This window comes from Loxodonta africana, chromosome 19, assembly GCF_030014295.1.
Source record: "Loxodonta africana isolate mLoxAfr1 chromosome 19, mLoxAfr1.hap2, whole genome shotgun sequence".
Lineage (NCBI taxonomy): Eukaryota > Metazoa > Chordata > Mammalia > Proboscidea > Elephantidae > Loxodonta > Loxodonta africana.
The window spans coordinates 14,489,732-14,762,132 of NC_087360.1; the positions used below are offsets into that span (position 1 = coordinate 14,489,732).

The 272,401-nt window shown below is 44.9% G+C and overlaps 2 protein-coding genes across 2 annotated transcripts; one reads left to right on the plus strand and one right to left on the minus strand.

Annotated features, from left to right (window-relative positions):
• Positions 1-21,201: 21,201 nt before the first annotated feature.
• On the plus strand, positions 21,202-160,539 carry FBXW8 (F-box and WD repeat domain containing 8). The gene is made up of 11 exons (XM_064272262.1): positions 21,202-21,584; positions 39,044-39,148; positions 59,389-59,553; positions 66,540-66,628; positions 82,902-83,059; positions 112,151-112,347; positions 116,072-116,278; positions 139,163-139,290; positions 153,938-154,111; positions 156,794-156,904; positions 157,487-160,539. The coding sequence occupies exons 1-11, from the start codon at positions 21,267-21,269 to the stop codon at positions 157,635-157,637; spliced, it is 1,803 nt and encodes a 600-aa protein (XP_064128332.1). The 5' UTR covers positions 21,202-21,266; the 3' UTR covers positions 157,638-160,539.
• Positions 160,540-165,672: 5,133 nt separating this feature from the next.
• TESC (tescalcin) lies at positions 165,673-228,860 on the minus strand. The gene is given in 10 exon segments (XM_023559463.2): positions 165,673-168,434; positions 170,828-170,875; positions 176,173-176,280; positions 176,384-176,445; positions 178,223-178,362; positions 187,314-187,394; positions 204,230-204,299; positions 228,648-228,724; positions 228,726-228,806; positions 228,808-228,860. Coding segments are annotated over 10 exon segments (798 nt in total). The 3' UTR covers positions 165,673-168,356.
• Positions 228,861-272,401: the final 43,541 nt, after the last annotated feature.

Genomic DNA, 272,401 nt, shown 5'->3' on the forward strand with positions numbered 1-272,401 from the left:
ATTTTTTGAGTTCTTGAGAAGTGGTGAGATCTAGTACTATTGAACTGTCCCCCTTCTTCCTCTTAAGTGTCTTACTAGAGACCTTTAAGGGAGTAAGTTTTTGGGGGGATTATTTTGAAAACAGGGTTATATCATTTTACCGTACGTATTCCATCTGTATGCTGAGCAAATAATCAGACATGCTGGACTAAATGAGGAAGAGTGTGGCATCAAGATTTGAAGGAAGACTCATTAACAACCTGCAATATGCAGATGACACAACTTTGCTTGCTGAAAACGAAGAGAACTCACATCACTTTCTGAGGAAGATCAAAGACGACAGCCTTGGGCGTGGATTACACTTCAACATAAAGAAGATGAAAATCCTCACAACAGTATCAATAAGCAACATCACGATAAATGGAAAAAATACTGAAGCTGTCAAGGATTTCATTTTACTTAGATCAACAGTCAACACTTATGGAAGCAGCAGTCAAGAAATCAAATGACAGAGTGCATTGAGCGAATCTGGTGCAAAAGACCTCTTTAAAGTATTAAAAAGCAAAGATGTAACTTTGAAGATTAAGCTGTGCCTGACCCAAGCCGTGGTGTTTTTGATAACCTCGAATGCATGCGAAGGCTGGACAATGAATAAAGAAGACCGAAGAAGAATTGATGCCTTTGAATTATGGTGTTGGCAAAGAATATTGAACATACCATGGACTGCCAGAAGAATGAACAGATCTGTTTTAGAGGAGGTACAACCAGAAGGCTCCTTAGAAGACAGAAGGCGAGACTTAGCTCACGTACTTTGGACATGTTACTAGGAAGGATCAGTTCCTGGAGAAGGACATCATGTTTAGTAAAGTAGAATGTCAGTAAAAAGAGGAAGGCCCTCAACGAGATGGACTGACACAGTGGCTATAACAGTGGATTCAAACATAGCAGTGATTGCGAGGATGGCAGTGTATTGCTCTGTTGTGCATAGGGTCACTATGAGTCGGATTCGACTGGACAGCACCTAACAACAGTGACATTCTGGAAAACAGTTCCTGGAAATCCAGTTGATACCTTCATGTGGAGAAAACTTTTCCTACCGGTTGCAAAGATGTACAACCTCACTCACATAGACTGAAGAAATGAGGCATGCATTCTGGTATTTGTTGAAAGAAAAAAATGAGTGAATGACTCATAGGACAACTCAGTCAATGGAATAATATAGTTCATCAAGTTCATGTTCTGCATCGTAGTGAGGTGAGTAATGTCTGGGGTCTTAAAAGCTTGCAGGCAGCCTTCTGAGATACAATTATTGGTCTCTACTCATCAGGAGCAAAAGAGAAAGAAAGAAACCAAAGTCTCAGAGAAGAAACTAGTCTACAGGTCTAATAACCTACACAAGCCATGGCCTCATCTACCCTGAAATGAGCAGAAGTAGATGGTGCCAAGCTACCACTACGGACCGTTCTGATCAGGGCCACAATAGAATCCTGATAGAATGGGGGAAAAATGCAGAACAGGATTCAAATTCTTAAAAAGTCCAGACTTAATAGACCAGTTGAGACTAGAGGACTCCCTGAGACTACCACCCTGAAATAATCCTTGAACCTTGAACCGAAACTATCCACTAAGGTCACCTTTTAGCAAAATAATAAATTGGCACACAAAATAAAGGATGTTACCTGTGACTACAGCACTCCTTTTAAAAACCATCTGTATGAGACCAAAGGTAAACAATTACCATAAAGCAAAGATAAGAAGATAAGGCGGCAGGGAAACTAGAGCACTAGAGACAGAACAACCCGAAACGCAATTAAAGAGGATGTTGACACATCACGGAAAACATAACTAATGTCACAGAACAATTTGTACAGAAACTGTCAACTTGGAAATCTGATTTGCTGGGTAAACTTTCACCAAAAACACAATAAAATATTATTAAAAAAAAAATGAATGAACATATGGTAAGCATCCCTATTTATCTGCCTCTCTTTCTTATACACACTGATGTATGTGGAATTGTTATAATCAATAACGTAAGAAATATTTCTTGCCCTGAATCATTCTGTTACCTCCTGCAGAAATCAATACTAAAGTGTCTTGCGTAGAAAATGAGGGGGTATTTCTTTTCTCTAATTAAAACAATAATTACCTATGCTAGCAGTCAAGACCGAGTGAGCCTTACCTTATGGTGTTTCAATTCGTGTGGCTTGGTGGAGTGGTAAATGAATGAACAGCTATTACCTCCTCCAGATACCTGTGTTTCCTGAAGCCACATATTAGTGCCAGGGCCAGATTTGGTGCCAGGAGTCTGTGTGATGAACGACAGAGTTCTTAAACTGAAGTCAGAGTAATAGTAGAGTGGATTGACTCTAAGGAGCCATGGTGGTGCAGTGGTTAAGCGACTGGCTGCTAACCAGAAGGTTGGCGGTTCAAACCCACCAGCTGCTCTGCAGTGGGGAAAGATGGGGCAGTCTGCTTTTGTGAAGATTGCAGCCTTGAAAACCCTATGGGACAGTTCTACCCTGCCCTTTAGGGTAGCTATGAGTTGCAATAGGCTCTACAGCGATAGGTTTGGTTTGGTTTGGTTTTTGGTGGTTTGACACTCCAAGCCAGAGAGACCTGGATCTGAACCTTAGCCCTACCATGTAACAGCTGGGTACCTGAGGCATATTTTTCACCTCTTTGAGCCTCCATTTTCCCATCTGTAAAATGGGAATAATAATAACAGGACCTACCTCATTGGGTTGTTGTGAGGATTAAAGGAGATAATGTATGCCAAGTGTTTAGCAAAGTGGTTGGCACACAATAAATGTTATTGTCCTTGTCAATATCTCAAGGTTAGTAAGCACCCACTTAAGAAACAGAACAGAGACTCAGACCTAAACCCACTGGGAAGAGGACTCAGATTTCAGTGAGTCTGATATTCAATTACATGACACTTACTCCCAGGAAGCTTCACTCCATTCGATAACCCTGGATATCATCTCTCATATTTCTCCTATTTAACTCTTGGATACCTGAAAAGATGGGGTAACCCCTTCTCCAGGGACTTCGTAATTATTCATTTGATACCTTTCCCTCAAGGATCTTTTTCTTGTGAGTAAAGAGAGAACAGCAGACAAATGTCCACAGAGGGGAGAAACATTAACCAGCCCATATTTATTGTCTCATCAATACATTAAGTGTGAAGAGTATAGTTCACTTAAATAAAGCCTAATGGTTTTATTAGCAGAGCCACAAGAGAGAGGGCTAATTAAACGTCCACCCCTACTGTGCAAATTCAGACATGTTGTCCTTTACTCAGGCAATAATCACTTTACTGAAGGTGGCTGAGCTTCGTTTAAACAAGCAAATCACCAGACTTGAAATTATACTGATGGGAGTGTAAATAAGGACCAATGTTGGAGGAGAGTTTGGGGGATCTGCAAACACTTGAAAGTGCACGCCCTATGACCTGGTGATTCCATTTCTAGCTATTTACCCTACATCAGTGGTTCTCAATTGGGGGCAATTTTGCACCCCAGGAGACAAAAATGTCTGGAGATGTTTTTGATTATCAAAAATTATGAAGAAATCCATATTTGTGCCCATTCCAAAGAAAGACGATCCAACAGGATACAGAAATTATCAAACAATATCATTAATACTACATTGAAGAAAAATTATGCTGAAGATCATTCAAAAATGGCGGCAGCAGTACATCAGCAGAAACTGCCTGAAATTCAAGCCAGATTCAGAAGAGGACGCGGAACGAGGGATAACATTGCTGATGTCAGATGGATCCTGGCTGAAAGCAAAGAATACGAGAAAGATGTTTACCTGTGTTTTATTGACTATGCAAAGGCATTCAGCTGCATAGATCATAACAAATTATGGATAACATTGGGAAGAATGGAAATTCCAGAACACTTAATCGTACTCACGTGGAACCTGTACATAGACCAAGAGGCAGTTGTTGGAACAGATTTTAAAACATACTGCATGTTTTAAAATCAGCAACGGTGTGCACCAGGGTTGTATCTTTTTACCATACTTACTCAATCTGTATGCTGAGCAAATAATCTGAGAAGCCAGACTATGTGAAGAAGAACGGGGCATCAGAATTGGAGGAAGACTCATTAACAACCTTCGTTATGCATATGACCCAACCTTGCTTGGTGAAAGTGAAGAGGACTTGAAACACTTACTGATAAAGATCAAAGACTACAGCCTGCAGAATGGATTACACCTCAACATAAAGAAAACAAAAAACCTCACATCATGATAAGCGGAGAAAATATTGAAGTTGATAAAGGTTTCATTTTACTTGGATCCACAATCAACACTCTTGGGAGTAGCAGTCAAGAAATCAAACAAAGTATTGCATTGGGCAAATCTGTTGTAAAAGACCACTTTAAAGCATTAAAAAGTAAAGATGTCATCTTGAGGACTAAGGTGTGCCTGACGCAGGCCGTGGTATTTTCAATCACCTCATATGCATGTGAAAGCTGGACAGTGAATAAGGAAGACTGAAGAATTGATTCATTTGAATTATGGTGTTGGTGAAGAATATTGAATATACCATGGACTGCCAGAAGAATGAACAAATCTGTCTTGGAAATAGTACAGCCAGAATGCTTCTTAGAAGCAGGAATGACAAGACTTCATCTCACTTTGGTCATGTTATCAGAAGGGACCAGTCCCTGGAGAAGGTCATCATGCTTGGTAGAGGGTCAGCATAAAAGAGGAAGACCCTCAACAAGATGGATTAACGCAGTGGCTGCAACAACGGGCTTAAACATAGCAATGATCGTGAAGATGGTGCAGGACCAGGGAGTGTTTTGTTCTGTTGTACATAGCATTGCTATGCATCGGAACTGACTCAGCGACACGTAACAACAACACTGGCATCTAGTGGATAGAAGCCAGGGATGCTGCTTAACGTCTTACAATGCACAGACAAGAATTATCTGGCCTAAAATGTAAGCAGTGCTAAGTTTGAGAAAACCTGCCTTAGATATAGCATTTAGTATGTGTTTAGTGCAAATAACAGAAGATTCAACTGGTAGAGTCTTAACTCATGAGGAATTTTATTGCTTACATGATAACAAGTCCAGAGCAAGGGTTGGCACACTAAGGCCCCTTGGTCAATTTGGTCTGCTGCCTGTTTTTGTAATATTTTATAGGAACAGAGTAACGCTCATCATTTACGTGTTATCTGTGGCTGCTTTTGTGCAACGACAGCAGAGCTGAACGGTTTATCTCAATAATAATTTTTGCAACAGAAACTGTGTGGCTCACAAAGCCTAAAGTTTTTACTTTCTGGCCATACAGAAAAAGCATGCCTACTCCTGGTCCAGAAGCAGGCTCAGGATTGGGTTTGTGGTACGAATATTTAATTAAGGATAAGACTTCACCCTCGTATCTTCTTCACCGCTATTAGCATGTTGTTTTTAGAACTCACGTGTATTGCCTCATGGCAGCAAAATGGCTGCTGCAGCTCCAGTTATCACATCCTTAGTAACAGCAGCCAAAGTAGAAAGAAAGGGAAACAGTGAAAAGATCCTGTTTGGGTGGCAGGAAGGCGGTGGGGGGGGGGGGAGGCAAATCTTTCTTAAAAGCCTCCTTGTAGATTTCCTTTTTCTCATTGTCCAGAAATGGGTCACGTGGTCACCTCTACACCAATGGCTGACCAAGGCAAATATGATTGCCCTGTATATCAATTAGAGTTAGGTTAGGCTATGAATAACCAAAAACACTCAAAATAACAGTGGCTGCATCCACAGACATCAGGGTCATAGACTCCCTCAATCTTGCTCTGCCACTAATCTTATCATGTTGCCTCATGACCCAAGATGGCTGCTTGAATACCCAGACACTTCCACTTTCCCAGAATTACCATTTAACACTTTCACTTACATTTCATTGGTTCGAACTTAGATGGCGACACCTAGCTACATGGGATACTGGGAAATGTAGTCTTTTAGCTAGGCAGCGCTATGAGAACTCGACAGCAACTGGTCTGGTTTGGTTTTGATGACTAAAAGGGAATGGAAGAATAAATGTTAGCAGTTAACCAAAGGTCTCTGCCTCTCAGTGGTTGCCTTAGGCCAGAGGTTGGCAAATATGCCCTGCAGACCAAATTTGGCCTTCTACCTGCTTTGCTTTTTCTTTAATTAAACTTTTTATTGAGATAATTGTACATTTACATGCTATGAAGTAGTAATATAGAGAGATCCCTTCTACATCTTGCCCATTTTACTATGTTACCATTGGGAATTTTGCTAGTACGATATCATAACCAGGATATTGATATAATCTACTGAATTAATTGGATTTCTGATTTTTACCTGTGTGTGTGTGTGTGTTAAGTTCTATATAATTTTATCATCTGTTTAGGTTCTCGTACCCATCACAGTTCTGACAATACAAGGACCCCTCTTGTGGCCCTTTTATAAACACACCCACCTCCTTTCCACCAACCCCTGACCCCAAGCCCTGGCAACCACCAACTGTCCTCCATTTCTAAAATTTTGTCATTTTAAAAATGTTGCATAAATGGAATCATACAATGTGCAACCTTTTGGGATTTTTCTTTTCTTTTTTTTTTTGGTGCAGCATACTCTTCTGGAGATTCATCCAAGTTGTTGTGTATGTCAATAATTCATTCCTTTTTATTGCTGAGTAGTATTCCATGGTATAAATGTACCATACTGTGTTTCCAAGCTTTGGTTATTACAAATAAAGCTACTATGAAAATTTGCATACAGGTTTTTGTGTGAACGTAAGCTTTCATTTCTTTAGGATAGATGCCCAGGAGTGTAATTATTGGGTCATATGGCAGTTACATATTTAGTATTTTAAGAAACTGCCATAATATTTTCCAGAGTGGCTGTAGTGTTTTACACTCCCACCAGCAATGCATGAGTGATCTAGTTTCTAAACATTCCTCCAACTCTGGATTGCCCAAATCCCCAATTCACGGCACCTTTGCTCCTCTCAGAGCCCTGGGGACAAGTGGTTAAGAGCTTGGCTGCTAAACAAAAGGTTGGTAGTTCAAATTCACCAGGCACACCTTGGAAACCCTATGGGGCAGCTCTTCTCTGTCCTATAGGGTCGCTATGAGTCAGAATTGACTGGACAGCAATGGTTTCGTTTTTTGGTTTTCACTCTTCTCATTCAAAGCTTTCCATTTCTCTTGCTACATTGTACTGTTACTTTTATTCTGATACATTTGATCTGCCTTTCCAGAGAGACTGGAAATTCCTTAAGGAAGGTACAAAGTATCTTTGTATTCACCCAGAGCCTTGTGTGAGGTAGATCCCCAGTTAATGTATGCTGAAAATAATAGTATTGATAATAGGAATTGGCAGGGGAAAAATGAAATTGAAGGAGAGTGGCATAGACTGTGGGGTCCACATTATTACTTAGCATTGATTATCATTTATCCATTCCATAGACATTTACTTAGCACTTAATGTATACTAAGTGCTAGATGCTGGGGCCCAGCCATTTTCCTCCTTTTTTTCTAGAGAACTGACCTGTTCTTATTCCATGTAGTTCTGATGGTGCTAGCAATGTGTACACAGGGCATATCACAGTAACACAGTGCCTTAGATTGGCCAATTCCAGTGTCACACCTCCTGAATCAGACTCTGGCCATGTGACCCAAACTGAACCAATCAGTGTCCTCCCCTGGGATATTTATATATGGATGCTAGGAATGAGAAGTGTCTTTTCTCTGACATTGCTGAATTGGGATAACATAAGCTTGGAGCTGCCTATAACAATGCATTTTCCCCAATTGCAATAGAAGGAAGTGAGGCCAACAGAGAGGGAGTGAGTGAGACAGAAAGAGAGAACGAAAGAAAGAATCAGAAAGAGACTTGAATCCATTGTTTGAAAACCCAAGTTACTTCCACCCTTGGACTTTCCAGAGCAAATAAATTTCCTTTGTAGCTAACATTATTTTGAGTTAGGTTTCTGATACCTTCAACCTAAGAATCTTCAGTAATGCAGAACACACTCCAGTCTAGCAAACGAGGAAGGCAGGGAAGGCTTCTTGGAGGAGGTGAACTCCAAAATGAAACCTGGTAGAAGTTAGGCAGGTGCAAGTGAGAGGGGATAAGCATTCCAGGCAAGAGAGAACATGGTGGGTGGAAAGTTTAAGGGCTTTAGATGATTAAAACTTGGAGACCAAGGAGGGAAAGTGTTGAGAGATTAGGCTGTAGAGGTGCCTAAAGCCAAATCTCAGAAGGCCTTAGATGGCCTTCGCTTTGGAGACATCTTGTGAAAATGGACATTAAGATTCACAATACCGACACGTCTTCAGAGAGCTCAGGCGTGCTGCAAACATCCCTGACTTCTTCTTCATGATGGCCCCTGTGAAGTCCATCTGCAAAGTGCTTTGAGGAAATTCTGAGTGGCTTCGGGCACTTACTGCTATCAAATGTGCATATAAATCCCAACTTATTGGCTCAGATGTTTGATTTCCTATTTGTCTTTCCATTTGTGTGTCACCTGTAATTAGAATTCCAAAGTGCACAGAATGATTTTTCTGCTAAAACAGAGAGAAGAGTCCTTGCTCATTGGCAGATTACAAAGAACAGGCTGAGCAGCTGTTTCTACCTCTTGAGTGGGCATTTGCATTCAGATTTATGAGATTTATAATGGCACTCCCTACTTTTTTCTTCGAGAAGTGAATTCATCTTTCTTCTGCTGTGCGTGTGTGTGTAATTGTGTATACCTCTATTAATTGCAGCCTCATCAGCAACACAAACATTTATTGAGCACCTAAACTATGTATATGGGGTATCCCTGGGTGGTGTGAACAGTTAACGTGCTCAGGTGCTAATGGAAAGGTTGGTGGTTTGAATGTACCCAGAGGCACCTCGGAAGAAAGGCCTGGCAATCTACTTCTAAAAAATCAGTCACTGAAAACCGTGGAGCACATTTCTATCCTGACACACATGTGTCTCCCTGAGTCATAGTCGACTTGATGGCAAAGGGTTTGCCTTTGATTTACTATGTGTCAATACAAACTTCAGAAATACTTTCATCCCTTTCTGAGCTCCATCATTCAGTAAATCATTTGTTTATTCATTCACTCATTCAACCAACCAACCAACATTTACTGAGCCCATTCTGGGAGCTAGGTTCTATGTTAGGGGCTGACGCTATAGGGATGAATAAGATAGACAAGGTCCCTACGCTTAAGGAGCCTATATTCTAGTGGGAGAGGCACACAAAATAAATAATAAATAAAACAATTTACCCACGGGGGAAGGGTCAGTGTTCGGTGATGGAGAAAATTGTGTGTGGGTAGAGGGCGTCGTCAGATGGGGTGGTCCGGGAAGGCTTCTCGGAGGAGGTTACATTTGCGCTGAGAGCTGAAGGGTGGAAGGGGCAGCTGCACTGAGGAGTGTATGGGAAGGGTGTGAGGTGGAAAAGGGCTTGGCTTCTACAGACTACAGGTTGTTTGTGCAGGGAGGTGGCCGGAAAAGAGGCTGAAAAGTTAGTGAAGAGGTAGAAGCTGCAGGACCTCGTGGCCACATTATAGAGTTTGTTCACTTCTTCAGATGGTTAAACATAGAGTTACTATGTTGTTGTGTTACCGTGGAGTTGATTTCCAACTCATAGCCACCCTAGGTGACAGAATAGAAGTGCCCCATAGTGTATTGTGGGCTGTAATATTTATGGGGGAGTAGACCTCCAGATCTGTTCTCCCATGGAGTGTCTGGTGCGTTTGAGCCACCGACCTTTTGGTTAGCAGGCAAGCACTTAACCATTGCATCACCAGGGCTCCTTAGTGTTACTATACCAAAAAAAAACCCGTTGCCATTGAGTTGATTCCTACTCACAGCGACCCTATAGAATAGCGTAGAACTGCCCCCTGGGGTTTCCAAGGAGTGGCTGGTAGATTTCAACAGCCAGCCTTTTGGTTAACAGCCAAGCTCTTAACCACTGTGCCACCGGGGCTCCTTACAGTTATGATATTGTCCAGCAGTTCCACTCCTAGGGATAGTCTCAAGAGAAATGAAAACACATATCCATACTGAAACCTGTACATGAATAAATGTTCATAGCAGCATTATTCATAAGAGCCAAAAAATGAAGCAATCCAAATATCCATCGAGTTATGAATAATAAACAAAATGTAGATATTTATACAATGGAATATTTTTCGGCAATAAAATGGAACAAAATACTGATACATGCTACAACGTGGATGAACCTCAAACACATGATGCTAAGTGAAAGAAGCCAGACACGAAAGACCACAGGTTTATGAAATATCTAGAATAGGTGAATTTATAAAGACTGGAAGTAGAATAGTGATTGCTTATCGCTGGGGGAAGGAGCCCTGGTGGCACTGGGCAGCTAACTGCAAGGTTGGCCATTGGAAGCCACCTAGCAGCTCTGTGGGAGAAAAGACCTAGTAATATGCTCCCATAAAGGTTGTAGCCTAGAAAACCCTGTGGGGCAGTTCTGCTCTGTCACGTGGGGTCTCTCTGAGTTGAAATCGACTCAACAGCACCTAACAGAACTGGTGGCGGGGAGGTTGGAGGTATTGGGGATGAAGGCTAAAGGAAGGAGGTTTCTTTTTGGGGCGATGAAAATCTTCTCAAATTAACTGTGGTGATGTACGATTCTGTGAATATACTAAGAGCCATTGAATTGTACACTTTAAATGGGCGGATCATATGGATACATGGATTGTATCTCAGTAATCTCAATAAAGCTGTTAAAAAAACCTGTATGTCAAGAATAGTGGGGCACCTTGAGTATTAAACCGAGGAGTACCCTGACCTGATTCACAGTTTCAAAAGATCCCTCCAGCTGTTGCGTGATTAATTGCCAGTAGTAAGAGTAAAGGCAGGGAGAACGGTGAGGAGGTTACTGCAGTGGTCCAGGCATGATGCTAATGGTGCCTCACGCTGAGCTTTGCCAGATTTAGCCAATAAAAATACAGGATGCCCAGTTAAATTTGAATTTCAGACAAGCAGAGAATAATTTGTTTTTAGTGTATCTCAACTGCTGCATGTTGTGGTGAGTTGCTGTTCAGTTGGCACTGACTCATGGTGGCCTATATATAACGGAATGAAACGTTGTCCAGTCCTGTGCCATCTTCACAATTGTTGGTACGTTTGAGTCCATTTTTGCAACCACTGTGTGTTTTGAGTGCCTTTCAACCTATGGGACTCATCTTCCAGCACTATATGGAACAATATTCTGTTGTAATCATAGGGTTTTCATTGGCCAGTTTTTGGAAATAGATCTCCAGGCCTTTCCTCCTAGCCTGTCTTAGTCTGGAAGCTCCACTGAAACCTGTCCACCCCCGGTGAAATACCAGTGGCATAGCTGACTGAAGCGTCAGTAATGATGTCATTTGCTGAGATAGAAAAATTTGGTTGAGGGGGTAGTGTAAATAAACAGGTTGGGAGTATTTTGAATTAAAAAAAAAAAATCTAAATGTATACGAGATTAAACGGGCATTCCAGCCCAGGGGCAAGGATGAGAAGGTGGGAGGGGACAGGAAAGATGGACAAATGGAAATGGGGAACCCAAAGTTGAGAAGGGGAGAGTGTTGACACATACCAGGGTTGGCAACCAATGCCACAAAATAATATGTATGTTAATTGTTTAGTGAGAAACTAATTTGCTCTGTAAGCCTTCATCTAAAGCACAATAAAAGTAAAATGCTGAGTAAAATGACAAATGCCATTGTACCTACCACGCAACCTAATAAAAACATTAAAATTAAAAAAAATAATAAATCTAATCAGAGCAGCTCCTTAGCACAAGTATTCTTGTTTCATAGGGATCAAGGCCAAAGTCATGCTAACAACAAGAATCTCTCTTCCCCAGACTGGAATGGCTCCTTGTCTTGGTAAGATGTGTTGCAAGCCATCTTCTGTGCCTTCAGGAAAGTACATTGATGGGGACAACCTTGAACCTGCCCTCATTTATTAAAAACCCACTGCCATCCAGTCAACTACAACTCATGGTGACCCCACGTGTGTCGGAGTGGAACTGTGATCCCTAGAGTTTCCAGTGGCTGATTTTTTGGAAGTAGATTGCCAGGCCTTTCTTCTGAAGCATCTCTGGGTGGACTCGAACCTCCAAATTTTGGTTAGCAGCCGAGCACATTAACCATGGCACCACCCAGGGGACTCATCTTGGAAATCCAGCACATTATAATTCCAGCCTCCATCACAGGCTTGAGAATGTGACTCAAACTGGGCCATTCAGATGATTCTCTGGGAAGTGATTTTCAAACTGGAGTGCTAATCAGAACTACCTGGAGGGATTGCTAAAACACAGATAGACGCGTCACATCCCAGAGTTTCTGATTTAGTTGTCTGGGCTGAGAATTTGCAATCCTAACAAGTTGCCAGGTGATGCTCGTTCAGTGACCACCCTCTTAGTACCTCTGCTCTGGGAATTTAAATCCCAGAAGATGGAATACAGGTGGTGAATTCACCCAAAAGAGGTGGTTTATCGATTTCAGCAATGAAGTTCTTGGATCTGATCTGGCTCCGGGCTTTCCGAAGGTCTGGTTATTCTTCTTTACCTTCGACTCTGTGAGCCATCCTCCCTGTTCAATTTCATTTTGCTTAAGGTAGCCAGACTTGGCGTCTGTTGCTTGCAACCAAAGAACTTTAATGGATTGAGCTTGCAAGGAACACTTCGGTATGGGAAAAAGTGGGGCTGTGGAACACCAGATTTAGAGAGCATTGGTTAGAAATAATCCTTATCTGCTGAGATAATATGGATTATAACCAAAAATAACATGGGTAATCATATGAATAACATGGATCGTAACCAAAAACCAAACCAGTTGCCATTGGGTTGATACCGACTCATGGCAACTCTGTGTGTGTCATAGCAGACCTGGTCTCCCTAGGGTTTTCAGTGGCTGATCATTCAGAAGTAGATTGCCAGACCTTTATTCCGAGGTGCCTCTGGGTGGACTGGAACAAGGAGCCTTTTGGTTAGCAGTGAACAAACACACTGTTCGCACCACCCAGGGACTCCTAATATAAATCATAGCTCTCATTTATTGAATTCCTACTATGTGCCTTATGGGTGCTAGGAGTTTTACAGGCACTTTATCAGCCTCACAGTCACCCCGAAGGGAAAATATTTTATCTTTAATTTTCACTTGAGGAAATGGAGACCCAAGAACTTACTGTTGGGAAGATACAAAATCAACGTAAACATCATCAGAGTGAGTAGTGGGCAATATTGAGAAAAGGACTGTATTTTCCTACCTTTTAGCATGTTTCTCTCTCTTTCACTTTCTCTGGGTGACTAATGGCTCCATTAGCCTGCCTATGCTGCTCCTGTAAAAATTCTTTTAAAGGGGCAAGACGAAGCATTGACCTTGACTAGCGTAATTAGGTGTTTTAAAATTTCCAATTTGCTTTAAATATGAAAGGTTATATAAATTCGAGGGATATCAAAAGAGCCATATTTGACTTTTGACCCACACGTAGAGATAGTCAAAGCAAGTTTGACTGACCCTTGGAAATCCGTATGGAAGGCATCTCAGATGAAGTGGGATGGTAACAATGTTTGGGGAAAAGAGTGCCTTGTTTTTGTCATTATTACAAAAAGAATATGCATTTGGAGCAGATGCCTGTTTGACCACCTCACATCCTCCTGAACTACTTTTTACTTTATCATTGCTGTAGCAACTGGCTTTGGGCAGGAGGCAACCTGACAGTCCCTTTTTTTTAGCTGCACAGAGTATCTCTTGCTTTCTGTCCCAGGGCATCTCCACTGACTTGGTGTAGGACACCCATGGGAAACCCACTTACTTTAATACATCCTGGAAGTAGAGGTTGTTAAATTCCCTGGGTTTTAATGGAAGGAACTCTTCTTTAACAGAGGATGAGAGTCACAAAATAAATGGTCCCCTTTCCTGACTCTAATTGCTTGGGAGAACAATTTTGAGGTGTGTTCTTCAAGGCTTTTCTGAAGGTCTCAGTCGAGTGGAGCCTATGTTGCTTACAGCAGTATCAACTCAAGGATTCACATTTCCTTCCTTCCCTGTTTCACTCTTGTCGGTACTCTGCTCCTCCTACCTGGAATCACTTCTCCAGATAAACTACCTGCTCAAAAGCCCAGGTGTCAGGCTGTGCATTCTGAGGCAGCCCAGGCTAAGACAGCACTCACTGTAGAAAATTAGAATATGCAGATAAAGAGAACGAAAAACACCAAAATCACACCTAATCTCGCCCTCTCTACAGCTCTTTTCTGTTAATATGTGGATGTGTAGCTTTCTTTTTAAATATATACAAACTAAAGGAAACACACATACAACTAGGGTCACACTGGTTTACAGTTTTGTATCCTGACTTTTTTCACTTGTTATATTGTGATGTCTTTTCATGCGATTAAATTTTCTTCTCCAAGGTAATATTTAATAGCTCCACAGCATCTTGTTTATTTGTTCATTATTTATTGAGAAACTACTATGCTCTTTTCTTGGTGCTGGGTTCAACAGTGACCCCCTAAAATTGATGTCCACCCAGAACCTCAGACTATTACCTTATCTGGGAATGGAGTCTTTGCAGATGTAATTAGTTAAAATGAGGTCATACTGGCTTAAGGTAGGCCCTAAATCCATTATGTCTGGTGTCCTTATGAAAAGAAGAGAAGACACACAGACACAGAGAGGCACACAGAGAGTATGCCATGTGATGATGGAGGCAGAGATTGGAGTAGTGCATCAACAAGCCATGGTACGCCAAGGATCGCTGGCAACCACCAGAAATTAAGAAGAAGAATGTTCTCTTTTGGGGCCTCCAGAAGGAACCAGCCCTGCTGACACCTTGATTTCAGACTTCTAGCCTCCAGAACTGTGAGAGAATAAATTTCTGTTGTTTTTAAGCCACCTAGGTTATGATGATTGCTTGTAGCAGTCATAGAAAACTAGTATATACCGCAATGAACCAAACAGACAAAGCCTCTGATCTTACGTTGCTGATGTTCTAGCTAGGATCTTACTTAGATTCTAACAGGACATAATTTATTTAACCAGTGCTCCTTTGTCAACAATTTAGATGCTTCTGATTTTTCAGTACCACAAACTATGCTTTAGTGAACATCCCTGTAATTATTCTTTGAGATCATCCACAATTTTCCCCCCTTAGGATTAATTCTTGGAGGTGGAATTGCTGGAAGATAGGAGACGTGAGGAAATGACAGTGCTGGAATTCCAACTTAGATCTGTCTGTCTGACTCTGGAGGGAGCCCAGGACAAATTTCTTAAGATTTTATGCCTCAGTTTTCTCAACTGTAAAGTGGCGATACTTCTCATCTTAAAGCGTTGTTATTCATTCAGTAAACATTTAATGAGTATCTACTGTGCATCAGCCTCTGAGCTAAGTGTTGACAGTCTAGTTGGGGAGCAAAGTTGTTGTGAAGTCTAGTGTGAGAGTAGAACTGTGCTCCGTAGGGTTTTCAGAAGTAGATTGCCAAGCCTTTCTGCCGAGGTCCCTCTGGGTGGACTGGAACCATCAACCTTTCTGTCAGCAGCTGAGTGCCTTAACTGTTAATACCACTAACAGAATCCAAGGAAGGTATTAATAAATAATTACACAAATGGAAAATTATAAATTGTGTTATGTGCTATCTGTGGAAGTACAGAGTGCTGTGAGAAAATTATAGGGAGACCTGATTTTGGGAATGGGGACAGGGAGATTAAGTGAGGTGTGAGGTGAAATAAGAAAGATATGGAGGAGTTGATCAGGTCAGGTGGAGAGAAAAATATCCTGCCATGAAACAAGGGGTACAAAGCAGCTTGAAGATGGAACGCGATTGTATGCCACTCTATTTCCCACCTCACAACTCTTGCCCTTGAAATTTCTTCTGGAAATCTCTCTTCTGACATCTGATATTCCCAGAACTGGTTTCTCTCCTCATTTAGCTCAAGTGTCATCTCCTGAGAGGGGTCTTCCATGACCACCTTTTCTCAAGTTAATTAACCCCCGCTGTGCCCATCACTTTATAAAATTACTGTCAAGGTTTGAATTGTGTCCCCCAAAAATATGTGTATCAATTTGGCTAGGCCGTGATCCTAGTGTTGTGTGATTGTCCACCATTTTGTCATTTGATGTGATTTTTCTGTGCATTGCAAATCCTATCTCTATGATGTTAATGAGATGGGATTAGTGTCAGTTGTGTTGATGAGGCAGGACTCAAACTATAGGATTATATTGTGTCTTAAGCCAATCTCTTTTGAGATATTAAAAAAAGAAGTTAGCAGAGAGACATGGGCAACCTCATACCACCAAGAAAGAAGCACCAGGGGCATACTGCGTCCTTTGGACCCGGGGACCCTGTGCTAAGCAGCTCCTTGACCAGGAGAAGATTTATGACAAGGACTTTGCCCCAGAGACAACAGAGAGAGAAAGCCTTCTTGTGGAGTTGGCACCCTGATTTCGGACTTCTAACCACCTAAACTGTGAGAAAATGAATTTCTCTTTGCAAAAGCCATCCACTTGTGGTACTTTCGTTATAGAAGCACTAGATAACTAAGTCAGAATTTGGTACCGAGAGAGTGGGGTGCTACTCTAACAGATACCTAAAATTTGGAAGCGGTTGTGAAACTGTGAATGGACAGAGGACTCAGATGGAAATGAGGAGAGCTGTTACACTGGAGATACTGCACGTGGCGAGAGAGAAGTGGCAGCAGCGGAGAATCCGCAGCATTAGAACCAGGAGACCAGAGTCAGAGAGCAACAGAGCCCACCCACGGTGTGAGACAGCTGAGTGCCTTTGGCAGGAGGCCTCCTGGTAAAGTGGGGTGGCTCCAAGCTTTGGAACATAGCTTTGGAACGACATTGCTACATAGCTTTGGAACACTTGCCCCTGCAGGGCAGATGCGGGCGGCGAGGCTCGAGGGCCAAGAGGCCAAGGAACTAAGAATCAGAAGCTGAAGAGACAAGGCACGCAGAAAGCTAAGTTGCTTCAGTCTCAAAGGGTATGGCCTCGACCCCTGGGGCCTCAAAGGGTGGAGCCATGGCCTCTGGAGTTTCTAAGGATGAAGTCTTCACTCAGATGGGCTAGGAGAATGATGTGCTTAAAGCCGAGGGAACAGAGTTGCCATTCCAGTGGGTCTGAAAGTGGGAGCTAAAGCCCAGGGCCCAGGGGCCTCCACCCAGAATTTGGAGAACGTGGCCAACACCCAGAGTCTGGAAGGCATGGCCATTGTGTAAATGGTCTCAAAGAATAGAGGATTATTTTCAAGCCTGGAGGGCTAATACAATGTGTTCTGCTGACTTGCTTGGTGCCTGTTATGCCTTCTTTCCCTCCAATTTCTCCCATTTGTAATGGAAATGTCTAACTTGTGCCTAGTGTGCCATTGTGCTTTGGAAGCAGATAACTTGTATTCTAGATTTCACAGATGAAGAGGAATTTTTGAACGTTGGACTTGGAGTTGATTTAAGACTTGCTACAGGCTGAATGTGTTTTATATGTGGCAAAGACATGAATTTTTGAGGGCCAAAGGGTGGAATGGCATGGATTGAATTGTGTCCCCCAAAAATACGTGTATCAGTTTGGCTAGGCCATGATTCTCAGTCTTGTCTGATTGTCATCATTTTGTCATCTGTTGCGATTTTCCTGTGCTGTAAATCCTATCTCTATGATGTTAATGAGATGGGATTAGTGGCAGTTGTGTTGATGAGGCAGGACTCAATCTACAGGATAAGATTGTGTCTTAAGCCAATATCTTTTGAGATATAAAAGAGAGAAGTGAGCAGAGAGACATGGGGGACCTCATACCACCAAGAAAGAAGCACTGGGAGCATAGTGCATCTTTTGGACCTGGGGTTCCTGTGCTGAGCAGCTCCTTGACCAGGAGAAGATTTATGACAAGGGCCTTGCCCCAGAGCCAACGGAGAAAGAAAGCCTTCCCCTGGAGCTGGCACCCTGATTTCGGACTTTTAACCTCCTAAACTGTGAGAGAATAAATTTCTCTTTGGTAAAGCCTTCCACTTGTGGTATTTTTGTTATAGAAGCGCTAGATAACTAAGACAATTGTCTTGCTTCTGCACTAGTTTTTAAAAATTTTATTGGGCTTTAGGTGAAAATTTACAGTGCAAATTAGTTTCTCATTCAGAAACTTATACACAAATTGTTTTGTGACATCAGTTGCGATCCCTGCAATGTGTCAGCACTCTCCCCCTTTTCCTTTACACACCAGGGTCTCCATGTCCATTCGTCCAGGTTTCCTGCCCCTTCCTGCCTTCTCGCCTTTGCTTTTGGGCAGGTGTTGCCCGTTTGATCTCGTATACTTGATTGAACCAAGAAGCACATTCCTCATGGGTATTACTGTTTGTTTTATAGGCCTGTCTTATCCTTGGCTGAAAGTAGACTTCAGGAGGGGCTTCAGTTCTGAGTTAGCAGGGTATATGGTGGCCAGAGTCTCAGGGGTTCCTCCAGTCTCTGTCAGACCAGTAAGTCTGGTCTTTTTTTTTTTTTTTTCCTGTGAATTTGAATTTTGTTCTACACTTTTCTCCTTCTTTGTCCAGGACTCTCTATTGTGATCACTGTCAGAGCAGTGGGTGGTGGTAGACAGCACCATCTAGTTCTTGTGGGCTCAGGCTGGTGGAGGCTATGGCCCATGTGGTCCGTGAGTCCTTTGGACTAATATTTTCCTCCTGTCTTTGCTTTTCTTCATTCTCCTTTGCTCTGGACAGGATGGGACCTATAGTTGTATCTTAAAAGGCCGCTGGCAAGCTTTTAAGACACCAGATGCTACCCTCCAAAATAGGATGTAGAGCATTTTCCTTATGAACTATATTATGCCAATTGACCTAAATGTCCCCCAGGATCATAGTCCCCAGCCCTCAGCAACTCAGTCCCTCAAGGTGTTTGGATGTATCTAGAAGCTTTTATGGCTTTGCCTTGTTCGAGTTGTGCTGACTTCCCCTATATTGTGTGTTGTCTTTCGCTTCACCAAAATTAACACTTGTTTACTACCTAGTTAGTGATTTCCCCTCTCCACTTACTCCCTCCCTTATAACCATCAAAGTGTTTTTTGGTCAATTGTCCACTTTATGGCCACTTGCAAACTTTTAAGACCCCAGGCACTATGCAATGAACTAGGAGATAGAACAGAAACACTAAATGTGTTATTAGACCGGTTAACTGGGATGCCCCGTGAAGCTATAACCCTAAACCTCCACACCAAGGAACCAAATCCCATGAGGTGTTGGGTTGTACATATGCAGGTCAGCAGCTACTCTTCACAATAGCCAAAAGGTGGAAACAACCTAAATGCCCATTAACAGATGAATGAATAAACAAAATATGGTATATGTATATGATTGAGTGGTACTCAGCCAGTAGGAGAAATAAAGTCTTAATACACGCTACAGAACGGATGGAACTTGAAGACATTATGCTGAGTAAAATAAACCAGTCACAAAAGGAAAATATTGTATGACCTCACTTATATATAAGGACAAGAAAATGTAAAATGTATAGAGACCCCCCCCCAAAAAGGTCGTTTTTTATCTGTGTATAAACCTTTTCTTGAGTTTTTATAATAGTGGTCTCATACAATATTTGTCCTTTTGTGATTGACTCAGCATAATGCCTTCTAGATTCATCACGTTATGTTTTGAGGATTCATCATTGTTCTTTATTGTTGGGTACTGTTCCATTGTGTGTAGGTACCATCATTTGTTTATCCATTCATCTATTGATGGGCACTTAGGTTGTTTCCAACTTTTTGCTATTGTGAATAATACTACAATGAACATGGGTATGCATATGTGTATTTGTGTGATGGCTCTTATTTCTCTAGGATATATTCCTAGGAGTGGGATTGCTGGATCATATGGTATTTCTATTTATAGCTTTTTAAGGAGGCATCATATTGGTTTCCATAGTGGTTATAACATTTTATATTCCCACCAGCAATGCATAAGAGTTCTAATCTCCTTGCAACCTCTCCAACATTTTTTATATTTTGTTTTTTTAATTAGTATCAGTAATGTCAGGGTGAGATGGTATCTCACTGTAAATTTGATTTGTATTTCTTTGATGGCTAGTGATCTTGAGCATTTCCTGAAGTGTTGTGTTAGCCCCTGAATGTTTTCCTTGGTGAAGTGTCCACATCCTTCACCCATTTTTTAACTGGATTGTCTTTTTGTTGCAGTGTTGAAATATTTTATAGATGTTAGAGATTAGACCCTTGTCAGATTTGTGGCCAAAAATTTTTCCCAGTCCATAGGTTCTAGTTTTATTTATTTTGTTGTTGAAAAATATACATAGCAAAACATACACCAAATTCAAGTTTCTACATGTACTATTTAGTGACATTGGTTACATTTTTCAAGTTGTGCAGCTATTCTTACACTTCTTTTCTGAGTTGTTCCTCCTCCTTTAACATAAACTTACGGCACCCTTAGCAAGGGCAGATTATCCAATTTTTTTTTAAGGTAAGCATGGTGCTTACCAGATCATCTGTAGTGAACAATTTCGCATGGGTTTTACCATATTGTGCTTACTTGTCTACTGGATAATACGCCCCTCCCCCTTAGGTTCCTATCTAATCCTTAGAGTTGCAGTTATCAGTTTGATCCCTTAACAGAGAATAATGCTCAAGGCAGACATTCTTTACTAATTTAGCTAAAATATTGTTTGGTTTTAATACTTCAGGGGCTATTTTTGATTTAAAGTTTAAAGATTATCTCAGGGCTATAGTTTCAGGGGTTCATCCAGCCTCCGTGGATCCAGAAAGTCTGGAGTCCATGAGAACTTAAAATTCTTTTCTGTATACATGACCCTGTTTTATTTTCTTCATAATAGCTACGACTGATTCAAACGTTCATATTCATTTGTTTAGTTGTTTAATGCCTCCCCATACTTGAATGCAAACACCTAGAGAAGAATATTTTTCAGAATTAATTGCTAAATCCCCAGTGCCTGGCATATAGTAGTTGCTCAATACATGTTTGTTGAATGAAGAAGGAGGGCTTGGTGTAAAGCCAACCTTTGGCAAATGCCCCTTTCACAGACTGGAAAACAGAAGAACTGGGAGGCCGGTCGCTGGGGCTCCAGCCCAGCTAAGTCTTGGGCGCTGCTAGCCCTGCGGTCACGTGGGCCAGGGCCCTGCAAGAGGGGCTCTGGGTGGGGAGGGGCACGGAGGGGGCGGGGCCGCCCACCCGGAACTGGAGAGTCGCAGGGGCGGTGGTTTCCGGCCGCAGCGGACACTTCCGGAGGAGGCACTGTGCCGTGGCACCTGGCTGTGCGGAGGAAGACGCGGAGAAGCGCGAGCGCCCGCGATGGATAATCACGGACTGGAGGAGTTCCGCCGGCGCTGGCAGGAGGAGCTGGCGCAGGCCCAGGCGCTGAAGAAGCGGCGGCGGCCCGAGACTGCCGAGCGGCGGCCACGGCGGCCCGAGTTAGTTCCCGGGCGCGGCGAGCAGGCCTCGGGGTACCTGGCACTGGCCCAGGGCCTCCTGGAGGGCGCGGGGCGACCCCCGGCAGCGCGGGCCACCCAGGCTGAGAGGCAGGACGCGGCGAGTCGTTCTCGCTCCCCTCAGGGCCGCGAGGACACCGAGGGAGGGGACCAGCTGTTGGACCAGCTCATTCGCGACCTGGTGAGTGACCGTCGCCTCCTGCCGAGTCCTGGGCTGGTCCCGTCCCTGGGACAAATCCCGCAATGGGTTGGAAAGTAACTCTGTGTGTGTCATCAATTATAGGACAAAATGAGGAGGAGTACACAGACGTTTGTGCTTTTATAAAGTATACTGGAAACAGTGGTTCTCTACTGGGGGCTGTTTTGTTCAGCAGATTTGGCAGTGTCTGGACTTCGGGTAGCGCAGTGGTTAAGAGCTCGGCTGTTAACCGAAAGGTTCGCAGTTCGAATCCACCAGCCGCTTCATGGGAACCCTATGGGGCGGTTTTACTCTGTCTTATAGGGTCACAGTGAGTCGGAATCGACTGCAGTGGGTTTTTGGTTTGGTTTGGAGACATTTGTGGTGGTTACAACTGTTTGGCGGGGAGCAGGGGAGGAGATGGTGCTAAATATCCTACAATGCACAGGACAGCTCCCCAGGACAAAACATGATTAGGCCCAAAATGCAGTAGGTCTGAGGTTGAGAAACTGTGCTGAAGAATACCCAAACTATTAACAACTGTTGCCATTGGGAAGGAGACCAAGACAAGGATGGGAAGGAATGTTAACTTTTCTGGGTATACTGTTTGTGCTGTAGGGTCACTGTGAGTTGGAATTGACTTGAGGGCAACGGGTTTGGTTTATGGTTTTATATACATTAAAAAAAATTAAAGTGAAAAAAAATAAGAATCCCATGGACGCTATCATTAGGATGAGGGTTCTTACGTTTTAGAAGGACATGGATCCCTTGGAAAATCTGGAGGAAGCTAGAGACCCTTCTCCATGAAAAAAACCATATGCACAGGTTGGGAGGATCAAGATCAGGTGAAACACATGCATGGAATTCAGGTTAGGAGTCAGGACAAGACAGCAAGTTTTAGTAGGTTAACTTAAACCAGGCTTAAAGGAGGACTCGATGGCAAAGGGAAAGGGCATAGCTTCCCCAGCAAGCTAAACCCGCTGCTGTTGAGTTGATTCTGATTCGTAGTGATCCTATAGGACAGAGTAGAGCTGCCCCATTGGTTTTCCAACGCTGTAAATCTTCACCGAGGCAGACTGCTACATATTTCTTCTCCAGAGTGGCTGGTGGGTTCGAACTGGTGACCTTTCAATTAGCAGCTGAGTGCTTTTAACCATGGCGCCACCAGGGTGCCTCCTTATAAAGCAGTAATAATTTTTTTTTAATTTTGGTGAAAATATACACACCAAAACATTCGTCAATATGACAAGTAATAACACTGAATTTACAATTCAGTGACATTGATTGCATTTTTCATGTTGTGCCACCATTTTCGCTATCTTTTTCCAAATATTTCATCACCGTTAACATAAACCCAGTTCTCCCCACAAAAAAACTCCGTCTTTTCCCCTGCCTCTCATCCCTGTACCCATTAATAATCTTTGGTGTCTATATGTTTGCTTGTTTTACATAAGTGAGACTATATGATATTTGTCTTTTTGTGGCTGACTTATTTCACTCAGCATCACGTTTTCAAGGTTCATCCATGCTGTGGCATGATCAGGCATTTATTTCTCTTTTTGGCTGTGTAATATTCCATTATATATATCTGTAGATGCCACATTTTGTTTTTCCATTTATGTCCATGATGTTGGACATTTTGGTTGTTTCACAATTTGCTTATTGTGAAAAATGCTGCAGAGAATGTTGGTGTACAGGTTCCTGTTTGTGTTCCAGCCTTCATGTCTTCTGGGTATGTCTTAAGACTGAAATTGCTGGGTCATATGATAGTTCTTTTTTTTTTTTTTTTTGAACATTTTATTGTGATTTGGTTGAAGGTTTACACAGCAGATTAGTTTCCCATTCAACAATTTACACACATTTTGTTTCATGACATTAGTTGCAATCGCGTCAACGTGACAGCACTCTACTCCCTTCCTCCCTGAGTTCTACGCTTCCATTTGCCCATCTTTCCTGCCCCTTTCTGTCTTCTGAACTTTGGTTTTGGGCAAATGCTGCCCTTTGATCTCGTATAGTTGATTGTTCTGAGGAGCACATTCCTCGTGGGTGTTATTGTTTACTTTATAGGCCTATTGTTTGGCTGAAAGACTATCTCTGGGAGTTTGTTCTGTTCCAGGTTTGAAGGGTGTCTAAGAGCCATAGTCTTGGGGGTTACACCAGTCTCTAGCAGAGCAGTAAGTCTGGTCTTTTTTATGAATTTGAATTTTTCTCCCACTCTGTCCAGGACCTTCTATTATGAGCCTGCTCAGAGCAGTTGATAGGGGTAGCCAGGCACCATCTACTTCTGATCTCAGGCTAGTGGAGGCTGTGGTTCAAGTGGTCTGTTAGTCCTTTGGACTAATTGTTGCCTTCACTCTTTGATTTTCTTCACTTTTCTTTGCTCCAGACAGGAAGAGACCAATAGCTGTATCTTAGATGGCCATTTGCAAGCTTTTAAGACCCCAGACATTATTTACTAAAGTAGGATGTGGAACATCTTCTTTATGGATTAGATTATGCCGGTTGAGCTAGATCTCCCCCGAGTCAATGGTCTCAGCCCTCAAGCCCAGTGATGCAGTACCTCAAGGTGTTTAGTTATGGCTAAGAAGATTTCCTCCCAAGCATCTGTCAGTTTGTCATATCTTGGGGGCTTGCGTGTCGATGTGATGCTGGAAGCTATGCCACCGATATTCAAATACCAGCAAGGCCACCCATGGTGGACAGGTTTCAGTGGAGCTTCCAGACTAAGACAGACTAGGAAGAATGACCTTCTGCTTCTAAAAAAAATTAGCCAGCGAAAACCTTACGAATAGCAGTGGAACACTGTCTGATATAGCGCCAGAAGATGAGCCCCTCAGGTTGGAAGGCACTCAGAATATGTCTAGAGAAGGGCTGCCTCCTCAAATGACCTTAATGACGTGGATGGAGTCAACCTTTCCAGACTTTGACTTGCTGATGTGGTACGACTCAAACTGAGAAGAAATGGTGGGAAACATCCATTAATAATTGGAACGTGGAATTATGAAGTATGAATCTAGGAAAATTGGAAATTGTCCCAAATGAAATGGAACACATAAACATTGATATCCTAGGCTTTAGCGAGCTGAAATGGACTGGTAGGGCCGTTTGGAGTCAGACAATCACATGGTCTGCTCCGCCAGGGATGACAATTTGAAGAGGAATGGTGTTGCATTCATCGTCAAAAAGAACAAGATCTATCTAGAAGTACAGTGCTGTCAGTGATGGAGTAATACCCATACACCTACGAGGAAGACCAGTTAATATGACTGCTATTCGCATTTACATACCAAGCACTAAGGCCAAAGATGAAGAAATTGAAGATTTTTACCAACTCCTGCAGTCTGAAATTGATCGAACCTGCAGTCAGGGTGCATTGATAGTTACTGGTGATTGGAATGCGAAAGTTGGAAACAAAGAAGGGTCGGTATTTGAAAAATATGGCCTTGGTGACAAAAACAATGCCAGAGATTGCATGATAGAATTTTGCAAGACCGCCGATTTCTTCATTGCAAATACCTTTTTTCAACAACATATCAGAGATTATACACGGAACTCACTGGGTGGAATACACAGGAATCAAGTCAACTGTATCTGTGGAAAGAGATGATGAAAAAACTCAAGATCATCAGTCAGAACGAGACCAGGGGCTGCGAATGGAACAGACTATCCATCAGTTGCTCATATGCAAGTTCAAGTTGAAGGTGGAGAGAATTAGAACAAGCCCAGCTGAGCCAAAGTATGACCTTGAGCATGTCCCACCTCAATTTACAGACTATTTCCAGGATAGATTCGATGCACTGAACAGTAATGACTGAAGACCAGACGAGTTGTAGAATGATGTCGAAGACATCATACAAGGAGAAGGCAAGAGGCCATGGAAAAAAAAGACAGGAAAGATATCCAAAGTGGATATCAGAAGAAACTCTGAAACTTGCCCTTTAACGTCGAGTAGCTAGAGCAAAAGGAAGAAATGATTGAGTGAAAGCTGAACAGAAGATTTCAAAGGGCAGCTCAAGAAGACAAAGTATAGTAGTATAATGACGTGCAAAGACCTGGAGTTAGAAAGCCAAAAGAGAAGACACTTAACATTTCTCAAGCTAAAAAAAAACTGAAGAAAAAATTCAAGCCTCAAGTTGCAATATCGAAGGATTCTACCAGGAAAATCCTAAATGACCCCAGAAGCATCAAAAGAAGATGGAGGTAATATACAGAGGCACTGTACCATAAACAGTTGGTTGACGGTTAGCCATTTCAGGCGGCAGCATGTGATCAAGAACTGATGGTACTGAAGGAAGAGGTCCGTGCTGCTGTGAAGGCACTGGTGAAAAACAAGGCTCCAGGAGTTGATGGAATACCAACTGAGATGTGTAAACAAACGGATGCGATGCTGGAGGTGCTCATTCATCTATACCAAGAAATTTGGAAGACAGCTACCTGGCCAGCTGCCTGGGAGAGATCTGTATTTATGCCCATTCCAAAGAAAGGTGATCCAACCAAATACAGAAATTATCAAACAATATCTTTGATATCACATGCAAGCAGAGTTTCTCTGAAGGTCATTCAGAAGCAGTTGCAGCAGTACTTTGACAGGGAACTGCCAGAAATTCAAGCTGGATTCAGAAGAGGACATGCATGGAAGGAGGGATATCATTGCTCATGTCAGATGGATCCTGGCTAAAAGCAAAGAATACCGGAGAGATGTTTGCCTGTGTTTATTGCGGAGTCTGTTGACTGTGTGACTCCTAACAGATTATGGTTAACATTGCGAAGAATGGAAATTCCAGAACACTTAATTGTGCTCATGAAGAGCCTGTACATAGATCAAGAGGCAGTTTTTGGAACAGTACAAGGGGGTACCGGTTGGTTTAAAGTCAGGAAAGATGTACATCAGGGTTGTATCCTTTCACCGTATTTATTCAATCTGTATGCTGAGCAAATGATCCGAGTAGCTGGTCTATATGAAGAATAACAGGGGCCATGAGGATTGGAGGAAGACTCATTAACAACATGTGCTATGCAGATGACACAGCCTTGCTCAATGAAAGTGAAGAGGACTTACTGATGAAGATCAAAGACTGTAACCTTCAGTATGGATTACACCCCAGTATAAAGAAAACAAAAATCCTTACAACTGGACCAATAAGCAACATCATGATAAAGAGAGAAAAGATTGAAGTTGTCAAGGAATTCATTTTTCTTGGATCCATAATCAACGCCTATGGAAGCAGCAGGCAAGGAATCAGATGACACTGCATTGGGCAAATCTATTGCAAAAGACCTGTTTAAAGTGTTAAAAAGCAAAGATACCACTTTGAAGACCACTTTGCACCTGACACAAGTCATGGTTTTTTCACTTGCCTCATATGCATGCAAAAGCTTGACAATGAATAAAGAGACCAAAGAATTGACGCCTTTGAATTATGGTGTTGGCAGAGAATATTGATTATGCCATGGACTGCCAGAAGAGTGAACAAATCTGTCTTGGAAAAAGTACAGCCAGAATGCTCCTTAGAAGCCAGGATGATGAGACTTCGTCTCACGTACTTTGGACTTGTTATCAGGAGGAATTGGTCCTTAGAGAAGGATATCAAGCTTGGTAAAGTGAAAAGAACATCACTGAAAAAGAGGAAGACCACAAACGAGGGATGGGCACAGTGACTGTAACAATGGACTCAAACATAACAATGATTATGAGATTGGTGCAGGAATGGGTAGTGTTTTGTTCTCTTGTACGTAGAATCAGTATGGGTCGGAACTGACTTGATGGCACCTGACAACAAGAAGTTTTCATAACTGTAAACATGAGTATATTTGCAGCACATACCAGTGATGTACATAGAAATATCCTCTGCTAAATCTACATATGCTTGTAGGTATACTCTCATATGCCATCCCACACCTCTGCAGCTTACATATCTAGCTTTGTAACCACATGTGAATTATTGTTTGCTATTATTATTAAGGGTTTATGAATGTAATATTATTTACTGTTTTCGTTTTACTCTTGCATTCCTCCCACTGTCTTCCTTTGCCTTGGTCATATTGTGCTGACACCTCTCTTACTGTGTGTTGCCTTTCCCTTCACACAAGTTAATACAAGTCTATCTAATTAGTGGTCCCCCTCTCCCCTTCTGTCCCTGGTAAGCACCAAAGAATATTTCTGTGTGTAAACTTTTTCTTAACTTTTTATGATAGTGGTCTCTTAAAATATTTGTCATTTTGTGAATGACTCGTTATTATTCTTTAATGTTGGGTAGTATTCCATTATGTGTATGTACCATAGTTTGCTTATCCATTCATCCGTTGATGGGCACTTAGGTTGTTTTCTTCTTTTTGCTATTGTGAATAATGCTGCAATGAACATGGAAGTGCATATGTCTATTCGTGTCACAGCTCTTATTTCTCTAGGATATATACCTAGTAGTGGGATTGCAGGATCGTAAGTTGTCTCTTTCTACCTTTTTAAGGAAGTGCCATACGGTTTCCCACAGTGGTGATATCATTTTACAGTCCCACCAGCAGTGTATGAGAGTGCTCATCTCCCCACACCCTCACCAGCATTTATCATTTTCTGTTTTTTGATCACTGCCATTTTACCAGGGGTGAGATGATATCTCATTGTTGTTTTGATTTGCATTTCTCTAATGGCTAATGAAGGAACTCTGGTGGTGCAGTGGTTAAAGCATTCAGCTGCTAACCAAAAGATCAGTGGTTCAAACCTACCAGCTGCTCTACGGGAGAAAGATATGGAAGCCGACTGCAGACTTGGAAGCCCTATGGGGAAGTTCTGCTCTGTCCTGTAGCGTCGTCATGAGTCAGAATTGACTCCATGGCAGTGAGTTTTAGTGAGTTATGATTGTGAGCATCTCTTCATGTATTTGTTGGCTGCTTGAATGTCGTCTTTGGTGAAGTGCCTGTTCATGTCCTTTGCTCACTTTTTAATTGGATTGATTGTTTTTTTTCTTACTGAGGTGTTGAAGGTTTCTATAAATTTTAGAGATTTAGTCCCTTGTCAGATACGTTGTTGTCAAAATTTTTTCCCCAGTCTGTGGGTTCTCTTTTTACCCTTATGGAGAAGCTTTTTGATGTGCATATGTATTTAATTTTTAGGAGGTCCCAGTCATCTAGTTTATTTTCTGCTATTTGTGCATTGTTTGTTATGTTTGATAGTCTGTTCATGAAATAAATTAGGGCCCTTATATCTGCCCTTATTTTTTCTTCCATGATCTTTATAATTTTAGATTTTACATTTAGGTCTTTGTGTTAAGTTTTTGTTACATTTAGGTCCTTCTTGTGTTAGTTTTTATATATGGTGTGAAGTATGGATCCTGTTTCATTTTTCTGCAAATGGATATCCAGTTGTGCCAGCACCATTTGTTGAAAAGAGTATCTCTTCCCCATTTAATGGATTTTGGCCCTTTGTCAAAAATCATCTGTCTGTAGGTGGATGGATTTACTTCTGGGTTCTCAATTCTGTTCCATTGGTCTCTGTGCCTGTTGTTGTACTGGTACTGGGCTGTTTTGACTACCATGGCAGTTCAGTAGGTTCTGAGACTGAGAAGTGTTGAGACCTCCTACTTTGTTTGTCAATAGTATTTTGCTCATCTGGGGTCTCTTTCCCTTCCATATAAAGGTGGTGATTATTTTTTTCCATCTCTTTAGAGAATGTTGATAGAATCTGGATTGGAATTGCATTATATCTATAGAACACTTTGGTTTGTATTGACATTTTCACAATGCTAAGACCTCCTATCCATGAGCATAGTGTGTTCTTCTATTTACATAGGTCTCTTTTGGTTTCTTACAGTAGTGTTTTGTAGTTCTTTTTTGAATAAGTCTTTTACATCCCTGTTGAGGTGTATTCCTCAGTATTTTTTGTGGGGGGGGGGCTGTTGTGAATGGTATTGTTTTTCTGATTGCCTTTTTGGAACTCTCTTTGTTAGTGTAGAGGAATCTGACTGATCTTGTACTCTGCTGCTTCTATTAGTTCCAGTAGCTTTCCTCTAGAATCTCTGGGATTTTCTGTGTATAGGATCATATCTTCTGCAAATAAGGGATAGTTTTACTTCTTCCTTACCAATTTGGATGCTTTTTATTTCCCTTTCTTGCCTTATTTCTCTGGCTAGGACTTCCAGTACAATAATGAGTAAGTAGTGATAAAGGGCATCCTTGTATGGTTCATGTGGTAGTTGTATGTTCAGCTTTTTGAGGAACTGCCAAACTGTTTTTCGCATTTTACATTGCCACCAGCAATAGATGAGGGTTTTAATTTTTCTACAACCTTGTCAACACCTATTGTTGTCTGTTTTTTTGATCATTGCTGTTCTAATGGGTGAGGTAATATCTCATTGTGGTTTTGATTTGCATCTCCCTAATGTTGAAAAATCTACCACATAAGCTTTTCCAATTTTTAATTGTTGGTAATAATTAAAAACATTAGGTGCTAACACTGTGCAGGTTAAACAAAATCTACCTATAGACTGGATTTGGCTTGGGTCACCAGTTTGTGATCTTTGCCTTTGGCCTTCCCAAGACTGCCTGTTTGAACCACAGGTGACTCCTGAAAAGGAAGGTTTATTCCCATTTGAGACTCCTCAGAAACTCTAACAGAGGCATATTCAGGTGACTTGAACGGGAAATAAAAGTCACATACCACTTCCCAGCACCTTGTTTTCTTCACCGTATTAGTGTACTCTGTTAGGGCATCCTGGTGTATTTTTGGTTCAGTCTCTTCAGTATCGTCACTGGAGTGAGAACAGCTAAGTTAGTAGTTAAGAGCTAATTTGCCTCTTGATGAGCATGTGGACAACGCTGCTTTGATGGACCTTTGGTGGACAAGCACAGTTAAAATGAAAACTTGGAAATGTCACCTTGTGAGCTCCATCTTCTCTTTTGAAACTTAAATAGTTGCACTTAGAAACCATCTCTTTTTAGGTGGTGAGTTGAGAATTTCTAAATTGGAATGTACTTGATAGTCTTCTTGATATATATTTAAGCTAGTGGAAGAAATTACATAACCCGGGATAATCTCAGAGGCAATAGGCATTTTCTCTGGGTCCAACATTTTGATTTTTGGGACTGGTAAGAGCTTTAATACTTGCTAGCCAGTATTTATCACTTACTGATACCAATATTTAATCTGTCAGAGCCTGCTTCTGTGATGCCAACAAGAAGATCATTTTAATGGCTTCACTTTCTTCGTTTTTAAGTTAGAAACAAATAAGAAAACTCTTTAACATGAACACCCCTGGTCTGGTTAATATGAAATGAGAAGGCGAACTGATTCAAATGAGAACTCATGAGTTGACTCCCGTGGAATGACTTCCCTTCTTCTTTGCTTGTCCTTTGCCTTCTTTCAAGTCTCAGCTTGAATTCCACCTCCTATGTTAACTGTGCCCTGACCCTTCCAGCCCACAGTTTTCTTCCTTCTCTCTTTCCCCCAGCTGAAAAGTTCTTATTGTCAGTGCCATTTGTTGATTCATGGTATTCATGAATTAGCAGGTCTCTAGTTACATTTTGAAGTGGCATCTTTGTATGCTAGAACACCTTTGTAGCTTAGGTCATTTTTTCACTGGGGAGTACTGCTTGCTGCTTGAATCAGCTTGGGGTTCATTCATTCCTTACAGAAATAGTCATTAAATGGCTTCTAAGTATCGGACGTTCTTCTAGGCACTGAGGATACCACAGAAAACAACAACAACAAAAAGATGCCCTTACATTCTGGGGAATAGGGAGCATTAGACAATGAATAAATAAATAGACAATAAATACTCTGAAGCAAAATAAAGCAAGTAGAGAGGACAGCGTATGTCTGTGTTAGGGGAGGGGCTACAGTTTTTATCTGAGGAGAAGGCCTTCCTGCGAAGGTCCCATTTCCTGGAAGGCCTGAAGAAGGCGAGGGGGCAAGGACACAGATCTCTGGGGAAGGCATCCTAGACAGAGAACAGCAAGTGCGAAGGCTCGAAGCGTCCCATGCTTGGTTTAATGCTTTGCTGTTGCTGTCTCGAAATTCTTAATTTTGAACAGTAGATCCTGCAAATTATGTAGCTGGTCCTGATGGTGGCCATGTGCTTGGGAGTGTTTGGGGCCCTTGACATGAAACTCTTTATTTCCCCTTTCCACAAACAAATCCATATCCACTTGTAACTCTTTTGGACCTGCATTTTCTTGAAGGGGAGCTCCCTGCTTATCTTTTCTCCCATTTTTGACTCAAAAGGCCCGTCCTGTTGTGACTTCCTTCATCCTCCTCCAGCACTCAATCCCCTAATTCTTTAGATTGGTCTTTTGTCTTCATCCCTTGCTAAAGCCCGCAGGGGACCAGTAGGTGGTGAATGAGAGTGTCTCCAAGTTGGATAGCCCATTCCAGTAAAACAGTGATAAATCAGACCCCTGCACACATTTACAGTGGATCTATGTTTGCAGGGCACTGTGCTGGTTAGATTCTGTAGCATTATAGTTCAGTTATATCATCCCTGCATGCCATTAACAAATATTTATTGAACACCTTTTGTTCTTTTTCATAACGAGGCATGAGGATTGGGTTAAATGTTACGGGACAAATTGGCTTTTTGTGGATTGCTTGGGAGCTTAACCACTCTTTCTAGCATTGTTTCCTTGGAGAAATGATTTCCAAGTTCTAAATAGCTGACTTACTAATGAACTTTTGGCATACCTTAGGGAACTATCTTTGTGGCCTGTTGTCTTCTGTATGTATTTTAAGTGAGAATGACTTAGCTCTAGAGAAAATTTTACGTTCTTTGAGCATAGAAATAATCGCGAACAGCACCCTTCTCCTTACCCCCAGCACATGGCGCGGCCCTGAATTCAGATAGTATTATGAACACAAAACACCTTATTTAAAAAAAGTATTGATTTTCTGTGCCCATGAAAATATTGCACGCTGTCTGTAAAAATATTTATGAAATGCAGATGAGTACAAAGGAGAAAACAAAAATCTCTTGCAATCTCATTGCTCTGAGACTATCACTGATAACGTTCTGGGGGACTTCTGTCCATTCTTTTTTTCTAATTGTGTATGTAAGTAGGAAGAAGTCTCCGTGGTGCAATGGTTAAGCACTTGGCTGCTTAGCCAGACGTCAATGGTTCAAACTCATCAGCCACTTTGAGGGAGAAGGATGTAGCAGTCTGGTTTCGTAAAGATCACCCATGGCTGTTAAGTCGATTCCAACTCATAGCAACCCTATAGGACAGGGTAGAACTGCCCCGCAGGGTTTCCAAGGAGCGGCTGGTGGATTTGACCTTTCGGTTAGCAGCCGAATGCTTAACCACCACTGGGCATTATAAACGGGTATCTGTTTATTTTGAAGTGTTCCAAACTCCCCCGCATCAACAAATTTTTTTTTTTTTTTTTGGTCGTCTCAAAGAAGAAACAGGTGAAACTGGAACATATCCATTCCTTCTGATGGAGATTGTGTGGCTCTGCGTGGCGTTCACAGTATGTGGAGAGCTGAGATAAATCCCTTTAAGAAAGTAGTCTCTTCTTTCAGTCACAGACTTAGCAGAAATGTTGTTACAAACCTACTATTTGAACCTGAGGTGCTTTTCTCAGTTTCTTAAACCACCACCAAGAGAGACCTTTCCTGTGTTCTGCTTGCTCTGGAGGTGTACTTTGGGAACAAACCTTTAGTTGGTTTCCTCACTTCTTACTGATTTGGCTCTTAGTAATTATCCCTTCTTCTATTAAACAAGAGAAGACAGATTAAATTTCCAGCAGTAAGGCACAAAACCAATCCATTTACAGAATTAGTCTTACATTAGCACATAGGAGTACAAATCAGCCTCCCTGGGGATGGATCTGTTTGCAATTTCTCTCAGCATTTTTGGACTAAGTCCAGTGGACTTTGGGAAAATCTAGTATTCACTGACTTTGAATTAACAAAGTAACATGACCCCTTTGTGTGTGTGTGTGTGTGTGTGTGTGTGTGTGTTTTGCTTGATTGGCGAAGAGGGTATGGGTTATTTTTTTAATGTCTGTCTAGGATTTAGGATTGTGGTTCTCAACTGTGGTGTTTCTCAGGACGCCTGATGAAGAAATGCATGGGCCTCACCCCTGGAGATTCCTGGGCAGCAGGTCTGGGTGGGGCTCTGGATGTTTGTTGTTTAAAAAGCTCCACAGGCGATTTCGATGGGTAATAAAGAATGAGAGTCATTGAGTGTGGTAGAGAATCAATATCTGATCCACTGTAAAGAACGAAAAGTCAGGTTGTATTTTTTTTAAATAATATTTTATTGTGTTTTCAGTGAAGGTTTACACAGCAGTTTAGGTTCCCATTTGACAATTTCTACACAGATTGTTCGGTGACATTGGTTACATTCTTCACAATTTATGAACATTCTCAGTATTTCTGTTCTGGTTGTTCTGTTTCCATCAGTCTAGTTTCCCTGCCCGCATACATTCTACTCTTTGTTTTAAAGTAATTGTTGACTGTTTGGCCAGGTTGTATGTTACCGAAAAGATATTTTTCTTTACATTTGAAGGAATGCTAATACTTTGAATTTTATGGTCTTCTGTGGCATAATTTGGCCGTTCTCACATTGCTTGGGGCAATTAAATTAATGTGAGATTACTCTCTTTAAACATTATGGTCACTCTGATATTTTGATAGTGTGATCAAGTGTCCCTTCTTAGTGTGTCCGGTGTCTTTAATCTCTTCCCTTCCTTCTTGGAATATCTTTGTTTCTGAAATGTCAGCTTGTCCATTGTCTTTTAGTTATGTAGTACTGCAATAACAGAAATACCGCAAGTAGATAGCTTTAACAAACAAATTTATTTTTTCACAGTTCAGGAGGTTAGAATTCTGATTTCAGGGCACTGTCTTTAGGGGAGGCTATAGGGTCGCTATGGGTGGGCATCAGTTCAGTGGCAACGGGTTTGGTTTTTGGTTTTTTCCCTGTCTGTTGGCCCTTGGGAAACCCTGGTGGCGTAGTGGTTAAGTGCTACGGCTGCTGACCGAAACGTTGGCGGTTCAGGTCTGCCAGGCGCTCCTTGGAAACTCTATGGGGCAGTTCTACCCTATCCTGTAGGGTCGCTATGAGTCAGCATCGACTCGACAGCAGTGGGTTGGATTGGGTTGGGTTGGCCCTTGAGGAAGATCTTTGACTCAGCAGTCTTTATGTGGCTTGGCATCTGTCTTCCCCCATCTCTGCTTGCTTGCATCAAGGATTGCTCAATCAGCTGTTTTTATATCTCAAAAGAGATTGATTCAAGGGACACCTTACACTAATACTGGTACATTAACACAACAAAGAAAACCCATTTCCGAATGGGCTTATAACCATAGGACAGGGATTAGGATTCACAGTACCTGTTTCTGGGGGACACAGTGCAATCCTCATGGCTTTGAGTGAGTGGGTACGGAGTCGTACTAATGTGGCCCGTAGCGTTTTAGATGACTGTGTGCTTAGAGATAAGTATAGGTGAAAGCCTGATAGCAGCCTTTGGATAGCGAGATAGGTTTTCTCTGCACACTAGCAGTAAAGTGACTTGTATTTATTAACTGTGGGAAGTAACAAATGAGAGTGCTAAAGACAGTGTGTTGCTGTTGCTGTTAGGATTTCCATGGTTACCGGGCTAGAGCCCGTGTCCAGGTTGTGGCTTATCTTTGTCGAATTATGCATACCTCTCAAAGACTTGTGTTTTCAACTACAGGGTCGAACGTACTCATAACTCTAAATCTTTTGTAAGCGTTTCCCAAGTGATATGCTTCTAATAATAATAGACTGAAGTTCATGGATGATTTACTTCACTTTGAATCTACTCTCATGTTTTCAATTTTTGTTTTTTTTCTATAATAACGTCACTTTCACTTCCTTACATCCCAGTATGTCTCCTGGAGTAGAGGAACCTGAAATAGTTACCAAATAAATGTCTCCGGAGTAGTGCCTAAGAACCCTTGAGAATGTGTTGAACGTGGGACTATAATGTGTTATATCTGTTGTTTTGGAGAAAAGATCGGATTCCTCATGAAACAGAACCTGAGATGGAGATTTGCACGCAGGTGCTTTAGTGGGAGTGGCCTTTCTGAGAGGTCTGGAATTGAGGCAAGTGGGCCAGGCCTTTGTACCCACACACTGATAGTCATTGGATGCAACCTTGGGTGAGGCAGCTCTTGGCCAAGGACAGTGCCTACGAACGGACTCATCTGTGCCCATTTGCAGGCAGCACTCTGGGCTTCTGGGTAGGAGTGTCTAGAACTGAAGTGGGGATCTGAGTGACCCACCACAGCATCCACTATAAGAACCATTAATGGAATATCTTGTATTCCAACTTATGGCATGAAACTTCAGTATTTGGTCTCCTGCCCTTGTGGGGCTCCATGTTTCTTAAAATGTGTAACTTCCTTTAAAGTATTGGATTCTTTTTTCCTGCTATTCCCCAACCAGGGGTAGCTACAGGGAAGGGATTTGATGTATTTTGGGCTGATGATCATTTTGGATTTTAGATGTCATAATTATAAAAGAGCACAGTATTAAAAAAAAAAAAAGAAGTTCGGCTGCGTAATGCTGGTGTTAATGTAATTATAATTCATTGCTTTGAAGTAATTGTTCTGCAGAACTTATGAACAGTCAAGAACCGTCACAACTTGGGCATCACCAGTAAGACCAGTGTGGCATCTCTGTTATCGTCTGCTGGTGTGGGTGGCCAGGACACCACTGTATAGTCGTATGCACCCTGATGGGTCTCTTCTTTTCCCCCCACTGTGAACCTGAGCAAATCCTTCTTTAGTTATTTCTGTAGTATAACCTTTGAAAATGGATTATTTTTTTTGAAGTCCTCTTGGAAACACCTCCTGCTAATGGATACTTCCAGTGTCCTGAACTCCTGAATAACTTACCTTCTGCTGTCCCATCCCATTTCCACTGTCATCAAACTGTCATCTGCTTGTAGTACAAGGGGAGACAGCTTTTTCCTCGGTGTAAACAACAAGCTGGTTTAGGAGTGATGTGGAATGTGGGTCAAATGGATAAATACTTGCTGAAGGCAGGGAGTTGGAGTGCCACTTTATAGTGACAATACAAAAAAAACCAAGCCAAACCCAGTTCCGTCGAGTCGATTCTGACTCATAGCGACCCTATAGGACAGAGTAGAACTGCCCCATAGAGCTTCCAAGGAGCGCCAGGTAGATTCGAATGGCCAGCCTTTTGGTTAGCAGCCGTAGCGCTTAACTACTATGCCACCAGGGCTTCCATAGTGACAATAGCAATCATTTATGGCACGCTTAGCCCTGGTACTTGTGCCAAGCCTTGCCATGTATTCATTTTATTCTCACAGCTGGCCGAGGAAATAGGTACGTTACTATCACTGTTTTACCAACGAGGAAGCTGAAGCCCAGGTGCACATAGCATGGCTCTCACGGCAGGTGGGGTGGCCGAACTGGGATTGTCACAGTGAATCTGTGCGTTAAACCTCCATGCTCTGCCTCATCCCGGGGATCGTGGTGGTTGGCATCCAGGAGGACGGGGGCAGGGTTGGGGTGTGCTCAGGTAGCGAGCTGCGCTGTCTTCCAGGATGAGGATGGAGAATGGGCAAATGAATAGGCGAAGGAGGGCAGACTCCTGCTACCAGGAGAGGGAGTTTCTGCACTAGAAAAACCAAAAAACAAAGATGATTTCTCGTGCCTTAGTGTCAAGCACAGACACCAGTTCCTAGTGAATCCTGAGTGGAACCGATTCCAGAAAGCAATGCCTGGCAAGTCCCTAACAGTGAAACACAAAATACGACTTCAGTTTGAATGGGTGCGGGCTTTTCTGAGCCTTTGTCCCGGTTCATTTCTTTCTCTCTCCCTCTTTTTTTTTTTTTTTTACCAATACTTGTCAGTAGACGTCTCCACTTCACCATAGTCAAAATAATCCAAAAGAGAAAGCAGAAGGAAGTCCAGGGTTCCAAGTGTTGTGTGTGTGTGTTGGGGGGCGGGATTCCCAGTTGCCTCTGGGCCTGGGCAGAGGGTGATGTCTCTTGCTCTTGAGCAGTGAAGCTGATTAGTTGTGGGAGGGGACCTAGCCTGACATCAGGCCAATGACTTCCTATTTTTTGGGGGGCAGGGACCCCTTTGCCGCCCGATTACACTTGCAGATATTTTCCTGTTTTTTTCTGTCTGGCCAACATTTCTCTCCTGATTTAACATTCTGTCCTTTGTTGCCCACAGAGAACTGTCAACACGTACTCCTTTTTCCTCTAGAGACCCTTTTTGGCCTGATACTTAGCCTTGCACTGTTTTTGCAGCCAAATGCCACATTTCCTTCTTATGCATGGGGTTACCTTTTAGCCCCGAGACTCCTATATGAACAGAAATGTGAATCCAGAAAGATCTCCACTCTGGTTTTTGGTAGGTATTAGTCAGTCCTCACACTCTTAAAAACGCTGAGACTCTTTTCTGTTTTGAGAACGTAGCTTTGTAGTACACAAGACGGTTGTAGTTAAGAGGGGAATTAACAATTTGCTTGCTACCAGTAAGTCACGGATGTCAGCCAAAGCTAATTAAAAATGAATTTTATTAAATAAACAAGTTCTATTGGGACAAAGAGCACAGCTTTCCTGAGCTCTGCAGAAGCACACTCCAAAGTGAGCTTTGGCAGGTGGGTTTGGGACCAGGCAGAGGGGCACGCAGGCACACTTGGCTTTTTTCTGTTTCACACTCGTATTTCTTTGTGCTCCCAGGATCGTCATGACAGCCTTATCTCTCAAATAAAGCCTGTTACCTCATCTCTAATTGCTTATCCAAAGGCAGGCGAGCTCTAATTTCTCCGCATTAATAAATGACACCGAAGAAGAAGAGCTTTGTTTGCACTGGCTCGCTCAGGTTAACCAGCGTAACCCCCTGAGTGCATTAGGAAGCCTTGCGCTTCTCCAGCGGCCAAGGAGAGATGGTGTCCCCCTCAATCACAAGCAGCCTTTCGTTTATTTACTTTTTACTCATGTTCACGGCCCTATTCGCCTTTTCCTAATGAAAATACGTCGGTGACCTGGGTCACTGTTCTTCTCTCTGTGAGTACCTCCAAGTTGGGGGTAGCAACAGTTGCCTGGGAGGAGGGGTGGCCTCTGTGATTTCAAGGCTCACTCTCTTGGCCACCTGCTGCTCATCTTTCCTTCCAAGCCAAGAAGCTCTCCATGAACCTGGGCACTGATTCCTGTGGTGTACCCAGATTGTAATATGGCACCCGCTTTTCCTTTTTGAAGCCTTATGGGACATGGGCTTATGAATTTCAGAGGTGAATGTGAGGAGGGCAGGTTTGTGAGGGTCAGAGAATTGAAAGTGGCTGTTAGGCTCTGAATCAGTTCTGTGACTGTGCTACGTGGAATAGTGAGGATGCTTTGCTTCTCCCGGGACAGTGTGATCGCTCTTGTCACCTAGGAGTTCCTCTGATGATTTTAAGGTCCTCTAAATATGAGATATTTTCATACATCAGACGTGTAAGCTTATTTCCTTTCTTTTTCTCCTCAGAATGAAATGGATGATGTGCCCTTCTTTGATGTCCAACTGCCTTACGAATTGGCAATTAATATATTTCAGTACCTGAACAGGAAGGATCTTGGAAGGTGTGCGCAGGTAAGCTGTCATTAACCAGTGTTCCAGGTTTGCCGAAGTAGAATTACAGGCTCTAAAGCATTAATGAATTGGATAAGAATTGTACTTGAAGGAACGCAACCCTGAACTTAAAGGATCATTTCCCACGTCACCACTTGGTGTTCATCTCTTTATTGACCGACCCTGCAGTCTCAGTTCCGGCTGACCTCTTGCCGTGTGCCCAAGTCTGACAACTGTGCTCAGCCCTTATGGAGCTAGCCTGTGGTGCTCCTGTGGAGATGTGAGCCACTGGTTCAGACGAGGCTGTCATTAGGTTGGTAGCTGAGGGGTCAGCACAGGGCCAGAACAGTGAAGCCATGTTTTAGGCAGATAGTCCACATTTCCCTGTAACCACCAGAATCTCATTCAGTAAGGTGCAAGGCATGTGAGAACTTAGAGCCCATTGAGGAAACCGCAGATTAGCGTCACCCCCCTCATGCCTGCTGGGGGCCATGTGCCCATGGATTGGTCTGCTGGGAGGTTTCATCTAGGCCAGACTCTGTTGTGCACATGAATCACAGTAGAGCTTAATAAAAGGCAAATTTGGATCCAGAGGGTCTAGGGTAAGGTCAAGGAGCCCTGGTGACACAGTGGTTAAAGCACTCAGCTGCTAACCGCAAGGCCAGCTGTTCAAACCCACCAGCTGCTCTGGGGGAGAAAGGCGTGACAGTCTGCATCCATAAAGATTACAGCCTTGTAAACCTTAATGGGCAGTTCTCCTCTATCCTGTAGGGTCGCTATGAGTTGGAATTGACTCGATGGCAGTGGGTTTGGCTTTTTGGTTTGGAATACCAAACCCGTTTCTGTAGGGTTGATTCCAACTCTTAGCAACCTTATAGGACAGAGTATAACTGCCCCATAGAGTTTCCAAGTAGCAATTGGTATATTCGAACTGCCAACTTTTTTTTGGTTAGCAGCCGAGCTCTTAACACTGTGCCACCAGGGCCCCTTGGTTTGGGATAAAAAAACCAAAAACCAAACCCATTGCCATCAAGTTGATTCTGACTCATAGCAACCCTATAGGACAGAGTAGAACTGCCTCATAGAGTTTCCAAGGAGCACCTGGTGGATTTAAACTGCCAGCCTTTTGGTTAGCAGCCGTAGCACTTAACCACTACTCCGCCAGGCTTTCCTGGTTTGGGATGGGTTCTGATAATTCTGCATTTCTATCCAGTTCCAGGTGATGCTGATGTGGCCACACTTTGAGAGGCAAGAGTTTATGCCGTCAAGATTGTTATCTTTGTGTTTGGCCACAAGTTTATAATTGACTTCTCGTAAGTGTTATTGATTTGCTTAACATTTGGCTTTTAATGAACAACTGTGTTCCCCAGAAGACACTGAAGTGTCCGTTTTCCACACCTGCTAAAGAATTAGATTGTCTAGTGGTTACCATTTCCCATCCTGGATTCTATAATGATTTTATATACCTTCAAGAGAAAGGGATGAGTAAAACTGAGTGGTAGGAGAGCCATACACCAAGGTTCAAAGCACCACCAAGAATGCAAAGTTAAAAATACTAAGGTACTTTGAAGGTGGTGAAAACTGTAGCCAAATTTAGAATTTAGAGCTTGCCTGCTGCTTTGGCAGTTCAGTGAAGTAACAAATGATGCAGGGCAATTGAGAGAGTTTCAGGTGGTGTACTATTTCCTGATGAAGCATTTGCTTAATCAGTTATTTTTCTACTTAAATAGAAATTTGAAAAGGTTTTCGATGTTCTTGGTCGCCATAATATTACTTAAGCGGGGGTGTTGGCCAATATTTTTCTAGCAGAGTGGGTCTTTAGGAAATGATGGAAATTATTTAAATGCTGAAAGTCACTAAATGAAAATTTACTTAAGTGTATGTAAATCTTACAGCCTGCCGATTGCATCAAGTCAGAGTACCTGGATTGTCTTTTTCTTTTCCCTTGGAAATTTGATTTGTTATATTCTAACTTTACAGATTGGCTCTGCTCCCAAGAGTTGAAAACAAGGGTGTAGCTAAATGAGTCCAACTCCTGGATTTCAGCCTGATGCTGTTAGCCAAAGCCTTGGAACAGAGTCTGATAGCCAGCTGCTTTACACAAAGTCAGCATTAGATGATAAAATCTTCATTCTTGCTAGGGAGCTGCTGTTGAAGGAATCATTTCTTTTAACATTGCTTTTTGCTCTCTTGCTGTGTTAGAGGGCCATGCGGCTTTCACGTCTGCTGCTGGATTTCTCATCCAAAGAGCTAATCAGCTGAAGATAGGATCTAGTGGGAGAAGAGATCCTGCTTTTGGTGCAGTGGGGCTGCATTTCAGGGTAGATGGGTCATGCTGCTGAGATTATTCTGGACGTGTGAGCAGTTTAATTTGCAACACGGTAGTCCAGTTGTCCACCAGAATTCTGCCTCTTCGGCTGCTTGGATTTTTTGTTGTTATTGTTCAACCTAGTTTTTAGAACATATGGAGAAGAATTGAAAAATTCTTAAATAGAACCTCTTTAGTAGTGCGCAGTGGCCAGGGTGGCTCTGATCTATGAGGCCAGGCATTTTATAGAGCTTTCCCACTAATGACAGTGGATGGCCAGTAGTGTGCAGAATTGGCTTTGCTTTTTCAAACATTAAAGCAAAAACTAACAAGTAATAAAAATAAGTAGCATTTTTATTTGTTTCTTGTGGTGTTTTTATTTTTGAAAGCGGGAAAATGTCCTCCTATTGAATGGCATGTCCTGCTGCTTTATTATTTTATTTTAGAGGTGCTCTCCCCTTCCCCCGCCAGCCACCCCTCTCTTCTCTCTCTCATCTCTCTGTCTCTTTCTTTTTAATCTAGGTGCTTTGGGATTTTAGCAAAATTGGGCCAGTTATGTGAAATTGGCACCACGAGCTGTTATGTGTGCCCTTGGAGAAAACCTGTTTGCTTAGATCCTTATGCCAAATTGGTAACTGACAAAATAGTGAGGAACCCTGATTGAGGAGGACTTTTGAGATTTAATTATGCCACAAACTATGTTGGAGAACTGATTCTGGTTTGATTTTGCCTCCTTTCTGCATTTCCTCCCCTTCTCCTGCTTTATAATAAGGCTTTATGTGTTCAAAGTTGACGTCCTACTACGTTAGTTTGCAATCCTTGTGTACTTTTGATGCTCACCTCTCCACCTCCTTGTTATCAGTTGTACCTCGAGGGATTTAGTATGTCTGTGGGACGGTTTCATGCTGCGGTGTCTCTAAAACAGTGGTGTTTAATAAGCAAAGTTACGAGTTAGACAATTCATTGAACGTCTTCATTATTTTGCTACTTATAATTTTATATTTATCTTTTTTTGTGCCCACAGGATTCCTGGCACTTTACTCGATAATATTTTTAAATGGATAACAATTAAAAAATTACAAGTGGTTTGTTTTTATGAGAAAAATAAGCCTGCTGTTAGATGACAACATGAATAATTCTGAGGAATGATGAGTTTTAGGTATTATCATCATTTGTTTTTTTCAAACTTTTTATTTTGAAATAACTATAAATTCACAGGAAGTTGTAAAAACAGACCAAAAAAAAAGTACAGAGAAGTCTGGTGTGTCCTTCGCTTAGATTCCTCCAGTGGTAGCGTCTTACATAACTTCAGTGCAGTGTCACACCAGGAAATTGACAGTGGTACAGTCCATAGAGTTTATTTAGATTCCTCCGGTTCACATGCACTTATTTGTGTGTGTGCATTTAATTCTATGCAGTTTTATCAGACGTGTGGGTTCGTGTCACCACTGCCACAGTCAAGATACAGAACATTCCGTCATAAGGAACTCTATAGCCAGAGCCAGTTCTCCCCTATCTGTAACCCCAACCCCTGGCAACTGTGAAGCTGTTCTCCATCTCTACGACTTTGTCTCTTTTTGTTGTTCTCATGTTTTTAATATTTTAGTTACGTGTATTGCCTAATATGTAATTCTCTGTTGTACATAAGGTCATTGTATGAGTCGGAACCGACTCAACAGCACTTAACAGCAGTTTTAGAAACTTAGCTGCGTAGGCAACAGTGTCATGCAATTCAGATAAAAGGCAGAAAAGTATGCATAAAGAAAGCAATAAGGAAAAAAAGGAGGGTAAAGACTTTATGATAAAATTGGCAAGCAAGAAGTAGATGCTACCAAAATATAGAGGTAATTCTGGAACTAAAGTCCAGTACGTTAGATTTTGATATTTTCAAGTGTGAGGGAAAATGGGATCTTATATTCTTCCCAGGTGTCCAAATAGGGTAAACTAAAATTTCAGTGCTTATAAGCACAAGATCTTTTTTTTAAAATTTTGCTTTAGGCGAAAGTTTACAGCTCAAGTTAATTTCTCATACAAAAATTTATACACACGTTGTTTTGTGATACTGTTTACAGTCCCCACAATGTGTCAGCACACTCCCGCTTTCTACCCCGTGTTCCCTGTGTGCCTTCCTGCCTTCTCATCATGCCTTCGGACAGGAGCCGCCCATTTGGTCTCATGTATCTGATTGAACTAAGAAGTACATTCCTTGTGTGTATTATTTTTTGTTTTACGGTCCTGTCTGATCTTTGTCTGAAGAGTGGGCTTTGGGAATGGTTTCTGTTCTGGGTTAACAGAGAATCCGGGGGCCACCAGTTTTAGGGGTTCCTCTAGTCTGTGTCAGAAAATTAAGTCCGGTCTTTTTACTTAAGCATAAGATCTTAATGAAAGTCGAGAATTCATAGCCAAGTAAGGCTGAATTGATTTTCATGGCAGAAATGATTCTGAAGGCCTGCGGTTGCTGGCAGGGTTCCTTTAGTGCTTAACTCCCATGTTTGCCACTGGACGTTTCTCTCAAGAAGATACCTGGAAGGTTCCTTGCATGCCTGAGACCCAGGCACCTTTAGGAGTTCCCTCTTAATTTACCTGGCTGCAGCAGCTGCCTCTTAAGGAGTTTAGGGAAAAGCAGAGCAACTCCAGAAAAGAAAAAAGATTGAGAGCTAGATGAAATAAGAATGGCAAAATATTGTAGTCATTGAACTGAGTGATGTGTACTTGGGAGTTCTTTATATACTCTACTTTTGTGTGCTAGACATTTTCCACAGTTAGAAAGTTCATAAAGAGAAAAAGAGGAAAGCAAGAAAAAGATTGCGTTTGAATAAGAAAGTCAGACCTGCTGAGGACAGTACCTGTCAGGAGCTGAGCTATTTGTATGACCTTTGAAAATCAAAGCAATCCAGTTTTTTTCAAAGTTAAATTTAAAAATTGGACTTACCTATATGGGTTCAAATGGACAATAGTAACTCAAAATATTAGATAGGAACCTTAGAGGGCAGTGAGTTAATGGGGAGGAAAAACTCAGAGGAGGAGGATGAGAATGGTTGCAGAACTCGAAGAATGTAATCACTGTCACTGAATTGTACGTGTAGAAACAGTGGAGTTGGTGTGTGTTTTGCTGTGTGTATTCTCAACAATAAAATTTTTAAAAAGTTGGACTTATTCTTTCATCTCTGTAATTATTTACGCTATGTACCATGTACCATTCTAGACAATGAGTTACAGCAGTGAACAAAACAGATTAAGAAACCCTGCCATCAGAGGGCTTACGTTACGTGCAGTAAACACGTAATTAAGTATAGAAGATAACAGATGGTGGTGATGCTGGAGATAGGATACAATTTTAAATGGCCAGGGGTGACTTCACAGAGAAGGTGACCTTTGAGCAAGACCTAAAGGAGGGATAATGTAAGCTGTGCAGGTGTCTTGCAAAGGGGAATAGCAGCGCAAAGGCCCGGAGGCAGAGCATGCCTGTTGAGCTTGAGAAATAGCCAAAAGGTCAGAGTGGCCGGGGTACAGTGAAGGGGATATGAGCAGGAGATAAAGTATAAGAGATAAGGAAAGAATGTCAAAATGAGGCATTGTTTTAAAAAAATGTGCTTTAAGTGACGTTTACAAATCAAGTCAATCTCTCATACAAAAACTTATACACGTTTTGCTGTGTACTCCTGGCTGCTCTCCCCCTAATGAGACAACACACTCCTTTCCACCCTTTATTCCCCTGGACCATTCAACCAGCTCCTGTCCCCCTCTGTCTTCTTGTCTCACCTCTGGACAGGAGCTGCCCACATAGTCTCATGTGTCTGCTTGAGCCAAGAAGCTTACTCCTTACCAGTATCATTTCCTGGCTTATAGTCTAGCCTAATCCCTGACTGAGAGTTGGCTTCAGGGATGGTTCCAGTCTTGGGCTAACAGAGGATCCCTCTAGTTTCAGTCAGACCATTAAATCTGGTCTTTTTATGAGAATTTGAGGTCCGCATCCCACTATTCTTCTGCTCCATCAGGGATTCTCTGTTGTGTTCCCTGTCAGGGTGGTCATCAGTTGTAGCCGGGCACCATCTGATTCTTCTGATCTCAGGCTGATGTAGTCTCTGGTTTATGTGGTCCTTTCTGTCTCTTGGGTTCATATTTACGTTGTGTCTCTGGTGTTCTTCATTCTCCTTTGCTCCAGATGGGTTGAGATCAATTGATATATCTTAGATGGCCACTTGCTAGTGTTTAAGACCCCAGACGCCACTCACCAAAATGAGATGCAGAACTTTTTCTTAATACATTTTGTTACCCCAGTTGACCTAGATGTCTTCTGAAACCATGATCCCCAGGCCCCCATTCCTGCTACTCTGGCCTTTGAAGCCTTTGGTTGTATTCAGGAAACTTCTTAGCTTTTGGTTTAGTACAGTTGTGCTGACCTCCCGTGTGTTGTGTTGTCTTCACTTAAAATAGTTCTTGTCTATTATCTAATCAGTGAATACTCCTCTCCCTCCCTCCCTACCGTCATAACTATTAACGAACGTTTCTTGTGTGTTTAAACTTTTTTTGAGTCCTTACAATAGTATCATATGATACTTGTCCTTTTGTAACTAATTTCACCCAGCATAATGCCTTCCAGATTCCTCCATGTTATGAGATGCTTCATGAATTCATCATTGTTCTTAATTGTTGTGTAGTATTTCATTGTGTGAATATACCATAATTTTTAATGCATTTATCCGTTGATGGGCATCTAGATTGCTTCCATTTTTTTGCTGTTGTAAACAGTGCTGCATTGAACATGGTTGTACATACATCTGTTTGTGTAAGGACCCTTATTTCTCTAGGATATATTCCAGAAATGGTGTTGCTGGATGGTATGGTAGTTCTATTTCTAGCTTTTTAAGGAAGCGCCAAATCGATTTCCAAAGTGGTTGTACCGTTTTACCTTCCCACCAGCTGTGTTTAAGTGTTCCAGTCTCTCCACAACCTCTCCAGATTAATGCCAGCCTTGTTGGGGTGAGATGGTATCTCATTGTGGTTTTGATTTGCGTTTCTCTAATGGCTAATGCTCGTGAGCATTTCTTCATGTATCCGTTAGAATGTCTTCTTTGGTGAGGTGCCTGTTCATATCCTTTGCCCATTTTTTAATTGGGTTATTTGTCTTTTTGTTGAGTTTTTGCAGTGTCATATAGATTTTAAAGATCAGATGCCGGTAAGATTTGTCATAGCCAAAAACTTTTTCCCAGCCTGTAGGTAATCTTTTTACTTTCTTGGTGAGGTCTTTGGATGAGCATGAGTGTTTGATCTTTAGGTGCTCCCAGTTATCTAGTTTCTCTTCTGGTATTTGTGCATCATTGGTTATGTTTTGTATTCTGTTTATACCATGTATTAGGGCTCCTAGCATTGTCCCTATTTTTTTCTTCCTTGATCTTTATTGTTTTAGATTTTATATTTAGGTCTTTAATCCATTTTGAGTTAGTTTTTGTGCATGGAGTGAGGTACGGGTCTAGTTTCATTTTTTTTTTTTTTCTTGCCGATGGCTATCCACTTACGCCAGCACCATTTGTTAAGAGAAAGGCATTTAGTTCATTTAAAGGATTTGGACTTTTATTCTGAATGAGATGGGAAGCCATTGGAGTGTTCCAAGCAGGGGAATGACAAGATCTGACTTAAAACATTTTGCAAAAGATCATTTCGGCAAATGTGTGGAGAATAGGCTGGAGAATAGGACAGCAGCAGGGAGACCAGTTAAGAGGCTACTGAAATAATTTAAGCAAGAGAATATATTGGTTTGGACCAGGTTTGCCCTAGTAGAAGTATGCAGGGTCAAGAATGCTGATGGGTTGGATGTGGGGAGAGAAAGTCAACAAGGCTTCTAGGTGTTTGGCCTCAGCAACTGGAAGCATGAGGTTACCATTTACTGATGTGGGGGAGGCTGTGAGGTGAGCAAGTTTGGAGGGAAGATCAGACTCCTGCTTGAGATGCATGCTTACTAGAAATCCAAGTGGCAGTAATGTCAAGTAGACAGTTGACTCTGAGACTGGTGATGAGGAATGAGCTCTGGACTGAAGATAGAAATTTGGGAACTGTCAGCACACTGGTGGTATTTAAAGCCAGGAAACTGGATGAGATCATGAAGGAAGTGAGTGTAGACAGAGAAGGTGTTCAGAGTTGAGCCCTGGCACGCTACAGTGACTGGAGGCCAGGAGAGGAGGAGGAGCCAGCAAAGGAGACTGAGGAGGAGATACCTCTGAGGTAGGAAGAAAACCCAGAGTGTATGTATAGTCCCTGGGACCAAGGGATCAAAGTTTTCAAGGAGGAAAAGTGGTCAAAGGCGTTGCTGTTAGTCAGTGAGATGAGAACTGAGAAATGGCCATTGAATTTAACAACTTGAAAATCACTGATGACCTTGACCAGAATCAGTGGCATGGCGGGGGCAATAGCCTGATTGGAATGGGTTCATGAGCGAGTCGGAGGAGAGAGAATTGAGATGTCCACAAAGACAGCTCTTTTGAGGAGTTTTGCTGTAAAAGGTTGAATGGCATGTCCTTCCCAAGTAGACTTGGTATGTGAACATGTGACTAGAACAATGGCATTTTCCCCCTCTTTCTGGGCCTCACTCGTAACTCTATTCCAGGCAGAGTTAATAAAGCTAATTTTTGAGCCAAGGGCTTTTTTTCCCCCTTTTCTTTTTTTTCTTTTAATGCAGCAACTCACAGTGGTGCTATAAAGCAAAATGCTGGAGACACTTTTATTAGCAAATTCTTGCAGCTGAGGCTCACTCAGTTGGGCTTTTACTGGGCAGGGCCATTCCAATTCTGGTGTATTAAAGAAAGACCGTAAGGCCCTTTGGAAAATTCAGGCTTGTAAACTTGCTAGATTTAATACACTGTAAGAAACCCAAACGTTACCAAGATTTCCTTTTGGTGAGACCCTTTAAAATGGGCTTGTAAAATTTTAACTAGGTGTTTTTCTTGTTCATTTTTCCTTTAGAATTAAAAGACATTCCTAAAGCCTGTCATTTTTGTTCTCCTTTAAAAGAACAGAAAAAAAAAAAAAAAACCCACACCCTGCCCTTATAGTTTGCTAAAGAAGTTGTTGGTGCCATTTTTATCTTTAATACCTAATTGTGAGTGCAACCCTGATCCCTTTTTGGAAATAATTCTCACCTCTAGCACTTATAAATCCCTGAAAGAGATTTTTTGTTTGTAATCCAGGATTCGAACTTTATCCTGAATATTATTTTCTACAGATAAAGCACTTGCGATCCAGGGGTTGGGGTGAGGACAATGCACCAAAACATCAATTTTCTGTCCTTAGTTTTTCACCCCAGAAATCCTGTTGTACCAATTTCAGGTTGTGTTATTTAAAACTACTTGGCATTTTCCTTGAAACCGATGTGAAAATATGCTTTCAGCTTCCAAAGTTTTTAAGATCTGACGTATTTAAGACTTCCTGAAGGTCCCACTGAAAAGTTACCTCATTTGAAAGTGGCTGAAATTTGTACAGATTAGCTCACATGGAAACTCATCCAGAATGTTGAATTGAATTGGGGTCGTCTCGTTTGTAATCACTGGATTTGGATTCTGCTAAAATGCTGGCAATTCAAGGTCTTCATCTGACATAAAGCAGCCATGTAGCTAATTTTTAGACTACAAGATTACAAAGATTGTCCCGTTACGGGCCAGACTTGTGCTCCAACGTAACTGTAAGGACAGGGACCAAAACTTTCCCTTTTAAGTTCCCTGTAGCTCTCCCAACTCTGAGGAAGCAGCCCCCAGTTGGGCACATCCATGAGATGGCTTTCAGATGTGAAAGTCATCAGTTTGGCAGGCTGAGGTGGAACTTAGTGTCCAACACATACCTTAGTTGATTGACGATGAACCCATGTTAGTGTTCTCTAAAGCATCTTCTGCAGAGCACTAATCTTTGAGGTACTCTTCGCAAGAAGAGTTTAGGAACCAAATAAGTTTGGGGAATGCAGCTTCATACAGCTCCTTCTTTGAGAGTTTCAGCACATTGCAGTCTGTTGGAAGCTCTGAGAAGTCCTGCAGTGAAAAATTTTGCTTAGGTTTGTTTAAAGTTATCTGACAGTGGAATCCTTTTTGAGTTATTTATTAACCTCTTGAGAAGCTGTTGTACTGAACATGCTTTGGGAACTCTGTGTAATGAAATCCTGATTACATTTATATGCTCTTTCCTACTCTTAACTCCATTGTCCAGTAGAGTTATGTTTCATAATTTATATTTCATTGACTCCTGAAAAGAATTAGCCAGTGAAAACCTTATGAATAGCAGTGGAACACTGTCTGATATAGTGCCAGAAGATGAGCCCCTCAGGTTGGAAGGCATTGAAAATACAACTGGGGAAGAGCTGCCACCTCAAAGTAGAGTCAACCTTAATGATGTGGATGGGGTCAACCTTTTGGAACCTTCATTTGCTGATGTGGCATGACTCAAAATGAGAAGAAACAGCTGCAAACATCCATTAATAATCAGAACATGGAATTATGAAATATGAATCCAGGAAAATTGGGAACTGTCAAAAATGAACTAGAACACATAAACGTTGATATCCTAGGCATCAGTGAGCTGAAATGGACTGAATCGAACAATCGTATGGTCTATGTCAGGAATGACAGCTTGAAGAGGAGTGGCATTGTGTTCATTGTCAGAACATTTTAAGATCTACCCTGAAGTACAATGCTGTCAGTGATAAGAAAATACCCATATACCTAGAAGGAACACCAGTTAATATGACTATTATTCACATTTACACACCAACTACTGAGGCTAAAGATAAAGAAATGGAAGATTTTTACCAACTTTTGCAGCCTGAAATTGATTGAACTTACAGTCAGGGTGCATTGATAATGACTGATGATTGGAATATGAAAGTTGGAAACAAAGAAGGATCGGTAGTGGGGAAATATGGCCTTGATGATAGAAATGATCCTAGAGATCACATGATAAAATTTTGTTTAAGACCAATGACTTCTTCATTGCAAATACCATTTTTCACCAACATAAACAGTGACTATACATGTGGACCTCGCCAGATGGAATACACAGGAATCAGGACAACTACATCTGTGAAAGGACAAGATGGAAAAGGTCAATATCAGTCAGAACAAGGCCAGGGATTGACTGTGGAACAGACCATCAATTGCTCATGTGCAAGTTCGGGTTGAAACTGAAGAAAATTAGAACAAGTCCAGGAGATCAAAGTACGACCTTGAGTATATCCCACCTGAATTTAGAGACCGTCTTAAGAGTAGATTTGACGTGTTGAACGCTAATGACTGAAGACCAGATAAGTTGTGGAATGACAGAAGGACATCATACTTAAAGCAAAAGACTAGAAGGAAGGAAGACCGAAATGGAGGTCAGGAGAGACTTTGAAACTTACTCTTGAACATTAAGTAGCTAAAGCAAAAGGAAGAAATGATAAAGTAAAAGCTGAACAGAAGATTTCAAAGGATGGCTCAAGAAGACAAAGTTAGGTATTATAATGACATATGCAAAGGCCTGGAGATAGAAAGCCAGAAGGGAAGAATATGCTCAGCATTTCTCAAGCTGGAAGAACTGAAGAAAAATTCCAACCTTGAATTGCAATAGTGAAGGATTCTATGGGGAAGATACTAAACAATGCAGGAAGCATCAAAAGAGGAGAGAAGGGACTACACAGAGTCACTTTACCAAAAAGAATTGGCCGACATTCAGCCATTTCAGAGGTAGCATATGCGCAGGAACCAGTGGTACTGAAGGAAGAGGTCCAAGCTGCACTGAAGGCATTGGTGAAAAACAGCTCCAGGAATTGATGGAATACCAGTTGAAATGTATGAACAAACAGATGCAGTGCTGGAAGTGCTCGCTCATCTATGCTAAGAAATTTGGAAGTCAGCTACCTGGCCCACCAACTGGAGGAGATCCATATTTATGCTCGTTCCAAAGAAAAGTCATCCAACCGTATGTGGAAATTATCGGACAATATTGTTAATATCACACACAAGTAAAATTTTGCTGAAGATCATTTAAAAGCTGCTGTAGCAGTATATTGACAGGGAACTGCCAGAAACTCAAACTGGGTTCAGAAGAGGATGTGGAAGGAGGGCTATCCCTGCTGATGTCAGGTGGATCCTGGATGAAAGCAGACAATACCAGAAAGATGTTTACTTGTGCTTTATTGACTATGCAAAGGCCTCTGACTATGTGGATCATAACAAATTATGGATAACGTTATGAAGAATGGGAATTCCAGACAACACTTAATTGCGCTCACGAGGAACCTGTACATGGATCAAGAGGCAGTTGTTTAAACAGAACAAGGGAGTACTGCGTGGTTTAAATCAGGAAAGGTGTGCGTCAGAGTTGTATCCTTTCACCATGCTTATTCAATCTGTATGCTGAGCAAATAATCGGAGAAGCTGGACTGTATAAAGAAGAACGAGGCATCAGGATTGGAGGAAGACTTATTAATAACCTGCATTATGCAGATGACATGACCTTGCTTGCTGAAAGTGAAGAGGATTTGAAGCACTTACTGACAAAGATGAAAGACTATATAGCCTTCAGTTATGGATTACACCTCCATATAAAGAAAACAAAAATCTCACAACTGGACCAATAAACACCATGATAAATGGAGAAAATATTGAAGTTGTCAAGGATTTCATTTTACTTGGTTGCACAGTCTATGCCCATGGAAGCAGAAGTCAAGAAATCAGAAGAGGCATTGCATTGGGGAGATCTGCTGCAAAAGAGCTCTTTAAAGCATTGAAAAGCAAAGATATTACCTTGAAGACTAAGGTGTGCCTGACCCAAGCCATGGTGTTTTCAATCACCTCCTGTGTGTGCAGAAGCTGAAGGATGAATAAAGAGGACTGAAGAAGAATTGATGCCTTTGAATTATGGTGTTGGTGAAGAAGAGTGAATATGCTACCATGGACTGCCAGAAGAATGAACAAATCTGTCTTGGAAGAAGTACAGCCAGAATGTTCCTTACAAGCAAAGATGGTGAGACTATGTCTCACATACTTTTGACATGTTATCAGGAGGAATCCGTCCCTGGAGAAGGACATCATACTTGATAAAGTGCAGGGTCAGCAAGAAAGAGGGAGACCCTCAACGAGGTGGATTTTCACAGTGGCTGCAAGAATGGACTCAAGCATAACAATGATTGTGAGGATGGTGCAGGACCGGGCACTGTTTCATCCTGTTGTAATAGGGGTCTCTCTGAGTTGAAACCGACTACACAGCACCTAACAACAACGATAACAGCATTCACAGAAAAGGCTGGTGTACCCCAAAAATCAGAGAAAGTGGCCTTGTGTTCAGTAGTGGCCCTGTGTTTAGTTAGCACTCTCTGCTTTAGGGACCTCATGAGGGTCTCTGTATGTTACCCCTTATACCGTACTTAACCCCTTTTCCGGGGTTCTGTTAGGGGGAGTAGAATGTTCTGCTCTGTAATTATTTAAATTATGGTCTGCCCCATCACAGCCTATGTTGGTCTGTCCCTGTCTTGCTTCATGATTGTCCAGTCCCCAGACTCACTCTAGCACAGGCAGATGGACGGAGACCACCTGGGTAGTGCCATGGGTAGGCTCAGCTGTGGACCAAACATGCCAAAAATAAACCACGGACAAATGTGTTCTGTCTTCCCAAAGCTGGAGCTCTGGTGTTGTTGAGTCATTATCCCATTCTTTACTGCCTGACCACTTGTGATCAGTTGAGGGCTTGTTTCCCGACAGCCTATGGCTAAGGTGGAGAACGCTGCTGGATGACAGTGTGGTTAAGTGGGTTTGTAACTGATGCTGTGGCCATGCCCAGTGTGGCTTGCTTAATGGACCTGTGTCAGCCTGTGGAGAGGGTTCCAGTGTTTGCCACAGGACTTAGTCCTCAGCCCCATCTTGCTTAACTTTTTTTTAATAATTAAGATATGAGTGCCCACAGACCGTATTTTTGTAAGATTTGCAGATGACTTACGGATGGCAGAAGTAGCTAATGCAATGGATGGCAGAATTGGGATTCACAGATGATCTGAGGAGGCTAAAATGCTGGGTGAGGGGACCAGTGAGATGGGATTTAAAAAGGATACCAAAAACCAAACCCGTTGCTGTCAAGTAGATTCTGGGTCATGGTGACCCTGTAGGACAGAGCAGAACTGCCCCATAGGGTTTCTAAGGCTGTAGTCTTTGCAGAAGCAGACCGCCACATCTTTCTCCCTTGGAATGGCTGGTGGGTTTGAACTGCCAACCATTGGGTTAGCAGCAGAGTGCTTTAGCCACTGTGCTACCAGGGCTCCCTATGAGCCGCCTTGAGTTGGAATTGAGTCAACGGCAACAGATTTTTAAAAAGGATAGACAAAGTTAAGCACTTAGATTAAAAACGTAATACTGTTGATGTAAGAAGTAGACTTTTTTATTTGTTTAACTGCAGTTTGTGTTGAAAAGTCCCCTGAAGAATGATGAACATCAAATCCAGGTTACTGTTGGGGGGAAGATGTGATCACTGAGAGCTACACGGGAGTTTTATGCTTATTAGTAATATTTTATTTCTTAAGCAGAGTGGTGAGTCCATATAATATTCTTTATAGCCTTTTATTTGCTTTAAATATTTAATAAATTAAACAGACTCCAGAAGCTTTAGTGGACCATTAGTTCAGTAGACTTGATGAAGTGTCTACAACAAGTGAAGCAGTAAATTAGTGTCTGAGAAAAATCTGTTCATGGCACTTCACAGCCCATATTTCGGGTACTGTTCCGTCCTGATTACCACATATGAAGAGGGACATTGTGGATGCATAAGTATTAGGGTGCATGTGGAGAGGTGATGACTATGGAAACTAGCGTGAAAACAGTTAAGGGAAACAGGTAAGATCTTACCAACGAAGAATGACCAAGAGGAAATGTGATGACAGCCATTTGAAGGGATGTCATGTAGAGGAAGGAAGAGATTTTTTCTTCAAAAGGACAAAATTAGGGCCGTGGGTAGAATCAGTTTTGTACACAGCGGAAGGAAGCACTTTCTAATAGGCTTCTTTCAGGGGATCAGACTGACTTGGGAGTTCAGTTCTCTACTAGAAGCATTCAGAGAGAGGCTGGACTTCTACCTGCACGGATGCTGTGAGGAGCCTTCCTGCAATGAGGAGGCGATGCACCTAGGTGATCTCCAACCAAATCGGTCTGACTTGTGGTGACCACATGTGTGTCAGAGTAGAACTGTGCTCCGTAGAGGTTTCAGTGGCTGATTTTTTAGAAGTAGATTCTCAGGCCTTTCTTCTGAGACGTTTCTCAAATCTCCAGCCTTTGGTTAGCAGCTGAGCGCATTTCCTGTTTGCCCTACTTGGGGACTCCAGTTTATCTCCAAACCCTTCTTAATCCTTCAGTTTCTAAAACACTGAAGACTTGAGTGAATGTGACACCTTCAGCATTTCAGTGTGATACTTTGTTTCAGAAAAGTAACAGAAGTCCTTGTCACCTGTATTTCTGCTGCTGGGTCTAACTTCTGATCTGTATTCCACACAAAGTGTCTGTGTCTGCAGAGAAGATGACATAGGTGATATGACTGTTTGTCACACATAGGGCTTGCATGTACACATACACAGCAGAAGTGTAATTAAAGCAGCCAGAACTTCAAGGTGCCATCAGAGTACTCCCTTCATCAGTGTTATTTTGGCATACTTTTGATTGAATAAGGTAGTGTAGTAATGATTATTTTTTAGTATAGATTGCTTGAGTTGGAAAGTCAGAAATTTTGAGACTGAGACAAGCTGAGCTCTTAGATCCTGACTATTTTTTACTTTGAAAGATTTGAGCCTCTTTCTGCTGCCATGGGGTAGATAGAAACCCTTTTTAGATTTAATAAAAGTTCCTTATAAGAAAGTATGTTGTGGTTGTTGCTAGGTGCTGTTGAATCGGTTCCTACTCACAGCAACCCTGTGTACAACAGAAAGAAACACTGCCTGGTCCTGCGCCATCCTCACGGTTGTTGCCATGCTTGAGCCCATTGTTGGAGCCACCGTGCCCATCTCATTGAAGGGGCTTCCTCTGTTTCACTGACACTCTTCTTTGAGGCAGCTCTTCCCCAGTCGTATTTTGAGTGCCTTCCAATCTGAGGGACTCATCTTCTGGCACTGTATCAGACATTGTTCTGCTGCTATCCATAAGATTTTCATTGGCCAGTTTTCTCGGGAGTAGACTGCCAGGTCCTACTTCCTAGTTTGTCTTAGTCTGGAAGCTTCGCTGAAACCTGTCCACCGTGGGTGACCCTGTTGGTATTTGAAATACCGGCAGCATAGCTTCTAGCATTGCACTAGCATGCAAGCCACCACAGTATGACAAACTGACAGACGAGCGGTGGATAAGGAAGTATAAGGAAGCTAATGGCTGGCTTATTTAAGGTGATATTTAGAACAGCAAAATTTCTTAATTATGTCTTTGTGGGTCCTATATACCATGAGTCAGAGTGGACTTCATGGCGGCGAGTCTGCTTGGTTCTGTTTTATAGTGCTGTTAGCAGTGGTCTGTAGTAGTATCCACATACTCAAAAGTAATTGCATTTGTGGGGTACTTTTCTGTGAGCTCTTTGTAAGACACAACTGTCCTGTCGATGGGGTATGATTATTTACATTTCAAAGACAAGGAAACCGAGGCCATAACGTCATAAAATCTAGTGTTGTAAGGGACATTTTAGGGTCTGGCTCCTCCCTCCTGCCATCTCACAGAGGAGGAAAGGGGTGCACAGCTTAGTGACTTTGTCATAGTAGCACAGGTAGTTAGTGAAAAGCCTCTTAGTGGGAAAGAGTGTTGGTTTCTGTCCGTGAGTGTAACCAGATTTCTGTTACACCTTCCTGCTTCTTGATAATGCAGCTGATCATGCAGATATGGCCCTGAAAGTGTCACCAAATGGATATATGTTCCATCACTTTAGGTCTCCTTGGGAAAACCAGTGCGTAAAGGAACTCTGCCATGAGTTCTTTAGTAAAATGTAGGTGTTCTGAATATAAAGAACTCCCTTCCTAATTTTTAAATTTATAAGTTATAACTTTTATATATGAGAACTTCATGTGATTTTTGTCCTTTATTAATATGGTGTATTGTATTCATTGATTTTTTTATGATTAACCTACGTTGCCTTCCTGGGCTAAATCCTACTTGGTCATGGTGTGTAATACTTTTTTATGTTACTGGCTTTGTTTACTAGTATTTGCTGAAGATTTTTATGTGTGTATTCCCAGGAAATATTGATCTGTGTTTTTCTTTTCTTGTGATGTCTTTGTCTGTTTTAGAGATCAGGGTGATACTAGCCTCATAGAATGAGTTGGAAAGTGTTCTCTTCCATTTTTGGGAAGAGTTTCTAAGGATTGGTGTTAATTCTTCTTTAAACATTTGGTAAAATTTGCCAGTGAAGCCATCTGGGCCTGGACTTTGCTTTGTGGGAAGTTTTTTGATTACTAATTCAATTTATTTACTTCTTATAGGGCTATTCAGATTTTCTGTTTTTTCTTGAGGCAGTTTTGGTAGTTCGTGTCTTTTTAGGAATTTGTTCTTTTCATCTAGATTCTCTAATTTGTTTACATACAATAGTTTCTAATATAATGTGGTAACTCAGAAAATCAGATTGTCCCCCTTCCCCAGGGACTGTTGTTGTTGCTGTTCATCTTTTCTGTGCTCTTCTGTAAAGTTTGTATTTTTTGCCATCTTACGTCACGCCACTGAAGTCTGCTCACTTAACTTAGTCATCAGCTAATGATTGAACACAGATTTCCTTAGATGCCTTGAACAATAACTTGCCCAGCCTTTGCTGAGGGGCTTTCTATGTGTGTTGGGCCATGACTCCAGTGACCCAGTGGTTTACAACTCTGCCCTAGCCTTTACTTCCTGCTCACGCAGAGTCTCAAGGTCAGCAAGAGTTGACAAATTAGGGCCTTCTCAGGTTTTTTGTGGGCATACACACAGTCCTGTTAATGCACACGACATGCTTCATTCCCAGGAATATGTGAGAGATTTTCAAAGCCCCCTATGGACATCTCATTTCCCAGTTTTTCCTCTTAAGTTTTTTGGTCAGCCTCTTCTTACCCCCAACTGATAATGTCACTTCGGACCACTGCAGTGTTCAGCAGTTGCCCTGACTGTTCTTGACAAATACCTTGGGATAGGATTGAGTGAGCTCTGATTCAGGTCAAATGAAGACAAACCCTGAGAACGGAGCTTTTCACTGAGCTACCAGACAGGTCAAATAGTGACAGTTCTCTGGGGATGGAACTTTTGGGGAGCTCCAAACTTGTTCTGCCCCCTCCAGTGGCTGCTAGGCAGCTGGTTTTCACAGCTACCATAGTTATGAGGCCGTTGGTTTTCAAGGTTACTCTGGAGCTAGGGAGCAGCCCTGGTGGTGCAGTGGTTAAAGCGATCAACTGCTAACCGATCAGTAGTTCGAAACCACCAGTGGCTCCACTGGAGAAAGATGTGGCAGTCTGTTTCCTTTGAGATTTACAGCCTTGGAAACCCTGCGGGGTTGCTCTGAGTCAGAATCAACTCAACGGCAGTGAGTTTGGTTTTGGGTTTTTTGTGGAGCTGGGGAGAGGAGGTATGGGATCAGAGAAAGTTAAAATGCCAGTAAAGTTACTGTTCTTACCAAGATTCTGCTAGTTTTTCTTGAATAAATACTCGTTGGAATGTTGCAGGCCTTTAGTTAATTGTGAGAGTTAAAAAACGTTGATTTTGATCATTTTTGCCAGTATTCTCACTGATTTAATGGAAGAGGAGATATCTGGAGGTCTTCCCTCTGCCACCTTGAATGTGAACGCCCTATCGGTACTTCAGAAAACGAGGCACACTAGTGCAGCGAGAGCCTGTCCTGCACATGCATGTGTGCACGGTCTCACTTTGTTGCATGTTCTCTCTTGTCTGTGTATTTGATGTCTTGAAGTGGCCCTAAGGGAGTGTTTCAGAGCACAAGTTACTGTAAACTACTGGTCACTGCTCTCATTTTATTTGAAGTAAGTTGCAACCCTAGAATGGGGAGCAAACCTTGTGCACTTGATCCCTCATTACTAGACTGTGCTGCAGACCCCGTGTCATGTTGACCTGGTTATCCTGCCAGCACAGTCCATCTTTTGCAGTTCAGCCAACTTTGTACATTATACTGTGATGAAATCCGTCACTCCCCTAAGTTAGGGTTGGAAAAAACAATTAATAACCTAAAATGGCCCATTTCCTCTGGATACCGTTGGGATTTGAAATTCAGTCCAGACATAAGATTAATTTCTGTATGTCAGATCTTACAGGCCTAGTTAACAGCTTAAATTTTCTGGTAAAAAAATTTTTTTAATAAATCTGTACATTTAAAATCTAAATTCCCACATCTAATAAGAATTTGAGTTTTTTACATGACCAGAGGAGCCCTAGTGGTACAGTGGTTAAAGCACTTGACTGCTAACGGAAACATGGGCAGCCGCTCCTTGGAAACTGTTTGGGGCAGCTCTGCCCTGTCTTATAGGGTTGATATGAATTGGAATCGACTCAATGGCAGTGGGTTTGGTTGTTTTGCTCTTTGAGACATAACCAGAAGTCTCGAGTTATAGACAATTATTTGGTTACATCCTTTAATTCCAGAGGCCGTCAGTCTCTAGTTCTGTAAGATGAAATTACAAGTGCCTATTGGTAAAAAGTAATTTTGTTGTAAAAATCTGTATGATTGTGTAGCTGTTAACATGGTAAAGTGTGTACTTTTTGTCTCTCATGTTAATCATTTAATCGAGTAGTCTAAAATGCGATATTAGATGGTAGTACAACAGTTTTGAAATCTTGAAAGATAAAACTGGAAACATTTGCTTGTATTTTTTTTCACCTCGAAGTGTTTTGTTAATGAGCCACTTTATACTGCCATAAACCCAGGGCATTAATAAAGGCGTTGATTGATTTTTGGATGATAGGGGCTTCTCTAATTGCAGAGTTTGACATTTGTGTCACTTCTGCTGTTTTAGGTGAGCAAGACGTGGAAGGTGATTGCAGAAGATGAAGTGCTCTGGTACAGACTGTGCCAGCAGGAAGGGCACCTTCCCGAGAGCAGCATCTCTGATTATTCTTGCTGGAAGCTCATCTTCCAAGAGTGCCGAGCCAAGGAACACATGTTAAGGACCAACTGGAAGGTAGGCAGTGGCCAATATCGTTACCTGTAGAAGAATAGCCGGCCAAGGGTATGGGAGCCCAAGCTGGGGATTAAACTCAGTCCCTTGAATTATAGCCGGAGGTTCATTGCCAAAAGTGATGGTAAAGGAGTGTGCACATCCCCCTCAGCTGTTGGTGACTTCTTGCCCATTTTGTTCTCCTTTAGAATATCTGCCCCATTGTCAACCACACGATTTAGGAGCACCCTCTTGGTCTCGGGGAGAGGAAGGAGGAGATTGGGTGGCCAACCAGTTGCCCGCTGATGGTTTGGCTCTTTGGGGCCCCCTTTTGCTAATGTAGCCCCCTTTCTTTCACTTTTACCAACTCTCTGAATGGACAAAAAAAGCAAAAAGTACCACCTGAATACAAAAGAAGAACTGGAAAATGTTGATTCCAGTAAATGTCAGAGACAGATTATTAAATGTCTCTAAGTACTGTATTTGTTTCCCTCACATAACCTATTGGCTTGCTTCCATAACATTTATCACTTCAAAATCTCTGCAGAAATATTAGATCACAGCTCAGAATCTGCACAGTGAAGTGTTTCTGTAGGAAATAACTGTCAAGAACAGTGTTACCTAAAGCTGTCTGAAGCTTGACAAGACGCCATTGTGCTGATGGTGTTTCTTTTCCAGCTGGATATTTCCAGCTGGATATTCACTTGTCTGGAAAGGGCAGAATGATACTTTGTTTCCTGTCCTGTAAAGGTCAATCCTAATAGACTTTGAGGTTAACAAGCTCTTGCTCTTTACTGATGGTGACATATTGCCTGTGTGTATGCCTGAACCCAGTCACCTCATAACCTAATTAGTGATAGATACTCTTTTTTTTTTTTTAATTTTGATTGTGCTTTAAGTGAAAGTTTACACATCAAGTCAGCCTCCCATTCAAAACCTTATATATACCTTGCTATATATTTTTTTTTATATACTGCTTGTTGCTCTCCCCCTAATGAGACAGCACACTCCTTCTCCCCACCCTGTGTTTCCCTGTCCGTTCAGCCAGTTTCCGTCCCCCTCAGCCTTCACATCTCCCCTCCAGGCAGGAGCTGCCCAGATGTGACAGATATTCTTGACCTAGGCAACCTCACTAGTTTCTAGTGAAGTAAGAACGGTATTTCTCTAATTCGTGGTTTCATGACCGCAATACTGTAGACATTTTGGACCAGGTAATTCTTTGTTGGGGAGGGGGCTGCCCTGTGCATTGTAGGAGGTTGAGTAGCATCCCTGGCCTCTACCCATCAGATGCCGATAGCATTCTCCCACTCCCTTCAGTTGTAATAACCAAAAATGTCTCCACACATTGCCAAATGTCTCCCAGGGGGCAAAATTGCCCCTTGTGAGAACCACTGTTCTAGGGACAACTAGTCTAGCTACCCTTTCTTAGACCACTAAGACACCACCACTACATACAATCATGCTGGCCCCACAGGGTCAGTTTGCATCCATGCAAGGTAATAAACTCATCTCTTGGGGACCCACTCAGCCTCCTGTCTGCAGGCCTGATTAGGCTGGTGTGATGGGCACAAGTGAAAGGAAGGGATGAAAACCTGAAAAAGGAAGCAGTTTAGACAAACTGGGACCAGAAAGCAGAGGATCTAACCCTGGGCTGAGGGGTATGGTGGGGGGATTTAAAGAAGGCCGGAGAGTTGGGCATTAACTGGGGCCTTCCAGCCCAGAAAGATGTGATAGTTTAAGGGGGATTTGTGAGTGAGGCTGTCAGAGATAGTCATTGTCCCTGGCTCAAATTCAGAGGTGTCAGATCTGGAGGGAGAAAGTAGCAGGTAAATTTTTTGCTTCCTCTTTGGTATTAGAGAAAGCGAGGGAGGAAGGCAGGTACAGCCTCATCAGCTGGGCTGGAGGCGGCAGAAGTGAAGGTGTTTAAAGATCCACCTTAGAGCATTTGGCACTTCACAAAAAAAAAAAAAAAAAAAACACAACAGTTATGTACAATTTAATTGAACGTCTATTTTTGTTTTTCCCTAACAAGCACGAAGCCATATGTTTGGTAGGTGCTCAGTACAAGGTTGTTGATTGAGTGAACCGGAGTCAAACTGCAGGCAGAATATAAGGGAGCTAAAAAAAAAAAAAAAAAAATTTTTTTTTTTTTCCTCTTTGGAGTGTCTTAGGCCAGGTTCCTGACACTGGTAACAGTGAGAAGTACATAAATGAGATTTTAGATGATGAATCGTTCCTTAAATGTAACAGTGGGATTTTTTTTTTTTGTTTGTTGTGCTTTAAGTGAAAGTTTACAATTCAAGTCAGTTTCTCATACAAAAACTTATACACACATCTTTATGTGACCCTAGTTGTTCTCCCTATAGTGTGACGGTACACTCCTCTCCACCCTGTATTTCCCGTGGCCATTCAGCCAGCAACAGTGGGATTCTTTTTTTTTTTAAAAACCATGAATCTTTTTTTTTTTTTTTTAAGGGGGACGGTCGGGTTGACCAGGGCTGACCTTTTTTTTTTTTTTTTAATAATTTTTATTGAGCTTTAAGCGAACGTTTACGAATCAAGTCAGTCTGTCACATATAAGGTTATATACACCTTACTCCATACTCCCACTTACTCTCCCCCTAATGAGTCAGCCCTTCCGGTCTCTCCTTCCGTGACAATTTTGCCAGCTTCCAACCCTCTCTACCCTCCTATCTCCCCTCCAGACAGGAGATGCCAACACAGTCTCAAGTGTCCACCTGATACAATTCGCTCGCTCTTCATTAGCATCTCTCTCCAATCCATTGTCCAGTCCCTTCCATGTCTGATGAGTTGTCTTCGGAAGTGGTTCCTGTCCTGTGCCAACAGAAGTTTTGGGGACCATGACCGCCGGGATGCCTCTAGTCTCAGTCAGACCATTAAGTCTGGTCTTTTTATGAGATTTTTATGAGATCCCACTGATCTCCTGCTCCCTCAGGGGTTCTCTGTTGTGCTCCCTGTCAGGGCAGTCATCGATTGTGGCTGGGCACCATCTAGTTCTTCTGGTCTCAGGATGATGTAAGTCTCTGGTTCGTGTGGCCCTTTCTGTCTCTTGGGCTCATAGTTATCATGTGACCTTGGTGTTCTTCATTCTCCTTTGTTCCAGGTGGGTTGAGACCAATTGATGCATGTTAGATGGCCGCTTGTTAGCATTTAAGACCCCAGACGCCACATTTCAAAGTGGGATGCAGAATGTTTTCATAATAGAATTATTTTGCCAATTGACTTAGAAGTCCCTTAAGCCATAGTCCCCAAACCCCGGCCCTTGCTCCGCTGACCTTTGAAGCATTCATTTTATCCCGGAAACTTCTTTGCTTTTGGTCCAGTCCAATTGAGCTGACCTTCCGTGTATTGAGTATTGTCCTTCCCTTCACCTAAAGTAGTTCTTATCTACTAACTAATCAGTAAATAACTCTCTCCCACCCTCCCTCCCTCCCCTCCTCGTAACCACAAAAGTATGTATTCTTCTCAGTTTATACTATTTCTCAAGATCTTATAATAGTGGTCTTATACAATATTTGACCTTTTGCCTCTGACTAATTTCACTCAGCATGATGCCTTCTAGGTTCCTCCATGTTATGAAATGTTTCACAGATCCGTCACTGTTCTTCATCGATGAGTAGTATTCCATTGTATGAATATACCACAATTTCTTTAACCATTCATCCGTTGATGGACACCTTGGTTGCTTCCAGCTTTTTGCTGTTGTAACCAGAGCTGCAGTAAACATGGGTGTGCATATATCTGTTCGTGTGAAGGCTCTTATTTTTCTAGGGTATATTCCGAGGAGTGGGATTTCTGGGTTGTATGGTAGTTCTATTTCTAACTTTTTAAGAAAACGCCAGATAGATTTCCAAAGTGGTTGTACCATTTTATATTCCCACCAGCAGTGTATAAGAGTTCCAATCTCTCCGCAGCCTGTCCAACATTTATTATTTTGTGTTTTTTGAATTAATGCCAGCCTTGTTGGAGTGAGATGGAATCTGATCGTAGTTTTAATTTGCATTTCTCTAATGGCTAATGATCGAGAGCATTTTCTCATGTATCTGTTAGCTGCCTGAATATCTTCTTTAGTGAAGTGCGTGTTCATATCCTTTGCCCACTTCTTGATTGGATTGTTTGTCTTTTTGTGGTTGAGTTTTGACAGAATCATATAGATTTTAGAGATCAGGCGCTGGTCGGAGATGTCATAGCTGAAAATTCTTTCCCAGTCTGTAGGTGGTCTTTTTACTCTTTTGGTGAAGTCTTTAGATGAGCATAGGTGTTTGATTTTTAGGAGCTCCCAGTTATCTGGTTTCTCTTTGTCATTTTTGGTAATGTTTTGTATTCTGTTTATGCCTTGTATTAGGGCTCCTAATGTTGTCCCTATTTTTTCTTCCATGATCTTTATCTTTTTAGTCTTTATGTTTAGGTCTTCGATCCACTTGGAGTTAGTTTTTGTGCATGGTGTGAGGTTCATTTGTTTTTTAAATACACAGATAACACATGGTCATTTTAGAAAAACAAGAAAATACAGATAGGGAGAAAATACTAAACTCATCCCATATCCAACTATGCAAAGTTAACCATTGCTAACATATTGAGATAAATCTTTCTAGAAATACGTCTGTGCAAGACAGAGAGAGAGATTCAACACTGGGATTCTTAACGTAATTTTAGAATGAAAGCCCTATATGGACATAAATGGTCATGTTAGAGCGAGCTCCTTCAGGTCTGCATGTCCCTGTATTTGCAACGGCAGAGCAGGGCTAAGAGCAGCACCGCTGATGGGCTTGTGGCGAGATGACTGCAGTGGTACTTCTTACCCACCTCCCACAGAGCTTGCTCAAGTTCAAAGCTAAATCAGTATTGGCTGTAGATGCTTCTAGGGCTTTGCACACAGAAACAGTGATGCAGTGCTCCTCGTGGTCAACTTCAGGATGGGGTGGACAGGTGATTTGGTGTGATATCTGTCAGGTCAGTGTCTGGGGAAACCCTAGAAGGGATCCCAGAATTCTCAGGAACCTCCACATAGGAGATGAACCTGCAAATGCCGAACTTACCTGATCCTGCAGTTGAGATCCAGCCTGGACACAGTTTGCATACTCTTTTCCCCTCTGGTATTCTAGAATCTCTCCAGGACTAGAATGCCAGCATGGCTGTGAAGCCCATGAGGGGCAGGGAAGCCACATGACAGAAATTAGTGAATGCCATAAGCACACAGGCTTTCTTCTCAGGCACTCGTTTTTCCTCCAGTGCCTCAAAAGAGCTTTTCTACTCTGGTCAGTTTGGCTGTGACCCTCACATAGATGCCTCCCAAATCCTGACCTCTCCTCCCCATATCACTAGCAGGAAAGGCCCAACTGGATATGCTTCGTTTTATCTGTCAGTCTTAGACTTGGCCCTGAGGTTAAGTAAGCTCGTTAAGCAGATAATGAGATCATATTGCACAATGCCTGGGACACAGCTGCTTAGTAAATGTTGATTTTAAATGGAATGATGTCATCATCCTTCTAATAATATAAATAATGTAATAATAATAGCCACTGCCATTTATTGAACACTTACTATATGCTCAGAATTGTGCTTGGCACCCACATACGCTGTTTCTAATCCTTGTTCCAGTGCTGCAGAGTTGAAATTATGGGTTACTTGGTGGTGTTGAATACCTTTATTCATGCTTGCTTTTTGGCTTGAACTGTCTTCCTTTTTTTTACCTTCCTCATTTTTTTTCATATAAAAGCTTAATATTTGTCAAGGTTCCCTTTATTTTTATCTTAAATACAATTTTATAAACCCATTGCTGTTGAGTTGATTCTGACTCATAGTTCCCTACAGGACAGACTAGAACTGCCCCACAGATTTCCAATCTTTATAGAAGCAGACTGCCATGTCTTTCTCTTGGAAAGTGGCTGGTGGGTTTGAACCGCTGACCTTTTCTGTTAGCAGCCCAATGCTTAACCACTGTGCCACCAAGGTGCCTAAAAAATTAATTTTTATATATGTATATGTATAAAATCAATGAAAAATGATCCTAGTACAGTAATTCAAGATTCATAAAAGGGTATATAGTGAAAAATACATATCCTCAGCTCTCTCCACCTACCACCCAGTGTCCTACCTCAGGAGGTACCTGTTACGGGTTTTTAGGGTTTCCTTTAATTACAATTTTCATGAAACTTCTAATCTGTCAGTCAAAAATAATTTCTTCTCTTCTTCCTGTTCCCCCATCCTGATTTTTATCTATTTGTGTGTATGTGTGTGCACACGCGCTTGCGCGCACGTGTGTGTGTGTGTATTTTATTCTCAGGGTTCTTGTAAGGGTTGTTAACAGGTAATATACCACTCAGTACTTTCTCTTCTCTGAACTGTACTTTTCCTACACTTTATATACAGGTAGTCCCCAACTTAAGATGGGGTTCCATTCTGACAACTCTTTCATAAGTGAGTTCTGACATAAGTTGAATACCTCTTTTTTTTTTTTTTTTAGTTTTCATTATCTTTTTATATCAGTGTCTATAAATCCAATCTTTGTGTTTGGGGGTTGGAAACATTATACATAAACATCTGTGAATGAACATCTAAGAATAATAACATCACCAAATTACATGTTGCAAAATTGTATGTAATAAAAATGAAACGAAAATAGGCGTAAGTGGGGTTCATTGTAACTCTAGTATGTCGTAAGTTGGGGGCTACCTGTACTTGCTCTCCCAGCAGATACTTACCAATATATAGTGTGTTGTGCACATATTTCCTGTAATTTCCTTTAGGACAGGGCAGTATCTCACTCATCCCCCTCTGGAGGTCAGTGCCTTCATGGGTATGGCAACTTGAAAATGCTCAGTCGCTCAACATACTAGTTGTTGTCGTCTTCCTTTTAATAACCAAGATGATCTTGAATCCAGTACATGCTGTTGAAAATCGCTGTGGACTGTAGATGAAAGCTAAATGCTCTGTCTTTGGCTATCCCAAGAATAGTATAAACTGCACCTCCCTTTGTCCCTCTGCAGAATCGAAAAGGTGCTGTGAGTGAGCTGGAACACATTCCCGACGCAGTTTTATGTGATGTACATTCCCATAATGGAGTCGTCATTGCTGGGTAAGCAAAAAGTATTTTTTAACTTAAGGCTCTTCATCTTAGAGTCTTTCATTTTTCATGTGCCACCGTCTAAGTATTGGTGACCTTGTTGTCCCTTGAGAGTTTATACCTTTCTCTTTCCTAGCTTTTAAATCACTCTCGTGGCACGTAATGTTAGATTTTCATTAAGGTAAACAGTTTGCATTTTACGAAGACATAAAAAAGTCAAGCAAGGATAATACGCGTTGGCACAGAGTGGGTCTGTTCTTGTTTTCTTTTTCTGAAGCCTTTATTATGAGGAAGGGCTGTGGCCACACATAAGCTTTAAGCTTCCTTTCCCACCACATAGTATGTATTTGGTGTGTCAGTTATCCTGAAATAGGCTTTTTATGTGTCTCCATGGTCAAGAAATTTAATTTTAGCCCCTGTAAATCCCTTTGGCTTCTGTTCCAAAAACCACTTTCATGAATTCTTCATATTTTGCTACAGAGATGTGTTTATGTCTTTCTTTAATGTGCAATGAGAAGATCAATTTTCTTTTTGGATTAGGAAGGCTGTCTTAAACCACAGTGTCAATGTATATCCTTAAATTGCCACCAAGTAGAGACCAGAACATTTAAACTTCCGAGTCTGGATTGTTTTTGGAGGGAGCCACCTAAGAGAGGTTTCTACCTATAGGAAACAAACCCTAGACTTCCAAACCTAGTAGTTTAGACAAAAACCTTTCCTTAGGAAACATTCATTAAAGAGCAGCCTTTGAAGTGAGATTCCAAGCAGTCAGATTATTGTAATATTTTGTAGTATGCAGTGCCTATGAAAAAGTATTCTTACTTTAAACAAGTTACATCCAGGAGAAGCACATTTCTCTAGCTTCTGTTTACTGGCCGCAGTTTAGAGGCTAATGCCCTTCTTGGGGGTGTTTCTGTTATATTTAGAAAGATTAATGGACCAGAAATCTAGCTTTCCGTCCCTCTAGTTATCAGCGAAGGAACCCTGGTGGTGCAGTGGTTAAGTGCTCGGCTGCCTAATGGAAGGTTTGGTGGTTTAAACCCACCCAGCGGCTCTGTGGGAGAAAGGCCTGGCCATCTGCTTGCATAAAGGTTACAGCTGGAAAACTCTGTGGAGCAGTTCTACTCTGTCACATGGGGTCGTTACGAGTTGGAATCAGCTCAGTGGCACCCAGCAACAACAGTTATCAGTGTCATGTTGGGCTTCTGTACCTCTTTGAATGTGGGCCTAAGAGTGCATGATTTGTAAGGCTTTTTCTGGCCCACTAATCCTGAGATTCGGTGATAACTTCAAAAGGTACTTATATTATTCTAATTTCAAGGGGTCTCTATCTAGTGTGTCAAAAGGCACTTGAGGACGGAAGGTTGAGATTGGACTAAAAGAGCAATAAAAGAAATTAGAAATAAAGGAGAGACTTTCACCTCAAAAGCCAGTTATGAATTTCTTGTCTGGATGTAGACCTCACGAAAGGAAGGCCACAAGCCCTGATGCCAGGCCCTCTTTCCCTGCCTCTCTGTTCCCTTGAGGTCTGTTCAGCATTACTGATTATGCCAGCACAAAGCAAAGCGATGGCAGGGTTTTGTGGATCGATAAGATGAAACTTGATCTGTGGGTCAGAGAGGCTCCTCACGTCTCCTCTTTCTAAGAGAACCTTACGTTTGTGGCCTAGCATCAGCTACTTCAGTCTTGACTGTATGTGGAGCATCTTGTGTTTATCATTAAATTTTTATCTGGTGGTTACGATGCTTGTTTTCTGGGTCAGATCTTGAATCCCTTTTCATTTGAGAAAGCGGTGTTTGTGGTTACCTCATTCCCAATCAATGTTGTATTCACCAGGCTTTCTACCGTTATGTATCTCCAAGGAGTTTCTTAAAGAGACCTCTTCACCATTTCGTTCTGTTGTGGTTATCTTCTGTTTCTCTTATTTTTCCTTTTCCTTCCCTTTTTTCTTTCTTTTACGTAAATGGAACCTGTTCAGGGACTTCATTTTATGTGTCTAGAGCTAAAGTGTATAACATTTGTGCATTTAAACCTATTAAATGTATTTCTTGTAATTGAGGGAGAGCAGAGACTGTTCAGAAATCTCTTGCTGTGTGTCATCTTTCCAGTTCTCCATGTAAAGGTTCCTGGTTTGGGGTTGTGTTCCCTAGGCTTAGACTCCTTTTTTGTGGTAAAGTACATGTAACATCAGTCTGACCGTTTTAACCATTTTACAGTGTAAATCAGTGGCATTTAGTATATTCACCATGTTGTGCAACTATGACCGTCATCTAGTTCCAGAACATTTTCATCATCCCAAAGGAAGCCACATTCCCAATAACAATCACTTGCCATTCTCCATTCCTCACAGCCCCCTGGCAACCTCTAATCAGTTTCCTGTTTCCATGAATCTGCCTCCTAGACTAATTTTTATTACAGTGAGCCTCACAATTGACCCAATCTTGGTTCTTCCCTACTCTTGTTTCTGCACAAACCAGAGTAACTTTAAATACCCTTGCACTGTTAAAATCGCTTGACAGATACTCAGATACCAATCATGTGAACAGGACCTGGCCCCTGTGTACATGATGTTTGCTTTCTCAGTATTGCAAGCAGATTTTTCACTCTTTTGTTCATAAGTCTTTATTTTCTTACTATCTCTCTTAGTTATCTAGTGCTGCTGTAACAGAAATACCACAAGTGGGTGGCTTTAACAAACAGAAATTTATTCTCTCACACAGTTTTTAGGAGTCTAGAAATCCAAATTCAGGGCACCAGCTCCAGGGGAATGCGTTCTCTCTCTCGGCTCTAGGGAAAGGTCCTTACCATTAATCCTCCCCTGGTCAGGGAGCTTCTCAGTGTAGGGGCCCAGGGCCCAAAGAACGTACACTCCTGGAGCTTCTTGTTTGGTGGTAGTGAGGCCCCCCTGTCTCTGCTTGCTTCTCTCTTTTATATCTCAAAAGAGGTTGATTTAAGACGCAACCTAATCTTGTAGATTGAGTCCTGCCTCATCAACACAACTGCTGCCAGTCTCACCTTATTAACATCATAGAGGTAGGATTTACAACACGCAGGAAAATCACATCAGATTATAAAATGGTGGACAGTCACACAATACTGGGAATCATGGTCTAGCCAAATTGACACATATCTTTGGGGGAGACAATTCAATCTGTAACACTATCTCATGGACAATTTCCAGTAAACAGTTCCTGACATTCAGAGCCCTTAAATTTATTTCCAGTCTTCCTTTGACTTCGTGACTCTCCTCAGTGGACCTTTGGTTTTTTCCACACTGGTCTCCTTAGTCACTTGTGACCACATCTTTTTTTAAAAATTGAGATATGATTCATATATCATAAAATGCATCCTTTTAAAGTATACAGTTCGGTGGTTTTTTAAAGGTATTTACAAGGTTGTGCAGCTATCACCACTACATAATTGTAGAACATTTGTGTTACCCCAAAAAGAAACCTGTACCTTTTAGCTATCATCCCTTAACCACCCCACCACCCCCACACCCTACTTCTCCCAGCCCTAAGGAGCCACTAATCTACTTTCTGTCTCTATGGATATGACCATTCTGGACATTTCACATAAATGGATGATACAATATGTGGTCTTTTGTAACAGGCTTCTTTCATTTAGCGTAATGTTTTTGAGGTTCGTCCATGTTGTATCATGTCTCATTACTTTTTATGGCTGAGCAATATTCCATTGTATGTTGTTGTTGTTGTTAGGTGCCATCGAGTTGGTTCTGACTCATAGTGACCCTGTGTGTAACAGAACAAAAGACTGCCCAGTTCTGCTCCATCCTCGCAATCATTGCTATTCCTTGTATGGATGGAGCATATGGTTCCTCCACTCATCAGTTGATGGCCATTTGGGTTGGTTGTCTCAGACCACATCTTATGTGATGTTTCCTCCTCTTTGCTCCTGTTTACATAATTCCCTCTGTTGTATTCCTGTTCTTCCCCTCACAGCTTTGCTCATCCTTTAAGGCTCAACTCAAGTCATATCTCCTCCCTGAAACCTTCCTAGAGCACTTCAAATCTACCCTTCTCAGAACTTCTGGAGAGGCGATTATCTGCAGCTTATAAAGGAGCTAACCGTGTGGCCTTGTGGGTTTGCCTAAACATTTTTGTTTTATATTGTTATTTTACCTTGAAATAGTTCTTAACCTTAAAGCCACGTGTTTTCTTTCTGGTTAAATTGTGAGCATCTTTTAAAAAATGGGTTGTATGCAGTAGTCTCAGTAAATGCCCTATTGTGCTTGTACACTGTTGTGTATAGAGGAAGGTTTCAAATTTAACATACTCCGCCTGCCCTTGCCACCTGTGTACTATGTGTTATATAGGAAACTGGAGAAATCTCTAATTTCTCTTGACTGTCCCCTAATTTCTTAGTTTTTCAACTTAGAATCATACACTTTAAGCCTAGAAAGAACTTTAGAGATTGTCTTTTCCTACGTACTCATTTCGTAAATGAAAAAACTGAAGTTGAGAGACACTTACCGAAATCATTCTTTTTAGGGACAGAGATGCAGACTCCTTAGGCTCAGCACTCTTTCCACTGCATACCCTGCACCTTCCTCTCTAACCTGTGAAGCTTCCCGAAGCCTAGAGAAAAAAGGAGGCGCTTAAACCTAAGGGTTAAAAGGCCATTGTGCCTGTGGCTGGCTCACCTCCATTGAGTTGAGACCGGCTTCTATAGGATTCCTAACGTCTCTTATCTGTCTCTTGAGAGTTGTTCTTTCCACATATGGTTAAAATCTCCTTCAAATCTACTCAGAATTGTGCTCTTTTCCTTATTGATGAGAAAACATTAGTCAGTTTTAAACCACAATGTATTTTAAGCTGCAAATGCATAAATAGTGTTTCTTGTACATTGCTTTTTGTTGTTATCTCTGTCCTTGAAATAGATTATTTCTCAAGGGACATTGCTTTTTTTGTTAATAACAGGAAGTACGTAGACCACTGGGCATGGTGAATTGTTAATCTGTATAAACAACATGGAATTGTAGCATAGTCCCTTTTCTGTCTAACACACACACACTTTTTTCAGAAGTAATACTAGCCGCCCCTTACTACTGAGCCTTCACTAAGTGGCTCACACAGTGTAACATACTTACATAACCTCCCCACAGTCCGGCGAGATGGGGCTGTTGACGTCCCTGCTTTACACGTGAAGGACCTGAGGCTCGGAGAGTCTAGGCAGCCAGGATTTGCGCTGGTGATGGGTGGCTCCAGTGCATGTGCGCTGCCACACTCTGCTCTGCTTCTAGAACGTCCGTCTGGGGAGCTGTGACAGAGCTGCTTCCGCTCCCTCATTTGCTACTCTGAGGGCGTGGCTATTGTAAGGCCATTTTGGTTTTCCTCCTGTGGCATGAATATTTTCTTTTAAAAATAAAAGCCGTAATAGGACCATGTTGTTTTTGCAACATTTTAGAAAAGAGAAAACCACCCATATCACAGCAGGCTAACACAGCCCCTGTTACAGTTTTTGGTGTATATGGCTTGTTTTTTCTCTGCATTTTTTTTCGTTTTAGTTTTTATTGTGCTTTAACTGAAAGTTTATAAATCAAGTCAGTCTCTCATACAAAAATTTATATACACCTTGCTATATACTCCTAATTGGTCCCCCCATAATGAGACAGCATGCTCCGTCCCCCAGCTCTCTCTTTTTGTGTCCTTCTGGCCAGCTTCTGACCCCCTCTGCCTTCTCATCTCCCCTCCAGGCAGGAGATGCCAACATAGTCTCATGTGTCTACTTGATCCAAGAAGTTCGTTCTTCACCAGTATCATTTTCTATCCATTGTCCAATCCAATCCCTGCCTCAAGAGTTGGCTTTGGGAATGGTTCCTGTCTTGGGCTAACAGAAGGCCTGGGGACCGTGACCACTGGGGTCCTTCTAGTCCCAGTCAGACCATTAAGTCTAGTCTTTTTATGAGAATTTGGGGTCTGCATCCCACTGCTCTCCTGCTTCCTAAGGGGTTCTCTGTTGTGTTCACTGTCAGGGCAGTCATTGGTTGTAGCCGGGCATCATCTAGTTCTTTTGGTCTCCGGCTGATGTAGTCTCTGGTTTATGTGGCCCTTTCTGTCCCTTGGGCTCATAATTACCTTGTGTCTTTGGTGTTCCTCATTCTTTGCTCCAGGTGGGCTGAGACCAATTGATGCATCTTACATGGCTGATTGCTAGCATTTAAGACCCAAGACGCCACTCTCCAAAGTGGGATGCAGAATGTTTTCTTAATAGATTTTATTATGCCAGCTGACTTGATGTCCCCTGAAGCCATCTGCATGTTTTTATATGATGCAGTTGCAGCCTAGAGAGCATTTTGTGGTTTTTTTTCCCTCAACTGGTGAGATCTTTTTTTCATGTTATTACATACTTTTTGTTACTGTCTTTGGTTGACTGTAAAATAAAATAAAAACTCCTTGAATAATTATATCCTGATTTTCTTATTCAGCCTTCTAGTATTGGATATTACAATTATTTCCTGTGTTGCGTTATTATGGTATGGATATTTTTTGCAAAGAAGTTTGTAGATTTTTCCCCTTTTTAGTATTAGTTTTTTTTTTTAACAATTATAAAATTATAAGGCTTGTTGTATAGAAGCATGTAGAATAAAGAGTTAAAGTTACCCCATTATCTTCCCCTAGTCTCACATTCCTAATTATTTTCTTGGGCTGGAGTCCCATAAATGGAATTACTGAATTTTGGGGAATGAATTTTTGTGTTTTCCAGTTTAAAAATTATTTCAAAATGTTTGTATAACCCTCAACTTTCCAATTTAACTTTTTGGTTTGGAGTCTCCACATTCTACTAAAATTATCCTTCAAGTCCTGAATACATCTTTCTTTTTCCTACTGGTGCCATACATGATGAGGGAGGAGGCCTCCCTTCTTACTCTCTACATCTCAGCCCCCTAAAATCTGGCTTCCCTCCCCGCCCTTCCACTGAACTACACTCTTCAGGGTCACTGGTGAGTGACTGTTTCATCAACAAATCAACAGGCCTTTTCTTGGTACCTGCTCTTGGCAGCATTTGTCCTGTTGACTGCACCCCTCTTGACATGCCCAGGACCTTGTGTTAAGGGTCTTTACAGCCTCAGAGCCTAACACCAGCCCCAGCATCCAGAAAGCTTTGCGGAAAGTTGTATGGAATGAAACTTATCTCACTCTGTGACCCCGCGCATACTTGGAGCTGCTGGGGGGCATTGATGACCTACCCAAGCACCTTCTTGGGCTCTTCTTGCCCGTCTGTGGTCTCATTTGGTCACTTAGCAGTATCAGTCGTTTTCTTTGCTGGTTAAATAAACGGAAGTTCCGTCAATGATGACTAAACAACTTCTACTTTGACCTTCCAGCTAAATTATCCCATTTCTTTAACTTGAGGAAAACCTGGGCCATGCATGAGTCACCAGTCTCTTCAGAATAAGCCTGCTGTCTCTCTCTCTCACAGTCGGCCTCTGTCCGTGTTCTCTGCAACGGTAGTGGGGTTTAGTATGTGACTTCCTTTTATTTTAGAAGAAGAGATATTTTCAAGAAAGTTTGTTGGTAATAAATGGATAGGAAAGGTGTTTTTTTGTTTGTTTGTTGCTAGTGACAGCTCCTAGAATTGTTTTTAAAATTACATATTTAAAAAGAATAGAAGAGCTGGGGATAAGGAAGCGTCCCCTTCTGTTCTGTGACTTTCAGACTGTCCCCTTTCTCCCCTGCTGTGCTCTGGAAGTTAAGAGTGTTGGAAACAGATGACATCATGAGTTCAGGACGGTCACGTTATAAAACCTGAGACCTAAGCCTAAGTATCATCCACCTAGCGAAGGAGAGCACCTCAGGTAAAACCTGTGCGAGAAAGTCCAGCCTGGGGCTCCTCGGAGGCCCTTGTGCCAGCTCGGCTAACCATTAAGCTATTAGCTTACCAGAAGCTTTTATCAGATGCCCAGGAGTATGGTGGTGTTTTGCAATGAACTCCCTCCTCACTGTTACTTAAGAGTCATAAGTCTGAAGCATTCCAGTTTGCGTAAGAAAGCACAATTTTCTGTTCATATTCGAGGGCCATTTTACCACCTTTTGGTTAAAAACAGTATTAAGCAACAAAAAAAAAAAAAAAATTTTTTTTTTTTTGTGTTGAGGTTTTTTTCCCCCGTACTCCTTAATGTTTTTCTCCCATTCGCCGCCAAAGTGATCTGACTTTTTAGTGTACAGTTTGTTGCCTTTACAGGAAGGAGCAGTGACTGGATCCATGTATCTCCTCTGCCAAAATGTAGTTGGAGGGAAAACTGTATCATTTTATTTTGTGAAATATTAGCTGTCTTCTCCTCCTAAAAATTACTCTGTTGTCCCTTTGTGTCTCACACATTTTCATCCATCTGCATTCCCTTCGAGGCAAGCGAGCCCAAGCACGTACATAACAAAACTGCTTGCATCTCTTTTAGCATCCATGTGAGCTCCAGCTGTGTGTCCTGATTCAGATTTGCCTTTTCATCTTTTATTAGTTTTGCCCACCCGTACAACCTGTACTTCAGAGTTGAGAGGGGTTCCAGCCTTCTGTGCACATGAAGCAAAAATTTGAGGTCCTGGTTATTATATTTAAAATTTGATGTGTGAATCTGTGGTTGGTTCAAGTTTGTGGTTGGTACTGTTGGAAAATATCAGTTCAAACATTGTCGTGCATCTCTGATAACTTCTTGAAATACCTTACCTTTGGCCAGTTTTAATCCACTTTTCCAAGTAATTTAAAATGTACTTTGTACTGACCATATACTGTGCCAAAATATTAATAGTTGTTTCAGTCCGAAATAGTATATTGTTATGGATTGAATTGTGTCCCCCCAAAATACGTGTTGTAGGTCCTAATCTCTATGCCTGTAGTTATAATCCGCTTTGGGAATGGGTCGTCTTTGTTGTATTCATGTGGCAGGATTAGTGTAGAGTGTAGCGTTGAGTCACTCTTTTGAGATATAAAAGAGATTAAACAAGCTAGGAAGCAGAGATGAGGGAAGAGAGATGCCAAGCCACATGGAGATCTCCAAGGAACCCAGAAACAGAAGCTCAGAAGAGACAAGGACCTTCCTCTGGGGCTGACACAGAGAGAAAGCCTTCCACTAGAGCCCGCACCCTGAATTTGGATTTCTAGCCTTCTAGAAAGGTTTCTGAGAGGAAACCCTGGTGGTGTAGTGGTTAAGAGCTATCGCTGCGTAGTTTAAATCTACCAGGCACTCCTTGGAAACCCTATGGGGCATCCATTCTACCGTGTCCTTTAGGGTCGCTATGAGTTGGAATAGACTCAATGGCGACTTTTTTTTTAGCCTTGAGAAAATAAATTTCTGCTTGTTAAAGCCACCCATTTGTGGTATTTCTGTTACAGCAGCACTAGTAACTAAGACATATGTATTTGCTCTGAATTTTAAAATGTTTTCTATTCAAGCACCTATATCTTCATGGGTGGTGTTTCTAATACTCTACTAGTTTTATGTACTTGTATAAAACAATTGGATAATACCTATGGATTACTTTGAGGCTCTTGAGATAATAGATGCTTTGTAAATACAGATTGGTGATAAAGTTGTGTTAGAGAAATATCACCCATATTTATACTTACTAAGGACATGCTTTTTTTCTCCTTTAAAAAAAGAAGGAAAAAAGCTTTCTCTTGACAGTTTTCCTTTCAGCCTTGTTTTGTATAGATTTTGTGCTGCTGCTCATTATCACATTGGACTGGTTCCCATAAGGAATTCGATCATTACCCGTTAGGGACCTCTTTTTAAAAATACTTTAAAATTTATTTATCTTTTTCTGCTGTGAGGTATACACGCTCTTCTGGTAAATAAGTCTGAGGTAAGCTATTGATAAGGGGAGAGAAGAGAGCATTACATTTATTATACCCTTAATGAAGGAGCTCCAGAATGCCCTTAATAAATACTGGTGAACTCATGGCTGCATTTATCCATCTCCAGTTCTCCAAGGAATAATGGGAAGGGCCACAGCTACAATAACTCTGCATAATCATCATTGACTCTGGCGCTATTGATTGTGATTAACCAAGATGTATGGAAAACAGTTTTAAGTGTTCAGTGCATGTGTCTTGTAAGGTCCATTAAGATGTTCATTATTTTTCAATTGATGTGTCTTAAGCTCCCCTTGATGTTTGCAGTCGCGCAGTCCCACAGAAAGACTCTGCACTGTGGGATTGAGTTCATTTTGTTAATTGTATAATACAACATAGCCACGTTTCATAAAAACACAGTAAATACTCTTGCTTTTATTGATTGGTAACCTTTGGTATCACTAAACAAGGCCTGGAGCAAGTGAATAGTTCTTAAAACCTCTACACATAAAGGGTGTAAATGTTTCTTGAAATGGGGGCCTGCACTTTTAGGGGCCTCAGCCTGATCGCTTAGTAGCCTTTAGACCACTTCCGTCTTCCGGTGTAAGTCGGTAGACTCATTCATTCAGTCAGTCAGCATGTACTAAGTAAGCACCGATGAATACAACAGACATATCCCTTGATCTCAGGGTGCTTTCAGACTGACAGGAGATAGTTACATGTGGTTACAGTTCAGGGTGGAGGAGGTGTTAGGATAGGGGAGGAGCTGGGTGCCACAGCACACCAGGACAGGCTCAGAGTCAGGCCAGCTCAGCCTTGAAGGATGACTAGGAGTTAGCCAGGTAGAGCTTTGCGTGGGGCAGAGATGCCATAACTTAGCACATATGCTGCCACTTCCTGCGCGCAACCCCTTGGTGGACATTGAGAATCCATTGTAGCATTTATTTTTCTTGTGAGATGGGTGGTACTCAGCCACCGTATTCTTCTCAATACAGTGTTCTAGGCAGCCACTACCAATTTATTGGATTTGAATTAGAAATGAAACCATTATTTCCTAGCATGAGGCCTCATAACAAGGCCCCTCTTGACTGCTCGGGGTACCTGATCAAAATAAAATTGCTGTGTGAGTTCGTTTGGGAGTGGCTGGAGTCTGACTCTGTAGAGGGTGAAGTTTTACCAACCACTCTACATATCCCCCCACATTACCTGTGAAGCAGGTTTGGGAGGCACGGATTGTGTCTGCCCAACTCACACCGCCAACATATTGAGCTTTTTTGTTGGCCTCTTGCCACCCAGTTGGATATAGTGGTGAATTCGATGGGCTAGGGTTAGGGGCTGTGTCCTGCAAGGCTGAGTCAGAAAATTGAAAACAATAAATTCCTTATATTGCGCTTAAATGGAGATGGTTCTTAAAAGCAGCATTTGTTTAAAGACACTGTCATCTGAGGAGGCAAAGTGGCTTGCTGGCTAAGCGGCAGATTGAGAAAAACCTAGGGACCAGTTTTGATCCCAGCTGTGCCACTAAAATATTTCTTGTGACCCTGAGTAATTCACTTAACCTTACTTCTCAGCATTCTTAAATCAAGATGCTGCTGCTTGCCCCCCCCCCCCGCCACTGTTAAGAAGAGCCTTGAAAAAAAATAATTTTTAGCAAATTAAGTTCTGGCACCTGGAAACAGAATGGGTGTCTTGGTGGGTATTTATACAAGAAGGAAGGTTTAAAGTTTTTTAAGCTGCACAGCATTTTTTCCTCTTATTTCTTCTAGTCTCCCCAGTCTCTTAGTCCAAATGAGTAGGCTGCTTATTGGAAACTTGCTCGTTAATAAAAGCTCCTTGGTGGTAAATCATTTTAAATTGGTGATTGCTTTGGGGTGCTGTGCTTGAGAGAGGCTCCATTCCCATTCTTAAAAAAAAAAATCAGCTGTGGTCTCTGACCTATTTATTTAGAGGTAAACTCAGCCTGATCAAGCGTAAAAAACATTGAGAAAAGAATACGTCTCGTTGGTCCATGCCATGGGCTGGGGTACATCTTGACTAGTTTGGAGAAGACTTCTTTCTCCTTCAGTTTTTCTTTAGTGTTCTTACATGAGCTAGTATATTAGTTGCAGTTGTACTTTGCACAGACAGTAATTAGAGAGCCATCAGCATTGGGGTCCAGAGGTTTACTGACAATGCAACTGTCATAGTGGCATCTTAATTGGTTGAGTGTAATTGTCATTAAAAAAAATGGTAAAGACATCTGGAGCTCTGGAGAAAAAGCCTCCTTTTTTCCTACCTCCCTTCAATATTTGTTCTTGCTTCTTCTGGCCGATGTTGTTAAGCGTTTTTAGATCCCATTTAGGGCTTGGTCCGGGTTCCTCTGCCGCAACGAATATTTCACCCTCGTGAAAGTGCCTGTTCCGTTAGCATGAGTTGGTCAGCCCTCAGCCTGACTCCCGTTGCCACGCCTGCTTCCGCTTCTGTTAGACGGCAGAGCTCGCTGCTGAGTCATCACACGGTACCTGCTGCTGAAATAGGACTACTTATTCCCTGTTCCGAGCAATAAAGGAGACATAGAGTCGCTTATATTTTACCTCCCAAGTTATTTTGCAGGAAAACATTTGTGTTATTATTATCCTTTTTGGCTATGGAGAATGGCGTAATTTAAGTTGACATCTGTGGAAAAACTCATGTTTACTGAAATAATTTAGCTTATCTCCTGTTTTTAAGAGGTATACTTTAAACAGATTAGAAATAAATGCACCAAGTCTAATGCATATTGTTGCATTGCCTTCTGGATGTTACACGGATCATTTCTGATTATTAGCACTAGAAGGTAGTTGGTGGAAATAAAGGAGGTGCCACTCCAACCAGTCATTACCTGTAGACACTTCCTTTCAGTCACCATTCCTTTACTGAGTATATTGGCTGCGTGAGCCCTCTGGTGGAGGCTACTGCATTGAGCTACAGCTCTTCTCAAGGACTTTATATTCCAGTTGAGGAGATAAGACCTGTACATATGACATGTAGCAATAAATGCTATTTCTTCAGGTGAAGGGCAGATGGTTGAGTCAGAGAAGGCTTCATGGAAGAGGCAGGGCCTGTTGTAGACTTGCAGAGTGGGCAGGATTGGGCTACCTTGATGGTTCTCAATCTTGCCTGTATGTTGAAAGCACTGATGCCTGGTCCCATCTCTTGAGAGTCAGATTTAATTGGTCTGTGGTTGTTGGGGCATCAGGATGTTTAACAGCTTCCTGGGTGATTCTAACATTCATCCACGGTTGATCCCTACTGGGCCTGGTCTCGAGGAGAGAAGGCACTTCAGAAAGGTGGATAATGTGAGCAAGAGTATTTGAAGCCAGGGAAGGGCAGGCTTGTCTGGAGGCAGACGCATGCTAAAGAAGGGTAGAAAATGAGTTTGTGGAAGGTTTCCAGTGTTAAAAAAAAAAAAAACTTTTTTTTTTTTTTTTTTGACCCCAGTAATTAAACCTTCCTTCAGTAAGGTGTTAAGGGGTAAAAATTTATAGACAGCTTCCTAGCTGTTAGGCACTGTTTTGTCATTGAATGCACAGCTTCGAACAAGACCCAGACTCTGACCTCAGAAGCGTATAGCTTAGTAAGGGAGACAAAAAGAAAACCACATACACATAATTGACACGAAGGAGAGGTTTAGGCTGCCGGCAAGGGAGATCATAAGGCGACATGGCCTCATTTGGAGAGTAAGGGAGAAACGGAGTGTTTCCAGAAGCACGATTCACACAGGCAGGTATTGTTGAGGTCTTGGCTTGCACAGGGCCGATTGAAGGTGGCTGAGGCTCACGAGTGGGGAGGCTAATGCTCCAAGTGTGAGGTGCTGGGGTCTTCAGACCAGGGTGGTATTCCTGGGAAAGAGAACATAAAGGGCTTAGTGACCTGAATATGTATGTCTGTGTGGGTGGGGGCAAAGGGGAGCTTGAAGGGACCCCTCCATTTCTACACCAGTGACCTGAGACTGAAGCTCCTATCGACAAAAATAAGGAATTCAGAAACAGGCTAGCTTTTCGAGGAGAGCATGTGTTTAATCTCAGATGTGTGGAGTTGGAGTGTAAATGAGACACCTTCTTTTATGGAAGAAAAGGCTCGTCAGGAACCTTTTAGATAACGACAGAGTGCCATTACCCGTGGGATCCCTGCCCTCTCTCCTCCCCCACTAATAAGAAATATCAAAAATTTGTGTTTTATGGTGGAATTTTGCATGGTTCGGCAATTGAAGCACCTTTCCCAAGTTTTGTTGTTGCTGCTTAGCCTCAGAACTCTTTGTTTAAAGGAGTCCTGGGGCCTGGAGCACAGTCCACTTACATTCTCTCCTCCACGCTCCCCACTCCCTACCGGAGGCCCTAAGGGATGCCACAAAGAACACCGGGGAGACTACTGGTGTGGTCCAGTGTACTTGTTGCCATCGAGTCGATTCCAACTCATTGTGACCCTATAGGAAAGAGTAGAACTGCCTCGTAGGGTTTCCAAGGCTGTAACCTTTACAGAAGCAGACTGCCACATCTTGTAGCTAGTGGGTGTGAACCTCCAAGCACTTAATCACTGTGCCACCAAGGCTCTTTCTGGCTCAATATATATTAGTAAAGAATAGAATGACCAAGACTGACAGAAAATAAATACGCTTTCCTGGTTTGCGCACTTTCTTATTCTCAGCATTCCTTCATTCTCTGATGTCTTAAACTCCTCTTTTTTCTTTCTTTTACTTACCTTCTCTCTGTTTCTGAAAGACATTGCCACCCTCATCTTTATTTTCTGAACTGGCTGTTTCCTTTCCCATAGAATTTAACCCAAAAGATTAAATCATGGACAGTTCAGAAATTCAAATGTGTTATCTCTCCTCATGTCCCTGGAGCTAAGCAAGTAGCCTTCCTCTGGGGACTGGCCTGGAGTCGTTTTCGGCAGTTCATGTTGACTCTGGTAATTGTGGGACAGTGTTGTCTGTGCTTTGCGCAGGGTTCCCAGTAAAGAAGGGGGATTTGGATTGTTGCCTGGAGAGCCTGGAGCCAGTGCCTGCCTTGGCTGTGATGATACCAATATCTGCCCTTGCTTGGGTATCACTCCCAGTCTTTATGATACTCTTGTGGTGAGTATTTTTATGTACCACAGGATCAGTGGTCAAACAGAGGTACGTCAGCCCAGTGTCGCAAAGAACATCTCTCCTGTTTGGCTCTTTACACCACATATACCCTCCCTGGCTCCGTCCTGCAGGCAGAGCACTGAATTCTCCGACCAGGGAATTTGTGTGACAGAATGACCTTTGAATGATGTCACGTACCTGTATTTAACGCAGATGAACAACTTGAGGTAACTACTCCTACGTTTCGTAAATGAAGCCCTCCTGAATCAGAGTGTTCGTAGTTTCTTAAGACACATTGCATAAGAAATTGACCTTCTGTAGCCATTTCATAAATGCATTGTGTCCTAGATTTCAGTGATGAAATCGATCTCGGAGGTTATCTTGTTTGACTGCATACTTTTAACATGGGATCAAAGGAATGCTGAGGGCTGTATGGCTAGGGCCTCAGGACGACTGTGAATCCCCTTGAAATTGTCTGCCCGTCGTCGTGTGGGCACATCATGAGGTCGCTCTTGCAGGCATCTCTAGTATTCCTCTCCAAAGTTGCTACCGTGTTGAATAGAACCCCCTGCAGCAGTCAGGGACCTTAGCTTGAATAGCTCAGCGGCAGGCAGTGTACCACCTCATCATCTGTCCGTTCCATTATCCCAGAGGCCTCGTGACTGAGCGGGCCTGGCCCTGCCTGGGCTTTGATGGAGAGAGTCATTTGTCGGAGTGGCAGTAGTAATAGGAGAGAGTGAGTGCTCCTATTTTCTAAGTGGGCAAAACCAGGGCGCGTCATGCATTTCGGCAAGAGCTTTTCATGAGAAGGCAGCATTGTCTGGCTGCTAAAGGCAAGATTTAATTGTTTCAGCAAATCAATTAGTCTTTAGGGACTTTAATCAGTCAAATCTGATGCATGGATGAGGTATGAGAAAGCTTATGCCTGTAAGGCCATTAGTCCTTAGTATCTCTGCAGCCTTTCTCTCCCTCTCTCTCTAGTGCTGTGCCTGTGTGTCTCTGTGTGGTTCTCTCTGTGTGTCACTACTGCTGCTTATACGCATTTCTGTTAGTGATACTTTTAGGGTGAGAACTTAAGGTAACAAATTGGTTGTAATCGTGTAAAAGGAAAGAAACAAGGCGATCTTGATACCCAATTTATTATTATAGCTTTCTCATTTCACATTGCTGCCATCGTGCTATGAGAACGTGAGCCACGTTCACACCCTGCCGTTACCTAGTTGACCTTGTCTCCTGTTGCAGTTCCTCACCTAAATCGTGTTGTAGGGGTGACTTCTCACTGACCACATCATACACGTCTGCCGTTTCAAGGCTCTCGCCATTTTCTCCACCATGGCCCTGCTTTTTAAAGCCCCTTTTGGAACCAAGTGTGTCCTTCTTTTCCAGATATACATCAGGGGACGTGAGGGTGTGGGACACCCGCACCTGGGACTACATAGCCCCCTTCCTGGAATCAGAGTATGAGGAGGACGAGCCTGGAATGCAGCCATATGTCTCCTTTGTGAAGATAAACAGCTCGCTGGCGGTAGCAGCTTATGAGGATGGTAAGTAACCGCAACCCTCCTCCCTATTAAGGAAAAAAAAAAGCTTTACAAAAATTAAGCAGCTGTGCCCGGCCCTCCCCCCATAATCCCTACATATATACGCGTGGGCACACACACATGTTCTCTCCCTCTCTCTCACACACACGCACACACACACTCTCTCTCTCACACTCCTGCCTTTATGTGAAGAAGTTGGCCAATAACCCTCAGTGCATTAGTAGGCATTGGAACACAGCACCCATTAAAAAAAACTGGTGTTTAATTCCTACTGGAACCGTCAGGCTGGGTTTTAGTGCCAGACACGAGGCTGGCCAAGCCATCTTAAGCAAATAACTTGTTTGGTGTAAAATATTAAATATACTTGGCTTACTTTTCCTTTAGTCTCTACCTAGTCCAAAGGGAATAATGAAAAGGGGATAGACACAGATAAATCTATTAACAAATACGGAAATAGAAAAATAAAAGTCAGTGCCTACCTTTCCCTGGCACTTATAACCCAGCGAGGTAATTTATGGTAATACGGTACTATGTTGTCTCTCAGGGACTGAGAGAGTTCTTTCTGTGTGTGAGCAACTGTGGATTTATAGCACTAAGGTAAGGATAATTTAGAATTAGTTTTACCTGAATAATGAAATCTCAGAAGTTTATAGCTAATAGACATAATAATTTCAAGGGCCATGATATCCTATACTCATACCTCATACGCCCCTGACCTCCATTATATTGTAAGTTTGAATCTCCAAAAGCTTGGTTTCCCCACTGGCCTGAAAATTGGACCACAGAGTGTTTTCAAATGTTCGTGTTGATGTCATGGCACCATTATAAATCTTCAGAGGTAGTGTAACAGTATTGGTTGGCTCAGAGGGACAGAATTAAAATAGCAAACGGGGAAATTTTATATCCATATATAATTTAAAAATAAAAATTAGGGCTGAAATCTTACCTATTTTCATTTTATTACTTTAATTACATGAACTCTATTATTTTGGTTTGATATTAGTAGGTACCACTGATGGATTATTTCCTTTCAGCCTATAGAAATTCAGCTAAGATATCTCTTGTATACCAACTAATTATTTTACATGTGTTCATTGAGATCCTGGGTAGATAACATAAGAGCAGCTTGAGCATGTTTGCTGCTTTCGAGATCATCAGTGAGTTCTCTTTTTTAAAACAGTCATGCTAAAGGTTGCAGTGCTTTTAAGTTTAGAATCATACAGCTTTAGAATCACCTAGTAGCCACGCTTTGCCATATACACGCGTTCTCCTACAAGACGGGAATCTGAGGTCCAGAGAGGCCTGCCAAAGGATTTGCCTGAGGTCACGTCACTAATCTGCGTGAATCCAGAACTGTGGCTGTGGTCTCTCAGGCCGGGCAGTGGTATAATGCTGCTGTTTATGTCTTGCTACAGACAGAGACTCTTGTAGAATGGGTACCTGATTGATTCGCATCATGTCTTGTATCTTGTGAGCTTGGAGATAAATCTTGAGGTGATGTGCAAGCGTGCCGCTGGTTTTATATTGTTAATGAGAATTGGCCCTGTCGCCCTCATCCCTGTTGTTGGATGGACATATTGGGAGACTATTTTTTATGTAGATGTGACAAAGAAGATACTTTCTTTGGTGAATATTGGCAAATAATTGTCAAAATATATTTTAAACACTTAATTAAAAAAAAATTCATGATCAAAATTCAAACAACAAATATGTATAAAACAAAAAGCTAAATGTTCCTTCCTGTTCCCCAACCATTAATCACTCTCACAGGGGTCCTGTTCTGTATACTTTTCTATACCTTGCTTTTTTCACCTAATGATATATCTTGGCAATCTTACAGGTAAGCCTTCTTTTTTTAATGGCTGTATATTATTGCATTATGTGACTCTACTATAATTTATTTATTAGGCTCTTACTGATACACATTTGGGTTGTTAACTTTTCGTTTTTAAGAAGAGTGCCACAATATCCTCAAACAAATATCCTGATGGACTTGTACAGTTTATCCATAGAGTAACTTACTGGGTCTAAGGCTACGTACGGATGCGTTAAGTTTTGACAGCTGTTGCCAAATTGCCCTCCAAAGAGGTTTCACCGGTTTGTATTCTTTTCTAAAGTGTATAAGAGGAGACTCTTTGCTCATACGTGTCTGATCGGTAAAAATGGTATTTTGATGTTGTTTTTATTTGCTTTTCTTTAATTTTCAGTATTGTGAACATCAGTCACTTCACTGAGTTATTAGTTGTTTGCATTTCTTTCTCTATAAATTGCTTGTTTCTGTTTTGTCCCTTTTTTTTTTTCTTCATTATTAATCTTTTCTGGTTGATGAGAAAGGGCTAAGGAAATAACCCTTGTCATAGTATTTAGAATAATTTTTCAGATTTGTCATTTATTCTTCAGTAGACTTTGTTTATGGTTTATTTTTTAGATAGTAGTTGTGTATATGTGTGTATATATGCAAAGGCATGTGACTCTCTGAATCATAACAAATTATGGGTAACATTGTGAAGAATGGAAATTGCAGAAGACTTAATTGTGCTTACATGGAACCTGTACATAGACTGAGGCAGTCGTCTGAACAGAACAAGGGGATACTGTGTGGTTTAAAATCAGGAAAGGTGTGCATCAGGGTTGTATCCTTTCACCGTTTTTATTCAGTCTGTATGCTGAGCAGATGATCTGAGAAGCTGGGCTGTATGAAGAAGAATGGGGTATCAAGATTGGAGGAAGCCTTATTAGTGACCTGTGATATGCTGATGACACAGCCCTGCTTGCTGAAAGTGAAGAGGACTTGAAGCACTTACTGAGGAAGATCAAAGACCAAGCCTTCTGTGTGGATTACACCTCAACATAAACAAAATAAAAATCCTCACAACTGGACCAGTAAGCAACATCATGATTGTGATGTGATGAATTACGTAGTTTATGGCCTTTCTCAGCAAGGTCTTGTAACTCCCATTCAGGTGATTGGGCAGGGCTGTGCAAATAAGATAATTGCCGCCCACCAAGAGGATTGGTCAGTTTTGTCTTAAAAGAGAGCCAACTCCAGAGCAGAAAGAAGCGTCCGCCACCACCAAGGCAGGAGAGATCGATAGGAGACCTTGCAGAAGGAGGTGGCGTGGTGGGCGTCCCAGCCCAGGGAGAGAGAAAGCTGAGTGCCTTTGGGCGGAGGCTGAGGGCCAGGGAGAGGCGTGCCTGCCAGCACAGCTGGAGGAGGCTGTCCTGATGGGAGACCTGCATCCTGAGTGTTCTTGAGCCTGAATTGTAACTGTCCCTTCCCTAATAAACCCCGTGATTATGGGTGTGGTCTGTGAGCTCTGTGTGGCCATTGCAGTGAATTACTGAACCCAGCAGAGAAGTAGAGAGTGCTGTGGGAGGGACGGTTAGTATCAGGATTAGTAAGGATGGCAGAAATAGGATGCGTGTCTGACCTCCACTTCATAGGGATCAGCCTTGGGGTGTTGATATTGGTTCTCCTTCACCCTTGTGAAGTTAGAGGAGATCAGACACTGCTCACATGTCATTTTTACAATGCTAAAGGGAGAAAAGATTGAAGTTGTCAAGGATTTCATGTTACTTGGATCCACAATCAATACCCACGGAAGCAGCAGTTAAGAAATTAAATGACATACTGCATTGGGCAAATCTGCAAAAGACCTCTCTAAAGTGCTGAAAAGCAAAAATGTCACATTGAGGACTAAGGTATGCCTGACCGAAGCCATGATGTTTTCTATTGCCTCATATGCATGCGAAAGCTTCACAATGAATAAAGAAGAAAACCAAAACTAAACCAAACCCAGTGCCGTCGAGTCAATTCCGACTCATAGTGACCCTATAGGACAGAGGAGAACTGCCCCGTAGAGTTTCCAAGGAGCGCCTGGCGGCCTCGAACTGCTGACCCTTTGGTGGGCAGCCATAGCACTTAACCACCATGCCACCAGGGTTTCTGAATAAGGAAGATGGAGGAAGAATTGATGCATTTGAATTTTGGTGTTGGGGCAGGCTATTGACTATACCGTGGACTACCAGAAGAATGAACAAATTTGTCTTGGAAGAAATACAGCTAGAATGCTCCTTGGAAACAAAGACTTTGTCTCACATACTTTGGACAAGTTATCAGGAGAGACCAGTCCCTTAAGAAGGACATCATTCTTGGTAAGGTAGAGTGAAAAAGAGGAAGACCCTCAATGAGGTAGACTGACACATTGGCTGCAACAGTGGGCTCAAACAGTAATGATTACGAGGCTGGCGCAGAACCAGGCAGTATTTTGTTCTGTTGTATTTAGGATCACTATGAGTTGGGACCAGCTCAATGGCACCTGATGATGACAGCGTATATGTATGTGTGATTTTACTTTTTAATCCATAAGTGAGTGGGTTTTATTTTTAATTTAAGATGTTTGACTAGGTAACATATTTTAGGGTCAAAGATCAAAACAATATAAACAGTGTACATTGAGAAGTCTTGCTTTCACCATTTTGTCTGCTCCATTTCCAGCCTCCATTAAAAAAAAACAAAAAACCATTGCCGCTGAGTCGATTCTGACTCATAGGAACCCTTTAAGACAGAGTAGAACTGCCGCATAGGGTTTCCGAGGCTGGTGGATTTGAACTGCTGACGTTTTCGTTAACAGCTGCTAGCTTCTTGTGTATCCTCTCAGTATTTCTCTAATGCAAAAAAAAAAAAAAAATGAGTATTCTTATTCTTTCCTCCTTTTTTCCACAAAAAATAGCATACTATTTTACATTATTCCACACTTAGCCTTTTTTCACTTAATAACATATCAAAGCCTGCCCACAGGGGAAAGGGGGCACCCGCCTTTTTCACACCTGCAGAATAAGTATTACATTGAACGTAAATACTGTCATGTGTTTACACAGTCCCGTACTGAAGGACAGTTGGGTTGCTTCCGATCTGTTGCTTATTACAGTGTTGTAATGAAAAACTTTGTACATATGACATTTGATGTGTTCAAAAAGGATATTTTTCTATTAAAGGGATTTTGGGGTCAAAGAGTACATAGAAATGAGATGATCCTGTTTTATACTCTCACCCAGCATGCATCCATTCTCTTACAGTCGTATCAATAAAACAAGTTTCAGATGTTCTGATCTCTCAATTTGATGAAGTGCTATCTGAATGCTATTAAATTTACGTTTCTTAGTATGAAAGAGATTGATTTTTTTACTCAGCATACCTGCTACTTGTTAAGGAGCCCTAGTGGTGCAATGGTTAAGCACTCGGCGGCTAACTGGAAGGTCAGCAGTTTGAACCCACCGGTGACTCAGCAGGAGAAAGGACATGGCGATCTTCTCCCGGGAAGGTTATAGCCTAGAAACGACCAGAATGGAAATACGGAGAGTGTTTATGCATTGTGAAGAATGTAACCGTTGTCACCGAACAGTTTGTGTAGAAGTTGTTCAGTGGGAACCGAAACCGTTAATGAAGACCTTTACCGAAAACACAAAAAAATGTTTTTTTCTAAAAAAAGATGACAGCCAGGGAAACCCCATAGGGCACTTTGGCTCCGTCATATAGGGCTGCTATAGTTGGAATCAACTCAACGGCACACAACAGCCACCTGCTACTTGTAGTTCTTTCTTTTTGTTCTGTTGCTGTTGTAACTTTATTTTTTTAAACTTAAATCTTGATTGTCCTGGAGAGTTTATCCTACGATAGGATAAAGAATGGATCTGAGTCTATGTTTTTTCCAGCACCTCTTATTAGGAAGACCCCACTGGTTTGAGGTGCTGCCTTTACAAGCTTTTAGATATGAAATGCTTTTTGTACTTAGATCTGTTTCTGGAATTTATGTTCCGTTCCAATTAGTCTGTTTTATAGTTTAAATTTATGTCATCACATTTGTCAGTTTTGTCCTTTTGGGTTTCACGTCACGCTCAGGAGGACTTTCCTTAGTATAGTATAGTCTGTGTAGTACTTCCATGTTTACATTACATTCTATACTATACTGTACAGTCTACTGTACTTCCATGTTTACATTACCTTGTATGCTATACAATACAACCTATATTGTACAGTCTATAGTACTTCCATGTTTACATTCCATTCCATATACCGTATTCCAAGGACCATGTTTATAGCACTTCCATGTTTATGTTACATCCCATTGTTTACATTTTTTTATTTCTCAAGTTCATTTTGGCCTTAAGGATTATTTCTTCTCTAAGAGTTCTGTGTTTTCTGGCTCTTCTGTCACACTAAACTTGTTTTACCAGTCTTATCAGGACTGTTAAACTATTTCTGTGATAAATAACAACTTCTCATTCTTTCGACAGACCTCAGGTGGCATTGTCTTTGGTCTCACTTCAGTTTAACAGATTGACACTGTGATATTTATATCAGCATATTCATGAATAGCTACTCGGGGCAAAGCCAGACTGAAACTGTGTTTCAAGCAATCAAAGGCACATTTTTACATTGCTCCTTTCCAGGAGCTAACAGACACTTCTTAGGTATAACTTGGCAAAAAGGAAATTTACCTTGTGGGGTGTAGATGTTGTCATTGTGCTCCACAGATAGAAGAGTAAGATAATAAAATGAGTTAATGAACTTGAGTTCTCTGATTATGCCAAAGGGGAGCTCTGCAGGCACTGAGACCCTCTTGATGATCTGGTCTGCACACATAGTATGACTCAGACTCAGAGGAGAGATGGAAACTGCTCTGGGGGAAAGTAAGCCATCCGGACCACCTTTTTAGCCTCCTTGCCGTGTGGGGACACTGTACATGCACCTGGGGTGTTGATATTTGGCAAGGTGTGCCACAGTTGTGATTTTTTGAATTCCAACCCACCGGCCTCATATTTCTTCTGCCTTGTTTCCGATTGTCAGCACTGGCCGTCCTCCAGTTTGATTTTACCACTAATTGTATTGCACGTTACCATACTGAAATGAATCAAATCAAAATGCTTTTCCTGGAGCATTAGATAAAGCAGGCGAAGATTCTGAGTAATGAGCAGATGCTGCCAATGCAGGGACAGTGGAGACCTCGCCAGGACTCCATCTGCTCCATGGTTGCCTGCCTTTGGCCTCGAGCCATGGCATTGGGAATGGCAGCGTATGTGAAACCTGTGCCCTGGCCATGGAGTTTGTCTTGAAAAACTCACTCTTTAGTGAAAAGTGAGATTACACACTTCTTAGGTGAAAAGAAGTTCTTTTTTGTCCCCCTAAGTGGAGAAAAGTGATACAAGACCCAGTTTATGTCAGCATGTGGAAACCTGGATGGTGCCATCAAGCAAGGCCAAGTGGCTTATCCACTTTGCAGCACTCCCAGTGCAATTGTCTGAGCACACACAGGCTCCATTGTCAGGGACCGTGCCTGCCCAGGGCCAAAGTGACTATGATTTCTTATTTCCTGATGTATTAACAATGAATGGGAGTGAGTCTCTCCAAGCTTCATTTTAACACTGAACAGTGGGGCCATGTTTTAGTTAGACGGCTGTGGAGACTAGGTGCTTCTAAAGCATCCTTTATCATTTTATGTTTAATAAACAATCAGTCCTTCGATAGTTTTGCTTCTGTCTCTTGTTTGTTGATGACATGTAACATTTAAATGCAATATACATACAACCCCCTTCTTTTGATCAACATTGAAGTTTTAGAAGCAGATTATTAACATGCTAAAGTCCTTGGAAACTCTATGGGGCAGTTCTACTCTGTCCTGTAGGGTCGCTATGAGTCGGAAATGACTCCACGGCACTGGGTTGGTTTTTTTGTTTAAAGCATTGCTTGGGAGATGGCTAAGACAATTGGATATGTCTTGTGGAGACTTGGGCATTTCTTTTCTGGTCATTTTTCTCTTCAAAGTTTCAGCTACCAGTTCCTGCCTGATACCTTTGCGTCCCCTTTCTTAGAGCGAGTAGCCTTCTTATTCAGATACTTGGCCACAAAACAACTTTCTGACCCAAAAAACCCAACTCCCCACCAATAAAATACCAGGTATAGTTTTTTTCTTTTCATAGTCTCTTTAAAAGATAGGGTACATTTATAAATTGAAACAGTTTTCTTAGCAGTGGGAATGTTTACATTTTAAAGATACTCAGGAATTTAGAAATTTAAATATGGAAGTTCTGAATGGAGGCGGTTCTTTGATTTTTAGGAAGTATTTCTCAGGGTGTTGAACTTTAAAATCGGTGGCCACTTGGCGTGGTCTTGGGTGTTAGATTTTGTCTCATGGACAAGTCGTGGAGACACTATGGGATGGAGGAAGTTGCTGAATAAAAAATCCTCTTTTAAAGATTTTTCTACTCATCAGTGAAAGTTTGACATTATAGTTTTATTTGCTTATATATACTTTGGGCTGACTATGATTATAACTGAGTAATAAGGCAGTGTTTTTAAGTGGGAGTCCGCAGATAAAATCTTGAGTGAGAGTTGTGAGATCACTAGGAAATCTGTGCATTTATTTTATTTATTTATTTTTAGGGTTTCTTGGCTGTAATCTTTTTTTTTTTTTAATTAACTTTTATTGAGCTTCAAGTGAACGTTTACAAATCAAGTCAGTCTGTCACATATAAGTTTATATACATCTTATTCCGTACTCCCACTTGCTCTCCCCCTAATGAGTCAGCCCTTCTAGTCTCTCCTTTCGTGACAATTTTGCCAGCTTCCAACTCTCTCTATCCTCCCATCCCCCCTCCAGACAGGAGATGCCAACACAGTCTCAAGTGTCCACCTGATATAATTAGCTCACTCTTCATCAGCATCTCTCTCCCACCCACTGTCCAGTCCCTTTCATGTCTGATGAGTTGTCTTCGGGGATGGTTCCTGTCCTGGGCCAACAGAAGGTTTGGGGACCATGACCGCCGGGATTCCTCTAGTCTCAGTCAGACCATTAAGTCTGGTCTTTTTATGAGAATTTGGGGTCTGCATCCCACTGCTCTCCTGCTCCCTCAGGGCTTCTCTGTTGTGCTCCCTGTCAGGGCAGTCATCGATTGTGGCCTGGCACCAACTAGTTCTTCTGGTCTCAGGATGATGTAGGTCTCTGGTTCATGTGGCCCTTTCTGTCTCTTGGGCTCTTAGTTGTCGTGTGACCTTGGTGTTCTTCATTCTCCTTTGCTCCAGGTGGGTTGAGACCAATTGATGCATGTTAGATGGCCGCTTGCTAGCATTTAAGACCCCAGACGCCACATTTCAAAGTGGGATGCAGAATGTTTTCATAATAGAATTATTTTGCCAATTGACTTAGAAGTCCCCTTAAACCATGGTCCCCCAACCCCCGCCCTTGCGCCGCTGACCTTTGAAGCATTCATTTTATCCCGGAAACTTCTTTGCTTTTGGTCCAGTCCAATTGAGCTGACCTTCCATGTATTGAGTGTTGTCCTTCCCTTCACCTAAAGCAGTTCTTATCTACTAATTAATCAGTAAAACAACCCTCTCCCTCCCCGCCTCGTAACCACAAAAGTATGTGTTCTTCTCAGTTTATACTATTTCTCAAGATCTTATAATAGTGGTCTTATACAATATTTGTCCTTTTGCCTCTGACTAATTTCACTCAGCATAAAATCTGTGCATTTATTTTGATGGTAATCGTAAAAAAAAAAAAAAAAAGAAGTAGAATCCAGGCCTTTTGACCTTATTACTGAACCAGGCTGCAGGATTTCAGTATCTGAATTTTCATTTTGTGTTCACAGGCTCTTGGCACAGAGTGATCACCTACGTGTCTGTGCTTAACTTTTAATGCATTGTTTTCCATGCAGAGGGGTGCACAGATGAATTGGTAAGGGTCTGCAAGTTCTCAAATTTAAGAAACACCAGAAAGGGAAGTTCTCATGCTATTAGGCACAGACTAGCAGATGATCAATTTCTGGTATAAGCAGGAATTTTGGAACTTACTAGTGAAAATAATTAGACACAATTTTTCTCACACAGAAAAAATTGGTGTATAGAAATTATGATAGAAGATTTGGTGTTAATACTTTGGTTTGCTGGAGTGGTTTTATTGAGAAGTGATTTTTAATAATGCACAGTATCATGCACGGATTCAAAGTAGCTCCCCTGTCTCGTTACAGTTGTGGTTAAAAACTCCAAGAAGTGATAAATAACACACAGTAGCTTTTGGGAGATAGTTTAGACTAGAGAAATGACTTGTCTGAAGTTCTGAAATGTACCTAATGAAACCACACATGAATTTGTTCTTTGGGGGGAAGATAATTTGAATTTTAAGTGTTTAAATATTTAAATTATTTCAGTATATGCCTACCCAAAAAACAAACAAACCAACCCATAGCCATCGATTCTAACTCATAGCAAACCCTGTAGAACTGCCCCATAGGGTTTCCAAGACTGTAATCTTTACAGCAGCAGACTGCCACGTCTTTTCCCAGCAGAGTGCTTGGTGGGTTTGACCTGCTGACCTTTTGGTTAGCAGCTGAGCACTTTAACCACTGTGCCACCAGGGTTCCTGTATATGCCTACTAATGTAAGATTGGATAGGGAAAGAACAAAATAAGACTGGGACATCTTATTGTGCTGGAAAATAAGGAAGTGTTTGAGGAATGATGGTGACATGTCAAAAAACAAGGAAGCTAGCTAGAATGTGTTCCCGATGACCAAATCTGGGACAGTTTGACTATCAAAATAAATAGCGATAGTAACAGATTACAACCCACTGAGTAAAATAAGAATCCACGCGTATACACTCATAACAAAAAAATAGATGAATTATAAAAAGGGAGAAGAGAAAAAAAGTCCTTACAGTAGAGTGTCAACTACAGTCAAAATGATGAGAGCTGGAACTCAAGAGGACTGCCTGGTTTTTCTGCATCTTGAAAGTTTTCTGACTTTGATGGGATGCAGTCTTACCACTTTTCTGTCGCTCTCTATTAGTGGAAAATATATGAGTTTTCCTTCTCTGACAGGTTTCCGCCTTATAGAGGTTTCTGCTTTTGCAGGTTTTACTATAGTAAATCTAGAAGGAACAATGGCTTTAGAAAATCACTATTAGGCATCATGGTGTAATAATTGATTCAGACAAAAAAATTCATGGTAAAAATTAGTGGGTGAGAGTGAATGAGGGCCGGCATTTTACAGTCTCAAAGAATCTCCCCGCAAAGAGAAACAAACAAAACACTTGTTATTTACAAAGGGAGAAAGAAGTAATTTTACAGTTGAGAAACTTGGCAGATACTGTGTTAATAAGGTAATTAAAACTAAAACCATCAGTAACGGGGCAAATTGACATTCTTTGCGACACGGTAGAATTCAGTGAGAAGAACACAGGATCACTTCTGTGATCCTCTGGCCGGCAATTCACAGCCTGGCCTAATCATGAGGAAATAGTGGGCAAACCCAAATGGAAGGACAATCCACGTAATGACTGGTGTGTCTTCTTTAAAGCTGTCAAGGTTCTGAAAGTCGAAGTTCCAGGGCGAAGAAGACGAGAGACACTGAGTGCAGTGTGTCACCCTGGATCGAATCCTTTTGTTTGGAAGGACATTGCTGAGACAATTGGCCGTGGAGTCTGAGCAATGGGCACACAGGAGTTCTTGCACTTTTTTGTAATCTTGAAATTGTTTCAAATAAAAAGTTCAGAAAAAAAAAGCTTTTGGTTTTGGTCATGAAGAAGTAACAGGAGCTGGATTTATCTTTCTGCCTCAAAAAACTGGAAAATCAGACAAAATACATTAAGCAGTAGTTTCCAGATTCTGGAAACAGGTAGCCCAGGGCTGTGATTCCTTAGAAAATGAGAACAAACAAGATGAGCTACACCAGTTTGCCCACCGAGACAGCTCAGCACAGGAAGGGGAACCTAAGCAGAGTCTGGTGGCCATGCTGAGTTGAGGAGACACTGATTGGAGTTCACGGAAGCCAAGGTGCATAGAACTTGTGGCAAGAGTACCAGAAAGGTGGGAGCCGCACAGACAGAGTCTGGAGAGCTGACCCATCTGCAGAGGGAGCCCTTGGAATCTTCGGCTGAGTTCTAACCTATGCATGTATGAGAGGAAATACCTGAGCCCAGGAAAAAAACTACTTGAAAGGTGTAGGCAGAACAGATCTTGGAGCTCACACAGGGCTAGGAATAGTTTGTGTTCTCACCAGCCAGAACAGAAAGACTTTGTAATACATGGCTGGTTAGGTAGAATCTGCAGAAGGGTATTTATCACTTTTTAGTAAAGGTGATAAATTAACCCTAGACTAAAAGGTGTTCTGGACTTGTTCTAACAAAATTTAAAAGCAGGACTCAAAAGGATATAGTCGATTCTAAGTAACTTAATTTTGCATCAGAACAAAAAATCTTTTAGCAAACTAATCATAGAAGGGAACTTTCTCCACCTGCTTAAGTTCCTCTTTGAAAATCTTACACTAGCATCCCACTTCATGGCAAAAGACAATGCTTTCTCCTTAAAATCAGAAACAAGGCAGGGATGTCCACTTTCACTGCTTTTATTTGGCATGGTACTGGAGGACCTAGTTAGTGCAGTTAGGCAAGAAAAAGGAATAAATTGCATACAAACAGGAAAGGAAGAAGTAAAACTGCCTTTATGTAAAAGCAACATGATCATTTATGTATAAAATGCTAAGCAACCTGCAAAAACATTACTAGACCTAATAAAATACATTTACAGTGCCATTGGATACTAAGGTTCAGTATACAGAAATCAGTTGTATTTCTGTACATTGGCCACAAACAATTGGATATTGAAATTGCATCAGAAATATAAAATAATTGGTGATAAATTCAGCGAAAATATTTTGAAGACCTGTATGCTTAGAACTACAAAATATTGCTGAGAAAAATTAAGGGAGGCCCAAATAAATAGGGAGAGTTGCTGTGTTCATGGATTGGAAGATGGAATGTTATTAAGATGTCAGTTCTCCCCAAATTGAGCTAACGTTTCAATCCAATCCCAATCAAAATCCCCGCAGACTTTTTTTAAAATAGAAATTGGTAAGCTGAGTCTAAAATTCATAAGAAAATGTAAAGGACCTAGAGTAGCTGACATGACTTTGACAAAGAAGAACAGAGTTGGAAGATTAACCTACCTGATTTCAATACTAAAACTACAGCAATCAAGACAGTGTGAGACTGGCGTAAGGACACACCTATAGATCCATGGAACAGAATGAAGTCCAGAACAAAAATCCACACAACTGACTTTTGACAAAGGTGCCAGTGAATTCAATAGGGGGAAATGATAGTCTTTTCAACAAATGGTGCTAGAACCAGAATCTGTTGTCCTCCTTCCCTCCACAAAATTCACCCTACTGTTCATGCCATACATACATTAACTTAAAGTGAATTATAGACTTAACTGTAAAACTTCTAGGCAAAAACAACAGAATATCTTTGTGACCTTGGGTTGGTCAAAAATTTCTTAGATACGACACAAAAAAGGACAAATTAGAAAAAATCGGTAAGTTGGATTTCATCCACATTAAAAAGTTTTGTTCATCAAAAGACACTGTGAAGAAAATGAAAAGGCATACTGTAGGTGGGGGAAAATGTCTGCAAAACACACGTGATATAAGGTGTGTATCCAAAAGAAAGAATTTTTATAACTCAAACGTAAGATGACGCAAATGACAGAAGACTTGAATAGACACTTTGCCACAATTACACGAGTGACCAGCAAGCACATGAAAATGATGGAAAGCAGGCTGGGACAGGGAGAAGGGGGCTGACTCCAAAGGGGCACCAGGGCACTGTGGGTGTTGGAGAGATTCTGGATCGTGCATGGTAGTGGTTACAGGACTCTACTTGTCCAGTCTTGTCAAATTTTATACTTTAAACTGGTGAATTTTATTGCACGTAGGTTAAACCTCAATATAGCTGATTTTTTAAAAAAAGGGCTTTAAAAAAAAGTGCCATTTTAAGACTTGTTGCAGTGTAATTGTTGCTGCTGTTGCAGAGCTCATAATTGTGCTCAGCAGAACAGGGCAGTGTTGCTGAGGCTTTAGATGAAAAGGACATGAATGCCTTTCTGCTCAGTTCTATATCTGGATGGATGACCAGGAGAAGAGAATTCCTTCGGTGGATTTCATGGTCCCTGAAACACATTTACTGACTTTTTTTTTTTTTTTTTTCTGAATTTTTACTGTAGTAATTCTTCAGGGGGAAAAAAAAAAAAAACCTGTACATATTCCAAAGGGATCCAAGGAAGTAGATTTTACGTTTATGGACTCATGGTGCTGGCAGGCCTGGGTAGAAATAGTGGCCACATATATGTACCCTGACTTGTTCTCCTTTCCCTACTTCCGGCTGTTTCCCAAACAGGATTTAAAAACCAGAATTGTATAATATTGCAAAAAGGAGTTCCTGGATAAGCGCTTTCCCCAGATCTCTAGTCCATGGCCGTAGAATACTTTTCTGCATAAGCTTGATTTTTGACCTTTGAGGTGAAGACTTGGACTTGCTCATTTTAATACCTCAGAGTTTAAGAATATATCGTGTTGCCCTGGTAACACTGAGCACAGCTAGCGCCCAGACTGGGGCGGATTAACCAGTAAGCAAGGATTGTATGGGCCTACTTGTGTTTACTTGCTCGTCTGTAGTGCATGATTTCACATGTGAAAATTTGCGCACTACAGATTAGTAAGTAAGCACAGTTAAGCCTGTGCATACCTTCCTTATTGGGTAATCTGTCCCTGTGCCTAGATTTTGGTTTGTAAATATCCTTTATTTGTCAACAAAAGGAACCAGGCCTAGGGTAGGTAAATACGGGACCAGTCTGGCAAGGGAATATGCTATCTATAGGACAGAGGAATCAAATTGGAGCTCCCAGTGGCCAAATCAGTGACAATTTGAGCAATCAGATGTGTTGCTAGTAGTGGATAGAATAAAGTCCATGAGTCCAAACTGATATAAATAAGTAAGTGAATAAATAAAGGAGTGTGAAGCGACAGCTCCTCCTCACAGTGGAATTTCACTTAGTAAATGGAGAAAGGACAGTGGAAGTGGGGAATCACCATTTGGCAAACACCATGATGATAATTGTTGCGGGCAAAGGCTCATCAGTGGGTGCTAAAATTAGTTCGATGAGAAACAGGATATTTGCTTAGTCTGGAATTATTTTTTCACAAGAGAATAACGGTAGCTTTATGGTAGAGACGCCTGATAGATAGCACCTTAACCAGTGATGGAAGTTAGCATTACCAGCGATGAGGTGTAACCCATGCCTCCTGACATAATGCACCGCAAAGGTACAGCATCGCTCCTGTGACACTTTTACCAACAGTGCATAACCTGATCTTAAACACAAGGAAGCCTCAGACAGTTGAGAGACCTTCTATAAGATACCTGACCAGTACTCTTCAGAAGTGTCAAGGCCACTGATGACAAAGACAAACTGAGGAATTGTCCCAGGCTGGGGTCGACTAAGGAAATAGGACAACTAAATGCAATGTGGCATTCTGGATTAGATCTTGGACCAGAAAAAAAAATTGGTGAAATTTGAATAAAGCCAATAGATTGAACATACTGTATCAACGTTCATTTCCTGCCTTTGATCATTCATCTGTAGCTATGTAACAGGCTGCCATTTGGGCAAGCTGGGTGAAGGGTATATTAGATAGAGGTGTATCGTTTTGGCAACTTTTTTTGTAAGTCTGAAATTACAAAAAAAATTAGATTATTAAATAAGGTCCCCCCCCCCCATAACAATATGCTTTTCTTTTAAATGTTAAATGATTACTCGGAAAAGACGGTGCCTTTTTTTTTATTGCTCTCCTATCGTCTGGTCGAATTGGGTACGTGAATTAGATGGCCCAAGATGTTCTTCTGGCTGCAGTTATGTGGGTAGGGATTCTCAACTCTCCTTGTTTCTGTGCCTTGCTGTTTATCTTTGGGCTGTGCCCTGCTCCTCTTTTAAAGAGTGCATGGTGGTGAGTATCTATAGTATTTCATTTCTAAAGAATACTTCTAATACAATGATGTTGTTATTTTATTTTAAAATGTTAATATTTACAAATACCCCAGAAATTACATTTTTTCCTGCCACTTAAAACTTACAATGAAAAATGTTGTCCTTTATATATAATTAATATATATTAATGAACCCTGGTGGTGCAGTGGTTAAGTGCTCAGCCGCTAACCAAAGGTCAGCATTTCAAATCCATCAACAGCACTGCAGGAGAGAGATGTGGCAGTCTGCTTCCATAAAGATTACACCATTGGAAACCCCATGGGGCAATTCTGCTCTGTCCAATAGGGCTGCTATGAGTTAGAATTGACTGGGTGGCAACAGGTTTGGTTTTATATATGTGAGTATTTGTGTGCATATATATGTGTGTGTGTATATATAAACCCATCGCAGTGAGTTGATTCTGGCTCACAGTGATGCTAAGGAACAGAGCAGAACTGTCCCATAGAGTTTTCAAGGAGCGGCTGGTAAATTAGAACTGCCAACCTTTTGGTTAGCAGCTGAGTACTGCGCCACCAGGGCTGCATATGTGTGTGTGTATGTATATATGTGTGTATGTATATATGTATGAAAAGGAAGCCTTGGTTTTTCAAAATTTTATTTTAGGGGTATGCAAAAAGAAGTCTGAAGGTCTTATAGGCAGACGGATACGTGAGTCTGAAGTTCAAGGGAAGCACCTATATTAGGCTGTTGTGATCCATGTCTATTGGGAACATGGAAGGGAAAATGGAAGAGTCCCAAATGTTTAGAGTCCTTATTTGTTTTTGTTGTTGCTGTTAGGTGCCGTTGAGTCGGTTCCGACTCATAGCGACCCCATGCACAACAGGACGAAACACTGCCCGGTCCTGCGCGATCCTTACAATCGTTGTTATGCTTGAGCTCATTGTTGCAGCCACTGTGTCAGTCCACCTCGTTGAGAGTCTTCCTCTTTTCCACTGACCCTGTACTCTACCAAGCATGACATCTTTCTCCAGGGACTGATCCTTATAGTAAAATTGTAATCAGTATCTAATTTTTTTGTACATCAGCATTAGATACTGATTATAAAATCATACAGATTATGATTGTAAAAATAGAAATATCCCATCACTAATCAGATTATAATTTATAATGATATATATACAAATAATAAAATTTTTTTGATATAGTATTACATGTAGTAAAAATGTAAATAGAACCAAAGGGTGGATAGTCAAAAGTAAGTCAGTCCTCTTTATCTCCTCACCACCATCAGTCCCTCGATCTTTTGTTTACCCCAGTCTCTTCCCTAGAGGCGTCTACAGCTACCAGTTTCTGATACATTCTTTCAGCTATACCCTATATTATGTTTGTATCAGTCATATTGTAGGAAAAACCAGGCTGCAGCCAGTGGCTGTGTGTACGATGATCTCTCTTTCACGTTATCTACCTTCATGGCACTTCCCCTTACGGAAGAGCTGGTCCAGGTTCTTCCATTTGTCATCTCCATCAATCTGGTTTTCTTTTGGCTTCATTAACCCTAAATTCTTCTGGTTAGTCACATTGTTATATAGTCTCACAGCTTCCTTTTAAGTTTGCTGTCTCTTTTCTTTTTTGTTTCTTCTTTTAAATGTCCTTTCCTTTCTGCTTTGAACTGGAGAGCTGCTAAATATATTCAACTTTTCATCTTTCTTCTTTAGAGTTGATTTCAGCTTTGGTGAGCTCATGTCTGGTCCCTGCTCTGCTTATGTCCTAACCTATCACTTTATTGGCTCACCAGGCCATTCAGATTCTCTTACTTGTTGGTCTAAAATGCAGCTTCCAGAATGTTTCGTATTTATTGTTCTTCCACCTTAGGCACCAGGTAGAGTTGAGCCTTAGAGCTGTGTTGGGCTGGAATGTAGAGATGACATACATAGCAGATGAAGCATGGGGGAAGGACAATCTCCAGTCAGCTTTTTTTCCTCTTCAAGGCCCTCTGTGATGTAGCCCACACATTAGCCCTGTTTCACTGAACTTCATCTCCCGCCGGTCTCCTCTTCCATGAAAGCAAAACTTCTTTTGTCCTCCCTCAAGCTTTGTGCTTTTACTTCTCTGGCCTACATTTCAGTGTGATGTTGTGTGGGTTTAATAAGTGAAGAACTATAGGTGTATTTTAAATTTCTGTTGAAGTACTTCTTCCCCTGCTGACAGAATTTCTTTTTCCTGCCTTCTTTCTTGTGGGCAAGTGTTTATTTACATGGTGGGAATTGAGTCTGCCAGCTGTCTTTATAAATAGTCTGCTTCGTTCAGTGTCCCTGAACACAGTTAATTGATCCTGTCTATTTAACCATCAGGACGCTGAGGCCAAGCCTCAGGTATTTTATTGTGTGAGCTCCGAGGATAGAGGTTCATGGCAAAAATAAGGTCTAATCAGGACCACAAGTAAGACAAACTCTGTAGTTGAAGAAGTGACCAGTCTCTGACTTTCTAAACTGTTAACCTGTTTTAAATTTTATGGTGCATGCAAAACATCAAAGGGGAGGGGCAATACCAATTGTGCTTTTTTCCCAAAACCAGTTCAGCAGTTATTTACCTTTCAAGCAATTAACATAATTACCATTATGCTAAAAAGTAATTTTGGAAAGTTCTGCCCTGAGCTCTTATGACTCCACCGGGACAGTTTTAGTTGGGACTTATCTTTTTGATGGAAGCCTAATTGCAATTTTGGCTTTGTGCACACAAACAGAAGCAGCTAATTGTTTAGGCAAATAGCAGATTAATTTAAATATGCATCCTTAATAAAACAAAAATGGTATCCATTATGGTCCTTGTTCCCATGACGAGGAATATAAATATTCTGTGCAAGTACCATTAGGCGAAGGTCTTAAGGATTGTCGACATTATTTCACAGTGGTAGCGCTTTCCAGATATCGAGTAATCTTTACAAAAGCTAACATAAATCAGTTTAAACTCATTTAGATCCCATTTCCACCATGTGCAGTTTCATTACCACACTCTGGCTGGCCTCCTTTGGGAGCTGGGAGGGGCACGCTGCAAACTGGCATGGGTGCCCATCCACAGCTGCTGAGCAGGCTTTATGTCTCCTCAAAAGACTAGCCATCGTTACTCATGTCGTTGTTAATGACTGTAGTCTAGGGTGAACTCGGACTTCCTTCAGCGCTGCTGCTGCTTGTCAAGGTGCAGGGTTCTGAGCCCAGCAAGCAGGTGGGACTGCCAAATCCAGGGCTTCACGACTTTATTGGGCTGATGCCCTCATGCATTGTGTTCCTTCATGTTTTTAGAGACCCTCTTTCTTCTTTTGTCTGCATCCTTTCCTATTTCTCATGAATGAAACGATACTACTGTGATCCCAGTACTACCTCTGAATTCACATCTTTTATTGCGCTTTTGGGCTTTGGTCAGGGAGAAGGAAAGACCCCTGCTCTGCTTTCTGTTTTCCCGGTGTGGGGCAAAATGGGGGCTGCAAGCTCTGGCTCTTAGGGATTATGCCTGTAGGGCGAATGGTGACCAAGACCTGCTTTTAAAGTCGCTACTGAGATATTACATAGAGTGAGAGTTTTTCTCTCTTTTTACCTTGGCCTAGTGTGTTTTTAGTGTGTGAGATAAATGTAGTGGACACCTTTTGGAGTGACTGTCTAGTTCATGGGTGATGCAAGTGGTTAAAGTGCTCAGCTACTAACGGAAGTTGGCAGTTCGAATCTACCTAGATGTGCCTCAGAAGAAGGCCTGGTGATCTATTTCTGAAACATCGTAGCTATCGAAAACCTTGTGGGGCACAGTTTTACTCTGAAATACATGGGGTTCCCATGAATCAGGATCTACTTAACGACATCTGGTTTGTTTTGGTTTTGCTTAGTTTGTACTCCTTGCTCTGAGATTTCCCCCCACAGCCCCACGGAGTGTGGGCATATTCATAGGATTTAAGTTGGTCTTTTTGGCCACAGCTGGTTGGACAAGAAATGGGGGCCCCTGACTCTGGGGGCAACTGATTCATTGATTTGGATGAGTCAGGTGAGACTCATACTTCCAGTCTTTGTTGTGTGTTTGGACTAGAAGACCTCGTGGGGCTAGGACAGCCATTTTTCTCCATATATTTGGGGAAAGTAGAAAGCTGGTTTGTAGAGAGAGGGAAGAACAAAAGAGTTATAGAGAGAAACAGAGAGAAGATGTGGTGTACCCAAGAGTCACACACTATCTTGGTTCTGAGTGTCTTCTGATACCTTATGATTCGGAGCTTTACTTCCTCCCCTTGGTTCCATGGAAATAGCCTGGTTCCTTTCCAGTTTCCCTTTTACGTTTAAGCCAGTTTGAGTGGGTTTCTGTTTCTTACAACCAAATGTTCACTTGATAAAACATAAGATAAGCATTCAGCGAACTCTTCAGTAATGTTCAGCCACATTCAGTGCTCTGAATTCACTGCTGTAGGGGAATATAGAAGAAAAAGGACACAATCCTGCTGCTTTAAAAATCCACACAGTATCAGAAACCAAATCCATTTTAGCGTTGGGCCTACAGTATGATAAAACGTTAGCCTTTCAAGGGGCTTTACATCAGATGAAAATAATTACCACTGTTTGCTGAGTGAATTGATTTGGCTCAGGCAGGTACTGACTACTATTTCCTTAATGTCGTGCTCTGAACATGGGCCCAGTTCAATTTGAAATGTCTGGAAAAGTTAGCCGTTGCTTTTTTTGAATCTTAAAATAGTGTGATAACACGACTGAAAGTTAAGCTTATCCATTGTCCCGTTACACTGTGTGTGTACATACATACATACATGCATACATACATACATACATATCTGTTCTGGTGCTTGTTATGTTTTCGTTATTAAAATGTTTGGCTTTCTCTAGCGTGAACCTTGTGAGAATAGAAATCATACCTTTTCCCTCTTTGCACACCTAAACCAGATGAATGGTACATGCCACTAGAATGTCAGCTCCAGGCAGCCAGGGGCTTTTTTGTTTTATTTTGTCTTGTTCACTGCTTGATCTCCAGTGCCTAGAATAGTGCATGGCATAAAGCATAGTAGATACTCAGTAGATACTTGTTGGGTCTTATTATTGCATCGATTCCTTTTTGGCTAAATTTTGGGTAGTATGGGTGATAATCAGCTATGATATGATGTTGTTGTTAGGTGCTATTGAGTCAGCTCTGACTCTTAGAGACCCTATATACAGCAGAAAAAAACATTGCCCTGTCCTGCACCATTCTCACAATTGTTGTTATGCTTAAGCCCATTGTTGCAGGCTCTGTGTCAGTTCACCTCATTGCGGGTCGTCCTCTTTTTCACTGACCCTCTACTTTACCAAGCATGATGTCCTTCTTCAGGGACGGATCCCTCTTGACAACATGTCCAAAGTATGTGAGACGTAGTCTCGCCATCCTTGCTTCTAAGGAGCATTCTGGTTGTACTTCTTCAAAGACAGATTTGTTCATTCTTTTGGCAGTCCAATATTCTTCTCCAACATCACAATTCAAAGGCGTCAGTTTTTCTGTCTTCCTTACTCATCGTCCAACTTTCACATGCATGTGGGTGATCAAAAACACCATGGCTTAGATCAGGCTCACCTTAGTCTTCAAGGTGACATCTTTGCTTTCCAATACTTTAAAGAGGTGTTTTGCAGCAGATTTACCCAATGCAGTGCATCTTTTGATTTCTCGATTGCTGCTTCCTTAGGTGTTGATAGTAGATCCAAGTAAAATGAAATTCTTGACAACTTCAGTCTTTTCTCCATTTATCACGATGTTGCTTATTGGTGCAGTTGTGAGGATTCTTCTTTTCTTCATGTTGAGGTGTAATCCATACCGAAGGCTGTAGCCTTTAGTCCTCATCAGTAAGTGCTTCAAGTCCTCCTTACTTGCAGCAAGCAAGGTTGCTGCCATCTGCATATTGCAGGTTGTTAATGAGTCTTCGTCCGATCCTGTTGCCCCATTCTTCTTCATATAGTCCAGCTTCTCAGAATATTTGCTCAGAATACAGACTGAATAGGTATGGTGAAAGAATACAACCCTGACGCTCACCTTTCCTGACTTTAAACCACACAGTATCCTCTTGTTCTGTTCGAACGATTGCCTCTTGGTCTATATAAAGGTTCCTCACGAGCACACTTAAGTGTTCTGATACTCCCCGTCTTCACAAAGTTAGGATACTTTGTTAGCATCCACACAGTCGAATGCCTTTACGTGGCCAATAAAACACAGGTACATGTCTTTCTGGTATTCTCGGCTTTCAGCCTGTCTCCATCTGACATCAGCAATGATATCCCTGGTTCCACGACTTCTTCTGAATCTGGCTTGAATTTCTGGCAGCTCCCTGTCAATATACTGCTGCAGCTGCTTTTTGAATGATCTTCAGCAAAATTTTACTTGTGTGTGGTATTAATGATAAAAAAAAAAAAACATTTCCACATTCAGCAGGATCACCTTTCTTGGGAATAGGCATAAGTATGGATCTCTTCTAGTCGGTTGGCCAAGTAGCTATCTTCCAAATTTCTTGGCATAAATGAGTGAGCACTTCCAGCACTGCATCCATTTATTGAAAAACATCTCCATTGGTATTCTGTCAATTCCTGGAGCCTTGTTTTTCGCTAATGTCTTCAGTGGTACCATCAGTTTCCACTCGTGTGCTGCCTCCTGAAATGATTGAATGTCGACCAGTTCTTTTTGTATAGTGACTCTGTGTATTCCTTCCATTTTCTTTTGATGCTTCCTGCGTCTTTTAATATTTTCTCCATAGAATCTTTAGATAGTGCAACTTGAGGCTTGAATTTTTTCTTCAATCCTGTCAGCTTGAGAAACGCCAAGCATGTTCTTCCCTTTTGGTTTTCTGTCTCCTGGTATTTGCACATTTCATTATAGCACTTTACTTCGTCTTCTTGAGCTGCCCTTTGAAATCTTCTGTTCAGCTCTTTCACTTCATCATTTCTTGTTTTGCTTTAGCTACTGGATGTTACAAGAGTAAGTTTCAGAGTCTCTTCTGATCTCCATTTTCGTCTTTTCTTTCTTTCCTGTCTTTTGCTTTCTTCATGTGTGATGATGTCCTTGATGTCATTCCACAACTCATCTCAGCTTCAGTCATTAGTGTTCAATGTGTCAAATCTATTCTTGAGATGGTCTCTACGTTCAGTTGGGATATACTCAAGGTCGTACTTTGGATCTCGTGGACTTGTTCTAATTTTCTCCAGTTTCAACTTGAACTTGCATATGAGCAATTGATGGTATGTTCCACAGTCAGCCTCTGGCCTTGCTCTGACTGATGATACTGGGCCTTTTCATCCTCTCTTTCTACAGATGTAGTCGACTTGATTCCTGTGTATTCCATCTGGCAAGGTTCACATGTATAGTCGGCTGTTTATGTTGGTGAAAAAAGGTGTTTACAATGAAGAAGTTGTTGGTCTTGTAAAATTCTATCATGTGATCTCCGACATTGTTTCTGTCACCAAGGCCATATTTTCTAACTACCGATCCTTCTTCTTTGTTTCCACCTTTCGCATTCCAGTCACCAGTGATTATCAGTGCATCCTGATTGCATGTTTGATCAATTTCAAACCACAGAATTTGGTAAAATCTTCAGTTTCTTTGCCTTTGACCTTAGTATTTGGTGTGTAAATTTGAATAATAGTTGTATTAACTGTCTTCCTTATGGGCGTATGAATATTATCCTATTGCTGACAGCATTGTACTTCAGGATAGATCTTGAAGTGTTCTTTTTGATGATGAATGGAACGCCATTCTTCTTCAACTTGTTGTTCCCAGCATAGTAGACCATATGATTTTCCAATTCAAAATGGCCAATACCAGTCCCTTTCAGCTCACTGATGCTTAGGAAATCGATATTTGTGCCTTCCATTTCCTTTTATGATATGATAGAACATTCTTAAAATGAACATATTCATTGCTCAAGTCCCCACAATTTTGAGGCCCTGCTATAACTATTTTAACTACTAAATCGACCATTTTTAAAATTAGCTCTCACTCAAACATTCCTCCCTGGTAACTGCTGTATCTATTTTTGCCCATGTGTTTTGGGGTGAGATATCCAATCATACCATACAAATCAGTTGCAAAGTGAAATTGCAAATCTTGCAAAAGCTGCAGGATTTAATGATGCTGGCAAAAGTGATAGTGGAAGAGTACGGAAGTGGTAATTACATGGGTAAATATAAACGACTTTTTTCTTATTATTTAAATCTCTTTAAAAGATAATTGCCTGCTTATGCAAAAATAATAAGTGTATTTTGGGGTTTATAACGTGGAAATAAAAGAGTATGACAATAATAGCACAAAGGCTGGGAGGGAGGAAATGGAAGCATACTGCTGTAGAGTCCTTACACTACATGTGATGTGGCATAATACCACTTGAAGGTAGGCTGAGAAGTTAAGGATGTATGCTAAAATCCTAAAACAGTGACCGGAATAACAAACAAACAGGTTTAGCTAATAAGACAACAAAGGAATTAAAACGGAATACACACATACTTAATTCAAATACTCAATCCAAAAGAAGACAGAAAAGGAGGCAAAAAGGGAACAAAGAACAGATACTTTTATGGATTAAATGGTGTCCCCCCAAAACGTGCGTCAACTTGGCTAGGCCATGGTTCCCAATATTGTGTGGTTGTCCTCCATTTTGTGATCTGATACAATTATCCTACCTGTTGTAAATCCTAACCTCTGTGATATTAATGAGGCAGGGTTAGAGGCAGTTATGTTAATGAAGCAGGACACAATCTACAGGACTAGGTTGTCTTTTGAGTCAATCTCTTTTGAGATATGAAAGAGGGAGTTGAGCAGAGAGACGGGGACCTCATTACCACCAAGAAAGAGGAGCCAGGTCCTTTGGACCCTGGGTCCCTGAACTGAGAAGATCCTAGACCAGGGGAAGATTGATGACAAGGTCCTAATCCCAGAGCTGACAGAGAGAAAGCCTTCCCCTGGAGCTGGCACTCTGAGTTCAGACTTCCTGCCTCCTTAACTGTGAGAGAATAAACTTCTGTTTGTTAAAGCCACCCACTTGTGGTATGTCTGTTATAGCAACAATATAGCAGCACTAGGTGAATAAGACAGATGGGAACAGAAAGCGAAATGGTAAATTAAAGCCAGCCTTATTTATCGATAGTTACACTAAATGTGAATAGTCTAACCACCCTAGTTAAAAGTAAGACCAACTATGATATCCACAGGAAACTCACTTTTAAATGTAAAGACACAAGATGAAGTAAAAAATGGAAAAAAAAAAATATACCATCCTAGCACTAATCAGAAGAAAGCCGGAGTGGCTGTATTAATATCAAACAAAACAGATTTCAGAGCGAATAACATAACCAGGGAGAGAGAAGGACATTTCATAACGATAGCGGGTCAGTTCATCAAGAGCACATAGCAGCCCTAAACGTTTCCGTACCTGAAAGCGGTGCTGGAGGTCTGTGCAATCGACAGCAACACCGCTGACAAGTGAAGCTTTGACCAGGTTATATCACTCCGTAGTGGAGTAGAGGAAATTCATAAAGGTGATGACACAAGAAAAGGCTGAGACCATTAAATGGATAGAGCCCTAAAATAGTCTTTTCAAAAATGACCCTTCTTAGCTCTGTGAAACTCAGTCTTGTGGTGAAGGATATTTTATTGCCTATGATTCTGTTGGAAAAAACTATGCCAACAAAATCAATAATGAAAAATGTGTTTATAGATAAACTCCACGGGTGCTGTGAGTGAGCCGTGGTTTAATCACTTCCACACTTGGCAGAGCACCCGGCTGAGGTGGGTGCTGTGTGGCAGTTGCTTATCGAGCTGCTGGTCCCTTCGTGCACTTACCAGCGCAGCCGCTCATCCTGCATTTTCTGGCTGAGCTCAAGCCCAGCCGCATCAGTTGTCAGGTGACTTTGGACCAGTTGCTTAACCACTCAGAGCTGCTGTTAAAGTGAGGCTACCGATGCTCCTCCCGAGATGGAAGTGACAACTCAAAAGAGAGGAGACAAGCAGAAGTGTCCGAACGCACGAAATTTCTGTGCAAATAGCGGTTTTTATCTCTGTTTTGTTGTTTATTGTGCTTTCTCAAAGCCAGCGCAGAGCGGAAGTATTAGCAAGAGGAGCGTGTTAGGACAGGTCATCCTGGAGCAGGAGCATGTGTCTCCTACTTAATGTAGACGCCCACTGTCATCTTTTGCAGCATATCTGTTTCTTTTGAGTCAGAATGAAAATAATTTGCTGAGATATTTGCTGGGGGAATGTGTTGTGTGGCCTTTTGTGATCTCTCCGTGCCCCAAGTTTATCAGAGTTCTCAGGAAAGTAGAACTGTTGTACATATGATGCAACATTTAGCTACAGAGGACTCTGTGTTTGTTTATAATCACCTACTTAGCTTCCTGACAGCTTGAAAATCTTGCTAAGAGGCCCCAAAGAATTATTTTCTCCCAATTCTTTGTATTTATGTAGTGCTGAGTAAAGTGATACTTTATAGTAAGATCCTAAGTTCAAAGCATTTATGTTTAAAGACAAAGTACAAGACGAGAAAAAAGGAAAGATGGGAAGATGGATTGCAAAGAGAAGAAAAGTGAAAAGCTTTGTCCGGACAATAGGAAGGTACAGGAAATAGATCTGGATGTATGGGCGAGCAGCAGAGAAAATTAGCATTATTGGCAGGTTAAATATGCTTTTATAACCCAGCACTATAGAGTATACAATAATAAAAGGCAAAAGTGATTGGCCTGTTTTCAGCATTTTATATGGCTTATGTCTTTTTAATCTGCCCAGCAGTCCTGCATGGCAGGCAGTGTTATCATTCTCGGTTTTACAGGTGAGGAAACAGGCTTCCAGATGTTAAATAACTGCCCCGAGGCCTTCAGCGACCCAGTGGCAGAGCTGGATTTGAATCCAGATGAATGAAACCAGAGCGTGTTAACAGCCACACAGTTATTTCTCAGTGAACACTGAATAGTGAAATCGTTTGGAATGGGACATGATCCAGCATGATGTGGAAAAGTAAAGCTTTTCCTTGGGTGAATCTTTAAGGGGAAGAGGTAACTTAGTGAATGAGAGTAATAAAAAAATTATATGGTGAGGAAAGGAGAATAAATGACATTCCAAATACAGAAATGCTTATGCTTCTGCTAGAACAGTGTGGATTCCTGTAGGCCACTCATCGGCCGACTTGAGCATCTGTCCCTGGAGTGTCTGGAGCCTGAGAATGTAGATGCCCCACAAGCCTCCAGGTGATACTGATGCTGTGCTCAGGGACCTCGCTCTGAGAATCGCCATGGACAGTTCAAGGAAGGCTAGAGACATGGTTACTGGGGTCCAGAGGAATTGATCTGGGCAGCAGCATTCATGCCACTGGGGAGGGGGGCGTAAAATCAGAATTTTGAAAAAGTGTGGTGATAGTTCAGTTCACATTTTAGGATAGTGCAAGATATAAAGCACTGCTACTAAAACGTGTCTGGGGAGTGGTGAGGAAGGTTGTAAAAGACTTACAAACCCAAAACCTGTTGCCGTCGAGTTGATTCCAACTCATAGCGACCCTATAGGACAGAGTAGAACTGCCCCATAGAGTTTCCAGGGAGTGCTTGGTGGATTTGAACAGCTGACCTCTTTGGTTAGCAGCTATAGCTCTTAACCACTACACTACCAGGGTTTCCATTAAAGACTTTTATTTGTAAAAATCACTTACAAACTAAGTTAAAGGCTAGTTTCAGGCACTGCTAATGCCTAGAATACAGCCTGGCCTATAATTTAAAATAAAATAAAAAGTTGCTGTTGAGTCGATTCCAACTCATAGTGACCCTATAGGACGGAGCAGAGCTGCCCCATAGAATTCCCAAAGAGCGCCTGGTGGATTCGAACTGCCGACCTTTTGGTTAGCAGCTGTGGCACTTAACTGCTACACCCCCAGGGTTTCCTGGCCTGTAATAGGTGCTCAGTAATTATTTGTTGCATGAATGAATGGATAAACAGAAGAATGAATTAAGTACTCCATATGTTAAAGCCACTCAGCATTTAATTGAGATATATATATATATATATATATTTACACTTACTTTTCTAGATCTGTCACATACAAGGAGCCCTGATGGGGCAGTGGTTAAGAGCTCAGCTGCTAACCAAAAGGTTGACAGTTCGAATCCACTAGCTGCTCCTTGGAAACCCTATAGCGCAGTTCTACTGGGTCCCTATAGGGTTGCTGTGAGTCAGAATCGACTTGACGGCAACAGGTTTGGTTTTTGGGTCACATACAAACTTTTTTTTTTTTTTTTTTTTCAATTTATCTTTGTGGTAGAGGTAATTTTGGGGGAAAAAATTCAAAATGTGTAAGTGAATATACAGTAATTTTCTTCCTAACCCTGTCCCTTTGCCCCAGTTTCTTTCCTTAGAGACCAGTCTAGGATATCAGTGTCTTGTATATTCTTTCAGGATATCCTGTGTGCGTGTGTTTGAATATTTAAAAACACTAAGGTAGTATAGCATATTACTACTTAGTACCTTACTTTTTTTATCTAACATTCTATTTTGTTGATCGTTTCTTACAGGTTACATTACATATAGGGCTAACTCTTTTTTTTTTTTTTTAAACTGCTCATTTTGTTCCAAAGTGTGGAGGTACCATAGTTTAACTAGGTTTGTACTGATGGACAGTTAGATAGATTCCATTCTTTCCACGTAGCTGATAGCACTTCAGTGAATGTCATTGTGTGGACTTCTCTGTGTACATACGTAGGTAGATCACTGGATCAAAGAGCATATACATTTGTAATTTGGCAGATGTTATCACATTTCCTCCAAAGTTGGTGAATTAATTTATGCTGCCACCAACAATGTAAGAGAGAGCTTGTTACCCCCCAAAATAAAATGATACTAAAAAAATATATAAAAAGAGAGAGCCTGTTTTTCCATATGCTCAACAGAATGTTTGAAATTTTCTGTCTTTGTCATTCTGATTAAAAATGGTATCATATTGCAGTTTTTATTTGTATTTTTCTAATTGTGAGTGGATTTTTACTTTTTTACACGTTTAAATGTCAGTTGTATTTTCTTTTTTGTGAACAGTGCGGCTCAGGTCCTTTGCTCACTTTTCAGTTGTTCTTTTCTTATGGAATCGTAGGAATCTTTCATATACCAAGGAAATTGGTCCTTTGTGATATGTGATACAATTTTTTTTTAACAGTTTGTCATTTAATTCTGTTTACATTACATAATTGTTACAATTGTGCATGTTAAGTGAATTTAAAATTGTTCCCTACATTGTTTCTTTCTACATAGGAATTCTTAATATTTGGGATCTAAGGACTGATAGGTATCCCATTCATCGTTTTGAGCATGATGCAAGAATCCAGGCGCTGGCCCTCAGCCGGGAAGATGCCACTGTTGCCACAGCTTCCGCCTTTGATGTCATAATGTTATGCCCTAATGAAGAAGGATATTGGCACATAGCTGCAGAATTTGAAGTTCAGAAACTGGTGAGCTGCTAGTCTGGTCATTTTATTTTTCATTCTGAGAATCTGTGTGTCTAGTGTAAATAAATAGTAATGATGTTGGCAGCTCTTGTTCACTCCGGGCTTCTGTGGGCTTTAAAATTGTAAATCTCATAACCAAAAAAACCACCTTGACTTCAAGTCAGTTCTGAGTCTTAGCAACCCTATAGAGCCCAGTAGAACTCCCCCATAGTGTTTCCAAGGCTGTAATCTTTACAGGAGCACACTGCCACATCTTTCTCCCATGGAGCCATTGGTGGGTTCAAACTGCTAGCCTTTTGGATAGCAGCTGAGTGCTTAACCGCTGTACCACCAGGGCTCCTTTAAGTCTCCTAACAGCCCTGTGAAATAGGTAGTATTATGTTCCCCATTGACCAAGAGGAGCCCTAGCGGCAAAGTGGTTAAGAGCCCAGCTGCTAACCAAAAGGTCAGTAGTTCGAATCCACCAGCCGCTCCTTGGAAACCCTATGGGGCAGTTCTCCTCTGTCCTATAGGGTCACTATGAGTTGGAATCGACTCAACAGCAGTGGGTTTGGGTTTGATTTGGATTGGTTTGGTTGACCAAGAAGCAAACAGAGTCTGAGAGCAGTGAACTGACATCCCCCAACTCCGAGAGATGAGAAGTTTTGATTCAAACCTCAGGGCTGACTCTCATCGCTGTGGTCCTCGGCCTCACTAGGACTGACATGATGGACTTTCACCTCTGGAAGCGGAGCTCAGTTTCTGGCCTAATAAGTGAAAATGAGTTCAGAGGTGTCATCCCAGTCCATATGGGAAGGAAGGTTTCCATCCTATGCTTTCTTGTCCCAAGATTTTCTCACCTGGAATTAAGAGTAACTCTTGAGTGAAAACGATTTAAGTGAGTGTTAATTGGGTAACTGTGTTTCAGGATACCATGTGTGAAGCTGTGCCAGCCTTAAGAATTCTTTGCTTAGTGCGCATTTCAGAGTTCAGTCACTAGTACCTGTCTTGTTTGTACACAGACCCTCTACATTTCCCTGGTAGAAGATGATTTGCTAGCGTGAAGGAAAGTAGTATATGAAGGCTCAAATCTGTGCTGAATTTTGGTTCAATTTAAATAAACTTGATTTTGGCACTGATAGGAGAATGAGCAGAAAAGTCAGCATGGAAATAATGAATTGATGGTCTGACTTGGAACAAATCCTTATTCCTTTCCCTTTTTCTTGGTAGAAATCTGTTAGACTTGAATAACTTAAAAAGCCAGGGCATTACTGTATCACCTTCGTCAGCTTCTTGCCCCTTCAGTGATCAGATCTCTGCCACTGGGATATGGTATTCCCCCAGAACTGCCTGATATTGTCATCTCATCTTGGGGTTTTATTAGGTATTTTTTGAAGAGACTTTCAAACTGCTTTACCAAGCATTGTGGAGCTCTGGTGGCACAGTCGTTAAGCCTTGGGCTGCTAATCAAAAGGCCAGAAGTTCAAATCCATAAGCCACTCCATGGAAACTCTGTGGGGCAGTTCTACTCTGTCCTGTAGGGTCGCTGTGAGTCAGCATCGACTCGGTGGCAGTGGGGGGGTTGGTTACCAAGCACTGGGAAGCGTCTCTTGGCCATTTATGTATATATGAATGCCAACGATCCAAAGCCTTCACTATAAATTATCTCACCATACCAGCTACCATAGTGCTTATTACTTGGTCTCGGATCCAAGAACACGGTAGACTAGCAATAACTCTATGAACTCAGTTACTCGAGATGTGAGCCCCTCTATAAAGGGTAAATCCTGCTTTGGCAATAGGTAGCATCCTGGCACAGTTGAACAGCGTTTTGAAGTCATTTGCAGCTCCCACCGAATGGCACAACTGTCTTCATCCTGAGCCTCTTAGTCTGTCAGGTATCCAACATGATGATGAAGTCAAATGGCTAGACTGAGGATGTCAGTGGTAGGAAAGTAAGTAATGGTTTTTAGAATAGGAATGAGGAGAAGTAAGCAATCATTGCAGGAGCATGTTTGATAACACTTTTTATGTATTATTTCTTGCTCTGGGTAAGGGGTTGCCACAGAACGCTCTGAGTATCCCTGGAAAAGGTCCCCTGGCCTGTAGAGCTGGACTGTTTTTTGTCTTCCCCAGATACACTCCCTGAATAGCCATGGCAGCGTTCCCAGGTTTGTAATATTAGCCTAGTACATCTATCCTTTGTGATGGATCCACGGCTCAGGACGTGGGCTGCCTGCTGCTTACACTGCTGGGCCCCAGGATTAGCAGAGTCACCTAGATGTTTACTCTCTTCCAGCTTCTCTGGACAGTCTTCAGGGCTTGGGCTTTTGAATTCATTTGGCGCCATTGTCAGGTGAACGCTGTCCTTTCACACTGGATTTTCATGATTACAGAGTGTGGCGCACCTTCAGCACGCAGACTGTCCTGATTTACTCAAGGGGGATGTAAACTGTGCTAGTGGGAAATGGGCTGCTTCTGGGTATATAAAAGCAAATTCTTCTTGAAGGGCACTTCTCAGACCCAGGCAGGTTAGAGAAGGTGGTAGGAATAATGCATGTCTTGGGTACTGTGGTAAAATAAAAATGCTTGTTTGTAATGGCCTTCCTCCCCTCCGATGGCTGGACGGACTCTCTGTGGAATCACCGCATAGCATTGAAACCAGGAGAGGGCAGTTAGTGCAGACACTTATAACCTTTAGCAAAACATTTTTTGGGGTGTACATAGATGTTAAAATGCAGTTCTTGTTCGTTTGTAACTAAGTAAGTTTTATTTATTTTTATTCCTTTTCTTGTAAAAAAAAAAAAAATCAGCCTTAATTTCTTGAACAGTTATTACACTCTCATGGCTCATAACTTAGAAGACATAAGGTTTACTGAGAAATCTCCCTTCCATCCCATCCCACAACCGGTTTCCCTCCCTGAAGGCAGCCGTTGTTAGTGGACTCACGCACGTAGAAGCCAACTGCAGTACCTCATACGCTTCCTCTGCCCCCATCTTTGGTACATATGTTAGCATGCTGAATCCTGGCTCTCACCTTGCTTCCTTGCTTCCCCCAGAAAATTAGCCCTGGAGTTTATTTCATTCGCTTCACTTTGTAAAGACTTTCTTCATGTGTTTTTGTGTGACTGCATAATATTCCACTGTTTGGCTGTACTACATGTCATTCATTTAGTCCGTTAGTAAGGGATGTTTAGGCTTTCCAGTGTTTAGCTGTAACAAAATAGTGCTGCCGTGAATTACCTTGCATGTACTTGTTTTACATACATGTGATTTTCTTTGTAAGTAAATTCCCAGAAGGAGACTTACTGGACCAGAGCATATGTGCATTTGACATTTTTATAAGTGTTGCTAGGTTTCCCTCTATAGAAGTTGGACCAGTTCATATCCCACCAACAATAAGTGGGATATGAACATAAATGTGGTTGTGCCCTTCTACTTCCAGCCAAGTGTGTTATCAGACTTTTTGATCTTTCCCAATACAACTGGTGAAAATAGTATCTCAGTCCATTTTTACTGTGTATTTCTCTTATTAGGAGTGTATTGTGTTTTTCTTATGGTGAACATCTTTTCATTTATATCTGAGCTATTTGTGTTTCATGTTTTGTGTCCTGTCCCTCTGCCCACCTTTTTCTGTTGGGCTGCCGGTCTTCTCATTGATGTGTAGGAGCAGTTGTATATTTTTGACCAAGTCAAGATGAATTTTAGGTGCGACATCAAGGACTAAACAACTCTCATCCATTAACAGGTTGACTACCTTGAAATAGTTCCAGATACCGGAAGGTACCCTGTGGCAATAGCGACTGCTGGAGATCTGGTCTACCTGCTAAAAGCTGAAGACTCTGCCCGAACCCTTCATTACGTCTACGGCCAGCCTGTCACATGTCTTGATGTCTCAGCCAACCAAGTTGCTTTTGGCGTGAAGAGTTTGGGATGGGTATACGAAGGAAACAAGGTACTAAAAATAGCAAGATGTACAATTAATAAGAACATAGATTTTCTTAAAGAAGGCTTAAGAAATTAAAGCTCTCTGATATTTTTCTGGATAGACTAGGGTAATAATCAGAATAATAAAAAAAAAATTAGGCATCTCAAAAGGACATAAAATGAAAAGTAATTGGCTCTATTCTCCTTCCTTGCCCTAGTCCTACTCCACAAAAGAAGCTATTAACATTTTTTAGATATCCTTCTAGAAAAATTTAATGTATATGGGATTATAGTATACATACTCAATAGTATACCTTGGAGAGCATTCCGTATCGGCATAGACGAAGTTCCCTCTCCAGAGGATTCCAGTATATGCTTATAACCCATAGTTTTTGTTCATTTTTAATCATTCTCCTCACCGGTGGGCATTTAGATTGTGTTTACTGTTTTGGCTATTATAGACAATGCCACAGGAAATATTGCAACTTGCAAAAGTCCTTGCGTTGTAAGTATATCTCTAACATAATAAATCCTTGCAATTATATTGCTTGGTCAGAGGGTCTGTACATTTAAGGTGTTGATGGACATTGTCAAATTGTTCTCCAAGAAGGTTGCATTAAAACTTACATTCTTACCAACAGTGCGTAAAAGGGCCTTCTGATACTCTTTGAGCCAGAAGCAGGGAGTCAGGTTTTTAATTGAAATTCTTTGAATGATGACTAAATTTCATCACTACCTACCATTTTACTATCCTGACTGCAGGCCAAGTACTTAGCCTTGAACCTTATTTATAGAACTTCTCTTTCCCTTTCAGTAGGATGAGGGTGTTGTGTTTTGTTTTGTTTTTCCTCCAATTTGCCTGCTCCTGACCCTGCTGGCAGCCTCCTCTGACGACACCTTCTCCCTGGGAAGGAGCCCCGTTTTCCACATAGCAGTATAGTGACTGGTGAGGAATTGGGCTCTGGCCACACATTACCTGAGTTCGAATCCCAGCCCTACTACCTACTAGTTATGCGACCGTAAGCAGGTTGCTTAAACCTCTCCGTGCCTCAGTTTCCCTGTTTTTAAAATGAGGATCATAATAGGACCTATTTTACGGAGTTGTAGGATTAAATGAAAAAAAAGTATGTAGGATTTTAAACAGTGCCTGGCATATAAGAGTTACCTATCATTGTGTGTGTCCTGCTATTTCCACTACCCATAGCTGGACTCTGGCCTCTGGTTTGATTTTGTATGTCCTATTTCCCCTGTGTTAAGTCACCTGTACGGTCAGATCGTATTTATGTAGGTGCCACTCGTTTTGCATCCTAGCAAGTGCTCAGAGAATTGAAGCATCCTGGATTCCAATGATACACTCTTCCTCCGGGAGGGCAAATAAAACAGTAGAAAATATATTTAGCTTATTTTAATTTCACGGTAAGACGGTCCTCCCTTTGTGCTCAAGTCAGACTGTTTCCTTGGAGCATATCCAGCATATCTTAGCTGGAAGGTCTATGATGATATAATTTAACTCCTGTGTTTTATCATCCCACAAAGCAGGGGGAGGGGGAAAGAGTCAGTTTCCTAAGGCAGTTTCCTTTCTCAGACTTTGAAAAAACTTTCTTTTCAGATCCCTGGTGAGCTCATTTGTTGAGAGAGGAGAGACTGTTTGCTTTCTAATTTTCCGTCCATTATGTTTTCAGATTTTGACTGTGATTTATTTCTAGATGTCTCCATGTAGTGAGGTGGTGGTTGCGTCTGATACTCGCCTGGTTTAAACTTTTCGTACACCTGGCGGGTCCTGTTTCCCTTTATCTGAATGGATTTTTTTCTGTAGTGGTAGAATCGTAGTGATAGATTTGAGAAACCAGTGAAGAGGCTAGTTCAGCACAGAATTAGGGTGGGAAGATGCTTTAGACACAGATGTAGGTCAATGTTTTTTTGGGTGCCTCTCAAGATTTCCAGTCCAATTAAAAGCATTAGTTGTAAGAATCAGCTGATTAATACATGAATTTTACAAAACTGTATTTTAAAAAGTTTATAGCCCCTCAGAGTACCTTTGACATGTTTCATTGGTGTTTTAAAATTAGGAATAGATATAAATTTGCTTCAAGAATGTGTCTCAGTATCCCACTGAAAGCTAACAGTAGCGTTTAGTCATCCAGATATACTTGTGAGTATAACAGGAAGCCTCCGAATACTTGGGTGGGTGGGTAACTGGTTGTTGTTGGTAATAACTGGTAATAACGTTGCATTGAGGTATTTCTTCAACATGAATGCCACCCACTGAAACCTGAGAAATGCCAGTCTTCATCTATGGCACTTTCCTTATTTTTGCAGAGGCAGGACTTGCCATCTGATTGTGTTTAATGGATTGTTTTGAACTTCTTTGGAAAAGCCTCCATTTATAAGAAATGTAATTGCTGTGTATCATTTCTGTGAATTAAGCCCTATCCTGGTGGGTCTGGGAGATTTCCATATTGTCCTGCTATGCCATAATGAGATGTTGTAATTCCCAAACAGTCTCCTGTGCAGGACACAGTGTCACTGTGCTGGTGAATGCCATGTTTTGGCCGTGTTTGTGCTTCGCCTGGCATAGTGTGCCCCAGCACATTTTATTAGGTTGGTGTCAGCCCATTAGCAGTGGAGTTTGCCTGGAGCTATATACGCACTGGGGTTTGTGTCTCTGCCTCTGGCCTGTATCTCTAGGATTCAGATGAAGGCTTTATGAGAACAGAGAGTTTGGTTTATCTTTGTTTGTACCTGATACAGAACTGGAGTTCATCTATAGTCCATTATTGATTAACTGTGATAAAAGCAGACAGTGAAGTCCAAAATGTCAAAATCTAATTGTAGTTAGAAACTTAAATCTGTCTAACCTGTAAAAGTATTACAGAGGTCTTATTTTTGTTCAGTTAGTGTCTGCACTATACAATGACCATGTTAGCGTTTTACAGGCACCATGGCTATATGAACATTGAGTAATAATGATTCGAATTCATCCATTCCTATATCTGGCTAGCCATCACCAAATGGTTACAGAGCCCCACTTGTGTTTCTGGCATTGGAGCGTTAAAATAGCATTACGCACAGATTTTTACCAATGGGTGCTTGTTAGGTGACCTCGCTCTGTTTACAAACATGGTTTTCTAAGGAAATGAAACCAGGTAATTTAAGGACGGCTTATCTATTTAATCTTTTTAAAAAGCTTGTGGATACAATTCAGATAGGGACCAGAGAGCAAGGTCATGCTCTGGCCTTTCTCAGTTTCCCCATGAGGTAGGGATTCCCAGACTTGGATTTCAGAGACCAGAGACAAGGGTTACACTTTGGTTTGCCAACATTTTCTTTGACTAGTAAAGTCATAGAAAAATTGGCTGGTATCTATTCGTACCTTTTCATAAAAGATCAGCTCTTTAAACATCTTTAAAAAAAAAGTATTTTTTGATTAGGTGATACATTCATCTCCTTCAGAAATGAAAAGATAGGAAAGGATGTACTGTGGGGAGACTCCATCTACTTCTTTCACCCTCTCAACCAGTTTCTCTCCCCGCAACCAAACCAATGTGGCCAGGTTCTTGTGCGTCCTTCCAGGTTCTGGGTTTATAAACAAATTACTGTTGGCACAGTGGGTAAAACGCTCGGTGCTAACCAAAAAGGTCGATGGTTCGAACCCACCAGGAGGAGAAAGATAGGGCAGTCTGCTTTCATAAAGATTACAGCCTTGGAAACCCTGTGGTGCAGTTCCAGTCAGTCCTGTAGGGTCTCTGTGAGAGTTGACTCACCAGCAATGGGTTTTTGAAGCAAGTTACCAGTACATGCACTTAACCTGCCTTTTTTTTTTTTTTTTAGTTAGTTATAGAAAGCCTGTTTTTTTTTATTTTAAAGTTTTTTTTTTCTTTATTATTGTACTTTAGATGAAGGTTTACAGAACAAAGTAGCTTCTCATTAAACAATTAGGACACATACTGTCTTGTGACATCAGTTACTACCCCATGACATGTCAACACTCTGCCTTCTCAACCTTGTGTTCCCTACTACCAGCTTTCTTGTCCCCTCCTGCCTTCTAGTCCTTGCCCCTGGGCTGGTGTGCCCCTTTAGTCTCACTTTGTTTTATGCACTCACCCCTCTTTGTAATATAAATGGTAACATACCATGTTACTGTTCTGCATCTTTCTCTTCCCTCAACAAAATCTCTTGGAGATTGTTTCCTCATTTCTTATGACCTAATAAAGAGCTTCGTGGTGTTTTTTTTTTTTTTTTTTTTTTTTGCAACTTCATGATATCCCACCTTGCTGGATATACCATAATTAATTTGATCAGTCCCCTACTGGTGGCCATTACGTTGCTCCCAGTCTTTTGCTGTTGCTAACAACTCTTGGCCCACGTAAGTGTATTTGGAGGATCAGCTCCTCAAAGTAGACTTGCTGGGTCAGAGGGCCACGTGCCTTCACCCTTTTGTAGATGTTGCCCTCCATGCCAGCTGTGCCGTGGGCAGTGGTGGATGAGCCTGCTTCCTATTCCCGTGACCTCTTGTGGGCTTTACAGAAAGATCACAACACACTAAGGCCACAAGAGCTATACAGAGATCTGTCTGGTCCTGCCCTTCACTTGAATTATTTGGCAGTGCCCTGGTATTAGGCAGATGGATGACTAGACCACAAAGCTCCACGTAGAACGAGTACAGTGGGGCCGCCAGCCCTCTCAGGTCTCGGTTATGGAGGAGAGAGCTGAGCACACACTGACCTGAGCCCCCTCTTGGCTTACTTGATACCCATTTGAGGGAGAGTCTGTATCTCTTAAGCCAGTAAGCTTACCTGCCTCTTTTTTGTAAACTGAGGAGGGCTGAGCACAATGGCCTCTGGGCTCCTGTCCTGCACCCGTAGTCCTTGATCCTTTGATTACGTGACTAGGTGGCTTAAGCGGTTTTTCAGTCACCTGTGGAGTTGCGTTGAGCCGATCCGCCAATGGAAGATGCTGTGTAGCTGAGGGACCCATTTGCTCTGCAGTTTCTCTCTAATGAGATCTCCTAAGGTCCGTGCTTATTACTGGTAGAAATGATAGGGCAGGAAAGTGTTTGGTATTTTTCATCAGTTCCTATGTCTTGCTGGGCAAGGGGTATGTGGCAAGAAGGGCTGCTCGAAGGTCTTTTTTGATAAAAAATACTCTTTTTTGTGTGTCTGTGTTTTAGGTGAAAATTTACAGCACAAATTAGTTTCTCATTCAAAAATGTATACGCAAATTGTTTTGTGACATTGGTTGCAATCCCCACAATGTGTCAGCACTCTCTAACTTTCCCGTTACACCCCAGGTTCCCTGTGTCCACTGGTCTAGGTTTCCTGTCCGTTCCTTCTTGTCTTTGCTTTTGGGCAGGAGTTACCCATTAGGTCTTGTATACTTGATTGAACTAAGAAGCACGTTCCTCACCTGTGTTATTGTTTGCTTTATAGGCTCAAAGGTGGACTCCGGGAATGGCTTCAGTTCTGAGTTAGCAGGGTGTCCAGGGGCCATAGTCTCGGAGGTTCCTCCAGGCTGTCAGACCAGTAAATCTGGTCTTTTTTGTGAATTTGAATTTTGTTACACATTTTCCTCCTGCTCTGTCTGGAACCCTCTATTGTGATCCCTGTCAGAACTGTCAGTGGTGGTAACTGGACACCATCTAGTTCTTTTGGGGTCAGGCTGGTGGAGGCTGTGGTTCATGTGGTCCTTTAGTCCTTTGGACTAATGTTTTTCTTGTGTTTTTGCTTTTCTTCTTTCTCTTTTGCTCTGGACAGGATGGGACCAGCAGATGATCTTAGATGACTGCTCACAGCTTTAAAGACCCCAGACCAAAGTAGAATATAGAACATTTTCTTTATAATGTTATGCCAGTTGACCTAGATATCCCCGAAGACCATGGTCCCAGCCCTCAGCCCCATTAACTCTGTCCCTCAAGGTGTTTGGATGTGTCTAGGAAGCTTCTATGGCGTTGCCTCGGTTATATTGTGCTGACTTCCCGTATATTGTGTTTGTTGTCTTTCCGTTTGCCAAAGTTAACACTTGTCTACTATCTAGTTGATTTTCCCTCCCCACCCCTCCTCTCCCTTGTAACCACCAAAGGTTGTTTTTTTCTGTGTGTAAACCTTTCCTTGGGTTTTTGTAATTGTGGCCTCATGCAGTATTTGTCCTTTTGTGATTGACTTACTTCACTCAGCATAGTGCCTTCCACATTCATCCACGTTGAGACGGTTTGCTGATTCATCATTGTTCTTTATCATTTCGTAGCATTATGTATATGTACCGTGATTTGTTTATCCATTCATCTGGTGATGGGCACTTAAGTTGTTTCCATCTTTTTGCTACTGTGAATAGTGCCGCAGTGAACGTGGGTGCAGATGTCTCTTCATGTGAGGGCTCTTATTTCTCTAGGATACATTCCTAGCAGTAGGATCATTGGATCATGTGCTATTTCTATTTCTGGCTTTTTAAGGAGGCGCCATAGCATTTTCCCTAGCGGTTGTCCCATTTTACATAAAACACATACTCTAAAGTATCGGTGCAGCATTCTTACGTTCTCAGAATTCAGAGGCATAAATGACCACAAAGGCAGCCACTGCAAAGAGGCGTGTGACTGTAGGAGAAAACAAGTGTCAGAAAAGGACTCCTGCCCAACTCGTCATCGTGCTGCAGCACAAAAATGAATATAAACTCTGTTAATGTGGCCCTTTGTGCCCAGGCCTCCCTTTAACATTTGTTTTTATTCTCATACAATCCCTGAGTCTGTCAGAAATACTTCCATACATGAGAATGTATTTATGATCCCATATCATCTTTATTAATTCTTTTCTTGCTCGAATTTAATTTTGCTCTCAGAGGTAGAGTGGTAAAATTGCCTTGTTTAAGAGCATTATGCTGACGAGGAGTCTCATGCCTCATAAAGAAGGAGAGAGCTCCACCGAGGGCTCGTAGCATCATTCCGTGTATTTGGACATATTTCCTAATTCACTTCTGAAGTACTTGGCATTTGATGGCAGATTGTATTGAGCTGCATGTCGGCGCGCATCCTAATCAGGGAGATGTGAGTGAAGTAATCCAGAAGGCTGCGGTGTGTTTGACAAGGACGCTTGCTTGGCGCTGCTGCCTCAGCTTACATCACGCTGGAAAATAATTGCCAACGTCTCTTATGATAATCCTTCCCCACCCACGGACGTGAGAAAACTTGGGATTGGTTGCTTGCACTCGTCATGAGTTGGAATATCAGTCTGGGAGAGCCTTTGGAATCCGAAATGCATAGCTTGTGGGTTCTTGCCCCATGTTTCCATACCTGCACCGGAGCATGAAATCCCGATAGAACCACCGACCTTTCACTTAGCAGCCAGACTCCTAACCACTGTGCCACCAGGGCTCCTGTGTGAAATCCATCTTTTCTTTTTGTCAAGGGTCCATTCCAGAGGAAGATAAGAACTTGGTATTGTGCACACAGAATGAATACTTTAAAGTGGAACGTTCACAAAGTGAATGTCTGATTTGATTTTCACTTTCCCCTTAAATCTTGACCGTTTTTTATATTTACTTTTTTCTTGGCGAAATTGAGAAAAAGCTGTTGGAGGCCAGTTTTCTAGGTTATTAAGTGTCGTTGACACCAAAAGGATCCATTTGTGCTGCTAAGATTACCATCATTGTTGTTAATACATACTGAACACGAACTGTGTGCTAGATTTCTGATGCGTGCCGGAAACCGAGACGAATCACGTGTGCCATCTGCCTCGTGCTATACAGCCTTGAGGCCCTTCTCAGTGACTCAGCATCATAAAGGTGTTTTTCTCCAAGTTGAGATGGACATAAGATCATGGGGAGACCTTCACAATGAATTTGGTCAGTTCCAGGGATGATGAAATATTATACAGATAAATGGATGGGAATTGAACCAACATTCAAACGTGTTTGGAAATCCTGGTGGCATAGTGGTTAAATATGATGGCTGCTAACCAGAAGGTCAGAAGTTCGAATCCACCAGGTGCTCCTTGGAAACTGTATGGGGGCAGTTCTACTCTGTCCTATAGGGTTGCTATGAGGCGGAACCGACTCGACAGCAGTGGGTTTTGGGGGTTAGTATTAGAATGGTGTCAGTAATTAATATAATTTTTAACCTGTTGTTAATAATGCATAATAATAAATTCTCATCAGATGTTATAAAAACCCTGAAACACTTCCAGAGAACCCTAGCAATTATATTCTTAGTTCAGGGCTTGAAAACTCTGACGTAGAGGCCCTTGGAGGACCTGGCCATCTCTGATATTTTATACAGCTATGATGAGTGGTTCTGTGAAAAGTATTTCTTGGAGTGCTGCTGCTTTCTGTTGAAGCTACAAGTGTTTAGGATCTCTTGGGATCCTGGGAGGGAGTGATGAAAGTAAAGAGAAGAAAAATTTCTTTTCAGTCATGGTAGTACAACCATTGTGGAACCATCAAGGGCTTCGGAGTCAGATAAGTCTGAGAAAAGCAACTTACGTACCCCAGGTTCCCCATCTGGAAAGTAGGGATACTGATACTAGGAAAGGTAGGTAATGTTCTCTGCATGTGGCTAGTATTCTGTATGTGTTAGGTTCCTCCTTCTCCTCCCCACCTCCACCAGCTTTGCAGTCAGTTTGGAGATCATCAGTCAAAGACTGGGAAACAGGGTGGGCGGTCCAGACAGGGGCAATGGGGCTAGAGGGGGCACTGCTGGGGCATGGGCTGGGGAGCAGGCATGGGGTGACCCTGCCTGCTGGAACACGGGTAGATCGTGATCTGGTAGGGAAGTTGTGCTAAAGCCATACTTGTAGTGATCGCAGTCTGTGGTTCTTCACAAGATTTAGTTCCTCAAGAATTGGTTTGAAAGAATACATTTAAAATAGCAAGGGACGGGTCAATTCCGCTTTGGTGAAGAACTCATGCAGTTATGTGACTCCTGAGTCACTTTGTATAAAAGCCTTTGAGATGAGGGCTGACGCTGAGTCTTAAATTTCATTTGTCTTTACACGTACTTGTATAGTTTTTGTATAACAATATTTCTATTATTTTCTAATTAAAAAAATTTGATCAGCGTTCTGGAGACTCTGAGCAAGTTTATAAAGCCATTATAAGACAGGAAGCAAAGGCCCTGAGATAGAGGGTGCCTGTTTGAAAAATAGCGAAGAGACTGGTGTGGTTAGAGGAGAAGCAAGTAAAAGAGAAATAGACTATATTATCAGGGAGGTAATAGGGGGTCGAGTGTGGAACCTAGAGACTTAGTAATACTGACAGAGAACAGAGGGGCCCCCAAATCTGCAAACAGAATAACAAGAAATAGGTCAGAGGGCAGAAACAAAGCCATCCCCCAGAGCAGTGGGCCAGGGTATCTAAAAATAGCCCGCAAACTTCTTTAAAGTTACGTTTCAGAAGCAGCTGGAGAAAACCAGGCCCCGGGACATGTGCAGAACATCTATGTGACTGCTGTGTGACCTTCCACCAGGGGCAGTGAGGGGCTACGGCCCCAGCCGGGGAATCAAACCCAGGGGGCAGGAGACTGTGCAGGCGCGATACCCCATAATAAGTCCTGCTACGAATCCCAGAGGCCTCCGGGACAGGAGCCATCTTGGAAAGCTGCTGTGCGCACACCGTAGTTAACATATCCCCCCGCCTGTGCCTATGAATAAAAATGAATCTTTTCCCGTCCAAGAAGTTTAAGAAACTCAGGCACATCTTTTGTTCTGTGAGACGAAGGTAAGCGTTGCTTTAGACTCTCCTCGTCTCCGCTTGCAAGCCTCTTCAATAAAGCTTTGCTTGGGCGGCAAACTACGTGTCTTACCTGCTCATTCTTGACCTTATTCCGGTAACGATTACATTGAAGTGTACGGTGCTTATCGTCTTTCTTCCTTTTGGCTTTTGAATTAAGCTTAGAATTTTATTTAGGGCCTCATTTTTATTCTAATGGCTTCCCTGTTTATGTGGAATTTCCGTCTCGGTTTACCGTTCTGCACCCAAGGGAGCATGTGAACTTGGAGTGGATTTTGTGCGTGCATTTATTTCACCTCACAGACAGGTGTGGCTTTGGTTTCTTCACGCTGGATGAGTCTTGGAGTCAGCACTGCCCAGCAGCAACACGATTTGTGAGGGTCAAAAATCAGCTTGTTTGGCAGTGAGTGAGGACCAAGGGAGACCTACTGGAAATGTCTGCCTTTGCTCTAGAAGCGAAAACTTTAACACTGTAGCACAAAGTGAGTGCTTTAGATACACATTCAGACAATGGAGACAGGGTTGAGGGTGTTAGCTTAGGGGAGGGTAGGAGAAAGAGAGGCACGCAGAAAATGGCCTGTGTTAGGCTTTCAGAGTATTTGAAACATTTGACTGCAGGTACACAGGGCAGCTTAAGCCAGACTAACAAAGTACTCCAAAGTAGAGAACTTTTGTTTTTTCGTAAGTATATGATTTATTAATTTCCCCAACACTTTAGTCTCCTATAAAGCACTGTTAGAGAGTGGGTTTATAATTATTAATCATTGGTTGCAGATGAGTCCTCCTAATGGAGTCAGAGTTACTCTTCTACGTTCCCTTAGTGTGTTATTAATTTTCAGGGTAAGTCTGGATTTCTAGATAGGCAAAGGAAAACTCCAGCTCAGTCCTCATTTGAGCGATCACATTCCAAATTACTGGACTTAGGAGGAGTATGGTGTTCACGGTGTCTTCAAGTGAGGCCCAAACCTTGCAGATTGTGCCACTCACTGAAAGCCACTCAGTCATGAGCTGGGTCCCAGCCTCAGCTCACCTTTCTTGCTTGAGGACTGTGCCGTTCATATGGGATGTGGGACTGACCGACCGGACCTGAACAGGATTGAATGCTCAGGTTTCTTTAGATCTTTCCAGCTTCGGACTAGCATTCCCCTGCTCTCCTAGGCAGCCTCTTTAAAATCTGGTGTTTTCTTGGGGTTGTGTACAATAAGTTTTAAAATACATTGGAAATGACACGCAAACATTTCCTTCCTGAGTTCCGCTTTTCTTCATGAAAGGGCAGGATCTCCTCTAGCTTGTATTCCTTCCCCAGGCCCCCTTCCTGCACTGGCCACTGCCCTTTCCTGCCTTTGCACTCTTGTACCACCTGTCTGTGCCTGTCTTCACAGTCCATTTCCGGTTTTTTCAGACTGATGGCTGCATGCTGAGGACTGTGGATAAGGCCCTGGTGCCTGTCTTCAGCCTGGCCTTCAAGACTCTGGGGGGTCAGCTTCTCATCTTGGCTCCTAGCTCTCCAGTCCCACACCTCCAAAACAGGCCCTTTGCTCCACCCTGGCCAGGGCAATCCTGACTATACCAAGTTCATTCCTGACCAGGGACTAGCAGTATCATCCCCTCTTCCCTTCCTGACTCTCTTTGCCCTTCGAAGAAAGGGCCAGTGTTGGTCCAGCCATCCAAAAATCCCACTCATCACCAGAAGCCTTACCACATCTGTCTCTGGTTGAAGTCCCCCTTTCTCTGAGCTCTCACTGTGCACACGGTGTGTGTCTCACATGTTGGTATTGTTACTGCCTAGCACTGTGGCTTACCTGTTTCACAAGTCTGGTATCCCCAACCTATACCAGGAAGCGGGATAGGTGTAGTGCAGGGGCTTTCAAACTCAAACAGATAATAGAATTTCCTAGAGACCCAGTTAAAATAGAAATTCTTGGGCCCAACCCCTAGAGATTCTGATTCAGTGAGTGCGGATGGAGGCCCGAGAATTTGCATGTCTGTTGGGTTCCCTGGTGCTGCTGATGCTGCTGGGACTGCACTTTGAGAACTCTGGGGTAGAGGTTTAAAGAGCATGGGCTTTGGAGCCCATCCACCTGGGTTTGAATCCTAGTTCCAGAACTTTATAGCTGTGCACGTGGTTTGGCGACCTCTTTACATCTTCGTTTCCTCACATGTAAAGTGAGTAAAATCATGGTACCCACCTTATAGAAATGTGGGAAGTAAATGAAATCATGCATTTTAGCAGTGTTTTGTACATAAGAGAAAGCCTATAATGGTTACTAAACCCATTGCCAAACATATTCCCAAAACACCAAGCCTGTTGCCCTCGAATCGATTCTGACTCATGCTGACCCCATGTGTTACAGGGTAGAACTGCTCCATAGGGTTTTCTTGGCTGTAATATTTATGAAAGCAGATTGCCAGGCCTTTCTGCCAAGGTGCCACTAGGTGGGTTTGAACCACCAACCTTTAGGTTAGTAGTCTAGTGCAAACTGAGCCACCCAGGGGCAGTATAATGATTATTACTACCCATTTTTTGACAGAGCTCAGGAAAAGGCATTGTGATATGGTAGCAAACATTGGTATAGGACTGTGAATAGCTGGGCCCTGCCTTCTGCTTCCACAGCTACTGTTGTTAACTCTGTCATTTGGGGCAAGTTGTTTAAAATGATTTAAGCCTCAGTTTCTTTATGCATAAAATACAGACAATAGTATTTGTCTGCCTCATGGTGGTTGTGAGACTCAAATGGGATGATAGTCTGAAAGGATTCGTGTGGAAAGCAAATCGTGGTTATTAACAACAGCTAACATGTATAGGGAGCTCTGGTGGCACAGTGGTTAAGAGCTCAGGCTGCTAACCAAAAGGTTGGCGGCTCGAATCCACTTGCCAGTCCTTGGAAACCCTATGGGGCAGTCGTACTCTGTCCGTAGGGTCACTAGGAGTCAGAATTGACTCAATGGCTTAATATGTATAAAGGAGTCCTGGTGATGCAATGGTTAAGTGCTGGGCTGCTCACTGAGATGTTGGCAGTTCGAACCCACCAGCCATTCCATGAGAGGAAAGATCTGACAATCTGCTTTGTAAAGATTAGTCTAGGAAATCCTATGGAGCAGTTCTACTCTGTCCTATAGGGTCACTATGAGTCAGAATCAACGGCAACAAGTTTGGGTTTTTCTGGGAATATGTATCGTGTTCTCTTACGTGCAGTACACTGCTAAAGATGTCTCTGCTGATACAGCTGTGTATAACATAGTGTTACTAAACATAGCTCTGCCCTGGGGGTGTGAGGGGCGCCCATGGAGTGCCGGACTGTGTGCCCCGCATTAAAGGCCCTGATTGTTCGCTGCAGGTGTCCAATCTCCTCCTTCAGCTCTTTGTTTCAGAGATCTGATTTTAGTGACATTCTGCCTGTCTCCTCCCTTCTAAGCCTTTGTCCAGTCTAACTTGAGGCCACACTAGAAGTTGCCAGGCTAGTCAACAGAAAATTGATAACCAAACTAGCGAGATACCCTGAACTTCATGCACACTGTTAATTAAGGCTTATGGATATTTTGACATTACGAGCATCTCACTTGTAATCTTCCAGCTTTTTTTTTTTTTATAATGTCTAAGTTGCCTTTAATTTGAAAGAATTAAATTTTATTGTTTGCAGCCTCAGTTTTCCTCCCTACGAAACAGGTTTAATGATAGCATTCTTTCTATGGGTAACACAAACGGTTAAGCCCTCAACTGCTAGCCAGAAGGTTGACTGTTTGAACCTGTCCTCGGAAGAAAGGCTGACGATCTGCTTCTGAAAGCTCAGAGCCCTGAAAACCCTGTGGAACACAGGTGTACTCTGACCCACACAGGGTCGCCGTGAGTTGGAATGGACTCGACGACAACTAACAGAAACAGTGATAGTAATAACGTTCTTTCTAATGGGAACCGTGACAAGTTACATGGGACTAATATTTGTGAAGCGCTTTGAGACGGCCCGTGTTCTTTATTATGATGAGGCATGTTGGGAGCACTAAATGAGGATGGGAGGATTTTCAGCTTTCCCTTACACATTTGCATAATAATTACAATGTCTTCATTGGACTGAATGCTTTGACATTGAACATTTCCTGTTTGTTTTTTATGTAACCGTTAACCAGTTCTTTGTGATCACATCTCTTATCCTTATTCTAGCACCAGGACAGGGATTCTCTGAAGACCCCTGAAGCAGAGCAGAGAGCTGTGTTCTGCTCACTCCCTGATGGAGACTTGGTCTTCCTCTGTTGTTTTATTATTTGGATTCTTTTGCCTGGATTTCTACCCCCATGTACTCTTGCTCTCTGGGCTCCTTTCAGGCATAAGTCACAATAGGTATGGGTTTGGCCTCACTCTGGTCCTTTGTAAACATCTGCCTACATCACAAAACCCCATGTTTGGCATGGCCTGCAGTGATTGGCAGTGCGTTCCCGGGAAGAGTCCAGTCCTGGAACAGCGGGGGTTGCAGGTGCACTGGCACTTGGTAGTGGGGAGCGCGCACAGTCCTCGCTTACCCAGTGCCTGAAATACTACCCAGTCCCGTCCCTGAAATATCTTGGCCTCATGGACTTGTCACTCCAATTAAAACTTCAACGTGAAAGCAGCCCAGGCTTCCTCTCCCTTTGTGCTGAATTTGGTGTGTGGACTGTGCCAGAAGCATGTCATGGAAACTGTTAGGGGGTGCCACGTTGCAGGGCACTCTCATTGTGTCTGGGACCCATTTCTTCCAGCTCTGCATCTTGCTGGCTGTGCTGCTGAGTGCACCTGAGAGGCACATTTTTGTTTGCCAACAGAAAGTCACCTTTGGGATGGTGGTGAAAGCCATTTTCCACATGTCCGCAGATACGGCCGCGTTACCAAGCCTTTTGCTATGACTTGTCTCTGGCAGGGACTTACAAAATAGTTTCTCTGGCTGACTGTCAAAAGTTACATCATAGTGGAGTAACCTGCTTTTAAATCAGACATCCATTATTCATGTATATTAACTGCTTTTTTATTTTTTTATTGGCTGTTTGGGGTATGATTTACTCTGTTCTCCCCAATTGTCTGTCTTTCTCATCTTGTTTTTTTAAATCTTAGCTCATCTGTGAATTTATAGAGCCTGCTCACATGGCTTTGTGAACGTGGATATGCAGAGCCTGCATTTTTTATAGTTGAACTTCACATTTTTGTAGGTCATATTTATGGTGGGTCAGAATAGCAGCTTGGGTCATTTTTGTGAGTAAATGCCACCCCAAAGACACACAGACTTTTTTCTTTTGTATCTTAAAAAAAAAACAAAAAGCGAGCATTACAGACTTGTACTTCAGGGTCTGTGCTGAATGCAACTGTACCTGCCGTTTGTGAAACTGCTAAATATACTGCTCTTGGGGGAAAGCGGATAGACTTTGTGTGTTCATTGGAATGCGTGAAGCATGTCTTTGCTGTAAGACCCGTGTTATCATTCGCCTGTGATCGGTAGATAGAGGCAGAGATGTGTAGCATTTACTCATTAAACTCACACTGAGCGCCTCCTGTGTGCCAGACATGGTTACAAGTATCCAGAGAAGCATCTAGTCTCTCCAAAATGTATTATATTTCTCCAGTTTGTGAGACTTGACTCTCTGGAATAATAAGGACCAGACTATTTAGTTCTCCTAAATCAGCATAATTAGTGTCGTTCTATGCAGTGGATGTTTGTATACTTTTATATATGTTTCCCTCAATCTTTTGCTCACTCTTTCAGTATCTGAGACCCTTTTTCTGGAATGATTTTCCGTATTCCAAAAGCACACTGTTGGGAAGTCCCGTTAGGGTCTGTTGGCCGAAGTGCTCTCTGGGAGTTGTATCTGGAAGCATCTGTTTCATCCTCATTCTTGAAAGGCAACTTTGCTAGCCCTTTACAGTTCTAGGTTGACACTTATATTCTCTCAGGTCTTTGAAGACTTTTTTTTTTTTAATAACTGTTTTACAATAGTTTTAGATTTACAGGCCTTTGAAGATATTAATGGTGTTGACGTCTGCCAATGTTACTGAGAAGCTGCCGATCTAATTGCCATTCCTTTTTAGAACTCTGTCTCTTTTTTTGCCTTCTTTTAAGAGTGCCTTGTCTTTAATTTTCTGATGTTTCACTATAATGCATCCAGGTGTGGATTTATTGTTATATAGCCTGTTTAGGATTTCTTGTGCTTCATTCCTTTCAGGTGTAGAAATTCTTCAGCCATTGTCGTTGTTGTGTGTCGGCAAGTCGATTCCGACTCCTAGTGTTCCTACAGAACAGAGTAGCACTCTCCCATAGGGTTTCCAAGGAGTGGCTAGTGGATTTGAACTGCCCACCTTTTGGTTAGCAGCCTGAGGTCTTAACCACCGTGCCACCCTGGCTCCTTTCAGCCATTATTGAAAATTTTTTCTCCCTCATACTGTCCGTTCTGTCTGGAACTCGGGTTGCACATGTTAAACACCTTCTCTCCCATGCTGTTCACCACTCATTCATCTCCATCTCTCTGCTGCATCCTGAGTGATTTCTTCAAATCTATGTTCGGTTACGAATTCTTTGAATCTAATTTATTGTTTATCTCATCAGTTGACCTTTTCTAGAGATTGTTTTTCAAACCTGCTTAATCAGTTTTGCTACTCTTGACCCTTGCCCTCTTTTCTTTCTGTGAAGATTTTCAGCATGCTTATTTTGTATTCTTTATCAGCTAAATATTGATGAGTTATTTCTGTATTTGGGATCCTTTTTTTTCTTTTATGCACTCACCAGTGGTTGGTCTTGGTTTGTAGGACTCTTAATTAAGGGGCCTTCATGGGAAGTTTCTGCCTCCCAGAAAGACTCTGCCAGGTACCTTGAGGCGTGTTGCCAAACAGAAGACATTTTAAATGGATTACTAGACTTGGGTTCCTTTGGCTTTGCAGGTAGTGTAAATTCAAACCCTGAACCTGTGTGAGTGCAGACATGGGATTGCGGATGCTAGGGCAAATGTTTCCACCCAGAGCTGAACCTGAGGGAGACAAGTTTCCGAGTAGGCTCTCTTTGCCAACATAGAGCATTTTTCTTTTCCTAGCTTACTTTTTACTGAGGCTGTATAGCCCTACAGGGCCCCCAGCTTTAAGCAGAGATCTGAGTTCTGAGGCTGCACTTTATACTGGCCAAAAACTGTCCCCTGTTTTTCTGGTTCTCTAGGCTCCTTTTTATTTAGGCTCCTGTCACTGGCACATGTCCCCAGAGCAGCCTGTGGCTTTGGTGCTCACTTACCTTTCTGGTGTTTTTGTACTTTTCATTTTTGGCCCCTGTGGGTTTCCCTGACTTCTTATGCATTAAACAATGTGTTGTAAAGGATGCTGGTTAATAGAATGACTCTTATCCAGCGTTTTCAGTGTTGGTAAGGTGGGTTTTTCGCACAATCTAGTGTGCCATGTTGTCAGAAGTGGAACCTTAGGACTTGACAGAGTTGGGTGTTAGAGAATCTAGAATCTGAATATTATGGAGTGAGATCTGTGAAACCATCTTCTGTTTTGAATAGAATAAAGCAGTCCCTTTGTACAAGTTGGCAGCAAGATTAGACATTTAGGAACGAGGGGGATGTATTAAGCCAAAAATGAATGTTTGAGTATTTACTGTATACTAGACTCTATACCAGCCCTGAGTGTGCCTATAATGGTACACCAACCAAAAACCAAACCCATTGCCATGGAGTTGATTACAACTCATAGTGACCCCATAGGTCAGAGTAGAACTGCCCCATAGGGTTCCCAAGCAACAGCTGGTGGATTGGAACTGCCAACCTTTGGGTTAGCAGCAGAACGCTTAACCACTGCACCACCAGGGCTCCATAATGGTACACTAGTCAGTGAACATACATACACTTATTGCATACCCGCCAAATGCGAGCACTTAGGCAGAGGCAGGGAGTGTGTAACTAACACAGTACCTGGCACATACTTGGTCCTTGATATATGCTGAATGAATGAATGATAGCATGTCTGCCCCAAAGTACTTATAGCCTAAGTCTAGGACAGTGTTTTTCAGCATGTGGCGTGGCACTTATTAACATGCCACTTCCAGAAACTCACCTGACCTGCTCAATTCAGACTCCTGAGATGACTTTCCTACCCTCAAGAGTTCAAGAGCCGGGGGTCTGGGAAAAACTTGGAGGAAGATAATATGCAGCTCAGAATGGTACCCCAGGAGCAGCAGATGAAGTGTGTAGACAGTAAACCTTCAGCCATGACGAGAGGGAATGGACTGTGTGTTGAGGGTTTCATGGACTTGAGCACAAAGTCAGCTTGATTGGGATGGAAAAGGAGAACATGAAGATTATTTGCTTCACTCTCTAGATGTTGGCTTTTCAGGACTTTTTCTTCCTCAGAAGAGCATAGTATATGTGGTAGTGATGACCCAGAACAAAGGGGAGGGGGCGGTGGTGAGTTATTAGGGATCAGGAAAGAAAGTAGGTCTCAACGAAATCTTTTTCCCCATACTTGTTATCTTTTACTCCGCATCAATCCAGGAAAACATCTCCTAACCTTTGCTCTCTTTGTCGCCTCCCTTTTTCAAATAATTTACTGATTGACAAAGCCTTTTTAAATGCTCTAGTCTTATAAGGAAGCCTTCTGACTATTCCTTTTACCCTTTTGGAAAGGCAGTGTTGGGGTTCTGAAGAGGAGAGCCAGCAGCTCAGGTTGTTGTTGTTGGCTTAATGCCTTTGACAGATATATGAGTATGAAATGAAGCGAAGAAAACACACGTGGAGCTCCTTTCCACCATCCAGCCCATGACCAAAATTCTGGGCCTATAAGACTTTTCACAGTGATTTCTGTATACCGGCAGTTTGTGTTTTTTGTGAGGGTATGTCCGTCCCAGATTTAGGAAAAGTTTACAGTGCTAAATCCAGTTCTGATTGGGTGAAGGAGGAAGGTGGGCCTGCCTTGAGCTCACCCCATTTTAGAGACAGGCCATTTCTCAGCTTTTTCCTTCATGGTTTCATTGAGTCAAACCGTGGTTTTCCTGCGCGCACACTAAGTGGCCCAGGTCACACGTGGAAGAAACAGTGCCTGCCCACCTAACCAGGGAAGGTTGTTAATGCTTCCTTTATGTTGGGCCTGTGGCTGCCTTCTTCTTCTTGACCCTGTATAGCTCCCCTGGATGCTTTAGACACCAGCCGCCAAGACATGGCTATAAGATGAGGTGGTAGGTCTCCTTGGAGAGCAAGTCCTGTGGATTGAGGAGCAGGACAGCTGGTGGCTGTGCACCAGCTGGTGAAGAGGTGGATTGTTTCAGCTGGCAGCAGGTTGAGGCTTCTGGACATCATCTGCTGTCCCTGTTCATTCCTGTGCTGAGTACATAGAAAATGATTAATAAATATCAGTCGATTAATACATATTTGTCGACTGGCTGTTGAATGGATTACAGTATTATTTCTTTTATGTAAAAAATTAGAAACAACCAAATATCCATCCATATGAAATTCTATATCCATAGAGAAATTATATGCAGCCATTAAAAAGAACAAGATCTAAAAAAAAAAGGAACAAGATCTATCTATAGGTGCTGACGAGAGAACAACTCTCAAGACACGTTGCTCAGCGGGAAAAACAAGTTTCAGAACATTAGTCCCATTCAGAGAACAGAAAAATTTTATACATACAAACATAGACGTGTGTGGAAAAGTTCTAGAAGTATATACACCAAACTGTTAAAGTGGTTGTCTTTGAGAGATGGCTGTACAGAGGGCTACCACATTCCTTGTGGTGTATAATTCTACTGTGTTGGAATGTTATAAGAATGTATTATGTTTGGAACCAGAAAAAAGATTTTTCAAAAATTAAAGAGATGTCAGAGAAATCTAAATAATTTCAAAATTGAAAGTTAAAATTTTAAGAGTAGGGTTTTTAAAAATACTCTTAAGATCGCTAAGGAAAAACAGTAAAAAAACTTTGCGCTGAAGTTCTTTTTAAAGATAATCCTTGCTTCTACGTAGTGCCTTCTCGATCTGCCTGGAAGCCAGAGAGAAAGAAAAATCACCCAGTTTATTGTGATTCTACACATCCCACTTTCCGTAGTCATCTTTGCAAAATGTGTACCTGTCTTAACGTGGTGTAGTTGTTTTAGATAATTCTTAAAGATCCGACTCCTGTAAAATTTGCTCTGTAATCACTGTTGAACCTCCTTGGTAATTTACACTTGGTACTTAAAGAAAAAATCCCAACAATACGTATCGATTTGGCGGTCACATTAGTGCAGAACATTTTCTCCAAGATTTTAGCTATGGGTAGTTTTTTCCTTCTTTACAGCATAACCATACACCTCTGAGATGAGTCAAGTGGCCGTGGATCGAGACTCACCCAACTAGAGCAATAAAGAGAAAAATTAGTCTAATGCATGGTCTTAACAAGAGGGAGTGAGTGAGCATGAATAATTAATCTCACTAGTCTGTGGCAATCAGATAAAATGAAGTCCCATTTGCTCAACCTTATTAAAAGAGAGAGAGTACGGGAGGGAGGGAGAGATGGTAAAGGTCGTTAAGGGACTTGTAACATGGAAAGAACTGCCTTTGAGATGGGTAATATATTTTATACTCTCTGTGGTCTTTAACTAAACGTCATGGTAAAGGTACTCTTTGGATAGTTCTGATTCCTTAAATTATTAAACATTCTAGAAAATACTTGACTCGCGACTACTAACTCAGATGTCTTTATGATGAATTTGCAGAGTCTTTTTTACCAAGGGATTGGATCTCACTATATCACTCAGAAATGAGCCATCTACTTATCAAAAGAGAACTAGAAAATCTGAGTCAGTATCAGATTTCAATTCTTATATTTACCACGGACATTTTACTGATTACATAAGCCTGCTTTCCTGCTACAGACGTTGAAGTATTTTATAAACAAGAAAATATGGAGCTCAAGAACCCTATTAAAAGCTCTATGCTGATACGGAAGCACAGAATATTATGCTTAAAATAGACTATGAGGTGACTTGTTTATAGCTTTTTCTCCCTTTAAACCCATTGCGGTGGAGTCGATTCTGACTCACAGCAACACTGTAGGACAGAGTAGAACTTCCCTATACAGTTTCCAAGGAGCGGCTGGTAGATTCAAACTGCTGACCTTTTGGTTAGCAGCCATAGCTCTTAACCACTGCACCACCAGGGCGCCTTTCTCCCTCTAGGAGCTGGTTTTGTGCAATTAGGTTATTAACTGTAGATAGAAGGTTTGATTATTTCTGTGTTCTCATTCGGAATAATCGTATTTTGGTTGTTCTGGAATTGTTGAAATTTTCTGAGGCAGAAACTTACGTTCAGCTGCGTCTCAGCTTGTCTTCTCTGGTCTTTATGGGTTAAGAAGGCACTTTTAATTTTGAAATGGCCCTCTTTCTTTCAGAAGCTATTAGCTTCTGAAAATAATTAACTAATATTTTAATGATGTTTTCACTCTTAGCAGTTTTCAGAGATTCACTTGTTGGAAGTATGTGCTGTTGGAAAAATGAGATGGTTTTCAAGGTGGAGATCATTTAGAACTTCCCAATAAACCAACACCAAAACCAGATCCGTTGCTGTCAAGTTGATTCTGACTCATAGTGACCCTATAGGACAGAGTAGAACTGCCCCGTACCAAAATAAAAATCTATACACTGATAATTGATAAATTTATAGCTGAAAAAGAAAAAGCACACCATTTTTATGTGTGCGCTAAGAGGAGGCAGTATCTATAAAATATTGATATTTAAACTTCGGAGATCAGTGATTAATTTTTTTTAAGCACATGGTCAATAGAAGGCAATGTATGCTCAGAATGTGTATGTTTGTGTATGTGTGCGTATGTTTCAATTAGGAGGAGGCTTTTGAATTGCGAATTTTGGCACAAGGACTGTGTTCTCAGCACCTACAACAGTGACTGACAATAGCAAGTATTAACTGAATTGAGTTACTAACATTTTTAATAAAAAATTTAATGTCCTTATGAATCAGCCTTTTTTTTTTTTTTAATTTTTGCTGGAGAGCTGGTACTATAAAAGTATTCTAATACAATGATATCTTGTCTAGAGATGGAGCCCTGGTGGCGCAGTGGTTAAGAGCTTGGCAGCTAACCAAAAGGCCAGCAGTTCAAATCTACCAGTCGCTCCTTGGAAACCCTATGAGGAAGTTGTACTCTGTCCTGCAGGGTCACTGTGAGTCTGAATCGACTTGACGGCAATGAGTTTGGTTTTTCGGTTTGTCTGGAGATAAAAGGTCCCTTTCTTATTTGCCTCCATGCCTATGGAACAGAACTTTGTAAAATTAGAAAGTAGACAGTGACCGAAGAGGGATGTTTGGAAGTAAGAGCTTGTGTTTTGGTTTGTAGTTCAATCTAAAAAAACCCAAAATCAAACCCATTGCTGGGCGCATAGAGACCCTATAGAATGGAATAGAACTGCCCCATAGGGTTTCCAAGGAGCACCTAGTGGATTTGAACTGCCGACCTTTAGGTTAACAGCTGAGCAGTTACCTGCTGCGCCACCAGGGCTCCAGTTTAAAGGAATCATCTAATAGTTAACTATGCCAACTTCTTCTTCCTGGATACTTGTACTGTTTTTTTGTTTTTGTTTTTTTTTGTTTTTAACCACCTTCTTTGGTATAAATATGGAGCCCTGGTACGCAGTTGGTTAAGAGCTTGGCTGCTAACCAAAAGGTTGGAAGTTCACATCTACCAGCTGCTCCTTGGAAACCTTATGGAGCAGTTCTACCCTGTCCTGTAGGGTCGCTGTGAGTCACAATCAACTCAGTTGGCAGTGGGGTTTGGTATAAATGAAGAGGGCGGAAGAAAGAGAACCGAAGGTGGCTCACCTACGAGTTCCCTTGTTGATTTACTGTTATTTCTAAGTCAGAAGCAACAAGTGGCCCTTAGTTTCCAGACCTCTTTTTCTATGCGAACACTCCAAAAAGCAGCCAGAATACCTGATTTCCCCATTTTGCATTTTTCTTTCATGTCTCCTATGAGTTTATTTGCCCCTGGGCCTGTAGAACTCTTTGGTCGCATTTTCCTTTGGTCAGATGGTATAGCCACATTGCTATAGGACCGCTAACCCGAAACGGTTGGGGAATTGGGCAGCAGAACATATTCTTTAATGAGGGCCTAGTGGTGGTGAGCATGCCCTGGACTGAGCTGAAATGAAAGTGTTGGATGCAGTTCTGAGGTATGTCATTGTACACCCTTCTATTTTTCTTCCTCCACCAGATCCTGGTGTGCAGCCTGGAAGCCGAACGCTGCATCTCGAAGCTGGGTAATGCACTTGGTGACTTCACGTGCGTCAACCTCCGAGACAGTCCTCCCAGTCTCATGATCAGCGGCAACATGGACAGGAGGTAGGTCTGAGTGATAAGTGGCATTTTGCAGCATCAGGCAGCTTCTGTGGAGGCCTTGCCCCTCAGCCTCACCATGTACGCCGATGGTCTCTACTGCTCACCCCCTCAGCGCTCACTCGACAGCTCTGCCCACCTGGAGTTCAGCTCTGTGCGTACACACTGTCTCTGTGAAATTGGAGAACAAAGTCTTGTATTAGGTAATAGTTGGGCATAGCTGTGTCTCTGCTTCATTTCTGAAGCACCATGGGAAGGTTTTCTTTTAAGCCATTTGGTGGACGCAGTTGGTGGAAGGTCCAGTGAGACCACTTGGAATATTTTTTGTCCCCCTGCTGCAGAATTTGTTTGGCATTTAAAAGCTCACTTTTAATATTAAAAACAATAACCTAAGGGATGAATCATGTTCAGCAAAATAGGGTTGCCTGCCAAATGATGTCAAGAGTGTATTTCAGAGCACTATGGTGTCCCTCTGGTGATGGGGAAAAAAGAGTCTTCATGTGGACAGATTCCAGTTTCTATTTAGCTGATTAGTAGTCTTCTCTTGAACGCATTGGCTCTGGGAGTCAGATTTTCCCGGTACAGGGTCCAGTGCCAGCCACAAACGCTCCAGGAACCATCATCACGAAAGGATTAAAGTGTTTGAAAAAGACCCTCTGAGTCCAAATTTTAGGTTTTCCCCCCCTCGTCTTTTCTTTTCCTTTTCTTTTTTTTGGCTGGTTATCTGCCGTGTCTGATCCAGTGCCCCAAAGAGAGGTAGCATGGCTGGAGGCCAGGCTCTGCCGGTGCCACCTCCCCTGTGCCTGGCCCTGGGCTGCAGGTGGTGGTCTGCTTGGTGGTGGGTATCAGATTGTGAGGCGGGTACGCCTCTGTGCCAAATCCCAGACCACTGTCCCGCCAGTGCAGCAGCTTGCAAAAATAATTATTTTGTCAAATAATATTTTCAACTCTCGACCTTTCTAGCTACTCTCCCCTCTTAGAACAAAAAGATAATGTGAGTATTCTTTACAGGAAATACTCAATCTTTTTTTTTTTTTCTCAAGGCGTCCTAAAATGGCAGATATCCTGATGCTTGAGAATTGAGCTTCTCAGTGCACGTCCAGGCAGTTTTTCTCTTTAAAAAAAACAAAACAAAACTGGACTTGGTAAGTGTCCTCTACATGTGACACAGCAAATGAAAGAAACCAGTTTTTATAGCCTGATGCTCACGTCTTAGTTTCCAGACGGTGCTATACAAAGGATCCAAGCTTCTCCAATAGGATCTCCCCTCAGGGACCCAACAGCTACTTGTTTTCCAGGAGAGCGAATGCAGAGGGCTCTTGGGGGCATCCAGATGGAAAGGTCTGGGATCGTGGATTCTGCTTCAGAGCTCGTTTGCAATGTGAGATTTTGGTGTTCAAGCACAGCTAGGCTCCCAGGAAACCAAAGTGATGTTCCCAGAGGAGAGGCCTCTGCCTTCACCATCACTTAGCCCAGTTTGCTCTGGAAGAATGCTTTCCAGCCAGATGGTGATGACCACTATCAGCTATACATGGCGTCGTCAGTCAGGAGACCCAGGCATACTTAGTAAAGCAGACTCCTTCCTCGGGAGCAGGGCTGCCAGATTACGTAGCTATTGCCAGAAGAGGAGCTAAAATGCCTGGTGAAAGGGCTCTCTGGTCATTTTTTAAAATACTTTATTGTTTTTGGTGAACATTTACAGAGTAAATTAGGTTCCGATTTGACAATTTCTGTACAAACTGTTCGGTGACATTGGTTACATTTTTCGCAACGAGTCACCATTCTCTTTGATGATGTTCTGGTTGTTCTGTTTCCAGTACTCTAGTGTCCCTGACCCCTTATCTTTTCATCTTTGCTTTAGAGTAACTTCTGACCTCTTGGTCTCATGTAGATGATTTTTTAGTAGAGTACCATACTTATGGGTAATATCCTTTATTTGGTGTGCTACTCTGTTATTTTGTGAAAAAGTCATCTTAAGGGATAGGTTTGGTTCCCGGTTTAAAAAGTATCTCAGGGCAACAGTCTCAGGAAGTCCTCTGGTCTCAACTGGTCTACTAAGTCTGGGCTTTTTAAGAATTTGAGTTCTGTTCTGCATTTTTTCCCCCTTCTATCAGGGTCCATATGTTATGGCCCTGATGAGAATGGTCAGTAGTGGTAGCCGGCCACTGTCTAATTCTTCTGGTCTCAGGGCAGATCAGGCTGTGGCTTGGGTAGGCTGTTAGCCCTGTAGACTAGTTTCTTGTCTGAGACTTCGGTTTCCTTCTCTGGTCATTCTGAAGTCCAAATTTGACCGTGTTAAGTCCATTTTATTAGTAAACCAATGTTACAGGTTTTTTAAAAAGACTGGCTGAGAACAGATGAGTGATACGCAGTTGGCAGAGGGTTGGGCTGTCCAAAATGGCATTAATCAGGGCCCATCCTGGGGCTGTGTGCCGCTATTTGACGACTGCTGGTCCATCCGGGGCCAGCCTCACATATGAGGCTGCTTTTTATGAATCGTAATAGCAGTGTTAGCAATATGCATTGGAAACGCAGATGCTGATCTGTTTTTTTTAAAATAAAAATTGTACATCTGGAAAAAGGAACAAGAAATTGAGACATTTAAATGTGGTGGAGGGAAGTCTTATTTTTTTTTCCCCCAAAGGCTTAATAGCTATGAGTAAGACTGCTTTAGAGATGCATGCCCAGGCTTGTGTAGCTTGTGTTTTATTTCAAAAATGGGAGTAGGGGGTGAAATATTAAGAGAACTCTGAGAAGAACTATGTCCTTGGCCGTCTCTTAATGGCTGAGGCAACTAAAAAAAAAAAAAATGGAACCTCCCTTTTTTATTTAAAAAACTGAATTCCCACTGTATTCCCTTAGTACTTTATAAATAACTTGAGAGTAAAATGGACTCTGGAGATACATAAAGCTGTCTCAGGTTAAGACAAAAATAAAGTAATTTTTCATTAAAGTAAGGAAATTAGCTTGAGTAGTTTGCAAACATAGGTAGAATTTTGCAAGGGTTTTTTTTTTTTTTTCCTGGGTGGAAACCTAGGCTTAATTTAAAAATGAAAAAAAAAAAAAAAAAAAAATAGCTAACCTAGTCTGTCACCCATTGCAGAAAAAGTCAGAGGGTAATGAGAGTCTCATGAAGAATAAGGGAATGAGTAGAATGGAAACTTGGCTATTGTTAGATTGTGCTTTTCCCTTGCTGGGAGGGAAGCATTGTACAGTTGTGGGAAGAGAGTGAGGTGGGGTTTTTGCACAACAGTTTTATCAGTATGGATCAATGAGTCTTTCTAAACACATCCTTTTCTTCTTTTATTGTGCTTTAAGTAAAAGTTTACAGTTCAAGTTAGTTTCTCATGCAAAAATTTATACACACATTGTTAGGAGGCCCTAGTTGCTCTCCCTGTAATGTGTCAGCACACTCCTCCTTTCCACCCCAGATTTCCCGTGTCCATTCAACCAGCTCCTGTCCCCCTCTGCCTTCTCATCTTGCCTCTGGACAGGAGATGCCCATTTAGTCTCATGTATCTACTTGAGCTAAGAAGCACACTCCTCACAAGTATCATTTTATGTCTGATAGTCCAGTCTTTGTCTGAAGAGTTCGCTTTGGGAGTGGTTTTAGTTTTGAGCTAACAGAGAGTCCGGGGGCCATGTCTTCCAGGTTCCCTCCAGTCTCAGACCATTAAGTCTGGTCTTTTTATTAGAATCTGAGTTCTGCACCCTACTTTCCTGCTGCTCCGTCAGGGACTCCGTGTTGTGTTCCTTGTCAGGGCAGTCATTGGTGGTAGCTGGGCACCATCTAGTTCTTCTGGTCTCAGGCTGATGGAGTCTCTGGTTTATGTGGCCCTTTCTGTCTCTCGGGCTTATATTTTCCTTGTCTTTGGTGTTCATCATTCTCCTTTGCTCCAGGTGGGTTGGGACCAATTGATGCATCTTAGATGGCCATTTGCTAGATTTTAAGACCCCAGATCAGATGCTACTCACCGAAGTGGGATGCAGAACGTTTTCTTAATGAACTTTGTTATTTATGCCAGTTAACCTAGATGTTCCCCAATACCATGGTCCCCAGATCCCCGCGCCTGCTACTCTGTCCCTCAAAGTGTTTGGTTGTGTTCAGGAAACTTCTTAGCTTTTGGTTTAGTCCAGTTGTGCTGACTTTCCCTGTATAGTATGTTGTTCTTCCCTTTACCTTAGATAATTCTTGTCTACTATGTAGTTCTAAACAAGTTTTTTTTTGTTTTTTCCTTCTGAGACCGAGAAGAGAAATGAGTAATGTTACAGGACGAACGATGAACGTTAGATATTAGGACTGGGTGCTTGTGTCTGTTCTGTTTACCAGGGTCTTAGCACAGTGCTTGGTATGTAGCATGTTCTTAACACCAGATGCATTTTATTTATTCTAAGGGGCGTTTTTTTTTTTAAAGTTTCACATCTATGATATTGGGATTTTTAAATCATTGGCATCTTAAAATTGTCAGTGTTTTTTTAATGTTACATAAAATAATGGTTCTTCTTATAATCGTGTCTTTAATTGAGTGAAGTATGTATTTGTTCTGTGAAAGCAAAAATGAATTAATATCTTGGATTATAACATTATGAGAAGCTTGATATGTTAGGACAGAATTGGTAAGAAATAGACCACTTTGTTTTTAGGGAGCTCACTGAGTTTCTAGAATCTGTAAGTTTATGTCTTCCACCAAATTTGGGGTGTTTTCAGCCATTATTTCTTCAAATATTTTCTGCACTAATCCCTTTCTCCTCCTCTTCTGGGACTCCACTGACGCGAAGGTTTGACTTTTTGGTATTGTCCCATAGGTCATTTAGACTCTGCTCATTTTCTTGCCCAAACTTACTTTTCTTTCTGTTCTTCAGATTGGATAAATTTCTATTGATCTAATTTTAGGTTCACTGACTGTTTTCCTCTATTATGTCCATCCTGTTACTGAGCTCATGCAGTGAATTTTTTTAGATTGTGTATTTTTTGGTTCTAAAAATTACCATTCAGTTTTTTTTACAGTTTCTGTTTCTCTGCTGAAAACATCAGTTTTTCCACTCCATTTTATCTTTACTTCATAGAATATAGTTAACAATAGCTGCTTTAAAGTAGTTGCTAAGTCCCAAAATGTGAGTAATCTCAGGGTTGACATCTGTTAATTGTCTTTTCCCTTGAGAATTAGTCACATTTTTCTGGGGTTTTGTTTGTTCTTGTATGTCCAGTAATTTTTTGGATATATCTTAGACATTGTGAATGTATGTTGTATACACTTGGGATCCTGTTGTGTAGTCGTCTGGAGAATTTTAAACAAGCCGTAACCCTAGTTAGGTTCAGGCTGCAAGTTCTCTCTTGCTGATGTGGCCAGTAGTTCTAATGTCAATGCAATTTCCAAAGCCTTTGCTGTGCCGCCCTAAGTCTGTACCGTGCATATGCCCAGGGGATAGTCTGAGACTTGGCAGTGATTTAAAGTTCGTTCAGTTCTCGTGGCCTTTGTTACACTGCGTCAGACTACCCTGCACAGCTCAAGGGTGAGCCTGGGATTTGCATGGGTTCATATACAGTATTATAGGATCCCCCTCTGCAGTTTCTTCCTCTCTGGAACTTCGTATGCTTTCCAGGCTGGAGGAGCCCTTTATCGTGGTCCACTGGCCAGAAAGAAGGGGTTTCTCTCCAAGTTTTATCTGCCTGAATTGCTACCACCATGCAGCTCTGTGACTGGGGCCTATCCTTGGGGCGAGACTTTAAGATAAAGAGAGGGAAAAAAACAAACAAAAAAACCCCAAAATATTTCTACACTCTTTGGACTGCAGGGCCCCTTTTCTGGGTTCCTTTGGTCAGAAAGGTAGAGATTGTGTTGAGTTGTAGCCTTGAGCACCACCACTCAGCTCTGTTACTGGAGCCCATACAAAGCTGTGAGAGAAAAGGGGGGGAAACGAGAAACTCTTTCCCCATATGTGTGACTCGTCCACAATCTGCCTACTTTAGTTTACTTTCACAGTCCTCGGGTGTTTACTTGTTGTATTTTGTTCAGAGGTTCTGGTTGTGGTCAGCAGAGACATAGGCAGTACTGGGCTTACTCCATCTTGCCCAGAATCAGAACTTCCCCTTTCTTTTAAATGATTTAAATATACAGTGTAGTTGACAATACAGGGCTGTTATTAAAGAGGTCCTTTACGTTCTGTGGTCTCATTCTTCTCCAGTGAAATCAGGGATGGAGTATGGAGAAGCTTATCACTGCTCCGCCAGTAAGAGTGGTGTTAACAGCACATGTCAGGCTGTTCCTGTGTTGCCAAGGCAACATTTGTTGAACCAACAAATCCCACAGTTCCTTTCACCGTGTTCTTACATTATTCAATTTTATAGCAGCTTTATTGAGAGAGAATTCACATACCACACAATTCATCAGTTTAAATTATACGAATCAGTGGTTTTTAATAAGTTCACAGGGTTGTGCAACCACCACCACAGTCCATTTTAGAACATTTTTATTTCTCCAAAAAAGAAACCCTACACCCATCAGCAGTCACTCTCCATGTCCTCCCGGTCCCACCAGCTCTAGGCAGCCACTCATCTTCCTCTCTCTGTGAATTTGCCTATTCTTGACATTTTGTGCAAGTGGGCTCATAATATGATGTGGTCTTTTGTGACTGGCTTTTTTCATTTAACATAATGTTTCCAAGATTCGTCCATTGTAGCAGGTATCAGTATTGCATTCTTTTTTATGGCTGAATAATATTCCATTGTATGGACACACCACATTTGGCTTATCCATTCATCAGTAGATGGCCATCTGGTGGTTTTCCTTTTTGGGTTATTCTGAATAATACTGCTGTTAACATCCATGTACAAGCTTTTGTATGACCATGTTTTCATTTCTCTTGGGTATATACCCAGTCATATGGTAATTCTGTTTAAACTTTTGAGGATCTGCCAGAGTGTTTTCCAAAGCAGCTGCACTGTTTTACATCCCCACCAGCAATATATAAGGGTTCCATTTTCCCTACATCCTCACCAGCACTTGGCTGTTGTCTCTGAGAGGGCGTGAGGTAGTATCTCATTGTGGTTTTCATTTGCATTTCCCTGATGGCAAATGTTGAATGTTTTTTTACATTCTCATTGGCCATTTGTGTGTCTTCTTTGGAGACATGTCTATTCAGATCCTTTGCCCATTTTTTTTTTTTTAATTGTGCTTTTAGTGAAAGTTTACAAGTCAGTCTCTCATGCCAAAATTTATATACACCTTGCTATATACTCCTAGTTGCTCTCCCCTCAATGAGACAGCATACTCCTTCCCTCCACTCTCTATTTTCGTGTCCATTTGGCCAGCTTCTGACCCCCTCTGCCCTCTCATCTCCCTTCCAGACAGGAGCTGCTCACAAAGTCTCATGTGTGTACTGGATCCAAGAAGCTCACTCTTCACTAGTATCATTTTCTGTCTTACAGTCCAGTCCAATCCCTGTCTGAAGAGTTGGCTTTGGGAAGAGTTCCTGTCTTGGGGTAACAGAAGGTCTGGGGAACACGACCTCTGGGTCCTAGTCTCAGTTAGACCATGAAGTCTGGTCTTTTTTACAAGAATTTGAGGTCTACATCCCACTGCTATCCTGCTGCCTCAGGGGTTCTCTGTTATGTTCCCTGTCAGGGTAGTCATCGGTTGTAGCCGGGCACCATCTAGTTCTTCTGGTCTCAGGCTGATATAGTTAGTGTGTGGTTTATGTGGCCTTTTCTGTCTCTTGGGCTTTGCCCATTTTTTAATCGAGTTATTTGTCTTCATATTGCGTTGTAAGAGTTTTTGTATGTGCTGGATACCAATCACTTATCAGATAAGTGATTTGCAAATATTTTCTTATATTCTGTGGATTGTCTTTTTACTTTCTTGATGGTGTTGTCTGAAGCACAGAAGTTTTTAGTTTTGATGAAGTCAAGTTTATTTTTTCTTTGGTTGTCATATCTAAGAACCCATTTCTTAACCTAAGGTCATAGAGTTTTACAGTTTTAGTTCTTATATTGAAGCTAATGATCAATTTGGTATTAACTTTGGTACGTGGTATGAGGTCAGGGTCCCACTTCATTCTTTCGCATGTGGATAACCAGTTGTCCTGGCACCATTTGCTGAAAAGACTAGTCTTTCGCCATTGAACTATCTTAGCAGCCTTGTTGAAAATCGTTTGACCATAAATTGGAGGGTGTATTTTGGACTCTTAGTTCTGTTCTGTTAAATGTCTATCTTCATGCCAGTACCTAACTGTCCTGATTATCTACAGCTATTCGATTGTTACCTCACCACATTTTAACTAAGTAAGACATGGTAAGCTTCTAAATGTCAGGCATGTTGAGCTTTAACATTATATATGAGAGCGAAAGGAAACCCTGGTAGCCTAGTGGTTAAGTGCTGCGGCTGGTAACCAAAAGGTCAGCAGTTCGAATCTGCCAGACGCTCTTTGGAAACCCTGTGGGGCTGTTCTACTCTGTCCTTGTAGGGTCGCTCTGAGTCAGAATTGACTCGATGGCAGTGGATTTTTTTTTTGTTGTTGTTTATGAAAGTGAAAAAGTCATATTGGAGTCTTCATGTGCTAAATGGGCATATGGAACATTCAGTAGTTCCAATTTGGGGTCATGTCCCTTATTGTTCTGGCATTATGTACGTTCTCATCTTTTCCACAGGCAGTATCGTGGGGCTGGCATGCGGATTGCGGAATGTTTGGTCTAGCAGGGATCTCTGAAACCCTCCAGTGCTGCTCCAGCTGAGGAAACAGGTCTAGAAAGGTTGAGTGATCAGTTTGCGGGGCGTGTTACTTTGGCCATACTGATTTTAGGGGCAGTGTAGAGAATGCTAAACTTCAGAGATACAGCTTTAAAATACAGACACCTCTAAGCTTAGCCTAGTTGGATTAAACTGGGTAGTTCTACTTGAAAATACATGTGTTTCTAGTTGCTCTGCTTAAATCAGTCATTCACAGAAGACCCTCATTAGTGCTATGTAGATAAAACTATTGATTTGGGCATACAGGTTATATTTAAAATCCTCTTTAATAACTCAGGTTCAGTGAAACCAAACGAATCATGTATTGATTTCTTTTTTAAAAAATACTAGTTTTCTTGATTAATTAGGTCATTTAAAAAAAAAAGCTTACATTTTAATACCTTATCGCTTGTTCTCTTTGTTTTCTGGATAGAAATATAAGCGGAGGTCAGGTCCTTCTTAATGACACTCCCAAGCCAGATTCTGAATAGGCTTTAGCTTTGCTATCGAATATAGTCTGCCTTATTATCATATGGGACTCTTTAATCCAAACCATTGGGAAGCTCACCCTGAGTTGTGACCCCCAGTTGAAGAGTCTCGGAGCGTACTTCTGCCCTGACGCATAGAAAGTCGTGGTACTGCTTCCCGCTGTGAGAGAGCGAGTGAGTGGGGCGTAAATGTTGTATTTGCTCCATCTGCAAGCATTATGATAAGTTATTCCAAGCTCTCAGCACAGGACCAACCAGAGTGTGCCTCCCTCTCGCTCCAGCACGTTTTCCTGCCCATCAGATGGCTGCTCCTCTGCTGGAGTCTTTGGAAGGTTCTGGTGTCTTTTGTTTTAATTGGCGGGCTAGAGCCGCCTCCTACCGTGTGATTTTCATTAGAGAGAGGCTGGGGAGAGGGGAGTGTTGGACCGTCCTCCAAGCCCAACCATGAATATTAATACAATTACAGCTTTCGGACCAATTATTTTTTCTTTTCAGCGGGCAAAGTTGATGAAATATGTGCTAGATAGGGATTTACAAAATCTACCGTTGGCTTCTCTTTGCCCCTGGAATCAGTCGACTTGGCATATCTGTGTGCCCGTTTGCTGGGGCTACCTGTTTCCCAGCTTCCAGCATTTGAGTGCTGAGGTGACAGGCTTTGCCAAGGTACGCTGCATTGCAAGTTGGTGCCACACATTGTCAGCTGTGCGTGCAGATACCGGTTTCTTAATGTGAATTTGAATGGCCAGTGTGGACTTCACATGCTCTCTGTTGTTGGCAGGTTCTGCCCGTCAACAAGAAACCAGAGTGGTGCCTCTCTAAGGAGATGTCACAGAAACGCTCTTCTTTTTTCCTGTGGGGAGAAGTTCAAGTCTTTTTTGGCCCATTTTTGTTTTCCTTACTGATACCAATATACTGTTGCTGTATCTTTTGGTGTATTTATTTATTTTGTTGGGAGCCACCATGCTGGTATCTAAATACAATGGGAAAACAGATGGCAAACTTTGAACTTCTGGACCAAATGTGTGTTTGCCTTTGTCTCCTTAACAGCCAAACTGTAAATTATGGAGTATAAATATTGAACAGAGGAACTCGTCATGAAAATCACCATGGCATAATAGACCTTTATTAACCAAATATGCACTGAAAAGTATGTGGGCTGCAATTGTTTTTATCCATCCTTTTCAAGTTCCCATCAGTAAGCAGGGCAGTTAGAGCCTAGAGGCAGAGTTCCTTTTACTGCAGCATTTCTACCTTTTCCCTTTCTTGGCCAAACATCCTTCATTCTCTTACCCACGATGCCTAAGGATAAAAAAGAACAGGCGTCTCTAAATGCTGACAGAGAGACCTGTTTTCAAAGTTTACTTCATGCTCACTCTCTCTGCATCTTTCTAGTCCACGTCCTTCTCTGTAAGTGGGGGATCTGATGGCATTCCATAGCAACAGAGCCCCCATCAGAAGCATCACTGGATCTCCTCTGTCTTCTAAGACCAGATAGTTTTTAAACTTGTTTTAAACCTTGGTGGCATAGTGGTTAAGAGCTACGGCTGCTAACCAGAAGGTCAAGCAGCTCGAATCCACCAGGCGCTCCTTGGAAACCCTGTGGGGCAGTTCTACTCTGTCCTATAGGGTCGAGATGAGTCAGAATTGACCTGATGGCAACAGGTGAAGTGTAGTAGTAGTCGTCATCGTCAGTTGCCATCGAGTTGATTCCAATTCATGGCGACCCCATGTGTGCAGAGTAGAACTGCTTCATAGGGTTTTCCAGGCTGTGACGTTTTGGAAGCAGATCCCCAAGCCTGTTGCCTGAGGCTCCTCTGGGTACATTCAGACTGCTAAAGTAAATGTGAATATATGTTACCTTAAACACTGTGAAACAAAGCATGCATATGTGAGTGTCTATAAGGTATGAGAACACTTTGAAGAATAACAGTACCCACCACCCAGCTTACAAAACAGTCACTTGGAAGGCCCCTGAGTGCCCCTCCCTTCATGAAGGAGTTCTTGTCCTTTAAACTAAACGACATAGCAGGTACAGAAAAAAAAAAAAAAACTCGTTCCTTTATTCCTCTCATCTTTCCCTTGCCTTTCCTCTTTTCCAAAGTAACTGCCCTTAACGGTTTGAGTATGCCCTTCCAGAATTTTATCTTTAAAATATTACTTGGGTAATAGGCACGTTGAGAACTGCATTCAGAAGAAGCTCAGAGAGGTACAGGGGAAGGTGCCAGTCTTCTGTGCACCCCTTCCGGAGTCTCCCAGCCAGCCTACTCAGCTGGGACTGCGTAACAGTGAGTGCTCTCCAGGAGTCATTTAAACATGCACAGTGTGCTGGTGTCACCCCCACAGACCTGTTCAGTGCTGTGCCCATGCTCTTTGTGTGACACAGAGGTCACTGCCTTCAGTACTTATAGATCTGCCTCGTCCCCTAATGACTGCCCCCTCCCACTGTGCAGCTCAGCCGTGATCGCTTTAACTGCCCCGCAGTCAGTGGGGTTAGTTAGTTAATTGGGAAGTCCACATCGAGTCATTCCCATTCATGACAACTTAAATGTTGTATCTAATTTTTCCTGTCAGTCTAATTATCTTTCCTCAATAGGTAGTGTTTTTTCCTCAGGTGCTTTTAAGACCTCTTTCTCTTTTCTGTTTTCTCATTTTATTATGGTACACTTGGGTATGCATTCCTTTTTATGTATCCTAATTAGCACTCATTGAGTAGGTATGCCTTTCGTTGCTTTTGGAGAAATCACAGCTATTAACTATTTGGATATCGCCTCTTCACCATGTGTGCTACGTTCCCCTTCTGGAACTTCTTTTGGACATACGCCGAACCACCCTCCTTCCAGCCTCCTTGTCTCTCAACTCCTCATTCATGTTCTTCAACTCTTTGTGCTCCATTCTGGGTACTTCCTTCAGACTTACCTAATTCAGATATGCTCTTATTTGCTTCTTACCCTATCTAATGAATGTAATTTCAGGGGTGATATTTACAGAAACCCTGGTGGCATAGTAGTTAGAGCTTCGGCTGCTAACCAAAGTTTGAATCCACCAGGTGCTCTTCGGAAACCCTGTGGGGCAGTTCTGTTCTGTCCTGTAGGGTGGCTGTGAGTTGGAAGCAACTCAGCGGCAACAGGGCTGATTTTTTAAACTTGCATTTACAGCAGTTTTATATGGCTTTTTTCTAAAGTGGGTATCTCAGTACTCCTCTCTCCCCTTCTGGTGGGCCCAAGTCTTACACTCCTGCCCCAGCATTGTGTTGAGACCCAAACACCCTGGTTCTTGAGATTGGTACCTTCCAGCACAACTGCTCCAGGCACACACTTACGTAGGCAACAGCAGCTCCAGTGGTCCGTGCTGGTTTTCAGCTTGGGCCCTGTAGAAGTTGCTAATTTGGTGAGCTCAGCAGTGCATTTAAAAGGATGTTATATAATGTTAAGTGATTTGCAGTGGGAGAGTTTTCAGGTTACCTAGTAAACACACTGCCTGAAACAGAAGCCCCACCTTTTGCTACTAAAAAGCAGGGCTGCAGCTAATGGCCTTTTGTGTGTGTGCATGTGTAGATATAAACCAAAAAGCTAAATCCACTGCTGTTGGGTCGATTCTGACTCATAGCGACCCTATAGGACAGAGTAGAACTGCCCCATAGAGTTTCCAAGGAGCACCTGGTGGATATGAACTGCCGACCTCTTGGTTAGCAGCCGTAGCACCACACTACTACACGGCCAGGGTTTCCCACGTAGATAAAACCAAACCCAGTGCCGTCAAGTTGATTCTGACTCATAGTGACCCTATAGGACAGAGTAGAACTGCCCCATAGAGTTTCCAAGGAGCGCCTGGCGGATTCGAAGTTCCAACCCTTTGGTTAGCAGCCCTAGCACTTAACCACTACGCCACCAGGGTTTCCATATTAACGCCACAGACATGTTAAGGTCTTACTTCAGCTGTCTGTCGTCTTATACTATCTTTGAGTGTTTTGTATTTCACTGTATGGCCTGAGGGTTGGCATAGCCTATTCCTTGTGATATTTTGCTTCAAGACTTTGAGAAATTCTCTCAGAATATCCATAGGTAGCTTACTTTGAGTCCTTTGTGTTAAAATAACTTAAAATAATCCCCCTGAGAATGTACAAGATTTGTGTGTGTGCTCATACAATGAAAAAGTCTAGGACACAGACTTTCAGATTTTATGATCAAGTTTAATGTATTATCATTGTTAATGTATTATCATTGTTTGTCCAGCTCCCCTCCTAGATGGTAGGATCTTTTCAAGAAAGTGATTGTCTCCTCCTTTCAAATTAATCTGTACTTAAATTTTGCCAAGTTCAATTTTAGTTATTGTGGCTTATTTTAGGAACCAAGTATGTTGGTGTTTCTGATGGGCAAGAGATTTCCATGCTATTATCTAATTTATTCGTATGTGGAAATTCAGCATCAATTTGTATAAAAAATGGTTTTTAAAGAAATATTTCAAGACTTCAGGTGAGTGACTGCATTTGTTGTTGTTAGGTGCCATCGAGTCACTTCTGACTCATAGCAATCCTGTGTACAACAAAATGAAACACTGTCTGGTCCTATGCCATCCTCCCAATCATTGTTATGCTTGAGCCCATCATTGCAGCCACTGGGTCAGCCCATCTCATTGAGGGTCTCCCTCTTTTTTCCTGACCCTCTGCTTTACTGAGCATGATGTCCTTCTCCAGGGACCGGACCCTCCTAATAACATGTCCAAAGTGAGACAGAGTCTCAGTATCCTTCCCTGTAAGGAGCATTCTGGCTGTACTTCTTCCAAGACAGATTTGTTCGTTCTTCTGGCAGTCATGGTATAGTCAATATAATCTCTTGATCCCAGTGATTCTGTTATGCTTGGTCAACAACTACAGGAGCATTCCCTCTTCACCAAGATGGTGATGAACTTACAGAGTTAAATACCCAAAAGTGTTCATTTCCCAGCCAGGTAAGGGTTTGACCTATAGACAAGTAATAGCTGATTTAACTCTTGCCCTGAAGAGAATATACCACTGGTAGAATTACTGTACTTGGCAGAAAATCTACCATTTGAACAGCCTTTTTAGGCTGACTCCCATGAGAAGTCAGAATGCCCATCAGAGCCAAACGTTGAGCTCAGCAGACTTTCTCCAGGCAGGTCGTCTTTTCCCTGTTCAGCAGATACGGTGAGTGAGTGTCAGGGCAGCTAGCGTACTTATCCTGGGTCTGTCTTGTTCCACACGCTTTTAAATAGCTGTGGGTACTCTCAACTTGTTTGTTTCTGTTGCATCTTAGGCTCCTATGAAAGCATACTCATAACGAGACTTTAGAGGTCTGCAACAGAAGGGTTTGATTGTTTTGTTTGATTGTTTTTTAGATAGGCGTGCACAGACCAACACAGCTGAGAAGGGATCTAGATTCCAGCTGTAACTAACCCCACGTCCCTTCTCTGCTCACTTAGGGTGAGGATCCATGACCTCCGCACTGACAAAATCGCCCTGTCGCTCTCTGCCCACCAACTCGGAGTCTCCTCAGTCCAGATGGACGACTGGAAGATTGTCAGCGGAGGCGAGGAGGGCCTCGTCACTGTGTGGGATTACCGGATGAATCAAAAGCTGTGGGAGGTGCATTCCCGGTAAGGTCCGTTCCCCAGGGGCTTTTCGTGATGACAGGAAGAGTCAGGACAACCTCGTTACTCTGAGCCAGGCACTGTGTGCTTTCCATGCCTTCTCATCTTACTCCTCACTGTAACCTATTAGTTAGCTGCTGTTATCTCTGCTTTTCAGATGAGGAAACTGACACTTGGAAATGGCCAGCTGGTCATTGGAGCTGCAGCTCCTCTCTCTTACAGCCCTAAAATGAACATAATACCCACAGGTATTAGCCAGGTCCCGGCTTCTCGAAGAACAGAGCTCATTTCTTGAAAATGCTGTTCTGGTTATTTTAGGATTCCTCCACGTTAATAAAGGTAGAAGCAGGGCTTCCAACTGGTTTGTTCCGGTTCGAACCCCTGCTGAGACTTGGCATTTCTAACAAGTTCCCAGGCGATGCTGCTGGCTAGGGACCAGTTCTGAGAACCACTAGAGCAGTACTAGGGCAGTGGTTCTCAGAATTTATTATACAGAAGAGTCACCTGAGGAGCTTGTTAAAGGGTAGGTGCTGACTTACTATCTCTGGGGTGGAAACGCAAGTTCTCAGCAGGGGGTTTGAACCTGCTTCAGAACCCCTGGGTAGAAAATAAAAGGTAACTCAAAAATGTAGGAAGCCAGCTGGAGACCATGATGTGACTCCCCCCCGCCCCGCCGCCCCCCTGCGATTCAGCAGAGAGAGGTAGGTGCGCGGCAGAGCTGGTCCAGGCCCTCTGACCTAAACTCCAGAGAGTCGTGACAAGCATACTGTTAGTTTCTTGAACTTCAGTTAAACTGTTTCGAAGGGCACTTAAGGCCTGAATATTTTCAGTCTTAAACTAAGGATGAATTTAACTGTATTATTAAAAAGGTTCGCAGATAGAGCCTCGCCTGTGCTGATAGGAAGCCACCCTCCTTTGGCCTCTCCCACATACACCTAGAGGCAAAGTTAAGGGAAGAATTGGTTTCTTCCTTGGAGGGCAGTGTCAGCCACTGCTGTGGCCAGCAGCTCTTATCACATGGCCCTCAGGGTCTAGAGCCCTGTGTGACGACTACACCGCCCAACTTCATCTTCATCTGTCCATTCCTCACTCAGCAAACAGGTACATTTGCCGTTTTTGGTTTTGGTGGTGATGCACTGAGTTGCCACCAGGTGGAGCCAACAGGCGATTAAAACTCCAGTTCTTGGTTTAAAGAGCTGACTCAACCCCTCCCCTAGGGCAACTCCCACAGCCATCCAGGCCCCAGAGAGGCACTGCAGCCCTGCTTCTTAGTTCACAAGCCTACAGCCAGGAGGGCTCACTTTTCTCTGCCTTGAAAGCTGTGCTCCCTTGGATGGCTCAGGCAGGCGAAGCTGGGGTTAGTAAGGTCTTCCCCAGAGCTGTGGTCCTGTCACACCATTGCATGGCCACACTAGGCCACCGTTTCCACCCGAACAAGGCCAGTGCCTCACTTCTCTCTTTACTTGGTCTCCTGCCCAGACCCAAGGACTCAGATCCGTACCCCCCAGGCCATACCCCCGCCCCCCGCCCCGGTTTCTCTTCTGTGCACTCGCCCAGCATCCTCTGTCCAGTGCATATGACTGCCTTGCTGTCCTCTTTGATCTTTCAGCATCTCCTCCCTGTGCCCAACCTCCTTTCTGTTGGTAGAACCATCAGTCAGCCAGATTGCAGGCCTGAGTCTTCCTCTTCCAGTCTTTATCACAGCCCTTCCCTGGGGTAGGCTGGGCAGGGCTCAGACCTGCTGCGTCACTTGGCCCAAGACATCAAGTTGGTGCCCCAAACGTTGGACAACTGGGCAGGGCTCAGACGACTCCTTCACTGCTCTCAAAAGAACCCTCTGCTCTGGCCAAGAAGGAACCTTGTCCCCATGTACCCCAGGAGCAACCCTGGCCTCTCCTCCCTATACCAGCTTCTGCCAAGTTCTCTGTAGCCTCTAACATTTCTCATGCTGTAGAAATGTTACCTGTTTGTGTGGGGGTGTATGTATCTTACCTTCTTCAGTAGTTAGGCGCCTCCTTGATGGCAGGCATCTGTCTTTATCCTGTGGCTCCGTGCTGTGAACATAGCAGGCACTGGATATTTTTCAGATCAGTGAAAATCTGCTAAATGGATTTGACACTGTTTGAGTCCACAGTTTTCTGAATGTGCTTTCACAATGCAGAGTACAGTGTCATTTGTAGCCCTCTGAGTTTCGAATGGCAGGGGCCTTTACAGATACCAGTAAATACCTCCTGCCCCCTCTTCACAAATGGGGGGGATACTGGTTCTGAGAGCTGGAGTGACTAGGCCAAGGCCACCCAGCCTGGGAGGCAGATGTGGGGCAGTTTGCCACTGTGTGGTGGTGAGTAGGGTCAGGTTTGTCCTCTGTGTCTAAACCACACCAAGTGGCCGGGGCATCAACAAGAAAGCAAGTGCGTCCAGACTGGTTACGAAGTAGTGTTTGGTGCGAAGACAAGTCTTGTTCCCTTGGGGCCAAGAAGGTGGTCTTGTTCTAACCACCTTTGGAACTGAGGTGAGACGCTGCTGCCCCTGTCAGCCCAGTTTCCTCCTCTGTAGGAAAAGCTGGGCTAAGAGGGTTTCTAGAGTTCTCTGCAGCCCTGGCCCCTGAGGCTGCGCCAGCAGATGTAGGATGTGCTCCGTGTCTGTAGGGCTCACCACTAGAGCAGTCTGTCTCCCTTCATGTTCCAGGCACCCCGTTCGTCACATCGCCTTTAACAGCCACAGCCTCATCACAGCCAACGTGCCCTACGAGAGGGTAGTTCGCAACTCCGACCTGGACAACTTTGCCACTCACAGGAGGTCAGCTGGGTGGGGCTGGGTGTGCAGCTGTTCAGAAAAGATAAGCATCGTTTGATTTGACTGATAGCCAACTCTGTGCCACACTGTTCCCAGCAGGATGTGCCCTAAGACATGGTGACTCCTTTTATAGGAAGTTGGGAACATATATGTGGATGATGTGGGTGATAGTAGCCACATCTGAATGCCTGTTTTAAATCCTGCCCCCACAATTGCTCTGTGGGACAGATACACAGGCCAGGGGCCTGCAAGACCTGCTTGTGGTTGACTTTACCTCGTCACAGGAGCAAAGCCCAGTCAAAGGGAGACCCTGACTGCAGGTGGCCCAGGTGCCTTTTATTAGCCTGCTGGCCTGGCTCTGAGTGTTCCCCCCGTGCTCCCCCACATGCTCCGTCAAACTTGTCCATTAGCCTGTCATCTCTCTAGTCCCAACCCTGTGTGCCTGACACACTGTGGGCACACAGTGCACATTTGTAAAGTGGGTTCTGATCCTGTCTGAAAGGCACCTGCAGACAGAGCAGATGCTGTGGGGGCCGGAGCTGGTAACGCAACCCTGAGCCCTGTTGTCACTTCTGCTCTCTCTAGGCACCGGGGGCTGATCCATGCCTATGAGTTTGCAGTGGACCAGCTGGCCTTCCAGAGTACTCTGCCCATCTGCCGCTCGTCTTACATCAGCATGGCTGGCTACAACTACGACCTCGCGCTCACCTTTCCCTATGACAGTATTAGGGAGTGACCTCAGTTGGGAGCAGGGAGAAAACGAGAAGAACCAATTTTATGAAGTCTAAAACCACAGAGGAACAGTGCACTGGGCTTTCAGTGATAAGGAAAGAAAGCAACCCCAGGGTGATACCACATCTTCCTGTCTTGCCTTCGCTTGTCCCCTTTGACAGGTCATTCTGACAGGTCATTCTCTAGCTGGCCATGGAAATGGAGTCTGTCATGGTGTGTTTCTTCTTAGCCTGTTCTCTCTCTGCTGCTCGCAGATGACTCAAATTTCTGTCTCCTTCCCCCACACCCTCCAGACGTGACATCTCCTCCTGTCCTTCCACACGTCTCCCTCTAGCCTGGTCTTAGGGAGTGACAGCACTGTTGCCTTGCACAAGCCAGTGCTGGGATCACACACTCCCAGATGCCTCATAGGCCCCCCTGCATCGTCCTACACACCTTCAGGCAAGGCCAGAATCATCACGGCCTTGCTGGCTATCTTTCCACTCTCCAAACTCCTTCCTCTTTTTTTTGGCGTCTTTGGATGGGCTGGTCTCTGGGCCAGCAAGACCCTCCCATCTCCCTGTCCTTTGGATCTCAGCTCAGCCCCTTACTCAGGGTGGCCTTCTTTGACCCCCACCCTCTATAAATTTGCTGTAGTGCTACTTTTTCTTAACAGCAGTTACCGTGGTTTAGGATGATGTGTTTATATATCATTACTGACTCTCTTGCTTACTCTTGGGTCCAGAAGACAGGATGCAAAGTAGATACATTCTGACTATTCGTTGACTAAACCCAGTCCTCCACGTGGAACGGACAGTGGTTCCACAGGAGAGAATGAGTGAGAAGAGGCGTAGGTACGGGAGGAACCATTATCACCATTACCTTAAACTGCTGAGATAACACAGGACAACCCAAGACAGCTGTTCAGTTTAATACATAAATGTCACCTCCAAAGTACAACAAGCACAAGCTGTTGCTTTCTCTTGATTTAGATTTGTTCTAAGCTGCAGCCCCCGTAGTGTCCACCTAATAAACCTTCAAATTATCAAGGCAAAAATGGAAAGAACTACAAAGAAAAAAATCCATACTCATAGTGGGTGGTCATCAGATCAAATCAGTAAGAAACTTCAGGGTACGCAGGACTTGCCTAATAAAATGAACAAGCTTGAACCAATAGGTGTGTATAGGATGTTGTGTTTCCAGTATCTGCAGACCATACACAAATGACAGGTGTGAAGGCCTCAACGGAAAGCTCTGATCCCACAAAGATTGATGCCCCGCCACCAGATCCACTGAGCCCCACCCCAGAGAATCAGAAAGCACAAAACCGTAACAGGAAAATGTTCCAGACACTTCTGCATTACCTTGGGTCTAAAGAGAGAAATAAAAACAAACTATAAACCTCTCCACACCTGAACGGCAGTGTGAGCACAGAATGTCAAAACCCGTGGGGTGCAGCTGAGATGAGACAGAGATGTTACGGCTTTAAGAGAGACTAACTAAGACAAACCGAATAAATGAACTGCCCCCTTAGAAAGCTTAACCAAGGAGGAAAGCATGTATTAATGAAATAGAAAGCCAACAGATGGTAATCTTTAAAGCCTTTCAAGAGGAATTTTTTCAAAAGACAAAATATATAATTCTTGATAATTCTTGATAAAGAAAAAAGATGCAAGGGACCATCAAATAAAAAAGGAGATAACTCGGTGGGGGATACAGAGTAAGGGCTTTTAACGTGCAGATCACGTGCCCACCCTGATCCAAGAGAAAAGCTAAGTTTTTCCATGGTATATGCTGGGAAGTGCTTGCCATCACTCAAAGGCCCGGAACTTTGGAGTCATGAAGGTTTTGGAAGGTTTTTCAGATTGCTTAAGATGTTTAGTCGTTGAAAAAGTGCCACCCCATATCCGACTAGAAAGGAAAACCAGGCCAGATGAAGAGCCACGCCTGGGAAGCATCTCTTAACCCAGAGAGCATGCTTTATTTCAGACAGCCTTCCTGCGACGGTTGACTTGACAGGATGGCTTTCTGTTTCCTCTCAACCAAATGGCTTCCAACATGAAGCCAGTCCCTGGCAAGCAAATGAGATTTTTACTTATTCTCACCATCCTGTGGTGGCCTGACCCCAAGTGACCTCACTTTATAAGGCTGTAATCCAGACGTACTCTTTTTCTCTCTCAGTCCCAGTGCAGCCTGCACCTGGCTGGACCACTGCCTAACACATCTTTTTTCTTTTCAAGAAGGAGCCCCTTGCCATCTGAGTTCACATTTCCTAGCTTTACAGCAATTAAAGATAATTTAAAGATTTAAAAGAAAGTAGGCCCAGAAAACTTTACAAAAAGTAACAGACACCAGAGTCATAAACTATTGTTATCCACTGCTAACAGCTGGTCCCGTGTGAAAGTGTGACCAGCACAGGCTTCTTTCCCCAAGCTGTTTGGGACATTTCTCCCAATTGTGAAAACTTGCCTGGGTTTCACGGAGGACAGTTTACTGGACCCAAACTGGGAGCTTTGAGCACACCAGCCTTAGTGTTTGCTGCTGCAGACCTTGGCATCCCGGGAGAAGAGAGTGCGCCCTGGTGGGGGAAAGACAGGTGCCCCTTCGTAATCGACCTTTACCCAAACGTAAAAGTGGCCCATGTCCCTCTCCTGCCAGCCACCTTACCTTTATACCTGCTGGCTCTTTGAGGGGAGCATCTTTTGCAAGTTGTCACTGAGTTTTTAGCAGATCTAGTTTTCTTCATTAGCTCTTCTGCTTCTCAAACTCTTTGACCACCATGTCTCCTAGAGACAACAGACTGAGATCTGCCACTGGGGAAGCTGGAGGCGAAACCCCTCAGGTTTTCTGTCTTACCTTCCAACGCTGTATAACTTTTGCTTTCCACTTTATCCATGTCTGTTTTGGTATTAAAACTCTGCAGTTTATTTATTGCTCAAATTACTCTTAACACTCTGACAGTGTACCACGATAAGCCCCTGGGAGATACCACTGTGCCAGCCACCACCGCCCACCCCTGTCACATCAGCCTTTAAATCTCACCTTGTGTGATTACCTGCTTGACAACCCACAGTTGAATTGTTTTTTCCAAAACTTCCAGTACAGGGGTTCTTAGCCTAGAATCCAAGGAGCCCACAAAATTACATGTGGGATTGTGCACAAGGACATTTTCTGGGCAGCAGTGTGGTACGTTTCATCAGTGTCTCCAAGGGGACTCTAGGCCCCCCGAGAATTTCATCTCTGCCACTGGACTGTTTTTCAGTCCCAGCCACAGACGGCCGTGGTAGCGGCTGTTGCCCAGGTGATAATGTAGGTTAAAAGATTGTAGAGAAGGCGTCACCTTCCCTAAAGGGGAAGTCTCACCCTGACTTACGGCTTAGATTTCAGCTGCTCAAAGGAAAAACAGTTTCCCTAAGAGTAGAAGTTTCGGTCCTTTCTGAAAGGGAGAGCTCACAGCCCCAAGGTGAAGGCCTCTACCCTGGCACCCCCAACAAAAGCCAAACCCATTGCCATCGAGTTGATTCCGACACCTAGAGACCCTATAGGACAGAGGGGAACTGCTCCACACGGTTTCCATGGAGCAGCTGGTGGATGTGAACTGCTGACCTTTTTTTTTAGTTAGCAGCCAAGCTCTTAGCCCTTGCCACCTTAGCTCCTCTGACATCCAGGAGAGCTAAAAAACCAGCTGCCATTGCGTCAACTCTGAATCATGGTGACCCCGTTGTATGTCAGAGGAGAACTGCTCCAATAGGGTTTTTAATGGATGAGTTTTGGGAAGTAGATCTCCAGGCCTTTCTCCTGAGTTGTCTCTAGCTGCACTTGAACTGCCAACTTTTCAGTCAACAGCCAAGCCCTTGCTGTCTGTGCCACTCAGCAACCCCCCGGGATGAAAACCAAAAAACCCACTGCTGTCAAGTCACTTCTGACTCATAGCAACCCTGTAGGACAGAGTACAACTGCCTCATTGGGTTTCCAAGGAAAGGATAGTGGATTTGAACTGCTGACTTTTTGGTTAGCAACCAAGCTCTTAACCATTGCACCACCAGGGCTCTGCCCCAGGACTGGAAGCCCCAAATTAAGAAGAGGAGGGTATTTCCCGTTTTGTATGTGAAATCACAACCACCAGCCGCTTTGAACTGGCTTTCTCCCATTTGTAGAGAAACGGCTCTTTCCTGCTGAAGTCACAGCCTCCCAAGTCCTTGCTCTCCACAGAACTGTCTGGTGGCCTGCTATTGTGGGCGAGATCCTAATGGCGGGCTCGGACGGGGGCTAGCTCCTTCCTGACTCAGGGCTTTTGCTTTGAGCAGCAGGTGCGGCAGCAGAGAGCTGATGGCACTGGCCAGCCCGGGCCGCAGCCCTGGGAGCCGCACAGCCCTGCGGCTTCCCCCAGCGTGGCCAGGACAGATGGTTACCTGGCTGCTGCAGCGGAGCCTGCAGCGATTTGGACGGGGCCTGCCTCTAATGTGGGATGGCAGATACGCTCTCACTGGGCTGCAGCGGGTGCCATGTGGGCAACTGTGAGCGCTCAGCCTCTGATGCTGAGTGTGGGCTTTCGGCAGCGGGCACTCGCCTGGTCTGTACCAGGGCCTGCCTTTTGTAGGACGGGAGAATGCTCCACCCCTGGAGCCAAGCCTGCCATGTTAAATCTTCCCTTGCCCAGTGCTGGGGCAAATGCTCTCTGGTTGGTGTGTAAGGTGCAGGTGGCAGCACGCTGCTCCCAACACATTGCTGACCTGACTACTCCCACTGGAGCCATTCTGGGGTGCTGACACTGTAAAGACCTGAGCTAGGCTCTTACTCATTGGCTCAGCAGTGGATTAGAAGGCCCAGCAGTCCACCCGGGGCACAGGTCGTCCTCCACCAGATCCCTGGAGGCACGTGTTAAGTGATTCTGGAAGCACCCAGAACAGGCACAGCTCTATGGAGCTGCAGTGGAAACACTGGCTCTTCCCACTGGACTTGAGGCTTCCCAAGGTCACTGTGTGGGTGGACAGCCTGTGAGGCAGGTGTTTGCAGAGCCCTTGCCAAAGCAACTTGTATCTTTAACTCTCCACCAGCCTAGTAATGTCACACTGTGCCATTCCCAGCACGGCAGGTTGAGCTTCAGCCTTGTTAAACTGCAGGCAGGTGGGGACAGGTTGAACCACTCAGTGACAAGGATCAGATCCATGGTTGAACTGTCTCCTCTTAGCAAAGCACAAAAAGAACTTTTTAGACCCTTAGATCAGGAAATAATGTAATTGTTTTGTTAAAGTAGTAATTTGTTCCTTAAGAGGGTGCTTGGACAAAATTGGAAGCTTTTGTAATCTTACTCTGTTCCCTTCTCCATAATTCATGTTTCACGGGGCTGCAGAATGTTCCCTGAGCTTCTCGTATTACATCTCCATCACACAGCCCTTCGGTAAACCCACCAAATTAATGTGTTTGTGTCAAATCGCCATATTCTTTAATGTCCAAAACCCAACCTCTGATAATTTTTCCCCTTGGTAATATGGCAGTATTACAGAACTGTACCCCCTTTTGACCAGCTTCTTGGCAAATGGGTGAAAGAATATGGAAAGAGAAGTGAGCTTGCTGGCAGCCTGAGGGCAGGGGCCTGCTCAGCCTGCTCCACGCGCGCCCCAGGCCCTTGTATGTACTTAACACCTTCCTTCAAATATTTGTCTCCGTATTTATTTCTACCTATTTCCTTTTAGTCACCAGTGTAGTTTCTGATAGCAGGAAGACTCCTAACACATGCACTTGTTTGATTTGTCCCTTGCTGGCTTCAGAACAGATTCCAGGGCAGACACATCACCCGCTTCAGGCTGCTGCGGACATACATGCAGCTCATGTCCCCATCCAGGCACTGGCAGGCCTGCTGCACTAGGGGCAGGTCTGTGCAGGCTAACCCACAAATCCAGCAGGGGCAGGAGCTGGGTCCGAGGCCCCTGCCTCATCCTGCTGCACAGACGGCTCTGCCCAGAGACGGGGCCTTGCTGCAGCCCCAAGTGGTGGCCTCCCTGCCACTAACCAGAGCCAGCAGCCCCACTGGACTGTGCACCCAGCCTCCCCTCTCCAGAAGCAGGTCTGCACCTACCACTGGCCACCCTGATCACCCTCTGAATGACCGGGACGGGCAGAAACACAAACCCGTCCACATAGCACACGGTGGCTGGGCAGGCCAGCTCTGCTGAATTCACCAGCTGACGCTCTGGGAGAAATGAGCACTGACCCTGCCAGTTAGATGGCACCCTTAGTGATTCTCAACGAATTGGTTTTCTTTTGAGCTGTGTGGACTGGGCTCACAGTGAATGAACCTCATTTTAATTAGTTGTTTAGGTAAGCAGTGGCCTGAATCATCAAAGCCATTAGGCTGGCCCTCAGTGTCTAAGCGAATGGAAACGTTTGACACGTGCCCATGGTGACCACATCTCCCAACTGGAACTCAGGGCCCAGGGGCCAACAGAACATTATTTATTATTTATAAAAAAAAAATTCACATTAATGAACTGCCTTTGTTGAAGACAACAAAACTGAAGCAAATTGGGAGAGAGTCCCAGAAAACCTGGGGCCTGTGGTGCCTGTGCCAGCCACCCCGCTGCTCGGTTACACTGTGGTCTCAGCGACTCAGGAAAGGGCAGGTGCAAGGGGAGAGGGGAGGGCGGCCCTGCTGCACGGGAGGTGCTTTCTGACACACTTCCCAACAAGGGCTACTAGCCTTCACGTCCCCCACCCCGCAGGCCGTCAGCGAATTTCTAGACTTGCTCTCCGGGCGACCAGAAACCAGAGGGCCCCTCCTTTCCCTGCCAGCACAGTGAGGAGCAGCAGGGCAAGGCCTGAGGAGGACTGAGGGGCTCACACCCACTTCCTCCCAGGACACTATCTGCACTCTGATTCATATTCTGGGGTTTCTCTCTCCCACCACATGCCAGCCCTTGAGGGTGGAAACCAGGTCTCACCCCTGACCCACTGCTCTGAACATCAGACATTTCACCCATCCTCTGGACAGGGCTTTAGAGGGCTCTCTCATGAACCTGGAGAGACTAAACCTGCTGCCTGTAATGGCCCATTTGTCAGGGCAGTTAAAAGTGGAGGCAGAATCCCATTTTGGAGAATGGCATCTGGGGTCTTAAATGCTAGCAAGCAGCCATCTAAGATGCAACAGTTGGTCCCAACCCACATGGAGCAAAGGACAATGAAGAACTCCAAAGATGCAAGGTAAGTATGAGCCCAAGAGACAGAATGGGCCACATAAACCATAGACTCTATCAGCCTGAGACCAGAAGAACCAGATGGTGCCCAGCTATAACCGATGACTACCATGACAGGGAGCACAACAGAGAATCCCTGAAGGAGCAGGATAGCACTGGGATGCAGACCCCAAATTCCAGTAAAAAGACCAGACTTAATGGTCTGACTGAGACTAGAAGGACCCCGGAGATCATGGTCCCCAGACCTTCTGTTACCCCAAGACAGGAACCATTCCCGAAGCCAACTCTTCAGACAGGGATTGGACTGGACTGTAAGATAGAAAATGGTACTGGTGAGGAGTGGGCTTCTTGGATCAAGTAGACACATGAGACTATGTGGGCAGCTCCTGTCTGGAGGGGAGCTGAGAAGGCAGAGGGGGACAGAAGCTGGCTGAATGGACGTAGAAACACAGGGTGGAGAAAAGGAATGTTCTGTCTCATTAGGGGGAGAGCAACTAGGAGTACCTAGCCAGGTATATATAAGACTGACTTGATTTGTAAACTTTCCCTTAAAGCACAATTAAAAAAAAAAAAGTGGAGGCAGAGGCCCAGGTTTGTGAGTGCACAGAGGAGCCTAGGGTGGAGTCAGGGTCTGGGCTGGCTCCCACCCCAGCCCAGTCCATTCTGCCATGTGTTTACTAACAAGGAGAGCCCGGGCAAGATTCTCTCCGCCTTAGTGTTCTCATCTGTAAAACGAATGTAGTAACACCCACCTCAGACACTGTGCATGTCAACCAAGTGACGAGGGCTGTCTGATTGCCACCATCAGGCTTTCTGTTCTGTCTACTAATATTTCCCTTACCTCACCTCACAGCTTTGTTTTTTAAATTTAAATACCTACTTTAACTTACTTTTTAAAATTTAAATACCTACTTTCATCCTAAGCACATGCAGCCACCACCCATCTGTCAGCGGAGGCTTGTGTGTTGCTACGATGCTGAACAGGTTTTGACAACGCTTCCAAACTAAGACTAGGAAGAAAGACCTGGTGATCTCCTTGTGAAAATCAGCCAATGACAAATCACAATGGTCTGACCTGCAACCAATCACAGGGATAGCGGAGGACCAGACAGGGTTTCATCCTGTTGTATATGGGGTCACCACGAGTCAGGGGCCAACTACGGCAGGCAACAAAAGCAACACTGTGGCCTCACTGATGTGATACAAAGTTATTTTTTTCTTACACATATTAAAACAAGGATATAACTGTTAGAGTATATATTCAGCCACGTAACACCTACAATCATCTCAGACACCTCACTTGGGGGAGGAAGCGCTGAGAGCTCGCAGAAGAGCCTTAGTCAACAGCAGAGCCTCGGGGAAACACACAGCATTGCTTCTGCCTCCCGTGCCTACGGCTGCACAGCTCCGGTCACCGTGGCAGGAGGTGTTCCCACCGTGCCCTGGGCTCAGTGCGTTTTCAGCTAAAATCATGAGTCACTGTGCATAGAACAGTGTCAGGGTGGTTAGGCTTATGGGCTGCACCAGAAGAAACCTAAAGTGGGAGGGCTGCTCAGGTTGAGCTTCTCCTGGGCCTTTTCCTCTCATTCAGAAGTTTCCACTAAAACCCACAAAGCAGGTATTTCAAACCTAAGTGTTTACCATTTATGGGGGGGGGGGGAACATTGCCATCGAGTTGGTTCTGTCTCATGCTGACCCTATAGGACAGAGCAGAACTGCTCCATAGGATTTCCAAGGAGCAGCTGGTGGATTCGAACAGCCGACCTTTTGGTTAGCAGCCAAGCTCTTAATCACTGCTCATGACCACCAGGGCTCCCTATACATGTTTGGTGTTATTAATAACCATGACATGCTTTTCACATGAATCCTTTCAGACTGTCAACCCATTTGAGTCTCACAGGCAGACAAATACTATTGTCTGTATTTTATGCATAAAGAAACTGAGGTCCCTGGGTGGTGCAAATGGTTTGCACTCAGCTACTAACCAAAAACTGGCAGTTCAAACCCACTCAGCAACGCCTTGGAAGAAAGGCCCGGCAAACTACTTCCAAAAGATTTCAGCCAATGAAAACCCTACGGAGCACAATGGTCTGATCTGGTTGTACGCAATTCACCGTGACACAGGCCAACTTGATGACAGCTGCTAACAACAACTATAGATGTATAAAGCACCTCTGGATGGATGACTGAGAAAGGGGTTAACGTGGTTGCCTCTGAGAAGGGCGACTGGGTACCCAGGGGCAAGAGCCAGAGATTCCAAGGTGTGCCTTTCTGTTCCTTTGAAATGCTGAACCGAATGTGTGACCTACTGCTTTAGAAAAAATAAAATGAAGCACATACTTATTAAAGCTACAAATTAAAAGTTTAAGACTGCAAATAACAACAGCACTTGCCAGTTACCAAGAGCATGTTCTTGGAAAGCTGGAAAGGCACCTCCCGGCTAGTGTCAAGAAAAGAGCCGTGCACTATAAATGCAACTACCAGAACAAGGCCTAGAAAATAAATATTAGCCTCCAGTCACGATGGGACCACTGTGTCCACTGAACAACCACTGCCGTCCACCAGCCACGCAGGACGATCAGAAATAACTGCCCAGCAGGTCACCCTGGAAGCCACACATAGTGCGCCACCAGCTACGCCTGTCCCGCCTGCGCGCACCCTTGTAGACTCACAGGCTGCGTCAACCAAAGTACAGACCTTGTTTCTTTGTCCCCCCCAGCCCATCTCTGAATCAGAAGGTAAGAAGAGGAGCCGCTGGAGACACTTACCTGGGCAGATGCCTGCAACTCCGAGTGATGAGCCTCCCCTGCTGTGTGTGGCCTTTGCCGCTTCCACTTATGCTGCAGGCAGACAGATGGCAGCCACGGGCCCTGCTGCGGCCCTGTCCTGCCAGAAAGAGCTCCCAAGACCCAGCTGGGCAGACCCCCGTGGTTAAGAGCCAGGGTCTGGAGTCGGCCAGCAGGCCTTGAGTCCCAGTCTCTGGTGAGCTCACAAATCACTGCGCTTCCTCCACCCGTCTGAACACGTGGTCAGAAGCAGCCCCACGCCCACCCCAGCCCCTCCAGGAGGCCCTCTGATCCACTGGCCTGTGTTAGGGGCTGTTCCTTATTTTACTGCCTGGGATTAAGAAGGCAGACGGGCCTCCAGCATTTATGCGAGGAAAGCAGCTGGCACTCTGAAATAAACCCAAAATAAACCCCAGAACACTGGAAATAATAAAGGGGGCAAATCTTTGTCCTCCACACCAGCCATTGCATGCTTTGCTCATGCAGGCTGGCTCCACCAAACGGCCAGGCTGCAGGCCGGAGTGAAGAACAGACAGGGACTCTGCTCTCAGTAACAAACCCAGGTTTTATTGGAGGTAAAAACAGCAGTCCCACCTAGCACACCCTACAGAACACGGCGCAGACGAGGGAGCAGACGAGTAGGTGGTGGTTTACAGGAGGTGCGGCGGAAGGCCCCCGCCGGCCCGCGGCCATAGCTGCTCAAGGCCACTCGGGGAGCATCCCCGTTGCAACGTGGAGTGGATCGGTGGTGGTGGTGGCGGCGGGTCAGTGGCAAAGGGCCATGGTCTCCATGTTCAGGAAGCGGACGTGCATCTTGGTCTCTATATCGATCCCCTGCCAGATCTGCAATAGGACAGGGTGCCATCAGAGGCCCTGGTCCCCAGTTGCTGCCACCACCCGCCCTCCTCCTCGACTGGCTGGCTGAGACCTTCTGGGCAGGTGAGCGCCAAGGGTTGGGTTACAGCACTGAGCCAGGTGAGGAAGAAACATTTCCATCTGGGTCTTGCTCGCTGGTTAACCTGGCACTGACGTTTGGGTTCTTTGTGAGATTGTCACGGCCAGGTATTGGGAAGAATTGTATCGGAGCTCGGAGCTGAAGAAGTCACTGGAACCCCACCCACCACTTCAGGCTCTGCGGTGTTCACGCGAACAACTTGGCCTCGTTAACCACCCCCCTTTTTATCTGTAGACAGGGGGAGCCGCCACTTGTGTTGCCCAGTCCACCCAATGCTGCGGACTCAATCTTCAGGGGAGAGCTGTGCGAACGTGAGGCTCCATTAGGCTGTCGGCGTCAATGTAAAGGTCGCGAGAGTTTGGTTTTCATAACTTTCCTGGGATGAGCAATCACGCCCAGGAAAGGTGACTTCTCCCCAAAGGCCACGTCCGTGACCATATACCTGGTAGCAGCACCACCAGCACAACCTGACCCGGCCAGCGCCCTAGCGTGCATCTAGGCTACACAACTCTTTGACCCACGTTATAAGGCCTCCTCGCTCCCACGACTGTGCTCTTGCCGGCGTCTTGGCCAAACAGGGCCCAGGACACCATGAGGGGAAGGGGGAGCAGGAAGGAGCTGCTTGGTGGGCGGTGACTTCAGGGTCTCTCTGCTCAGGCAAGAACTTCAAAGGCTCCAGCTGTCACTCTCAGCCTCTCTGGGGACAGCCAGGAAGCTGGAACGGGGGAATCTGTGCTTCACTGGCACCCTGGTGACAGGGATGCCTCCAGGCACTTCTTGCCCCATAACGTCACGCTGCCCGAGCCCCCCCCCCCGCCCCACCCCATGCTCAGTGGTCTCCTGCATGCTCCGCGGGCTGGAGGACGGGGAGGAGAGCAAGTCTGCTTCCTTCGTTGTGGGGCAACGTGTTCCAGGAACAGATATCCAGACGCCCGGGGCAGGTGCCCAGAGTGGTTCTGCTAAATGCCAGGTAGGCTATACGGCCGCCACAGATGCTGGGCAGTGGGGGCTCCAGAGAAAGGGAGGGCCGGGGCAACAGGACTGGGCTTGGGGCACTAGAGAGGCAGCAGGAGGCAGCGGCCAGCCTTCCAGGGAAGGAAGCTGTTCTCAGGCAAAACCATCCCATTCCACCTTCTGGCTTAAGGAAGAAATCCCTTCCTCCTCCGCCTCCCCCAACCTCCTGTCTCCTAATTCCTTCCCTGAGTGCATCGCTTCCCAGACAGCAGGCCTCACAACAGCCAGAGTGACCTTGTGGTACAAACACAGCTTCTCCTTCCTCTCCCTGCCCAGCCCTGAAGCAGGGGCTGTTGCATGGGATGGAGGAGGCGGCCCACCTCCTGCCAACAGTCCAGGTCCAGCCTTTGCCTCAGGACACAGGGTTTGCTCTACCCCTTGCCCCCCACCACTCCTCCATCTGTTTGCTGGTGACCTGCCTGGTGATGGCGCCAGCTTCAGTAGAGCCCAGACTGAGCTGCTTGGCCTTGGCTCCACAGGGCTGTGCCCAGCTAAGTCCCTGGCCTACTGTGGGCATGAGCCCACCTGGCCCCCTCCGTGGAGACTGAGTGCGGCCTGGTCGCCCGAGTTCCTCCAACTGGACCGGGACCTACGCTCTGTCCTGCTCTACTGTGAGAATGGCTTTTCCCCAACTTCCTTGTCTTGATCAAGTCCCGACAAGGGCTTGGGGACACTGTTATTGGGAACGTCAGACAGAGTGGACTCTTGTCCCTCACAGCGTGGGAAGTGGCCTCATTCCTAAGCCTGAGCCGGGTCTGTAACAGCAGAGGCCCAGACGGTGTCCCCTGGTGGGGCCAGGTAGTCAAGTGGGGGCAGCAGGCAGTGTGTGCAGCCATCTTGAAACTGGACGCCCACAGCTGGGGACCTTAAACGATCCACAAGACAGAGCAAGTGAGGAAAGCAGGGGCGGACTGTGTGTATGGACTGTTGCCATCTGTTAGTGAGAAAAGGCTGTCCTATACACAGGGAAATGTCCAGAAGCAACACCACCTGTCATCCGGGCTGCTCCTGAGAGGGGACCGGGATGCCAGGCGGGAAAGAAACTGGTTTCGCCGTATTCTGTTGGTGCTACTTCATTTGTCCTGGCCACGCGTCGATATTATCTTTCCGGTAAAAATGGCTACAACCAGTTTAGACTGTTTCAAAGGCCGTGCTGAGGCTCTGACCCCTTCCCGCCAAGATGCCTGTCTTCCTGACTGGAGGCTCCCCCCTCAGCCCCAACCCTGCCACTGCCCCCCACCCCCGCACGCTCCTCCCAGACACACACCTTCAGGAAGTCCTCGAAGGTGATCCCCTCGTACACCTGGTCAGGTTCCTGCGGATGAAAGCAAAGGACAGACGTGAGTGACCCTGGGTCCTCGCTGGACCTCAGCCAGACCCACCCTCTCTCCCCTCCTCTCCCCTCCCCTAGAAGCAAACAGCTGGGACTATTCAGGCAGCATCGGAGGGAGGTGGTTCTAGATTGTTTGCCACCAGCACACACAGGAAGAAGAGCCAGGAGGCTTGAACTCCCATCCTCACTCGCTGGCTGCAGGGTGGGTGGAGGGCTGGGTGTGGCCCACCCAGAGCGTCAGCAACATGGGACTTGGGCTCATACCCTCCCCTCACCGCGCACCGAGCCTCAACACCGGGCCATGGTCAGTGGATCAAGGTGGAAAGAGAAGGTGGAAGTTGACCAGGGAGGCACAGGGGCTCTCCTTCCCCAAATTGCCCGCCTCACGCCACCAGTGTCCAGCAACCCAGCCACCAAAAGCCCCTCCTGCCATTTCCTCAGTCCTGCCTTGACCCTCCTGTGGTGATAAGAACTACAGTTGACTCGACTCTGACTCACAGCGACCACGTGTGTGTCGGAGCAGAACTGAACTCCATAGGGTTTTCGAGGGCTGATTTTTCAGAAGTAGATGGCCAGGCCTTTCTTCCAAGGTGCCTCTGGGTGGGCTTGAACCTCCAACCTTCTAGATAGCAGCTAAGCACTTCACCATTTGCACCACCCAGGGACTCTGATAACAACTAGCTCTAGGCTAATCTAAGCTCCCTGGGCGCTGGGGAAAGGGGCACAAGGATAAAGGGGCTGGCCAGGCCACCCACCCTTCCCAGTCCAGTGAGTCACCATGATAAGGGCCAGAGTGTGGACACAAGGCGGGCTTGGCCTTACTCAGGAGCCTCTCCCTGCCAGTCTGCTTGGCACAGCCAGTCTCCAACTGCGTCTCTCCTGCTTTGGTACGTGGGAGCCCTATGTGATGATAAAGGGGGGGTTGCTGTCCCTTAAACACCGACTCTCAGGCTCAGGCACAACCAAGCCTTTGAAAACATCAGCCCTGCAAGTACCCTGTGTGACAGTGAAAGCACAGCTGACATCCCAGGTGTCTGTCTGTAGAAGACCCGCGACACATCTTGATCATTTGCGCTATTGGTGACCACGCGACCCTTAAGAAAAGGTCAAGCTATACAATCTGATATGGAAAATGCTCCAAAATCTACACACAGAGTGGAAGACCATGGAGCCACATGACATCTGCAGGCCCTGCGTGCGTGTGGGGGGTTTCCACACGCGCTCACCAGACCACCACCACATCCGTGTGGGGACGTGGGGTCAGGTATGCAACAGAGGAAAAGCCACCAGTTAAATCCCATTCTGTTTGAATAAAAATGAAAAAAACATACATTTATATGGTGCCATGTGTCGAGAAAAAAACCTGCCAACAGTGGGCCCCTTTAGGGCGGGGGCCTGGCGCGGGCGGGGAGAAGGGCAGGGGGAGACCCGCTTCACTTTGGGTACCTCACTGACGTTTTTCACAATGTGCGTTTACGAAAGTAACAGTAGGTGCCCTCTAGGTGTTCGCTGTGACAGGCACGTCCACAGTGCTTTACAAATGTTGTCATCGGCATTCACATTAGCTCACGCAGACTTCGCAACAGCCCCAGGACGCGAGTCCTGTTCTTGCTCCCATTTCACAGACGAGGACACTGAGGAGCACTGAAGGTGCCTGTCCAGCTGGTGAGTGATGGAGTGGCTCCGGGTCTGTGCAGCAATGTGCTACTGGCAAGATTCTGCACCCTTTTTGGTTTCTTATACTTTTACTCTGCAATACTTAAGTTTATTTTTGGTGAAAATATACACAGCAAAACCTGCTCCCATTCCACAGGTCCTAGAGACAATGACCAGTGACACTGGCTACATTCTTCACACTGTGTCAAATTTGTGTTATTTCTGTTCTAGTTTTACTTCCATTTACTTAAACTCCCTGCCTCGCCCCAACCTTCTCACGTACTTTTTAAAATAGCTTTGACCCTTTGGTGTTACGTAATTTTTTTTTTTTTTTTTAATGCAATACTCAAGGGTAGCAATCTTCACTCTTTGGACTAAACTATTATTTAGCTTAAAGGTGACATCAGGGCATAGTTTCAATTCAAGGTTTGAAAAGCAACTCAGGCCCCTAGGCTCGGGGACTCTTTGAGCCTAAATAGGTTCAGCAAGTCTGGATCCTTCAAAAAATTGAAATTCTGCCTTATATACAGATTTTTTTAAACAGAACAATCAAACTCCTAATCTTGTCGTTGTTGTTAACAAAAACAGCCAGCTCTTGGATGGCCTGGGCCGGCCCTGTCCCGGAGGGCTCCTTTTGCCCTGCTCTTCCCGTCCCAGATTCCCTGGGCACCAGAGAGAACTAATTATAGACAAGGCCCCACTGGCCGGCGTCCAGGGCTGGAGGGGGCCACACGGTGGAAGGAGGAGGGTGAGGGGACTGGGGCAGGAACGTCCCCAGGCTGCAATCCCAGCAAAGGACCCCCAGCTCTGCCCATCCTCCAACCACAAGATGTATTCCGCAGAGAAAGCAGCTAAAGGCATCCCTGCCCGTCAGTAACTAGCTGTGGCGGTCCATCACAGCGGGATGATGGATCACCCATCTCTGGTGGGCTGCATGGTCCAGGCACGTAAGTGTCCTCAGAGGCAGGTAGTATTCAACTGCTGTGGCTTCTCACCCCCGGACATACGCTGTGCACATGCTGCTGTGCTTACATGGTCCATGTTTACACAAGGAAACATCTTAGTGGCACACACAGGACCCACAAATTAAAGAGAGGGGTACGTGAGCTTTCAGCGTCACAGCTGCTGCCCCCTCTGGCTCCATGGGCCCGTCTTGGCCACAGGAGGAGTACGTGGACACCAGGACATGCTGGACCCACACAGGGAACAAGACACACACCTGGGAAGTCAGGCACCAGCTCCCAAAATACCGCAGCTTCCGAGGTGGTGTGGGTTTTATGGAGATCAGCAGCTGCCAGCTGCCAAGGATTTTACTACAGCAAATTAAGAAAACAGTCGCCAGTTCCAACTAGAAAGGGAAGGGGAGCCGTTTAGAGAAGGAGAGCTTAATTAAATCAAGCAGAGTCTGGCTCAGCAGCCCGGCGGGGGATCCCTGCTCTCCCCACTGAGGTCACCGGCCCTGTTCTGCAGCAGTTAATGTGCTGAGCAGAGTGGTTTCACCAAAGCCAGACCACCTCACCCTGGGCCTGAGAACCAGACAGATAAAACAGAGGTCAATAAAATGACCACAGACCCTTGCCTCTGGGGATGGGCCCGAGCCTGCCATCACCGCCCCTCAGTGACAGGCCAGGCACACAGCAGGTGCCAGCATGAATGCAGCTCCCCTCCAGGCTACAGTAAGCTTCGCAAAGCCATTAAGTGTCTGGAGAAGCAGCCACGTTAAATCCACAGAAGCCAAGAGGTGGGAGTGTCAGTAAGCAAAGGCCATCAAGATGCCACTGTGGGTTCCTGTGGGCTCTGGCTGCTGTGTCAGGGCTGGACCCGGCCCCTCAGGGTGAGTCCATTGTGCCCAGTACAGAACACAAACCCCTGAAATTCTGCCTGTGCTCTCAGCCTCAGTTTCCCTACCAGTAAAAAGAGGATAAAAATCTATGAAACAGGCACATGAAGTGCTTAGCACCTCACCTGTGCATGTTATACGGTCAGCACACGGCAGGGGGCACACTGCAGACCTTCCTGCCTACACCCCCCTCAGGGGATCAGTGTAGTGGCCTACGGCGCCTGACCACAGCGCTGGCCTCAGAGAGCCGCTGAGGACTCACCCACAGAAAGCACAGTCCAGCAGCAGCCTCTAATGTGGTCCAAGCATGAATCCCCACTGATCCCCCCCTGGGGAGAGTTTAAAATGTCAGGAGATGTTTTGGCTGTCACAACTTGGGGTGTGGTAGTGGCATTGAATGGGTAGAGGCCAGGGATGCTGCTCAACAGCCCACAATGCCCAGGACAGCCCCTCACAACAAAGAACTATCTGGCCCCAAATGTCACACCCTGCTCTACTTGACCGAGTTGACCAGCAAGCCCGAAACCATGGTTCTAGGAATTGGCACCACCATTTCTACACTAACGCGGCCCTGACAAGTCTCGAGAGTCGGTGCATGTCCACATGCCCCCTGGTTCCTGCCACCCATCGTCCTCACCACAGCTCTACTTCAGACCTCCTGCCTCGGCCAATGGGGACACCTGGGAAAAGCTCCTCCAGCCAACCTCAGCCAAAGAAGTCTGCCAAGATGCTCTCATGTCTGTTTTAGGGCTAGCTGGGGTACCTTTCACCCTCCGCAGTGTACATGGCCTGAACGCTGAGGCCCTCTCTTCTGCAGCCCCCATGCCAGCTCTTGGCACAGCCCCGGGCCAGGATCTGACGCTGTCCTAGGCCCAAAATCCCCATCTGAACCATTTGTTAGTAAATAAGTTACTTAAAGCTCGCTTGTGCCGGACACCGACCAGGACCCGGCACCGTCCCGAGTGCTCTCTGTGAGCTCCTTGCCTAGGCTCTGGAGGCCGTGCCTACATGCCCGGGTCACAACACTGTGCCCCTGCTCGCACAGCTCCCCTGTGGCCCGCGCCCCCACAGACCTTCTGGGAACACACACTACACAAAGGGTAAGGCAGTCCCTGAGCTAGCAGGCAGCGCTGAGGTGGAGATGGGTGGGTGGCTTCTTGGATTCAAGCCCGTCGTTCCCATCTCCAGGTCCCAGAGAGAAGAAGAGACACTGAGTGTGGGTATAAGCGGGGCTCAACATGGGGGGCAGGGTGGTGTTAGGGAGGCTGACTTGTCCTGAGCGGCCCTGCTCTGTGCAGCGGCTAGTTGGGATTCTTGCGCCATTTCCACAAGCTGAATGGCCTGGGCACAGCCAGGTCTGAGACCAGCCTTGGAGGACACAGACCCAGCTCACCATCCTAGCCATGCACCTGGACACCTCCCTTCACCCCTGGCCTCGGTCTCCCCATCTGCAAAGTGAGGATCTTGATAGCCTAGCCGCTGGGAAGAGGATAGGGCAAGTTCCCTGAAGGCCGTTTGCACTTGGGGGATAAACGCTAACTAACAGTAGGGTCCAGACACCGTGTGGAGATGACATCCATACAGGAAAGGCCGTGGCCTCCACCCTGGCTCTGCCACTTACTAGCTAAGTGCTAGGCACGACCTCTAACCTCAAAGTGCCTCATTGTTCTTGCCTATAATATGGGGATAACAACAGTGATGATGAAGCTGGTGATGAAGATTACACGAGAAGGCACAGGTAAGGGGGCTGGCCTTCTCCCTCCCACCCACAGACAGTGCTCACCATCTGGCCCACGCAGACGCTGGCAGCCTCCATCATGGCCCCGTCTGCAATGGAGCGAGCTGACTCCTTCTCAATGTGGGGGTTTCCTGAGAGCAGCTCCTCGACCACCTGAGGGATGGGGGGCAGAGACCAACCAGGAACTTGGGCCTCCACCAAGGCCGCGGGGTGGGGGGGTGCCAGGAGCCGGGGCAGGCGAGGGAGCACACTTTACATTTCGATATTCTTCCAGGGTGATCCGGCCATCGCTGTCCGAGTCGTACATGTGGAATAGAACTGGGGAGCGGGGAGGGCAGAGAGAGGGGACTCGGTCAGGAGGGGCCCAGCAGCTGGCCATGCGCCCTGCCCTCCCCTCAAAGCCCTGCACGGGAGGGCGGGCCCAGTCCTTCTGCTCCCCCTACCTTCCTCCACAGCTGCCATCTCCCCCGGAATCCCTAGCAAATGGAGCAAAAGACCCCAATAATGAGCCCCAAATGCCAAAGCCATAGGGTCCGAGGGCACAGGCCACGAGACCAGACTGACTACTCCCTAGCTGGGTGACCTCGGGCGAACAACCTAACGTCACTGGGCCTCAGTTTCCCCTTCTATAAACTAGAATAACTGCAGTGTTGGTGTAGTTGCAAGCATCCAGAGAGCCAAAGCCAGTGGAGTTAGGACCTGGTGATCGGCTGGCATACTGCAACCACGTATGACATGTAACAGTTAATACCAAGCCAAGTCTACGTTGTTTTCAAACTGTCATTCCCTACAGACACAGGAGGGTGGCCGGCCATTGCGGCCTGGTGGAAGGATCACGGACCCAGCGCCCCACATGCCGGATCCCTGCTGGTCTGAGTAGCCACCCAATGGCAGGTGGGGGCATTAGCCCTTCTCTGGTTACCCCACTCTCAGCGACACCACGTGGCTCCTTCCTGACATTCCAGGGGCCCCCGGCCCACAACGCAACACCAGCCAGAGCAGAAGGGGAGGTGGCCCCCCGACCCTGGCTGAAGGGGAGGTGGGCCCCTGACCCTGACCCAGCCTCAGGGAGCCCCAGGCCCCAGCTCTCCTAGTTCTCTGCACTGGCACTTACGGCGTGCTGACCAGCTGCCTGCCCCGTGCAGAGGTATCTTCTCATCTGATCCCCGTGCACCCTGAGACCAGGGCTGCCCTGAGCCCCACCCCAGGCGAAGCTGCTGAAGCTCGCAGGAGTTAAGGTGCCTGCCTGTGGCCACCCCACTGGGGGGACCCAGGGACTGGACTGGAGTCTGTCCACTGACTCGGCCATGATGCCACAGCCCCAGTCACCCTGATCTGGCCCTCAGGAGCAGATGAGAAGCTGGGCCAGAGCCTCGTAGGACAGCAATTCCCACGAGCCCCCACAGACACATTCCAGAGCTAAATAGAGCTGATCCTTGGGGTGGGGCAGGAAGATGTCATGGGAAAGGCCATAGTGGGGGGGACGGGGTGAAGTGGGCCACCACTTAGGGCTGGGATCACAACCTAACACGCCCAGGCACCAAGAGAACCAGTGCCAGCATCTCCAGGGCCGACAGGATCTTGGGCCCCACCCAGGAGGTCTTGTGTGTGAGCCCGGCAGCCAGCTCAGGAAACACGGAGTGGAGGAAAGTGGCTTTCAGGGAGCACCAACTGTGCACCAGGCTGGGACCAGCCAGGCTGTGTGAGACCCTTGCAGGCCCTCAGAAGCATCCTGCATGTCCACTGTCACATATCCATGTTCCAGGCAAGGACTCGGAGCTCGGCCTCAAGGCCACACAGCCACTAAGTGGAAGGGCTGGATTTCAAAGGAGGTCTGTGTGAACCGCATCACCCCACACCTTCTCCTATACCTCAGGTCCCCGAAAACCACAAACTGCTCAGAAACACTCATGATGAGGACACTGGGCGGGACCTCAGGAGGAGGGAAACCACCTGGTGCTGCAAATTGGGCCATGCTAGGGACGCAGGGGGTGGGATGGGGTAAAGGGGGTGTCTCCAGCATTTCTCTGCCTTCCGCCCCCACCCCCCGGTGTGGGCCAGGAGAGCTGGGGCAGGGGCACTCAGGGATACGCACATCTCAGCTTCTCCTTCCGACACAGCTCCACCTGCTCCTCATCCATGGAGATGTCGATGGGCCGGAAGTAGGACATGATGGTCAGGAAGTCCTCGAAGTTGATCTCGTCGGCCAGGCCGCTGGGCCCCTTGCGCAGGTTCCTATGGGAGCAACCAGGGAGATGTCGTTGCGCACAGCTCACAAGGGCTCGCCTTTCTGGGCCTGTGCTCTGCCCACCAGGAGGTTAAAGCCCAGCCCCTGCCCGCCCAGAGCTCACGTCTGGGGGGAGACAAACATCTGCCCAGCCACGTGACAAGGGATAGGACAGGGAGTATCTGACAGCGCCCAGGAAGGGTGCCCACAAGCGGGGAAACTGAGGCAATAACTCACCCAAGGTATGTGAGTACGTCCTCACCTTTTCCTCTACATCAGAGGTGAGCAAACTACAGCCCACAGGCCACATCTGGCCTGCACCTATTTTTGCACACCCCACAAGCTAAGAAGGGTTTTCACATTTTAAGTGGTTGAAAAATGGTCAAAAGAATAATAGTATTTCATGATACATGAAAACTACATAAAATTCTAATTTCAATGTCCATAAATAAAGTTTGATTAGAATGTATCCATGCCCATTCGCTTACATATTGTTGGCTACTTTCGAAGCAAAGCTTAGTAGCTGTGATAAATGGAGAATGGCCCACAAAGCCATAAATACTTACTCTCTGGCCAGAAAGTTTGCTAACCCAGCTGTCTATCACAGTTCAAGTTTCTAGGATAGTGATCAGCCACAAGCCACTCCGAGTTGTTTTGTGCCTAAGTTTGCCAGTGATTTAAAAGGCTTTAATGGATGAGGAAAGGGTCGAAATGGTTCCATGGCAGAATTCTCACCTTCTGCACAGGAGACCGGGGTTTGAGTCCCAGCTAACACCCCTCATGTGCAGTCCCCACCCGTGTTGTCAGTGGGGACTTACATGTGGCTATGATGCTGTTCTGAACAGGTTTCGGCAGAGCTTCCAGACTCAGAAGGACTAGGAAGAAATGCCTGGAGATACACTTCTGAAAATTAGCCAGTGAAAACACTATGGATCACAACGGTCTGATCCACAACCCATCATGGGAATGGCACAGGAGTGGGCAGCACTTTGTTCCATTGTGTACGGGGTCTCCGTGAGTCAGCAACCAGCTCCACCGCAGCTGACAACCGCAGAAGTAAACGAGGGTGGGTATGGGTTGTCCCCGCTGACGTGCTTTCCTGCGAGGGCAGGAGACGGCTCCGTCCCAGTGGGACTCTGGGAGCTGACCCGATGCTGGGTCTGCCAGGAGCGGCACGGTGCCAGGCGCCCAGTGGGCCTCAGAAGATGTGTGCCAACCAGGAGCAGGCAGGGTGGTCACAGCTGACGAGCAATGGCAGGGCGGTCACAACCATCCACTGCGTGTCCTGGCTGAGAAGAAACGCTGTGGAGAGGATGGCCTGGGGACACCCATACCCGCGAGCTTTGGGAGCCACTCCTAGCAAGCCCTTATCACTAACCCGCTGTAGCACTTGAGGCCTGCTGGGGCGCTTCTCTGAGGGCTGTCCTCTTCCCCTGCTGGTCCTTAAAAACAGCCCAACCGATAAGGGCTAGTGTGTGTGGGATTTACAGGAGTCCTGTCTGAGGTCACAGCTGGACCCCAGTTTAAAGGAATGAGTTGTCCCACTCACCACCCAGCAAGTATCACCTGCCCCTCAAGTGTCTACCGCACTTCACAGTTTTCAGGTCTCACTCTCCCCAGGTTTCCATTCCAGGAGATTATCCAGAGAGAGGTAGATCCCAACCTGGAATAGGGAAGGTGGACCACGGAACTCCAATCTAGAGACGAGAAGAGAACACCCCTGAGACCCAGGAAGCCCAGTCTCCAAGGGCTTTCACAGTCTCCCCTTAAACTTCCCATCTTAGCTTCCTGCCAATCCTCCTGACAGTTTTAATACTTTCAAAGTGCCGGCTGTCAGGGCACAGACAGAACTGGTGAGGCATAAAAACAGTCCCCGGATTTAACGGCCTGCTTGGGAGGTGCCTTCTGCTGCAGCTGGTGCCCGTGTCCTTCCCAAGTGGTCTGGGGTGCGAAGAGGGGTCAAGTTGAGCACCAGGGAGAATGGGACAGTCCCAGAGAGGGTTCCAAGGGTCCCTGGTTGGTTGATGCTGACCTACATCACAGTCCCCTAGGGTGGTGAGAGCACAGACACCAGGGAAACCGAGGTACAGCAAGGTTACCACCTAGAGCCAGACCAACCCAGTATCCAGTCTCATTTCCAGCAGGCTCCAGAGTGGGGGACCCAAGGCCAGGACTGGTGGGCGGAGATGGGCTGCATTCAAATCTGCTGCCTGGCGTGAGAACGGGACAGTTTCTGGATTTCATACCAAGTAACTGATTCAGGGAAAAATTTTCCACTCCATAACCTTCCAATTATTCTGTAAGGAATGGAGACCTTGGAGGTGGGGATCAACGCCACTCAACTGCTGCCCAAGACTGGCTTCTCACTTCCCCTGTTCTGTTCCTGAAAGGTGTCAGGACACTTGTATTTCTTTAAAAGAAACTCCCATTTCCAGCCCCTCCTATGAAATCCTCCCTGCCTCCTCTCAGGTGTTAAGGGTGCGACCTGAACCCTCTCCTGATGTCTGCAGGCTCGCACCTGCGCCCTGGAGTTGGCTCTGGGTCCGGGCCGGGGATGCCTTTTCCTTAATCACCGCCCCCCGCCCCCGGGGGGCCTTCTGGGCTGCCAGTGCGGAGTCCCTGGCACGTCCCCTTTTCCACACCCAGTTTCTCTAAGTAGCTGTGAGGGCTGAGGTCCCAGGACACTAACCATCAACCACCCTCTAATTTCTGCATGGGCAGTCTCCCTGTGGTGGCCCAGGCCTCTTCTCAGCCCTGAGACCCCCTCAAGCAGGCCTATCATAAGCTGCCCCAGCTCCAGACTCAGGAGTCCCCTCAACTCTCCCCTCTGGGGTCCACCATATCCATCACACCCGCGGACCCTCCAACCTGCCCTCTGCATAGCCAAGGTGGCCTTTGCAAAATGCACGCCTGACCCCGCATAACCCCTCCTGGGGCTCCCTCAGCTCTCGGATGAACCCCAACCCAAGGTGGAGTGTCTCCCTTGCCTCCGCCTGATGCCTACACCCCGGGGTTCCTGCTCAGGGTACGCCCTCCTGCTGTCATCTAACCAGATGAGCGACTCAACCCAGCCTGTTTTCCCACGCCCTGTCCTTGCAGAAGCAGCCGCTCACGTGGGACAGCCAGCAGACACTGAATTCCACCCTGAGAGCAAAAAAGCACAACCTGATCAGCTCAGGGTCTCAAGGCAGACTGACCAGAACCAGAATCCCAGCTCCCACAGTGAGGGCCAAGAGCCCACGGTCCATGGGTTGCATTTTTGAGAAAACCACACACAGTACAACGCAGACACCTTGAGATACTGTTCAAGGATATACCTGTGCAACCTGCCCTATAATCAGCACACAGATGTTTCTCACACACCCCAGAAAGCTCCCTGTGCCCCTCCAACCTAAAAGGGCACCCTCCCAGGGTGGCTCACACCCACACAGGTGGTCACACCCAGATGCCCCCCTGCTCAGTAATGCACGTCTACACCTGCCTGCTCACACCCAGATACACGCATCCACACCTGCCTGTTCACAGCCACACGTCCACACCCATGTGCTCACACCCAGATACACGCATCCACGCCTGTCTGTTCACAGCCACACGTCCACACCCATGTGCTCACACCCAGATACACGCATCCACGCCTGTCTGTTCACAGCCACACGTCCACACCCATATGCTCACACTCAGCTACATGTGTCCACACCTGCGTGCTCACACCCAGATACACGCCTCCACGCCTGACACCTGTGTGCTCAGTGACACACACGTCCACGCCTGCCTGTTCACAGCCACACATCCACCCATGTGCTCACAACCAGCTGCAGGTGTCCACACCTGCGTGCTCACACCCAGATACACACCTCCATGCCCGCCTGCTCACACCCACAGTCCACGCCCATGTGCTCACACCCAGATACACGCACCCACGCCCGAGACCTGTGTGCTCAGTGACACATGCATCCGTGCCTGCATGCTCACACCTCAGATACATGTCCACACCAGTGTGCTCACACCCAGACGCCCACATGCTCAGTGACGTATGCATCCACTACTGTGTGCTCATACCTCAGATACACACGTCTACTCCCGTGTACTCACACCCAGAAGCCCACACTCACGTAATCACACCCAGACACCAGCATGCTCACAGATGCCTGTGTCCAAGTCTGTGTGCTCACAACCAGATGCACACTCACACCCACATTCAGCCCTCATGCACACCCACATACGCCCTCCCAACTTTTCATCTTCCTGTCAACATCTCCAACTCCAGATCCCAACAGCCTGTGTCGACTCTCACTAGGAGCGGCATCTCTGCCCTGGCACCTGCCCTTGGCTGCCTGCCTGCCCCCTACCATCATCCCAGACAGGGACTAGGGCCGTTCTGCACTCACTCGGGCCCTTGCTTCCAGAGCACTGACCGCCGAGTCTTCCCCAGAAACCTCAAGACAGACTGAGGACTAAGGAGGAGGGGCTCAACTCCACTCCACCTCTGCCACTGACTGTGAGGCTTTCAACGGAGGCTATGCGACCTTCTTCCTCTGTGAGGAGGGGTCACTGCTCGGAAGACTCCTGTGGTGACGGGTCTCTCACCTCCACGCCTGGACACAGCCCTTCTCTGCCCCCTCGGGTTAGCACCTCCCCCAACTCTCTCTTGAAAGCAGCCTATTGCTGACGATTTCCCTTCGCCATGCTGGCCCAAGGACCACAAACCCCCTCGCTGGCCTCCATGTCCCCGCTTCCCCCTCCCACCATCAACTCTCCACCTAAACCAGTCACCGTGGCATCGACCCTGACTCACAGCGACCCTGTGTGTGTCAGAACAGAACTGTGCTCCCTGGGGTGTTCAACGGCGGATTTTTTCAGAAGTAGCTCACCAGGCCTTTCTTCTGAGACAACTCTGAGTGGACTGAAATCTCCAACCTTTCGGTTAGCAGCCGAGTCCTAATTGTTCGTGCCGCCCACGGACTCCACTCTCCACCTAGTTCCCTTACATGCCTGCCAGGGCCTCCCCGACCACTGCCCCAGGTTAAAGTCAAGCCCCTCTTGCTGGTTTACGGGGCATCGCACAATGCAACCCCTACCCTCCCCACATTCACCATGCTTGGCCTCCTCTTGGCCACTCACGATGGCCATGCTCCTGGTACCAGAGTGCCTTTGCATGTGCTGTGCCGTTCACCCAGAGCGCTCTCCCTCTGTGTTGCCTGGTTAACCTTTTTTTTTTTAATTTTTATTGTGCTTTAAGTGAAAGTTTACAAATCAAGTCAGTCTCTCACACAAAAACCCATATACACCTTGCTACACACTCCCAATTGCTCTCCACCTATTTAGACAGCCCGCTCCCTCCCTCCACTCTCTCTTTTCCTGTCCATTTCACCAGTCCCCTCATCTCCCCTCCAGGCAGGAGATGCCAACATAGTCTCACGCGTCCACCTGATCCAAGAAGCTCACTCCTCACCAGCATCCCTCTCCAACCCACTGTCCAGTCCGTGACCCCCAGGGTCCTTCTAGTCTCAGTCAGACCATTAAGTCTGGTCTTTTTATGAGAATTTGGGGTCTGCATCCCACTGCTCTCCTGCTCCCTCAGGGGTTCTCTGTTGTGTTCCCTGTCAGGGCAGTCATCGGTTGTAGCCGGGCACCATCTAGCTCTTCTGGTCTCATTGCCTGGTTAACTCTTGATCACTCTCTGCTGGGTGTCACCCCCTGAGGCCGAGGAAGGCCTCTGCATCTTGCAGAGCAGCCTCAGGCCCCCAACCTGTGAGCAGTAATCACAGTCCCCGGTGAGGCTCAAAGACAGGAGGCATCTCCCCAGGGTTCCATAGCACTGGCAGAACCAGACGTGAATGGTTCACAATTGCGTGACTCAAAACCCGTCGGGGAAGTCGTACCAGTCTTATCACCCGGCCATGCCCATTCCCTTCCTTCCTCTTTCTGCCTGTCCTCCCTATTTCTCAGTGATCTCTGCAGACATGGGGCACCAGGCCTGGGACATTAGCAAACACGATGACCAGCCCCAATGAGTCCAGCAGCCTGGGGAGTGTGTCCCCACACCCCACACCTCCACAGGGCCTCAGACACCCTCTACCTCCCATCTCCGCCACTATAACGGATGGTTGTTTTTGTTTTTTTAATTACGCTGTAAGTGGAAGTTTACAAATCAAGTCAGTCTCTCATACAAAAACTTATATATACCTTGCTGTGTACTCCTAGTTGCTCTCCCCCTAATGAGACAGCACACTCCTCCTCTTCACCCTGTATTCCCCGTGTCCATTCAGCGAGCTCCTGTCCCCCTACGCCCTCTCATCTCCCCTCCAGACAGGAGCTGCTCACATAGTCTCATGTGTCTACTTGATCCAAGAAGCTCATTCTTCACCAGTATCATTTTCTATCATTGTCCAGTCCAATCCCTGTCTGAAGAGTTGGCTTTGGGAATGGTTCCTGTCTCAGGCTAAGAGAAGGTCCAGGGACGATGACCTCCAGGGTCCTTCTAGTCCCTGTCACACTATTAAGTCTGGACTTTTTACGAGCATTTGAGGTCTGCATCCCACTGTTCAGGGGTTCTCTGCTGTGCTCCCCGTCAGGGCAGTCATCGGTGGTAGCCAGGCACCATCTAGCTCTTCTGGTCTCAGGCTGATGAAGTCTCTGGTTTATGTGACCCTTAGCGATGCCTGAATTTAAGCAACACTGGACATTTGGGGACATGAGCTCTGGTCTGGGCTTCGCCTCTGGGCCAAGGCCTATAAGTGCGCTGTGCCTCAGTTTCTCCATCTGTACACAAGGGTGGTCACCGTATAGCCAGTAACTAGCACCTTAGCGTGTGTCATCTCAGTGGATCCTCGAGCAACCTGATGAGGCAGATGCATTACTGCCTCCATTTACAAATGAGGAAACAGGCGTGGTAGGTGGCCTCCAAGAAGACCCCAGATGTTCCCTACCCCTGGCACTCAGGCCCCTGTGTGGGCTGAATCGAGTGATCCACTTCTAATGAAGAGAACGTGGCGAAAGTGAGAGGATGCCACTTCCAAGAGTAAGTTGTAAAAAGGCTGTTGTTGCATAAGGGTATGATATTCACAATATATAAAGAATATGTAAGATAGAAAAAATATATTCTACAACCGAACAACAAAAAGACAAACAACCTAATCAAAAAGTGGGCAAAGCAACTGAATAAACAAGCATGTGAAAACATGCTCAGCATCATTAGTCACATCTTGTCGTTAGGTGCCGTTGAGTCGGTTCTGACTCTTAGCAACCCTACAAAGAGCTGAACAAAACACTGCCCAGTCCTGTGCCATCCTCACGGTTGTTGTTATGCTTGAGCCCATCGTTGCAGTCACTGTGTCAACCTATCTCGTTGAGGGTCTTCCTCTTTCTCGCTGACCCTCTACTCTACCAAGCATGATGTCCTTCTCCAGGGAGATGCAAGTCAAAACCACAATGAGAGAACACCTCACCTCCACTAGGATGGCAATGATCAGAAAAACAGAAAATAACAAGTGTTGGCGAGGATGTGGAGAAACTGGCACCCTCATCATTGCTGGTGGGAATATAAAATGGTACAGCCACTGTGGAAAACAGTTTGGTGGTTCCTCAGAAAAGTTGAACATAGAATTACTGTATGACCCAGCAATTCCACTCCTAGGTATGTACCCAAAAGACCTGAAAGCAGGGACGCTAACAGGTAGTTGTACACCAATGTTTACTGCAGTGCTATTAATAATAGCCAAAAAGTGAAAACAACTCAGATGTCCATCAACAGAGGAATAGATAAACAAAATATGGTGGATAATCACAACGGAATATTACTCAGCCATGAAGTTCTAATACGTGCTACAACATGGATGAACGCTGAAAACATAATGCTGAGTGAAATAAGTCAGACACACAAAAAAACAAATACTGTATGATCCCACTTACGTGAAATATCGAGAACAAGAAAATCCATCGAGACCCAAGTTTACTAGGGGAAGGGGGAGTTATTGTTTAAGGTGCACTGAGTTTCTGTTAAGGGTGATGAGAAAACTTGGGAACACACAATGGTGATGGCTGTACAACATGGTGAATGTAATTAACGTCACTGAATTATACACGTAAAAAAAAAAGGCTGAAGTGGTAAACGTTTTGTTATATATATTTGTACTACAACAAAAAGGATAATAAAAAGACAGTTGCTTCTGTCTCAGGTATTCTCCCCTGTTCCTCACTCTGTGGGATGCCAGCCGCCATGTTGAACATAGCTCTGTAAGGAGGTCAACGTGACCATCAACATGGCTCCATCAAGAGCCAGTGAGGATCCAAGACCTGTCAACAGCCACATGAGCAAGCTTGGAAGGGAAGCCTCCCCCTAGTCGAGCCTTCAGATAAAACCCTAGCCCCAGCTAACACCTTAATTTCAGACCCTGAGCCAGACGACCCACCTAATTTGCACCCAGATACATGATCTGCAGACACCCTTAACAAATGTGTGTTCTTTTAAGCTGCTAAATTTTCACATAATTTGTTATGCAGCCTTAGATAACTAATACAGAGGCCCAGAGAGATTGAGCAAGCTGCCCAAAGGCACTCAGCCACAAATCCAGGAGTATCTGGCCCAAACCTGTGCTTTTAACCTTTCCCCAACATGGCCCTTCTTATCTCACTACACTTAAAGGGATGTGTGGAAGACATGGCACCTTGAGAAATTAAATTCGTTGCTGTCAAGTGATTCTGACTCATAGCAACTCTACAGGACAGAGTAGAACTTCCCCATAGGGTTTCCAAGGCTGTGATCTTTATGGAAGCAGATTGCCACATCTCTCTCCCATGGAGCGGCGGGTGGATTCGAGCTGCCGACCTTTGAGTTTAGTAGGTGAGAGCTTAACCACTGTACCACCAGGGCTCCTCCCATGAGAAGTTACAAACCTAAAATATTCCCCACAAGGACAACGTCATCCACCACAGGCTGGTCTCAGGGAAACGCACCCACCTGTTGTCAAAGAAGGCACGGACGATTTTGGATCGGATCGGATTGAGGTCTAGGTCAGGGACGTTGTTGAAGTTCTCCTTGCTGGTTTCCAAAGAGGAGAAATGCCAGAGAAAAGAGCAAGAAGAGAAAGCAGACATCAGATGATTCTGTCATTGCTTAATCAAAGTGTATTTTTATCCCTAACTGGTCCCATGGGAATAGTTCAGAGTTAGAGAAAGGACTGGAATATGTTGTATTTCTCTGTCCACCTCTCATATGCTATGCGGGGGAGGTTTAGGAAGCTCAAAGATGTCTCTAAGAATCTGATCAACACACTGGATATTCATCCCCAGGAAAATGCAGAGACATGGAACATGTACCCTATTCCAATGGGTCAGAGGCCACCTGGGGCCCAGTGAGACTCCAGGGAAGGAAATTTTTGCTTTGGCTGCTCTGGACTGAGAGCAGCAGGATGCTGGTATGGAGTTTTGGACCACACTTTGGCAGCTCCTCCAAAGGCTAAGCTCTGAATTACCATAGGACCCAGCAATGCCACTCCTAGGTATGTACCCAGGAGGAATGAGAACATATGACCACCCAAAAGCTTGTACACGAATGTTCACAGCAGCACTACTCATAATGGCCAAAAAGTAAGAGAGAGCCCAAATTTTCCATCAGTGGATAAACGGATATACAAAATGTGGTCTATCCATACAGTAGGATATTAAGGAATGAAGTACTCATACACGCTGCATGGACGAAACCTGAAAACATTATGCTGAGTGAAAGAAGCTACACAGAAAAAGACACATATTGTATGATTCCATTTATATGAAACCTCTAGAGGAGGCAGCAAATCTATAGACAAAGAAAGATTAGTGGTCGCCTAGGGCTTAGGCAAGGAGCTCTGGTAGCGTAATGGTTAAGGTGCTTAGCTGCTAACCAAAAGACCAGTGGTTCAAGCCCAGTAGCCACTTCATGGGAGAAAACACCTGACCATCTGATCCCATAAAGATTTCAGCCTAGAAAACCCTACGGGGCAGTTCTACCCTGTAGGGTCCTATACAGTTGCTATGAGTCAGAATCAACTAGATGGCACACAAGTGTCTGGGGTAAAATGGGAGTGAATGCTAACGGGTACAGGGTTTCTTTTAGGCAAAAGTGTTCTCAAATTAGATTATGGTAATGCTTGAATAATTCTTTAAAGATACTAAAAACCATTGAATTTTACACTTTAAATGGGTAGATTTTACGGTATGTGAGTTATATTTCAAAAAAGCTCTTTTAACGATAAGAGAAAGAGTAAGATGCTGGCTTGGGGAAGGAGTGGCTGCCTTTCACAGACACCTTGCAGCTGGGCCCATGTTGCTGGCTCCCAGGGGCTGTAGGTTTGGGAGGTACTGAGTCTAGGTGGACTCCTTACCTGCCTGCCCTTCTCCCTTGACCTTCCCACATAAGGTTGTCCTTTGTTCTCAGAATCTGTTTCCTGCTCACCTTTTTCTTCTGGTCCAAGGACTTCAACAGCAGTAGCCTTGGAAGGGGCCCAGACCACAGGTTGGTAATCTTGAGGAACCAACAAGCGTGCCCAGGAGGGAGAGATGCAAGGAAGTCAAATGACTTAAAATAGAACTTCCAGCATGGAAAATAGGGGGAGGGCTGTGGGATGTTCATCAGCACTTGGGACTCAAAACCACAGCCAGCCAGTGCTGGGAAAGAGGGAAGAGCTACCCAACGTGTCTTGTCTACACAGAATCACACACTATGAACTTAAGGTTCTCTAAACGCAGTGCTTTGCCCTTCCCCCACAACACAGATGAGGAAGCTGAGGCCCAAGAGAAGCAGAAGCCTGGTCCCAATCCTGGCTTCCTCCGTGTCTCTTCCCCCTGCGCTGGCTGCTGCTTCTCTCTCCCACCCTCACCCCTGGCCTGGCTTTCTCGTGGCGTCTGGCCAAACACGAGAGCTGGCGCCAGCGGGCACCAACACCTCAGATCCTTGAGAGCCCAGCTCCAGAGAAGGTGGCCCGCTCAGGACAGCTGGCCTGGGGCAAAGCTGGGAACAGCTGGGTTTCTATTCTAAATGCGAGGGTGGGGGGGGGAGCAATTTATCTTTGGGATCCACGCACCTGCCCTTCACCTGCCACAACCTGCATGTTGATGGTTGGAACCTGCACAATTCTAATGTTCCCCAGAGGGGCTGGGGTAGGTGTGAGGCCCACAGCAGTTCACTTTGATCTGTTTTATGGAGTGGGGTTTCTCACCAGATTATATTTGAGGAAAGGAGTCTATTGTTTAAGAAGTAAAAATGCTAAAAAAACATTGCCAACTACCACTCATCTGTCAGTCTGTTGTACTACGGTGACTTGTATGTCATTGCGATGCTTGATGCTGTGCCACTGGTATTTCAGATACCAGCAGGGTCACCCACGGTGGACAGTTTTCGGCAGAGCTGCCAGACTAGAAAGGCCTGGCACTCTATTTCCAAAAATTAGCCGATGAAAATACTATGTATGGATCACAACAGAGTAATGTTCGATATAGTGCTGGGAGGTAAGCCCCCTACGTTGGAAGACGCTCCAAATACACAGTGGCCACAACAATGGACTCAAACACGCCACCCGTCATGAAGATGGCACAGGACCAGCCAGCATTTGAGCTGGAGCCAACTCACTGGCAACTAACAACATAAACAACGTAAGTGCCCAAAAGTAAAAATAGTCCAAATTTCCCTCAACTGACGAGTGGATAATAAGATGTGGTATACTCGTGCAAAGGAGTGTTATTCAGCCGTAAAAAGCAGTGAAGTCTTGATACATGCTACGACATGGGTGAACCTCAAAAGCTTTGTTAAGTGAAATAAGCCAGACACAAAAGGACAGATACTGTACCATCCCGCTTGGATGAAATATCTAGAATAGGCAAATGCATGGGGAGAGAAAGTAGATTAGTGGTTGTCCACAGGTTAGAGGGGATGGGGAATTGGGGTGTTAAAGGCTAAAAGGTATAGAGTGTCTTTTGGGGGGGATGAAAATGTTCTAAAATTGAGGTATACTTTATATGGGTGAATTGCATTGTACATTAATTATATTTCAATATAGCTATTATAAAAATATTTCCTTAAACTCTCACAAAAAATCCAAGGATCAGTGCGCTGTGAGTCATTTACGTAAAGAACAAAAATACTGCCCAAGCTAATCTATGCAGTTAGAAGACTGCAGCTAACTGTCCTTGCAGGGTGATGACTGGGAGGAAGTATGGGGGATTTCTGGGGGCCTGGAATGTTCTGCTCTTGATCTGGGTGCTGGGTTTGCAGGTGTGTTGAGTCTGTTGAGGTTTCATCTCACTTAGCACACATGCATTTTTCTTTATGCACGCATATTCCCCACTGTACTAGAATTATATGGCTGGCCTCCCATCTCTCCTCGTCAGTGGGAGGCAACCACAAGAGAAAAAGATCAGAAAGACCAGAGCCCCCTGAACTGGAACAAGTCAAGATTACCAAGAGAGAAGATGGAATTCTCTAAAATCGTGATTGGATGACTGTAAGAGCTGCAGCTGATATTTATGGCGCAAAGGACTTTATCCCCGACATACAGGTGAGGAGAATGGCATAGACAGGTTAAGTGACAGTGACCAGCCAAAGGTCACCCACAGGCATGGGGAGAGGGTCAGAATTTGAACCCAGGCCAGGCAAAGCCAAGTTCTTAACTCTGACACCAAGCTGCCCTGCTCTTCCAGGCTGAGCAGAGATCCATTTGCTAAATTCTAGAAATTTAGCAAAAAAAATTTGGAGAAAGAGGCCGTGTGGAGCGTGAAAAAGGAAAGCAGGTAACTCTCCGCTAAGTGGCTCATTAGCATGTGAGACCCCAAACCTCTCAGGCTTTCACGGGCAGGGGGTCTTGGCTTCTGCTAACCCTCTGTCAGCCTCAGTTTCTTCATCTGTGAAGTGGGCACGACAACACTCACCGCAGGGTGAAAGGCACAGGTTGTGGGTCAGATCTGGCCTCTACTCCGGCTCTGCTGCCTGGGGCAAGTGACTTTGCCTCTTTGCCTCATTGAGCCTGTTTGTTTCTGGAAACAGGCAACTTACAGGGCTGTTACATGGATTATGCGAGATAAATCTGTGACATACTTAGCATGGTGCTTGGTGAAGAGTAACGACAGGCCTCTCCAAGCCTCAATTTCTCATCTGTAAACTGGGGATGGCTGAAATACCCAGGTCGTATCATGGAGTCTCTGAGAGGTACAAATGGTTAATCTGCTCCGCTGCTAACTGAAAGGTTGGCGATTTGAGTCCACCCAGAGGCACCTCGGAAAAAAGGCCTGGCAATCTACTTATGAAAATCAGCCATTGAAAATTTCACGGAACACAGTTCCACTGTGATGCACACGGGGTCACCATGAGTTGGAATTGACTCAAGAGCAACAGGTGTATCACGGGGTTAATGAGAGGATGAGATAAACCCATGTAAGGTGTTTAGCGTACTGCCTGACACACAGTGACACTGAATTTTCAATGATAATAATAGTAATAACCGCAGCAGCAGTAGTAACACTAGCACTGTAATAATAATAGTGCAACCTTCTCTCCATCTCCAAGGTGTCAAAGGCTATCCTGAGAGCTTTACACTATGATTTCATGCTCACGACAACCCTATGAGGTAGGTACTGCTATCATTCCCATTTTAAAGGTGAGGAGACTGAGGCAGAGAGGTGAAGGAACTTACTGTGACTAGCATAGGTAGTCAGTTGATCATGAGAGTTAGGTCTTCCTCTGTGGTTCTGGGTGATACTCCGACTCTGCCAACCTCCCTCTTCAAGGACCAGAGCACAGGCCTTGAGCAGACTAACCAGGAAATGCTGGTTTTGGTCTTATTTCCCTTCCTTCCCACCCTTCCCCAGGGGTCCCCTGGGCTGGTTGAACCGGCTTGGCCTGGAATCCAGGCAGCAGCCATAGGAACTGGGAAAGGGCCTGCTTCACCAGGAGGGCAGGGCCAGGGCAGGTCGCTGCCTGGGGACCTGCAAGGAGGGGTGTCTGCCCAGGAGAGCTCTGGGGCCAACAAGGCCCACACCTCCACCCAGGGGAGCCTGAGCTCTGGGCGGTGGAAAATTCCCCTCCCATCCTGAGTCACTGTGCCAGGCTGTTGTGTCAACACTCTGCAGGCACTGCCACCTTCAATCATCCCCACACCCACGGGCAGTGGCACCAAAGATCCTCATTTTACAGACAAGACAGCGAGGTCCAGAGAGTGGAGGTGACAGTCACAATCACACAGCTGCTTCTGAGGCTCGGCCCAAAAGCAAAGTGCTCTCTGGGTGCTTCATGCCTAGGGCTCTGCACCACAAGGCTTACCGACCTCAAAGTTGAGAGTTCCGCAAGGCCCCAGGTTCGGAGCTCCAGCTGCTGGCTTAGTCTAGCATTCTGCCTCCCTTCTCTCTGCTGGTCCAGGATCCACACCCTCCCGTCTTCTCTCCCCGGGGCAGCCTACTCGGCTTCCCCAGACCCCCTGTCCACACTTACCTTTATAGGCCCTCACTGCTCAGCATATGTTTCCCACATGGGGGTGATGATGTATTAAACGCTGGGGAAACTGAGGCTCCATGGGACACCTGAAGACAGGGACCAGGTCTCATTTAGGATGTGTCTTCCCAGGCGACACCAAGCTACTCAAAGTGTGGTCCCTGGACCAGCAGCTTCAGCATCTCCGGGGGGCTTGTTAGAAATGCAGACCCTCGGGCCCTGCCCCAGACCCACAGCATCGGAACCTGAATTTAACACCATCCCCAGAGGATCCATGTACACGTTCAGGTTTGAGACGTGCTGTCCTCTGCATCGCCAAGTGTTTCAAACTTTCTTGGAATTCCCCAAACACATCAGGCATTTCTCCCTTCCACCAGCCCGGAAAGACCTGTCCCCTTCTCCCACACAAATGTTGTTGTTGTTAGGTGCCGTCGAGTCGGTTCTGACTCATAGCGACCCTATGCACAACAGAACGAAACACTGCCCCGTCCTGAGCCATCCTTACAATCGTTGCTATGCTTGAGCTCAATGTTGCAACCACGGTGTCAATCCACCTCGTTGAGGGTCTTCCACTTTTCTGCTGACCCTATACTGTGCCAAGCATGACGCCCTTCTCTAGGGACGGATCCCTCCTGACAACATGTCCAAAGTATGTAAAACACAGTCCCGCCATCCTTGCTTCTAAGGAGTGTTCTGGCTGTTCTTCCAAGACAGATTTGTTCGTTCTTTTGGCAGTCCACGGTATATTCAATATTCTTCACCAACACCACAATTCAAAGGCGTCAATTCTTCTCAGTGGCTCTTCCCAAAGCCGGGGCAGCATCACCAATGTCAGCCCTCCTCAGCCCCTGCCTCCTCACCTTCTCCTGGAGCTGGTCCACGCCTGGGCCCTGCCTTCCCCCACCCCTACTACCTGTAACTTACTTATCACAGTGAGAGCCACTCAGCAACTAGCATGTGAACACCTACTATGTGCCAGGCACCGGTCTAGGTGCTGGCTACCGCAGGGAACCAGACAGACACATAATGGTACCTAGTTGATTTCTGGTGTGTGTGTATGTGTGTAAACACAATAAAGAAGTAAAATAGGGTGTGTTGGGCAGCGATAAGTACTCTGAAGGAAAGCTCAGCCAGAGAAAGGGGATAGAGGCCACACGGGGCTGGGTACAAGTTTAAATCAGGTGGTAGGGGAAAGCGTTGAGGAGGAGTTGACATTTGAGCAAAGACCTGAAGGAGCTGAGGGCAGTGATTCCCAACCCCAGGGGACAACTGCCAATGTCCACTGTCCTTTTTGGATGTCATAACTACAAGTGGAGGTACTACTGGCATCTAGTGGGTAGAGACCAGGGATGCTGCTTAACATCCTACCGCGTGCAGGGCAGCCCCCCACAACAAAGAATGGTCCAGCTGCAAACGTCAAGAGTGCCAACCGAGGCTGAGCGACCCTGATTCAGGGGAAAGGCATTCTGGAAAGCAGGAACGGTGAGTGCTGAGGCTCTGAGGCAGGAAGTGGCGGGACAGCCGATGTGTCTGGAGCAGGACGAGCAAGGGGAGACTGGTCGAAGAGGTTGGCGAGGTAACAGGGGGCCGGATCGCGCAGGGATCTGCTGGCCACAGAACAGCCTCAGCAGCTTTGACTTTCACTCAGCAAGACAGGAAGTTCTGAGCAGAGAAGTGACATTTTCACAGGACTACCCCTGTGCGCTACCGTGAGTCCAGACTGTAGGAAGAGATCCCTGGGTGGTGCACAGTTAACACACTCGGCTGCTGACTGAAAGGTTGGAGGTTCAAGTACACCCAGAGGTGCCTCAGAAAAAAAGCATGGCAATCTACTTCTGAAAAATCAGCCACTGAGAACCCTGTGGAGCAGGGTTCTGCTCTGACACACATGGGGGTCACCATGATTTGGAGGTGACTCCAAGGTAACTGGTTTTTAGACTGGGGTGGCTGGGCGGGGGGAGGGGGGGCATTGAGAAGAGAAGCAGGAGCTCCAGGGAGCAGACTACTGAAATAAGCCAGGGAGAGACAATGGCTGCCTGGACCCAGAGGAGCAGCGGAACGGGGGAGGAGGAGCAAATTTTGGATTCAATTTGAAGGTGGGTGAACTGGACAAAGGGAGGAGCCACAATGCCTGGGCTGAGCACCTGGAAGGCTGAGGCTGCCTTTTACTGGAAAGGGAGGAAGACTGGGGCTCGGTGAGGGACCTGGCAAGTGTAAGATGCCTTCCGGTGTCACATGGAGTCTGGAGCTCAGGGTGGAGGTCCTGGCCTGAGGCGTGCATTTGGGAGTTAACAAACAGGTGGTGTTTTCAGCCATGAATCCTTTTTTTCAAGGAAAAGGGGAAGTCCAAGGCCTTGTTGAGGCTAAGACGACCTTCTGACATCTATCCCCAACTCTCCAACCTTCTCCCACCACCTACCTGCCCTCACTGCACCCTGGCCACATGGCTACAGAGCTTGGCCCCATCCCTGAGCCTTTGCACCTGCCATTTTCTCTGCCTGGGGCGTCCTGCCTTCTCTCCATTCAGGTCTCAGCTCTAATGGGATCTCCTCAGAGGCACCTTCCCCAACCACCCTAGCCCATAGTCCCTCTCCTCCAAACATGCCCTTAAGGACGCAACCCTGCTGCCCATTTCCCATCTGGTTCCACCCGCCTCCCCCCGCAGTCTGCTAACACACAGTAGAATAGACGTCGCCATGGGGACGAAGGGGACCTCATCTGCCTCATTTATCATGAACCTCAGTGCTAGCACCCCCCTAGAGAAGATTTCCAGGTCTATTTGTTGTAAGCAAAGACTGCTATCGGCTCCCTCTGGGTTGGCCTCCGACTCACAGTGACCCCACACACAACAAATGCTGCCCAGTCCCATGACTGGTTGAAATCAAACCACGGTGATCTTTCACGACTGGTTTTTGAAAGTAGATCTCCAGGCCTTTCTTCCTAGTCTGTCTTAGTCTGAAGTTTCACTGAAGCCTGTTCAGCCTCAGAGCAACACGCAAGCCTCCAGCAACAGGTGGGTCGCGGGTGCACATGGGGTGCGTTGGCCAGGAATCAAACAGGGGTCTCCCAAATGAAGGCGAGAGTTCTCCCACTGAACCGCCACTGCCCCCCAACGAGGAATGCTTCAGTATTAAACATCCTGGGAAAGAAATCCCTGTAAAAATGTTTATCTATGAGTGCCCACTAAGAAACCTGCGACACACAGAAGCGTCTTCCTGCTTCAGTGCCGCCTCTAAATACTTTCACATCCAGTCTACTACTCCTCTGTGGCTCTTCCCCCCATCACTTCCTGGGCTGTGAGAGCCCCAGCCGCCTCACGCTGGCTTTTTCTGAGCAGTTTTTCAAGCAACTACAGGTTTACCTTTTTTACATAATTCGCTACCATCTTAGCTGAGGCTTGAAAGCAAGGTCTCCTTAACCCTATCGATGGTGGAACAGCCTGAGGGCTAAGCAGGGCCTCGGCTCATCACTGCTGTGGGTACTTTAAAAAAATTGTCAATGCTGAGCTATTTCACAGATTAAAAGCAAAGTGTCAAGGTTGCATTAAATTCTGGAGAAAAGTGTTATCTTTGCGGTGGTTCTGGGCTCTGTCTCTGCAGTCAGAGAGCTCTGGTTTCAAAGCCCAGCCCTCGTTTGTGACCTTAACCTCTTTTGCCTCAGTTTCTTAATCTGTAAAATGGGGATAATCCTGTGAGCCTCAGGAGGTTCTTAGACCTTTGAGACCACGCAGGCAAATATCTACTCCAGTGCCTGGCATATGTTAGCCCTCAGCTGGCGGCAGCTGGGGCTTCCAGTGACACTGTGACCCCGTGCTAACACCCACCACAACAAAGCTATGGTCACCAGCAAATAAAGCGAACAGGATCCGGGGTTACTTTTTGCTGGCACCTTGTTGTGTGGCCAATCAAGATGTCACCCTCCACTCTGGTGGCATTTAGGAAGGAACACAGCGTCCTTCTCCTTCCCCAGGTATGTCTGTGGCTATGCTTATCAGAGGATCACTCCACATTCGATGGCTTGATGAGTCTAAAAATATGTCTGTAACACGGCTGTATCTAATCGGCCTTCCTAACGGCCTGTGTAAGTACATTTGAAGTATTCCATAAGGCCTGCTTCTGGGTGTTTGTAAGCCTGCCAGAGTGCTATCAGGAAGTAAAAAGTTGCTGTTTAAGGCATTCACCAGTTAAGTGCTCCAACGAAAGAAAGAAAAATTGCAAGAAGTCATTAGGGGATTTTCCTCACTACCTGAAATCGTTGTCGTTGCTAGATGCTGCACGGTCTGCCCCCACTCATGGCGACCCCGTGCACAATGGAACAGAATGCTGCCCGGTCCTGCCCCATCCCCATGACCAGCTGTCAATCACATCATTGTCATTTATAGGGTTTTCATCGGCTGATTTTCGGAAGTAGATCTCCAGGCCTCTCTTCCTAGTCCATCTTACTCCAGAAGCGCCACTGAAACCTGCTCAGTGTCACAATAACATGCAAGCCCTCGATGACAGAAGGGTGGTGGCTGTGCATGGGGTGCACTGGCTGGGAATCGAACCTAGGTCTCCTGCATGGAAGGTGAGAATTCTACCACTGAGCCACCACTCCCCTTGTCTAAAATAGTGCCTTTCAATTTGTCTACTTACAGAGTGTCTCCCCTGCTGGAAGACAGGCACCTGAGGACAGGGAAGGATGTCTGTGTAGCAGGTGCTCAATAAATGGGCTAAGCAAATATCTGCTACTCAAGCGTTTTGCCAAGGGGCTGCAGAACTCAGTGCTTTGTGGTCTGGGCAGATCCAGGTTTGGAAGTATATATAATTTGGGGGGCCCTCTTGAAGAAAGGAGCCCTGGTGGTGTAGTGGTTAAAAGCCTGGCTGCTAACCGAAAAGTTGGCAGTTTAAATCCACCAGCCACTCCTTGGAAACCCTATGGGGCAGTTCTACTCTGTCCTATAGGGTTGCTATGATTTGGAATTGACTCGAAGGCAATGGGTTTGGTTTTCTGGGTTTTCTTGAAGAACCATGACATTATGAATAAAAACTGAAACAAAAAGCCAGTACTGGGCCTTATCAGGGACCCAGGCAGATGTGGGCCCTGAAGCACTGGCTACAAAAGCCTCAGGGTAAACCACCCCTCAGACATTTTCTGAAAAGAAAGGGGAACAAGCCGAACACATGTAAGAAATGGTGGGTTAAACAGAGCAAAAAACAACTTCAGTCGCTTTTAATCGTGTGGGGTTTTTAAAAGCTAGATTGGATTTAAAGAGCCCTGGTGGCGCAATGGTTAAGCGCTTGGCGGCTAACTGGAAGGTCGATGGTTCAAACCCATCAGTGGCTCCAGGAGAAGAGACCTGGTGATCGCCCATAAAGATGACAGCCTATTGGGTCGTTCTATTCTGTCACATGGCGTTGCTATGAGTCGCAATCGACTTGATGGACCCATCAATGACAGATTCAAATTTATTATACCTATAAATTCAGAAACGCAAGTCTTTAAATGTTAAAATGCAACTTACAAACCTCATTGCTCTTTATATATAGCCCCAAGTTTGAATGGTTCCTTCTACGGGCCTTTTACACCCCAGGCATTCAAAAGTCACCTTGTGGGATCCTAATAAGCTCACGGGCACCATGGCCGTCTGAGAGAGAGGCGCAGAAGGACGTCACCCGCATATCCATCACAGACAGGGTGGGGGGCCTTGCTCTGGGGGACCTGGGTCCGCACCTTTCTCACGGGAGCGAGGCTTCCCCACAAGTAAACCAGCTTTCTGGAAGAAGCTTCTAACCGCTGAAAAACTGAATCCTTTTTACACTTGGAAATCCCAGCAAAGCCCAGGGCTCCCCGGACAGCCCCCTTGTGAAAATGGCGTGGCGGAGGCATCTGACCTCCTTGTCTGAGTTCACAAGGCGAAGGAGAGAGCCCGAGGCTGATTCCCAGGAGGTGGAAGTCAGACGTGCCTCCAGCCTCCAACGTTTTTACCAGTTCTGACACCAGCCGTCCCTCCCACGGCCCCCTCAACTTCTCTTCTGGGTTCCGTAATTCATTGCAATGGCCACACAGAACTCACAGACCATACTCACAGCTACGGGGTTCATTAGGGAAGTAACAGGTTACAATTCAGGATCAGGAAGGACTCAGGGGGATACAGGTCTTCAATCAGGACAGCCTCTTCTCAGCCGTGCCTGCAGGCAGGCTTCTCTCTGGCCCTTGGCCCCTTGGCCCAGCCTATGCCCTGCTCAGGCAAGTGCTACAAAGCTCTTCAGCTCTTCCAGTAAGTATTTGGAGGCATCCCACCTGACCAGGAAGCCTCAGCTGGAAAGTGCTCAGCTCTCTTACTCCATGGGTTGGTACACCCACTGTAACCACCTGGTCCCATGGCCCAGGAAGCCCGTTGTGCCGTCTTGTGCTGGACTCCTGGTTCTGGTGCTGCCATTTCTCTGCTGCTGCTTCTTGCCATACCGCACTGTTGCCGGTATTACAACCTTGTCTCCTGAGTCTAGGAGGTTCTCAGAGCAGGAGCCGCAGGTCCAAAGGATGTGCTCTGTTCCTCTCTTCTGTTTAGCGGTAGCGAGGTCCCCACTCTGCTCTGGAATCAGCTCTTTTAAGCCTAGCAGGATGCCAAAACTACCAATCCCCTTGTTAGGGTTCCATACACCTTATTTGCACGGTCCCACCCCTACAAGAGTGCCACGCACATATCTGCATTATTAGCAAGCTGTCCAATTCCCTTGATGGGCCACAGGCACCTTATTTGCATAGTCCCACCCAATCATTTGGTGAGAGTTACAAGGTCATGGCTAGAAAGGCCATATAAAAATGATGCATCACACCACACTCCTTGATGTGCCTGGAAATCAGACAGGTTGGTGGCCTGGCCTGGGGCCACATAGGAAGTCCCTGGCAGAATGGGGATGGCATTGGAGACCAGAGCCCAGCCCAGGAATGGGAGCCCCTATGCATTGGGAGGATAAGCAGGAACGATTCACCCTTCTGCAGGCCCTCAAGTGTGGAGGACTAGGCAAAGCGGTTCCTGGAGGCTGGGAGGAGGCCCTTCCTGCAGGCCCGGTTACATAAGAGGCCGTGGTCAGTCACCTCCTTCCTGAGTGCCTGGTGGGCTGTTACTGCCTGCAGCTGACGCTAACCTCACAGCAGTGGCTTCAAGGCAGCACTGACGGGCTGGGGCTGCAGTGACAGCAATTATAACACCACTCCTCTGGGGCACGAAGGGTGGAGGGCCCTTAGACTGCAAAGACGGGACCCTGAGGTCCTTGGAGGACATGGCCACTTCGGCTTCCGGACAGCAGGACCTCAGCAAAGAAGAGCAAGAAGCCTGGAGCCACGGCATCGAGTTCAAATCCAAGCTTATCCGCTTATTAGCTGTGTGACCCAGAGGCAAGCACATAGCCTCTCTGAGCCTTATTTCCCCAGCAGAAAAATGGGGAGAACGAGTGCTCCTGTCACACTTTCCTGTGCGGTTTTATAAGGCTGCAGAATCTGGACAAGCAAAGCCCTCACTGACTTGGATGCAGTAGGCACCGTGAGAAAGAAACCGTGAGCAGTGCCCAGCGCACAGAAAGTTCTCAAATAACAGCACTTGTATTTGTGAACACCTCCTACGGGCCAGGCCCCACGATAAGTTCTTTTACTTGGAATCCATAAACCCTCTGAAGGGTCCTGAAGGAAGAACTATCAGGAACAACAGATCTCATGTATACGCTGCTGTATGGATTATAAAGAACTGTCCTTCCTAGTCACTATAGTCAAACACACTCCCTTGATCTCTTGCTTGATCATTAATTCATTCACTCATTCATTCAACTATTCCCAGAGGATCAACTATGTTACAAGCCCCAGACTCAGCACTTGGGCCACAGAGAAAGAGACAAACCCAGTTTCTGCCCTCAAGGGGCTGACAGTCTGATGGGGAAGGGGGCAGTTGCAATTCATTGCTATAAATGTTGAGTGGGGGCACCCCCAGGAGGCGGCCATGGTGGTGCAGGGGCCAGGAGAGCTGTCTTGGAGGAGGTGACATCTAATTCAGACCTCGACAAGACAGCAACCATTCTGAAGGTCTTTGTCAGCTCCAGCTGAAGATCATGGCTAAGACCTTGAGTGCCCTGGGGAGCCACTGTGGCTCGTAAGCAGGGCTGTTCCCTGGGTCTTTTTCACAACCTGTCAAGCAGACACATCCAGGCTTCTGCAATGGCAGGTGTGGCAAAGGTGATGCAGAGGCAGCGGTGCTGGGTGGGGTTGTTGGGACAGGAGCAGGGCCAAACTAAGTGGGAGGGAAAAATCAACCACCACACACTTAATTCACACCCAAGCTGCTGCAGCACCTACTAACAAAGGGCCCAGGACGACTGATGATATTGACAGGCAGAGCATTAGAGACCTGGGTTCGATTCCCAGCCAGTGCACCTCAGGTGCAGCCACTACCCATCTGTCAGTGGAGGCTTGCGCGTTGCTATGATGCTGAACAGGTTTCAGTGGAGCTTCCAGACTAGGCTGGACTAGGAAGAAAGGCCGGGCAATCTACTTCTGAAAATTAGCCAACAAAAACACTATGGATGACAACATAATATTGTCCAATCCGCAACCGATCACGGGGATGGTGCAGGGCCAGGCAGCGTTTTGTTCCGTTGTGCATAGGGCCGCCATGAGTTGGGGCCGACTTGAGGACAGCTAACAACAACATGTAATGAGCCACCTGAGCCCAGCTTCTCTCCATCTGTTGTCACTGTGGAGGCAGCAGGGCCGACACGCGGGGGCCTCACGTCCCCCTCATGCAGCCCCCACCCACCCACCACAGATCAGGCACACTCTATCACCTGCAAAACGCCAGCCCGGATGCTGCCTGGAAGCCAAGCAGGCGCTTCCCCCAGCGGTAGGCTCTGGGCCCAGCCTGTGCAGACTGGGAAGTGGGAGCCAGGCGTCACCAGCACAGAGCTCCTGAGCTCAGGCCCCTCAGCGCCTGCACGAGGAGAGGCCTGCACGCATCCAACCCCAGAGAACCTACTGCATGCCGGGCTCAGTGCTGAGAGACCTCCTGGGTCCACAAATGCTGAAATCACCTTATGGGGCAACAATCACTAGGACTGCTAACCCAGTGCCATCGAGTTGATTCCGACTCGTAGTGACCCTATAGGACAGAGTAGAACTGTCCCATAGAGTTTCCAAGGAGCGCCTGGTGGATTTGAACTGCCGACCCTTTGGTTAGCAGCCATAGCACTTAACCACTATGCCACCAGGGTTTCCTGGACTGCTACCAGGGCAAAACATTAAGGGGAACTGGGGCCAGTAAGGGTGCTCTGGTCAGTTACAGGGTCAAGGCAGACTTCTCTAAAGAAGCACGGTTTCTGCTGAGACCTAAAGATGCCCTGGATTTAGTCAGGCTGAGATGTGGAAGTAAGGTGGGAGGACCACAGGTCTGAGGAGAGCAGAGGAGGTTGGAAATGCCTGTCATGGGGAGAGACGCCTGAGGCCAGGTGGAGGGGGGCTGGGTATGCTCAGGGCTTACTAAGTACTGGAGGCAGGAAGGCAGGGGCATTTGCTGGGCACTGCTGCGCTCCAGGTTCTGTGCTCGCCACCCTGGGGCCTCACGAGGCCTGTGGACCTGCAGCATGCTTGACACTTGGTGCTTGCTGGTAATGCAGAGTCCAGTGCCCCACCCTGGTGCTGCTGAATCAAACCCTGTGTTTCAATAAGACTCCCCAGACAATTCGTGTAGCACACTCAGGTTTAAAAAGCACTGTAGTCCATCCTCACCAAGGGCCCTGATCAACTTTAAAAACACAATGTAGGATGTCTATTTCTCTTCACAGAAACTTGAGGTTGCTGTCCACCTGCCTTCTTGCCTGAGGATGGAACTAAACTGGAGGGAGCAGAGGAAAGAAACAGAGTCTTGACTGAGTGCCTGAATCCAGCTGCCTTTCAGGAGATTCATCTTTGTGTGCCCAACGATAGCTTATAGCAAATCAGGGTCAGGTAAGGGGAAGAGGGACTCTTCCTTCCCTCCCCTTCTCTTCTCTCTAGCTAGAATTTCCTGGTCCCAGTAGAAGGAGACGTAGCTCTTTCCCTCCTGTTTGAGAACATCTTTTGTCAGACAAGGCCAGAAGAATTAAAACAGCTACAGGTTACTACAGGTTCCTGAGTGAAGCAAATGGTTTGTGCGCATCTACTAATATAAAGGCTGGGGGTCCAAACTCATCCAATGGCCTCAGGGAAGAAAGGCCTGGAGATCTGCTTTTGTAAAGGTTACAGCCAAGAAAATCCTATGGAGCACAGTTCTACTCTGTCACACATGGGGTTGCTATGAGTCAGAACCAACTCCATGGCAATGGCTTTGGTTATTTTAGTTATAAACCACTAATGGCTCTACTCTGGTGGTTAGGTGGTTTTGTGTGGCTCCGTCCACACAAAAACCTGCACATGAATATTTATAGCAGCTTTCTCCATAACTGCCCCAAACTGGAAGCAACCAAGATGTCCTTCAATAGATAAATGGACTGTGGTACACTCATACAATGGAATATTATTCAGTGATTAAAACAAATGAGCTATCAAGCCACAAAAAGACATGGAAGAACTTTAAGTGCACACTGTCAAATGAAAGAAATCAGTCTGAAAAGGCTCCACGCTGTATGATTCCAACTATAGGACATTCTGGAAAAGGCACAACTATGGAGATGCTAAAAATATCAGTGGTTGCCAGGGGCTGAGGGTGGAGGAGGGAGAGAGGGACGAAGAGGTGGACCACAGGGAAATTTTTAGGGCAGTGAAACTATTCTGTACGAGACTGTAATGGCTGACACATGACCTTTTGCAGCTTTCAAAACCCATAAAACTATGCCATACAAAGAATGAACCCTAGTGTAAACTCTGGACTTTGGTTAATAATATCAATACTGGCTCTTTAGTTACAAGAAGCGTATCACACTATAGCGAGATGTTAATAAGAGGGGAAACTGTGTGTGAGGAAGAGAGGGCACATGGAATCTCTCTGTACTTCCTGTTCATTTTTTCGGAAAACCTAGAATTGCTCTAAAACAATTAGGTCTGTTCAAAACAATAACCACCATCTAAAATCACAGGTATGCCTCAGGAAATGGGGCAACCCAGGGGTTCTTCCATAGCCCCCCGCCCTCCAAAAAACCAAACCAAACCCCTTGCCATTGAATCGATTGCGACTCATTTTGACCCTGCAGGACAGAGTAGAACTGCGAATAGAGTCTCCAAGGCTGTAATCTTTACGGAAGCAGACTGCCATATCTGTCTCCCCCAGAGCACTTGGTGGGTTTAAACCACCAACCTTGGGGTTAGCAGTCGAAAGCTTAACCACTGCACCAAGAGGGCTCCTCCCCTGCCCTCAGGGAAAGAGAAATCCCCAAGGGTTTTGAATCCTCCCAGGGCTCAAACCCAGTAGTAGACCTTACCGAATGGTGGGCTGGTCTCCACTCAGCTGCTTAAACCTCCGATGGAGCTGCTCGATCTGGTCCGATGAGACTGAGAAGCAGGGGAAAGAAAGAAAAACATCAGTGATCACCAACTCGAAGCTGTCAGAGGGAGACTGCAGGCATGCTTCTGCCTCTTCCCCCATCCCCTACTCCCTCATCCCCACACCCCTGCTTCAATAATTCTCATGACATCACCCACTATGGCAATGGGGCTCTGGATGAAAAGCAAAGAAAGGGTTTGGGGATTCTTTCTGGTAATGCCACTCTGGGTTATTAGTTCTGACTCCCTTAACGATAACGCCAACTATTACTAATAACCGCAGCTCCTGAGCCAGGGCAAATGTGAGCCAGGCTATGTTCTCAACCTTTCCCTTCCCCTGTCCACTAAAGTCCACCTTGTATCTGTGTGTCTGACTTTCCCCTCTTCCACTCCTAAGGATGAGTTTGTTGCCAGCTGAGGAAGGGGCTTTGTATCGTCACATAATTAAGAGATGGAAGAGTAAGGAAGGGGAGAAACGTGGTTCAGGCTGATGTTGTGAGTGATGCCGTAGACCCGTTGTAAGAAACGTACAGAGAAGCTCGTGGCACGAGGAAGTGGAAGGAAAAGAAACAGAATTTTGATAATCGTTGCTATGGATGACGTATTTGGGTTCCCCTGATAGACTTAGAAAATCTAAGTATAGGAGTTTTGATTTTTAATTATTATTTTTGACTGCTGGGCCATGTTTCTTTCACAGAGCCACTTCAAGACTGGACCTTGGGGGTTCCAGGTTTTATAAGGGTTACACTCACACGTGAATGCGTATTTTACGACGAGCACAATGCTAAACGCTTATATGCACTTTCTCGCTTCAGCCTCAAAACAGCCCTGTGAGTGTGTAGATACAGTAAAACCTGCAAAAGCTGGAACCTGTGTGTTATTGACTTGTGTCCTCCAAAATGTGTGTCAATTTGGCTAGGCCATGATTCCCAGTACTGTGATTGTCCACCATTTTGTCATCTGATGCGTTTATCCTGTGTTGTAAATCCTACCTCTATGATGTTAATGAGGCAGGATTAGAGATAGTTATGTTAATGAGGCTAGGACTCAATCTAAAGGATTATGTTTTGAGTCAATCTCTTTTGAGATATAAAAGAGAGAATCCAGCAGAGATGAGAGGGACCTCACACCACCAAGAAAGAAGTGTCACGAGCAGACTGCACACTTTGGACCCGGGATCCCTGTGTTGAAAAGCTCCTAGACCAGGGGGAGATTGATGACAAGGACCTTCCCCCAGAGCTGACAGAGAAAGAAAGCCTTCCCCTAGAGCTGGCACCCTGAATTTGGACTTCTAGCCTCCAAAACTGGGAGAGAATGAGTATCTCTTTGTTAAAGCCATCCATTTGTGGTATTTCCCTTATAGCAGCACTAGATAACTGAGACACTGTGTAAGGTGGGAATCTGTCAGAGAAGGATAACTCAAATATTTTCCACTAATATCAACACAAAAGTGGTAAGAATACACCCTGTCAAAGGTGGAAAACTTCTGCGATCCAGAAAAACAAGGCAGTCCTGTTGAGTTCTGGCTCTCACAGGCTTCACTGTACTATCATCTGTGTTTTGTAAATATGAAAACTATAGAATGTAATGTCACTTTCTCAGGAGCATACAGGTAGGTGGTGGAGCTGGGACCCAATCCCAAGTCTGTCTGACTCCAAAGCCTGCCCTTAACTGCTATGTAATACTGTCTATTTATCCCAAATATCTTGGCATTCAAGATCCTGAGGTCTGATTCTCAAGGACTATATCCAGGTCAGAAAAAACTTGCCCAAACAGTGGCTGAGCGGACAAACTGCTATCTCCTGCCATGGTGCCCTCAGCGCTTCCCAGCCCTTAAGCAGTTTTCTCCTCTTATAAAAACCCAAAACCCACTGCCGTTGAGTCAATTCTGACTCATAGTGTCCCTAGAGGACAGAACAGAACTGCCCCATAGGGTTTCCAAGAAGCAGCTGGTAGATTTGAACTGCCAACCTTTTGGTTAGCAGCCGTAGGTCTTGACCTTTAGGCAGCCAATTTCTGGCACTAACTGGCCACCTCACCTTCAGCTCACAGTTTTTTTTGTTTTGTTTTGTTTGCATCAGGCTCCAGTTGTGATCTCTTCAAGCATCCACAGCTCAGAACTCTCAAGCCTCTCTAAACCAAAACTCATTGCCATTAAGTCAATTCAGACTCACAGCAACCCTACAGGACAGAGTAGAACAGCTGCATAGAATTTCCGAGGCTGTAAATCTGACCTTGAGTGCCCTGGGGAGCCGCTGCGGCTGGGGAGCAGGGCTGCTCCCTGGGTCCTTTTCACAACCTGTCAAGCAGACACATCCAGGCTTCTGTAATGGCAGGTGTGGCAAAGGTGATGCAGGCGGCGGTCCTGGGGTGGGGTGGGTGGGACAGGAGGGGGCCACATCTTTCTCCTGTGGAGCTGCTGATGCCTTCCAACCACTGACCTTTTGGTTAGTACCCGACCGTTTAACCACTGGGCCACCCGGGCTCCTTTCAGGCCTCCATAAAACCAAAATCAAACCAAACCCGTTGCCGTCAAGTCGATTCCAACTCATAGCGACCCTACAGGACAGAGCAGAACTGCCCCATAAGGTTTCCAAGGAGCAGCTGGTGGATTTAACTGCCAACCTTTTGGTTAGCAGCCGAATCACTTAATCACTGTGCCACCAGGCCTCCCTAGCAGCTAGGAAATACTCATTAGAACTGCCAACCTATCCCGTGGCTCACAGGGCCCGCTTCCACACATTAATGCATCGCTTCATCATGACACCCTGGGAGGTGGCGCGGCATTAATGTTCATGTTCAGATGTGGAAAACGACACTTGGAAGGGTCAAGTAACCACTGGGGCAATGACAACCTTTCTGGTAGAAAATACGACTGTATCTATCTCCTGTAGGCCGGTACCATCACCCATCTGTCAGTTCATTGTACTGTGATGGCTCGCATGATGCTGGATGCTATGCCACCCACATTTCAAATACCAGCAGGGTCATCCATGTTGGAAAGATTTCAGCAGAGCTTCCACACAAAGGCAGACTAGGAAAAAAGGACTGGCAATCAACTTCCAAAAACTAGACAATGACAACCTTATGGATCACAACAGAACACTGTTTGACTCGCTTGCTCTGGACACATCATCAGAAGGAACAATTGCTGGAGGAGGACATGAAGTTTGGTGAAATGAAGGGCCAGTGAGGGCAAGGGAGGCCCTTGCTAAGCACAGTAGCTGCAACAATGGACTTGAAAATGCTGGCGATTGTAGAGGATGACGTAGGACTGGGCAACGTTTCTTTCTGTTTTACATACATTGCTATGAGTTGGGGTCTACTCAATGGCGTATATCTATTTATCTATGTCGGCAAGGACATTAACATACAGATAGCCCAGCAATTCTACTCCTAGGTATGTACCAAACAGAAATGCATACTTCTGCTCACCAAAAGACATGTAGGAAGATACTGATGGTGACATTATTTGTGATAGTCCTAAACTGTAAAGTACCCATATGCCCATCATGGCAGAACAGACAAATGAATTGTGGTATATTTGCCCAATAGAATAGTATACAGCAATGAAAAGGAATAAACAATACGTGCAATTACATGGGTGAGTCTCACGAACACAATAATGAGTGAGAGAAGCCAGACGTGAAATAGCACACACTTTATGATTCTATTTACACAAAGTTCAAAAACAGGCAAAGGTCACCTTTGGTGTTAGAAGTCAGGATAGTGGTTGCCCTTGAGTGGAGAGTAATACGTTGAATGTGATGTGAGGGAAGCTTCTGGGTGCTGGGAATATTCTATTTCTTGATCCAGGTGCAAGCAACACACGTGTGTTCTGGAAAGTTCACTGAGCTATTTGCTTAAAAAGGACACACTTTTCTGTACGTATCTAATATTTCAATAAAAAGCTTACTTAAAAAAATTCAGTAATTCTACTTGGCAGGAGTTTATCCTGGAAAAAAAAATCCAATAAGTAAAAAAAAAAAAAAAGAGAATCATAAGTGTGTCATAATAGTTAAAAATTGGACCCAACCAAAATGTCCATCAAAGACAGACTGGTCAAATACTTTGTGGCATGTCTATCCAATAAGAAGTATGCTGCCTTTAAAGGTGACAGTTGTATACCTGACAAGAAAAGACGTTCCCCATAAAAGTACTCTGTGACAAACACAGCATGATTTGATGTTTGGGAAAAATATAAATATATACACATGTACATAAAAAATGTCTTAAAAACGTAGAATGATTTTATCTAAAATAACAAAAGGACTATCTGTCAAGATTTTTTTGCTTTGGATTCATCTGTATTTTATTATTTTTCTCTAATATACAATGTACATTTATTAATCATATAATAAATTTTAAACACTCGACATCATCTCATACGGAACAACTCATGCATTTCAGAAGTACTGTAATTAATATTCCAGGCATGCATGTTCTTAATCCTTTCCATGCCCCTATGAAGGATGCGGAGCCCACTGGGAATCCTATGGGGCGGCTCTACCCCGTCCTATAGAGTTGCATGAGTCTGAATCAACTTGACAGCAATGTTTTTTAATGACGGATGTATCATTCCCATTTTACAGAAGGGCAAACTGAGGCCCAGAGGGGCTGGATAACATGCTCAAGGTACTAACCTTGAAAAAGACAGATCCAGGGTTTGAACTTAGCCTGTCTGAGAGGAAACGTGAGGCTTTGTGTTATGTTTATTTTTTACTGCCACCTCATATTTCCTCCCTTGTGTGACCACAGACAGTGCCCAGCTCTAACCCACAGATTTAAAACAACACACTAATCTGATAAGAAATGATAATTAAAAAAAAAAATTATAGCTAAACACGTGCACCTGAACAAAAACTATTAAAACTACATTACCTTGACAGCATTATGTTAAGTGAAAAAAGCCAGTTTGGAGACCACGCATTATATGGTTTCATTTATACGAAATGTCTGGAATAGACAAATTCACAGAGACAGAAAGGAGACTAGTGGTTGGTTGCCTAGGGCTGGGGTAGGGGTGGGAGGGTAACAGGAAGAGACTGCTAACGGATACAGGGTTTCTTTTGGGGGCAACAAAAATGTTCTAAAATTAGATTGGGCTGATGGTTGCACAACCCTGTGAATATACTAAAAAAAAAAATTGAACTGTACACTTTAAATGGGTAACTGTATGTACGTGAATTATATTTCAATAAAGTCATAAAAAAAAAAAGACACTACATGCATAATCATGAAATAATAGCCAACATCACCAGAACACTCACTGTGTGCCGGGTACTGTGCCTAACTCTTGGTAAGCCCTGGCAGACACAACCTCTCATCAATTCTATAAAGCAGGTACCATCTTATCGCCATTCTAAAGATGGGAACATCAAGACTTGCCCAAACTTGCAAAGGAAGGAAGAGGTTTATAAATCTGCACCAGGTTTATCTAATGAAGAGTTTCTAGCACATCAAAGTTAAAATGCAAGCGTGTGCACACACATACACATGCGCGCACATTCACGCACGTACACACATTCACATGTACACACACATTCGCATGCTCACATACGCTCGTATGCTCACACACATCCACACACATTCACGTGATCGCCCACTCACACTCACATTTGCACACACACACTCATACTCACACATACATGAATGTGCACACATTTGTATGCTCACATATATTTGCACGTTCATGTCTTTGCACACTCGCACATATTTACACACTCACACATATTTGAACACTCATTCATGCTCACATTCGCACCCTCACACACACATTCACACACTCGCACGCCCCTCCCCTGTCTGACTGAAAGCAGAGGGATCAGAAGACAACCTACCACGTCTGGATCTCCTCTTCAGACACCTAAATAGCCAAAGCCGAGGCCTCCGTGCTCACCTGACATGAGAGTCCTCTGCCACGAAAACCTGGGAGAAGGAATGAGTTTTGAGGCCTCCTAAACTGACTTTAAAAAATACCCCGGGTTCTGGCAGGTCAGAGCTGGGTTAGCCCCGTGGACCCTGGGTGAGCTGCCCTCAGCTTTGGCCTTCCCAGAATGCCTGTGGGCATGCTCATACGGTCCGTCCCGGAAGCACCTGACAGGTGTCTGCACATACCACCCAAGCAAAGGATGGGGGAGGGCCCTGCTTACCACTCCTCTTAATGACTCCCATGAACGGGAGCTCATCCAGTTTCTTTTCTCACCTTGAGCCCTTTCTCTGGGCCCTATGAGGTCACAGTTGCCATGCAGATGATGGGCAAGAACAGGTATCGATTTCTGGCATCTCGACCTCATTTTTCTTGGTTTTGGATTTCAGCCTGCAGGAAATGCACACCGCTCCATGTGGCTGGAGGGAGTTTAACCTGCCTAAGCTTTGGAACCACCACTAGTCTTTCAGCTTGCCATATTGCAGTAGTTTCCATGTTACTATGATGCTGGAAGCTATGCCACCGGTATTTCAAATATCAGCTCCCTCACCCATGGCGGACAGGTTTCAGCAGAGCTTTCAGACTAAGACAGACTAGGAAGAAGGACCTAGAGATCTACTTCTAAAAGAAAAAAAAAAAATTGTCCAGTGAAAACCGTATGAATAGCAGCAGAACACTGTCTGATACAGTACCAGAAGTTGAGCCCCTCAGGTTGGAGGACACTCAAAATACAACTGGGAAAGAGCTGACTCCTCAAAGTAGAGCTGACCTTAATTATGTGGATGAAGTAAAGCTTTCAGGACCTTTGTGTGTTGATGTGGTATGACTCAAAATGGAAAGAAACAGCAGCAAACATCCATTAATAACTGGAATGGTGAATGTATGAAGCATGAATCTAGAAAAACAGGAAGTGATCAGAAATGAAATGGAATGCATAAAGATCGATATCCTAGGTGTTAGTGAGCTGAAATGGACTGGTATTTGGCCATTCTGAATTAGACAATCCTATAAAAAAAAAAAAATTTTTTTAATGGTCTACTATGCCAGGAATGACACAGTGAAGAGGAAGTGCGTCGCATTCATCGTCAGAAAGAACATTTCAAGAACTATCCTGAAGTACATCTCTGTCAGTGATAGGATAATATCCATACACATATAAAGAAAACCAGTTAGTTAATACAACTATTATTCAAATTTACTCATCAACCACTACTGCCAAAGATGAAGAGACTGAAGATATTTACCAACTTCTGCAGTCTGAAATCAATCAAACGTGTAATGAAGAGGCATTGATAAATACTGATGATTAGAATGCGACAGTTGGAAACAAAGAAGAAAGATCAGCAGTTGGAAAATATGGTGTTGGTGGGAGATCACATGATAGGACTCTGCAAGATCAACAACTTATTCACTGCAAATACCTTTTTTCAACGACATAAATGGTAACTATACATGTGGACCTTGCCAGATGGAATAGTCAGGAATCAAATCAACTACATCGGTGGAAAGAGAGTCAGAAGGCGGCCAGAGCCAACTGTGGAACAGACCATCAATTACTCATATGCAAGTTCATGCTGAAGCTGAAGAAAATTAAAACAAGTCCACGAGAGCCGAAGTATGACCTTGAGTATATCGCATCAGAATATAGAGACCATCTCAAGAATAGATTTCATGTGCTAAGCATTAATGACCAGAGACCAGACAAGTTGTGTAATGACATCAAGGACATCATACATGAAGAAAGTAAAAGGTCATTAAGAAGACAGGAAAGAAAAAAAGACCAAAATGGATATCAGAAGAGACTCTGAAACTTGCTCTTAAATGTAGAGTAGCTAAAGTGAACGAAAGAAATGATGAAAAGAGCTAAACAGGAGATTTCAAAGGACAGCCTGATCAGACAAAGTAAAGCATTACACTGGAATGTGCAAAGATCTAGAGTTAGAAAACCAAAAGAGAAGAACACGCTCAGTATTTCTCAAGCCAAAAGAACTGAAGAAAAAATTCAGGTCTTGAGTTGTAATATTGAAAGATTCTACGGGGAAAATAGAAGATGGAAGGAATACACAGAGTCACTGTACCAAAAAGAATTGGTCCATGTTCAATCATTTCACGAGGCAGCATATAATCAAGAACCGATGGTACTGAGCGAAGAAGTTCAAGCTGCACTGAAGGCACTGATGAAAAACAAGGCCCTGGGAATTGACAGAATACCAACTGAGATGTTTCAACAGATGGATGCAACACTGGAAGTTCTCACTCGTCTATGCCAGGAAATCTGGAATACAGCTACCTGGCCAACCAACTGGAAGAGATCCATATTTGTGCCCATTCCAAAGAAAGGTGATCCAACAGAATGCAGAAATTATCAAACAACATCATTAATATCACATGCAGGTAAAATTTTGGTAAAGATTACCTAAAAATGGTTGCAGCAGTACATTGACAGGAAACTGTCAGAAAGTCAAGCCAGATTCAGAAGAGGACATGGAACCAGGGATATCACTGCTGGTATCAGATGGATCCTGGCTGAAAGCAGGGAATACCAGAAAGATGTTTACCTGTGTTGTATTGACCATGCAAAGACATTCGACTGTGAGGATCATAACAAAGTATGGATGACATTGCGAAGAACGGGAATTCCAGAACACTTAACCGTGCTCATGAGGAACCTATACATAGACCAAGAGGCAGTCGTTTGAACAGAACAAGGGGATCCTGCATAGTTTAAAATCAGGAAAGGTGTGTGTCAGTTTTGTATCCTTTCACTATACTTATTCACTCTGTATGATGAGCAAATAATCCGAGAAGCTGGACTACCTGCAGAAGAATGTGGCATCAGGACTGGAGGAAGACTCATTAACGACCTGCAATATGCAGATGACACAACACTGCTTGTTGGAAGTGAAGAGGACTTGAAGTACTTACTGATGAACCTCAACATGAAGAAAACAAAAATCTTCACAACTGGACCAATAAACAATATCATGAGAAGCGGAGAAAATATCGAAGTTGTCAAGGATTTCATTTTACTTGGATCCACAATCAACACCCATGGAAGCAGCAGTCAAGAAATCAGACGATGTATTGCCATGGGCAAATGTGCTGTAAGAGACCTCTTTGAAGCACTGAAGAGCAAAGATGTTGCTCTGAGGACTAAGGTGCACCTGACCCAAGCCAGGGTATTTTCAAAATTCTCATATGCATGGGGTCACTATGAGTTGGAATTGGCTCCACAGCAACAGGTTTAGTTTGGCTTGGTTCATATGCATCCATTACTTGGACAACGAATATGGAAGACTGAAGGACTGACGCCTCTCAATTATGGTGTTGATGGAGAACACTGAACATACCATGGACTGCCAGAAGAACGAACAAATCTGTCTTGGAAGAAGTACAACCAGAATGCTCCTTAAAAGCAAAGCTGGCAAGGCTTCCTCTCACATACTTTGGACATGTTATTAGGAGGGACCAATCCCTGGCCATCATGCTTGGTAGAGTAGAGAGGCAGTGAAAAAGAGGAAAACTCTCCAGGAGATGGATCGACACAGTGACCGCTACAATGGGCTCACACATAGCAACAGTTGGGAGGATGGTGCAGAACCTGTGTTTTGTGCTATTGTACACAGGGTCCCTATGAGTCAGAACCGACTTGACGGCACCTAACAGCAACAACAACAAACCTTTGGGAGGAGGATAACTTGGTAGTTTGTATGAAAAGCAAAAAGTGATATACAGTTAATTCTTGTTATTCGTGGTATTTATGTTTTATAAAGTAATTGTGACACAGAAAACTGTCTAAACAAATCCTGGTATGTCCTGAAGACAGGCTACTACACACCTTTAAACAAATATTTTAAAAATATTTCGAGGCATAGAAAAATGTTTATGGCATACAGTTAGGTGGAAAAAACCACAGGCTACAAGATTTCATTTATATGTGAATTCATATATATATATATGTGCACACGTAGGAAAAAGTAGGCGTTTACAACAAAATAGCAGTAGTAAATTGCTTTGGAATAGAATTACAGGGTATTTTTCTCCTCTCCTTCCTTCACTCCTCATTTGTGCTTACCTGCCCCTTAATTTTGCCGTAATTAACAGGAATTACTGTATTTTTACCCAAGTAACGTGCACATTATAATTTTTTTTTTTGCCAACGTCTTCCCCCCAGTAGGTATTTTCATAAGCCCACTGTGCTCGTTTTTTTTTTTTTTTACATATTGCTGTAAAAAATTAGCATAGTACACTTATGAAAATACCTCTGGGGGGAGGGCATGGTTGGCAACAAAACGTGTTTAACACCCACATTATCTGTGTAGAAATTCGGTACTTATATAATTTTAATTAAGTTAAAAATTTTTAACATTGATGGCTACAAAAACACATACACACACACAGAAAATAAGTGTTGTCAAGGATGTGGAAAAACCGGAACCCTAATATATTGCTGGTGGGAATTCAAAACAGTTCAGCCACTGTGGAAAACACTGTGGCAATTCCCCAGAAAGTTACCCACAGAATTGCCATCACCCACAATTCCACTCCTACCCAACAGAAAGGAAAACATACATTGAAACAAAAACTCATACATAAATGTTCATAGCAGCCTTATTCACAACAGCCAAAAAGTAGAAACGACCCAATGTCCGTGAACTGATAATGGATAAACAAAGTGTGGTACATACATGCACACGTTATTACTCAGCTGTAGCAAGAAATGAAACACCGATACATGTCACAGTGTGGATGAACCTTGAAAATACTGTAAGTGAAAAGAAGTCAGTCACAAAAGGCCACATATTATATGATTCCATGTATATGAAACGTCCAGAATACAAAAATCCAGAGAGAGAGAAAGTAGATTGATTAGTGGTTTCCAGAAGCTGGGAGGTATGGGTTCATGGTTTCTTTTGGGGGTGATGAAAATGTTCTAGAACTAGAGGTGATTGTTGCACAATGCTGTAAATGTCCTTAAAGTCACTGAATTTTACACTTTAAAATGGTTAAAATGGTAAAGTCTGTGTTATATGTGTATTTTACCATAATTAAAATAAAATCATACACATACTTAGCACTGGGGCTGGCACATGAGAGAAGTGACACACAGGAGTTGGTGTGACTGTTATTATGCCCTTAAACCAATATTCCTGGGGTACCACCTTGGCTCTTCAGCTGCCTCCAGGCTCCAGAGGAAAGTGGCAACTTGTTGAGTGCCACCTGGGGCTGCAGCCAAAGCAATGACTAATCTCGGCCTCACGAGGAAGAGGGAGGGACGGGCCCCGTGAGCCCCACGGAGACCATGACAAGTGGGAGCCACCCTCTTGTGCCCGGTACACACGAGATGCTTCATGATGCTGGAAGCCCTGTGTCTTTACCTACCTGCTCCTCAGAAGGCATGTGCCAAATCTGCACATATCACAGACCACACCTAGCTGCCAAGATTTTCAAATGAACCAAAGATGTACTTGGGTACACTTGGCCTTTAGAAGAAAGTTCTCAAGCCTAATTCTGTTCTCCAAAACAACAGCAGGAAAATCAGGATTAATTGCTGGCTTTTATGCAGCATTTTAAAACCTTTTTCATGCAAACTTCAACTCACTTTGTGAGTGCCAAAGCCAAGGAATTCCCGGCTATGAACAGCCCAGGCTCACATCAGCACAGATGAGGTATACATTTTACTCTCGTCAACATGTTGTTGTTATTTTAGGTGCCGTTAAGTCGGCTCCAACTCATAGCTGCCTCGTCCTGTGCCATCCTTGTGATGGTCGTTATGCTTGAGCCCACTGCTGCAGTCACTGTGTCAATCTGTCTCCTTGAAGCTCTTCCTCTTTTTGCTGACCCTCACTTTACCAAGCATGATGTCCTTCTCCAGGGATTGGTCCCTCCTGACGACATGTCCGAAGTATGTGAGACGAAGCCTCACTACCCTCGCTTCTAAGGAGCATTCTGGCTGTACTTCCTCCGAGACAGGTTTGTTCGTTCTTTTGGCAGTCCACGGTATATTCAATGTTCTTCGCCAACACCATAATTCAAAGGCGTCAGTGTGGATGCAGTATTATTTTAATCCTGAGGACCAAGAGTCTTGTTAGGATCTTTGTGGGAAAGGGGGCGGTCCCAGAGCAGCCACTGCCTTTCCCTGTGACCCGCAAGTGAACTTTAGGCTCTGGACCAGCTGTGTCTGCCTGGCTTCTTAGACCGGATGAGAGCGTGGGATGACTCCCCTTTCTGGGATGTCTCAACCAAAGTATATCCCATAGCAGCTGGTAGACGATCAATACATCCCTCCCGCCTTGTCCTGAGCACATGTCAACATTCCCAGGAGCTGCCTGGCTAAGCGTGAGCGTTCTACGGCACCTCGTGGCCAATCCTTCTTCTCTGTCCCCGGCAGGGGAGGAATACGGTGCTTCTCCCACCACATGAGAGGGGTGCGTGCAAACCATCTCTCTGCGTCAGCGGCCAAGTGAGACCGGCTGGCGGTGGGAGCCTCCACCCACTACTGAGGCTGGCTTTGCTCTGTCTCTTCTCCATGTGAGTCAAGTGTTGTTCCATTGAGTGTCTGTGTAGCAGTCATGCTTTTTCTGGTGGCCCAGCCATTGGCAAACTGTGGAATGCGCTACTATCCTCCATGGGATGGGGCTCCTCCCCTGGAGGTGGTAACAAGACGTCCCTTGCTTGACATGTGGGTTTTTCTACACAAGACGAACCCTCCAATTTTTGGGACTGGAGCAGAACCTGGGACAGAGGAAACTGACTTGACTTTAGGATATTTTCTCCTCTCAAGAGCTATGAGGCAGCTTGAAGCGCTGTCAGAGTGCGTGAGTGGGTGAGGGTGGCTCTAAAAATCACAGAGTATGTGTTTTGCTTGTCTACGCTCACCTTCCTACAGCTATGCTCTGTGCTTTGCCATTTGCTTTATAGCAGTAATAATAACTACCATGTGTTAGCATTTACTAAGAGGCAGGAATCAAGCCAAATGCGTGGCATGCATTATCTTACTTAGTCCTCAAACAGTCCACATAACCTTATCTAGTCCTCATAATCACCTTCTAAAGGAACTCTAGAGGCGCAACCGCTAAGCGCTCAGCTGCTAACCAAAAGGTTGGCGGTTCGAACCCACCCGAGGGCTCTACAGTAGTGAGACCTGGCGATCCGCTCCTGTAAAGATTACAGACTAGAAAACCCTATGGGCAGTTCTACTTTGTCACATGGGGTTGCTATGAGTCAAAATTAACTCGATGGCACCTAACAACAATTACCTTTCTGAGGTGGTTATCACACCCATTTTACAGATTAGGACACTGAGTCTCAGAGAGGTTAAATCCCTTGCTGAGGTCACACAGTTATGAGCAGCAGAACCGGGATGTGAACCAAGGTCTGTGACTTCAGAGTCTGTTCTCACAAACATTTGCTATGCTCTACGTACCACAACTGAGACTTGACTGGAACAATGAACACACGTCATTTATGCAATTAAAGAGACAAAGACATCTCAATTTTAATGAAAAGACTATAGATGGAAAGGGTAAAAAGCTGCAGTGAATCAGTAGAGATTTGGAGAGTAGGCGTCTTTTAGAGCATCTAAGGAACTGGTTTTCACATCCTTCCAGAACTATCACAGCTCCAAATTTATAATGAGGCTAAACCAAGTGGAGATGGGCTTACCAAAAGCATGACAGCTTAAGGTAGGATACCTAAAGAATTCTAGTTCCTGCTACGTGAACTTTCCCTTCCACTATAAACAATGAAAACACTGGATAAAATAAGAAAAAAAAAAAGTAACATACAGCTAAACTTGAAATAAAGGAAATCCATGGCCAGGAGGAGCAAGCAGAGAACTCCAGCTCAGTAGGGTGAGCTAGTCAGATGCTCCAGAGGTGGTGTCCAGGGGTGTCAGAATGGTTACAGGCTCTAACAGCTAAAGGCTGGGGTCTTTAAGCCCACACAGCGACAAAAATGGCTTTGGGTCTTCTGTACAAGCCAGAACTGATACTCCTATAAAAACAGGAACACAGAAGGCTGCCCCTCCATTTAGAGGATCAGCAAAAATGGGGAAAACCCTCAATGAGAAAGACTGTCACAACAGCTGCAACAATGGGCTCAAACACGCTAATGGTCATGAAGATGGCACAGGACTGAATGCGCAAAGTTTTATTCTGTTATTCATAGGGTCACCATGAGTCGGAGCTGACTCGATAGCAACTAACAACAACAACCATGTAAGATGGGCCAGAAAAATGTTCCCCACTAGCCCAGAGGCTCAATAAGGAAGGTGGCTCCTCTAGGGAGGTGGCAGGGGAACAGAGGAAAGGAATATGCTTTTTTGATAAATCAAAACTCCAAGCTGCACCACGTGTGGGTGAAAAATCGAAACCTCTGTGGTGCAGGAAACCCAAATGGAGGAATTTTGTTAAAAGTGTTTTCAGACCAGTGAAATCTCTGAGGTACACAGCACAACATGTACAAAAGCACTGTACGACCCTTGTATAATCTAGGGCACACAGGACTTCTACGGGAAAGGAGGGAGACGAGGGACAGCTCAATTGAAGATGAGTCCCTAATCAATAAACAACCACACAAGCAAATGAACCACCATAAGAAAATCAGTAGACACAGTTAACAAAAGGAACAGTAGCTCAAAGAAAGTGAAACATAACAGACTACACAGTATAGTTTAAATAATTACAAATTATATATTAACAGTACACTATTGCAAAAGAGGTAAATTTAAAAACCATATAGAGCACATAAAAACATTTAAAGTAGCTGGAATTTTAAAAGTCTCATAGGTTAAGCTAACAAAACTGTAATAGCTGGAGAGAGAATCAGTGAACTGGAAGACCAATCTAAGGAAATGACCCAAAATACAGCATGCACAATAGGAAGATAGAAAAAACGAAAGGTTAAAAGGCATGGAAAACAGAATGAGATGGTCCAACCATTTCTAACAGGAATTACTGAGGAAAAAGATAAAGACACTAAGCTGAGTGAAATAAGTCAATCACAAAAGGACAAATATCGTATGACCTGACTTATATAGAGAGACAAGAAAAGGCAAATGTATAGACAACAAAGTCTATTAGTGGTTACCAGGGATGAGAGGGAAGGGGGGACATTTAACAGTGATGGAAATACCACATTGATCAAGGGTAGGGTTGAACAGCCAATTACTGTAATTGTCAATAAGCTGTACACCTGTAAAAAGTTGAACTGACATAAGTTGTGTGACAGATACATCTACAACAACAACAACAGCTACTTAGGGTGGTTATGTACACCCAAAAACCTCATAGGTTTTGATTTCTTGGTTTGGAGGTCATGGTTTCACGGGACACCCCAGTCAATAACAAGTTCAGTGCTTCTGTTCTACCTTCTAGTTCAGTGCGTAGTGCCTGGGGTCTTAAAAGCTTGCAAGTGATCATCCAAGGCACAGCAACTGGTCTCTACTCACCTGGAACAACAGAGGCAGAAGGAGAGTCAGGAATAGGAGGAGAATGTGGAACGTGTAATTAATTGCCTCCATAAACAACTGCCTCCTTTGCCATGAGACCAGAAGAAATGGATGGTGCCTGGCTACCATTACTGAACATTTTGATCAAAGATTCCATAACAGAATCCTGACCAAAATAGGGAAAATGCAGAACAGAATTTCAAATTCTCATGGGCTCCAGACTTCCTGGAGCCATAAAGGTTGTATGAACCTCTGAAACAATTGCTCTGAGATAATCTTTAAACCTTAAACCAAAAACAGCCCCTGAAGTCTTCTTAAAAACAAACAACAGTTTAGCTTAATGAGCAAAAAATGTCTGCCTTGAGCGTTATGCTCTTTTAAGAACTATCTATATGGAATCAAAATGATAACAGCAACTTGATACATAGGAATCCTAGGGAGCAGGGAATTTATGTTAGTGCGTGAGGAACAACTCAGAAAAGGAGGGTGAGATTGGTTGCATAACCCAAAAAATGCAACCAATGTCACTAAATGGTACATGTAAACTGTTGAATTGGTGTATGTTTTGCTATGTGTATTCTCTACAAGAACTGATTTCTCAATAGCAACAAGGGACCAAAAACAAAGTGCTGATAGAAAATACCCAGCAACCTTGAATTTTATACCCAGCTGAGTAATCATTCATGTATGATGGCAAAATAAAGCCATTTTAGACAAAGTTTACAACTTACAGAGCCTCACTAAAAAATCTATGGAAAGGGGGCATTTATTTAAGAAACTAAATCCCTAAGATTGCAAGAATTAATAGTTCATGCATAAAATAATAATAATGACCAATATGCAGGTTTTAAAGACAAAGAAGAATACTATAAAGTGATACAAATTAAAGCATGCAAAAGTCATTGGTGGAAATGCAGGTGGCATAGTGCTTAAGAGCTACGGCTGCTAAGCAAAAAGGTTGGCAGTTCAAATCCGCCAGGCACTCCTTGGAAACCCTATGGGGCAGTTCTACTCCGTCCTATAGGGTTGCTATGAGTTAGAATCAGGTTTTTTTTTTTTTTTTTAAGATCGTTGGCACAAGGGCAGAGTCATGTCAAAGATGGTAGACACGTCAAAAATGGAATGATTTACTAAGGAAAGTTACAGAATTCCCTTAAAAAGGAGGTGTGGTCAGTTTCTGAAAGGTTTACAACAAAAATGATCGAATGAGTCACACGGGGTCACAATGAGTTGAAATCGACTCAGTAGCACCTAACAGCAGCACATCGTAAGCACTCAATAAATGTTCGCATCATAGGTCAAATATTTTGTAAAAAGAAAAATACCGTTAAAAGATGAAGGCTGTTTTTTAGATCATTTTGTTCTTGCTGCTAGGTGCCGTCGAGCTGATTCCTACTCATAGTGACCCTGTATACAACAGAACGAACCACTGCCTGGTCCTGCGCCTTCCTCACAATCCTTGCTGTGTTTGATCCCATTGTTGCTGGCACCTATTCCCCACTACAATCTGGAGTTCTCATACAGAAGAATTTTTTTTTTCCAAGAAAAACATTAGGATAAGCCTTAATAAAACATGGGTTCTGTGCACTACTTGAAAAAGGTAATCCTAGAGAAAACAAAACTGATGAATGTGAAAATTAAAAAAGTGTTAAAATGACTAGTACCTGCCAACAACTGCCGAGCACTTAGGACCTGTCAAATGCTTTACCCGAATTCTCATTTAATCCTCCAACAATCCTATGACACAGGTTTACTTGTATTCCTATTTTACAGATGAAGAAACTGAGACTCAGGGAGGCAAAGTACTGTGCCTAGACAGTAAGAGGCACTGCCATAATTCGAACCCACATCTATCTGCTGGTAGAAGCCCAGGTGGTGGGAAGACTGCCTTTGCACCCCTGTGGGACTCTGGCTGAGGTCCCAGGGGATGCGGGTCAGGGTGTGACAAGGGAACCCCTTAGTATTACCAGGTAGGTGAGACCTGCACATTGGAGGTGCTCACTCAGTGCTCATAGTGGAAAGAAGGGACCCTCCTTCAAGCCCTTGCCCATGGGGACATTCGTCCACTGCAGCCAGCTTTGCTTATAACCAGCGTTCTCTTTCCATCCAGCTGCCCATGACTCAGCCACATCAATAGTGATGTCTGCTGCCTGGCTACCTGCCCTCCCTCCCGGAGGTACCCAGACCCTGACATGTCCTCTGACTGCTCCTCTCACCTCCCAGGGAACCGAGCCGAGAGCGGAAGACCCACTTCTAAAAGCCTTTCCGTCCGCAAAGGTCATGTCGCAGAGACAACAAAGGACCTTTTTGTCCTAGCGCTGTAGGTGGCCGCCACCACCAAGGGAAATCACCTAGTCGACCTTCTGGTTTTATGAATTAATAATACAGCCGGATGGTTGGCAGGACCCGAGAGACCCGGCTCTTCCCCCATACCCCCTCCAGTGTGGACACATGGAGGCCCTTCCTTATCTTCCCAGAACAGTAAGCACTTGTGAGCCAAAAACAACTCGTTCCCCAGGCTTGAGATAATAGATACTAAAGTGCTTTGCAAAAGTAAAAGCAACTTATCAACACACGAGGTATTTAGTCTATGTCATTGGGCCGTATGGCATGTCTGAGCCTTGATTAAATTCCGAGCTACTTTCTGGGGACCATTAGCTTACAAAAAAATATCCTGCCAGGCCATGTGTTGGGGAAGAGGGAGGAGGTGAGAAAGAAAGATGCATAAGGGATCTAATTACTACTAATCCACAGAGCTAGGAGAAGCCTTCGGGTGGACTGCCAATTGCTTTCATGCAGAGAAAACACGAATTCTTCTTCGGAAAGAGACGTGAGCTTCCAAGTAAGACCCTAGGAAATGGAGGGGGCAGTGTATTTCTGCCTCTTCCTCCCAGCAGCGAACCCTATTCTCATACTGTCCACAACTGAGCTGGCCCTCCCCTGGGATAGCCCACCATTCTGGATCTTTCCACATCACACAGAACCACTCCTATCTGCTTTGAGGTCTAATTTTCCCCTTGTCAACTCAATAAACAAGTGTGTGTGGAGCACCGTGAACGTGGTTATGGGGTAACAGAGTCGCCTCTCCTAGATAATAAGAGACTTGCAGACTCTTAGAGTCTTGGTTTCTGTCCTCTGGGAGAGGTAGTTTCGCCCTACACCTCAATAACCCACTTCAAAGGACTGGTTCTGAATTTGGGATCCACACTCAGCATCTAAGTGACCTTGGGCCAGTCACCTCACCTGCCTGAGCCTCAGTTTCCTCATCTGTAAGCTAGCAATAGGAACAGTTCTACCCTCACTGGATTATTATGAGGACCAGAAGGTGACTGCCATAAACAGTACAAAAAGAGTAAGCCAGATGCTGTTGAATTGGTACTGATTCATGGCAACCCCATGTGTGTCAAAATAGAACTGTGCTCCACAGGGTTTTCAATGACAGATTTTTTAGCAGTAGACTGCCCGACCTTTCTTCTGAGGTACCTCTGGGTAGAACTGAATACCTAACCTTTTAGTTAGCACCTGAGCACAATAACCATTTCTACCACCCGTGGACTCTGCCCAAGAAAGTGTAGTTATTGTCTTATTAACAGCTGGGCAAACGGACCACAGATCATCTGGTCAACCCCCACATTTTCTAAGGGAATTTGCGGCTCAGAGAGGAACGTGGCCTAGACAAGGCATCTCAGCAAAGTGGCACAGAGCAGGGCTCCTAGCTAGGGGCTCAAATCACACAACACAGTGAACACCAGCTTCTGGTAGCACTGCTCTGAAGCTGTTGCTAACAATGACATTATCAGGCCCAGCTGAAGAGAGCGAAAAATATCAGCGTGGGCCAGAACGAGGAGGTGCTTTTGGGTGCCCAGTAATTACCATAAAGTTCATCAGCCACCCAGCCCTTCCAAAGCTTCCAAAGCCAGCCCCCTCTCCTACACCTGTGTACATTCTGAGCAGCCAGGGAGGTGGGGCAGACGAGGTCTAGATACCCCATGTGGCCCACGTGGATAGGAAAGCCTGTGAGCTCCTGGAAGATGGGGAATGTGTCCTGTCCACCTTGGCACCCAGTGCCTGGAATCAGTCAGAATACAACAGGTACCTGGTGAATGGGCCAAGGCCGTGGCCTGGGGCGACCTGAGGACTTTAGAACCCAGGACGGATTCTCCAGGAGCCTGAGTCCAGTGGAAAACCCCACCAGCCGACCTTGGCCGCACCAGCTCTTTTGGCACCTCCAGTTCCCTCCCCAAACAACGAGATTTTGGGAGTAGGCCAGCAATGGACTCCCAGTTCTACTTCTTATTAGCTTGTGGCCTTGGGCAAGTCATTTCACCTCTTGAGCCTCAGTGTATTCATCTGTAAAATGGGGGGTAGACAGGGTTCCCAGGAGGCTTCTATGAGTTAATGCTGATAAAGTGCTTGGCTCAGCTCAGTGTTCACAGATGACAAGCTGTCTGACAGTGAACATTAGCAATTACCATCTGAGGCCTGAACTCAGGATCTGGGAGATGTTTTCTTCTTCCTTCTGGCAGCTTCTTGGCATGCAGATAGGCATGCCTGTGGAGCTGTTTTGAGCCTGAAGGAAAAAACAGACCCTACACCTTTCCCAGAATCCTCCTCTTATTATTTCCTTTTGAACTCCAGGAGCAGGCACAGATGGGGGGAACAGGAAGTGGAGCCACCATCAGGCCGGCTCGGGGGGCTAAGGGAACTGTTCTGGGCCAAAGGCAGGTGGGCCCTCAGTGATTCCTTAGGTCTCCTTCCTTCCTGTTGGGGCCTATTTCACACCTCGGCTCGCCCCCCGGAACACCCCCCCACCCCAGGCACTGCTCTGTCGCTGCCCTGGGGGGAGAGGTGGAGAAGCACCTTTACCACACAAACTCAAAACACACGGCCAGAATCCCCTCACTTGGGTTTTTAATGCATGGTTTTTTTTTTTAAACAATCTAGGTGTTTCGCTTCCTTGGCCCAGAAAAGATGCTTGGGAATACCTGTTTCTGTTTTGAATCAATCAATGAGATTCTTGCAGGCAGGGAGAAAGGAAGTGGGCGTAACAGAACCCATGGTGCCCCTGCGTGGGCGAGCCAATGCTCAGGACTATTTTTGTTGGGCTGGCTGAGTGCTGAAGCCAGTGGGGGTCATTGCATAGGAAGGGGGCCGAGATGCCAGGAGGGCTGCATGGCCAACACCAGCTGGTGGGATGCCCCTAGATTTTCTACTGAACGCACATTCTCGGGCAATACTCCTTGGGTTATAAAGTCCCCAGAGTCTTCACCCCAACACCCTTCAACGTGAACTTCTGTGATCCCACTGTGCACTGAATCCAAAGGTGAACAGACTGTTCCCCACTCCCTGGGAGCTCAGCATTTCCAGGGGATGGCAGGTGACAAAGCTGACAATTGTAACAGGGTGTGTTGCGTGCTATTATGGGAGAGAATGCAAGGACTGCAGGAGCCCCAGAAAGTCTTCGCGTCCTAAGGACAGGGCTCAGGGGGAATGTCTGACATCTTAAATCCTGGGTGGTGGCTGCAGAAGTGTTCTCACATGGAAAGATGAAACTGTGTACATGAGAGTTAAAAGAATGCTCCAGGCAGAGGCAACAGCTTGTGCAAAGGCCCGGAGGTGAGAAGAAACCAGGGGCAGGCTTTCCCTGCCCCTTCTCGGTTCCCAGAAATCCAGGCAGCAACTAAGCACAGTGAAAGCACGGAGATGACCAGAAGGTGGACTTGGGGACCCTACGATCCCCCGCTCCTCCACTCACTAGCTGTGGGACTGCAGGCAAGCTGTTTTACCTCTCTGAGCCTCAGTTTCCTTATCTGTAGAATGGTGATACCATCACCTTCCCTGGAGGATTATTAGGAAGACTCAATGAGGGCACATGCAGAGTGTCTACACGGAGCCTGGCACTCAGCAAGCACTCTGGAATGACGCTGAGCAGCACCACCCTCTGCTCACCCTTCTCACTGTGTCTCAGCAAGAGGACTGAGTTCTTCTCACCATCCTGGCCCCTCTGGAAGGGAGCAGGCTGAGTCCTGCACCAGGAAATGGAGGCCACCCTATAGGCACAGCCTGTTCTCTGGCCACCACAGCCTTAGGGTCTTTCCCTTCCCTTCAGCTCTCTTCTCAGGGACACTTACCAAGGGTTCTTACAGGAATGGCCCTGCCCAGCCCGCAGGATCCTGGGAGCTGATATCCCATGCCAAAGGCAAGCCCTTTACTTCTGTACGTACGTTGTCTTATAGAATTTGCACAACCACTCCAGGATCCAGATGGGGAAACTGAGGCTCACCGAGGTAAAATTGATTACTTGCTCAAGGTCACACAGCTGGGAAGAAGTGGGACTGGGACCTGCTCTTAGCTGTGGCTACCTTGGTGACCAGCTGGTACAAAGGTGTTGCAAGTGTGGCCAATGACACTAAACACTGGCAACTGTCATATGCCAAGCACTGTTCTAACCAGTTTACATATATAACTTACTTAATCCTTCCCCAAAACCCGGAAGCAGGTATTATTACTATCTTCACTTCACAGTAAATGAAACTGAGGCACGGAAAGCAAAAGTGACTTCCCCAAGGTAGCACAATTAGCAAGGCTTTAATCCAATCTGTTGTTAAATCAGGCACCTGCCATGACCTGAGCGCTGACTATGGCTGAGTCCTCACCTCATACAATTCTCATTTACTGGCGCCAACATGTTCCTGCGACCTGCCACAGGGCCTTTGCATTTGCTGTTCCCTCTGTCTGAAGTGTCCTTTCCATGGATCTGCATGTGGCTGGCACCTTCTTATTCGGGTTTCTGTTCCATCATCACCGTCTCAGAGAGGCTCTCCCAGTCTACCCCACCACCCCTTCCTCCACCTTCACCCCACTCTATCATATCTCGTTCACAGAGCTTACCACCTATTGGTTCCTGTGTCTCTCCTCAGGGACATCAGCGTATCTCAGTCACCTCTGAATCCCCAGCCTCTGGCCAATTAATATTTGCTCAACAGTTTGTAAAAGTGCCAGCTCCCTGCAGAGGACTAAGGGGGAACTTCCACCCTCCTAAAGTTCAGAAAGCTGAAGCAGTTCACTCCCTAGTCTACCTCAGAACCTCCTCCCAGACCCCGTTGGTCTCCCTTCCTGCTTTGAGGCGTGAAATCTGAGTTCTGGGTAGCAAGAAGGGAAACCACACCCAGCAAAAGCTACCAAAACAGACAGAGCAGGAGCCCTCGGTGTCTGTGGGGAGGTCGGGGACCCAGGAAACTGGCAAGATCCCAGCATGCTCTGCGGCCCCATCTCCTGTCAAAGCCAAAACCAGAGGAAACTCCCCCTGACCAGTCCCCCAGCCAGTGGTGATGCTGTCCGAGACAGAGGCTGGTGGCAAGCCCACCCTTCCACTGGGAATCCAAGTTATAGAGAACCCCTTCTCAACCCACCCAGACACAACGGCACAGCGTGAGAAACCAGGAGGGCACTCAAGAAATAAAAACAAAAGTAAACATGAAAACAGGAAGAGACTCAAAAAGTAAGAGCAAGGGGAATCCCACCTCCTCTCTCAGGTTCGGCTTTGGTTTACATTGGACTTTATAAAACATCTAAGTGAAATATTCACATGGTTCAAAGTGAAAACATAAAAAAGTTTACAGTAAAAAGGTCATTCTGCCTCCACCCCTCCGACCATCTCCCCCAATAAGTACTCAGAGTACCCTTCATTTCTTGTGTATCCTTCCGGAGTCTTTGGTGCTAATAAAGCAATTAGACACACATATGCTTATTCTCCCTCCTGTTTTCTGCAAAAAGGGTACCAGTTATGTGTTCTGCACCACACCTCTTTTTCTCCAGTTGTAGATACGCCTATATTTGTACGTAGGAATACACACACACACACACTAGTTATTAAGGGCTTTCTGTGATTTTCATCCATGCCTCCCAAAAACTGTTTAGGTTGGGAGGTCAGGAGGAGCTACTCTGGAGGCCCCTCTCATCTAAAGCACAAATGGCTGGGCTATCCCTCCTTGGGACGACTCTGGACACTGGTCCGCAGCACTAAACTCAAAGCAGAGGCCAGGAGCCAGCTCCTTCTCAGAAGTAACATCTGCAGCTCCTATTTCTAGAGCATCTACCAGGTTCTAGCAGACCCCCCATTCCACAAAGAGGGAAACTGAGACTCAGGTAAAGCGACTCGCCCAAGGTCACAGGGCCAGGAAGTAGAGCCGGCAGGGTGCATACCCGGTCTGTGCCTCGCCAAAGCCAGTCTGCCCCCACACCGCAGTCTTTGGTCCACACCCTCTTCAGGGCCGGTGGCGGAACCAGGCGCCCCGAGGTGCGGTCCCAGGGTCAAGTCCCCAGCCGGACAGCCACTTCCTTCACCACTTCCCTGCGGGCCCCGCGGCTCTGCCTCCTCATGCACCCCGCCCCGGGCAGGATGCGAGCGCGCAGCCTCTGTGTGTCCCGGGCCCATGCGAGCCCAGAGAAGGATGCGAAGCTGAGGGTAAAGCGCTCTGCGGACACTGCCTCTCTCAAGCCTCCCAGCTACACCCATTGTACAGATGGGAAGACAGCGAGCCGCGCACAGATACGGACTCCTCCGTCTAAGGTCACTCCGCCCGGAGCGGCAGAGCCGGCTCCCCACCCGTTCTGGCCGACTTCAAAACTTTCCGCCCCCTGCTCCTCTCCAAGCCAAACGACTGCCAAGTGCGGGGCGCGCACACCTGCCGGGAGGCCCCGTGCGCTCGCGCTCCCCCCGGGCCGCAGCCCCAGGATCCCGGCTTCCCGGCCAACTCCGAGAGCCCTGAGGCTGAGTGGCCGTGGCACCTGCTCAGCATCGCGCGGGTTTCCTTGCAGGGTGGCCGGTGGCGACCCATTTGCAGGAGGAGGAGACTGAGGCGCAGAGAGGGCCGGCCACTTGCCCAAGGTCACAGGGCGCAGCGGCGCGAAGCCGGGCGGTGGGCTGGGGGGCCCCGCCGGCTGTTCCCTCTCCGCCCGCCCCGCGGGTACTCACAGCCGGTCTTGCCCACGAGCTCCCGCACTTCCTCGGACGCGGAGTGGGCAGCGCCCATGGTGCCCGCGGCGGGGCTCCGGGCGCGCGCCCCTCGCAGGCCCCGGGCTGGCCTCGGCTGCGCAGCGGCCGGTCCGGCCTCCGGTCCAGCGCGGGTCGGGGCGCGGGTACGGCCGGGAGCCGCGGGTTCCGCGTGGGGCCGGAGCGCGGCCTCATATAGCGGCGGGGAGCGGCGCGCCGCGGTCCTAGCGCACGCCGGCTTTGCGCACTGCGTGAGGCGGGGGTGTGCGCCCGGCCGGGGGCGGAAACGGCGGGGAGGGGAGGGCGAAAGGTGGAGGAGGGGAAGGGGACCAAGGGCCCACCGCCGAGGTTCTCTGTCCCAGCAGAGCGCTCACGCCCGTCGCGCCTCTCTCCTTTCACACCCCTGCCCTATCTGGAAAGAAGTAGGTGTGAAGAGAGTTGGGGCGAGGGTAGGAGGAACCCCTGGGGAGTTCAAGCCCACCCCCACCCCCGTCCCACCATACATCCTCCCAGATCTTACGATGGGAGACGGCCCTCGGACAGTGAAGAAAGACACGGAGCATTAATTAGCTCTGTGGTGAAAAACAATAACGGTAATAATAATAATCCGACTGGAATGCGCAGTGGGTGCTTTCCGCGGCTTATTCCAGGAAGCCCCCTGCCTCCTCCCCTTAGCAGCCCTGTGAGGGGGACACACGGTTAACAACAAATACCTCAATGAGACGTCCACGACAAGGGTGTGGCAGAGGATGCGGAGGGTTAGTGTGTGTTGCCGCCTGTAACTCTCCATCTTACAAGTGAGGAGTTCGTGCCCAGAGGGGTCACACCGCCAGGGCAGAAATGCACAGTCAGGCAGTTCCCGTTCCGAAGGCCAGGCCTTTGGGCTCTCAGTGCTGGCACGTATGGTGACAATGACCATCAGGGATTCAGTGTCCTGGCTGCCAGGCTCTGTGATCAGTGCCCGGGGGTGGGGGTGGGGGTGGGGGGCGCGGACCCTTGGGTGCCCACAGACAGGGACTTGGGTGGTCGCGCCTGCATCAGCGTCACAGGGCGCTGTGGGGGAGGGGTGCTGAGCCCCTTCCTTCAGCCCACGGCCAAGCGGAGGGCCAGCCCCTTCCAGGGGCAGGGGTGCCTTTCAGAGCCACCAGGGGGCTCTTCACACCAGCTGGAGCCCCTGCGTTGTTGAAAAGACAGCTTCCCAGTACATTCCCCCTTCACACTGATAAAGTTGGACAGCACCTGGGAATCTGCATTTCAGAGTACTCCTTAGGTGGTGCTGAGACCTGGCCAAGTTGAGGAAATGTTAGCTGTGTGGTGTGAGCAGATTTTGGATCAGAAAAAAGATTCTAGAAACCCAGAGTGGCCTCTGGGGTCAGGAAAGGGGTCTCTGGGCCCCCTGGGAGGTGTGGCTGCTGAGCCAGCCCCTTACCCACAACTGCTGTGAACGATTTTACTCCGACTTCCAATACCCTTTCCTGGAATTTCTCTACATTAAATTATTTAAAGGATTCAGTAGATGAGCAGTGGAGCTTTTTGCTCGGGAGACAGACAGTGGCTTTCTCCTGTCTGTAGCCCCCCCGCAACCACCGCCAGCCCTTGGCACAGTTGTTCCCAGGGCTGGGGACAGGGCAGGCAGGTAGGGGTCACAGCCCTGGGGCCCTGCTCTGCAGTAAGAGGGGCACATGGCTGCATGCTGCCCCTCGGGTGGGGGTGGGGAGCTCCCAGAGTACAAGGTGAAGGGAGCTGGTTTCCTCTCACCTGCCTACTCCGCCATCCTGTTTCATCCGCCTGGCCCATCAGCTCTGACAAGCACTTACTTACACTTGCATTCTCTTCTGCCTGGAACCCCCTTCCTTTCCCTCCCTCTTCCCTCTTCTCAGCTCAACACAACCACCACCTCCTTGTCTGCCCTCTCTAGCCAGTAGGGAGCTGGGAGAGAGGAAGGCTGGGGGGTGCAAGGATCAAAAGGCATGTATCCCTGATGGCGGGGCCCAGAGAAATAAGCAGGGCTCCTGGTGACAGCAGGAAAGTTGAAAAGCCAAGGTAATATTCATTCATTCCATATTTATTGAGGGCCTACTATGTTCAGGGTCCTGGCTGGGCCCTGGGGCCACAACCAGAAATAACACACAGCCTTTGTTTCTAAGGGACTCCTGGTTGAATGGGGGAGAGCCAGGTGGGCAGTGACAAGGCTATGTGGAACAGCGGGGTAAACGTGGGCTGACGTGGGCTCGTACAGCCTGCAACGTTCCAGCCAAAATGGGCCCTAGAAAGACTGTTGTCTCTTATGGTGAGCTTCAGGGAGTCCGTGACTGTCCTCAGCCATGGTCCCAAGGGACATAGAGAAGCCCAACACTGGGTGAACTTGCTCGTGAGGCTCTGTGGTCCCTGGGTGGCCCCACCATTGCCTGCTCTCTGCCCTCACTGGCAGTGATGCACATGCCTGGCAGGGTTCCTTCCACACAAAGCCTGCGGCTGCCTGCTCCTGAACGTCATGGCTCTAATTCAATCCTACAAATGGCTCTGTCGGCGTCAACAGAGCAAGATTGAGGTCTGGAGCTTCTCACGGGGCCTGGCTGGGGCTGATTGTGTCTGTTGTCTGGAGCCCAGGAAGAGGGGCACCCGTGTGGTGATCTTTATCGTACCATAGCACAGCGTGACCTTCTGAGGACTGGGAAACAAGTTAGTCACCAGGCAACTGCCTCCCTTCTCCTGGAGGACATCCTCCTGGAGGAGCTGATTAAAAGCAGTGGCTGCGACTGGAATGGCTGGTACCTGGGAGGCCACAAAGGGCCCCTGAGCAGGAGAGGGTGAAGACAGCCCCAATTCCACTCTCCCACATTCCTGTCAGGGAAGTGACTTAACCTCCCTGGGCCTCAATTTCCCTATCTGTAAAATGGCCATAATAACGTGCCTTCCTCAAAGGTTCTTGTGAGGTCTACACATAGATTAACAAAAAGTGCTTAACGAGGAAGAATTGATGCCTTTGAATTGTGGTGTTGGCGAAGAATACTTAATATACCATGAACTGGAAAGACTGCTGGCGTCATGGTTTAAGAGCTACAGCTGCTAACCAAACGGTTGGCAGTTCCAATTCACCAGGTGCTCCCTGGAAACTGTATGGGGCAGTTCTACTCTGTCCTATACTGCCACTATGAGTTGGAATTGATTCGACAGCAATGGGTTTGGTTTTTGAGTTTGCCAGGGGAATAAACAAATCTGTCTTGGAAGAAGTACAGCAAGAATGCTCCTTAGAACCAAGGACGGTGAGACTTTGTCTCACGTACTTTGGACATGCTATCAGAAGGGATCAGTCCCTGGAAAAGGACATCATGCTTTGTAAAGTAGAGGGTCAGTGAAAGAGGAAGACCTTCAAGGAGATGGACTGACACAGTGGCTACAACAATGGGATCAAGCATAACAATGACTGTGAGATGGCGTAGGATGGGGCAGTGTTTCATTCTGTTGTACATAGGGTCACTATGATTCGGAACCCACTTGACAGCACCTAACAACAACAACAAAAAGTGCTTAAAATAGTGCCTGACATGGTACATGATAAGTGCTATCCAGTGGTGTACTGGTAAACCGGCTCTCTAAAAAGGAAAGGAAAGGGAAAAAACCCTGGTTTGTAGCATTTGCCAATTTCCATGGTATAAATACTCCCACCCTGGCCAATTTCAAGCTACTGACAGCTTAACACTAGGTGATGCTCTAAAGAAATCCTCCCTCACCTGAGGGGCTCCTAAAACTTTTAAACTCATCTCCAGGAAGAGCAGACTGTAGGAGGTAGATTCAGATCTGGGTTGGATCTTGGCTGTGCCGCTTCCTGTTGTGTTCCCTTGGATTGGTTACTTTGCCACTCTGAACCTCGATGTCCTCATCTGTATAATGGGCACCACCACAATCCCCATCTTTACAGAGCTGGTGAGAGGATTCAGCAAGGGTGAGATGGCTGTCAGAGACCAAACCCTCCACAACCATTCATTCCTTTTCTTGGCAGGAAATATCCAGGACTTCATTGTTATTGTTGCTGGCTGTCGTCAAGTCGATTCCAACACATAACGACCCTATAGGAGAGAGCAGAACTGCCCCACAGGGTTTTCTAGGCGGTAATTCTTACAGGGAGACCCTGGCGGTGTAGTGGTTAAGTACTACCGCTGCTAACCAAAAGGTCGGCCGTTTGAATCCACCAGGTGCTCCTTGGAAACTCTATGGGGCAGTTCTACCCTGCCCTATAGGGTCACTGTGAGTCGGAATTGAGTGGACAGCAATGGGTTTTTTGGTTTCGTTTTAATCTATACAGCAGCAGATTGCCAGGTCTTTTCTCCCATGGAGCAGCTGGTGGGTTCAAAGGGCCAACCTTCTGGTTGGCAGTCAAGCGCTTAACCATTGCATCACCGGGGCTCCTTCAGGACTCTGTAGCCTGCCTGAATCTCCTCTTTGTGCTACTCCATTGCCCAGTTCCTCACTGTACACGGGGAGACAGATAGATGAGACTCATCTCAATCCTCTCTCCAGCCCCGCCTTCCAATGAAATCACCTCCAGTCTTAGGAGAGTAAGCTTCGCCAGGGGATTTTAGAACAGTCTCTCACTCTCTGAGAGCTTTCAACTCAACCTTGAGCTTGAAAATCATCCTCTTGGTTACCTCGGACCAGGGCCTCCTGGGTGTCCAACTTGCCTGGACTTCAGCTCCTGCAGGGCTCCTGCTGCTGTCAGCTTCATCTCTGCCTCGCTGCAGGGTTGGGGCCAGCGCCCAGACTGCAGAGGGACGCGGCTCCGCGGGAGCCCAGACTGGCCGCCTAAAAATAGGTGACTTGGGCTCTTTAGGAGAGCCAAATTGTAGCATATTTTTCTCTTATTTATATAATGATAAACAGCAATCTACTACTGGAATTTGCAGGGGGCAAATGTAATCTTGTTCCTGGTTGGCCTTCAAACCAGGCTTTGGACTGGCTTGGTCTGGTTTGAACCCCTGCTGAGAATTAGCATTTCCACCCCAGGTATACCGAATCAGAATCTACAGTTGGATGAGATCCCCAGGTGATTCTTACGTATCATGAAATTTGAGAACCACTGCTCCACTAGCGGTTCTCAGAATTGGTCCCTGACCAGCAGCATCAGGATTCCCCAAGAACTTGTTAGAAATCCAAATTCTCAGCAAGGGTTTGAATAAGAACTAACTCACTCCGAGCCCTGCTTCAATCTCTGCATTGTCATCAGAGAAACCAACTTACCAGAGAAGCAGAAAGAGGGAGCAAGGGCCCAAGGTCCATTTTAACTTCGCCATCACTTTACATGGGGGGTGGAAGGGTGGGAGGGAGCGGGATTTGCAGAGGGGTGGGAGCTGGGGAAGCAGACAGTGATAATCAGTGTCTGGGAGAGAACCTGCTGGAACCTGTTCTCAGAGGGAAACACAACAGGCCAGGAGGGGACCCCAGATGAGAATATTTTTTAATTTACTCATTATCTGTGATGCGGTGAGACTCATCCTACCCCATGAAACAGTAGGACTGTGTGGTAGCCAGTAGCCCCCAAGGATGTCCACGTCCGAATTTCCAGAATCCATGAATATGGATCACGTGGCAAGAGGGAATTAAGGTTGTCATTCAGCAAACCTTGGGAGGGGAGATTATTTTAGATTATCCAGATGGAGTCAATGTCATTGCCACCACTGACTGCCGTGGAGCCCGTTGCTACTCACGACCACCTCTTGTGTATCTGAGTAGGGTTTTCAATAGCTGATTTTTTGGGAAGTAGATCGCCAGGCCTTTCTTCCAAGGAGCCTTTGGGTGGATTCCAACTCCCAACCATTCGGTTAGTAGTTGAATGCATTAACATTTTGCACCACTGAGGGACTCCAGTGTAATCACAAGGGTCCTTATGAGAGATTAAAGGAGGCTGGAGAATCAGAGCCAGAGAGATGTGATGCAACAAAGACTCAACTTGCTTTGAAGAGAGAGAAAGGGGCCATGAGGCAGGGAATGCAGGCAAACTCTAGAAACTGGGAAGGGCAAGGAAAGAGATTCTCCCCTTTTGTTGTTAGGTACTGTTGAGCTGGCTCCAACTCATGTCCACCCTATGTATGACAGAGCAAAACACGGCCCCTTCCTGCAGTATCCCCGCAATCCTTGCTATGTTTGAACCCATTGTTGCGGCCACTGTGTCAGTCCATCTCATTGAGGATCTTGCTCTTTTCCGCTGACCCTCTACCTTACCAAGCATGATGTTCTTCTCCAGGGACTAGTCCTTCCTGGTAACATGTCCAAAGTATGTGAGATGAAGTCTTACCATCCTCACTTCTAAGGAGCCTTCTGGCTGTACTTCTTCCAGGACAGATTTGTTTGTTCTTTCGGCAGTCCACAGTATATTCAATATTCTTCAATAACACCGTAATTCAAAGGCATCAGTTCTTCTTCGGTCTTCCTTATTCACTGTCCAGCCTTCCCATGCATATGAGGCGATTAAAAATGCTATGGCTTGGGTCAGGCGCACCTTAGTCCTCAAAGTGACATTTTTGCTCTTTAATAACACTTTCAAGAGGCCTTTTGCAGCAGATTTGCCCAATACAATGTATTCTTTGATTTCTTAACTGCTGCTTCCATGGGTGTTGATTGTGGATCCAAGTAAAATGAAATCTTTGATAACTTCAATCATTTCTCCATTTATCACGATGTTGCTTACTGGTCCAGTTGTGAGGCTTTTTGTTTTCTTTATGTTGTGGTGTAATCCATACTGAAGGCTGTGGTCTTTGATCTTTATCAGTAAGTGCTTCAAGTCCTCCTCACTTTCAGCATGCAAGGTTGTGTTATCTGTTAATGAGTCTTTCTACAATCATAATCCCGCATTCTTCATATAGTCTACTTTCTTGGAATGTTTGTTCAACATACAGAGTGAATAGGTATGGTGAAAGGATACAACCCTGAAGCACACTTTTCCTGATTTTAAACCCCTGTCCTCTTCAATCGGCTGCCTCTTGGTCTATGTACAGGTTCTTCATGAGCACAATTAAGTGTTCTGAAATTCCCATTCTTCACAGTGTTGTCCATAGTTTGTTATGATCCACACCGTCGAATGCCTTTGTATAGTCATTAAAACACAGGGAAACATCTTTCTGGTTTTCTCTGCTTCCAGCCAAGAGCATCTGACATCAGCAATGATAATCCCTTGCTCCACATCCTTTTCTCAATCCAGCTTGAATTTCTAGCACTTTCCTGTTGATGTACTGCTACAACTGTTTTTGAAGTCACAAAATTTTATTTGCATGTGACACTAATGATATAATTTGATACTTTCCACATTCTGTTGGATCACCTTTCTTTAGAATGGGCACAAATGTGGACCTCTTCTAGTCTGTTGGCCGGGTAGCTGTCTTCCAAATTTCTTGGCACAGATGAGTGAGCGCCTCCAGCACTGCATCTGTTTGTTAAAACATCTCAATTGGTATTCCATCAATTCATGGAGCCTTGTTTTTCACCACTGCCTTCAGTGCAGCTTGGACTTCTTCCTTTAATACAATCAGTTCTTGATCATATGCTACCTCCTGAAATGGCTGAACGTTGACCAATTCTTTTTGGTACAGTGACTCTGTACTCCGTCCATCTTCTTTTGATGCGTCCAAGTCATTCAATATTTTGCCCGTAGAATCTTTCAATACTGCAACTCGAGGCTTGAATTTTTTCTTCAGTTCTTTCAGCTTGAGAAATGCTGAACATGTTCTTCTCTTTTGGTTTTCTATCTCCAGGTCTTTGCACATGTCATTATAATACTTCACTTTGTCTTCTGGAGCTGCGCTTTGAAATCTGTTCAGCTCTTTTACTTCATCATTTCTTCCGTTTGCTTTAACTACTCTATGTTCAAGAGCAAGTTTCAGAGTCTCTTCTGACATCCATTTGGTCTTTTCTTTCTTTGCTGACTTTTTAGTGACCTTTTGCTTTTTTCATGTATGATGTCCTTGTTGTCATCCCACAACTCATCTGGTCTTTGGTCATTAGCGTTCAGTGTGTCAAATCTATTCTTGAGATGGTTTCTAAACTCAGGTGGGATATAGTCAAGGTCATACTTTGGCTCTTCTGGACTTGTTTTAATTGTCTTCAGCTTCAATTTGAACTTGCATATGAGCAATTTGTGGTCTGTTCTGCAGTTGGTCCCTGGCCTTGTTCTGACTGATGATATTGAGCTTTTCCATTGTCTCCTTCTACAGATGCGTCGATTTTGATTCCTGTGTATTCCGTCTGGCGAGGTCCACGTGTACAGTCACTGTTTACGTTGTTGAAAAAAGGTATTTGCAGTGAATGAGTCGCTGGTCTTGCAAAATTCTGTCATGTGATCTTCGGCATCATTTCTATCACCAAGACCATATTTTCCAACTATCAGACCTTTGGTTCCATCTTTCACATTCCAATCACCAGTAATTATCAATACATCTTGATTTCATATTGGGTCAATTTCAGACTGTACAAGTTGGTAAAAATCCTCAGTTTCTTCATCTTTGGCATTAGAAGTTGGTACGTAAAATTGAATAATAGTATTAACTAGTTTTCCTTGGAGGCATATAGATATTATCCTATCACTGACGGCATTGTACTTTGGCATAGATCTTGAGATGTTCTTTTTGACAATGAATGTGACACCATTCCTCTTCAATTTGTCATTCCCAACATAGTAGACTATATGATCGTTTGATTACAAATGGCCAGTACCAGTCCATTTCAGCTCACCAACGCCTAGGATATCGATCTTTATGTATTCCATTTCATTTTTGATAATTTCCAATTTTCCTAGATTCATACTTCTATCGTTGCATGTTCCAATTATTAATGGATGTTTGCAGCTGTTTCTTCTCATTTTGAGTCATGCCACATCAGCAAATGAAGGTCCCGAAAGCTTGACTCCATCCACGTAATTAAGGTCAACTCTGTCTTGAGGAGTCAGCTCTTCCCCAGTCGTATCTTGAGTGCCTTCCAACCTGAGGTGCTCATCTTCTGGCACTGTATCATACAATGTTCAGCTGTTATTCATAGGCTTTCATTGGCCGTTTTTTAAATTGTGTTTTAAGTGAAAGTTTACAGTTCAAGTTAGTTTCTCATACAAAAATTTATACATACATTGTTATATGACCCTAGTTGCTCTCCCTATTTTGTGACAGCACATTCCTCCTTTCCACCGTGGATTTCCCATGTCTCATCTCACCTCTGGACAGGAGCTGTCATTGGCCAGTGTTTTTTAAAAGCGAATTGCCAGGTCCTTCTTCCTAATCTGTCTTATTCTGGAAGCTCAGCTGAAACCTCTTCACCATGGGTGACCCTGCTAGTATTTGAAGTACCAGTGGCATAGCTGCCAGCATCACAGCAACATGCAAGTCACCACAGTGTTACAAACTGACAGATGAGCAGAGAGTCTCCCCGACAGCCTCCGGAAGGAACCAGCCCTGCTGACACCTTGATTTTAAACCAGTGACCCATTTCAGACTTCTCATCTCCAGAACTGTAATAATAAATTTGTATATATTTAAGCTGCCAAGTTTGTGGTAACTTATTAGAACAGCAGTAGGGGAATAATACAGACTGGGTTTGCAGTGCCAAAGAAAACAGCATTGACCAGGCTGTGGTCGTAGAGGGTTGATCCTCTAACTTCTCAGTGTGTGCACATCACCTGGGGGTTCTTCTTTAGATTCAGATCCCTGGATCCAGTCTCCAGAGATTTTGATTCAGGAGGCCCAGAAATGCCTGTTGAATGGGAGCTCCAGGTCATTCTGATCTAGATGATTCTCTTCGAAGACCACATTTTGAGAAGGAAAGACACACAGTGGCTGGGGGTGTCATTCTTTTTTCCATCTACTGAATCTGTGCTACTGAGTGATGATCTGGGCGGTGCAAATGGTTAATGTGCTCAGTTGCTAACCAAAAGGATGGAGCTTCAAGTCCCCCCCGAGGTGCCTCAGAAGAAAAGCCTGGCAACCTACTTCCGAAAATTCAGCCATTGAAAACCCTGTGGAGCACAGCTCTACTCTGACACACGTGGGATTCCTAAGAGTCAAAATCGACTCGATGGCAACTCTTTTTTTTAAAGCACTTCATATAGCATCTCGTCGAAACCTAAGGCAACATTATGGGATATGCGTTGTGCACTCCTGCACTATAAGCACAAAGAGCTGAGGTTTGGAGAAGTGATGCCCGAGTGGAAGCTCTCGGCTGCCACATCAGTGGGTCTCAAATGGCTTTGTGTCTGTGGATTCCTAGGGAGCTTGGGTGGGGCCCAGGAATCTGCATTTTAACAAAACCTCTACTGATTCTGATGCAGGTGGTCCAAGGACCACACATGAAGAAACCCTGCACCATCTCAAACATTCCAGGCAGAAAATGGTGGGGGGGGGGAAGGGGGCTGTGTATGCTTACATGAGACCCCTTTAGAAAAAAAAAAAACTTTAGGGACTCCCCCAAATCCTTTCATGAAACATGTGACGGGCTGGTGTCCAGGACAGTGTAGGGGGGTTAAGAGCCCTTCGAGCCAAGATGCTAGCTTCTCACAGCCTTGTCCTCCTGCATGTCCAAGCTCCACTCAGGTAGAAGGAGGAAGACCCCCTCCCCAAAGGGCCTCATCTGAGGCAACAAATGGGCACAGACCATGAGGGAACACCCACCTTCCGGCACGTTCTCAGTTATTACTGACTGTCCCCTCGGTGTCTGGCCTTCAGGCACCGCCCACCCTCTGACCAAAGTGCTAGTAGGTGACAGGGCTGGCATCAGACCATGTGCTCACCCACTGGCTGTCAACAGTGGGGACCAGCACAGGAGTGCCCGCCTGATGCTGCTGGCCTTGGTCACCTCAGGCTCCCGGGTCAGGGGAAAGTAGGGTTGGGGGAGGCAGGCACAGTCTCCCTCCTCCTTCCCCCACTGGGATGCCGGCAAGCACTAGCGAGATCCAAGATCTGGCTGAGTGCCTGGGAGACAGGGATGATAAATATATGCTGGGGTTCAGAGGTGGTGCAGTCGATAATTTGGGGTTAGTTGGGAGAGCGGCAGCAGACACCTACCATTTGGGGCAGCCTGGGCAGATGGTGGCAGAGGGCCCAGAGAGGGGTAAGAGGTACCCCTGGGCCTGCCATGCTGACTCATCAACCGCAGGGCTGGTGCTCCGCTGACCCGGCTCTCACTCTACCCGGCTGTCCACCCTCGGCTGTCATAAAGCTCTCCTAGGGCAGCTGCAGAGAGCAGACAGTGAGAACCAGCCCCAGCTCTGCCCCTTCTTACAGAAGAAAGAAGTGGGAGGTGAACACAAGGCCAGAGGCTTCCCAGCGGCTCCTCTGAGGCCCTTTAAATAGAGGAAACTTTGCTCCTGCCAAAGGGACTCCAGGTGGCTGGGGGCGGGGGTGGGGAAAGATGTTTTGGAGGTTTCTGGGTCAGGGACTGTACACATCATTGGGGCAGGTGAAAATCCTGCACAGGGTTAACAGTTTTGAGCTGCTGGGAGAATAAAGCTGGAGAGTAGGCGCTGAGGTGAAGAGAGAACTCAAGGCCCATTACAAGGAATCCTGGGGATTGGATAGCCCAGCCCTTTCACATTCACAGAGCAGTCACCCAACAACACTGTGAGGTCACCCCACAAGGATGAGACTGGCTAGGCCCAGAACAGGTCCTGAGACCCAGATCAAGGTGTGTGTGTGTAGCGGGAGGGGTGACTCTCCAAGGGTCATCCCTTGGCCACTATGTCTGACCTCTTGTGTTCTTGTACAAAAATGTAGGCTTCTGGGGCCTACTGGGACAGCATTCCTGGGGTGATGTTTATGCACATTCACATCTGAGAGCCTCTGCTGTATAAGTTGTGGATGAGAGTTGGAATGCAATAGACCTGGGTTCAAATCCTGCCTCTTGCTTTAGGCAAGTGACTTTACCCCTCAAGTCCTTGGTTTCCATCTGTAAATTGGGTACATATGGTTCTACGTGAAGTGCTTCCATGGTGCTGACACATCGAAGGTGCCTGATACATGGTAGCCTGACAGCTCAAGTTTTGCTCCAAGGACAGTTCCTGGCACTGGCCTTGTCCCAGTGGGGGCTGGGTGATGAACAGTCCCTGCACAAGCTGACCTGCTCATGGGAGGGAATCTGTAGAGAGAAGTTGTGTTCAGGTTGTTTGTGGCAGGAGATGGGGAAGACGACATGGTGCCTGCTCCTCGGCCTGTCTTGACCTAAGCTCCACAGAGACGGGGCCTATCTATTGCGTTGAGTCCATTCTGACTCACAGTGGCCCCTATAGGACAGAGTAGAACTACCCCATAGGGTCTCCAAGGAGCGGCTGGTGAATTTGAACTGCTGGCCTTTTGGTTGGCAGCCGAGCTCTTAACCACTGTGCCACCAGGGCTCTGCAGGGCCCAAGAAGCTGAGTGTGTCACATGGACTTCATGAAGCGCTGGGCTCAAGCTCAGGCCACCAGCTGCCACAGGGAGAGAAGAGGGCCTGTCAACTTGTGGGTAGAGTGAGGTGCAGGCAGGACTGAACTCCGCACGGTGGGGCACCTGTGGGTTACCTGCGGGTCTGCAGAGTCAGCAGCAACAGGGGGCACGTGGTGGGGTGGGGATGGCACCAGCCACTAGAATGGCCAATGGAGTGTCTCTTCCAGGGGACCTCAGTCACCAGGGGGGCTAGGGAAGACTGTGAAGGCCCAGGGGGGACTCTGCGATGCTTAAATACATGGGGAGACTTTCAGGGGCAGGTCTTGCAGGGTATCTGTGGGGCCAATAGCCAGGACCACCCCGAGGTGGGCCAGGAGGCCTGGGGGCCGGTGGATAACAGCAGAGTTCCCCTTCCCTGTCTGTGATCACAAAGCATGCTGGGGGACAGGTCACACTTCACACCACTAACACCGAGGGTTTATTTCCTATTCAGGAAGACGCAGTCCAATGACCCAGTCCTTAGGATTAGCTTCTTGACATTCATAAGTGAAGGAGAACAGAAATTTTCTCAAGGCAAGTATACATTTAGAAGCAGCAACATGGGACCAAAGTCTCTTTTCGGCAGAAAAGCATGGGGCAGCCCTCTGTCTGCTATAGGGGCAGAGAGCCCAGGTGCAGAATGAGCTAGAGCAGGGGTTCTCAAACTTGGTCGCACATTAGCACCACCAGAGGAGGGCTTAAAACTCTGGGGTGCACAGACCACACCCCAGGCCGATGAAATCAGACTCCTGGGGCGGGCGGGTGGGGGGGTGGGCCTCAGTATTTTTTTTTAAGTCCCTTAATGATTCCATTACACAGTCAAGTTTAAGAACCACTCTATGTGCCTTGGGGACAAATTATACCTGGGAAGCCCTTAAAGCAAGGAGCCCTGGTGGCGCAAACTGATGGGCACTTGGGTGCTAACTGAAAGGTTGGCAGTTCAAACCCCCATCAGCTCTGTGGAAGAAAGACCTGGCAATCTGCTCCCATAAATATTACTACCTAGAAAACCCGATGGGGCAGTTCTACTCTGTCACATGGGGTGCCTATGAGTCAGAATGTACTTGAAATCATCTAACAACAACTCTTGAAGCACACACCTGCTCCACCCAGCCCGATGCACTGAGAATCTCTGGGGACTGGAGCCCAGCTGTTGGTGTTTTTCAAAAGGTGCAACTGGGAGGGGAATCGCAGATCTCCTCAGCCCAAGGGTGTGATTCCTCCACCACCCATATTTTGTGTGTGTGCTCCTGTGTTTTCCTTGAGAGCTCCAGGCTCTGTAACCTTGGGCTAAGAGGAGTCCCTTTGGCCACTGTGCTAGAAGATGGAACTCATTAACCCCCCATCATGGACTGAATTATGTCCCCCTCCAGAATGTGTGTATCAATTTGACAGGGCCATGATTTCCAGTATTGTGTAGTTGTCCTCCATTTTGTGATTGTAATTTTATGTTAAAGATGATTAGGGTGGGATTGTAACACCCTTACCCAGGTCACATCCCTGATCCAATGTAAGGGGAATTTCCCTGGGATGTGGACTGCACGACCTTATATCTCTCGAGAGATAAAAAGGAAAGGGAAGTGAGCAGAGAGTTGGGGACCTCATACCACCAAGAAAGTAGTGACGGGAGCAGAGTGTGTCCTTTGGACCCGGGGTCCCTGCATGGGGAAGCTCCTAGTCCAGGGGAAGATTGATGAGAAGGCTGACAGAGAGAGAAAGCCTTCCCCTGGAGCTGACGCCCTGGATTTGGACTTTTAACCTACTTTATTGTGAGGAAATAAACTTTTCTTCGTTAAAGCCATCCACTTGTGGTATTTCTGTTACAGCAGCACTAGATGACTAAAATACCCCCATAGCCCAGGGCCTTGATGCCGCCGTTGGTAGCGTGCTTCCAGGAATGGCTCCCAGGTGGCTGGCTGGTGCTTAACTGCCAATCTGTGCCCTCCACCTTCTTCCATTCTGGGAGACACACTCCCAGCTCTCAGGGACATGGTCTGGAGCTGCTCTCTGTGTGGACAGAGGGTCTGACTTCTCCTTAGGAATCTAATGTCCGTGTGCTCCCGGTGCTGCTTTCTTGGTGGTATGAGATCCCCCTTGTCTCTCTGCTCACTTCTCTCTTTTATATCTCAAAAGAGATTGGCTTAAATTGTAGATTAATCTTGTAGATTGAATCTACATACCTGCCAATAATCCCGCCTCATTAACATCACAGAGACAGGATTTACAACACAGAGGAAAATCATATCAGATGACAAAATGACGGACAATCATACAATACTGGGAATCGTGACCTAGACAAGCTGACAGATATTTTTGGGGGACACAACTCAACCCATGACAGGAGCCCTGGTAGTGCAATGGTTAAGCACTCGGCTGTTAGCTGAAAGGTTGGCAGTTTGAACCCACCCAGCGGCTCTGTGGGAGAAAAGACCTGACGATCTGCTCCTGTAAAAATTACAGCCTAGGAAGCCCTATGGGGCCATTCTACTCTGTCACATACAATTGCTGAGTTGCAATTGACTCCACAGCACACAATACACAGATAAGGAGGCCTGCTGGCATAGTGGTTAAGCGCTTGGCTGCTGCCCGGAAGGTTGGGGGTTCGAACCCACCCACAGGCTCCTTGGGAGAAACTCCTGCTATTCTACTCTTGTAAAGGTTACAGCCAAGAAAACCCTATGCGGGGGCAGTTCTACTCTGTCACGTGGGGTCGCTGTGAGTCAGAATCGACTCAATGGCACCTAACAACAGAAAAATCTGCCTTTGTCTTTCCTTGGAGATAAAGTATGTCAGTAAAGGCTTTGGGTTCTCTGAAAGTCAGGTTTTTTTTTTTTTTTTTTAAATGACTGATGGAGCTCCTACTGATGTCAGAAGGTAGAATCACGTTGTTGAAAGAGGAAAACTGAGGCTAAGAAGCCTAAGTTTTGTGGAGCCAGGGAGCTGGGTCAAAATCATGTGCAACCACAATTACTCCGGAAATTCCCTAAAGTGACCATAAAGTATGGTAGTCATAGCTTTATGTACCCAACCCCTTACCGTAAACATATATGACACGCGTGCACAGACAGTAACGAACCGAGTAGAAGGGCTTGGATAGGGTGAAATCTAGTCTGAAACAGCATTTCAAGTTATCCCATTCAAACTAATTTCTCTTTTCGTCACTCTCTCCCCCACATAACCAAGTTGATTCCAAGTCAAGGGACTCCACAGGACAGAGCAGAACTGCTCCATAGGGTTCCCAAGGCTGTAAATCTTTACGGAAGCAGCCTACCACATCTTCCTCTCATGGAGCTGCTGGTGGGTTCAAACCGCCGACCTTTTGGTTGGCTGCCGAACCCTTTAACCACTGTGCCACCAGGGCTTCTCCTGCCCCACATCTCCACTAAAAGCTCACATCTCCTGGCGCGGAACCAGGATTTAACCTTTATTTGACCTAATCTTTGTACTCCATCTCCAGCATTTATTTTGACTCCCAAAAAGTGAACAGTCGGTTACCTGTCGGGGCTCTGAGTAAGTGTAGGAGTTTTCCCCTCAGACCACGGTGGTAAAGGCAGTTATGTTGACGTGCATAAGAATCCCCAGCTACTTTTTGTGCAGTAGTTGGGGTGGGCAGGGGTGGGAGTCTTGACGGAGCCCCCCTTCCCCACCCCGGGTGATCCTGAAACAGGGCCCTACTGCTGGGAAACCAGATCTAAATCCAAGGGTTGGCCAAGGACCTGTCCCTTCCCTTCCCCTCTGATCTCTGCCCTTTGCCCCCATCTTGACTGGTCAGGCCGGGCGGCCAGCGTTCGGCTAACGGTGGGAATGATGGGCCAGGAGAAGTAATGGATTAGAAGCCTCCCGGCTCCATGTAAAGCCGCCTCACCTGGGGATCAGCCAGCCTCTTTCCTACACCTGCTTCAATGCCTGGAGGCTTAGTGTAGCCCCTCAGGAGGACGGGGCCGAGCCTTCCAGTGCAGCTGTTGCTAATCTGGGAGAAGCCCCACTTCCCAGGCTGCTGCTGCTGCTTGCCGTGAAGCCGAGAAGCTAATAAATCGTGGCTGCTCTGCTCTGATGTCACCAGAAAGTGTCGCCTGTCAGCCCCCAGCAGCTATTCTTAGCCTTAAGAACACACCTCCGCCTGTTAGAAGTCTCTAGACTTCAGCTGGCATTTTATAAATTACTGAGAAACTTCTAGTGTGCAGAGCTGCTGGTTACTTATCTCTTTTATGCAAGATGTTCAAAGAGTCTCAGCGGTGGGCATGCCTTCTGTCCAAACCCGAAGGTGAAGCTTGTAAATGTAACACTATTAATGAATTGAACCTACGTGCAGTCTGACCCAGGCACTTTCAATCGTAATAGCAAACATGGGAGTCGCTGGGTGGTGCAAACACAGTTAACATGTTCATCGCTCACTGAAAGGCTGGCGGTTCGAGTCCATCCAGAGGCACCTCCGAAGGAAGGCCTGGTGATCTACTTCCAAAAACTCAGCCACTGAAAACACTATGGAGCCCAGTTCTGCTCTGACGACGCCACAGAACTGGTTTTAGCACTGAGAGCACTTTACGTGTTGTGCTCCGTGCTAAGCACCAAGCTATTTCAGAGGCAGGTACAGTGCAGCTGGACAACCTGGCTTCAAAGCCCAGCTCTGCCACTTAGGGGCCACGTGTCCTTGAGGAAGACACTTCTGCTTCTTTTTGCCTAGGTGACTGAAGCATTGCAACGATCACGAAGGTGGCGAAGGACCAAGCAATGTCCGTAAGGTTGTGAGGAGTCAGTGCCGACGCGACAGCAACTAACAACGTCCACACGCACTGGGCTGTCTGAGGGTGAAAGGAATTGGAACACACAGAGTCCTCAGGACAGCACACGAAGCCTTCTGAGTGTTTGCTACCATCCTCCTGTTGGTACTGACGTAACGAGTAACCACCCTGCGAGGAGGTACTGTTATCTCCATTTCATAGACAGGGAACAGAGCCCCTCCTTCAGGGTAAATGACTTGCCCACATTCACCTGGTTAGTAACAGAAGCCGAATTTGAACCTGAGTCTGTTCAAAGGCAGAGCATACAGTCAGTTATTAAGCTCTGCTGCCCCCTAGGGCCCGGGGGGAATCAGACACAAGACTAGAGGGATGCCCCAGAAATGGGAAAACGACCCCACTGGACCCTAACGAGGAAACCCTGGTGGCGTAGTGGTAAAGTGCTATGGCTGCTAACCAAAGGGTCCGCAGTTTGAATCCACCAGAAGCTCCCTGGAAACTCTATGGGGCAGTTCTACTCTGTCCTGTAGGGTCGCTGTAAGTCAGAATCGACTCGATAGCACTGGGTTTGGTTTTTTTTTTTTGGGGACCCCACTGGAGGAGCTATCCTCCCTCAGCCATCTAGTTCTTTCCCCTTGAGACCTAGGGCAACTCAGTGCCCGTCTCTGAGCCTCAGTTTCTTTAATCTATAAAATGGGCTTATGATAATAGCATCTGCTCTGCATAGTAGTATGAGGATTCAATGGCACAACCTTTTAAAAAGCACCCTTCTTGCCCCACCCATCAGGGTCCACACCATCTCAGCGCCCTCCAAGACCAACTGATCACCACGATGTGCCAGGGCTGAGAATGTTTGCATTTTTCTCCAGAATTTTCTATAGGCCTTTCAAAATGTCGACTTTGGCACAGATCCTGTGGTGCCTTGCATTGGTTATTGACATGCTGAAGTGTCTCCCTGGATGGATGTCAAAGTTCTTCTGGTGTTCTCCCCTGGAGCAGGTGTCCCATAGGGTGACTGCTGGGTCAAACGGCACTTCTTCTCCATGTGCACCCCTTGCCACCCCAAGGCATTATGGAGTGACTCACTCTGTGTGGTGAAGCACCTTCTGGAATTTTCCAGATCTTTTCACATTTGTGACAGGACGCCACACTAGACTGGGTCCACAGCAGCGCCCAGGCCTTCGGGGCCTGGGGATGACTCGCTGAGAGAGCGGAATAGCACGCAGGGACACAACCGCCCAGAGCCAACTCAGTCCTCTGTCCCCTCGTGTGGCCAGAGCTGTCGTCAGGGGGCCGCTCCTCTGGCTGGAAAGCCTCATTTGGTGTTAGCTCCCCCCCCAGAGCCCTCCACCATGTGATGTAAGAGAAGCACAGCTGTGACATGCTTGGTATGGGGAGAGGCCTGCTCAAAGGTGCAGGTAAGAGGAAATAGTGCCTTTATATTGTGGAAAAATGTGTGTAACAAAAAACTGGCCATTTTTGTTGTTGTTGTTGTTGTTATCAATAGAGTTTTACTGACACACAGTCACACTCATTCATGTACATATTGTTTCTGGCTGCCTTGACTCAGACCTTCAGGCCCACAGAGCTGAAAATGTTTCTGATCTGGCCCTTTACAGAAATTTACTGACCCCTGGGCTAGACGCATGGGCTCCTGTTTTTGTGAGCTTGCTTCCAGTTGGGATGGGGTGGTCAGGGAATATGGTTTACAGGAGCAGATTGCCGGGTCTTTATCCTACGGAGCTGCTGGGTAGGTTTGAACTGCCAACTTTTTGGTTAGCGGCTTAAAGCTTAACCATTGCACCACTAGGGGAGTGACTGCTAGTGGGTATAAGGTTTCCTTTTAGGGTAATTGAGGTGGTGGTCCTACAACATTGTGAATGTAGTAAAAGTCACTGAATTGTTCACTTTAAAATGACCTACAGTTAATTTTGTGTTAAGTGAATTTTACCTCCATAAAAAAGAAAAAAACAAGTGACCAAGGCCTAGGCGTTTCACGCTTTCATTCTGGCTTCAAATAAAAGAATTTACAGGTTTGTGTGGTGAGAGGCAGCTTACCCAGTGTTAACCCCTATCCCTACCAGGGCCCGGAGCCCTGGTGGCACAGTGGTTAAGTGCACCTTTTGGTTAGTAGTTCAAATCCACCAGCCGCTCCTTGGAAACCCTATGGGGCAGTTCTATTCTGTCCTCTACGGTCGCTATGGGTTGGAATCAACTCCACAGCAATGGGTTTGGTTTGGCTCTACCAGGGCCACAGTCTGCATAGGTGGACGTGGTCTCCCAACTGCGGTGAGGAGTCCTGCACCGTGCCTGCCCATAGAGCCACTTGGAAACATCCACTTTCTGGATTGGCTGAGAGCAGGGATCAGGAGGTGGGACCGCTGCCATGATTCGCCCCCTGGCGGTGGGTAGGGCAGGACCTGGGAGTGCCCTCCATCTAACCAATCCTCAGGCCCTGTCCTGTCTACTGCTACCTATTTCTCCTTTCCTCTGCTTTTCCCTGCCTCCGCCTGCTGTCACTCAGCATAATGTTTTCGAGGCTCATTCATGTTGTAGCATGTAAAACTTCATTTCTCTTTCTCGTTGCTGGTGTCACTGAGTCGGTTCCCACTCATAGCGACTCTATGTACAACAGAACCAAACACTGTCAACACTGGCCATTTTTAACCATTTCCATGCGTACAGTTCGGTGACACGGCATTCACCATGTGGTGTTCCCATCACAACTATCGATTTCCAAGTGTTTTTCATCACCCTAAACAGAAACTCAGTCCCTCATAAGCCGTAACTCCCCGTTCCCCCCTTCCACCTGGTAACCGCTAGTCCACTTTCTGTCTCTGTGCATTTCCCTCTTCTAGATATTTCATGGAAGTGGAATCATACAACATTTGTCCTTTTGGAATGACTTCTTAGCATTCGCTTAGTGTAATGTTTTCAAGGCTCATCCGTGTCGTAGCATGTATTTCTCTTTATGGCTAAGGAATATTCCACTGTATGTACATTTTCTTCATCCACTCATCTGCTGATGGACACTTGTCTACCATGAATAATGCTGCAGTGAACATTGGTGTACAGGCATTTGTTTGAAGCCCTGCTTTCAAGTCTTTTGGGTCTATATCTAAGAGTGGAATTGCTGGGTCACATGGTAATTCTATGTTTAATTTTTTGAGGAACTGCCAAGCTGCTCTCCACAGAGGCTGTACCATTTTACATTCCCACCAGGGGTTGATATTTTATTTATCAAACTAGAACAAATTCCCCTCACTTTGTAGCCTTTCTCCTGTGGGCTCATCATCCAAAGCCTAGTTCTGAATTCCGCTGTCTGGAAAATTCTTCTCCAGTGTCCTCAGCTCACACCAACCTCTTCCTCTCCTGAACTGCTGCAAGAATAAGAGTAACAAGGAGGCAAGGGGTACAGAAGCAGTGGGTGCCATTTAAAGTTGTCTGTAAGAGCTGTGGCCCTGGCTGTTGGGAAGAATTCAATCTAGAATGATGCAGCAAAGGCAGCTAATTCAATTCCCTGGTGAGGCAATTGGGGGATGAAGGAATGTGAGATTCAAGTTGGGGAAGAATTAGAATATTGGATTTGGGGAATTTGGGCTGTGAAACCATCACCCCACGTGGAGGGCGAAGAGGACCTGGAATATCCATCAGCATAGTGACTATAATTAGGGTTCAGCCGAGGTCTCCAGAACAATCAATTCTTCCTTCTTGGCCAGATGGCAATCTGGTACGTTCTGTGCTTGATGGGGGTGCCAACTTGCTTGAGATGGCAGAGTGCTTTCTTGAGTTGAGATCTGTTAATCTCAGAAGGTTCAGTATTAAGTATAAAAATGATGAAGAAAAGCAAAGCCACCGTTTGCTCTTTCTAGTCTGACTGGAAGGTAACCTATGCATATTTTGTGTTTTAAGTGTTTGAAATCTTTAAGATAATTTGGCATCATCTAACAGAAAGGGCTTGTGATTCCAGATTTAAAGGAATTCCGTAATCACTGAAGGCCAGATTTTAACTTGTAAGCTATGACAGAATTTTCAAATTGGTAAATAATATTCTACTGATTAGGAGAATAGAAGATTTGTCATATTTAACAGCTCAGTCAGTTAGATGTGTAAGGATTCATAAGCACTTGGGAAGGTTCTGTAAAGTGCTCTAAGAGAAAACCAAATATATTAATTTCATTAGTGCACCTAAAATAGTTAATGGAATTTAATTAAGTGGTAAAAATGCCTTCAAAGTGATCATAAAATACTGTCGATCTACAAGCAAAACAGTGAGATTCATAAACTGAAGACAAAATCATAGGGAAGCACTTGTGTTTCGATTTCATATTTGTAATAAATTGAGTATTAATTAAATAGAACAAAGTAGTCCCTGCATAATCTTCTCTTTCTTTCACAAAAGCCTTTGAGGACACCAAAAACCAACACTGACAAATAAGCGCTTTGCTTTCTCCAAGCCATTGTTACATAAAATTCCTCATTACTCAGTGGTTCCCAAACATGAGCCTGCATCAGAATCACCTGGAGGGCTTGGGGAACTGCAGATTGCTGGATCCCACCCCGCAGAGTTGCTGATTCAGTGGGTCTGAGATGGGGCCTAAGCAGCATTTCTAATAATTTCCCAGATGCCTGCTGCTAACGCAGCTCTCTGGGGACCCCACTTTGAGAACCACTGTTCTAGAGCCGCACGACACCCATGGAGGTCAGGTGTTACCACTGTCACCTGTGTGATCTTACTAGCTGTTGTTATTAGCTGACTCCGACTGATGGCACTCATCTTACTAGTTACTGCCATCCTCTGGGCCTCAGTTTCCCTGTCTCTAACAGAATAACAGCACTTACCTTGCAGGGTTGCTGTGAAGATCAAAGATACAGTATGTGTGGTGCCTGACACCTGGGGGTTCACAGTGTGTGGTAGACATGACACTATATGACTGTTCTATACCCAACTGGAAACCCTGGTGGTGTAGTGGTTAAGTGCTACGGCTGCTAACTAAGAGGTCGGCAGTTCGAATCCACCAGGCGCTCCTTGGAAACTCTATGGGGCAGTTCTACTCTGTCCTGTAGGGTCGCTATGAGTCAGAATTGACTCGACGGCACTGGGTTTGGTTTTCTTGGGTTTATACCCGACATGGCTGCATTGCCTAAGTGCCTTCTGTATCTTCTGTGCACCCAGCATAGTGCAATGCACATAGTAGGTGTTCAAAAAATACTGACATTGGTGGCTCTTGCTGTCTCCTCCCCATTTACTCTGAATGATCAAGAGTTGGCTGTAAGGTACAATACTCATGTTACTCCCAGCAGCCTCACTACAAGCCCCTGGATCTCAGGATGGGCTATCCTCCATGAAGGTGAGGGAACTGAAGATGCCAAATGGCATAGGACGGCCTCGCTGTCTTGCTTGCTGCTGTTTTCTCCACTGTAGCTTGGACAGAAGGCAGGCTAACATCTGCTGAATGTTGAGTGAACCAGCAGGCAATGGAGGACCCACCGGTACAGACTGGTTGGCCTGGCTCAGGGCACCTGTGCCATCCACAGGATGGGGACAATCAGACCCCCTCCAGGGTTGCTGTGAGGGAAGAGTGCGTACAAAGTGACAAGCCGAGTGCCAACTTGTCGTGTGAGGAAAGGGTTCCTTTGAACAGAACTTGGAGACTTTCCCAACGTAGCCTTGTTCACTGAGGGACTGTTCCGCCACCCTGGGGAGGAGACAGGCCTCGCGGGTTCCAACATCTGCTCTAGTTCACTCAGAAGAGAAACACTCAAGTTTTCTTCACCGACTGTTCTGTGAGAATGTTGTCATCTCCCCCATCGCTTGTGCCACCTTTTGTTCAGCTGCCTCCTGGCACATGAGTTGGACTTCTCTAGGCCTGACACGAGGGGCAGATGGCTCTCCCCAGCTGGAGCTCCTAAGGCTCCTGGTTCCCTGGTGTCTAGGTTTTCACCACAAAACCACTCAAAGATTCTGCACATTTGATTGGACAGTGAACAGTGAAAGATTCAAAATTGGGAAGGCACAGTGGGAGGAAATGTGTTAAGCTGCCTTCTCTTTGTACTAATGTGCATTACTAGAGAGTTATTTAGGACCTGTTAGACTGCGAATGAAGAATACTTGGCATAAACATCACAGATGTATATTGTTCCTCTTATCAACAGGGTTGGCACAAAAGCTCAGCAAAGTCAGGGCTCTGGGCTGGCGTTGCTGTAATTCTCTGAACCTTCCCCTCATGGCTGCAATGTGGCTGCACCAGCACCAGGCATCACATCCTGACTTGATGGCATTCAAATCCAGAAGCAAGGATGCAGGAAGGAAAGGTTCTCTCCATTTATTAGGGAGCACATTCTTCCCGAACTCTCTCTGCAGATTTAACATATGTCAGACTGGGTCACACATCCTCTCCCAAGCCAGTTGTTCACAACCTGGGAGCTGGGTACATTGCTACCGGAACAAAGTCTGGGTTCTGTGGTAAGGCAGAAGGAGAAATGGCTGTTGAATAGCTATTAGATACCTGCTTCCAAGTGATGTATTTTCAACAAACCGCCAAGCGTTTCCTGAGTGCTTATGACCCACTTGGCATTGTGCTAAGCACACAGGGATAATCTAGGGAAAGAAGGTGAGACTGGAGACAGCCCACATGGCTAAGTGTCTCATTACTACAGAGGCTGGCAAACTAAGTTTTGCAAATAAAGCTTTATTGGAACACGGTCATACCCACAAGGAACTCTGGTGGTGCAGCGGTGAAGTGCATGGCTGCTAACCAAAGTCAACGGTTCAAACCCACCAGCGCTCCATGGGAGGAAGATGTGGCAGTCTGCTTCTGTAAAAATGACAGCCTTGGAAACCCTGTGAGGCAGTTCTACTCTGTCCTATTATAGGGTCGCTAAGAATGGGAATCGACTTAAGGGCAACAGTTTTTTTTTTTTTTTTTTTTTTTTGGCTTTCGCTGTACAGTAGCACAGTTGACTAGTTACAACTGAGACCATCTGGAGTGAAAAGCCTAGAATATTTACTATCTGGCCCTTGGTGGAAGAGTTTGGCAGCCCCTTGCATTATTGTGAGAAGCCCCATTATTGAAAAGACAGAAAGCACAGTGGCTGTCCTCAAGTTGACAATACCTTGGCTGGGAAGATGACACACACATAAAGAGAAAACAACAGACACGCCCCATCGCTGTGCCTGTATCTCTGGAACAGTTCTGGGGCAACCCTTGAAATGGCTGGCTATTTCCTCTTTCCTTCTAAGATTATTTCTTCGACCATATGCCAGCTTCTTTCAAAACATAATTAAGATACTCTCAATTCAGTTGAGCAAACGCAAAACACTTTGCTAAACCAGTTGCCGTTCAGTCGACCGTGACTCATGTATATACAGTAAAACCCGCGAAAGCCGGGATCTGTGGAAGGTGGAAACCTGTCAGAGAAGGAAAGCTAAAATATTTTCTACTAAAACGAGCAACAGAAAAGCGGTAACATTGCACCTTGTCAAAAGTTGAAAACTTGCGCGACTGGGAAAAACGAGGCAGTCCCGTTGAGTTTTGGCTCTCACAGGTTTCACTGTGTATACTGGTGATCCAGCCCCCACATCTGCCCTTAAGGAGCTCAAGGCATCTGGGGGACACAGGCAAGAAAGAAAAATTCAGCGTAGCCAGTGACAACAGCTTCCACAAGTGCTCCAGCAGGGTTATACGCGGATGCCATAGGAGTGCAGAAATGCCTAAGCCAGCCCAGGCAGAGGGTGAGGGGGATGCGGAGCACAGTCAGGAAGCTTCCAAGCTTCCCAGTGAGGGGCGGAGACGGTGGAGTGAGGGTGTCCTGGCAGAGGGCACCGCCTAGGCAATGGCCTGGAGGAGGGACCGTGCAGGATTGCGTGGGGAGAGCTGACACAGGGTTTCTGTGCGGGAGGGTGCTAAGCTGTGCCTAGGAGTTTGAACGTTACCTGAGCGCGAGAGGAAGCTATCAAGCAAGGGTATCATTCAAAGAGATATGTATTTTCTTTTGAAAGAGCAGTTAGGAGGTAGTTGAACTTGATGAGGCAAGAGGCAATGGTGGCCTGGACCAGGTGGTAGCAGCAGGTGTAGGAGGAGGCCCAGGGAGGCCCCTCGGCAGCACCCAGCCGTAGGCAGGATGAGAGAAGGGGTGAGCCCCCAGGTTCTGGTGCCTGGGATTGGGCACCACTCATTCATGCCAAAGGGAACAAGAAGTTTTAAATGTGATCAGGGACTATATGAAGACTTCTCCTGAGTGGGAGGGTCCCAGTCACAGGGTGTGAGGGGCACATCACCAAGTTTCCTCCTGAGGCGCCTCTGACATACTCAGTGGGTCAACTTCCTCCTCCTGCGTGGGAAACAGCCACCACCGGGGAAATGGTAAGCCACCTGTGGCGGTTCTGGACCTGAGTGGTTCCTGGTCTGTGGAGGGATGGACGAGAGGAATGATTTCCTTTTCCTCTGAGTCACTTAGTGGAGCCGAGGAAGTCCCAGTTGGTCTACAATTGACACTCCGAAGATAGTTAATGCTGAAGGCACGGTGTCTCTCGCACGACTCTCCCCAGCCTGCTGTGCTGTGGCAGATCCTTGGCATGTCCCAGAGACGCAGCGGTGTGTGAACGAACACCCAACATACGCGCCTCAGGGGCCCACATGTCGCCGCCGGACCACCAAGGGGCAGTGGCGTTAAAGTGAAACATTGACAGGAAGCCAGCTTTTAAAGGCAAGTGGCTGGGCTCCTGGCAGAGGCAGGGCTCTGTAGGGTGGAGAGAGAAATAGATCTGGAAGAGAAGGAGCAAGACACAGAGTGGGGGTAGACGAGTCTCTCCAAGCCTCTGATCTGTGAGAGAAGTGACGGGAGTAAAACAAGCTGGGAACATATTTGGCTTTCTTCTGAGTCACCCAGGGAAGGCAAATGGAAAATTACCACGCTCCCTCGCTCTCCTTCCCAGATGGGAACACGGGTTCCTTGGGGGGGAGTGCATAGCCTGGATGTGTGACCAGCTGGCAGGATACCTGGGCCATCTTGTGTGGTGGCCAGGTTCCTTCCTGGCTCTCTTGGTGTTTCCTGTTCCGCGGAGGCCTCTCTTGGCAGGTAGCGCGGTCGGAGATGCTTAATGAGCTTTTCAGGCTAGTGATGCAGTTTGCCTCTCAGTGGCTCTGCAGCCTAGACCTGGTGGATGACTCATGCAGACTGTACCTTACCTAGACAGTGACATTTAGCACAGTCTATCACTACCAGAGTGAACGACAAAACATTCGCCCCATATCCCTCACCCCAGAGCCATCTGTTTATCACCAGTACCACAGGCACAATGCTGTTGGAGATTTCTGCTCCCCTCCTACGGGGAGCTGTCTTTGGAATTGGCGTTCCACACAACACAAACCTACACATCTCAGACCCGGAACCAGGCCTTCTGTTAGCACCAAAATGTCTGGACTCAGCTCCAAGCGGAGAGAGAAACTGAACTAAAACCAAAACAAAACCCATTGCCATTGAGACTATTCCGACCCACAGCAACCCTATAGGACAAGGTAGAACTGCCCCATAGGCTTTCCCAGGAGCGCCTGGTGAATCTGAACTGCCAACCTTTTGGTTAGCAGCCGAAGTACTTAACTGCTGCGCCACCAGGGTTTAACTGAAGGTAAATGCCCACAAAGTATCAGTGAATCCAGAAGAGAGAAGGACAGTCGAAGACTGACCACACAGAGTGGGACTCTTAGCTGTTGCTAAGTAACAGGAGCCTAGATATGACCGAGCCGCCATCTTAAGAAAACAAGAAATCAACAGATGGTACTCTGGACATTTTTGACTGGCAGCTTCTAACCCCCAGAACGGCAAAATGGCAATGTGCACACAAATACACTTTGACATCGATCACAGGGTCCCGAGTCTACCCTTCCGAGTTTCAGTAACTCAACCAAACTGGTACTTGCTGAAACTTTCTCACAAGCAACATTGCTGAAAACTCTAGGCCTCTTTATAGAGGATTTTCATTATTCTTTTTGTTTTGAGGTTGGTAAGGAGTTAAACCACCACCCATCTGTCAGTTTGTCGTATTGTGGTGGCTTGAGTCTTGCTATGATGCTGAAAGCTATGCCATCGGTATTTCAAATACCAGCCAGGTCACCCATGGTAGACAGGTTTCAGTGGAGTACCTGGACTAATCCAGACTAGGAAGAAGGGCCTGGCAATCTACTTCTAAAAATCAGCCAATGAAGACCCTATGGATCACAAAAGAACATTTTTCAGTATAGTGCTGGAAGATGAGCCTCCTAGGTTGGAAGGCACTAAAAATACACAATGGCTGCCGCAATGGACTCAAACATGCCTATGATTATGAAGACGGCCCTGAACTGGGCAACATTTCCTTATGTTATACATAAGGTCACCACGAGCCAGAGTCGACTTGACAGTAACTGAGAACAACAACAAGGACTTACACTACACCGGGAGAGCTCTAAAGAACAGCTCAGGTTTGGCAGTTGGCCAGATCTGGGTTGGAATCTGGGCCCTGTGAGTGAGTAGCTGTGTCCACTTGGGCAAGTTATTCACCTTCTCTGAGTCTTAGTTTCCTCATGTGTTAAACTGGGATAATGCTAAGTACAGGTAGTCCCTGACTTACAACATATTCAAGTTACAATGAACTGTGCTTACGAATGTCAGTATTTTTTTTTTTACATCTTATCTAGTAATATGTACTACATGCAATGTTATGCATAATTAGCTGATGTTATCATTCTTGTGCCAATCCCTAATGACAAATAAAGATTGGATTTATAAAGATACTGATAATAAAAGGCGGTAATAATGAAAACTTTTTTTAAAAAATGAGGTATTTGACTTATCCTAGAACTGGCTTACAACAGAGTCATCAGAACAGAACCCTGTCGTAAATCGGGGATTATGTCCATCCACCAAAAAAAAAAAAAAAAAAACCAAACCTACTGCCATCGAGTTGATTCTGACTCATAGCGACCCTATAGGACAGCGTAGAACTGCCCCATAGAGTTTCCAAGGAGCGCCTGGTGGATTTGAACTGCCGACCTCTTGGTTAGCAGCAGTAGCACTTAACCACTACACCACCAGGGTTTCCCATCCATCCACAGCTGGCACAAAACAAGGGCTCGGAACAGTGGGAGCTTCGTCACAGTGTGGGATGCTTTTGCACCTTGGCAAAGCGTGGCCTATCCCAGGAAGAACATTCTAGAAGTGTTTGCCTGCTCCTCCATGCCAGCCGCTGTGGGTACAGACAGGAGTAAGGTGTGAGCATGTGCCTCAGGGACCTCCCAGTTTACACTCTCACTAAGGTCTCCCTGAAAAGCAGGAGTGTCTGTTTCTTTGCACAATGAAATGAAAGAGGCCAACCAGACCAGGTGGATGAGCTCTCTGCTCCCCCAGTCACACGTGGTCTAAACAGCTATTACATGACCTGACACATCCGTGGTCGCTTCCTTGTTAAAACATCAACACATATGAATTGGATTATTTCAGGCTTGAGAGGGGAGTCACGTTTGATTCTAAACCTTTGTGAACTGTTTTCATACATTATGAGCACAGGTCCTGAAGGCAAAGGGTGGACAGACATACCATGACAGAGTACCGCAGCCCCATGCCCAGCATCCCAGGCTGAGCATTAAGAAGAGACAGCTGGCCCAAGTGGACTCAAGCATGCAGGTGCAGAGCTGAAGGCTTCGGGAACAGTATCAGCTACAGCCAAGAGCCTTGGCCGAGCCCCAGCATGCGGTATCTCCACTCCTTCCAAGACTCCAGGCAACGCCTCTCAAGTCTCAAGACAGATGATTAGAAGTTTCTAAAAACTGAAAGCTCTTGGAAGAGAGAGACATCTTACGTAAGAACATTTCTATTATCCGGTGCTCAGAGAAACAAAACCCCGTGAGTCTGGAAGCAGGAGAAGTGGAACGCTGTGCTAAATAGCATTGAAGATGGGATTACTAAAGACATAATTGGTTGGCTGGCTTATTGTAAGGAAGAAACATTCACTGCATAACCATAACCAATGGCTATATATTCCAAGTGGGCCAAGAAGGGTAGGAGCTTAAAGAAAAGGAAAGAGACAAGAGTGTGAAAATGTCGATGCATCAGTACAGCCCTGGCACATTCACACTGTGAGGGAGGCTCAGAAGACGAGAGATGGTTACACTCTGCGCAGACGGAAAGGGGATTGATTGCTGAGAACCGGCCTGTCCCACGCAGGAACAAATCACAGCCCCCAGGCCAAGCCTAGACGAGCGTTCTTATGCCTCAGCCCAAATCATTTTTCTTAGGGTTTCAGATGTAACAAATTAAAAATATAAGGAAATCACAAGATTATTTATGGGTCTTTAAAAAGTGAACTCTGCTATCCTCTCCATGTATTACCTGCAGAGCTCCGTAAGGCCAGAGGATCAAGTGCACACGGGCTGTGGGCAGCCACTACACTTTGATGAAAAAATGGAAGCAACCCACTCCTTTAAGGATGACACACCTGCTTCTAAAGCACATGCTTCTAAACGTTGTTTCTGGCAAAACCACAATGATACCACCCCCAAGAGGCAGTCGTTTGAAGAGAACAAGGGGATACTGCATGGATTAAAATCAGGAAAGGTGTGTGCTAGGGTTGTATCCTTCCGTAATACTTATTCAATCTGTATGCTGACCAAATAATCAGAAAAGCTGGACTTTATGAAGAACACAGCATCAGGAGTGAAGGGAAGACTCATTAACAACCTTGCTTGCTGAAAGTGAAGAGGACTTGAAGCACTCACTGATGAAGATAAAAGACTACAGCCTTCAGTACGAATTACACCTCAACATAAAGAAAACAAAAATCCTCAGAACTGGACCAATAGGCAATACCAAGATAAATGGAAAAAAGACTGAAGTTGTCAAGGATTTCATTTTACTTGGATCCACAATGAACACACATGGAAGCAGCAGTCGAGAAATCAAAAGACACATCGCACTGGGCAAATCTGCTGCAAAACACCTCTGTGAAGTGTTAAAAAGTTAAGATATCACTTTGAGGACTAAGGTGTGCCTGACCCAAGCCATGGTATTTTCAGTCACCTCATATGCACGTGAAAGCCGGACACTGAATAAGGAAGATCAAAGAAGAATTGACACCTTTGGATTACGGTGTTGGCAAAGAATAGTGAATATACCATGGATTGCCAGAAGAACAAACAAATTTGTCTTGGAAGAAGTACAACCTGAATGCTCCTTAGAAGCGAGGATGGCGAGACTTTGTCTCCCATATTTTGGACACGTTATCAGGAGGGAGAAGTGCCTGGAGAAGGACATCATGCTTGGTAAAGTAGAGGGTCAGTGAAAAAGAGGAAGACCCTCAAGGAGATGGACTGACACAGTGGCTATAACAACGGGCTCTAACATAGCAATGATTGCGAGGATGGCGCAGGAGCAAGCAGGGTTTCGTTCTGCTGTACACAGGGTCGCTAGGAATCGGAGCCAACTCGAGGGCACCTAACAACAACAGGATGACTATAATACAGTAAAACCTGCAAAAGCCAGAACCTGTGTAAGGCAGAAACCTGTCAGAGAAGGAAAACACAATTATCTTCCATTAATAGAGAACAACAGAAAAGTGGTAAGACTCCACCCCGTCGTAGGTGAAAAATTCTTGAGACCGAGATAAACGAGTCCTGTCAAGTTCCAGCTCTCATAGGTTTCACTATAATTAAAAAGAAAACAGTTTTGTACAAAGGCAGCCGTTACCCCAAATGTCTTACAACAGCACATTGTTCTATGCCACTTTTGTAAGAGGCAAAAAACTCTCAAATCACTCACGGGATTTTTTTTTTTTTTTTTAATTCAAATAATTTACCATTAACAGAAGTTCAGTGTCTCTGGGTATTTTTTTTTGTGCTTTAGGTGAAAGTTTACAGCTTGAGTTAGTTTCTCATACAAAAATTTATACACACATTGTTATGTGACCCTAGTTGCTATCCCTATAATGTGACCACCCATTTCTCCTTTCCACCCCGGGTTTCCTGTGTCCATTCAACCAGCTCCTATCCCTTTCTGCCTTCTCATCCTGCCTACAGACAGGAGTTTCCCATTTAGTCCCGTGTATTTTTTTTTATCTAACTTGATCTAAGAAGCACATTTTCACAAGTATCATTTTATGTCTTATAGTCCAGTCTAATCTTTGTCTGAAGAGTTGCCTTCGAGAATGGTTTTAGTTCTGAATTAACAGAAAGTCCGAGGGCCATGTCTTCTGGGGTTCCTCCAGGCTCAGTCAGACCATCAAGTCTGGTCTTTTTTACTAGATTTGAGTTCTGCACTCCACTTTTCTCCAACTTGATTAGGGACTCTCTGTTTTTTCCATCATGGAAGTCATTGGTGGTAGCCAGGCACCATCTAGTTCTTCTGGTCTCAGGCTGATGGAGCCTCTGGTTTATGTGGCCCCTTTTGTCTCTTGGACTCATATTTTCCTTGTGTCTTTGGTGTTCTTCATTTTCCTTTGCTCCAGGTGGGTTGGGACCAATTGATGCATCTTAGACGGCTGTTCCATAGCTTTTAAAACCCCAGACGGCACTCACAAAAGTGGGATGCAGAACATTTTCTTAATAAACTTTATTACGCCAATTGACTGAGATGTCCCCAGAAACCATGGTCACCAGATCCCTGCCCCTGCTATACTGCCCCTTGAAGTGTTTGGTTGTGTTCAAGAAACTTCTGAGCTCTCGCTTTACTTCAGTGGTGCTGACTTCCCCTGTATAGTGTATTGTCCTTCCTTTCACCTAAGATAATTCTTGTCTACTGTCTAGTTAGTGAATTCCTCTCTCCCTCCCTCCCCACCCCGTAACCATCAAAGAATGTTTCCTTCTGTGTGTAAACCTTTTCTTGAGTTCTTATAATAGTGGTCTCATATAGTATTTGTCCTTTTGCAACTGACTAATTTCACTCAGCATAATGCCTTCCAGATTCATCCATGTTATGAGATGTTTCTCAGATTCATCATTGTTCTTTATCATTGCGTAGTATTCCACTGTGTGACCATACCATAATTTGTTTATCCATTTGTCCCTTCATGGGCACCTAAGTTGTTTCCATCTTTTTGCTATTGTGAACAGTGCTGCAACGAACATGGGTGTGCATATATCTATTCGTGTGGTGGCTCTTATTTCTCTAGGATACATTTCAAGGAGCAGGATTAATGGATTGATGGTACTTCTATTTCTAGCTTTTTAAGGAAGTACCAAATTGATTTCCAAAGTGGTTGTACCATTTTACATTCCCACCAGCAGTGTATAAGTTTTCCAGTCTCTCCACAACCTCTCCAACATTTATTAGTGTTTTTTTGATTAATGCTAGCCTTGTTGGGGTGAGATGCTATCTCACTGTAGTTTTGATTTACATTTCTCTAATGGCTAATGATCGTGAACATTTCCTCATGTATTCGTTAGTTGCCCAAATGTCTCCTTTGGTGAAGTGCCTGTTCATATCCTTTGCTCATTTTTTTAATTGGGTTATTTGTCTGTCTGTGGTTGAAGTTTTGCAATATCTTACAGATTTTAGAGATCAGACCCTGATCGGATATGTCATAGCCAAATTTTTTTCCCAGTCTGTTGGTTATCTTTTTACTCTTTTGGAGGAGTATTTGGATGAGCGTGTTTGATTTTTAGGAGCGCCCAGTTATCTAGTTTCTCTTCTGATGTTTGTGTATTGTTAGTTATGTTTTGTATTCTGTTTATGCATTTATTAAGGCTCCTAGCATTGTCCCTTTTTTTTTCCTTCCATGATCTTTATCATTTTTAGATTTTATATTTAGGTCTTTGATCCACTTTGAGTTAGTTTTTGTGCCTGGTGTGAGGTATGGGTCTTATTTCATTTTTTTGCAGATGGATATCCACTTATGTCAGCACCATTTGTTAAAGAGACAGTCTTTTCCCCATTTAACGGACTTTGAGCCTTTGTCAAATATCAGCTGCTTATAGGTGGATGAATTTATGTCTGGATTCTCAATTCTGTTCCATTGGTCTATGCATCTGTTGTTGTACCAGTACCAGACTGTTTTGACTACTGTAGCAGTATAATAGGTTCTAAAATCTGGTAGTATGAGGCCTCTCACTTTGTTCTTCTTCAGTAATGCTTTACTTATCCAGGCCTCTTCCCTTTCCATATGAAGTCGGTGATTTATTTCTCCATCTCATTAAAAAATGTCATTGGGATTTGGATCAAGATTGCATTGTGTAAGATCATATTATCTGCACATAGGGATACTTTTACTTCTTCCTTACCAATTTGGATGCCCTTTATTTCTTTTTCTAGCCTAATTCCTCTGCCTAGGACCTCCAGCAAAATGTTGAATAAGAATGGTGGTAAAGGGCACCCTTGTCTGATTCCCACTATCAAGGAGAATGCTTTCAGACTGTATCCACTTCCTATTTTGCTGAGAGTTTTTATCTTGAATGAGTGTTGGACTTTGTCAAACATCTTTTCTCCATCAGCAGATAAGATCATGTGCTTTATGTCTTTTGCTTTATTTATGTGATGGATTACATTGATTGTTTTTCTGATGTTGATCCATGCCTACACACCTGGTATGAACCCTACTTGGTCATGGTGAATTATTTTTTGATACGTTGTTGAATTCTATTGGCTAGAATTTTGGTGAGAATTTTTGCATCTATGCTTATGATGGATATTGGTAATTTTCTTTTTCTGTGGTGTCTTTACCTGGTTTTGGTATCAGGGTTATGCTGGCTTCACAGAGTGAGTCTGGGCGTATTCCATCCTTTCCTATGCTCTGAAATACCTTTAGTAGTAGTGGTGTTAACTCTTCTCTGAAAGTTTGGTAGAATGCTCCAGTGAAGCGTCAGGGCCAGGTTTTTTTTGTGTGTGGGGGGGCGGGGGGAGTTTTTCAATTACCTGTTCAATCTCTTCTTTTGTTATAGGTCTGTTTAGTTGTTCTACCTGTTAGTTTAGGTAGGTAGTGTGTTTCTAGAAATTTGTCCATTTCCTCTAGGTTTTCAAATTTGTTGGAGTACAATTTTTCATAGAATTCTGTTATGATTCTTTTAATTTCAGTTGAGTCTGTTGTGATATTGCCCATCTCATTTCTTATTTGGGTTATTCGCTTCCTCTTGAGTTTCTCTTTTGTCAGTTTGGCCAATGGTTTATTGATTTTGTTGGTCTTTTCAAAGAACCAGTTTTGGTCTCGTTAACTCTTTCAATTGTTTTTCAACTCTTTCATTTAATTCTGCCCTAATTTGTATTACTTCCTTTCTTCTGGGGCCTAAGAGCTTCTTTTGCTGCTCTCTTTCTACTGGTTTGAGCTACAGGGTTAATATTTTGATTTTGGCCCTTTCTTGTTTTTGGATGTGTGCATTTATTGCTATAAACTGACCTTTGAGCACTGCTTATGCTGTGTCCCAAATGTCCTCGTTGGATGTGTTTTCATTCTCATTTGATTCTGTGAATTTCTTTATTCCGTCCTTAATTTCTTCTATAACCCAGTACTTTTTGCAGAAGGTGTTGTTCAGTTTCCATGTATTTGACTTTTTTTCCTTGATTTTTCTGTTATTGATTTCTACTTTTACAGTCAGGAAAGATGCTTTGTAATATTTTGATGTTTTGGATTCTGTTAAGGCTTGCTTTGTGGCCTAACAAGTGGTCTATTCTGGAGAATGCTCCATGTGCCTTGGAAAAGAAAGTATACTTGGCTGCTCTTGGGTGAAGTGTTTTGTATAGGTATTTTTTTTATGAGACCCAGTTGGTTGACGGTGACATTTAGATTTTCCATGTCTTTACTGAGCTTCTTTCTGGATGTTCTGTCCTTTACTGGAAGTGGTGTGTTGAAGCCTCCCACTGTTATTGTGGAGCTGTCTATTTCTCTTTTCAATGCTGTCAGAATTTATATATCTTGGAGCCCTGTTGTTGAGTGCGTAAATATTTATTATAGTTATGTCTTCCTGGTGTACTGAGCCTTTAATCATTATATGGTATCCTCTGTTATCCTTTTGACGGATTTTGCTTTAAAGTCTGTTTTGTCAGAGATTAATATTGCTTCTTCTTTTTATTTTTTAACTGCTGTTTGCTTGGTATTTTTCCTTTGAGTTTTAGTTTGTCTCTTTAATCTATGGTGTGTCTCTTGTAGGCAGCATATAGACGGATCATGTCTTTTTTTTATCCATTCTGCTACCCTCTGTCTCTTTATTGTTGCATTTAGCCCATTTACATTCAGCACAATTATTGATAGGTATGAGTTTAGTGCTTCTATTTTGATGTATTTTTGTGTGTGTGTGTGTTAGTTTCTTTGTTCCACTTAATTTTCTATGCTGAGTCATTTTTATGTATTTCCTTTTCCTCTTTTCATTGTTGTTGATTTTGTATTTGCTAAGTCTTTATGTTTGTATTTTTTTTTTTTTGATGTGTAGGATTATTAGTTTCCTTTGTGGTAACCTTAACATTTACCCCTATTGTTCTAAGTTTAAACCAATCTTTTATTTATATCACCTTGACTTCCTCTTCGTATGAAAGATCTATGACATTTTTGAGTCCCTCTTTTTTGTTTTAATGTTGTCATCTTTTACATATTGACGTCTGTGTTTCACCATTTTCAGTGTTCTAGCTTTATTTTTGTGATTTCCCTATCTGGGTTGATATCTGGTTGCTCTGTCCTGTGTCCTAGTCTTGGGTTGTTATCTGATGTTATTTTCTAACCAGAGGACTCCCTTTAGTATTTCCTGTAATTTTGATATGGTTTTTACAAATTCCCTAAACTTCTGTTTATCTGGAAATGCCCTAATTTCACCATCATATTTGAGAGACAGTTTTGCTGGATATATAATTCTTGATTGGCAAGTTTTTTCCTCCAAGGCTTTATATGTCATCCCATTGCCTTCCTGCCTGCATGGGTTCTGCTGAGTAGTCCGAGCTTAGTCTTATTGACTTTCCTTTGTAGGTGGCTTTTCATTTATCCCTAGCTGCTCTTAAAATTCTCCCTTTATCTTTGGTTTTGGCAAGTTTGATTATATCTTGGGACTTTCTTTTGGGATCTGTGTTGTTCAATGAGCTGCTTGGATAGGTATCTTCTCATCTTTCATGCTATCAGGGGAGTTTTCTGCCAACAAATCTTCAACAATTCTCTCTGTATTCTCTGTTATCCCCCTCCCCACCCCATTCCGTTCTGGTACTCCAGTCACTCGTAGGTTATTCCTCTTGATAGAGTCCCACATAATTCTTAGGGTTTCTTTTTTTTTTAAGTTCATCTAATTTTTTTCTCAAATAAGTTGGTGCCAAGTGCTTTATCTTCAGTCTCACTAATTCTGACTTCCATTGTCTCAATTCTGCTCCTATGACTTTCTATTGAATTGTCTAATTCTGAAATTTTATTATTAATATTTTGGATTTGTTTGCTGTCCATGGATTCTTTCCATCCTGTTAAATTTGCCATCATGCTCTTGTATAACCTTCTTAAGTCCTCTAATGCGTTGTCTGTATGTTCCTTGGCTTGTTCTGTGTTTTGCCTGATCTCCTTCCTGATCTCTTGAAGAGTTCTGTATATTGAACTCTAACTCTGGTAATTCCAAGAACTTATCTTCCTCTGGAAGGTCTTGTTCCTTTCTTTTGGTGGCTTGCTGAAGCCATCATGGTCTGCCTCTTTATGTGATTTGATATTGACTGTTGTCTCCAAGCCATCGATAAGTTAATTTATTTTATGTTTGCTTACTAAATTCTTGTTTTGTTCTGATATGCCCACATAGGCTGGTTATGTGAGCTAATTAGATTATTGGCATCTTCGAAGCTCTCGCATCCTGTCTCCACATGACTAGAGCTGTTACTAGGCATGTAAGCCCAGGAGTCTGTTTACTTTTCTTGTGTGGATTCAGCTCAGGTGTCCAAGTCATCAGTCACCGAGTGTGTGGTACAGGCTGTCACCTACAGTCCTAGATGGGCAGGGGTGATTGGGGTAGGCACAGGTATCTGGCTGCAGTAGGGGGTCATGTGCTGATCAAGGCAGGGGGCTGACTGCTGTCCCTGAGTGTCTGGGTAGATGTGTCCCTGTTCTCTAGAGTGCGTAGGTAGGTGCGTTTTGCATCCGAACTATGGGCACCCAATATTGTCGACTGTAAAGAAAAAAAAAAGTCACCACTTATTCTTGGGACCCTGTTGCAGTTGGCTTGGTGAAGTGGGTGGATCCACCAGTCCTCAGGCCCCTGATGTGCATGATCACTCTGTTTAATGGGCAGGGCAGTGTCAAATGTCACAAATCTGCCACTCCCCCTTGGAGCAGATACAGATGAAAACAGGCTTCAGGTATATACCCTGTTATACTGTGCTAATCAGGGTCTATGCGGTTGAAATGGGCCCACACAGGTCTATGCAGGGGTTAAAGGCATTCTAAGTCCATAGACCCCTTATGCCTGTGCCTAGGCAAAGGGGCTGTGCCTGCCCTGAGTTCCCAGTTTAGGGGAGCTGGCAGATTATTTTTTCCCTTTTTGTTAATTTGTTCCCTTTCCAAAGCTGGGAGAATGGCTCAGGGTGCATGACAGCTCCTACTTCCAGCCCAGGGAACACAGCAATCACTGACGCTGGACCAAGACCCAGAGCAGAGTGGGAAGGTGGCAAGGTAAATGGGAGAGAGGCATTTCCCAAAAGCAGATGCGTTTGATCCATGCCGTAGGTTAGACAGTTGTACTTATCTTTCCCTGATTTAGCGTCGTTTCACACTGGTTCTGGAGGCTTGAGCAGACTTTCTGCCACAAGGTCTCTCCCACTGCGGAAGATGCGTCCTGAACACCACTTGTCTCACTGCACATGCCAGCCAATCCAGCCTGCAGGGTGCCAGTTTTGGCTAGGACAGGTCTGGCAACTCCTCGCTGCTTCTGAACTGTCTCTCCCTCCCCCCCCCTGCTGCTCAGTCCGATTCCTCAACTTTGCCTTTGATGTTCAGGGCTCCTAGCTTGTCATATGTAATTGATTCACTTGTTTTTTCATGTCTTTGTTGTAAGAGGGGCCATAGGAAGCGTCTGACTACTCTGCCATCTTGGCCTCGCATCCTCAGGGAATTTTTTTAAAGCTAGATTCCAAGAGATCTTGGGGTCAAATCAATACACTAAGCAAAAAAGATTATGTGATACATAACACAAAAAGTCTTTATAATGTAAATATTAGCACTGACAGGTGACAGAAATGGACCTCTGTATTAACCACAGCTGCAGACAAAAGGTGGGTACAACAGAAGACATTCAAAGATAAGATACCAGTGGCTAACAGGTGAAAAGGAGAGACAGCAGCTCTTCCCAATACCAAGAGTTTGCATTCTCAACGGGGCGATATTACTCCCAAGGGGGGAAAACTGGTTCTTGGTGGTCTCTTTGAATGCATTAAACATAGTTATGCTACAGCATACATGTAGATAAGGAGCATTGGTGGCACAATAGTTAAGTGCTCCTGGCAACCTGTTCCCATAAACATTACAGCCTAGGAAACCCTATGGGGCAGTTCTACTCTGTTCTATAGGGTGGCTATGAGTCTGAATCAATTCCACAGCACACAACATATAAGCAGTTAAGGAAGCTTGGTGGTACAATGGTTAAGCACTTGGTTACTAACTGTCAGTGGTATGAACCTACCCAGTAGCTCTGCACAAAATGGCCTGGCAATGTGCTCCTGTAAAGATTTCAGCCTTTGAAACCCTATGGAGCAGTTCTACTCTGTCGCACGGGGTCGCTGTAAGTCGAAATCAACTCAATGGCATCCAACATAACATGCAGTTTATCTGCGGTATTAAATTTCACTGTGGGAGGGGCTGGGTAAGGCAATCTGAAAAGGCTCCTGGAATTGACCTAGAGGTTGAGAAACTCTGGGGTGGAGGATGGTACGAGCTATCATGTGTACAGCCCTATGCACAGTAACAGACACGTCGGAGAATAATCGATTGAGTTAGACTGCTAACTCATTCTAAGACCTTGAGATTACAGTGTCTTGGGAGCTAGGAAAACTCTCATTGAAAGCGCTCTCCTATTTCCCTTAAATTCAACTGTTAGAATATGAAAACTTCCAGTAAGAAATGTCATTTTAAGGGAAACCATGTCAAATCCTATGCCGTCAAATCGATTCCACTCATAGTGACCCTACAGGACGGAGCAGAAATGCCCCACAGGGTTTCCAAGGAGCAGCTGGTGGATTCGAACTGCTAACTTTTGGTTAGCAGCCAAACATTTAATCACTGCACCACCAGGGCGCCGGCCTGTTAAACATTTCTCAGTTAAACAAAGTGACTCAGCTCTTTGGCTAATACCAGATTAGGGTAGCCGACCACCAGTTATGTCACGGGAAGAGAGAGGTATGGGGCACAGAGATAAGGAAATAAAGCAAGCTTGAAAATTACATCTGGAAAAGAACTTTGGGTACAATTATGGCACAAATAGGTTGGCAGCCTATGAAATCCTTGTGGAAATTGTTGCCAAAGAAACCATAAACTTGTTCTTAAAAGAAAGGAAAAAAGAATCTTGTACTGGCCCTCAGACTCACAGGCAGGAGGCAGTTGTGATAGTTGTATGGCTCCCAGGGAGGACGTAGCCTCCAATGCTCACTTCTGAGGCCACCACAGACATTAAATAACTTCCCAGAAGACACGATCTGGCTGTGACAATGGACAAGGGAGTGCCTCCCAGAGAGCAGAATCAGGCTTTACTCAAGAAACGTCCTCCACTCCAGGTCTGAGGGTCTTCACAGCACCTACCCAGCAGCATTCCACCACTGCTGGATACGTGTATCTCCTTTTTCCCAAGAGGAGTTGTTACTGCAGGCCTGTCCCTGCTTCACGGATGAACAGGAATTGGGGGAGCTGAGAAGGGAGGGAAAGATAACTTCTAGTTCATCAATTGCTGGTCCTGTGAAGCTACAACTGGCCAGCCCCAGAGAGCTGAACGCTGCGCAGGCTGCAGGGCTGGGCAGGACTCTGGGTGTGAGGCACGGCGAGGGTGGTGCCCACTGAAGTCTTTCATCTTCCTCCCAGGCCCACAGGCAGACAGTCTGCAGCCTCCTTTGTGGCTGGCTCGTGGCTCCACATCTTGAGTACTGGCTACTTTTGTGGAAGTCGAGTGTGTGACTTTCCCTGCGAGCTCTACTCCCTCTGTTCCACTGCCATTCATTTTGGAGACTGAATGGAAGACAGCAGGGAGACAAGTACAGAGCTCCCCCACAGCCAGGCACACTGTACTGTGGCCTGAGCTAGTGACACATTTTTGGCTTGAGCCACTAAGACGGGGGCTGTTACCAAACGCAGCCTCACTTAACACAGCCTGGTTCCCTCAGGAAAGGGGTAGGCGTGTCCTGGTGTGGGAAGGACGCGCCCACAGTGGACCTTGGCAGTGGGCCACAGGGGCGAACCAAACTTTAGTTTTCTCTTCATTAGAACATAACTGGACATTTCCCAACCTCCCTTGTGGATTGAGTACCACTTCCAGACTCGGCCCACAGAAACCTCCCAGATGTACCCCTCCATGCTTTTGGCGTGGGTGGAAGGGAGAAGGCTCTGGGGTGCTCTTGGAAGCCACATGGTGGAGACAGGCGAGTCTTGGTGAGCCTGAGTCTCCAAGTGACCGCAGGAGAAAGCTGCCTCACCAACCGCTCCTCTGCCCAGTGCTCTGTAAACCAGAAAGTTCTACTGTGTTTGAGCTATATTTTTGGGTCTATTTATTACAGAACTAGCATTACCCTAACACAGTAAATGCTAAATGGTCTAAATACATATATTCTATAATTGCACATTTTATTCACTGAAGGAATGCCCATTACCCTCAAGATCCTCAACTTTCAAAACTGAGACGTTAAAAGTTAAAGCTGCAGCAAGGCAGAGGATAAGATCATAAAGAGGCGGTTAAGTGGTCAGTGGTGCCACTGCTAAAAGTTAAGAGCTCTGTGGTCAGGCTACCTGGATTCAAATCCCACTTACAAGGAGTAGGGCCTTAATTTTCCCATCTATACAATGGGATGATGAGCAGGCCTGCACTTTAGCAGGGTCAACAAACTACAGCTCGCGGACCAAATCCGGCCTACAAGTCTGTTTTGGTACAGCCCTTGAGTGAAGAATGTTTTTCAAATTTTTAAAAACAAAGAGTGTGTGAGAGAGCACATTGTGAGCCCGCAAAGCTTACACTGCTTACTATATGCCCCTGCCTTACACAGTTGCTGTGTTATAAACCATTTAGACCAAGGCCTGGCTCAAAGTAAGCACTCAATACACATTAACTATTCACGTCTCCAAAAAGAAACGGCCGTAGAACCAAAATTCTGCCTTTGGTTTAGGTGGACATCTTCTTCCCGCCAAAAAACAATATCAACAAACATGAAGAGCTGTATCCTGATTATGACCATAACAAAACAAAACAAAAAAAACCCAGTGCCCTCGAGTCGATTCCGACTCATAGCGACCCTATAGGACGGAGTAGAACGGCCCCATAGTTTCCAAGGAGCGCCTGGAGGATTCAAACTGCCAACCCTTTGCTTAGCAGCCGTAGCACTTAAACACTACGCCACCAGGGTTTCCTATGACCACATAATACTTTCAAACTAAAAGTTGCTGGTAGTCCCACTTTCACTTACCTGGAACGTGGAGTTTAGGGAAAGAAATGTTTCCCTTTATAGCAAAGGGACCTGGGAAGACAAAAGAACGCCTGGAGACCTGGAAGCATGACTCGGTTTAACATGTTAAGACTGAAACATTTTCAAACTAGATTTTAAGTAGATACTATAAAATGTAAAACTCATTCAGCAACAGTCTTTAATGCTGGTTTTCTCAATAAAACAGGTTAAGTCATTTAAATGCACTTATAATGAAGATCTACTTACAAGGCTCAGGCGATACAACATAAAACCAGTCTTTCAAAATCTGGTTAGCTGGACAGTGTTTTCAGATAAGACTCTTGGCAAGACTGACTGTAAGGTATACGAGTTCTGGACATAACTTATGCTTCGCCCAGACAGTGTTTCCCAGAGCATGTTCTGAGAAGAGTGGCCCCCACCCCCCCGCCCCGGGTGGTATGTGTGTGTTGGCCGGGAAGAGTTCTGGGGTCTAGTAAGTCAGGAAACACAGCACACTACTTGTGCCTTGGAAATGCATCATGCACAGTAACATATTTAAGGGTTTGAGCAACACCGCAGTACAGGAAATGGTTTGACTCTGGGTAGCCCAGCATCTCCCAAATGTACCTGACCACCATTTTTATTCTAACATAGGGTCTAGTAGCACCTTTCAGGACCAGAGCTCTGCAGGACTTTTTAGCCACGCTGTCTGCAGGACATCAAATTGACATTAAAACCCACTGAAAATCTGGTCTTCCCTCAAAGCATGTGCAGTTCTGGTTTTACAACACACACCTCAACAGTCTTTGCATTATGACCGTATACTCTCAAAAATGACCAGCAGGCTCATAAAATTAACATCTGGGAGAGAACTCGTAGTATACAGATAGCCTGTTCGCTGACCGAGGCCAAGGAACATTCAGTAGAGCAAAACTCTGCATGTTTACGTCAGAAGAGAGGTAAGAGACGTCTCACTCCTGTCACGCTGGGCTTTCTTCCGAAACGAAACTTGGCAGGCCGTTTAGGTGGTTTCTCTGGGTAAGTTCCATTTATTAATCAGTGTACAAAAAAACCCAGCCATCCATTTGAAGAGAAAAGATGTTAATATAGCCAAATATTTAATATTTTAACATTGTGAAAGCCCTACTTTTTTAAGAGGGTTTTTTTTTTTTCCAAAGTGGAGAAAACTTTTAAAAAGAAACTTATGATTTATTAGAGTAGAGGATCTAAAACATGTTTTTAGAAAAATATAAAGTGCCCAGATACCAAGTTACACAGGTGATACAGGCTTCCTGGAGCCAAGTGAAGTATTCGTGAAGAAACACATTTAAAAACCATCTAGATACATATTTACAACGACGTCAGTAAAGATAAGACTATCTTTCTTGGCTTTGATGTTACTCTATGAAAAAAGGAAAGTGAACCAGAAAACCAACAGTTATTAACTCTCAGCATGCTCCAGTTCTTAGAAATGGATCTCATGAATGTTAACTCCACATTATCTACTTTCACCTTGAAATGAGAGGAGTGTTAAGATTTCCCCCCAGCTGCAGGAAGGCTGGGTGTGGGGAGTGGTCACGTTTTCAAATGCAAGTCCAAAGGACCGGGCTTTGGATTCGAGGCGTGAGGAACATGGACACTGGACAACAGCTGGTTCAGGCTGGAAGGAGCCGCTAGCCAAACCCCCACCTCTAACCGAACTGCTGTGGCCTTTCTTCACTTGCTAGTCAGTGGTCTCTGATGGCTTCCCAACCTTGGTCATCCCACGGTTTCCAAAGTGTAAACAAGCAGCAGTCATCGCACATGTTGGGAAAGTACAGCATGCAAGTGACAGACGGGCAGGGGGCACGGCTGGCGCACGGCCCCCCGAGCCTCATTCGCTAGAATTGAGAGTGCAAAGTGACTAGGTCCTAACGCCAGAGGTTATTTTCTACCGGTTAATTACAACATTAGCTCACTTGAGGGCTGGCGGGTACAGTGGTAGGCGAACCAAGGCTGCGAAGACTTGGGACCTTCACGT

Excerpts from the sequence above, each read along its gene's own strand:
- FBXW8 (XM_064272262.1), top strand. The coding sequence starts at position 21,267 with ATGGATAATCACGGACTGGAGGAGTTCCGCCGGCGCTGGCAGGAGGAG. Across the intron at positions 83,060-112,150 it reads GGTAGCAGCTTATGAGGATG|GAATTCTTAATATTTGGGAT; the intron begins GTAAGTAACCGC and ends CTTTCTACATAG. Across the intron at positions 154,112-156,793 it reads CTGTGGGAGGTGCATTCCCG|GCACCCCGTTCGTCACATCG; the intron begins GTAAGGTCCGTT and ends TTCATGTTCCAG.